The sequence below is a fragment of the Aspergillus costaricaensis genome (assembly GCF_003184835.1).
Source record: "Aspergillus costaricaensis CBS 115574 unplaced genomic scaffold BO79scaffold_14, whole genome shotgun sequence".
Taxonomy (NCBI): Eukaryota; Fungi; Ascomycota; class Eurotiomycetes; order Eurotiales; family Aspergillaceae; genus Aspergillus; species Aspergillus costaricensis.
The window spans coordinates 727,046-943,150 of record NW_020291814.1 but is presented as its reverse complement, the minus strand read 5'-3'; the positions used below and the strand labels follow the sequence as shown (position 1 = coordinate 943,150).

Sequence of the window (216,105 nt, the reverse complement as noted above, 5' to 3'; positions counted from 1 at the left end):
AACAGGGCTTCCCGTCCGCTCAGCCGTACTTAAGCCACACGCCGGGAGGTTAGTAGTTGGGTGGGTGACCACCAGCGAATCCCTTCTGTTGTATGGTTTTTTATCTTCTATTTATTTTTGTTTCCTGTTTTTCTTGGCTTGGATGTTCAATTTTATTCACTTCCGTTGGAAATCATCGTGGTGACGCTGAAACGCGTGGCCATTTTCTCATCAAGAGATCTGGTGCGCGAGCTTGCAATTTAGATCTAAATCCCCTGCTACGCGAAGGTATCCTTGGTTTAGGCCGTTCAGGCGATGGCGTGCATGAAAGCTGAGCTGATATCCATGAGAAAGAACTTAATCTAGCACAGAAGCTCACCAGTGACATAGCTCAGAGTGTAAGTAAGCCACACTCAAGGAGTCGACGATCTTAGCGACCCAAGCACTGAACGGATGCAACCATCAGGGGTAGGCAATCTCTAGGAGAGCGTTGCCCTTGAGATACAGGAGATATTCGGGCCTGGCATTTACCAGGCGTGTAATTGCATTGGGGGTGCCAAGCAGATTGTCTTAACAAAATACTTCGTGATGTTGTCATAGACCTAGGACATATTTCCGGCATCATCGGCCCACTTCTGAAGAGCAACGAAGATACATCAATGATAGCTAAAGTAGCAGAAGGCAGGGCTACCGCCGATCTGGAACAAAGAAACAAGACTTTCTCAGCGAAAGCCCTAGCCCGCCACGGAGGTTACAGTTAGACTTACCATCTTTTCACCGGTAAAGTTCATGACTGGGTAAATAGATTGCTGACCCCAGTGTTAGTGATGAAAAGCTGGCTGGCCCTGACGTAGCACCACTGTCCACCGGAGTTCCAGTAACCTTCCAAGAATACTGTACGTCGTCACAAGGCGAGGTGTGGCTGTCATCGAACAGTTTGATGTATTTTGGCACCTCACCCAGGTTGCCCATCAGGTGCCTCCTATTGGGTGATGGAGTATATTTCCAACAACGTTTTCGGAAGGCTGGCTATCAGCACCTAGGGCCCAGGACCCAGACTTCTTCACAGTTCGAGTCTGCAACCGACTGCAGGTTATGGCGTCTGCAAAGAGGCCTGGGTAGCAGCGACTTTCCACGTTCGGCCTACAGGAATGGAGTGGGGCTACAGTCTGGGCTCGGAGGCCCCAAAATAAACCTAGTCTTGTCCGGCTGCGGCTGTTCGACGCTGATCCACAAGGCAATTCAAATGGGTATGGCCGCGGAGGTACTTCAGATCACCATGACACGTTGCATATGGTACGACGGCCAGCCGCATCTCATCCCACCTTTCTCCTAAAGCCAACCAGAGATGGACATGATATGGAACCCATGGAATGAAAGATCGAGAGTATGCAACCGGGTGAGACAATGGCATCCGCTATTCCGCGGCTGCTACCCTAATATTTGCACGACTTGTGCAGTTTCCAGGTTCCTCCCCACAACACAAGCCGAAAGAATTCTATGAGGTGTGAACCTGCTATAGTAAGATTATTAACTATACGAGGCCTTTAACCTTCAGTCGTGACTCTCTAGGACTTATCGCAACTCGAAGTTTCATGAGGCACCAAGATTAGCACCAGAACTTAATATATCTGGGCTATAATGCAAGAAAAATGACATTCATGATACTTCGTTGATGGTCAAAACTACAGAGTGCTAACCTTTATTTGGCTAGCATTTACCAGGTCCATTAACCAGAAATGAGTCCTTTAGAGTAAGGAGGGTGCTTCTGATCTCGAATACCGCTGTGCATAATGTTGCGTGTAGTATCTAACGACAAAAGGCATGCTAATAGGCATGCTAATGCACTCAAGTGCGTCACTATCGACTTGTATACCACCCTAAGGATAAGTGGCATCGAGGTTCGAGCAGGCTGGTCAACAGGCCGTGAAGATAGTACCTTTCCCCAAGTAGAAGCAATTGGTGTAAGACGCCGTCATCAGCTGAAGCTAACCATGGTAGATTTATATCATGTATGCTTTCGGCACACATCCGCGATATACAGTTGTATCTGCATGCAGTTGACTGTAGCAATAGACTGACGTTCATTCATGTCATTATTCCAGCTAAGTCGCTGCGTGGTTCAGCTTGACCCCCACACGGGGCGGGGGGCGCGGAGGGTTGCATGCAACTCCCACACATTCCTATATAATCCCGGTATAATCCCTCGATGAGAATATTTCATCCTTCATTGACAACCGAATCACCTTCTACAGACTCATTTCACACTAGAATACCGCAAAAATGTCTGGAGACGAGACTGAAGAACACTGGTTTAGGGTGATAAACAACAGTGGTGCTGCACAGAAGTATATTTTCTTTGCTCCACCTCCCAGCCCCGACTTTTTGACCCCTGCCTGGATTGCAAGCGACAACATTAACGATGAGACGGTCTGGGATATCCACACCACTGCATACCTCTATGCCGGTATGTCGATTCATTATATGTTCATCTTTCTTGAAGCCAGAACCGACCCACAGACCGTTCAGAGACCAGGCTGATGCGAAATACAGGAGTTGGAACACTCGAAGGGAACCATGTCAATATTGACCAAAGTCATTGGTGGGATTCAGGGATTAGACTCGGAGGCCCAGGTAGTTGTATCTATAAAGCGCTCGATGCTATTCCTCTGATAAGTACTGACACAGTGATCAGAAATATTCAACCTTGCCTTCGAAGAAGGGGATCTCAAGCTACAGGAGACAGGAGAAAACGCCCAGTCTCTGAATACCTTTACTGTCGTTACCAAGGACATCCCAAACGATGACAAGACCTACGTGCTTGCCTTTGGTAAACGCCAAAAAAACAACGATCCCCAAGACCTCGGACCTGTTCATGCGTGCGCAGCGGTATGTCCGTATTTCCTGCGGTTTATTACCATTTGCCCGCGTTGTTTCTGTTAATGACACCACCTGTCTTTCCAGATTCCCGTCAAGCAAAACAACAGTCAGAATGTGACTCCTATTATCCAGCTTCATGTCTCCAACATCCCCACGACCCCGGGCGACCTGATCGATTATGGTGACTTCAAAGAGAAGTCTGCACACATCAACTTTGCAGGCCATACTGAGGACGCAGCCCTCTGTACCGTTTTCCACAAAACAGGCGAGGACAGTAATGCTGTATGGGACACTGCTTACGATAACACACTCCCTGAGCTTTAGACTTGCTCGTGCTCAAGTATATGCAGGCTGGATTTTCTATTGCTCTAAAAGCCGAGAGATAGCTCTCATCACTATTGGCAAGAGTCGGGTGATAGATCTTCGATCGGTTAGCTAGCCTGTATCAGATCAATGTTAACTCTCTGCATTTTCCTAACGACAATAGAACGTACAGATTCAAATAAACAGAGTATATAAACCAAGGTTTAGATAAAGCATCCAGCCATACTACCCAAATTTCGGGTTAGTATAGTATGCTCCCGGGGTTTCCCTTAGTATGCTGACAGTATCTCTGAATGCCTTTGACCGAATAATGTTCTTATCAATCCACCGTTGGATTTAATAAGATGGCAAGTAACCAGCATTCTCACAATTAATTTTCCACCGCACTCAGATATTGCATCTCATGATCCCAAAGGGCCTTGAAGTGTCATGGTCAGCGTAATAGGTGCAATGGAGCAGTACACCTTACCCAGTCAAACATTTCCAACGCAGAATCCCCCGTCAGTATGTCATGCATCATACTTGGGGACTGTAAGAACGCCTCTGTGCTTGCTCTACGACTATGCTGCTCTTCTTGAGCCCCATACGAGGCAAGCAAGGGACCCACCCCACCATATCCTAATAGATCTAGCATTGCACCAATTATACCTGCAGCTTTGAGGGTCTCCGATGATGGTCTTGGTGGGCTCCTCCAGGATATTTGGGAGGCCTTCAATAGCTCAATGAGATCACCCTGGGGTGTAATTCCCACAGTTCTGCCATATTTCGATTGTGTTATGACTTCCAATGATATTACCATGGCAGCTGTCAAGCAATCGGAATTTGAGCGAGATGCCCCAAACCACGCTAGCTGCTGATTATGTGTTTTGGCCAGAACTTGGAATAGTTCAGAATAGAGAGTTAGAACCTGCCGGGCTGCATCCACGCACACGGACCTTAGTCCCCTATGAGGCTCTGGATAAAGGGCCGTCAAGTAATGGCGATGCAATATGCATCGCGCGCGCTGGTACGTTATTTCCAAACAGTATTGTTTGATCACAGTCTCGTCATCTGATGCCCGTATCTCTGGAGACTGCAACTGAAGTATGCTGGGCAAGCGACTTTTGGTATTTTCCAGTTTCATATTTAATTCAAGAGTCCTTTCGGGGAGTAGGGAAGGATGTGAAGCCTTGTCGCCGACTTCGTTGGCAACAGACAACATCTGCTCCATTGCCGACATGTATACAATGTTGCTGGCCACCTCATCTGCGGGGCGCGAAGGCGGAAGGACAGTAGTTTCCGGGCCAAAGTCGCTATCCAGAAGGTTTCTGGGGCGCCTCACATCGCCTAGACTCTGGCTAATAACCCGGGGTAGACCTGTATGCCATGCGAGTATGGAGTCGATTGTGATCAATACAAGCCATGCTCTGCGCCGCATTTCTGCTTCAAAACTCGATATCTGGAGATGGTAGAGCTGAGGATCCCGATGATATCCCATCATGATTGCTAGTCGCGACACAATGCTGAACAACATTGGGAGTCCTGTTTTATAGTCGTTGCTTTGGAGGTACTCGATGCCGAGGTATAAGATGGATGCTTCAACTTTATAAAGGCCCGGAGTAGCGAAATTTGACTTCGCCAACGCAACTGCACCATTATTACGGTACACGTAGAATGCTCTAGGCAAGTCTAACGAGGACATTTTCGGATCTCCCGTATGATGAATGTATATCCCACAAGAGAGGGTTGAATACAATAGTGCGATCCAAGCGACCGGTGCTCCGGCGGGGTTATCCCAGAATCTCCGGTACTGTTGAAAACCTGCGTTAGATCATTATATTATAGCTCAGTTATTGATGGAATGTACTTCGCTTTTGAACGTCGGAGCGTGAATGATGACTGTAGAACTTGTTAGATCCTTCTCGAGGTAGTTCAAGGATGTATGTAAGACTGTAAGGGTTTGAGTACGTACTTAGCGATGGTTCCCTGGAGTTCAGACAGCGATCGACGAGCATATCTGCAGTTTCGCGAGGCGGTAGTGCATTTAAAAGCTCTGCCATGTCCATCATCTGTGAGATTCCCAGTAGCAGGACTGGACCTTCCGGCCGGGAGATCCTATCAGTGTCTTGGCCATCATTATCGTTGTAATCTTTTCGGTTGAGCTTCTGGGCCTGACATCTACGTTATGACATGTCATGATGAAAAACCCCTCCTAGAGGCAGGACCGAACATCGCTGGTGTGACTCACCGCATCGTTCATGATTGCCTGCCAGTGACTTGGATTAACGAATCGAGTTCCACTTTCCCCAGTGAGGAAGCAACCAGTTAAGGAACTTCTTCCTGTGGGAACTTGTGATGCGGCCGAAGCTATCTCACTTTCGCTAGAATCTCTGCTGGGACTTTCGCCAACATGGAGCCTATCATCCCGAGACGTGGAAGAAGAGTTGCAATCCCGCGTGACCTGCCTTTCTAAGAAGAGCAATCTTTCCTTTAAGAATTGCAATTCATTGTGGACGTCGGTAGGTTCTGGCTTTCCCGATGTCCGGGCGTTCGAACGCTCGGTATTGTATTGACAGGCTGCATCCTGGCCTCGTTTCCGACAGTTTGTGCAGGGGCGTTCCCGACTGCATCTCAGCCTTTGAAGATGTTATGCATTGTTAAACAGAAGCAAAGAGATCAATCGTCATTTGGTTATATCATCAATACATACTTTCTCTCCCTGCACAACCTGCATGACAACAGAACGCGGGGCTTCTGTTCGCGACGTTTCCGATCTCTCGTTGTGGAGATTGGGGTATGCGAGGCTGTCATGATGGAAACCATAACAAACAATCGAAAACAACAGCTTCCTGGAGAAAAAGGAGTATAGGTGGACTTGGGACCATCGGGTTTCTTGTAAGTTGCGTTTTCGGATTTCTCGGGTTTCTCGGCTCGAGAATAGGACCCACTGCGTTTCATGAAGGAACGGACCTAAATGCTCCTTTACCTTCTAACTACATTGAGCTTTGATCGACCTTTTCCATGGTTTTAGTTTAATCGTAGTCATGACACTTTGCGTAACCGAAGTGGAGCGTGCTAACACTCATGCTGGATTTCTCCATCATGCTAATTTACACTGACTAACTTTAGATGGGACCACCCGAGGAGACACACATAAAGACCATGGCACCTCCAGTCGTCGTAGTCGTGTCGGTCCCTCACACACTGCCTGTTATTCACATTAGGGCGACATCTCTGGATACTCTGAAATTATAGAGTATATCATGGCAGATTCCGAATCCAGGTTCCGCGTTGTGATTGTGGGCGGTTCAATCGCCGGGCTTACACTCGCTCACTGTCTGCTTCGAAACAACATAGACTTTGTTGTGCTGGAGTCCCATGCGGATATTGCACCCCAGGTTGGTGCATCTATTGGTATTCTTCCAAACGGTGCACGCATCCTGGACCAACTAGGCCTTTACGACGACGTTCTCAGTCAAGTTGAGCCTCTCACTAGAAATTTCACATGGACCGATGACGCCAAGCCCATCACCGACACAGTTGCTCCCCTAATTATATATGAAAGGTAAGCCAATATATCCGGTCGTCCTCAGATTTCATACACTGGCGGCGAGTCTGATTCAATAGACACGGTTATCCGGTTGCATTCCTTGATCGCCAAGTTCTGCTCAGCATTCTGTACGAGGGCCTCGGAGACAAAAGACATCGTGTTATGGTGAACAAGAAGGTGACTGAGATAGAGCATACCCCTGAAATGGTTATGGTCCGTTGTGCGGATCAATCCGTCTATGAGGGTGATCTTGTTGTTGGAGCCGATGGGGTACGGAGCACAGTGAGACGACAGATGTGGCAGTATATGGAGTCTCGAGGGATGGAACATGAAGCCCTGAAGGAGAAGAACTGTAAGACTCCACCATACATAAGCAAAAGCTTCATATGACCCTTACTAATTCGTATGCAATATAGTGATGACATCCGAGTACAACTGTGTATTCGGTATATCCTCAGCCACCCCTGGACTGAGACCGGGACACGGACATAGAACCTTCGCGGAGGGCTATTCCATACTCACGATTATCGGCAAAGAAGGGCGCGTTTATTGGTTTTTCTTCACTAGAATGGACCAAACTTACCCCGCATCTCAAATTCCAAGATTCAGTCAAGATGAGATCGATAGCCATCTTGGCCCCTATCTACAGAAGCCAATAACTCCCAACGTACCGCTTGCTGAAATCAACAAAAGAGCAATTGTCAGAACTTTTGTACCCCTTGAAGAGGCTGTCTATAAGCATTGGTGTGTCGATCGATATGTTTGCATTGGTGACTCAGCCCATAAGGTGCGTCTAATCTCTCAAGCATTACCAGAGACTCAACTAAGATATTGGTTATAGATGACACCAAATCTGGGCCAGGGGGGCAACAGTGCAATTGAGAGCGCTGCATCGCTTGCAAACAGCCTCTCTAGATTATTGAAGGGCCCTACAAAACCTAGGACAGATGTCCGGGATATCCACCAGTGCCTGCAAGCATGGCAGAACATCCGCCAGAAACGGCTTGAACATATTTCGCAGTCAGCTTATGACTTGACCAGAATAGAGGCTCTAGCTGGTCTCAAAGAAAAGATCATTGGGCTTTATCTTCTTCCATATCTTAGTCAATACTTGGTCGATAAAACGTCCGCTACAATTGTTGGAGCAGCAAAGATCGACGGTCTACCTCTGCCACCAAAGTCGCTAGCATGCACCATGCCGTATCTGGATGATGACAACAGTGTCTTCAAACGGGATAATGTATTATGGAAGCGTGCTCTTTCAATCATTCCTCTTGTTGCCTGTTATGCTGCTGCGCAAAAGGCAATGGGGGCGTTGATAACTCAGACTGGGCCATTCATGGTGTCTCTATTTGTAGAGGGCATATGGTCTGCAGAGAATGGGGAGGCACTCAGCCTAACCAGACCACTTTATAATATCCCATTCCTGGACAAGCTCTTTCGGCCTGCAATTACGTGTTTCTTGCCTTCTATCAGTGGATCTGATCCGCAATCCCGCACTCAAATGCTATCATTTATGGCCGACATTGGCCCCATTTACGGAATATGGCTGTTGGAAAGTTATCGCAAGGCACATTCCTGGTATGAGCTCATACTGTAAGTTCACCTACCTGAAAATCCTCCCCTCCACAAGTAAATAAGGCTAAATGAAAACCAAATAGCCCGATAGCCGCGGGAATCGCGTCCCAATTGAAGGGCATTGGAAAATTTGCTCCAATCTACTACGCACTGGAACATATCCGCTCGCCCCTTTCAAGCCTTCTACCGGGGGCAAAGCATCAGATAACGCAGGAGGCCTCGAGCTCTTTGCTGATCGCCATGCTAACGGGATACTATCTCCCCACATTCGCAAACTTCGTAACTCCAACGGTTGAATCGCGCCGCAACTACAATGCCATTTGGCAATTGTTTCCTGTCGTCGTACCTCTGCTACAGGCTCCCTTGCATCGTCTGGTCAAGAGAGCTTTCGGGAGTAAGAAGAAGCCACAACAGAAAGAAGAACGTAAGGAGGATATACGTTACGTCCGGTACGCATATGGCACGTTCGCCTTGATCTCTGGACTTACGTTTCTCCGGGCTCGATGCACTGCACCGGCTCATACTTCGTTCGCTAGTGCCTTTCTTCCTGGGCTGAGAGGCCACTTGACGCCCGTCACCTCATTTGCTGATGGCATTGCGAGGTTCCTCCAGTATGATGAAGTGATATCCATGGCCAGTGGATTTATATGGCTCGCGTTGAAGTTCAACGAATTGAAAGATGCTGGTGCCTCGTTCTCTTGGTTGGAGGCCGTTGGGGGATTGGTGGGGACCTCAGTTACTCTTGGGCCTGGGGCCACCTTTGCTCTGGGCTGGGGCTGGAGAGAAGAGATGATGCATAGACTGGTTCGTGATAAACAGTCATCAGTGTGAAATATGACTGTATTCTGCATGCTCTGACGGCTGTGTATGCAGCTTTCACGGCCAGTCTGTTGCGTAAGGATACGAATGCGAAAAGCCGATAGCTTGCCTACAAGGCTTGAAGATGACCAAAAAAGATGGTATAGAATGGAATTGAGATTAGTATATAGGTATTTGGTATTATTAGATTGTAGTATGGGTCATGCGCGAAGATGATGGTCTCCTGTCTCCTGCAAGCCCGAGCTAAGGATGCCTTTGGAAAGGAACTCATGTTCCACTTTGACGCGTAACAGGAAGTATATGAGCTGAGCCCGTTAGGCTCTTACTGTGAGCGTGATAATCGTATTTTTTTATTGCTTGAATGTAATTATGTACACGAGAAGAGATGTAGCTTTGCCACCGCACCACGTCCATATCAGCCGAGAAGGGGAGTGCACCATGAGCCTTGATAGATGGACCTTGTCTATAGATGAACTGTTGAACAAAACATCAATGGGTCAGATGTCTCACTGGCGCCTTCAATAATCATATGGTGTATAGGACGCTGCAACAACCTGGATTTCGCGCTCCAACGTTTCCCTATCTAGTGGCAGAACTGCGTTATCATTGGACTTGTTCTTTTTCGACAGATGATCTATGAGCAACTGCATGACCTTTTTGTCTTCCTCTTTAATCCATTCCACGGCTGCGGGGGTATCAATCCTCCAAGCTTGGGCCCACCACCAGGCTGGATGGCCAAAGGAATCTGGAATGCTGGCATCTATTATCGGGCAATCCAGCAGCAACGGAACTGCACGATGCGGGGATGATCTGTCTGCCAGGTACTGCCATTTCCTGCTGAACATTGACGGAAAGTCTTGTCCAGAAGGCCGTGGAGACATACCACATGGGTAAACAGCCCAAGATAAGGGTGTTCTCCCGAAAATATCCTGAGAATTGACATCCACACGACCTGACTGCAGGAGCTTACATAGCATGGCTTCATGTCCACACATTGCGGCTACCGTAAGTGGTGTTTTTCCCGTCACACTTCTACAGTCAATCTCAGTTTCTGAGGCCTCAAGAAGAATGTCCACTGCCACTGGTTTATTTCTCTGGACGGCCCATAATAAGGGCGTCCATTGATGTTTGTCTCTGGAGTTCACATCAACTCTTCCCGTGCTGAGTAGCACATACATGACTTCCTTTTGCAATTGATCCCAACATATGTTTGGGTCAGGCGAACGATAGAGCATTGTTTTGTGTGGTCCTGCGGCCCATGATAAAGCCGTCCTTCCCTGACTGTCTTTCCCATCTATATCGACAACCCCGCTCTCAATTAGGATTTTCATCATCTCAATTTTGCCTTGTTCGGCGGCATGTGACAAAGCATCTCGACCATCTCTATCGCGTAGCGTTACGTCGCAACCAAGCTCAAGGAGATGTCTCATTGTAGACCCGTTGTTTCCAATTACTGCCCACTGGATGGCAACTCCCCCGTAGGAGTCCAACCAACGAAGACTGTATGGGGAGGAAAGTAGGGCACTGCAAATATCCCTTATACCTCGAATGATCGCAATACGCAAAGCGTTTGTGGGGCTGGCAATAGTGACTCTATCACAGCTGAGCAAAAATTCCACGATTTCTGCCTTGGAACACTTAATCGCACAGATAAGCGGTAGCGAACGACAGTTGAGCTTATGGTTCAGATCGATTTTGCCCGTGAGGTAGAGGAGCTTTAATATGGCTACATGACCACGTTTAATAGCGTACTCCACCAGATACAAAGCCATAGAACCTCTTTTCATCTTGATTCGCTTGCTGTTGACCACATATTGTTTCATACGATCAATAACCCCAGCCTCAAGCAAGGAGTTGTCGACAGAGGCATCTGAACTCGTATTGCAACCAAGTAAGGCCCTGATTGCAAGTGTGTTACCCAAGTAGACAGCCGCACCCATTGGGCTGTGATACCTTCCCATTTGCTTCCACATCTGTGGCGTACGTAGAAGTTCCAGGCGGATGAGGTGGTCCAAGTTCAATTCTGCTAGAACGTATAGAGCCGTCACCTCGGGTCCATAATGACGAATGAGACATTGCTCAAGGGCATTGCGGATGTCCTTGAAGTCCTGGAATGACAAAGAGAACTTTTGCAGGAAGGCAGCTTGCGAAATGCCTCCAGCCTCAGCCGCATTGCTGTGAGGCAGGAGGCTATGGATAGCATAATTGAGGAAAGGGTGTTCTGAATTCAGATACCAGCTCTTGGCTGAGCGTAGCCATTCATAGCGTCTTGGAACGCCATTTGCGGCCACGAGCTTGTATTCACAGATGTATCGAAAGCAGATTTTTGCAAGCTCGTTATGGGCGTTCCCGATTGTGTTCGCGCTCGACCCAGCCTGGAGTCTGCTAAAACCGTCCCGTCGTAGTAGAAAATCTCGCACTGACTCGTGAATGAAATGTACTATGCGAGCTTTGGTGCGGGTAATTTCCGCGAGGCCTTTGGAGACGTTGAGGATGAAGTTCTCAATGTGCGGATCAATGTGCCATTCGCCTTCTCTTTTGATCAAGCCGTTTTTGGTAAACATCACCCCGAAGTAGAACTCATCCTTGGACAATGGACGTTGTGCAAACAAGATGAGTCGAAGACAAAAGATAAGGTCATCAATTTCCTCAGTGTCTCTGGTCAGCATATCGGTGAAAAGCTCATCAAGCCCGTCTGGGATTTCATCCAGCCGTTGACGTACGGCGTGGATTTTGCCCTTGGCGAACGCATCATTTAGCGATCGAACTACAAGTATAACCCAGAGAAATACACCGGATGCTCGGGCGCACACTTCTTTTCTAATCTCTTGGAGCATTTTTGACTTGCCCCCTTTCAATTTCGTCTCAACGTACTTCCGCATGTCGCCTTGATGCTCCTGCTGGTACTCCAAGACCCACTCAATGCCACGTTCAATATTGAGTTGTGGATAGTGTCGGCTTGCCAGACAGATTCTCAAATGAACATCGCATGCATTCAAAGAGTGCCCCAAGTGCTCGAGGAACGGTATCATGTCCTCCATCTCGGCTTGGTCGCATTCGTCCAGAGCATCAATAAAGAAGAACACGTAGCGGTTGTTCAGCAATCGGATGAGTGATAACAGCTGATGTTTCAGTCTCGGATTGTCCAATTTATGCCGTCATCTTGACTTAGCATCTTCGCTGCGAAGCTAAAGTAGGGCTGTTTGGCACTCGATGGAACGGCAGTAGACGAGAGAAGCTGATGCAAGAGTGAGCGATACATACCCACAGTGGACCTCTCTAAGTCCACCCCTTGGGCATGGAAAAAGAAAGAGGAGATGATTGTGTCTTTTCCAGTTTGGAAGAAGGTGTTTCATGAGCGTCGACTTCCCGGCTCCGGGCTTCCCTTTGATCCAGAAAAATCCTCCGTGACTTTTTAAATCCTCCCCGCTCATCCATGTCTTATATTCTGGTCGTTCTAATACCCAAGTGCATGTCGTATTGAGGGGATCCATAATCTCGTCCAGGCGATACTCGGCTTGGGGGAAAGTTAACAGATCAAGGCACGCCTTTTCCCGTTCGTTACTGGAGTCTTCAGAAGTCTCTGCGGGTCTTTTTCGCGGATTTAACTGGGAGGCAATAATATCTGGAGGGTAATCAATTGACGCTCAGTAAAGTACACAGCTAAAAGAACCTAATGGAAGCTATGAACACAATAGTTGCTTACATACCCTGGGCCAGGCCCGCTGATGATGTCACATTCGGAATGGGATTCTGATCCAGGAGAGCACGCATGCAAGCCACTGCACTCGCAGCTGCGAAGTATTGCCAAGTATCATTCTTATGGCTATCAGCGTAGTCGCTTACTCCTTTGATCAGGATGCAAGGGATATTGTCCCATACGCCAGCCCCTTCCATCTCAAAACCAAGAACTTCCTCGCGCTTGGAAATCTTGTCTCGATCCTTGGCAGAGCACATCACAGTATCTCCAGAGGCAAGCCGGCCAATATGGATATACGGAGTCCCATCAGAGTCCACACGACGGCGGTCCACGACACTTTGGTCCCCGCTGGCATCACTCATACACAGACAGCGTACGCGATGCTTGTATTCAGCTTTAAATAGGATATCGCTTTTGATACCAGGATATGGCACATCCTTGCTACCTTGTATAGTCTGAAGATGCCCCTGTTGGTCTTTGGAGAGGTCGCCATGACGCGACTCTAAGCAGGTCATGAATGATCGGATCTGCAGACTCGCTCGCCCTAAATTGGACTCTAACGTATTCTTGCGCACAAATCGGTGCGGAAGTCTTTTCCCCAAATCATATTGAATAATCGCGCTGCTAATTATCACATCGCCGAGGAAAACATCTCTCCTGCGTTGTGTTGGACCCACGTCCGTCCTGTAAGGCACTCCTCCACAGATCCCTATTAAAAGGGCCAGTTCGATGCCCGGGTAGCTTTGTTTGATATTACTGGCCACGCTGGACGATTCGGCTTTCCCACAACCACCCATGTGGGCCAGAACCACATTGTAACAGCCAATGCGGCCCAGCGTATAGTGGTTGGGGTCATTTCGTACAGGACCGTATTTTTCATAGACAGTTCTATCGTAGACCGTGTCAAACAGCGGTATCGCCACTTCTGCCTCCAGGGGAAGCGGGCATATAATTGCGATTGTAAAATGAGCACGACTGAGGTGGTGGAAAGCTTCTGTTGGCATTCTGTGGATATAGTATGGGCAGTACAGGTGATGAAAGAAAAAAACAAGGTGCTATTCGGGGGCCAGTCAGTCGGTAGTGGCAGGTTCGGTTGTTTTATATACGCCGGCGCATGCAACTATGCCCTATATGGAGAAGGCGCAGCAGCGAGTTAGTCTATTAGCGCGGCTCTGGATTGCGCCTTTCCCCCAGGCTAATCTTATCGTCGGAATTTGACTGGCTGCTTCTGATTACAGAAGCTGGGGTGTCTTCCTGCCTTGCGGCCACGACGACTGCCAACCTGCACATTTGTGCCTGACAGAGGCCCTCGGAGTACGATGTTGCATGAACAGAATCATATTGTTGGAGATTGTTACTCATTCTCGGCCGTATATCACTGATTGCTATGGATCTATCAAGTACATACGACCACAGGGTGTGGAAAACAGGGCTTCCCGTCCGCTCAGCCGTACTTAAGCCACACGCCGGGAGGTTAGTAGTTGGGTGGGTGACCACCAGCGAATCCCTTCTGTTGTATGTTTTTGTTTCCATTCTTTGCTTTTTATTTGAACGGATGATGGACTGTAGGTGAAATCACGTTGTTTCTATTGATGTATTGATGTGGTCGGCGGAAGAATCAATAAGGGGTATCACACAGGGGCCGCCTCAGTGCACCTGGGACGGCCATATCGGTCTAAAGTACATCCCAAATCTTATATATAACATGTACAACGCCTCAAGTATTCTATACGCCGAAAACCTTGGAGCAGCTCGCTTACATACACGGAGAAAAGAAAAAGAAAAAAAAAAAAAAAAAAACCAAAAGAAAGGTTAAATATACCCATTCAAGAAATGCAACCCCCTAGAATTCTCCTATCTTACCCATGTCGGATCTGCCGAGGGCCCAAACAAAAACTTCAAAAAGTGCAGATATGCAAGCCCCGTATATGTGACTGGGATATAATAAGCTCCCCGTCTGATCCACGACATTGTGCACCGCGCAGCCCAGTCAGCCGACACAATTGCATTTCCCATACGAGAATCGAATGCTGCAGGGACGATATGTCGATATATTACCTTGTCTGACTTGTACAGAGCACGAGCGTAGGGTAAGAATGCTCTCTTTGACGCAGTGTATCGTACCATCTCAGGCCCACCCCAAGCAGGATGAAGTTCTGCTTCGCTTCCGACGTACCAGATTTCAGGTAGAACCTTGGTTCTCTGAGACTGTGCGGACTTTTGTTGCATGAACAGCTCAATCAAACGAACTGATGACATGCAGTTTGAGTCCATGGAATCTGGACCTTTGGTTCCGTGGGCGAGAATGATGATATCTGCCTCTCGAAAGATGGTACCGACACGCGAGAAGTTCCCATTGTCCCAGTCTCTGCCGAACTGCAACTTGTGTATGCTTTTGACCCCTTCGGCGAGTAATTGCTTCTCCATCGCTTGTCCAAATGCCCCCGATCCACCCGTCATGACCACCGTCTTGTTCTTCAGCGCGTATGCAGTACCCGCAATCCAGTCGAACAGCTTCACCATAGACCCCATATACCGATCTGGGTAGATATGGTGCAAGGAGTGGTACTCCGGTCCCACAAATGCCCAGCTATGATCTTTGGGTACTTTGTCAAGTGCGATATGATTGGAGTCCTGGCCGTTACTAATAATGACCAAAAGAGATCGAACGGTTTGTACGACGAGGACGATAGAAAGGGCCTTCGAATCGAGACGTTTAATATAACAATTCAGGGTGGTAGCAAGGATCCAGCCGATGATGCTTCCGAGCAACTGACATATTAGCTCGAGAGGAAGAGCAATCAAGGCATTTGGTTTGGCGTATCGCTGATTGAATTGAAGAGATCGGGGGTAGTAGAGGTGATGATACTGGTGACAGCGGGAAAGAAAGCGGAGGATTCGCCAGCGAGATCTCGAGCATTTGTGCAGGAGAAAGTGAACTATGTCAAAAAATATAGTACCAAATATATAGAGGTAAGAAGCAGAAAAGACCAGATTAAGCATCGCCATTATGTGCTTGCAGGTGTGACGATGTTTGTAGTTGTCAAGATTCTTGAAAAGAGCACTGTGGAGCAAGAAAAGCTACGTCCAATCCTCCTGGAGCACGTCTGTCTCTTTAATGACACAGCACAGCAGTCGCCCCTATTTCTTTTTTCTTCTTCCTTTTCAGGGCTCTGTATATACTTTCCGCCGTTTGTGTTGTTCTCCTGGATATTCTTTGTTTCAGGGTGCACCAAAGTAACATCCTGCCGAGGTCAAATACGAATACGGAAGATAGGGCTCTCTCAGCTGAGCACTGGCCACTTAGGACCCGTAAATGATAGCCTGGAGCAGGGACCACATTGCCAAAGTGGATATACACAGCCATCTTTGACTAATATTGTGGCTGCCTGGGCAGCATTGTATGGGTTTGCTTGTGCCCCGTATCTGAATTGCGTCTTTAAGAGGCTAGTGCCTCGCTTCATGGTCCTTGCGCTTTTTTCGGGCCCTGACAGATAGTTATGCCATGCTAAGGTTCTGACACCGGTATTCATTGCTTAAACAAGGTGCCGGATGCTTTGAGGTGCTCCAGCTCAGAAAAATCAACTCCAACCCCATGTTTCATTTTCGTCTTCATGGCCGTGTTATTCCCTCCATACCTGCAGTTGTGAGGTGGGCCATCCAACCCATCGCCGATTGCCAACTCACTCCGATCAGCTTATAATAGATTAAGAAGGCCAAGGCCTTTAGTATGTGCATCATAAACGGCCTTTCATCTTCGGTGAATTCACGGAGAAAAGATATCCGTCATAAGGTGTAAGACAAGTGATACTCTAAGATTCATAGAATCTGTTTGATTGGATTACAAAAATACTTCTACCCTCAACTGCCCAAAGCAGTAAAGAAGACGGCGAGGCTGATTTCGTGACCCGCTCGTAGTTCATCGTGCCCTGACAAGGTTACTTCCGCTGTTTTAGATCTAGCCAAGGCCCATGGATGACATATTCTACTTTATGTAAGAGGGAAGGCTAGATAAAAGTTCATGGAACGCATATTTGGCGCTCTTAGAATAATTACAGGTGCCCTGGTATATGAGAACGAGTTGTGTCGTGCCTTATTACAATCTCAGTCCTAGGCCAGGTGTAACTTGGGAGCATCCATCGCTCGGTATTACAAAAATAGAGTAACACGCCGACGCCTCAAAGGGTAAAGCCGCCAAGAATGGATGCCCTCCAAATGCTTGGTACGTTTGAGACGACCACGAATGTAGTGTGCTGGGCACCCGCCCGCGACAGGTTCAGGAGTTAGCGGGGCAGTGTCAGACTGGAACAACAAAACTTATCTAGATAGGTTTAGAAACACCGTGACTCGAAATTAACTCAACCATGTGATACTCTAAAGCAAATGCTAGTCAAGCAAAAATAAATGTATGAATCAACTCCAACCTCTACAGGGGATACACAATGGTACTAATGAGGAAAAAATGACAAACAGTAAATAAATCAATAAAATAAAACAATAAGAAATCTGATCCTCTTCATTCTGGAGCTTTCCTAAATTAATACCTCGGAGATTCCTGTTATATATCTTAAAATATGATAAGCAGAATTAGGAAACAATTCCTAATATAAGTAAGTGATTCGAAGTCATGGCGGATCTTCTAATCCGATTTATCTGATTACATGATAAAGCTTCCTCTTAAATTTGCCATACTAAACTCCGAACCTACTGTATTCAAGATCATAAAGCTGTTTTCTGCTTTGCTGTGCCATCCCGATTATCTAAACGCGAGTACACTCATCTTTCGAACTCATTTAGCAGTTCGATAGCACTTTGATCTCCGGTCGGTAAAAGCTGGGAAAGATATATCCCAGCAACCCCTCTCTTAATGTCTATCCACTAAGGTACGTTAGTCAACTACGATGGGTTACTTATAGGTCCAACCCAGTAGCAATTTGGTTTCCCCGACCATGAGAGCGAATTTACTTCTCGACGCTGCGGGATCCTAGCTTTATTCAGCAGACCACCGATCCCAAAATCCACCGGTATGTCATGTGGGATAGCATTTCATATGGCATTGTGCGGCGCGAACGAATAATCTTCCGGTTGCTCAAGGCCAGAAGCACTCTCCAGATGAGGTTGGAACATCTCTTCAATGGTCTCAGGACGCAGAAATTGTGCTGTAAGTATACCTTGACAAATCTTAAGCATCTCGTTCACGGTTGTGTATAGACCACCACCTCCTACGTCTTCCACAATGGGGTCGGGGAAGATCTGATTCTTCTCTTCTTCCAGGCCATGATCTGTGCGCAGCCAAGCTTTGACTTTACGGGCCCGTAGATCTTCTCTCTGCTCTAGGTGAAATGGCGCATCCTTGACGGAAACAATGTCGAAAACATGGCGCTGCAAGTAGTCGCCCAGCTTCATAGAAGTAGCTCGCTCGACCTTGTTGAACCATGCATTGTCAATTGGCCTAATTCATGAATGATTAAGACGTCAGAACTTACTGCTACTCCTGCCCAGTCAATGCCAGGTGAATACATCCATCGTTCACCCGGTTCAAAATATAAGAATTGGTATTGGCGAAATGTTTGGACCAGAGGAGGGCTTCCCTGCTGTTCGTGATAGCGTGTCATCAGAGAATCCATGTGGAAGTAACCCATACCACTGGAGTGGGTTAACATGCGCCTTTTAGCAGTTAGTACACCTGGATCCTACATTCATTCAAATTAGGAAGAGTACGAAATACCGTAGGGTAACAGGTTTGGTGGCTGCCCGAAAGATGGGATTATCGTTCGCATCGAAGCCCGTCAGGATTTGAGGACTTGCCCACTCCGGTAACACATTAGCGATATTCCCATCCAAATCTAGCAGACCGCGCTCGACACACTGCATTGCCGCAATGGTAGTCACCAGCTTGGTACAAGAGGCCACCCAATGTACGGCGTCAGTATCAGTAGAGTCTAACGAACTCTCTCCAAATGTCTTAGCATAGTGCAAGGAGCCTTGGTTTTGTATGATGTTAGCAAGCAGCACGTATTTGGAGGGAGGGTAGACAATAGCAGTTTTCTAGGATCATACCATCACTATTGATAGCCCCTAGTGTCATCCGTGGTAGGGGCTTCCTGCCATTCTCAGATGACTGACGGAGCAAGTTTACTTTCTCTTCAAAAGAAGTCATTTTGGAGGATCAACGGTGCCAATGACAAAATCGATCTGCAATCCAGGATATACTGGCGACGAACGATTTCTTGATTTACATGAAAGAGGTATAAGTATCGCACCAGACTTAGCACCAGGACAATCCATCAGGCCCGCATTTATAGCATATGCCCGTTTGGAAGCAATGAGAACCGCCAAATCAGTTGAAGTAATCTTCGACTCCGAAGAAGATCAACAAGTGCCAGGGTTCGCGATCTGGCCCAAGTAGGAAACCTGCTTTCCCTGAAAGGATTAGATTGCCATAACCCCATGTATCACTTCCCGGTTAGCCTCGTACTCCACAAAATGCCACATGTTTCAATCTTGTTTTCCGTTATTAGATACTCATTGATAAAGTGAGACAAACGGGTAACGCCGTTGCCTTGGGGTACTCCACCCATCTCGAAATTTTTGCCTATTTCGGTCCGTTCGCGATGATCGTGGTTCTAGCGAAAGGGTGATTCGGCGGTTTGGCGGAGAATTTTCGGCCGCCCCACCCGCTTTCAGACATTGCATACACACTTACACAGAATGGCAGAATCGAGGCTGTTAGGACTTGGGATATCCATATATCAAAGTTTCCTGAAAATACCATGGTTCCAAACTATATTTAGTCCTATTAGCATCCTTCAACCACTCTAGTACCCCTCTTGTATCTGCACTCTGCAGAGACCCAGAGCTTACGATTTAGAGCCATATAGGTGAGCAGCATTGCTTTAATACCCCGGATGACAACATAGGGCGCATTTTCACGAATTGCTCTTCACAATCACTACACTTTGTCTCCCCCCTTTATTCATATTCTGTCCGGTCACATGCACTCTGATCAACATGGAAATTATTCCATTTTCACCCTAGTTAGAATTCTGGAGCCTGCTATCCCTTTAGTAACGGGGTGATCTATCCTCTGCAGCCTATCTTAGCAAGAATGTGTGCCTTCAATACTAGATAACTGAATTGCCTGACCAGATACATTCCTATCCTCTTCATCTTCATGTTGTAAACGTCGCGACTCAGATTGTTCAAAGCATACCCGTCCCTGCTACCTTGCGCCCGGAGTAACCCTTCTCGTTCTGCTGCCTTCCATTATTGACTTCGGATCGCTTATTCGGGTTAAATCCATATAGACATCCAGTATGTTTCGGAACTGCACGTACTAACCTAAGTGAGGTTGTTATATTGTTCATTCATACTTCAGGCTAATAGTAGACAGTGGTAAAATCCTATGTCAACTACACATAGTCAGTACTTCTTTTGACTAGGGTATCATTAATATAGATGTTACTGATAACGGGATGGAAAGCGATAGTCTACTATTATAGAGGACTTACTGGTCGGCAATATGCTTATCGTCCGACATGACGGACGGCATCGGGAAACAACTGAAGATTTCGTCTTATCGAATAGAAGTCTTGTGGTTTCGGAGAATGCGATAAGGTCTGTGTTTGTGATGGGTAGTCTTGAATTGGAAATGTTGGGCGATGCCTACTATATGCTATGAAATTTTTATAATGTAATCAGTTCATGCAACCCAAGCACTGGAACGGGTGATAATATAAGCCAAATTTGATTATTGCTGTTGCAGTCTAAGTCTAATAGTGTATAGCTCTATCTGTACAACTGTTGAAGAAAGAGAAAGTATACAGCAGAACAGAATCGAAATCAACAAAAAACGGAGTGTCCAGTGAGTGTCCAAGAAGTACGTCTCAGGACAGTCAGCTGGAAAACGAGCGACACGAAGAGAAAAGTAATATGGACAATCTTCTGAAGATCGTACAATAAACAATGAACAGTGAAGTTGAAAGAAATTGTAATTGGAAATATATGATGTTGAAGGGTAAAAGGAGTCCCGAACTGCCATCATGCAGCTAGGATGACACGACGTACACAGATCACTTAGCCACCATCTTGCCCTTCGGCACACGAGCCAACCAGTAGATACCCACCGCCGCGACAATGTTGAAGGCGATATACACCCACATCAAGCCAAAGTTGCGCCAAGCATCCGAGAAGTAACTAACCACTGAAGCAAGGAAGGTATCCGTGCTGTTCATAGTACAGAATTGGCAGTCTGATGTGGCTGATGGGTTCAACAGGTAACCCCCATTGGCGCTGATATACGATGACATATAATCCTGACATGTCTGGTTTTCAGGCGTATTAAATGACAGATACTCGACGGCCTCGCATGTCACGGTAGTGCCGGAAAGGCCTGTTGAGAGCATAGCAGATACCAGGTATGTGAACGGGGACACCCGGTACATGAAGATCCAGAATCCAGGCATGTTGGATGGAGTCGCAAGAACACCACAGAAGATCAGGCAAAGGGAGAATAACAACGTCGCGATATTACCTCCTGTCTCTGCAAGCTCGATTCCAGCAATCACCATGTGGGCGAAGGTCGACGTAAAGAGAAGGAAGACCCAAATAAGCAGGAACATGAGACCGGCCCGTTCATTGACGGAATCAGTGGGCTTCGCGTTGTTATATAATCCGATCGGGTAGTACCAACAGACGAACATGAGAACGGCCATCAGGGTATTCCATGGCAGTTCCACGAAAATATTGGCCGTCATGAATGCCTGCCAGGAATAGGTCTTGGATGGGCGTTCTCGGACTTCGTAGAGTGATCTCTGAGTGACAAAGTGTGGCATGATCTGTTGGCACAGGTTACCAAAGATAGTCATCAACATGAACACACTGAACATCTGGTTTTGCATGCCCTGGAGAGAGTTGGGAGCGTGGAAGAACGAAAATCCAATGTAGAGGGCGGACAGAACACAGAGAATAGTCTTCGACCAGATATAGCTTGGTGTGCGGTAATATTGGGCAAAGACACGAAGCAAGCATTCATAAAGCTGGACACCAAAGCCTGCTGCGTATTCCTTGAAAGCTTCCGGGTCGGAGTTGTCCTCGGGTTTGGTAGATAGGGTCGATTTCAGTTCTGCAAGGTGCTCCTTGACTTTCGTATGTTCAGGACTTTCCCTCCATACTTTTGGCCAATCTATGTCTGTGTGAGAACCTGGTGCTGCCCCAATAACGTCAAGCATCCACTCTGCCGGGTTTTCTCCCTCGGCCAATGGATGGGCGCCGTTGCGTTCGAAGTAGCTGGACAGTGTGTTGGAATTCTCGCCGATTTCACCAAAATAGATCGTCTTTCCGCCACGCGCCAAGAAGAGCAATCGGTCAAAGCGCTGGAACAACATGGCAGAAGGCTGGTGGATGGTGCAAAGAATGGCTTGTCCATGTTTAGTAAGTGTATCAATAAGATCGAGGATTGACCATGAAGTCTGACTGTCAAGACCAGAAGTAGGTTCATCCAGGAAAAGCAACAACTGCGGCTTGGCAGCAAGTTCGACACCAATCGTCAGTCGCTTGCGTTGCTCCACGTTCAATCCCTCTCCGGGCACACCAACGATCGCATCCGCGTAAGGCTCCATGCCCAGGAGTTTGATCACCTCCTCAACGTAGTCCAGTTTCTCCTCTCGGCTAACATGGGCCGGCTGACGCAGCAAAGCACTGAACCGGAGAGCCTCGCGAACGGTAGAAGTAGGTAGATGCAGATCCTGTTGTTGTACATAGCCGGTTTTGCGTTGGAATGACTGGTCGCGTGGCCGTCCATCGACGAGCATCTCTCCCGTGACAACTCCCATCGTGACACGCGTGGCCAGGACATCGAGCAATGTCGTCTTACCGGCTCCCGACACACCCATCAGGGCGGTGCAAGTCCCGGGCTTCACCCAGCCGTCAACATGATCCAAGATGCGTCTAGGTTCACCCTTGATCTTGATGTCGTAACACACATCTTGCCAATGGAAGATAGCCGTTTGCTTCTGAATGCGAACTTCCGAGCCCTGGGCGGGAGCGTCGCCTTTGACAGCACCACCAGGGGTAGCTGAAGATTCCATGTCGGCTTCGCCAAGCTTTGGCTGGTGGCCGCGACGGAACAAGAGGACTTCACCCTTGGACTTTGCCTCGGAGATATATTCGGTGCTAGCAAGGTAGACAAAACAGAAGAATACCATGAAGGCGATCAAGATTCCAATGTTGCGCCATTCATGTCCTTTGGTGTATTCGAAACTTTGTTTCAGGTAGGAAGTTCCGTCCACGATCGCCGATCCGGCCGTGGAACCGACTGTGGAGCAAATCCTGTAGTCCAAGGATATGGAGTCATACCCATCGCCAGAAGGAACAATGCTGGAACATGTAAAATGGCGACCAGAAAACTCATTGACCATGAAACTTTCGAAGGAGTAGGCGATCGGGTTGATATAATTCATCCAACGGGACCAACCAAGCATATTGCGAGTGGGAATCACAAAACCTGTGTAAATGACCATTCCCAGAATTAAAAGAGCCGCAGGCACAAGTGCTTGCGAGAGAGATCGTGAGGTGGAGGCCATAGTTCTGAAGATCATGGACATGGTGTATGTAGTGACAACTGAAAAGATCCAAAATGTCCACCAGGCACCAGCAGTGCGACGCAAGTTCGTCATAAAGTACAAGGGAAGGTTGAACGTGATTGAGTTGATGAGCTTATAAGGTGTATCACACAGCATGGAAGCCACGGCTTCCGTGAAAGGATGATAGAATGCATATCTTGCCTGCTTTTCGACGATCGGACGTTGAGCATAGAGTGTCAAAATTTCGAGCGCACTGGAGAAGGCATTCAAGAGAACTGCATAGAACAACAGAGCTCCACGGGAGTAAAAGCTGGCCGTTGTATCCGGGAGGTTGTAGAAAACCGACGCCACAATCAAGGCAATAATAAAGTTACCAATCAAGGCACTGACAGTTAAACTGGAGTCTCCCTTGAGACGTTGGAAGCCACGAACAGTGCACAGAGAGATCTGCTCCCACACTGAGATGGTGTAGGGAGATTTGACGCGTTGGTTTTTGGACTGCATGGCCTTCCGGGCGTCCACGAAAGCATCATAGGAAGAGCCGTGGATCGGGTACTGCTGCTCAAACTCTTCAATTTCCCTGAGAAGTGCGGCTCTGGCACTGCTTTGTTTCCAAGCTGCTGCGAATTCATCTGGAGTACGAGGGACACGGTTCTCAAAGCCAGGGCGGACCAAGCGCTCCGATGGGCTGGTGAGAGATGTTAAAAAGTCGGCAGTGGTTTGACGCTCAGGGCACTCGAATCCCATATCCACAAAGAACTGCTTCGCCTCCGTGGTTCGTCCGAAATAGATTTGCCGTCCTTCGTAGAGTACAGTCACCTTGTCGAACACATCATATGCACTCTGAGACGCCTGATAAATAGCGACACAGGCAGTGGTTCCGGAGTACTTGCTCATGAGATTAAGGTTCTTGCAGAATTCAAGGGCATTGGCGCTATCAAGACCTCTGGTGCTGTTATCCCAGCACTGGAGTGGTGCCTGACTGAGGGTTGCCTCTGCGATACTGACACGCTTCCTCTCACCACCACTGACTCCGCGAATGAAGTCATTTCCTACCCGAGTATTGATTGTATGGGAAAGTCCAAGCATGGCCATGACCACGTCTCTCATATGCTCCGCATATTGGTGCCGGTTGACGCCCTCAAGGCGATTCCTAGGGGCCCTTGCGAGGGCCGCAAACTTCAATGTATCACCAACGGAGAGTTGAGGGAAATGGACATCGGTCTCGGCGTTGTAGATAGCTTCACCCCGGAATGACTTTTGCATCTCTTTTGCGGGTATACCTGAAGGTTGAGAACCAATGTTAGCAGACATGCGGTCAAAATAACGTTCTGATCGAGGTACATACCCTGATAGTTAAGCACAGAGTCTTCGGACATTTCAATACCGTTCATCTCACCGGCAATCGTCTTGAGGAATGTGGAACAACCACTACCAGGTCTTCCAAGCACAACAACCATTTCCCCGCTCTTCACCAAACCGTCGAATTCACGAAGGATCTGGATCTTTTGCATCTTCATTCCGATCAGTCGGCGAGCCAGTGTGCCCAGTTCAAGGAGTGAATTCAGGACGTCTTTCTGGTAGTCAGTCGGCGACCCAAATCCATGAACATTCAAATTCTTGAAAGCAACACCAGCTGTACGGTCAGGGTAACGCTCGGGGTCGCGAGATCTGATGGCGAGAAGCATCTTCATCCAGTCTTTCGGCTTAAAGTTGGGGCTATGAGGGTTGAGCGTCGATTCCGGATCGTCGACTGCAAAGGGATTATCAAGGGTGCCTTTGGTAGAAAACCGAGTTGATTGGCGCGTGAGCTGTCGAGCAAGGTCGCCCACCCGAGCTTCTATCTTCTCCTCCTTCCCTTGCAAAGTTTCGTCATCTTCACTTCTCTGTTCCGACTTCTCAGTGTATGCGCTCCCGGGGGGTCCATGGACTGCATTGTCCAAGTCTGGGCTGCCCTGCATTTGTGGCAGGTTATGGCTGACCACCGCCTGTGCCCGGGAGGAGTTGGGATTTGTCGTGGCGACGAACGACGACATGGTGGCTTGATTTTTCGGATTTACGCTGCTTTCGTCATGCACAAAAAGCAAGCACCGACCGTTGAGCCCTGCGGTGCTCTAGGGATGAACCACGCAGTAGGTGTTGATAAAGAATTCGAAACTGCGCCAGTCCACCAAGTCGAGTGATTTAGAAATAATCTTTCAATTTTCAGCGAGATGGAGACGGACTAAGGGGCCAGCAGATAGTGGAGGTTATATAACAACTATAAGTAACTCCTGGGCTGTGTGTAAGACGGGGGTCCACAATGCTGGAACTGGAAGCAATAGGCCTAGTCTTTCGGTAAACGAAAGTTCCAGGGACCCGCTCGCGGAGTTCCCGATCTCCATTGTTGCAATGACAGACAGAAGATTCGCCATGGTTTTTAGCCATATGATCTGCCTAGCGTGCACAGGGAACCTCCGGGGACCCGAATCAGATTGTTAGGCGGCTTATGCGACCCCCTATCATATCCGCTAGGCTGGAGGTAACGGTTTCCACCCGAGAGTTAGAAGGCTAATTCTGATTAATAATTGATCCTCTCTATCCCCTCTTGGGTATCGCAGTTGTGCTGAAACTCCGGATTCCGAACCAACCAGCATGACTGCGGACCCAGCTTTCGGGGAACGGGAGTGTCCCTGGGGGGGGGGGGGGGCCTGGCGGTCGGGCGAATTCACAACTTCTGGACTTTCCATGGATGGCCCAAGGGCGATCTTCGCTTATCGCTGAATACACGTGGAATGATCCGGATCACGGTTGTAGTTGCACCCGTGAGAGGACTTCGGATAAGGAGTAACTAAGCTGTTGCTGGTGTCTGTCTCTAGGGTGGAGATCAGCCAGCCATAAAGACCACGACTCGACGCTGTTTGCATCTGCACCATTCTTCCTGTCAGATGAAGTGTTCATCTTCACACTCTTCCGATTGCACCATCATTTTGTACAATAGATAGATCAGACGCGATTGTCACGTTCCCTTCATGCTCTTCACGCTCGGTTAAGTGCACGGTGTGTGTCTGGCCACCGAGAGAATACTAAGGGGAAGATGGATAGAGAGGATCGGCAGCGTGAGAAGACGCAATTGCTTTTGGTATTGTTACCCATCCATTACCGTTATTTGTGACAGTTTGCAACGAACTTCCGGCATCCGGGGACGCCAAGATGGCTTCTTTTGGTTTAGCCGCTGTTCATCTTCGATATCCATTGGCCCGACTGCCACTCATTGAAAAATGTGCATTGTTATCTAATCAATATCTGTACAAGCACAAACACTCCGTGACACAAAGTGGACATTCTCTCCTCGATTGTCCGCCACACGTTCACCATCACTGCTCGGATAGGGCGAATGGGCCCCTTCCCATGCTCCTAAACTCGGGTCCAAGACTTCCCGAGCAGAACGTTGTGTATGCGTGTATCAGATCGGTTTGAAGGCGATCTCTAGTCTGTTTTCCCAAACAATCGTCTTGTCCACAAGAAAAATGCGTTGTCCTTCTCCATCCTACAGTGGAGGCAAAATGAAACCCTCATCAACCTAACACCCCCTCATCCAGGGTCTAGACTAAGAAGCATCCGCTTAAACAAAGGGAGTGATCTTCGTCGGTTACTTGGTGATCTGAAGAATAATTTCTAAAAGGGGCTCTCACTCAAATTAATTTCCCCTCTACGTCCAGACCAAGCTAAATCCCCCCTTGCTCCACTATCCCTGGTGGATTTCTATCATGTCCAAGTCCGACAATGAATGGACCATCCAATACCAGCAGAGGCATGGAGTCTTCCATCCCTAGTAACCCCATGTCTAGCCAACAAGATTCGTTTTCTTCAGATTCAGGTAAGGAAGATGGCAGAAAGAGCACACGGAGAAAGGTGCGGATCCACCACATTCAACCAAAACCGTCATCACGCTGATCAACTGTAATTAGGCTTGTGATACCTGTCAGCGCAGAAAGATTAAATGCGATCTCTCCAACAAACCCAAGTGCTCGCAATGCGAGAAGATGGGAATCGCTTGCACCCGGAATCTGCAGAGATACCAGGCAAACTTAAGAAGGTCCGGCTAGTCATCAATTTACAACGAATTGATCGCAACGAATATGGGCTGACTAGCTCGGTAAAGGCAGGCGATGATCAACCATCTGGAAGGAAGTCTTGAGCGCATGGAGTCTCGTCTGCAGGGTCTTGGTTTTACCGTAGGCGAAAATGATACCATAATCGGTCCTTCATCATCAGAGGGAGTTGGTGATATCTCACCGTTGAGGTTGTCATTAAGTCCCACGGATCGTAGTCCTCAGGTTGAGGACGTCGATGATACAGATTGGGGCAACATCTACACAAGCCCGCCTCCAGGGTCGATCCGTTCATCAGCGAGCAGATCCCCAAGCCCTCATATGCCAAACCTATTTGGGCAATCAAGTCAACCACAAGCGGCAGTACCATGCTTCAACGTTCCGAGATATCTCGGAGGTATATTGAACTCTGGCTGTAAGTTAAACCAAGGGCCACTTATCACCTCCTCCTGGTCTAATCTCAATCAGGCTTCTCCATGATTTCACAAGAGGGCTTAGAATGGATAGCGCAGAAGACTGGTGGCGAATCAATGGACCATTTAACACGCCTCGTCCTAACGGAGGAGCGTGATGGTTTCATAGCCGACTATCCACTTCACTGCATATCACCCAGGAGAGTGTTCTGTCCTCTCCCACCTCAGGAGCATATCATACGTCTTGTCGAACGGTATTTGGAGGACTTCAATGTCACATTTCCCTTATTCAGACGGTCGGACCTTTTACTCCTCTTTGAAAGAGCGCATCTTGATATGCGCTATCAAAGTCCAGGCCAGTGGGCTATCATGAATGCTGTTTTGGCAGTTGCCTACATGCTTCCTGACAATGGGGCTTCTAAGCAGCCGGATCATGAGAAAAGCTGGCTTCTTCTGAAGAATGCTCTGGAGGCTGTCAACGAGCTTTATTTGGGTCCGCCCGATCTTCGGGGTCTTCAGGGTCTTTTAGTAATGGTATGCTCCTAGTTTTTGATATTCTTGGACAATTGACGTTGATGGTCATATAGGTCGTCCTCTTTATGGCGGCGTCGGCTGCACGGCCTTGCAGTTTTCTAATATCCGTCGCTATCCATATTAGCGACCAACTGGGTTTGGGGACGACCGAAGACATCTCGATCTTTACCGAAGAGGAGAAACAGGAGCGGCAGACGGTTTTTTGGCTTGCTTACTGCCTCGATAGGGAGTATGCACCTATGTCTTTCCACAATCATCCTACACATGTCAGCTGACTCAGACAGAATCTCCTTTCGTTTCGGTGAACCACCAGTACAAAATGACGAAGCCATCAGCGCAGCTCTACCATTGGATGCACCAAATTGTCTCGTCTACTCCATGCCAACAAACGACCGGGCAGGGACCTTCAGCGCCTTCGCATCAGCCTGCAAACTTGCACAGATCAGAGGCGAGATCTACCAACGCCTCTACTCCGCTTCGGCTACGGATAGGCCGTTCCATCATATCCTCGCCTCAGTTGGAGATTTGGATAGGAAATTACAAGCATGGAAGGATAGTCTCCCGTCTGAGTTTCAGCCCGAATCACCTACACTCTTCCATTCCCCTCCAGTATCCTTGATATTACTACACATGCACCACACATACCACAACTGCATGATCGCCATTCATTCTCTAATTGCCGCCCGAGGCATCAATTCTGCCCAAGATCTCTCAGACCATCCTGGGTATACCATCAACCCGGATTCTCTATCGAATCCCCGGGTTCTACTTTCAGCATCTCTGACCTCCAAAGCTGCCCGTGCTTCGATTGGCTTGATGAAGTATCTCCCGAAGGATGACATCTCCCTTGGGTACGTTTACCCTGATCTGTCGACCACAACACTTCCCACTGACATCCACATACTAGGTTAACAATGTATTTTCCCACCGTTGCATTAAGAACACTGGCCTCGAGTATTGTTCGCAATCCCCGCGATACAGGCCAGATCTATAATATGAGGATTCTCGATCAGGCAGAAGCATTTCTATCGTCGACGTGTTCGGACACTACTAGCGAAGGGATGAAGCGATTGGTGAAGAATTGCGCCGAGTTTCGCTCGCTCGCTGAGAGGGCAATGAAGGAATGCGTTTGAACGCGATTCTTTGGCATTATGCCGCGGTCGCATATATCTATCAGTGTACTGTTAATGATACCCGGTTGAGATCACAGATAGAAGGGATTAGCGTAGGAACAGAGAACTTTTCCCGAACCCTGCAAGCATGCATAGTTACGGGAGCACATAGAGAGTAGAATCTCCTAAAAAAGAAGGGAAGGAAATCAAACATAAAAAATAGAAAGGAAGAAGAAGAAAAAGAAGCAAAGGAACAAAAGCAAAAGAATAACTCATCAATCCAATTGGTGTCCAACACAGGGAATATTGTGCAGGAAGAAAAAAGATATGACAAGAGTGGGATTCGAACCCACGCCATCTTACGATGATCAGGAAGCTGTGAAGCTGGGTATTAAGGTGGACCTTAACCTGACGCCTTGGACCAACTCGGCCATCTTGCCTTGAGATGTTGAATGGGTCAGATTTAGAGCATTATCAAGGGAGACTTAGTGTGATCTCCGCGTTGTTGTTTCCCGTGGATGCGGAAGCAGTATGTCTTCAGGGGTAACTCGACAACAACATCTATAATGCTATTTGTGGTTGCAATGAACAAGGAAATATCAACTAACTTCATTTACCGTTGGACTAATAGTTTAATTTACTATAATTACCATAGTGGGTTTAAATAAGTTATCTGATCATCCAGCTGGTAAGCTGAACCGGGCATGTTACCGTAGTTACTAGGCATGGATATATATAATTCATGAGTACGTAACTGAAGTCCTACTAGATGCACTCATTCGGCATCATGATCCTACCTCATAACGTGATCAGAGAATAAAATAAACCTAATGAGATCGTTAATCATGGTTCAATTACCTTGTAATTCTTGATGATATTGAACTTCGCAGTATTTCTACAACCCTAATGCACGTGTCCACCACTGATTGATCTTATTGTTTTGATAGTACCATACAATACCAGATTGGCCCAATTACACTACATTAAAATGACTGGATTAGGACTAGCGTAATACCACATACAGCACAGAACAATGATACAGTACTAGGAATGTACTGCACGTTGAAAACACCATAATGTAAATATCCTCCATATTTCAGCAATCAATGGAAGTGAGGTTTGATGACAATCTTTCTGGACTAGATCTATTTCTTTCCCTATCCGCAGCAATCCCACCCTCCGCACGGTCGCATTCACCACCACCGCCAACCCCAATTCCTACCTACACTATAGTCTATCTACTGCTTATTCTCCACCCCCAAAGACCCCCTCCCCGCATCCTCAACATTCCTCCTCTTCTGCTCCACCGGCTGAGTCCTATCCGACTTAATCTGCGCATCCGCGGAAGTCTGTTCCTCGCCATCATGAGCTTCGCCAGTGGAACCCGCCGGGCGGAAATAGGCGACTGCACATCAGGTATCGGCAGAAGGGTTGGCTGGATATGCTTGTCTGTGAGATGTAGGTAGTATCCTGGCCTCGAACGCGTTCACAAGAGGGTTGTGATCCTCCTGAGTGATTATCATTGGTTGAATAGGAGTAATAATCAAACGAAAAGTATCGATTTCGCTATGCCACTAATTCGAGGTATAGTCCCTCACGATACGACCATTTTCCATCTCAATAACTCGATCTGCCCCCGTCATACTATCAGGCCGGTGCGATACATGGAGAACCGTATATCGACCAAACACATCTTCGATAACCTTCTGCATCAGCGCATCAGTGACAGCGTCCGTGCCACTCGTTGCTTCATCTAGAATCAAGATGCCGCCACTATCGCGAGCATCACTGTCGCGGCTCCATTTCCGCACCAGCGCGACTGCCAGCGCAAACAGTCTTTGCTCGCCTTGGGACAGGGAGGTCGATGTCAATTCCGCATCCAGCCCCCCACGCGATGTGACAAGAGAAAGCAGGTTAGCCTTCTCTAATGCTGAAAGCAGAATCGAGTCTACAGAATGACCAGTGGGGTCCAGGTTGAAACGGATAGATCCAGGGAGTAGAAAAGGGTCCTGCGGAATGGCGAGGATATGGGATCGGAGTACATCTAGTGGAACGGTGGAGATGTCTATCCAGTCAATTGTTATCGTGCCGCTCTGGGTGTCGATGAGTCGAAGAAGGGCCGTGACCAGTGTGCTCTTCCCGCTTGGATCAACGTCAGTGGAAGGCACAAATCGTACGTTTGCAGTAAATACTTACCTGCCAGTCCGGCCACGTATAATGACATTATCCCCAGGATTTATGGTCAGATTGATATCGTCTAATGCACGTGTGACGCCGCTGTTAGAATAGTTAGTGAATACTTCTAACGCTGGCCGGAGGGTACGCACTCATAGGAGGCAGAAAGAGACCTGATCTCAATATTCCCATCAACAGGCCAAGTCGTTGAAGGGACCACTGGTTTCTGGGGTTGATGCTCAGTGGGTGTTTTCATCTCAAAAGATCTTGTCCGTGCAATTGCACCAAGGGATGTTTCCAGGCCCGTCCAACTAGTCACAACTTCCTGCAGGGTCTGGCTGAACGCCATGATTGCAGTCAATGAAACCCCCAGTTTTCCCGGATCGGTCGAGCTTCGTAACGAGGTTGCCAGTGCAATTAGTATCACAGCCAAGCAAGCAACAAGAAGATCAAGAACAACGTTGAGCCATCGCTGGATGCAATAGAGAAGGTAGTAAGGCTTTTGCGAATCGTCAAGCCGGCGTAAGCACTCTGCTACAAATGACCGCTGCCAGCCAAGGCCGCGAATTGTAGAGATACCGTCAAGAGTTTCCACGAACATTGTATACAATGGGCTTTTGGCTTCCAGATCGAGAAACCGGAGCTGTCTGGACGTCCGCAGATAGACTTTCTGGGCGCAGTACAATACTAGTAAGCACGGAATAATTGTCAGCGCCATGTAGCTGGAGCCCAGAGAGATTAAGGCAACCTGGGCGAAGCATTGTGCGATACCTGCGAAATATTAGTGTTGAGTCACAGTAAGATTAGCTGAACCTACTAAGGACCGTGCCAAACGCCATCGTGGGTAGTACAGCGTCGACAAGTGTCATGTCCTGGCTGAACCTGTTGAGGATGACTCCGGAATCAACCTCGGCGAAGAAATGCATTGGTGCATTTATTACAGTTTGGACAAGAATTTTGTGTAGTCCCAGCCCTGACGTGATGACAATTTTGATCATGATTTGCCTGTAGTTGATTAGCGTAGCATATACAAGCAAGGTATGTTAAGAGCCCACCATATCATTAGTCCCTGCGAGCCTGAGGCGGCCACAGCAAGTAGGACGTAAACACCAATAAACTGGGCAGCCTTCTTTCCATTGTCATCCGTAAACAACTCCAACCATATTTCTACAAACCCATTAGCCGAATCAAACCCACGGTCAGGAATGCACTTACGAGGGAACACAGAGGAGAATGTGTGTACAATAATAATCGTGCAGGCAACCAACGTGTGACGCCATCCTATCGCCTTCAGGTAGTAGGTGTAGACTGCAGTATCACCCATACGGCGGGATATATCAGCTATGTCATCGGCAGTCAGTGTTTCAACTTTTTTGGTAGACGTCTCCTCTCCGCTGTCAGTGAGGACAGTCTGGGTCTCTGGAGTGGCATCCGTGGTGTCAGAATATACATGCGAGGCGAAACCTAAGCTCCGCCTGGGGCCTTGTTTTTCGATACGTCCGCTCGAGTTTAATATGACAACGTTATCTGCGAAGCGTAGATGGTGGCCTGAACAATAATTTAGTTCTAACTGCACACATTATCGCAGAACGAATACTGACCTGAATGGGTTGCCATCATCACACCAACACCTATTCGCCTGCATATTCCATTATCGCCAAATAGAGCCTCTGCGACATACTGTGCGGTCTTGTTGTCAACGGCACTCAGTGCATCGTCTAGCACCAGAAGGTTTTTTCTTGAGTATATCGCCCGAGCCAGTGCCTATAATTATGTTAGTGACGTAACAGTAATGTGTCTGCAGTGATGTACCAGACGCTGCTTCTGTCCTCCACTCAGCTTGAGAGCCCCGCTACCGACCACAGAATGATCACGCCCCGGCATTCGAGAGATGTCATCTTCCAAGGCACATGCCCTTAGTACCTCACTATACCAGGTATGGTCTATCTCAGTATAACCGCATATGTTATTGCGAAGGGAATTGTTCTGGAGCCAGGGAACTTGGCTGCAATAGGCAGCATCCGGCCGCGTTCGTGTGACCGTTCCTTGGCTACATGATATCTCCCCTACGGCTGCCTTTAACAGGGTCGACTTCCCAGACCCAACCGGGCCAGTAATCATTGTTACTGTACCCGTCTTGATGGCTAGATTAATACCCTCAAGGGAGAACGCGGATCCAGTAGCTGGATGGATATAAGCGTCCGCCATGGTTAGAACAACATGGTCGGATGACTTTGGTGCTAAGACCTTCAGTTCGATCGCCGATCCATTTCTGGTAGAAAGGTCTGACTCTGTGTCCAGGCCTCTCTCAGTTGGTGAGTAATCTGTGGGAGAAGTGAGGAATTTGTGAATTCGGTCAAAGGCACCCAAAGCCGCAGTTATTGCCGGGATTGATGCCAATAACTGTAGCGCCGGGCTTGTGATAAGGCTAATGATTGCAAGGGATGTAAATGCTTGCACGGTCGATAGTGTCTCCGAGTGATCAATCTTTGCGCGAATGACGAAAGCCGCAAACGTAACAAGAGAGGCACACATCTGAGGCAAACTCGCTTTATATTGTTAGTCAATTTTATTTGACGCCGGCTAAGAGTGGAATACCTACCAACCACGTTCAACCACACAATCAACCATCGGAAGTCCCTGGACAAGTCTAGTTCGCGCTCTCGTTGCGCCTGCAGGGTATTGGCGAGCACTTCAGATAGACCGAGCATCTTGACACTCTTCATTGATTTCAACGCCGAGGATATTATGCTGACTCGCCGTTGAATTGCACCAACCCAGACTTTCTGCCTGGCAGGCATGAATGTGGCCATATACATTTGAACAGATGTGCATACTATGGTGATTTAGTGAAAGAAATAGGTCGGGTGAAGAAGACCTACCCAGGATTACGAGGATCGGGGCCACACAAACAGCAGCGAGCTGCCGCTCTAGTAGCCAGATACCGATAGCGATCTCCACCACGCGGGCCCACAGCTCGCTAGCTTGCTCTAGAGACCGCGCGATCATGTCAATGTCAGTACTCATTAGCGTAACCGCAGCCGATTCATCGCGAGTTCCATCTGGTAGGACCATCGTGTGATCGTAGATCAAGGCAACTGCTGCGCCACGGAACATCGTGATCATACGAAATAGTTGGTGCTTGTAATGCACCGTTGATATCTAACTCCGTCAGTTCTGTCTGAGAAGTTAAGTAGGTAATGTGACTGCATACTGCGATCCCACCATAAATGAGCGCCGCTGCCCCAATCAATCCGTAGCCTTCATTACGGGTTAGCTGCGTATCTGGTCTGTGTAGCTGCTCCATTGCACGCTGAATGAAGAACGTCTGAGCATAGCTGAATCCAATGAGGCAGAGCCTGGGGACAATAGTACGGAAAACTGCCCAACGCAAACTGACAAAGGTCGCAAAAATCAGACTACGTGTTTGGCTGGACTGGTACTTTTTCCAGTCTTTTCCAATCTTTCGCCTCAGACTTTCCGACTTCAGGTCGCTGTCCGTCGGGAACAAATCCTCGAGCGTCAGGAGCTTCCGAAAACCTACAACGAATAGACGGTTGAGCCACCAGAAAACGGTGCGAGCAAATAATCCACTGGTAGACTCGGGCGGAATTGCGAGAAGCGGCTCTTTGAGATAGCTGCGTTTGTTTTGGGCTTCTAGGGCCAGCAGAAGAAGCTTCAGAGCAACAGTTGCTGCAGAGAGAGCTCCGAGGGAGGACGGGTAATGTCGGATAAATAATGTGCGCACTTGCACAGCATCGAAGAGGGATGAAAAGAGGAGGTAGATGCCCAATAGCGACGATGGGCGCACTGAGCGATTGTGCTCGATGGTTGATAGAATAGCTATCGATAGAGCGTCCACCAGCGACACGGCGACAGCAGGAATGGCAGTCCGGACTAAGTCATAGCGTGCCCATTCAACCACCGAGGCAATCTGCAGAGCAAGGAGACAAACTGCGACGGTCTTCATTTGGTCAGGTACGGCTTCTGGCAGAATTCCGCTGTTTCTATAGGGGGGCAACTGACCAGTTTTCGCCAATGGGCGTTGTTTGCAACAGTTTTGACATTCTCTGGATAGAGCGACCAGATACGCCATGGAACCAGGAGTAGAAAGATGGCGGATGGGCCAATAGAGAGGATACTCTGCTCGAAGAGCAGAGTGAAGTCAAATGTTGCTGGACAGGCGACGACCGGTCCGAACGAGTCATCTGCAGCGGGGGAGCAGCTACCCGCCATGGTGATGTGAGGAGGGAAGCATACAGATATGGTAGATGAGGCAGATGGAAGTATGTTAAAAACGCAACCTTGGCGACAGCGAGAGAGAGAAATAATGCACAGTGATGAGTATTTGAAGAGAAGAAATTGGAGGGCAAGGGGCGCGATAAGATTGAGGTTGTAATGGCTCGTGACTGACCAGGGTCCCTGGTTTGGTGCGTCAGCGCATGGCAGCCTGGAGGCGGCCTGAAGCGCTCGCTCCCTTTGTCCCCTATTATGCTTACGCTTTGTTGTTAACAATCGCCCACTAGATGAGCTTGAATGTATGAAGCTTTCAGTTCCTGTCACATGAGTAATTGCATCCGAGTTCTACTTTGGTTGAGATATGCGACCGGAATTTGCCTACATGACAAAAACCTTCCAGAGTTATCTCGGGATTCCCAACTTGGGTGAAGCCGAGAGGTCAGCGCGCCCTAATCGCGAACATATCGTTCATAGTGTGTCTACTCCGCAATATACCAGATGGAAGTCCAATAGCTTGAGATGTACGGCTTCTAGCCGCCCAGTTATTTCACAGCACGTCGTTCACTATGTCCGAGGATTATCTACTATATTCCTAACCACTGTCTCATTCATTTCGGTATGGCTCCGGCATCGAACAAGCACCCTGGCACGTAGCTTCCTCCTTTAGAGGAAACTCACTATGGCCGACAGTGTCCTTCACTTCAGAAAGATTAACGGGATTACTCCCACTATCTCGAACAGCCCTCCATAACGACTCCGGGTCCCTGCATTGATGGGCATGCCCAATCCCATCGATGACGAGGATTCGGTTCCCATCTCTATTAATCGCTGAATGAGGTGGCTCAATAGTACCATCTGCTGCACATATTATGGACTTCTCATCGTTAGTATTCTCGAACTCTACCGCGCCCAGAAGGATCATTCAACTTACCTGGGCAATATAATCAAAACAATGAGCCCAGTGCACTGCGTCTTCATGCTCATCACCTGAGTGTGACGGCGAGGTCGAAGCACCATGATGCTGAGAGGTTTCAGGGAAAATCAGCCCCCGAAGAACAGTTAGGCAATGAAGCTGATGGAACATGGAGATCCCGTAGTCGGTGATGGTGTTGTTATCCGTCCGGACCTTTAGAATACCGCCATTTTCGGGGAGAAGAAGAGATTCCCATGAGCGATGTGTATCATGAGGAGAGCCATCGGACTTAGAACCCAATAACGGAGTCAATGATTGGAATTTTCGGATGATTGGAGGTGTAGATCGAGGCTCGCTTGGGCAAACATGTATGTGAAACTTTTGTGAGAGGCTGGCTAAGCTGCCGGTTGATGTGTATATGATACCAAGAGTTGTGAAAAGGAGGAAGATGAGTGTTGCTAGTATACTATAGAGGAAGCGTGTTTGTGTTGGCATGTTGGGTTTTTTTTTGGGATCTCCAGTTGTTAGGGAGGGCAAGGGGGAGACCTTCCAACTACAAAAATTGCTCAAGTCAGACATACCAAGTAAGATGCAGTGGGTGAGGATCCCCCAGAAATCAATCCCCACCCGTGTGTCGCAGTGGCCTCGGGTGAAACGCACAGGTTGTCTCGTGCATGGTGCGGTTACATCGCAGAATCCCTATTCTGGGAGCGCACATTGTGTCCCCCTAGAAGGACCAATTGATACTGACATGTCAGCTAGAAAACTGGGATGCATACAAGGGGGCATGCATCGCCAGTACATTTCCGGGGGGTAATTGACCAATCAATAACTCTACAGTGTCTTATCAAATGCTTGGTGGCGCCTGCAGGGATGGAAGATCCAGCATGCTTAGGCTAACGCTTGACAACTCACACGCCATTTACAGCCCAACCCCACTCTCATCCTTCCGCAGATAAGCAGCCGATCATGAACATGATACTACCATCCAAGTACTCGACCACGCTAGCTATGATCATCCAATGACCCCACTGTCCGAGCCATCATCCGGATTGGACTTGTACCAACCAAACAACTCCTTGAATCGATGCGACATGACCCGGGCCTCTGCTTCGGGGGGTTTTCTAATGGCTGCAAACTCATCCACATCCACCGAGTTCTCCTCCTGCCAGCGCAAGATGGCGTCAAAATCACGGCATTTGTGATTCACGTTAAAGTCAGGGAAGGCGTTCAGCTGCGCATCCGCCCAGTAATGGGTGTAGATGTCGACATTAGCGTTGCACATCAGGTTCTGGAGCAGCAGGTAGGTGCAGTGGGAGATATGCGTTCGATGCATGTCAGAGGCCGGGGTTCCCGGCGGCCACTTCTTTCCATAGTAGTGGTCAAAGTACGCTTCGCGCCGCAGCCAATCCAGACAATGGATCTGGTGGAAGACATCCAGTCGCCCAATGTACGCCTCGGATCCAAGGCCAAAGCTCTCGGGCCATTTGGCTGCCTGCTCAGGATCCCTTCCCAGCTTGGCCACGTCATCGCGACTGATGGCGATGGGGTTAATGTTCGCCAGTCGGTTCCAGGCTGCGTCTACCTCGGGGCTAGGGGGTTGGCGGTAGATGGGAAGGGGGTCTGGCTCCAGCAGCGTCGCATTCATTTTCTTGCTGATGAGGGGTATCTCAAGGCGATCGAACACAGGAGCTGCAACTGGTCAGCAATCTGAGATGACGGTCATGGTCGAGTCACACTCACAGTACTCGGAGGTCTTTCGTAAGAGATGGTTTGGGTCGCCAGTGCCCCGAACGATGCTGACAGTCATGGCAAAGAGAAATAGTGACAGCGCAAAAACAGTAGCATTCAGCCAGAGGAGCAATTGAAGGCGTCTATTGGAGTGCTGGGGCCGTTGGGGTGCTTGCTTCAAGAGAGATACATCGTCCTCGCTTTGCGTATCCCCAGAGACGCTGTAGACCACATCGTCGTTGTCTCTGGTCCCCAGCGGCTCGTATGATGGAGATGCAGCAGGCTTCATTTTCACCGTCGTCTGTCAGATTTGAGGGAAAGAAATTGGCAAAAGATTAGAGTTGTTTTTCGGTGCAAGGAAGGTCAAATATCCTTCCTCCTTTAATGTGGTCAGCTGAACTGCGCAACACCCCCGTGGTAATATCAGGATGCATCAATCGTCCGTCAAGTATGCATTAGTGCTTTTGAACTGCCGCCACCGCACATGCCAACCAACTACCTTCGTTGAGGGAATTGCTACGTTCTTTCCTGATTGAAACAGGCGCAGATACTTGCTGCTGTCACAGTCACACTGGTGTAAGCGGATACTACACCTTGGCTGTGTAGCTGTTTCACCCCGCTTGATCACGGGCGACGACCGGGGAGATGCAAGCAGCACGACCGATGACCGAAGTCCACATAAATAGGCCCCTTCTTCCTGCCCTTCTGATTGTTGAGGCATCTTTTGTTCTACCCTCAAGTCCCCAACAAATTTCCGGAAACCCACCTAGTCCACAATGAAGTGTTCGCTCCTCCTCTCAGCCATCTACGGCCTGTTGTTGAGCCCCATGGCCACGTCTGCCCCAACAGCGAAGGGTATGCAACCCCAGGGAACTTAAAACTGATAGAGGATATTATGCAACTGACACACGTCAGCAGCAGTGACCCTTCGCGTCAGGTCGGAGGACTTCCATGCTCTTCGGAAGAGAGCAGGCAACGAAGCCACCGCGTTGTATGCTTATATTGTCGCCGACACCGAGATCGACGGCAAAGAGAAGCGCGATGACGAGGCCACTGCGCTATATGCGTACATTGCTGCCGACTCAGAGCTGGACAGAAAACGTGATGACGAAGCCACTGCGCTATACGCGTATATTGCGGCCGACTCGGAACTTGACAGAAAGCGAGATGACGAGGCTACTGCATTGTATGCATACATTGCAGCTGACAGCGAGTAAGCCGGACAAACTAAGCTTCGGGACACCTGCTCCGCTAGAGCACATGGTACTGGTCTATTAATCAAGCGCTGCATTGCTTCTTGCGTAATGCTGAGATGATGTGTCATATAATGGTCGTCTATGTTCCCTCTCCCTGGGTGCGGTAGATGTGTCAGTCTATTGATATAATTTCTTGGGATTATTTGGCCTACCTATAAGAACCTACTTCATCCCAAGATCTATTATCCCCACAGAATGTTCCACCTCGCCCACTTGCTACTCTGAATGGGTACATTATCAGGGTCATTGCGACACTCAAGCAGAGCCTGCTCCAGCGGTATCTCGTAACTCGATACCGTTTCTGTCTTCTTCCAAAACTTATAGCCCAGATAGAAAGCCAGTACGAGCGGAATATCCCTACCCCTAGTTAGTACAACGACATCCATTGACACAGAATGCAACTCACAAGTACGACGAAACAAAACTCGAAGCATCCCAATTGCCATGAGTAAACACCGTGAATCCACCCGTGAACAAAACAATCACACACATCACCAGAGCAAACCAGGATGTATACACTGCTTTCATTAGCCACAGTCAATCCCGGAAAAGGTATGTAAGTCACTCACCAGACCACCAATGATGCCACGGCATCTCCGCTGTATCCAACCCCTGCGCCTTGAACCCCCTCATCAGCCTGATATGATTCAACGCAATCGTGCCCCACGAAATCAACACCCCCGCCGCCGTCAAATCCAACAACCAATTAAACACCGTATAAGCCTCGTTCTGGCACGTAAGGTACGCTAACGCGGACACAGCAATCTGCGCCACAGCACAAGCATACGGTACACCATGCCTTGTCGTGCGCAGGAACACCGCCGGGGCGTGGCCCTTTAGCGCGAGACCGTACAACGTGCGCGTTCCAGCCAATATACTCTGATTCGATGCTGACCACGCAGACGTTAACACAACGGCATTAATAATCGACGGTACTACTTTAATCCCTGCATCGGATGCAGCGATCACGAATGGACTCTGCGCTGCCGTGCCGGATTCACTGCCCAGTCGGGGATCGTTACTAGGGACTATCATCCCGACGATCAGCACAGCGAGAAAGTAGAAGATAGTAACGCGCGCGAAGACGCGTTTACATGCGCGGGGAATGTTCTGTCGCGGGTTCGCCATCTCCGCTGCTGCGATGGTTAGACTTTCCACCCCAGAGAAAGAGTATACGGCATTTGTTGTGACGGCCCAGAAACCGAGAAATCGGCCCCACGGTCCCGAGGCGATATATTCGACAAACAGGCCGGGGTCTTTCCAGTAATGAAACCCGAGTCGCGGAGTACCCGAGACGCCGCCGAGGTCGATCACCAAGCCCATGAGGATGATGCCGATGATGAGGAGGATCTTCAGGATGGCGAAGACGAACTCTACTTCTCCGTAGACTCGGATGAAGAGCAGCGATACGATTGCCGAGATGACGATCAGGATCGACACCCAGATAGCGGGGTTGAGGGTGTCATTCCAGTACTGGATTAGGACGACAGCCGCGGAGATCTCGCTGGGCACGGACATGAAGCAACCGTAGACGACGTTCCAACCTATCGCGAAACCGAGAGCCGGATCGACGAGCAGCTCGACGTGTCGGACAAAAGAGCCGGTCACGGGCATCAGGGCGGACACTTCACCTAGGGCAATTTGCACAGCGCAGACCACCAGGCCGATCAGTAGATAGCCGAGTAGGGCGCCGAGCGGGCCACCAGTCTGGATGGAGCTGCCTAAACCAAGGAAGAGGCCGGTTCCCTGGTAAATTATTCAGTACGTAGTACGAAAATTGACATTTCAAATTGTTGCGAAGAAAGGGGGATGGCCTACAATGGCACCCGCGATGGCTATCATCTGGGTATGGCGCTCTTGCAACCCCTTGCGTAGATTCTGAGCCTCTTCATCGTGGACGATACGCGGTGTGCGGTCTCCGACTTTGGGGAGCGCAGGGCCTGGTTCGAGGGTGGGCGAGATGTAGACATCTGGGTCCTTTTGGGTGTTATGGATATCATCCATGGTGGGTTCTCAAAATTGAGGCCGATGTGATGAGAAAAAGCAAACAATCCACGATAAGCTGAATGGTGGGGGGGAAATGGCGATCACTTTATGCTGGCGATACCGCAGCAGGTTGAATTGGTGTGATTGGGTCGATAAAGCACACCAGGCGATGGCGACATTCCGGCGCCGCATGGGATCTTTCCTATCACTCACCGATTGTTGATAATAATTAGTTCTGTGGTCTTTGGTCTGCCGCTATGGTGTTTTTGGCATTATGTGGATCTGATACTAGCCACTATGACTAACAAGCAATAAATGTTATCGGGAATCCCGTCGCCCCATCACCCTATATCGTCAGTCTTGGCAGCATGCAATGTTTTCTTTTTCCGACCAGCAGATCCTGCACGCCGTCAGAAACTTCAGGAGGCTGCGTAATCGGAGAAGCAATTGCTAATTGCAACCCAGGATGAGCCATTGCATCTGATTGCGGTCGCGCGAATGGCGTTTCCAACTCTAGATAAGGATTGTCAAAGCCAAACCCTTCCAATGCGATAGGGCTCCTATGAAATGCCACTGATTCTAATCTCACGGGAAGCCGGAGTTTGTATCCCGGAGCAGTGCAACAAGAAGGCGTCCGTGTAACTTGTTGCAGATTCTGTCACGGTCATCAGGATGAGCACGAGGGATGCCTGCAATTGCCAAGCCATGTAGGCTAAAAATAACTTGGTGATGAATGACAGCAGAAACTAGCATCATGGAAGTGAACCTCACGAGCAATGAATTTTATTCCAAATAACCAAATAACAGACAAGCTCGGTCTTTTGTTTAGCATCAATTCTAAGCCATTATACATCATACGCCATAAATCAATGAACATCAAATACCCTTCCGACCGCCCGAACAACCGTTACTCCAGAGGGGTTTGTCACGTCCCGGACATTTCAAGATCGATAGTAGTCTTCTAATTATCCCCCATGCTTTCTTTTCCTCACTCGAGGGCGAGCCCAAGATCTCCGTCATCCCCCGCTAGATCTTCAACGGCCATCTCGGCCTCAGCGGCATCAGCGGCCTGCTTCATGGCGATCTGCTGCTCCTGCTCCTCTGGTGATAGGGCCGCGAAAGCCGCTGTGTTGGCATCCCAGTCCGCCACACATTGCTTATTCCAGTTGCACTGTTCAACTTCGCCGTAGAGAGGGTGTTTGAAGCGAGGATGGGTGTTGGGCCACCCTGACGCGTGGTAGTGGTGCTTGACCAGCGCCGATCGCGCATTGTGGTTACCCGAGTCCGAGTGACCCTGGCCTGCAGCAAAGGCCTCCACTGTGAGCACTAGGATACCGCCCACTAATTTTGACTCGGGGATGTCGTGGAACGTCTTCCAAGTCACTTCCTGGCCAGTGCGGGCGCTCATCTCGGCCAGTACAGCTTCCGTAAAGGCGGACGGACCGGTTCCACTGATGATGTCGTCGAAGTCAAGCTCGAGGTCGGAGATGGGCTTGCCCTGCTTGACAGAGTGATCGTGCAGCCACTCGAGGATGCGGTTCACCAGCCGCATCATGACTGGTTGGCGTGGTTTGCTGATAAAGGTCCATTGACAGAAGGATTGTGACTTGGGACCCAGGATAGCATGATCGTTGAAGTCGGGTTCGTCAATCTCAACACCAATCACCAGGTCCATGTCCGCTTCGTTGAAGCGTTCGGGGATAAAGCGATCTAATGGCCTCAGGGCTTCGACGTCGATATCAGCGTATACTCCACCGTCCACGTACATTACGAGGTAGCGAAGTAGATCGGCCTTGATAATCTTCGCGGTCAGGGAGCGGTAGGTCTCGACAATGTCCGGCCGATTGAGGCCGTCAGGCCCAAAATTTGTCTCGACATAATGTAGGTCGTTTTGATCGGTCAGCACCTCGTAGCGGTATCCTGGGTTAATGGAGGTCCAGGTACGGGCCACGTTCAGGTCACGCTCTTCAAATTCGAAGGGATTGACCTTCCATGACTGCCATATCTTGCGGGGAAAGAGCCTGCACTTGCTCTGCCGCGCGAGGCCCCCGTGAAACTCGGCGAAGGTGCCTGTAAGAGAGAGATAGAAAACTAGACAGAAGACTGCCAGGAAGAGCGGCACCACCCGGCGAACCTGTCGTGGAAGACAGACACCGGACATGGCGGGCATGGCAGGCATGGCAGGTATGGGAGTCTTCAACTGCATTGTGACGGACTGGCCCAACTGACCCATGAGGGGGATGAGAGACGAGGGGTTCGGCGGACGAGCAGAAAAAAACACACGCTGCTGAGGGCCAGAATGTTTATGAGCCAGAGCGAGCCGGTCTGACCAGATCAGCTCTCCCCGCAACGCGCGGCCAGAAATCAGCGCCATTTGGACCTGACCAGGGCAATTCAGGGCATTGAACCTCGAAGCTATATTACGGGCTCCACCCACCTGCGTGACACTAATGCTCTTAGCTTCACGAGGGCCCGGCTGAGAGGAGCCCGCTCGGTGTGCCTGTCGAGCGATTGGGTCGAGACATATCGCACCCATGTCGATCGCATTTGCCAGAGCCCGGGGTTGCTCAATGCTACCTCGGGTCTTAGTCTGCTAGCTCTGTCCGGATGGGAAATGAGTCCGACGCATGTGCTTCTGGGCCAAGACACGATAAGCTGACTACTGCTCTGCAATCTGTCGATCCGACAGCCCAGCTCGGGGTTTTGGGCATTCTGAATGTCACCAGTCTTTCCCTCAAATATCGCCCCTCATCTTCAGCCAGCGAGACTCCGTCTTGACGACGCGTTTTGCCCGACTTGTTTTTCACTATGCCCGTCCGCACCCTCTCGCCAGATCGTGAAAAGTCCATTCTGCCCCTCTCGGTGGATCTCCGGAGCAAAGCCCGCTGGCTCAGTGTGCTCCTACCGTCTTTCCTGTCCTGGGGTGGGAGCAGCACTTCGTCAACGGGGAAAGCCCGGCGGACAGCCTACTTAGACGGGCTGCGCGGGTTTGCAGCCTTCCTGGTGTACTGGGGACATCATGAATTATGGGCACACGATGGCATGGGCGCTGAGCGGATCTTTGAAAATGCGTATGGTTATGAGAAGCAACACTTCCTGGTCGCGTTTCCCGGAATTCGCACCTTCTTTTCCGGTGGGCACTTTGCGGTCAGTGTTTTTTTCGTGCTATCGGGCTATGTGCTATCCGCCAAACCGCTGGCGCTGATCCAGGCGGGTGAATACCTTCAGCTGGGCGACAATCTGTCCTCCGCGCTGTTCCGGCGATGGCTGCGTCTTCACCTTCCTGTTATCGCCACCACGTTCATCTATCTCACCTTCCTTCACCTCTTCCATGTCCGCGCAACTCCCGAATTAAAAGGCACCTATGGTGAAGAAGTGTGGAACTGGTATATCGAGTTCAAGAACTTCAGCTTCATTTTCCGCGGGGGTGGTGAGCCATGGTTCACCTACAACTTCCACTCATGGTCCATTCCCGTCGAATTCCGCGGATCCATCATCGTCTATACGGCTTTACTGGCCTTTTCCCGCCTTCGCAGGAACATGCGTCTGGCTGGTGAGGCCGGACTGATCTTCTATTTTCTCTACATTGCCGATGGCTGGTTCGGAGCGCTGTTTATCTCCGGCATGCTGCTTTGCGACCTGGACCTGCTTGCGGCACGCGACAACCTTCCGGACATTTTCTTGATGCTTGGGCCGTTCCAGGAGGGGATCATCTACTTCCTTTTTGCAATCAGCATCTACCTGGGCGGCGTGCCATCTCGCACGTGGGACCTGCAGGCGCTGCGGGATTCCCCGGGGTGGTACTACCTGTCCTTCTTGAAGCCCCAGGCGGTGTTTGACTACAAGTGGTTTTATTTGTTTTGGGCGTCCACCTTCATCGTGACGGCAATTGGGCGGATCGGCTGGCTGAAGAGATTTTTCGAGCTACGCTTCAACCAGTATCTGGGGCGGATATCCTTCGCCTTCTATCTAGTGCATGGACCGGTGTTGTGGGTGCTTGGGGATCGGCTGTATGCTGCGGTGGGTTGGGTGCGCGATTCGCATGCCACCAATTGTCCCGGGTGGATCGATCGCTTCCCGCTCCCCCGCACGGGGCCTCTGGGGTTGGAGGTCAGTTTTCTGGCTACTCATTTGATTCTGCTGCCGGTGACTTTTTGGTTGGCGGAGATCGTAACCAAATTGATCGATGAGCCGAGTGTGCGATTGGCTCAGTGGTTGTATCGCCGAGTGACGCGTAGTTGATGCTGCAGTTGCCAGGCATCTCCGAAATGAATGTCTCAGTTTTGCTTCTTCTGTTGGGTGATTTGGTGTAGTCGCCTTTTCTCACTAGTGTGCCGTAAGCTCATCTTAGACCCATCTGCCATCTGCCATTTGCCTTCCTGGTGGATTCGTTGGTCCCTGAGAGGCCCAAGCGACAGGGAGATACCGGTGGGGTTGCCGCTTCGGGACGAGAGACACAGTCCGGCTCGCCACTAAAAAGCAATAGTTCCAACCCGAGCCCTGGCCGGCATTCAGTGGCTTCTAGACGGCTGCAACTAGCGCATCCTGAACTGACCGTGTTATTTTGTACGTTCTTATCACATGTTGAATCCCGAGTGAAAACAGCAATACGTCCGGATCGGCACGCCACTCACAGGCGGGGGGTGCCGTCTTTCCTCTCTCTCTCTGCTGTAAGCTGAAAGCCTAGCTCGGATGCAACCCTAATTAATCGCGATATCGCAGTCTCCCATCATGCAGACATTAACGGCGGGCGCGATGGTCCCTCGACCAACACCCCTCCCCTCCCCTCCGCTTCACAACCATGCTCTCCCGAATACTGCGCTTCGTGCCTTTAGTGGCCCTACTCATCCTCCTCCTCAGCACCTTTTACTATCTCTATCGGGCCATTCACGTCGACACCCATCCTGATCTCGACCTGGGCCTTGAGACCGCCACCACCACCGACCTCAAAACCCTTCCCGACAACACCGTTAGTCAACTCGTCGCCGACTCTCACCATGAAATAACATCCAACTCGACCCCGGAAGGCCGATACTTCCGCATCGACTTCCGCTCCCGACGCGGTATTAACCCCAGCATCATCCCGCACCCCTCCAAGCCCAACACCTGGATCATCACCGCGCAGCTTCATGAACCCGGTCGTCGCGACAAAGACAGCGCCTGGTTCGTCGAACTTGTCTGTGATGCCGTCTTCCAAGACAAAGGCCGCACTCTCCGCTGTATTGACTATCCGTTTATCCTCCCCATTGCTGCAACCGAGGGCAACAACGCCCTCTGCTCCGGCAGCCTCGCCTTCTTCGCCCTCAGCATCGGTCCACACGATGCCCGCGTCTTCTACGGCCCAGACGCCCCGTACACCATCTACGGTTCCAACTCCGCCGTGACCTGCTTTGGCCAGTGGATTCTCGACTTCCGACTCCTAGTCGACTGGCCTGCCTCCGACACCATCACCGACTTTGGCTTCCGTCGCGCCACGGAGCTCCAGCGCCCTTCAACGGCCCCGTACTTTGCTGTCGAAAAGAACTGGTTTCTCTTCTGGGATCGAGCCGGCAACGCCTACGTTCACTACGACGTGGCACCCACAAGAGCCTTCGCTGCCTTGACTCTAGACGGATCCGTCGGCTCTGATCTCGCTCCAGCAGCAGCGAATGTAGACGCAGCCTGTCTTCAGAAATACCTACCGCATATGCAAGACCCCGACCACGAATCCATCCACCAAGCCACGAACTCCCTAGCAGTGACGCTGTGTATGCGTGCAGACCCGAACTGCCAACCGGATGACTCGAACACGGTCATCTTAACGATCTTCCAGCATAAGCGATTTGTGGGGTTCCATAGTAGCTACGAACCGTACGTTATGCTGTTCTGGCAAAGGGCGCCGTTTGAGATCTACGGGATTTCGGATAAGCCTTTGTGGATTCACGGACGGAAAATGATGGAAGAGGGGAACCAGACGGAGATGATGTATGTGACGTCAATCGGGTGGAAAACTGCTGGGCAGAAGTATCATGGGTATCTTGATGATGTGATGTTCTTGGCGTTTGGGATAGAAGATGCGGATACAGCGGGGGTGGATGTGGTTGCGGGGGATTTGGTGACTGGGGTGGGGAGATGTTGATCTCTTATCTTACTCAGATTATATTATAGAATGGGGGAGGGTAGATTGCGATGTGACATGCTATGATGGCATTTCTTATGATTACTATGTTGAATGTGATATTGTACGATAACAACTCCCCCCTTCCATTTTCCATCTTCCCTCGGTAACACAATTTATCGTGTGATCAGACCCCCAATGCAACCACAGCTTAAATTAACTTGGCAACCTCCGAACCCAACCAGTCCGACCATTATGTCGGGATACATATTAGGCACACATTAGCGTGTCGCTCAGGCCGCTTATCTACCTGTCTCGGTCAGCACTAAGCTGGTTCTGGGCCGTGGAGCTCGTGCAGGTCAGGTGGTCATTGGTAATTTTAGCTAACGCAGTGGTCTGATTGCTTAATTAAATTGGAAATGAAGCTTTCACATGCTATGTGAGGCTTACTTTGTTGTTCTTTTCCCGAGGAAAATGGAGTTGTTTGTTCCTTGCCTCAGGGTCTCTTGTTGGAGGTGGCTTATTACCCCGCTTTTAGGTTTTATTAAGCTGGATCTAAGTTTAGCCGTGGGGAGACGGTTGAGATTGTTGCTTGGCACGATAATTGAGACATTGATCTGGAACGGAGTTTGCGCGTTGGCCTGATTGTATATTACGTGATTGGGTTCGGATTGCGCAATAAGATTTGATGTGGGACAGTGACTGTTGGCGTCTAACTTGGACAATGTCTGAGTGAGTCAATATTATGTTGAGACATTTCCCGCCGTCTATCCTCGGGACAAACACAATATGTTATTTTTGGTTCATCGATTGGCTTGTGGACAAATTGTCTAGTTGGTTATCTGGATTGCAGCGCTGGCGCTATGGCACCTGGAAAATAACCAAGGGCCTAATAATATTTTCTCCAATTCTATATATCCAGTCTAAGATACTTCAGGGTTCTAGATACAGAATCCGTGAATGTTGCAGAAAAGGGGGCACAGAAGAAGCAATGCGGGCACGAAAGACTATTGAACATTAAATATAGGAGTGTGCATGTACATCCCTCACATTGATAAATCTGAACTGCCAACTGTTAGAACATTCCTGTAAAGCTGACCAGAGCAACTCTATGCCCCCCTAAGAGGATTGCTATTGATCAGGTGAAGTGGATATTATACTTTCCCCTACACCCGCACGCCCTCGGCTAGCAGATTGAACAAGAAGATCGACAGTTTATCAGTTGAAACGAACAGCATTTACTCGGCTACTCATTTGATACACAAGCCTGAATGGCAACACCTTTGAGTCAGTAACCCGATTTGAAAGTCTCCAAAAGGTATCTCGCCGCTTTCGCAATACTCACACATCGAAATCGCCTGGCAGCGGCTTCAATAATCACCCCAAGGATGCGGAATTTTCAGAGTAATTCAATGATTAAGAGCCAACTTAAACAGTCTTCATTTGCTGCGCATGTCAGTTGTGACCATGGTATGAGGCCTGGTGAAATCGAGGCCGTTCAATGGTTGATATAGCATTCTCTCAATTGCATTCGACTGGGTGTCAGGTGGATATACATCAATATTAGTAATATCTCTTGATTGGCCCATGATGAACTGGATAGGTTTGACGCCCCTATTTTCTACTAGTGCCAGTACTTCTCTTTGATGCTAAAGTCAATTACAAGACAAGCAAAGTAATGAAGATTCTTGAATAGCCGGACGAACAGACCCACCATTAAATCATTGATCAGATGCCATGTACAAGCTTTCATTCTATTTCTATAGTGTACATGCTTTGAACCATTACCAGCATGTTCATGGATCAAGATCTGCAGTGCAGCAATTATTATGCTCTGCGAGCCATAAGGAGAATGCTGCGCGTTTCTAATTCCAGCTTGATCTCCCGCCAGTTTCCCCCGGACATAGTAATACGCCACCAGTCCTCTTCACGCTCAATCATGTCTTGCATCAGGTTATCAACTATGTCACCAGCACCACCCTCTTTTACCGAAGCACAATGAGGATGTGCCCTCCGCCATTCATGAACAGAACTCCATGTCCGCAACAATGCCTCCAGACCACCAAGTGTATCTGAAATCTGCATCCGAATGTTCTCTACTGTTCTCAATGCATGAGGTGTCCCAGAGGGATCACTCTCTAACCTCGTGTGATCAGTCCAGTCAGAGGAGTCGCGACATTCAACGGGACGCATACGATCATCCCAGATCGCCTTCCCCGGTTGCGGCCAGTAAGACGCCAGATCTTCAGAAGAGAACTTTCTCAATGCGCGGTTAGCATGGGCGTGTCCGACCACAATATAATTACCCCAGTTCCAGAAAGCAACAGTTCCTCCAGGGCGAACGATTCGCGTCATTTCTTTCCATACCAGGTCAGGGTCAAACCAATGTGCTGCCTGGCAAGCTATTACCAAGTCAACTGTACCTGCCTGGACGAAGGGGAGAGACTCTGCCCAGCACTGGCGGTACTGAATATTCCCACATTTTGTCTGTGCTCCGGCCTCCTTCAACATGCTCTCAGAAGGATCAACTCCCAAGATCAACCCGAAGTGGCTGGCTAGGCCGCGGGCTGCAGCGCCGTTACCACAGCCCAGGTCGATACACAAGTCTTGTGGGGCTTGATTATAGGCCAGAACAGTGTCAAAAAGGTGTTTTGGAGGTGGTGGGCGACATGCCGCATATGCAGAGCAGTCGTAGTTGTCATCCCTGGGTTAGGCAAATTGTGAGTATATCGAACGTCTTAATTTGGGTCGACTTACGAGAAACTGGCCATTACTTGAATGCGGGCTGTCTATGGAGTTCTGCACCGGAGTTGAGGTGAAATGCTGCTTCCATACAGTATTTGCCACTTTTTGCACTATTGGAAACATATGTTGTATTCTGAAATCTGGGTTTCTCAATCTATCGACATGCTACAGATGCGCGACTCGTTTTCTATGCAGTGTTTCCCCGCTCCAAATGTTGTCGACTGACCTTCACGGAATTGGGAAACAGTCTAGCTAATGACGTACTTAGCTCCGAAGTACGGGTATTTCTTCTCTTATTACCACCCTACTACATGTAGCAGGTCTTCCTATAGAATCATCACACCCATCACCGATCATACCGTGATGTTTAAATTACTCACCTTATATCCGAATACTACTAAAACGGATCCACAATTAGTTTTCGATTATCGCATTGAGCCCGGAAATACGGTGGTCATCCACTTTCGGGTGGAGGGTTTCATCCATTTCTGAGCAATGTTGCATTCCAGCGTCGTCGGCAGGAACATCAATGGGAGCATCATTAGGGTTAATTCATGGTTTCGGCTGTCATTAACCACGTATTCGACATGAAACTATTGAAATAATACAAGTCGCTATTTCGAATTCCATATTTTGTACCGCTTAATAGTCTGCATCGTATCCAGCCCAGGGAGGCTGATTCTGTTGTCAAGGCAGTTGCTAAGATTGAGCAAAATGCCAGCTTACCGGGGAGAAGGTTGTCCTACGATGCAAATGACCGAGAGGGGAGAACGTATCACACGCAACTCGACTGAATGCAAAGTTACAACGCACATCACAGAGACAGCAGACCGTGTAATCGATACATCGCTCAATCGGCGACAGGCTCTCTTTGAGACTACTAGGCGAGTTCTGGCAAGTGCAGTGAACGAGGGCCTGGCCAGCGCAACTATAGTGAGGTCTATACATCCAAACTTGGTGTTGTGTCTACGTGACCCAGCTGGAATTGTAGAGTCTTGGATCAAATGTGGTCTCCGAAATTCCGCCTATGTTGAGAACAACGATAAGAAAGTCACTGGATTTCTACGTGCGGACGATCTACTTCCTCCAGTGCTCACTCAAGCAGTCGAAGGGGAAGTATCAGAAGATTTAGACCCAGGTGCCATTTGCCGCATTATCTGCCTCTGGCAACCTGAAAATTTTCCGAGTGCCGCCGTAGACACACTTGTGAAGGAAGTCCGAAATTCTGCCGACAATCAAGGTGAGCCTCCAAGGCATATTTTAAACGTCCAATTCTAACATGAGACAGCAAAATGGCTGGAGATAGCCAGTACTCAGCCGACGCTACATCTGAAGTCCCCTTTGTGTGATTGGGAGCAGTCCGTTGTGCTTGGCCATCCAACGCATCCGGTGAGCTGTCCCACTACCTTTCTCGATCCTAATTGCCTTAGTGTTAACGCTGTGAAGCTACACCGGGCATGTCTTGCCCAGCCGCCTTTGAAGCCCATGGCACCTGACGAGATCCCTGATCTGCTGGAACCTGAGCTATCGTTTCTGTCTTTGCCACGATCAGAAATGAAAACCTTCGGACCATACACGAGTTTACTTAAACCTCTTTTGGAGGAATTAGGGATTCCTAGCCCTGAGTCACCAGACAGAGTAGTAGTACCGTGTTTCACTCGTCAGCTTCCGAGCATTCTGCCGCTCTTTCCTGATGCACGCCACATTGGTGCTGTTAGAAGATGCTGTCGTGCGCAGATTTCAATGCGTACTATATCATTCCTCCCTGATGTGGGGTCTCCTTTGCATCTTAAGCTCTCACTGAATTGCCAGATCACATCAGGCCCGAGGACTATTACACCGTGGACTGCTGCTTTAAGTCCAGCACTCAGTACAGCGCTGAGAGTCTTACTGCCACAAGACTTATGGATCTTTGAAGATGCCGCTTCTATCACAGGCGGCCAGGATGATTTTGACAAAGCACGCCATTTAACATGCATTATACGCAAAAGCCCGGAAATACAAGCGGAAGAGCTTGGAGAGACTATTATCCCAGTGGCTGGATTATTTCAGAAGCCATATAAGGATAATCGAACATACATGGAGATCATGTTCGGTCTCGAAGATCTCCAGAAAAAGCAAACATGGCTTAGAAAGTACTGTACCCACCCGCCTCAAGCCAGGTTTAGCTCGCTTCTTTATCTAACAGAAGTCCTTTATAATAGATATCTTGCAAAGTTATTCTCCTTGCTTCTGCCGCCCTTAGTCCGTCACGGAATTGGCCTCGAGGCTCATGCTCAGAACATTTGCGTCCGCATTAATACTACCTCAAAAGAGGTTACTGGATTTGCTGTGCGAGACTTTGGTGGAGCAAGAATTCACCGACCTACATTCTTCCGGACTCGCATTGAACTCGGTACAATTCCTCCTGGCGCTAGCGCTTTTGTGGATGATATGCAAAAGGTGTGGCACAAGGTATACCATGCTCTAATCCAGATGCATGTTGGCCATCTTTTATATATGCTAGGCTTGGAATCCCATGGAGGGTGGCCCATTGTTCGAGAGGAGCTCGGAAGAGTCCTGGTCTCTTTGGGCAATCCAGATGCCAAGGCAGTGCATGACCATTTTATGAATAAGACCATGGCTTTCAAGTGTTTCATGGAAATGCGACTCAGAAATATCTATCGTGATGTAAGTCTATTTCGTGATACTTCAGAGGCATATGCGTCGAGTTTGGTTTCGGCTAATGGCGTATAGTACTATGAAAGAGAGCTGCCGAATGTTCTCCTTCGGGATGTGCAGTCAGAAGATGACCCTACTAGCAAAGCAGAAGTTTGAAACGCCTACTGAACCGGCAAGTGGCCTTTCGGACCTCCGCTTTGCCGCATTCAACCCGTATAAATGACTTTTGAACATGGGACACAATATTGTGCATGCACACTGTTCTTCGCTCATAAATGAAAGTAGCTCACTGTTTTTATTTTACTACTCAGCCGAGCAGTGTAGCTTTATGCGCCCCATAGTAATTGAATTCCTAAGAGCAGGAGCTAAGCCTTTATCTACGTTATATAACAGCAAAGAGCGCGCTGGTCTCATGAAAAGCCAGTGCCCAACAGGAGATCGAATCAAATTTGTAGAGGACCTATCGAAGCACCCAACGCTTTATAATGCATTGTGTGTGTTTGAAATATAGTACTGGCTGTGTATAGTTATGATTAATTTATTTCCGATCTTGGAAGCTAGCCATGCACCGTCATGAGGACCACCCCGCCGGGGTCCTGCGCCGCGAAACGCAGGAACATTCTGGGACAACCAGATCTCGCAGAACGAGTCCCGATGTTATAAAGAATTCCTCAAATGAAGCTTTTCCGCATATTCCGAGCGAGCCTTCTGTGATGCGATTGGAGGTATGAGGTAGATCGCGAGGCAAACGTATAGAGCGATCGTGCTGTCGATCTCGGAATAGTGAACTGTGGATCTGAATGATGAGATAAACCTGAAATAAATAGGTTCATCCTGTGCTATAACATATAGGTAACCGCGGTTAATAACTATATTGGTTTTTCTCCGTTCATGTCTCAGCTGACGTCCATGTCCATGCGCATTGCTAGCAATCATACGAACGCGATAGCTGGATGTTCAGCTGCCAACATGTTAGGTTCCACGCGAGTCTGCCAGATTGCCGACAATTGAATAGCCTATATGAGCTTAATACTCCGACTGACTCCAATTCACGAAAGAGAAGCCCACGGAGACTCTCCGGAGCCGTCCTGTTTCACGTATCCGCTGCCAAGCATCCCCTCTCCATCGGCATCGCTGGCCGCTTCAGCATGTATCCGTGGTGTCCCATGGGGTCTTCTGGGCATTTCATCATAATTGCAGTAATTGCTGCCTGTCATGTAGCACCCCTATCTCATTATTTCTCAGTGACTCAGGTCAAATTCAGGTAGCGTCGAAATAGACTTAATGAACTCTGATATAGCCTCACAGTGGAGCATCGGTTTGGCAGGCCGCCGGGCGGTGAAGAGCCGAGACCCTGGCATCGATCAAGATGAAACCCCAGTTCCATTAACCAGGGGAAATGCCCCATCAGGGTCTCACTCTCATCGAGAACAATGGCACCAGAAAGGCTTAGGCCACACCCTTAATTCCCACATTAGCGCTCCTGTTGGAACCAGTAGTCTGTCTCACCAGCCATATATAATCGAGCAAGTCCCCCGATATTTGCATCAGCAGCAACACATACTCATTGCAGACAGCTTACCAACTATCGCCCGTCATGCGTGGCTCTTTCGCTCTTTCTCTGCTCTCTGCGGCGCTGGGCGCCTCTGCTGCTCTCACTGAGTCTAGCCTCAAGACCCACGTCGACGTGCTGGCACTCGACAGCTCCTTCAACCCCATCGAGGCGGCCTACTGGACCGACTACATTCACCATCGTCGCACTCCCTTCGCTGTCTCCCCCGATGGAAAGACTGCGTATCTTGCCTACCTGGATGCCAGCGGGTCTGACGTCCACGTTACCGAGCTGGACCCGACTACCTTTGAGGCTACGGGAACCACCGTCACTGTCAGCGGTGGACAGGAAGGTATGCCACATACAACTCTTTCTCGGCTGTAACTCCACTAACAGCTCCAGCTGGTGGCCTTGTCGCCCACAATGACGGCTTCGCCCTGTTGACCAACGAGGCCATGCCCTCCGGCACCACCAACGCTCCTCCCAGCGACACCCCCGTCCCTGTCCTCCACCGCTACACCAACGGCAAGCAAACCTGGAAGACCTGGCTCGGTGGCCCCGGCGTCCACTCCTCCGACGGTCTCTCAGCCTCCCCCGACCTGAACGGTGACCTGGTCTACTCCGAATCCGCCGGCCTCTACGGCGCCTACTTCGTCGTGACCGACTACTCCGGTGACGCCTCCGGCCACTACGGCGACAGCATCGAATATGTCGCCGACAACGGTACCCTCGTGACCATCTCCGGCGCCTCCAGCTCCTGGGGCTGCAGCCACAACACCGGTATTGCCTTCGAGGCTGCTGACGAGCCTCCCTATGCCAGTATCTGCGCCGAAGACCAGGGCGCCATCTGGCTGAACACCAAGACCCAGGGCATGACCAACGACGGCGTCAAGATCTCCAACGAGAACACCACCAACGGCGCCTCCGGTGAAGCCATGGGCGGTATGGGCGGCAGCTACAGCGGTCTGGCCCGTTTCGCTGATAGCACTCGCTACATCTTCACCTGGGTGTCCCGCGGCGCTGTCGACGTGACCGAGAACACCTGGATGGGCGACGGTTACACCCACGTCAGTAACCGCACTAACCCCCGCAATGTCGCCCTCGCCCTGTTCACCGACAAGTACACCAAGGTTGGCAAGCAGGCTACCTCCACCGTCGGTGACGAGGACGGCGATAGCCAGGTCACCTGGGTTACCTCGGGGTCGAACGACTGCTCCAACGCCCACGTCGCCACTTTCGGTAACTCATCGGCCCTCATCACCTGGGAGGAGATTTCCGATCCCCTCTGCGAATACATCGCCATGGGCTGCCGTGGACAGTTCGCCGGAACTTACTTCCAGCAGGTTGATTCCGATGGTAACAAGGTCGGCGATGCCTTCAAGAGCACCGATGTCTATGTGTCGGGAGATATGGTCACCATGTCGGATGGCCGTATCTGCTGGCCGTATGTCAACATGGACTGGGATCTTTCTGAGGTCGTCTGGTCTGCCGATAGCTCCAAGTACACTAAGAAGATGAGTTTTGCTTGCATTGGAGGTAGCGGTAGCTCCTCGAACTCTACTACCACTGCCTCTGCTACTGCCGAGGCTAGCACCTCTGCTTCAGTCGCTGTTGTAAGCAGCGCTTCTGCGGCTGTAACCCACGTTGCTGCTGGCGCGGCTAGTGCGTCGGTTGAGACTGTTTCCGAGACTCCTGTTGCCCCCAGCAGCGTTGCCGCTGTCGCTGCGGAGGCCACCTCGGCTGTTGTCTCTGCCCAGGTGCCCAGCTGGAGTGTGGGTGGGGAGTCCCGTCCTTCTACCTTCCAGACCCAGGTGCAGGTGCCTACCCAGGCTGCTCAGGCTGGATTGAACTGGGGAATCAACAAGGGATTTGGCCAGGGATTCGGTCAGGAATCTGGCCAGAGTGAGGAGGAGCACGAGGGACACTGCCAGTTTTAAGTCATGGGCAGGTTGAGTGCGTGTGATGGGTGGTGACAGATGATCTTTCATAGTACTAGACATCATCAATAGTGTAATCACACAGCTCTTCCCTTGTTCATCATGGTCGTGAAGTGTCAAAGAGCATATCAAAATAGACAATGAAGAAATCGGACGGTGATGACCTCAACATCTAGACTACTGACCCCCCATGGAAGCGAATCGCTCCAACACCTGCTCCCTCACCTCCCTCACAATGCTCTCCGCATCCTTAACCTCATGAACCAACCCAATCGACGCCCCCGCATACGTCGCCAGCCTCCCCTCCGGTCCCCATGCCTGATCCCCCTGCTTCGCCGCCTCATCATGTAGCACCTTCAACTCCTCAAATCCCTTCCCAGCCAGATGCTCCACCCACGACCGATTAATGACCGTCCTGGGCATATACTCCTCCGGCCACCCAAACGTCCCCCGTAGATGATTATACAACAACGTCTTCGTAGTCCCCACAGCCCCATCCTCCGCCCTCACAACCTCCTGCTGATACCCGCGCGCGATCCTCGTCTCACTCGCAGCCAGGAACCTCGTCCCCATGACCACCCCAGACGCACCAAGACACAGCGCCGCCGCTGCTCCCCGTCCATCAGCTATCCCGCCCGCAGCAAACAGCGGGATCTGACTCCCCGCCATTGCATCAGCCACCTCCGGTAAGAGCGAAATCAAACCCATTGCATCTTTAGCTCTGCCGTGCCCACCCGCTTCCGCACCCTGAACGACAACCACATCGGGTTTCTCTGCCGATTTCAAGATACTCCTCGCCTCGGACAACGTCCCGATCTGGATCCAGATCTGAGTTCCCGGTGACGCGGCACGAATCCCTCGGGACCAGGTATCTAGATCTGCTTGGCCGTTAGGTGGGGCGTAGAGCCATACCGCGCAGGGCTTGTATTTCTGGATGGTTTCGACGGCAGTGTCGAGGTCGTCGGCCCAGAGGAGGAAGCCCACGCCGATGGGGAGATGGGGAGATGGTATTGTCTTGAGGGCAGATGAGGATATTAAAGATGATGCTTGCTCTAGATCTGCGGCTACGTTTTGGATGGCGTTGTTGACGAAGCCCAGGCCCCCGGCCCGCGATACTGCCACGGCTAGGGCGGGGCCGGACATGACGCGCATGGGAGCGCTCACGATTAGGGGGCTGGTGGTCCATGGGTAGAGGCGGGAGAGGTTGGGTGCGAGGTGTTGGAGTCGTGGCATTTTGTGTGTGATTGTGGTTGTGATTATGATTTTGATTGTTTTTGGGACATGAGTGGATATAGATGCAATAAATGATTGATGAGGATGAAGAAGAAGATGATGAAAAAAGTAATGGAGGGGATGAGATGACGTGAGATGAGATGGGATGGGATGGGATTATGGGGTTAAGAGAGTGGGGCTAATCAGTTCCGTTGATTGCCGAGCGCGTATTGCGGGTGTTGCGGAGTGGAAGCATTCACCGTGCTTATAGGACAATGATGGATATGGCCTATCTTATGCTAAGATAGTGGTAAATCTTGGTCCATATGGATGGAATCCCATCCAATATACAGTTTCCCTAGCTCGCTAACAAACACTCAGTCAGAACAACGCCCCTTCCACTCATAACATGCTCTCCAGTCTATCCCACAACCAACACCAGTCTCAACCGAAATGATATCCCTCTACTCCCTCTACTCCCCTCTGCTTGTATACTCTTCCTCACTAACAGCCTCATGCCACACCGTCTTGCCCAGCCCAACAACAAAATGCGTCATCACACTCTCCTCATCCGCACCATGCCAATGCGTCGTCCCCGCCGGTGCCCACACAACATCTCCCGTGTTCAAACGACGAGGGACCCCTCCCTTATCGCAGATCCATCCATTACCCGCAACCACTTTAATCATCTGTCCGTTCTCGTGGGTGTGCCAGTATGTGCGTGCGCAGGGAGTAAAGGTGACATTGGCGATGGAGGCGTCGCTGGCGAAGTGGATCGGGTCAAGGTAGACGTCTCCTGTAAAGGTGGCTGTGGGTTTGGCGCTTTTGGCGTCTGGTTTGTGGGCGGAGGGGATGATGATTGATTCAGGCATAGTTTTGTGTTTGATTTCTTGAAGCTTTATGGGGGGTTTGTAGGTGTTGTGTAACTAGTCGAGGTGGGATGTGATAGGCTTCAGGACGTAGGGTTGAAATGGACGTAGTGAAATGATATTATTGCTGGTGAAAAAAGACGAGCATATTGGTTGTTTTCTGGTCATAATCTTATATTCAACTACCCTAATGTGTATATACTGAAGTCTGGGTGAACATGTCAGCTGGTTCCCGTGGGGCTGCAGGCTGACGGTAGATCCACATTTATCTCCGGGCCCTTCATAGGAGTGAGTGTCATCAAGTCCGTTTTATCAATGAATCGTCGGCTGCCTTCCAGATCCCGATCAGCCGGCACTATAGTGGGGAATTGAAGGTTCTCCGCCAAATATCGGTGCAAGTGGGTGCTCAGGTCACCCCTTCAGCATCTCCAGTTATCTCCGAGAGGATGGCTGTCATCCAGTCAGTCACATGACGGAGTTAGCTATCGTGCTATTTTTTACTTATAGTATGGCATCCGGTGTGTCAGGAGCACGTTTCTAAGGTGATCTCTCCGACTTATACTGGTGTACTGAAGCCTTATATCAGATGCACAGGCAGTCTGCGCCAGAGGTTGGCAATCAACCAGACTTATTTCCCCAAGCAGAAGCATCCGGCGACATTCGAAGCATGTCCGGCTGCAAAAACTGACTAAAGTCAAGTCCCTGCAAGGTTGGCACATCAGCCACCAGCCCCTCCAGCCAGGATACTTCGTCAGAGGTTGCCATTTGTTGAAGCGACGACTCTGTGGCTGGTGACTGCTGATATTCTTGGAGTACTGTACTCAGCAACCTAGTGTCCGCACGTCTACGCCGTTCATACAGAAGAATGAGTAAACACGCCGTGTTGTACGCCTCTCTCATGGTTTCCGTGTCGTAGGTAGAGGCCACCACTCTCAACGTTTGCATAGCTTCAGGCAGCAGCTCGAGTGCTGGGCTGGTGTCCATCTCGAGGATGATACTGATCATTTGGAACGGCACATTAGGTACATGGTGCCATGGAGAGCAGTCGGCAACCATTTCACGTGCTGCACATAGACTGCGTTTGAGTAGGTCAAGGACTTTAGTCATTGTGGTTGGCGATGCGGTGAGGTTAGTTAACCGGAGACGTCGGAGCAGACAAAGAACCAGATTGCATTGGCATAGAAGAGAGGGTGGTTTGGTGTGAGTGCGGTTCAACGTCTGATGCAATAGCTCTTCGATTTCCTGGTCTGGACGTTGGGTCTCCGGACCCAGACTGGCGGTTACAGGTAGGAGACCGAGGAGCTCAGTGGTGAAATCGCCAGGTCGCGATAATGGCAGTCCCAGCGCGTCACTGCCCAGTGGAACTCGGGACAGGCCCAGATCGTAGGAGATCCATAGATTCAGATGCTGAGCGACGCCAATGAGCCTTCGCCGGGTATCAAGATCACGGTCGTCATCTGCCGTTAGCTGGTTGAGTCTGGAAGCTTCGATTAAATGCATCAAGGTCGAGCTTGCCACCCACGCCGGATATGGAGGGGCAGTCATACGCAGGTAAATTACGCGCAGGGTCCATACAGTCACCAGGTGCAGCGAGGGACGGACACAGCCGACATGAGTCTCGGAGATTGAGCGCGCCAATTCGACCAGGTGAGACTCGGTGATGTTAATGTTGGTCCCTGAAAAGAGGCATCCGAGAGCGGCGACCCCAGCCAGGACGCCATCATATGTACTTTCCACCGCGTTGGGCTGCCAGCGGTTGTCCATGCAGCGGAAGAAATCACTGGAATCGATAAATCCATAGCAGGGATCCACCTTGGCGAAATAGACATTCGCCAGAGTCCTCATCTGCATCAACGAGAGGATCTCGACAATGGGAAAGGCTGCGACGGGGGCGAGTCCGGCGGGGGACTTGCGTCTGCCCACATTCCAGCCAAAGAGATTTAATTTGGGCGCGTTGGCTGGGTCAACTTTGAGGCCGATCTTTCTGACAAAAGCCGCTCCCGAATTGACTTCAAGGGTCTCGGTGAAGCGGCCCACCTGTCGGGGACTCGATTCGAGGATGGGTTCATTCTGGTCGCGGACGTTGGTTCCCCGGTCGGCGGGTTTGCTTCTCACGCGTCGCGGAGCCTGATAGTGACACTCATAGCCCCAACTGGTGCACGTCGAGCAGGGGGATTCACCATTGCATTTCCTTTTTCGCTCCCGACAAGGTTCACAAGCCAGTCGAGCCCGCTTGCGCTTCAAGGCAGTCGCATCGCTCATCATGAATACCTAGGTATATGAATTGCGGACGAGGAAAGATTTGGAAGTGGGAAAGATGAGCCAAGGGTCATCGGTCGGGCGGCACTCGGTTTTCCGTCTGCTCCCGACCGGCAATGACACAATAGCAACACCCAAACGTCAATGTTCTGATGGAAGAAGTATATTCTTTGAGGCAATTCTTATTATCGAGGCACAATATATACAGTAATCTAGCTTAACATGTATGTAAATAGTGGATAAGGTTAAACATCCGGGCCAAAGGTCTGTAGGATCGCAAAGACAGGACAGCTGCAGCAGATCCACTCTCCCCATTCGCCCGCTAGAGAATCTTAGTTGATCCCTAAAGTGATTGTGCTTACCACCATATCCCCACTCTCGACCCAGGTAATGCTTCAGGCCTTATTGCTCGGTGGTAGCCATCCAGCGCACTCGCCTGGAGTCACTAGCCTAGCGGCATGCCCAGCTTGAGCTCGGCCACGAAACTATCAACTCTAGGGCTTGTCATGCCCAATGTCAAGTGTCACAGTGGTGATAAGTATATAACCCTGTTTCTCTTACCCGCAAACTCCCTCAAAGTCCGCTGCAGCACTCACCGGCTGGTCTTCTTGCCTTCCCCTCTCAACCTGGGTCCATATGCTCGAAATAGGAACGGAATAGGGATCATAACTGCCGACAGACATCCCAGCAGTGTTCCCGCCCACTGCACCCCGAGGTTCGCGAACATCTGCTTCGAAAAAAGTGGGAACCCTGCCGCAACGCTGGATCGAAGAATGATGTTTGCAGCCACAGTCGAAGCAGCCCTACACAGAGTCAGTATCACGTCCACTGTCGCCATGTTTCAGGCCACACCTACACGGGAAGAAATGAATCAACTAAATAGTTGAAGCATGGTAGAAATATGGAGAGAATTCCAAACCCAATCAGCACTCCTGCTGCAGTTGGAGCCATCCAGTGAACGCTGGCAGTAAAGCCAGTCCAACTGAACCTGTGGCAATACTCAGTATCAAGTAGAGAGATGACGCGATATGACTCACCAGAAGATGCCGATTGTGAACACTGGAGCACCAACTACAACAGAATTCAGGCGCCATTCTGGGATGGGGACGTTGTTATTGGCAGCTAACTTTTTCACATAGGCGGAGTGCTGCGAGAGAACGAACCCGCAGGCAGCCATCTGCCCAATAATGAGGCCAATAAATGGAAGACCATTAACCCCGGGGCCCATGCCATGGACGGACTCGAAAACATAAGGGTAAGCTTCAAGCAGGGCATACACAATGCCGTAAATGAAGGACATATAAAGGGAAATAACCAAAACAATAGGCTCAGTTACGAGCATCCGCAGTGGACGGGTAAAGTACTTCTGAATTAGCTGCTGTATATCCACCTCGACTTCCTCCTGCTTTGCATGAATGCCCCAATTACCAGTTTGCTGCCGAAGGTTGGCCGCTTTCGACACAAGAAGGCAAGACGCGTATGTCTCCTTCAAAAATAATATGCAGATACCACCCCAAGCAAAGCCCACTATAGCCGGAATATACAGGGTCCAACGCCATCCGAGCGAACTCGAAGCAATGAAGCCTCCAATGAAAGGGGCACTCAACGGACCCAAGAAAACGAGGATTGCATATAGCGAAATGGCAGCTCCGCGGTGCGAATTGTTCCAAATGTCCGACAGCAAAGCAGGAACCACCGCGAGTGGACTGGCCCCGAACATTCCCGCAAAGAAGCGACAGATTATCAGCGTTTGGATGTCTTTCGCGACGGCGGATGCAATGGTGAATACAGCACCCCCGAGTATGCCTAGTGTTAATGGCCATCGTCTTCCAAATAGCTCTGAAGCGGGGGCCCAGATGACAGGACCAGCTACGAAACCTAACACGAAGAGCGATGTACCCAGTATCCCAACTTCGGATCCTACATTGAAAGACTTGGCTGCTGCTGCAGAGCCAGGTGCAAAGACTCCACTGGCGAAAGATGGGATGAAGGTGCCAAAGCATGCGATCGTCGATATGAGTATTCTAAGAGAGAGGGCGTAAGTGTGAGTCCGGAAACTGGAGGAATGGCGTACTTGGTAGGGAGAGGCCAATTCAAGGGGTGCTGCGGATCGTCCGGGCCATCGAAATCGACGACATAGTCTTCCCTATTCGGCAGGGGAGGAGGAAAGGCTTTGCCCTGTCCCATGGACAGAAGTTGTCCAGGGTATTTTTCCACATCAGCCTAGTACGTATCAACCGTCAGTTACAATTGATACAAAAAGGCATCGAGCAGTTTGTGGTAAGCTTCACCTTCAATGCTTGGGAAAATTGGCTGCTGGTTTCACCATCTTCTGGGTAACTCATGGTGATGATGACCACTGAGAGAACTGACTCGGTGACATGGAATGGTCTTCGAAGCGATTGCAGTCGATCCAACTGTCTAGCTTCGAAATATATAACCGATGCAAAGAAAATTCTTCATCTCTATATTAGATGTGACTGTTTGTTAACAGACTCCATAGGACTACAAGGTCTCTTCCACCAATAAGAACTAACCCGCGGAGTTAGCGGGTATTGCGGGAAGACAGTGGCCCAGCAGTAACCGTCCACAACTGACTCTCGCGACATAATTCACGAAGTCGAGCATTCACTGCTGCTGTCATCGGAGGTAATAGTGGCATAGTGTCTCGCAATGATGGCATAGAGCCAGTAGCTTCTCACTACACCCAACCACACTACTTTAGGGCGGGTTCGGCACTGCCACATGGTTGGTGCTTCAGTCTTTCGCACTAGTTGTTAACTTACAAATTCTACAACAAGAACCTTATGTCCCTCAGGCAATAGTGATACATACAGGTGTGTCTGTTTACAGCGTGATTTACCTCGTCGAAGTTGATGCCCAGCAATCATCCCCGGACTGACCCGCCGAAGTGACCCGTCGGCTGGACCCGAGGTTCTCATCAGCCAATCTAATCCACGCAGCAGCCATGCAAAAGACGTCAGATCTTCATTCTGCAGCTTGGTTCAGATGACTCATAAGCAGTCTGTAGAGATGAAATAGACCATCGATTCGATACACTGAAACTTTGACTCCAAATTAGTGTGTGTCTCTTCAGGAACTCACAAGTCCCTACATTTCCATCTCCAATGCCCGCCTCAATAACCGCCCGCAGCGCGGAGTCCGAAGATGTGATCAACCTAGCCAGCACCATGCCTCGCTTGACAGCCATATCCATGGTTTCGAGTCCAGCTGAGGACCATGCAGCACGGAATTCGACTTGGTAAGCTACCAATGCCCCCCTGAAGTACTCTCTATACCTAGAGATTTACTTCCATTTGTCAGGAAATCCACCATCATTGTGGCGGCCTCCTTTGTCATCATCTTCACCTGCTGTGGTCTCAACTTCGCGTGGGGTGTTTATCAAGCCCTGTATGAGAGCCTGGCACGGAGGCCCGGAACACCTTTTACCGGAGCATCGCCGGCAGAGATCGATCTGATTGGTACCATCTCAGTGTCCCTGATGACCATCGGAGGGCCTTTCGCGGTCGCTTGGGCAAAGCGCTTCTCGCCTCGCTTGGTCTCCTTTGCGGGCGGCTTTGTCTTCGGGCTTTCTCTCATCCTGGCCAGCTTCGGCACGAAGTTGTGGCATTTCGAGCTGACGCAAGGGCTGCTGAACGGCATTGGTACCTGCCTGTGCTACATGATACCAGTCACCATTGCCCCCACGTGGTTTACCCATCACCGAGGCCTAGCTATGGGCATCATCTTATCAGGCACTGGTGTGGGTGGTCTGGTGTGGGCGCCCGCGTTGACTGCGTGCGTTAACGCCCTCGGATTTCGCAACACTCTGCGCTTGACTGGTGGTCTGTCGTTCGCGCTGGTCGCGGTCGCTAGCGGTGCAATGGCCTGGGAGCCAGCCAGCCAGCATCGTATCGCAATCGAAAATGCCTCGAGAACCAGTCGTGTGGATGGTATTCTCAATGTGCCACTGGTGGACTGGCGTGTTGCCCGGACGCGTCGCTTCATGGCCCAGGCATTAGGCGCGATATTCCAGGCGGCTGCATATTACACCCCGGTCTTCTTCTATGCCTCATACGCCCAATCCCTTGGATACAGTACCACAGCCAGCTCCAACTTTATTGCCCTTAGTAATGCTTGTAACGCAGTGGGCAAGATCATCATCGGCCATGTCGCGGATCGCCTTGGTCGGTTAAATGCTCTTCTGCTCACCACTTGTCTTAGTGCCATCGCTACCGTTGCCTTCTGGTTACCATCCACTTTGACCGGTCAGACGACGCAGTCGCAGGGTCTATTTATCACGTTCACCATTCTCTATGGCACCTTCGCCAGTGCGTATGTATCACTCTTCCCGACCAGTCTTGTCGAGCTGTTCGGGGTACAGAATTTTGCCTCCGTCAACGGTGTTTTGTACATGGTTCGTGGCATGGCCACCATGGTCGGTACCCCGGTTGGTGGTGTCTTGGTCAGAAGTGCGGCCAATGCCCTCACCCCAAAGGCGTACGAGAACATGTCGGTACTGGTCAGTGCCCTGCTGTTTGCTGCCACAGCTGCAATAGTCTGGGTGCGCTTGGAGGCAATGATTGGGCCCGATGGACATCTGCTCTGGAAATGGCGACAGTAGCAGCTGTAGTCTGTGCGTATCTTTCGGGTTCCTAGAAACCATAAGGCCACCCCGGAGTTGCGACAGCGCTCGGAGGTAATCCAAACTTTATGTATTGGAACCCATGATGTATCTTAACCACCATCCCAACTCCAATGAACTTGATGTTTTCTGAAAATTTGTTTTTCAGAAAACATCTGTTGAACTGCTGCCTCGGGCGCAGATAACTTAAAGTGGCAGGCGATAAGGATTCTACCTGCACTAGAATAAGGCTTTTACCTCATTAAGAGCGTGCTTTACGTTCTAAGGCACGTTGTAGCATGAGTATAGGCTGGTGTGGAGGCAGCCTGGCCGGTGTGGCAGTAGGGCCTCCCTTATTTGATAGCCAATGTAGCATCGCTTGAACTTCAGCAATAAGTACCGAGATAGGCTTCCACGTGGGTAGAACAATTGCTGCAGGAACTGTTGCTCTGGAAGGTCCAAACGACTCCAACTACTCCACCTTGGCACAAATGCCCGATATCGCTCGGCAAGTTCGGCTTATCACCCGATGACCTGATAACGATAAGATTCGGAGATTCAATTGATTCCAGTTGATGCAACATCGAATTACTGGAAAGATCAATAATCACAGGTCAAGCCCATAATCGGAGGTTGCCGCCTGTTTCCGATGACACCGATTAGCTCCAACAGTCTCGGCATGGATGGTATATATGCAGCCGATGGGCAGCCTTCAGCCCCTCTTCGTCGCTTCCCTTTGAATAGACTTGTCTTCTGATCATGTTACGCTCTCTACAACTCGGCGTGACGGCCTTCGGGCTGCTTGGTGCAGTGTCCGCTCAATTAGTGTCAACTGGCTTGTCCGTCACGCTCGACCAGATCGATTACTTTGTCTCTCCTTACTCAGCGGGGAATGTGACGGTGTCGGCGGCCTTCCTGAAGGACGTCCCCAATGTCAATGGCTTCTTCCCCGTGACTGTTGTTCAAGAGGAGGCAGTTGAGGTATCATCGTTGCCCTCTCTTTTCTCTACATGGACGGATGTGGATGATGTGTTTACACCCGCTTTCCTGGGTGCAGTCTTAATCCGTGGCTACAAACCCGACAATGTCACTACAATCTTCAATACTTCCCGCTCCAGTGTCCTCGTGTCTTTGGAGTCCAGGGTTGTCCCATCAGGCCCGTACTTCCTCGAACAGGCTACTGGGGAGCTTTATCCAGTCTACCGTTTGTATAGCGACTTTGCAGGAGCCTTTACGCAACCACTGCTCCAGAAGCCAGACGGCACATTCCAGCCTTTGTCGGCCCAAGTGGCCGGTCTGGTCTCATCCACAGTGGGTGTACCCTCTCGCATCTACTATACTCCCAGCTCTGAGAAACCGTTGGCCGGGGCCCGCGTCGGCGTAAAGGACATTTACAGCCTCGCTGGCGTGCGCCAGAGCAACGGCAATCGGGCCTGGTACAACTTGTACGGAGAGAACAACGTCACTGGCACCGCTGTTTCGCGTCTGATCGACGCAGGCGCCATTATTGTTGGACTACAGAAGCCCTCGCAGTTTGCAAATGGTGAAACGGCTACAGCTGACTGGGTCGACCTTCACTCACCCTTCAACCCACGTGGAGATGGTTACCAGGATCCCTCTTCCTCCTCGTCAGGCGCTGGTGCTTCCATCGGCTCTTACGAATGGTTAGATCTGGCTCTTGGTAGTGATACCGGTGGTTCTATCCGCAATCCTGCCGAGGTTCAGGGAGTCTACGGTTCCCGCCCATCTCACGGTCTCGTCGAACTCGACCATGTCATGTCCATGTCTCCGGTGCTCGATACTGCAGGAGTCCTGACAAGGGACCCTTACCTTTGGGACCGAGCCAACCAAGCCCTCTACAGCACTAACTACACCTCGTTCCAAGGCAAATCGGTTCGCTATCCCAGCAAGCTGTACACCATCGATTTCCCGACGACCAATGACTCTGCCGCAGACGCATTGCTGGCTGGATTCCGAAAGCGCCTGGCTGCATTTCTGAATACGACAGCCACCCCGCTGGACCTACCTGCCGACTGGTCGTCACAGCCGCCGTCCAGCGCTCCCGCTAATGTCTCGCTTGAGACGTTGCTTAACCTGACCTACCCGATGCTCATCACAAAGCAGCAGATCCCTCTGGTTAGGGATCCTTTCTATGCCGACTATGCAGGTACGTATGGCCCAAGCCTCTCACTCACAACATTGACTAATACACAAACAGCAAAGCACGATGGCCGAGTCCCCTTCGTCGACCCCGTCCCTCTCTCCCGGTGGAACTGGTCCATGGCGTATCCTGACTCCGCACTGGATGAAGCCATCCACAACAAGACGCTCTTCATGGACTGGATCGCCGAGAATTATCTCACTCCGATCTCCGACCCAGAGCAGTGCTCTTCGTCGCTTATCGTCTATGTGGGGACCGATGGCTCCCAGACAGCGCGTAACGTCTATCGCTCGCTCCCTGATGCACCCTCGGGCTACAGCAAATTCCTTATCTCTAACATGGCTAGTGTGCCGGACTTTGTCATTCCAGTTGGAGAAATTGAGGCCTACAGCACCATCACGCAGCATCAGGAGAAATTTCCTGTCGCCATTGACGTTCTGGCTGCGAAAGGGTGTGATGGGCTACTTGTTAGGCTGGCTCAGGATTTGTTGGAGGCTGGAATCATTAGTGCCCCGTTATCCGGTGGGACGCTGACTGGTGGGTCAGTCTTGTTTTAATGCATTGTGCTATCTTTCGGGGAGCAAGGACTTCAAGCACGGCTACAACGCTTATGCCACGAGACGATTGATGATTTGTCAGATGATAGATGAAATTTACATATTGTATATAATGTCAAAGAAAATCCACTGATAACGCTCTTCATGCTGTTCCAACGGCAAACGACTGCATCGGGCCGATGCGGGTCCAGGGTCATCCTTATCAACTCCAGTCAGCACTAACAATTGACATGTCTCTCTCCAGGTCGGCTAGAACCGCCTTTTGGCAAAACACGCGTGCTATCGTGATTGTAGCGCAATTGTTGCCTAGCTGTTGCTAAAACCTGAACCCCAGAATCTCCCTCTCCTGCTTTCTCTTTTTCTCCCTTCGAAACGATACTCCACACCCCACGCCCAGATGCGTTTTCTCAGCGGTGCAGCCCTATTCGGCCTGGCATATGCCTCCACCCAGGCCGTACTCCAGCCAGAGGAGCCGTCCGACTTCCGCACATTCCACAGCCCATATTCCCCGCATCACTCAATCCGCATCCGCCAGCAGAATGAATCGCTCTGCGCTGCCCATTCCGCCCAATACACCGGCTGGCTCGATATTGGCCATAAGCATCTCTTCTTCTGGTACTTCGAGAGCCAGAATGACCCTGCCAATGATCCCCTGACTCTATGGATGACGGGCGGTCCAGGCGGTTCCAGCATGATCGGTCTATTCGAAGAAGTCGGGCCATGTCTGATCAATGAGTACGGCAATGGCACTTATTACAATCCCTGGGGATGGTCGCGGAACTCGTCTCTACTCTTTGTCGATCAGCCAGTCGATGTGGGCTTTTCGTACGTTGATGAAGGCGAAGAACTGCCAGGCGACTCGCATCAAGCTGCAATTGACATGCATCGGTTCTTGCAGTTGTTTGTTTCCGAGGTGTTTCCGCATTTGCAGTCCCTTCCCTTTCATCTTTCGGGGGAGTCGTATGCCGTGAGTGTCTTCTCCAGGTTATCTTAGCAAAGACTAATAGTATATATAGGGTCACTATGTCCCTTACCTCGGCAGCCAAATCGTTCAACAGAATAAGATCTATCCCAATGAGCCCCAGGTCCTTCTGCACTCATGTCTTGTAGGCAACGGCTACTATTCGCCTCGCGACACTGCCTACGGCTACTGGGAAACACTCTGCACCACTAACCCTGGCGTACCCGAACCGGTCTTCAACAAGACCAGATGCGACATCATGGCTGCCAACATGCCGCGATGCATGGAGGTCTTCGACGTATGCAACCGGAACCCCGATCCAGCCATTTGCCATGCTGCGTCGGAAGTATGCTATGAGGGTATAATCGGATGGTATGATGACGAGTCTGGGAAGGGTGGTCGGAATCGATTTGACAGTGAGCATTCACCCATCCCAGTCATATCCTATCAGCGGAGCTATGGTATTTTACTTATACGCAACAGTAACCGCACCTTGCGCCATTGACGGCATCTGCTACATCGAAGCGGCTCGTATCGAGCAATACCTGAACACACCCGCAGTTTGGGCCGCTTTATCGCCACCTAAGGAAATCAAAGAATACAAGGTCACCTCCGACAATGTGCCGCGCGCATTCGATCGCACTTCGGACGAGATGACGCCTGCGTCGGAGCAGATTGCTTTTCTGCTTGCGAATCAGGTACATTTCCTCGCGTATCAGGGAAATCTTGATCTGGCGTGTAATACGGCGGGGAATTTGCGCTGGGCGCATTCTCTGCCGTGGAGGGGTCAGGTCGAATTTACCTCCAAGCCACTGCAGTCGTGGAGTTCGGTGGATGTGGTATCCGGAAAGAGCGGAGTGGCTGGAACGACCAAGGAGGTGAGGGTAAAGGTTGGTGAGAGTACGGATAAGGAGTCGAGGTTTGCGCTAGTTACAGTTGATGGGGCAGGACATTTTGTGAGTACTCTCTTCTCTTTGTGGGATGCAGGTATGCGGCTTGCTAATGATGGTATTTTAATAAATACAGCTTCCCCAAGACAGACCCGATGTAGCGTTGGATATGATGGTGCGGTGGATCTATGGCGCATCGTTCACTGAGTGATCCAACATTCGGCTTTGACGCGTATAATATAGCAAAGCGCCAGGCTTCTTTCCTTTTCACCTTAATACTTCGCAACCAAAACAAACCGCACAAGCTTAAAGTCGCACGTAGGTCTAACCAGCTTCCTCCGCGTGAGCTGAAACCACAATCTATACGCTATTCTCAGACTATTGTAGCCATAGCAAACTTGAACACATTTGTCATATCATTCTAATGAACCGTATGATGTAAGCAAGTTCTGATAAGTACCAAAATTAGCATCCATTTCGGCCCCTCCTGACTCGATATTTCTTTTTCTTCAGTGTCCAGTCAGAGCTTGCCACGCACCCTGCCTCATTATGGATCCTGCAAGTGCTGACCCAGCCTGGTGGCAGTGTTTTCTGCAGGGCAAGATCATCTCATTGGTTGCGTATAATCGATGAGTCCACGAGTCCGTTGATCTCCCACTACTTGATTTGAAGACTGATGTCACATATGACCAGTCGAATACCTAGTTTCAGTGGTAGTCGGCATATGATATGTTCTCTCGCAGCTGTAATATCACAAGCACAATTGCCGGATGGCTGATTCCACAATATATCCAAAACAGAAAGCGTAGGAAAGATATTCGAGTGACTTTGATCACTGGGGCTGAAGACAATGGCTGTCCTTGCTTACGATATAAGCAACGCACACATAATAACTAGTCTTCGATTTCGGAATAGCCTTTGTCATCAAGTTAAAATAGTGAGTCTTGGGCATGTAACTGAGCCAATTATGTCGAGTTAATTAGGAATAGGGACGCGCATCTCGTATTACAAAGCGTAGGTGAATTAGCCACTGAAGAAAGACAGAGAGGCCTAGCCGGGATTTGCAGCATGCGTCCCCGTTAGCATCGATCGTGGCCGCGATCACCATAGTAATATTCCGCTAAGATCATGCATCACCTGCCCAGGTCATCGATGGGGAATACTCTCCACCTGAGCATCGGTCATAACCGATCGCTAACCTTCATAAGTTACTGGACAAACTAGATTTTGAACGGCACAATAGATACGGCATGAGCCTGTCGTATAAGCTGTAATGTCTACAAAATAGCTCGGGCAAAGTGTGTTGGTATATAGGCAACCCCAACTAAATTGTGAGACCGGTAGGGTAAGCCTGAGCTAGCACTGCGAGATCCCTACTCATGCTACCCTTACCGATCGCTGATGCAGGTGACGCTTGTGGCGATTCGTCAGGGGCTGCTGTGTAACAGGAAAACAAAGCAACCCAAATTTATTACTGTAAGCTACTACATATGACCTGGAGGCCGTACCTGGGTTAGATAAACTGTTTAACCCCTCCGACGCGATCTTACTATGTCTTTGTTTCTGGTTATTTCTGGTTAAACAAACCCTCATTCATGATGTTAAATTACTTCAAGATAGCCGCGAACATCGTGTTCCGGTTCCTCAAAGCAGTCTACGATCTTATTTCATTTAGTGTCTACATTGTTCAACTCTCCGTTCGTGACTTGATATCGACTGTGCGTTATGAATGGCCACCCTCAATACCAAGACTTTTGAGCTTATTTGCAGTTAAATAGATCACGAATCCCTTCCTTCCCAATCGTCCAGTCGGGGATGTTATACCCCGTGGGTACCCAGGCCATGGAGGGGTTTGGCCAGAATTCACGGCTCCTAAGCGAGGAGAAGATTCCCGCTCGCCTTGTCCAGGGTAATCGTCAAACCCCCATATCTTTCACATAATAGCTGACCCTAATCTTTGCATAGACTTAACGCTTTAGCTAATCATGGTATGTCAGCCTTCTTTACTGATCTAACCAGTCTTTACTGAGTAATGGCGGCAAGGGATCCTGCCAAATAATGGAAAACGTATTACCTACGCACAATTATCGCATGCAATCCAACATGCATACAACCTTGCACCAACTCTAGCAAGTCAGCTCACCTCTGCAGCTAAGCAGCTGGACCAAGGTCGAGGCTGGATTGATCTCCACGATCTCAACGTCTTGAACGTACGTATACATGATAATCTCGCTTTGCCTGCCTTGCTTTTCTCTCACTGTCAAACATCTCTTTTTGGCGAGCTTCTTCTCACGCAGGAACTAATATATTGGATTTCAGGTTGTCCAACATGACGCTTCTTTTACCCGTCCCGACATCGCATTCTGCCCGGACCAAAGCATCCCGCACACCGACCTGATTAATAGATTACTCGACCACGCGTCAGATGGGAAACACCTATCACTGACCGACTTTTCCTACTACTCTGGTCTTCGTCGTGCGGAGTGCAAGCGGAGCAATGGCCAGTACACACTGTCGGGGAGCTTCATCCACAAGATGATCGGTAATAAGTCTGCTCTCCACTGTATATACGGCTATGCTAATTGAATCTTGCAGGATCTGGAACCAGCGCCCTCATGTATTCAATCTTCGGTGGTGATATCAGAGCACTGCGGGCGTGGCTTGTGGACGAACGATTCATGGATGGTTGGGAGCCGAAGAATAGGGAAGCTCTCGGTCATACAATTGCCGTAAGTTTTTTCTTGCTTGACATTTTTTTTCGCCCGGTGATTCTGACATGGCTTATAGCAAGCATTGACTACCTCTCTTGCCGTTGAGTTTAGTATCAATGAGAAGCAAGCGTTGCGGGAAGGAGATGTCTTTTACCACGAGTGAAACATGTGTACAGCTGGCTAACAGATTACTTCCTCTCTTGTTTGCTTATTATTTTCTTCTTTTTTGTTCCTGAGTATCGATCAGGGAAGAATGTATAACCATTTGCAAATGAGCGAGTTCTCAATATATCAAACTATACACTTAAGTGATTGTGGTGTTGGATGACACTAAGAATAGGACTAGTATGCCGCCCACCAAATAGGGTGGTAGTTCAACTCCAACGCAGCTGCCAATACATCCTTTAGATAAACAGCACCATGCACTGATGTGCATACTACAGGCAAATTTGAAGTACTTGACTATGCCCTACATGGACAATATTCCTCACGACAGCTTCGCACTAGGCCCGCCCTTACCACGACGAGCATTTACCGGCTTCAAAACTTTATACCAGTTATCCTCAACCACCAGATGACTTTTCCCCTTCTGCGCCTCCTCCCACTCTCGCTCCACGCGACTGAATCGCTCCATTTCCTCGCGCAACCAAGCCGCACACGGTTCCACCACAGCCTTGACCTCCTGAAACGGCATCAGATGGCCTAAGCCAGGTAATGTAACCTCTTTGACTCTCCCCTCAGGCAACCCCCCACTCCCACCTACCCCAGTTCCACACCGCTTGATCGCAAGGCGCATCTCATCGAGATTTAAATAGGTCGATCCGCCAACGACCCAGAGGCAGGAGGGGCGGAGAGTGGGGAGACGGAAGAAGGTACTGCGAGGTTCGGGACGGTAGAGGGGAATGAAGGCAGCCACGGGATCTAAATCGGCATGGGAGTCGCGAGAGATCTCAATCACCCCAGTGGTCGGTTTGCGGGCGCTGAAATTCTGTCGAATTTGGCCAAGGAGGTCATGATGCTTGGTGGTGGTTAGAGTGACAGGAGTTGTATTGTTGTTGTCGGTGGTGGATGTGCCAAACTTCGCCTTCACCGCCTCCACGTCCGGGTACAGCCGCGTCGGTAAATCCCGGAAGCCGTGCTCCGCCATCAATTCCACACATCGAGGATCCCATCCGTGCATAAACTGGCGGTTGGCTTGCACGGCTGCCTCGCGGCTGGGCCATACGTCTGAGCGTCGGAGAGTGTAATTCGCTGCCCCCGGAGGGTCGGTGCCGAACCCCATAGCTGGTGGGCTCAGCTGAATGACAGGGTCCACGAGGAGGATGGTTGTGAATAAGCGCGGGTGGAGAAAGGCCAGGTTCGTGCTGAAAGGGATGGTCAGTGCTCGCTGCTGCTGGTATATCTGGCGGTCGAAGAGTCTATTCTGGCACGTACATGATGTTGCCGCCCATGCTGTGGCCGATTCCTACGAGTGGACGGGGCATCTGCTCGCGGAAGTGGTTGATCATCAGGAACAGGTCCCGCGCATGATCCATCCAGGAGCCTGCGTGTGGAGAAGAGATAATTTGTCTTAGAATTGGCATCATTTGGGAGACAAGATAGCTGCTTTTGAGGGGTGGGTTACATACAGTCCATGCTGAGTTTATCCTCATTCAAGACCCCACTGGTGTTCATACTGGCGCAGTCGGCCACCCAGATGCTGCGAATATGGAAACCGGTGGCTTGGTTTAGCAGCTCATCCCAGAGTGGCTCATACAATCCCTGAATTTTCCAATTCGTATAATTAGACCTGTGTGCACCTGACAAACAGGTGCCAGTAAGACCGTGTTACCTTGGGAAGTGCAGCTCCGTGAGCAGCGATGATAGTGATGGCATCGGCGGGAACGGGTTCGGCCTGGTTCTTGGGAGTATACTGCTTGACATGGAGTTTCAGTATGTCTTCCTTGTGAACAGTACTCCCGGGATATTCTCGGATATGGCAGCCGGGAACGGCATGCTCCGTGACGTTGAACTTTTCGCTCGACATTATTAGGCGTGGCTTGTGGGGAAGGGGAGAAAAGGAGTTTGCTGGGTTTGAGCGCAGTAAACTACATGCGACTATCCTATATACCCTGTCAGGAACAAACGACCAGCTGTCAGCACTTGTCCTGAAAGGGCAATCCCCGTGGGGCTGAATGCAGGCATTCCCCAGTTAGCGTATGAGCTAACTGGATAGATTGTACGCTACTTCTGTTGGATATAATGATCTGGACACGGGTAAGCCTGCCGACTACTGCCTTCGTCCTGAGGCCCACGCTCAGTGCTTGGAGACAGACCGATGCATAATGCCCTTTGCTGAAATGTACACCCACAATATGTGCCCGACTTATGATCCAGCTGAACCTGGAATGGTTGATGCAGCTGATATAAGTCGTGTATATACGCGATGTGGATGGTAGGACTTGATGAAAGGAGCTATCAATGGTGAAATGGCTGCGTTTGGTCTGACTTGATAACTTCCTCGTAGTGCTCGAGACAAAGACAAGGAAATGTTTACTAGAGAAGGTAGGTAGCATACGATCTAAGAACCGGGAGTATTACATGTGCAGCGATTCACGATACGAAAATTGTACGAATAGGAGATTCTTGTTCATGTTTGTTTGAAAGGTTACATACTAGACCACCATTGAACGTAGCGATGAAGTTCCCTTCCGAGTGTCAAGCTACCCCCCGCCTTATAAGGCCCGCCCCCTCCCGGAACTGCTAATGCTAGTCCTTGAGCTCAAAATTCTGATCTGGCATTCTGGTAAAGCAATCGTCCACAGATGAATACAACACTTAGAAGTAAATAAGCCGGAAATAACCGAAGGAAATACTGAAGACCTCGTGATGAATGTTGACAGTTTCAACTCCAAGCCGCGAATCAAGAGCTGTTGGAGTCATCTTCACATTCTGCCTCCCTTGGGTAAACAAGTGAGATAACATTTAAACGGGGATGAAAAAAATTTAAAATAAAAACATAAGAGAAATAAAAACTAAAAAGACTCAACAGACAACTGCCACAGGACTGGTTTAAAAAGCAGCATGTCCCAGTGGCTGAGCAAACGTTAATCTACATCCTCAACATAGACAACCGCTTTATGAAGGATACCCTTATAAAAGGGATCCTTAAGATCTCCGCAACGATACATGGCGGGAAACTCCAAGAAGAGAATTTGGCGGTCATCAAAATAATGTTCCTTCTCAGCCCCTCCATAATCCTCGGCCAATTCTATCTCCGCCGAAGGGTGATGAAAGGCATGGTCCAAAGTATTGAGAGTCTTAAACTCCAGACGCTCAAGGTTGCACGAAATTTTCACCGAAAGTTCAGCGGCTGACCTGAAGACCTTCTGCATGTCAAGGAAGGCTCTATCCAGATCACATTTATCCGTACTTCTGAGGAGAGATTTCACTAGCTCTTGGCCCAAGATTTCCTCGCATATTTTGTCAGCCACGGAGTCTCGATGAGCGACCATGTCATATCCGAGCTTATGATCTGGGTGGGAGAAACGAGTAGTCCATAAGCGCCAAAGCTGGGCAGCCGCTGGTTCAGCTACCGGGAAGGTCAGCTATCAGTGGCAGAGCACAGGATGTCAAATGGGGAACCTGATTTCTTACATTCACGCATTCTCTCAAAAAGCTCCAATATCTGTGCTCCAAATTCGGATGCGTTTGCTGCCAAATCCCCTTTATCATCCCCATCGTTCACAGGCCTAGGGTTCGGAACAAGGTACCAGAAGGGATTCGTGAAGAACCTGGAAATGCATTCTTTGACAAGCAAAAGATAAACTAAGTGTGTTAGACAATCATTTTGCGATTCTCGGGGAAGTCTAGATACAATAGTATCGAAGTCATTCTGAATGCAGTAGCCATCAAGGCTAGAGATGAGGTCTCTTTTCTGCTCCACAGAAAGATTGGCATGCTTGCGTTCGGCATGCTTACGTGCCCAGTCAAAAGCCATTCCAAAGGGTCGCTGAATCTCTGTTGGCCACTCTTTCGGATACGCATGCTCGTAGTCAATGGCTAGAGGTTTGTGTACATTGTGCCAATTGAAGCTCTTTTCCCCGCATTTGTTCTTGACATCCTCAACAGTGACCTGCGGGTTTGGCCCTTTTTCCGGCAGGGTCATTGCTTCTTCTTCTTCTTCTTCTTCTTCTTCTTCTTCTTCTTCTTCTTCTTCTTCTTCTTCTTCTTCTTCTTCTTCTTCTTCTTCTAGGTCTTGAGGTTTTTCCGCGATCTCTGGTACCGGGTCAACGCCTGTCAACGTTGTAGTTGACTCCGTCTTCGTTCTTCGAACTGGGCTGCTGCTTCGGGTCCTTGTACGGGGCTCTCTGGTTTCTTTGCGTCCGGAGGTAGACTGACGGGTACCTGGAGCATCGTTCTAAATACCGAAATATTAGCCCAACGTGTTACGATGGCCAAGGGGCAACTAGATGGAGATTCAAACATTTGCTGCTGTGCCCTTTTTGGAAGATGTTGACTTTTCTTTCGGCATGGTTAGAGGAGGGTAAACGAGCTGCTGCCACGGGGATAAAGTGGCAAGGAATTTGAACAGAAAAGATAACAGAAGTGGTCAGTAAGAGTAGGTAAGAGTAGGTAAGAGTAGATAAGAGTAGGTAAGAGTAGGTAAGAGTAGGTAAGAGTAGGTAAGAGTAGGTAAGAGGAGGCTACATATAAGTCAGGTCTTTTGGGGTACGTTGAAAGGATTCTTTGTCCGTCTTCTTTATTGTAGAGCGAGGTTCAGCTTACCAGCATCCTCTGCGGGAGCCAATTACTGTTAGGCGTGACAAAGCTACCGTGCCACCCGTTTTACACACATCATTGTACAACGTACACCCTCGGAGCCCTGAGAAAGTACCATGCAGAAATTGCTAATAATTACCACAAAGCAAAGCTAGCCCAGTACACATTAGAAACCGACGGGATCTTTGGTCGAAAGTGAAGAATGGAAATAACAAATAAATCATAGTTTTCGGTATTGGTTTCTTCTCATGTTTTCTTCCAAGGCTTCATAGGCTTCATCACTCTCTACCAGAATTTAGACAGTGTTTTCGCTTGCATTCGGGTTGGTACGAACGGTGGCCACCGGAGAGCTGCGGCCGTAATAGGACAAAGGAGACGAGGGAAAAACGAAGGTAATAACGGGAAAGCAGAGCCACCACCGCTTCAAACCTTGTCACCGTCCCGGTGAAACATGCAGTCGAGCCAGGAAGGCTATTAGGGTCCTGGAAAGTAAATCAACGCTAGTACAGTGCTACCCCTGCCTCTGGTGAATAATTCTTCGCTCCAGAGAATTTAAGGCAGAAGTAATTACAAGTCCAATTGTGGTATTAATATCCTATACCTTAAAGTGACATTGACATCTCTCAATTCAATCACCTTCCCCCAGTTCACCATGCAAGCCCCCAAAGCTGTTATTTCCGTGGACTATGGTACCACCGGTTCAGGGATGTATCTTCTAATGGAGTTCATTCACACGGCCAAGTGACTAATAGTAGTTATATAGCCGTCGGATACCGATTCGTCAATTCCCATGACCCGGAGATTCCCCAAAACACACAGACAGTGGGCGATTGGCCAGGTCACTGCAATTCGACTGATAGGGGCGGGAAAGTACCATCCAAGTTTGCCTACGGGGCTGAAAACAATGTGGACCGCGATAGTTGGGGTTTTGAGGTGTCGGAAGACATGACATCCTGCTCATGGACTAAACTTGTCTTAGAGGCCAACGCAAATGGACTTGAACTTGGTCAGGGTGACCTTGGAGATCATGTCTTTCACGTTCCTGGAGGGAAGCAGGCAGACTCCGTCGTCCGCGACTATCTACGACGGCTTCATGACCATATTTGGTCTCGGGAGCCTTTCAAGTCTATTGGAAATTTGGAGGTTGAGTATATCCTCACTGTTCCAGCCTCATTCTCGAGAGGGGCCCAGCTCGCGATGGTTGCTGCTGCGAAGGATGCTGGGTTTAGTGAGGGTGATATCAACCTTCTCACGGAGTCTGAAGCCGCGGCGGGATACGTGTTTGAGCAAGGCCTCCTCAAGGACATAAAGGTGAGTGCCAGTGGCACCCCAACATTTAAGATATGTCCAATATGACTAATAAGTGGTGGGACAAATAGGCAGGTGAAAAGGTCATGATAGTTGATCTTGGAGGCGGAACCTCCGTAAGAGTCCCCCTCCACCTCCCCCTCCCCCCCTTCCTCCCGCTCGAATTTCAATTTTTCCAATAGCTAACAATTCCGTCTCAAAGGATGTGAGCTCATATATGGCACTCCGAACTCAGAATGGCTTGCAACTACAACAGTTGTCGGCCCCCCAAAGTATTGTCTGGTTCTCCTAACTTACCGCCACGTGTACTAATGCGTACTAGGTCGCAATATCGGGGGGACCAACATCGATAGAAACTTCTCTTCTCTTCTAACCGATCGATTTGATCCGGAATTCGCCACCCTTCCTTCTAATCGAACTGGGCCGTCCAGTCGACTGATGAGAGAGTTCGCACGCCACAAGAGAGACATCACTGACGGCGACGGAAATGGGGAACAATTTCGAATTCGACTGCCCTTGGGTATCGTCGACCCTAATCCGCTACATTATGACGTTGACTACAGCGAAATCATCATCTCAATGGACGACTGGAGGGCCATTTTCAACCCTGTCCTGAAAGAGATACTAGAATTTATCCGAGACATGTACAACGCTGCCGGCGGTGTCCAGGTGAGTAGGAACTCGGCTCTGGAAAGAGGATAACTGACTGACATATATTCGTCCCAGTACATGGTATTCGCAGGGGGAGTGGTGAATCTTCCTTGGGTCCAGGAATACTTTCGGAAACTACTTGTTGCAGAACACATTTCTGTGATATTTAGTCCAAACCCGTGTGTTCACCTAGAGACCTTTTATTTGTGACATGGATGGTTAAACTGACTCCTGGAAGAGAAATGGCCGTCGCAAGAGGAGGCGTCTGGTATGCCACCCAGAACACCCCTCTTTTGGTCGAGTGCCCTCGACACTATGGCGTCGCTAAACCGGGTGACAACACAATCAACTGGGTGCTACACAAAGTACTATTTATCTTCCTTACATCTCTAGGGTTGGTTCGAATACATTACACTAACAGTCAATCGACTCTAGGGGCAGCGATACGCGACTGGTCACACCACCCAAGTGCAATTACGCCATATATACAAGGCAACAGATCCCAAATCTGTCCTGATTGCCGTGTGTGGGTACAACGGACCTTGCAGCCCAATTTCTACTTCCGATGGTAAGTTGATCTGGCTTAACGAAAAGCTGACCCCTTGTTGATTGATAGCCTAGATGTGGAAAAACTTGGCATGTTCCTGCTTGATCTCTCAAAGTTGAATTTGGCTCAGTTCTGGCATCGGGAAGATGACCATGGGAGGATCGAGTATTCCATCAAGTTCACGTTGGAGATCGAATGCGATGTTAGCAGGGGTGTGCTTTATATCAGGGCGCTCAGGCCAGATGGTTGTCTGATCGGAGAGGAGATAGAGCTGTCGGCCAAGCTCACGTTCTACTGATTGGCCTTTCTATCACGTTTATCTCTATTTTTACTCTATTTTCCTACGTCTGAATGGCTTATGTGCCTGTTAATGATTGCCTTTCGGTCATATTTTCATCTCCATTTTCAAACGCAGACTGTCTTTTCTTTTTCTTTCGTTTTCTTTCCGCTGCCGTTCTTTTCCTAAAGAGGTTTTGCTAGATCCAATGATAAACTAGTCAGTGCATTCTACAGTTTCAATACATATCCCTTGGCTGTGATGAAGCCATCCGCAACGATGCGATACTGTATCTATGACGGTATGCTACGTATTAAGTAGGTTTGAAGCAGCACAAAGTAAAAACCTCCACCACACGGAAATAGGGCTCATGCAAAAAAACGAAAAAGGAAAAGCAAAGGAAAGAAAAAGCCAGCAAAGGGGGTCTAGGCTCTCCGTATGAAGGCAGCCAAGTGTCGGTATCTTACAACGCCACCCTGAACGCAATACTAAACGGAGAGAAATTGTGACGGCAAGGCAATGGGTCGAGAGAGAAGGGATACCAATACGTTGCTACACAACCCATAGGTGTTGAGTGAAAAGACGGGGTAGATTGGCTACTGTTGTTTGACTTATGGAGGGCATGTTCCCGAACGTTTTAGTTCTCTCAGTCATCGGGCCATCTATTACCAAAGTTCCTGATGAGAAGAAGTTGACATATCATCTTACCCCGCCAGATGGGGATCCGTAAGAGGTGTGTTTTCATTACATACCTACTGGTTGGCTTCTTGTGCGACATCGCGTAACTTGAGACACGGGAAGATAGTCAACCCGCATAGCCACATCCTCCATCAAGATTTGGTGAAGTTTCAGCTCTCTTGTCGGTAAAATATAACAAAAATCGCGCAAACCTCGTGGGAAGATGCTTCATCGCCTCTGAAAACTGATGAGCCGTGCTATGGAGAACAGTCGGCGGGTATGTGAAGGACTAGGGCTATCTCTTTTCCTGGAGGTTGAAGTTGACGGTCTATTACTCCTCATACTACCGAATTTCAAGATGTGAAAACTAGAGAAGAGTAATCTGTGCCGTGATATTTCGCTCTACTGATCGGCTGCAAACGCCGGGGAATAAGCCCGGGTGAAGAGTGGAAGGCCTAGCTACTTCGCACATAGTGAACCGTTTAAACTCAGAAACTAAAAGTATTACCGGGACGGATGAGTACGAGAGTAGTATGCACAAGTTGTTTGCTTCTGCTCTTCGGAGTTTCATAGAAAAGAAGGTTTAGAATTTGCACCATCGGTCGCCAAAGGCCAAAGCCGAAAGCCGGTGGGCCTGGGGAGTGATACCGGGGGCTACTCGTAAGGTTCCTGTCTGTGCCCATCACTCATAGTCCGAAACCATGCACTGAGGTTGATGGTGAAGCCCGGGCCTGGCTCGTGATCCATTTAGCTGGTCAGCAAACCGGGGAAGACTTGATCGACCCGCGAAAAATGCAGTACTTTCTTTCCACCACCATTGAAATTGCAGATCTACCGGATGTGGCTTTTCGCGGGTTGTACAAGAATATTAACATCTGATGCTTTGTTTGCTAACATTAGGCAACAAACCCTGTCAACCGGTGGGCGGGATATTGGTGCCCAAGCAGCGTGCGATGAAGCTAAGGAGTGGTGCATCTCTGCGGAAAGAATGGGTGCTCGTAGGTTTCTTAGTCCAGGCCTTTTAGTTAAACTTTTTTATGAGTTTCCGCTAGCTCTGGTCAACAAGAAAGGCACCCCACTCTTGGTATCATGCGGGATGCTCCTCTGAGGTTATGCCTCCAACTCCGAATTTCTTACCGTACGGCATCTGTGTCCCCAACCTTATGGCGTACTTGACAATCTGTTCTTGAGGCAGCATTCAAGTTTTGTTGGTGAGGTATAGCGACAATGCGCGCAGCAGTCAGATTTGCCATCCCCCCCGCCAAAACGACCCGTCGAATCCTAGCATCGAAGCCATTGAGTCATACCAGCTATATCCTACCGCAGTATGATAGATTTTTGGTGGACACTTTGAAACGTAAATCTATACCGCATACCATCGAGAACATCACGGCATGTACTCCCGTAGCTTCCCGGTTGGACATACAGCGTAGCTTGACCCCAGTGTGGCACCATTTTCCAAGCACCGCGAGCCATGGATTGTGCCATGTTCAGCACAGTACCTGCTATACAAAATTATCAAGATGGCTCGACTGACTTTTCCAAAAAGCCTCCAATCTGTATCTTATGAGATGCCAAACCCCCACCTATCAAAGTGGGGGTATCCATTTCTGGACAGAAAGGCCACATATAAGGCCAAATACTCGGTCAGTAAAGCTAGCTAGATATCAGTAGGCGGACTAACTAGTGTCAGCAGACACATTTTTGAAGTCACTCAGATCTCAGTCCCTTCTTTTTTACTCCAGGAATCAACTCATCAGTAGGTGCTCCCACGATAGATTAGGGTCCTTTCTATGGCAAGGTCTGACTCGATTGCAGTGTCTACCCCCGACACCGACGAAATTTCTGCCCTCCTCCATGCTTACGGCAACGCTCTGAAAAGCCGGAATGTGGACGAAGCAGTAGCTCTTTACACGGAAGATGGGGTCATCATGCCGCCGCATTTCTCGGCCAGTACAGGCACCGAGGCTCTACGCGGTTCATACACACGCATTTTTGCAACCATTCAGCTCGTTATCACCTTTCAAATTGAAGAGATCGTTGTTATGTCTCCGGAGTGGGCTTTTGCCAGGACAACGGCTGAAGGAACGAAAACGATACTTGCCACTCAGGAGTCTGAGCCACATGCGAATCAGGAATTGTTCATCTTGAGGAGGGAGCATGGGAAGTGGTTGATTGCTAGATACGCCTTTTCTAGCATGAAGCCGTTGGTGCAGAATGGAATTCGACGGAGTTAGATTTTTGGGTTGGCTGTTGATGTGTTGGAGGGGGATGATGGTACTTCTGATGGGCTGGAAGATTATAGCTTTACAAGGGAGGAGAAAAAAAAGAGGAAAGATAAAGAAAACACTTTTATAAGGATGAGCGGTTTCTTGTGATTGTCAATACTACTATGTCAGTTTAGGACAGGCGGTTTTGATCGCATAGGATAGACATAAAAGACGCTCTGAGGAATACTAATCCTCTATGTAGGTTATATCACCTGCTCTTTCCTTTCTTATGATCGAGACATATTGCTTGTGTCTAATTTAAGGCTTTTGAGTAGTAAGTAGTGCAGTTGTGTGGTTGTTCTAAAATATTACTACTAATACCATCTGATGGTAGCATAGTATTTCACAGCGCAGTCAGTCACATCATGGTGCTGCTCTAGTAACATCGCCCCTTTGATCCGACCGCGATCGAATATATATACTACTACATAGCAGTAGCTGAGGAAGGGTCAGCAGGACCTCGACGCGACAACCTATATTGCATTACCTACTTGGAAACCGACAGCAGTAATTGAGAACACTGAACCTGTATCTTGAATGTCTCACGGATATCCAGCTTTGTAATTATAACTAGTGAGGCAGGTGAACGACATGACTAGATCCTGCCATTATGCTATATGTTGAGCAGTTGGAATATAAAATCAAAATAGGGAGATTCCTCCATAGCAACCCCCGATGGTCTAGTTGGTTATGGCGTTCGGCTGTAATGGGTATTATTGTAACCGAAAAATCACCAGTTCGATTCTGGTTCGGGGGATTCTATTTTTTTCATTCAATTTTTCTTTCTTGCTCAGCAGTCCCCAAAGAAGCTATTTTTACCCGCATCTGCCCTTTAAACTAATAACTACTTCGAAATTGACAATGACTCCAAGCATTGCCTGACCACCACGGGTATCTCCCAGATCAGAGTTTGCCATGCTTGTCTCTTCTTCACCCCCAACACAACAGCAGTCACCAACACGCCCACCGAAGTGGCACAACATGCAAAATTAAACAGTCCCCGTTTAACTCTCGGCTGCACTGTACTTTGGATGTGCTTCCGAAAAGCTGCTGGGTTATTGGTGTTTGGGAACGGCTTATCGGGGGTATCTTTACCCAGAAACTGTAGCCCACAACATTAACTGACACACTCTTCCAAATTACTGAAATATTACGCAAAGCTTGACTTACCTCACACAAAGGACCCCATCCATCTTCAACATCCCACTCCAAGAGCCTTTCCTTCGGCACAAGCCCTCGAATCATCAACCCATGTTCCTGATACACCCTTTTCCCATGTTTCATCAGCCCCTCCTTGGTCGTCCGCCCACGAAACATGGCGGGATATCCAATCGTGTAGTACAACCTCCAAAGCCAGTACGCATCCGCCGTGAAAACGCGCAGAAACCAGGCCATCCACTGGTTTTCACCCTCTGCGACCAAGGTGTTCATGGCGCTGCGATGCCAGGCGTCCACGTCCCGCCGCGTATTCAAAATCACCTTAGCCTCTGGATACGCCTGGATCATCTCCACGCTGAACATGGCGGCTGCTGTGTCCACCACTGCATCGCAATGCCCCAGCAGGCAATCGAACTCGTCGCGAGTGATTGGGGCGTCGCCTGGCCCTTGCACGCCCGAATACTTTCGCTCTGCTAGCTGCGCCCAGCCCTGGGCATAGGATGGGTCGTCGAAGACAATGTCCCAGCCGTGGTAGGTTTTGAAGCCGAGTTGGGTGAGCGCCCGGCTGAGACTCTCTGTTCCGGATCGTGGTAGGCCTACGCAGATTACTTGCAGTGGTTTGCTGCGAATGCGTGGTTGGGGCTGGGGGAAGCCATAAACAGCGCCGCGCAAGGTTTCCATGGTCGGTAAGACTTAGGAATCGTAACAAGATATGACTGACACCAAGAAGATGGAGTGTAAGGATCTATGGGAGGTGAGAACCGAGTTTCTTTATACTTGTCTCTACCACTATCCTTTTAGTGTATCTCACTACGGACTGTAGGGAAAATCAAACCACCCATTGGCCACTTATCCTTGTTGTGGCTGCCTAAAGATAATGATGGCTTACGACACAGTGTGTATTCGGTTGGTGAGTATTCACAGCCCGAGGGAATAAAGGGGCGCATGGGCCTTCTTTGTCGGGTTGGGCAAATGAAGCTTGAAATGCGGCTGAACGAGAGGCTAGACGGATCAACCAATGATTTTTTGGCGTGATACAAAGTGCCCACTTGTGGTCCCCACGGACTCATGATTCCTTTGTCTGTATTGCAGCCCCTAAGCATAACACATTGATTGGGATCTCCATGCTGCCGTCTCGCTTTTAGCTACCAATTCCACCACTGAGCACCAAATTTATCATAGAGCCGTAATTCACGCGGCTGGATGATGGAAACGAGAATGGCTTGATGATGCGAGTGTGGCTAATAAGAACTCCCAGTCTCACTCGGATCATGGAAGGATCTTAGTACTTTCTGTCTCGGTAGAGTTGCCTGTCACAGTAAAACAACCAACTAAATGGGGCTAGCGTATGTACACATCACCTGGGCTTGTAATCAACTGTATTGAGTGGTATCTAGTCAAAGACAATAGCAGCCTTGACAACCGACTTTCGCCTCATCGCATTAAGGCATATCTCCCACTCATCCAATCTGAAAGTCTTGTTGACAATTCCAGACACATTGATTCTTCCACGATCTGTGTATGCGGATATTCATTAGCCACTGATTCCCTGTACCACCACTGCACAAAACTCACCAAGATAATCAATGGCAGCTGGAAATTTGTACGTCTGACTGAAAGAACCCAGGACATGGATCTCCTCCTTGAAGATCTTATTCGGTGACAGCGAGATGCGGCTCTCATCATTGTAAACCCCATACACTACCAGCTTTCCACCTTTGGTGACAAAGTTCATGGCGTTCTCCAGAACCCTTTCACTACCCGTCGCCTCCACAACAATATCAAAGCCGTACGGATATTCCCTTCGTAGCTGCTCCAACCTAGCAGCCGCGGCATCTTCGTCCCTTGGCAGCTCGACAAACTCATCCGCAGCATCAAGAGACTTGGCCAGCTCCATCTTCAACCCGCCCGGCGCAGCAATAACAGTTCGGCAGCCACCATTTTGGCGAAGCAGCTGAGCTAGCATTAATCCTGTCGGACCGGCGCCAAACAGAAGAACACTGGACCCCATTTGTGGGGATATCTTATCCAGCCCGTGTGCCGCACAGGCTGCAGGCTCCAATAAGGTGGCATCAGCGTCTGACATGTTCTTGATTTTGAATACGCGATGCGCAGGGTAGGCGGCGTATTCGGCAAATCCGCCATCGACCATCACGCCATGAGCGATGAAGTTCTCGCAGAAAAGCTCTTTGCCTCGGCGGCAATAGTGACAGTGTCCGCATAGCTCCGAGTTGTCGGCTACCACGCGATCCCCTACTGTGAAGTCAACGACGTCGCTGCCGAATGCTGCGACGATGCCGACGGTTTCGTGACCAGGTACTAGGGGGAACTTTGCGGATCAGTCCAGTATATAGATTAGTGGTAGGAGTGCCCTTACCTGGGCTCCAAATTCACCCTCGTGGATGTGCAGGTCGGTACCGCAGACACCACAGGCCTTTACTTTGATCTGGAATGATGTTAGACATTGTGTACAGTTTGCGCAAGTTCACAACAAACGAGGATATCATGAGCACGTATGCTAGGTAGCTCCTTTTCAACAATGCTAAAATTTCGTGCTTCGCTATACTCTACATTTCCGACCGTCACATCAACTATTGTGCTTGTTGGCTTGTCAAGATAACGCAACACGCACCTAGTGCCCTCATGGAGCGGGGTAGCTTGAAGGTGTCCATAGAGTTCATACTATATTGTTGGGTAAATGTGGGCAGTAGGTGAAGATCTATTTCTAAAGGATAATCATCGGTGGATACGTCTGCATTCGGAGGTGGCTGTCATATCTCAATAGAGAATGTGAGCGTATGGAGGCGAGGGTAGTGAACTGTAGAAACGCATGGGCAAGATAAAGCAGGATGGCATCCTCACGACAAGCCAGGGGCTATGAACGTATGGTAATCCAATGGTAGTGTAATGTCATTTGTGTTCAGTGGAAGATGGATGGGCATGGGCCTTCAATTCTGGGGTGTGCCCCGAGACGGGGCTTGTCGATCAGCCTTGCCCCACCCAAGCATAGCAGAAACCTCATCATCCTGCCAATGTCCCGAAGCTTTATTAGTAGAATGATGAATTCCTTTACTAGTGGAATTATCATTCATGGCTTTGCTATGCTCTAGCGATAAGTTAGACAAGAGAGCATACGCCGGCTGGATGAGCTACTTGGGGACCGAAACTGATGAGATAACATGGAAAAATGCTCATATCCATACACTACAGTATCCTACCCCCACAACGAAAGCCATAAAGAGTAAGAGCAAGACAAGTACTATATAAAGCCAACTAGATAAATCACTGAGATTAGACCCAGCATTTGACGTCAGGGGGCAAAGTTCTCTTTCTCAAAAGTAGTCGTTGCGTTCTTATCAATTCAAGGCCTACGATCAAGCCATCACTGCGGTCGCATTCTCCACATGCTGCGCTGATTCCATCATATCACCTTCCTTAGCCCGAATAACATGCTCATCTCGAACCTGGTATCTCTCAGGACGTTTGCGGGAAATTGCTTCCCTATCGAAGCAGACGAAAAGTGGTGGATTCCCACGATAGTAGTCATCCATGTCCTCCAACGTACGTCCTGCTGTCTCTGGATAAAAGACGTAAATGACAGGGACCATCGCTGCGTTCAACGCGATCCAAATCGTATAGAATCGCCATCCAAGGTTCTGTATACCAATTGGAGTAATCTCGACGACCATGAAATTGAAAATCCAGTTTGTAGCTGCTCCGAGAGCGGCGCCCTTGGTTCGCATCGTGAGGGAGTTGATCTCTGTGGGGTACACTAGAGATCTTATTAGCATACTGCTTGAACACATATAAAAAGAGAGGTCTCAGACATACACCATGGCACGCCTTGCATGCCAATCCCAAAGAATACATAATACATGAAGAAGAAAGCAACCGAGCCAGACGCCACTTCATGTTGATGTGGGTAGCCGGGCATCTCATTGTACCGGATGAGAGCTGTGATGAAGGTATAGCAGAGACACTGGCCCGTGGCACCAAACATCAACAGGGCTCGACGGCCCCAACGTTCAACATTCGGTATACCAATCATTGAAAAGCATAAATACTGAACGCTATTACATGCCGTTAAGAGTCTTGCTAACGACTCACTCATACCAACTGATTTAGTCAGTACCGTAGGTAGGTAGTAGGAGGTCACATTGATTCCTGAGAACTGTTGCATCGCTTGAGCTCCCATACCAAGGATAAGTCTGCGGATGGTCTTGGTGCCTGACCGTTCATGGGCGCGTCCGCACAGTATGTCACTAAAGCTGACGCTGTTTGCTCGCTCATATTCCACACTGTATTGAATCTCACTGGTTTGGAATTGAACGAAGGGATCGTTCGTGGCTTTGTTCTCAAGATCTGCGATGATCTGTACAGCTGCTTCTTCTTGGCCGTGGGCAATCAGCCACCTGGGAATGTCAGTACATTCTGATAAAAATCACAGTTCACATACCTTGGGGACTCAGGTAACCATGGAACTGTGAGAGCGAGTATGATTATGAAGATAAATTGGAACGACAGGGGAAAGCGCCAGGACACAGGGCCGCTGGCGAACGAGAGCCCGTAATTGAGCCAATTGGCAAGTGAAAACCCAACAAGAACAAGGACGTTCTCTAGGATAACCAATCTTCCCCGCCAATGCACATTCGATGTTTCAACCTGCCAGATGGGCGCAGTGGATGTGTTCAGACCTGGGTGGTGTCATGGTTAGTGTCTATACTCCTGGAACTATCGGAGGAAATACCGTTTCCAATTCCCGCAATGACTCGGCCTGCCATCATTTGGCCCACACTGTATGAGGAAGCTTGCAAAAGGGCGCCAATTGCCATCACAGCAGTCCCAAAGAGAACCGTCTTTCGACGCCCCAACCGCTCACCTAGCCAGTATGCACAGATTGATCCGAGGAAGCAGCCAACATCGTAAATCGCGGTGACAGTGCCAAGCAGACTCGTCTTCGATGGGCCTTCAAGATCGTGCAACCGAAGAAAGTCCCGAGAGATTACGACTCCACTAAAAACGCCCTATATTGGATCAGTCATGCACTTCAGGAACTATATTGTTGTGACTGACCTGATCATACCCATACAGAGTCATGTCAGCACCACAGGCTAGGGTGATCCAGAAGGTTAACCACCCCCCTCGAAGGCCGAAATACGGAGTCTTAGAATTGAACATGATGTTTATTGTATGGTAATTCATTATCATCATACACGTGCCGGCTTGAAGGTCACAGTCGTATTATATCCTTTCATCTTTCCCAAAGTATCACCCGGCTATGCGGCAATTCGCGGCAACCATTATGTCAGTAACGCACAGCATTGCTACTACTAATATCGTACGACGCAATTCGAACAGCTACTTGATTGCCATATTAGCACTCAGAAATATACAGTGAAGGTTCTGTCGATCCCATAGGACGCGGGGTAATGCGGGGAATCACGTGGAATCAGCAAGGAATGAGAATGGAATGGATCGACATTCAGCATGTGTCCCCGAGACGGGGGCACTTTTCTCTGGATGAGCGAAAATGGATCCAGATTATGGCCCCGATGACATTTGCAGCGCATGGCCATATGGTATCCCGATCATGGCTTCTCAATTGCCCTATAGACGGCCACGCATACGCAAGTCTCGCGGCCGCGGGTTGCGGACTAAGAATGGATGGTGAGTGACCCGTGCCGAAGACGCGGTACACGGTTTAATATAATGAATGCAGCATAACATGTCGTAAGCGACATCTGAAGTGCGATGAAGTCAAGCCGATATGTGGTCCTTGCGTCAAAAAGGACAAGACCTGTGAATATCCCGCATCTGGCCGTCACAGTAATGACAGCCCAGCTTCCGACCGGGCCATTGCCGATGCTGTTCCGGTGACAGACAAAGATCCAACAGCATCTCCCAAACAAGCCAGTGCTCATGTATTGCATAACGTCTCCACACAAATAACATCCTACGAACGACATGAGCCACCAGGAGTGGCGTGGAGCTGCTCAGATGCAGAGATCAATTCCCCTCCGTTAGCGGTCCTGGATCACCTAACGGGGAGTGACTTGCCTACCGGTCAGAGTCCCATCGCCTTTCAACCTAACTATCTATCTCCCTCAAACGCGTCTTTTGCCGCAGTGAGATGGTTTGGGCTCTTGACGGGTGATGCTGCAAGGGACAGCCCGCAGCTGCCCTCTGTGATTAACTCTGGCACTCAAAACCAGCCTGTCGATCACCTGGAAATCGATGGTCTGAGCCAGCCCTATTCGCTGCAATATGCAACACAGGTGCTTGATAGTACCCTTGACTCCAGCGCGAGCAATGGCCCAACAGGTTACCAAGAAGGTAGCGCGGTAGACGAGGAAATAATTTGGCAGTCACGGGAGGCAATTGAGCTCCTGCCTACCGAACATGCCTTGTTCGAACACTTTATAAATCAAGTGTGCCCTTGGGTTAGCATACTTATATTTCTGTTCCAAACATTAACGAGATAGTCTAATACCTCTAACAGCTCGATCTCTTCGATCCTACCAGCCAGTTTTCCACTTTCGTCGCGCACTTGGCAGTAAGCCCACTCATTGCTCTCTTCTAAATGCTATATTAGTAGACTGACAACTTGTCAAGATACATAATGCTGGCCTCATGAATGCAATTCTCGCCCTCGCATTTCGACACCTAGCACTGAACCCACGACTAGATCAAGAAAACATGCCGAACAAAGAAGCTGCGGCTCTACAATACTACTACCAAACACTGCACTACGTCCAGCGAGCCATGCGATTCTCCAGCTACAAAACCAGCCTAGAACTCCTTGCAACAGCACTGATCATCTCCGCCTACGAAATGCTCGACAACTCCACCAACGACTGGGAACGGCATCTCGAAGGCGTCTTCCTCATACAGAGGTCCCAGATCATCCACGGCGAGTCTGGCGGCCTACACTCCGCCGTATGGTGGGCCTGGCTCTGCCAGGACATTTGGGCTGCATTCCGCGAGAAGCGCAAGACATTGACATTTTGGGTTCCGCAGAAACCCCTCTCTGCGCTGCTGCCGCACGAGCTTGCTATGCGTGCTATTTATATTACTGCAAAGGTGATTAGTTATTGCGCAGAGACCACGACTGAGGAGAACAGACAGCGTCGAGCTGAGGATGCTAACCGGCTTCGTTCCATGCTTGAGGATTGGCGACAGCACCGAACCGTGGAGTTCTCGCCCCTACCGCTAGGTGCAAGCGAGTATTCGTCGTACTTTCGGCCGATTTGGATTCGTCCTGCTGCGTTTGGTATGTTCAACCCCAGAAACAGATGTTGAATTGACGAGGTACACTGACTGATTTGTGTTGTAGGACTGGCAGTTCAGTTCTTCAGCGTGTCATGCATTCTCTTACTGGCGCATGAGCCCAGCATGGGAGGACTGGACCAGTACATCGAACGTCAAAGCGCCATCAAGCACTACGTGGAGGACATCTGTGGAATTGCTATGACCTTAAGGGATAATGCATCTAGCTTGATGTCATCTCAGGCTGTATTCATAGGTATGTAATAGGAAGACGCTACCAACACATCCGCCTACTGTAAGGGTAAGGCTCGCTGAGTGTCTTTCACGTGACTGACTCATCGCAGCAGGAATATTTATTCAGGAGAAGCGTGCTCGGAAAAATATCCTGGAGCTGCTCGAATCTTGTCGAGCAAGAACTGGCTGGCCGGTTAGATCATTGGGAGTGGAGCTACAGGAGCTTTGGGAAAACCAGGATGCTAAAGCCGCTACTGGTGGGAAAGTGTTTATCCGGGCCGGTGCTGCCCTATAACATGGTTGATCACTACTTATCCAGTCTACAGACCAAGTAATGCGCCCTTGACTCCAGCTCCGAGCTGGACCCTCCATAGGCGGTGCTCATTCAGCGCAAAGATCTCCCCGTTTCGGCCAAAGCAGAAGTTAGCTACCCCGCCATCGATGAGGATGCGACCGAGGAGAACTCCCCCGGGAGACCAGACGTGGATACCATCACCGCAACCACTATACACATTTCCATTCAAATCGCACTTGATCCCATCGGGAATACCGTGATCGGCCATGGCAAAGAGTCGACGGTTGGTGAGGAACGGCTGTTCATGTATCGTAGACACGTCGAAGGCATAGCTATACAGCACTAATCAGTGGACCTCCCAATGACAATATAATAATGATATGATTCACATACATTGAAGATACCCGATGATGAAACACTGTACCATCCCCATGCAGTCGGTCGGTATCTGTGATATAAACCGTCTTTTCATCCGGGGAGAAACAAATCCCATTCGGCATCCCAAACCCATCAGCCATTGCGCGAATAGTACCTTCGCGCGGACACCACCGATACACCTGACACGGTAAACACGGTTCCGGACGATACTCATGCCTGTAGCCATATATGGGATCTGTAAACCAAATGGAGCCATCGGTGTGCACGACCACGTCATTTACCGAGTTGAACGGCCGGCCGAAGAAGTCTCCCTTAAGCAGTTTCGTTGTGTACGGAGCAGTGATGGACATCTGATACAGCCCACTGGGCTGAGTCATAGACCCCTGCCCGCAGATGAGAATGTGATCTCTGCCGTAGTTGATACCTCCATTTCCCATAGGTATCTCGGTGGGGATTTCCTCGTAGGTGATGGGGTTGGTGTTCAGGTCAACGCGGGTGATGTAGACTTTTTGCTCGCTTTTACTGCCATTTGGATCGAGGCATCGGTTGCTGGTGATCCAGAGGTTGTTTGTCTCAGCGATATAGATTCCGGCTTCGTGTGCAAAGGGGTAGTCTCGATGTTCTGCTAATAGTTCGAGGGTGGGGGTTGGGCCGGTGATTGCGTCGAAGTCTTTGTGGTGGGATTGGAACCCTGTTATTTCGCTGTCGGTCATGGTGATTATTTCGTCAGGCTGATTAGTTTCGAAGATAGTGTGCTAGTGTGTAGGTGATCAGAACAAGAGATATAGTCTGTGCCTAGTGAGTATAAAAAGTGGCGAACAGAACAGTGGAGGGGAAAGATGGGGAGAGAAGCTGGGGAAATCGGGGTAACTCCGGTCCTCGTCTCGAGGCCATCTCCACCCCACCGATTAGCCATCTCCGAAGAGTATAAGAACGTCGATCAACACTAATATCCATGGTATGACAACCGCACCCAACTGAATTATTTAGTGCTCCTCGCAACGATGTCCTGGAAAGAAGAAAACCGCCACAGGCGCATTCTGCGCAATGCTCACGCCGGCGGATACGGCGTCATCGCTGTCATCGCCTACAACCTCGAACAAATCCTGGGATACATCCGAGCAGCCGAAACAGCGCGCTCGCCTCTCATCATACAATTCTTCCCATGGGCTGTCAAAGCAACGGATGGCTTGATTGTGCGTACCGCTGCAGATGCGGTTAGTCGCGCGACCGTGCCTATCAGCATCCACCTCGACCATGCGCAGTCGGAAGACATCATCAAGCAGGCGGCGGATATGCCATTCGACAGTATCATGGTGGACATGTCCCACCATGAGAAGGAGGTCAATTTGCGAAAGACTCGCGAACTCGTGCGGTACTGCAATGAACGCCAGAAAGTCACCGAGGCTGAACCGGGTCGTATTGAAGGAGGCGAAGACGGGGTCATGAATACGGCAGGGCTAGAGGCCTGTATGACCACGGCAGAAGAGGTGGATGAGTTTATTGACACGGGCGTGGATGTGCTTGCGCCGGCTATTGGCAATGTTCATGGGGAATATGGTCCCCGTGGTCCGCAGTTGGATTTTGAGCGGTGAGTTGGCAATTATCTCGTGATGGTTGGAACAATCAATTTGCTGACTTACTGTGCCAGGTTTGAGAAGATTCGCAGTCAGGTCAATGGGAGAGTATGTTTGGCGATTCACGGCACGAATGGGTTCCCGTCTGAGCTGATACAGCGCTGCGTGGCGGCTGGAGTGGCCAAGATCAATGTGAACCGGCTTGTGCTGGATGACTACTATGATCATCTTCGAGATAATGTGGGGAAGATACCACATACCCAACTGATTGAGGAGGGGATTCAGAAAGTGGCGGATTTGACTGCGAAGTGGATGGAGATTTGCGGGTCTGCGGGTAAGGCGTGAGGGACGGCTCAATGGATATACAATATAGTCAAACTTTTAGAGCGAATTTATTGAGTCTAACGATGATTTACTATCCCTCATGACAAGAATTAGCAAGTGCCGAGTTTCGGTGACTTGCAATTACCACTTTTCAGAGTTGGCTGTCTTCATAATATATACGCGACAATAATGTACGTACGATAATGAACGAGACAGTACCTACTAATAATTGCAAGACACTAATTCCAGACCAATCTATTGCAAATTACTAAACATCCCACCATCTGCCAACAACCCCGTGGCATTGACATATCGACTCATCTCCTCGCAAGCCAGGAACACCGCTGGGCCAGCCATATCATCTGGGTTCCCAATCCGTCCCAACGGAATGCGCGCCTCGAGCGCAGCCTTCTTAGTAGGGTTCTTCATATCATGATCAGCCAACTGAGTCGCAATGGTACCTGGCATGAGAGCATTGCATCGGATCCGATCCTTGCCAAGTGAGATAGCCATGGACTGCATCATGGAGAGCACAGCAGCCTTAGTGGGCGTGTAGTGGGTCTGAAGGCCCCCACCAACCAGCGCGCTGACGGAAGAGATACCGATGATGGAGCCACCGTGGCCCTGCTTGACCATCTGCCGGGCAGCTGCTTGGCAGGAGTAGAAGCAGCCTTTGATGTTGACGTGGATGCTGTGATCGAGGAGAGAGGATTCAATTCTGGATGTATTAGCTGCTAGTCTTCTTTAGTTTGCTGTTGGTATAATGGTCTCACTGGAGGAATTCAGCTTGCTTGAACACGCCAGCATTGGCGACGAAGATATCCAGCTTGCCCCATTGAGAGACGGCTTCCTGGACGAGGTATATGCTGGTTTCCGGGGCGGTCACGTCGCCGGGAATCTCAAGGATCTTGCCAGCCGCGATTCCGCTTTGTTGGATCGATTTGACTTCGTCGAGCAGACTGTGCCGATGCACCTCATCTTGGGGGAGTCCGAGATGGTTGACCGCGACGTTGCAGCCTTGAGTGATGTATGCCAATGCGATCGCGCGGCCAATTCCCGTAGTGCCGCCGGTGATGGCAGCTGTTTTGCCTTTGAGCAGATTGCAAGCTGGTAGAGCCATCGTAGAAACTTGCTCACAAAGTAGCTGTCAGAGAGAGAACACTGGTCTCTGTGCATTGTAGTGAGCGTAGCACCTTTTCAAGTCATGCAATGTAACCGGTGTTCCCGTCTCGAGGCAATGCATCCCCGCGCTTCCCCGCCCCTCCGCGTCTCGGGGGATCCCCGACTCGAGTGATCGAGTATCAGCAGATGATCAAAACATGTTATAAGATGACTAGTAAATTCCTTATACAATGTAAAATTATTGTCCTTTGAACACATTACCACTATCGTATCAATCATACTGATACCATCACGATGACCTCGGACTCCAACGAAGCATCCCAGGCCAGCGCTGTCCAGACCCAGGTCAGCCTCGGTGGAAAGGTTATCGCGAGTAAGTAGTCAACAGACACGGCTGTGATACATCTCTAATATCTCGCCAGTAACCGGCGCCAATCGTGGAATCGGCCTTGGTATCGCAGAATGCTGTCTCACCAACGGTGCTGCCAAAGTCTACTCGATCGACATCGGCGAGACAGGCGACGACTTCGCCGCCCTGGACAAGCGCTACCCAGGGCAACTCAGGGCCATTAGCGCGAATGTAACAGAGGAAGCCACTATCACCGCAGCTATCGACAAGATCATCGACGAAACTGGCGCGCTGCACGGCATGGTAGTCAACGCCGGTCGCACCCACCACAAGGCTGCTTTGGATTTCACCAAGGAGGAGATTGAGACCCTCTTTAATGTGAACCTCTTCGGAGCATTCTATAGTGCCCGTGCTGCTGCGCGTGCGTTTATCAAGCTCGGAATCAAGGGGTCGATTGTTTTCACTGCGTCCATGGCTTCATACCGACCGAATAAGGTTTGTTGTTATTTACAGCCTGGGATGTACCCGTCGCTTACGATGTGCTAGCGTGTTCCATCCACTCCCTATGGCGCTTCCAAGGCCGGCGTCCGAAACATGACTCACACACTGGCCATGGAATGGGCTCAGTATGGCATAAGGGTAAACAGTGTTTCGCCAGGTTTGGTAAAGACTGCCATGACATATTGGGTACCGCAGCAGCCCGACTGGGAGCAGCAACTCAAATATTACGGAGGCTTTCCCCGGCTGGCGGAGGTGCAGGAGCTGGGGGGTGCTTATGTGTATCTCCTGAGCGATGCTGCTAGCTACACGACTTCGATTGATATTCCGGTGAATGGGGTGATTGGAAGTAAGTGTACAATTATCATTTCTTAATCTATGGGTGATACTAACTTGAACAGTCTGTTGACATGAAAATCTTGGATGGCGTGATGTTTTATTTTAGATGACAAGTTAATGAGATCGTTTACCTTGAGAAGCATCCATGTAGTACTTCGATACTGGCAGAAGGTCTTCCCACGTAAAGTTTTTTTCCTAAAACTTCAAGCAGGCGGGACCATAAAACACTTTACTGCGCCCGGGAACTGGTGTCGTGAGATGCTGTGTCTCGTGCGAGGCTTCATACATAATGAACAATGTTGAGTCCCTAATGTAATGTATACGAGATTGTATGCTTGCAGCTTAGCTAGGGATGCTCCATATTTCGTATGCAATAACTATTATATGGTATGAAAAGGGCATGAGAATTGCTGGTCAAACTGTTAGACATAAGTTTTCATAAGAACGTAGACGTAATGACTTCGGATCGTCAGGCCCCTAGTGCGTCCTCCCCTTGACGGTGCCATCAATTCCCTCCAAATCACTATACAATCGCCACTCATAATCGAAGCTGGGGTCATTGAACCGGGCCTTCGCGTCCAGTGTAGCAATCTGAGCCATATCCTCCGCATCGAGCTCAAAGTCAGCAGCCAAATTCTCCTCGATCTGCCAATCAATTACAGTCTTCGGGATAACCGAACGGCCACTGTTAATTCCCCACGCCAGCACCACTTGTACAGGGCTCTTGCCGTATTTTTGGCCAATCGCTTTGAGAATGGGCTGATCAATCACCCGCATCATGTGCGCAATCTCCTTTGACCATCCTGCCTGACGGTAGAAATCGTTCATGTTTCCGAGAGGACTGAACTGAACGACATGGATGCCCTTTTTGCGAAGCCATTCGTTGAAGCCCTTCTGCTGGAGGTAGGGATGGACTTCCATTTGGTGCACGGCGGGGACCTGCAGTCATCAGTTACACTCAATCTCTCGAGTAAAGGGAATAAGAAGGTGACATACGGTAGAAGTCTCCCTAAGCAACGTCTCAATCTCACCCTTACTAAAATTGGACACCCCAATGGCCTTCACCTTTCCCGTCTTGACCACCTTCTCCAAAGCCCTCCACGTATCCACAAAGGTAGTCTCCCCATGAATCATTCTCCCCTCCGCATCACGAGGGAACCGATCTTCACCCCGCTTAAAAGTGCACGGGTAATGCATCAACAGCAGATCAACATAAGGCGTATCCAAGTCCCGCAGAGAGTCATCCACCGCGCGCTCGACATCATCGGGATGGAAATCGTTGCACCAGAGCTTAGTGCCAAGGAAGATCTCCTCGCGCGGGACGCCGCTTTTCTTGATTCCTCTGCCGACTTGCTTCTCTACGCCGTAGACACGCGCTGTGTCAATAAGCCGCATACCATGTTGCAGGACTTGGCAGACAGTGTCTTCCTGAGAGTCGGGGTCTTGGAAAGTGCCGGTTCCGAGAGCGGGGATTTTGGCGCCCGTGTTGAGAGTGTATGTTGTGCGGGTTGTGGGCGGGCGAGTGGCGCTTGTTGGTTTGATGGACACGATTGGGTCCTTGAGTGTTTGGGGGCCGGTGGCGTTGGCTGCTGCGGTGGCTGTAGCCATGTTGGGTGTGTTGTAGGTAGGTTGTACTAGGCTGTGTGATGTTGCCAAGAGGCTGTGTTTAGGTTTTGTGATGGTCGAATTGAGGAGAATCGACTGGGGTAGATATATCCCTCATTGGTATGTGGTATACGGTGAGGGCGAATATATCTGCACTGGTTGTAAGGCTATAAGCCACTGCGAGGGCGAAATATTCCAACGTAAGCAGCAAGCTGTAAGCCTGCATGACGCCGTGTCGGTGCTAGTCTGTAGTGAGATTTGGCGGCGGCTAATAGCGGCCGCCGGCTACTGTGATCTCCCATCTGACGAGATAAGTGTAACGGATGAAAGTAGATATCAATTATAGAAATTAATGTATGTCGTGATATTAGATATAGAGAAAGTCCAAGTTAAGCTTTCTTTGTCCCTATATGTTGATCTTGGACGACTCCTTATAGAGCGGTCGATTTGGACAGATTGGAAACTACCTTCCAAATCACATTAAATACACTTTTAAGCTCATTCAGAAAGCTATGAGTATATGATAATAACATATAATTGCAAAATCCTGTAGGATGAGAAGCAATTATGCATAAACTCAAATTCCTCCAGGTCCCCATTGGCAAACCATTGAGCCTACTGATAATCAAATTACCCGGTGCCGCTATTAGCCGCTGCAGTGGGCGCGAGACGGAGCCATGCCAAGAATTTCATCACATCTTATCACATCCCATCTTGACTCTTGGATCTATGTTAACTAATATCTTGGTGGTAGTAATTGTTGGGGAGATCCCAAAGCAATGACGACATATAAATCTACATAGGTACCAAGACCAGCAGGGCAAACCTAAAATTATATATAACAATTCAGACATGATAAAATGCATCATGAAGTCAGGTGTGTTCTACCTCCGTCAATGGAATCTCATCCGCTACCACAGTAACCTCCACCTTCTTCACAATCCCAGGCACATGTCGATCGAGAAACTCCCGGTCCCCGGCAAATATATGCGTGGAGATACTGGCCAGGATATGTTGCTCCAAGTTCTCCCCCGACTCAGTCTGCTGCATATACGGCATGATCCACCGTTTCTTCCAGTCCTGCGTCATTTGACTGACATTAAGCGTCGTGCTCTGCGTACCCTCGCCGTTGTCCATTTTCCTGTGTAGAGTGGGTGCTCGTTTGATGAATTTTTTGATCCAGTGGACAATGAGCGGTCGGAGACAAGGGATTGATGCGGTGATGAGCACGACGCCCGCTTCGACGAACATCCACCGCAGAAGGGTAACGTGGTTGGTGCGTGGATTGGTCGAGGTCATGATGGTTGGGTATTCGATGGTTTTGACTAGGGAAGCGGCCATGGCTCTGGATGGTTGGGTAATGGTTAGTTGGAAACGAAAGAATACATGGCCGACGTGTTACTCACACTACTCCCAAACCCAGAAGAGAGACGAGCACAAGTTTGACTCTGACGTTCCAATTGAATCGCCAGAAGATGTAGATAGGGAAAGCAGCGAGAAGGAGATCGCAGGCGGAGTTGAATGCTGTAGAAGTCGTTTAGAAGAGACTCGTCAATGAAATTACAATAAGAGGAAACATACCACCCTGGAAATAAGCATAGTCAATTTGAACCTTCAGCGACATGCAATGGGTGGCTTGGCTCGGGTTGAACAATTCTTCCACATGTGTCGAACATTGAAAAAACAGCAAGAACACACTGATAACATTGACAACCACCTGCAAGGGCACTAGGGTCCATAGAATTATGCGGTGTAGTCTTCGGGCTGCCAGCAGCTCAATAAGATAGATGATAAAGGCCAAACGACCGGCAGTGGCAGCCAGCGTTACCACGGCCTGACTGATAGTGGAATACTTGAGGGAGCTCATCGCGTGGTGCAGCTCGAGCGAGCTGGCAGTCTTTCCGTACCCATAGTCTACCGCGACACTTGAGAGGGCTGCGGCAATCACAAGCAGGGCCTACTTATCTCTCTAGAAGTTAGTGAAGTCGTAAGAAGACATGTTCATGCACTGACCAGTGCCAACAGAGTGACTATATCACTGATTTGAAAGTTGCCAAACTTGGCATTGCCGAATGATCGCATGGCCACAACTATAATGGACAATGCACTCATTGTCCAGACAGCAGCCAACAGCTCAGGGCCAAAGTTGACCGCAGAGCTTGGCTTGGGCAGCGGACTGCCAGTGGTACTATTTCCACCGGTTCCATTGTGCGGGGACCCTCCGGCATTCATCTCCGCGGGAAGTCATAGCAGAGAAGAAAAATGGAGTAAAAATCGGCGCATCCACGCAAGGGCAACGGACGATAGAAAAGGATTATTGGGGTTTAGAGGCCACGATCATCGCACAGACCTATAGTGATAGCCAAGCCAGCGAGCGATATATTCGGTGCTAGATAAGCCCCAGGGCGGAAACAAAGTTGGAGTGGGATCGCACTGGGCAGTTGTGATAGGGCCAAAGCCCGCGGAGAACCACGCGTCGTTCGGGATGTGCGATCGAGGTGCACTGCTTGGTACTGGCCGGTGCAACGAACACGCTCAGCTGGCTATTGTGTGCTGGACCATTGGGCCCACTGTATTACTCAAAGTTGCTCAACGGCCGGACGATCGTCGGAATCCACTTTAAGTGAAACGATACCGTTGGGCCCGCGCATCCTCTGGCCCGCACCCACTAACGCAAATTAAGCATATCGGCCGGTTCTTGTTGCTTGCTCTCCACCCCCTTAATATCACCGACCCGTGGTCCTTCGACTTCCCCTCTCAGGGTTTCGGCCGTGGCTGACCGTGATTAAGGGATTATCACTGACTAGCTCTGTGTCAGGCTCACTCGACAGCGAAACATTGGAGCTGAACCCAACTATCGCGCGGAGCTAAAAATACCTCGCGGTGTTTCTTGATCTAATGACAAGCCATCTAACTGCTGTCCCGTCATATGATGCAGGATAACATGGGTGGAGACAGAAACGACTAACGAAAACGCCATCATTAGTGCAAATGAAAAGTATGATGCTGCGAGTTCGCCTTTCAAAACCCGGGGCCTGCCAAGATTTTCCAAGCAACTGTGATCTACCTCAATACCCGCCATCATCATCAGGAACCCCTTGTACAAAGATAGGCCGGTCACTTTAGTACCTCAGCCCTATGTACATATGCTCTGAGAGGTGAAAAGGGTCGATCACCTACTGGGGCTAAGCTGGTCGAAACTGGGTCAAGTATGTGTGCTAAAATCAATATTGGAAATGTTTCAATTTGTACGAAGTCCTCCCCAATGTGCGATTCTGATCTGGAGAAATCTCCACACATTCAAGGTTCTCTAAATTACCACTCAGGGCAGGGCTCATTGTCATCTCCAGGCGCGGGTCCAGAGCCAGCCTTAGAGCCCGACTGAGCACCAGACTGGGGGTTCGATTGCGATCCACGGGCAGATCCAGAGGGGAACGGCGCAGAGCCATATCCGGAGGCAGCGCCAGACTTGAACCCAGAGCCAGAGCTGGATTGAGTGGGAGCAGCAGCACCAGATCCAGCGACCGAAGGAGCAATGGACGGCACTGAGCTGGCTTCCTGAGTGGCCGAGAGAGCAGCTGCGCCAGTTGCCTCATCGGTAGAAGCAATACCAGCAGCTGAAGGGGTAGGGGTCGCGTGGGTAGCCACAGACGCAGTGGATGAAGCGACGGCAGTCTGAGAGCCCATGGCAGGAATGCTGATGGTGGCGATGTTCCAGACCTTGCCGCCTTCGCTGGAGGTTAGACCGGTGTATGTGGCGCCCGCGCCGGTTGCGATGGTGTCACCGAAACTGGTGTCCGCCTCACGCAGGGTAATGGTGGTGTTGAGATACAGCTGGTCTGCTACAGTGCCGGTGCAGTCGCTGTCGCATTCGGTACCGGTGCCATAACTAGCAAGGATGGCAAACATGGTTAGTAAACTAACTGGTGCATAGTCCACGTGTCAGTACTGATCGACCTACCCAGTCATGTACGGTCCTGCGGCATAAGAGTAGCTGGACAGAGCAGCACCCGTCAAAGCATTGGTGACATTCTGGGTCCAGGTCTCGCCATCAGAAGCGAGGTTGTACTCGATTCGAACGAGGTCGTTGGCACTAACGGGTGAGCCAGTACCATCCAGCTGTCCAAATGACCCGAAGATACTGGCGCGCACACACCACTGGCCCGTGGTGGCACCACACCAGGAGTTGCTGGGCCAACTTTCGAGCGTCGTCTGGATGAGATCGCCAGTTCCGTTGCTCATTCCTGGCCAGAGGAAGAGCTCGCCATTCTGGGTGGAGGGAGCGACTCCGGGGATGATTGTGGTGACGGCGTTGATGATGTCGGACTTGGTCGGGCCCAACGAGACACTCCCTCCCCAGGAGTCCCGCTTGGCGACCTTGGTGGAACTCTGCAGAGCAGCAGGCAGAACGGCACCGAGAGCGACGGAGGGAAGAATGGCAAGGGTGCTGAGGACGTGCATGGTGAGCGCTTTGCCAAGTTAGTTGGTATTCAAAGAGTGAATGTAGAATCGAATGATGATAATGAATGGAATGCTTGAGGCCACTAGTGCCGTCAGAACAAGAGAACGATAAGATACAGAGAAGAGAATGATAGGCAGGTAGCTTTCCGAATGAGGACAGGGGAGAAAGCTTCCTTTATATGAAGTCCAGGCCATGGTTTCGGTTCTCTCGGAATTGAGGCCTCTAGTCAAATGTCGGTTTCAGGCTAAGGCGAGGGCTGAAACTCCCGCCTGGAGGACATCCGGAACCCGAGCCAATAGGAGGCAAACGCCAGTAATTCTATGCTCTCAACCTTGCCTCGTTAGGGCTGTCATTTCCTGTCATTTCCGATTAGGGGAAAGTTACTGCTTCATCTAGAATGTGGATGGCTTCATAGTACTCAAGGTCCTCGGCCGCTGCACCGCAAAGCTGATCAATGTATGGATTCCCCTTTTCCAACTCGCTAGTAAGAGTGTCCATTCTCTAAAAATATCTAATTGTTTAATACTGCTTCGTAGGGCTTAGTGTCTAATTCCATGGACAGAAACAACAATGTCAACAAAACCCGAAATTTGAATTGTATTTTGTGACTAACTACTAACAGCACTCAATGTTTGATTCGTTCTGGGTTTCCGCCTCTTTTGAGTGCTTATTATTTCCTAATTTTTCTTTGTAATTACGTATACAAATTGACATTTCCAGATAAGCCACTGAAACACAAAACACTTTTGCTCCATCACCAATCCTGTTAGCTGAGCTTAGACGGCAATAGCCAGGCGCTCATAGAAGCCGACTCCCTGGTTCTCGATGCCAGTCGAGAGAAGGTCATCACTAGCCTCAGCACGACCGGAACCAAACCGTTTAAGGTTCCATTTGTCGATTCCGTCAACGCCCTTCAAGTCGTTGGAGTAGGTCCGGAACAAGTCACTGTTGAGGCGCTCGTACTCGGAGTACTCCTTCGGCCAGTCGCCCAGGCGCTCAACTGCAAGCTTCAGCAGGTGCAGGTGCTTCCGCACATACTTGCCTTCCTCGTCTGCACCGACTCCAGGGCTGGAGGCGGGCGAGGAGAGTCCCGAGAGGACGCCTCCCTCCATCTCCGACGCGGACACCGAGGTCGGATCGATGAAGTAGCGCAGCGCATTCTCGTGCACCGCCGCGGCCTTCTTGTAGTAACGGTAGGCCAACTCGCGACGGTCCTTCTGGTTCTGGTATCCCTGGGCCACGCTGGTGTACATCTGGGAAAGCAGGACTGTCATCTCCACCGTGCTGGAATGACGCGGTCCCTGAACCCGGGCGCAGTTGTAGACGATGTCCTCGGCCAAACGGATGGCTGCCGTGTAGTCGCCAATGAGGTAACGAGTAATGACCAGCCAGCGGCCAAGAGCCAAAGTGTACTGGAATTGTTGCTGAGAAACCTCCTGGTCGTTTTCGGCATTCCAGATCTCGTGAGTATCCCGGGAGTTCCAGAGCGAGGTGAGGATCCAGGCCAAGGTGTGGTAGTCATGCTGCTCATCGAGCACGCCAATCAAGCTCTCCAGATTCACAAGATCCAGCTGAGCCATGTCAATGTTGTGGCTCTGGAAGTAATCCAGCGTGTCGCGCATGATGGTGCCTGACACGTTAAGCATTTCCTTGCGCGTGGAGGCTGGAGGTTCCCCCTTAATATCGCGACCGGCAATAACCAAGCCAAGCTTGAACACCAGCTTCAGAGTCGATTCCGAGGAGTAGCCTTGGTGGGACCAGATGTAGCGGAATGCAGTCAAGGCCAGGTCGCATGCTGCCTGATAATTGCCCGATGCCAGCAACTGCGTGGTCCGGTTGTAGGAAGCGATGGCCACCGAGCGTACAAGATCCCGCGACTTGTGGGTACTGAAATACTCCAAGATAGTCTCGGTGAACACTCTAGCCTGATGAATGCTCAGCTTCAGGCTGCTACCCTCGGTGTTGAGGAAGTAGTTGGAGAACTGCTCGATAACACGGTTGGCAGCGGACTGACGGTTCCGAGACACCAAAAATCCGTACAAACGGGGGACGGTGGCTGTCAAAGTCTGCAGGCTAGTGCTCTTTGAGCTGATTTCGGACTGGAAGCGCTCCATGAACAGATACTCCATGGTAAGCGTAGAGTAAATCTCGTTCAGAGTGACAGTGGAATCTTCGCGGACGCGGAGGCTATACTCAACCTGAGCCAAGAAGGCCAGGTTCTCTCGTTGACTGGAGGTGATGTCGAAGCCGAAGAGAGACACGTTGGAAGAGTCCTTCAGGATCATCTGGCGATAGAGCCCCTGACTCAATTCCTTGGCTCGGTGGATCTCACCCGCTTCAATGTAGCTGGACACAATGCTCTTTGCTGCCGCCGTCAACTGGGTGGCAGAGGTCTGTGAAGTCAGGATTTGAGAGGTCGCTTCCTGTAAGATCGAAACAGTCTGATGAGTTTCCCCACGCTTGGTGTACAAGGAAGTGAGCTCCTCCATCTGAGACAGTGCCGCCTCATGGGCCCATCCCTGTGTGGACCGGATGGAAGACAAGTGGCGGGTGCGGACGGACACCCAGTTCCGCACTTCTGACTCGGTCATGGACGAGAATTCCTTCTGGACTTCGACTTTCTCTGATTCGGTCATAGTTTCCAGTGTGGCACGAATGTCATCATAGTCAATTTCCACCTCAGTGGACCTAGTATCAAGTAGTGTCTTGTAAAGCTGAATTGCCTCATATTCATATTGCTTGGATTCCTGGCAGATATGGGCCAGTGTCTTGGTCGCTTGGATTGTAATCGTAGCAGTGGAGCCAAACAGACTGATGCACGACTTACGATACTGGACAGTCACGTCATGAATAGAAGCAGTATCGCTCTGAACCATGCGCAGGCAGTGGATATAGCGTTCATAAATGGTCTGCACAAAGGCTTGGTCCTGGAGCTTCGGGCTGATCTTCGGATTTTGGAGCGTGTTGAACAACACGCGGCAGGGCTTCAGTGCATCACTGTACCGGCCTTGGTTCAAAAGCTCCGTAGCAACCACAAGTAAGGGCTCAAATGCATCTGGGTGGCACGTCTCGGAATCCTTGTTCAAAATAGAAACTATCTGGCGGTAATAGTCAACAGCCACGGGCCGGGGACGGGTGAGCTCCGCCAAAGTCCACAACTCCTTCAGGACGGTAGGGTGACTTCCACCATAACGCTTGGTGTAATCCTGGAGTTTGTCCTGATGAATAGTGATCACCTTCTCTGTTTGAGAGGTACGTTCGTACAGACGCAACAGGCTAGTCGTCACCCTCTCAAGTAATTTATCACCGGCGGGTCGGTCACGCCGAACAGCGCGATAGAGACGCACTCGGATGTCTTCTTCCTTAAGCTGATAGCGTCTGGACCGATAGCAGTTGCTCAGACGCTCTGTTAGCTCGATAGCTCTATCTAGGTTTGTCGATGGAAGGACGACGTCATCCAGAGAAGGGGCAAACAAGGCCGGCCAAACGCTGCGCAGAAGCCGTTTCAAGATCTTGGTCGCATCCTGCCACCGGTGCTGAGACAAGTACAGTCCCAACAACTTGTTAGAAGCCTTGACGGTAACTTCGTCGGTACTGGAAGACTGGTACACAATCTCCTCGAGGCTGGACTCAGTCTGGAACGACTCGAAGCTAGTACTCTGCATGATTTCCCGACTAGTGGACCGGATGTACTGCTCGGCTTCTTGGTAGGTGGAGCTTTGTCGAGTGCTGTTCCGAGAGATGTGCTTGAACACATTGAGAGCTACTCGGGACAGCCCAACCGATTTCATGAGGTGCGCGACTTCAAGGAAGTGAGACACTACTGCCTCTGAGCTTGAAGTAGTTTGCTCATACTCCTCCCAGTAGCCCTCAAGAATGGAGGCTGCCTCGGATTCTCGCGTCTGAGACTTGAGGAATTTGGAATAGGCTATCACTGCTCTCACATTCCTCAGCTCCCATTCGCTAGAACGATTGACCCGGTACTCCTTGCTAGTGTGCTGCCAGAGCTCAACATAGAGGCTTTCTGCCTCCCTCCAATGTCCCGCAGCCACGGCCTTCTCCGCTCGACTGAAAAGGCTTTCGACATCCACAGTCCAAGAGACTAGTTCATCAGTTTCAATGTTCTCCCAAGTGAGGGTTTTGCCTTGGTCGTTAGTGTCTTGACGACCGCGGATGTGAACCAGCAACGATCCGTCGACTTGCCGAGTTGTACTGTGATTCTGTGTGTGATGCTTTTCTGTCGTGGTTTGGAGCCATGTTTCAATTTCCTTGGCTTTGTATTCTTCCTTGATGGAAATGTAGTGTTGGGATAGCTGGGTCAAGGTGGATGTCACTATGGTGCTTGTGGCTCCGTAATGGATCTTGTAACACTCCACAAGCAGTTCCAGCATCTGAACACGCTTAATCATGACGTCCGTCTTAGACTCGACGACCTGGTCTGCAGTGGTTTCCAAGTAGAACTTGGTCATCTGCATTGTGATGAGGTGGCTTTCGGACAGCACATCTTTACTGATCACCGCCGCATCATAAAAAATTTGACTAACCTGGGCAGGCAAGCTATCATGAATACGTCGATAGAATAGGGCCTGGCACAGGATGGCTTGCAGGGTGGTGGGGTGATTGGTAGTCAGGATCTGGCGGTAGAGACGCGTCTGGGTCTCGTGCAGTGACTTAAGCGCTGGGGTTGACTTGCCCTCCCATACAGTCATCTCCAACAATGGCGCTGTGGGAGATGTCGGTATCACTGATCTTAATTCATTTCCAGCTGTGGCAATTTCCTTGTCAGTGGTGCAACCATACGCCAGACTGGCGTGGTTCACCCAGTACCGAAGGGCGAAGTCCAGAAGAGGGTGCTTGTCCAGATAGGTCTGAGCAACCTTCTCATCCAGGGGACTCAAAGACGGGTCATGACTCTCATTCACGGCTTGCTTGGTGTAGAGCAGAAGCCTCTGCGTCAAATCGCTGTTTCGATTCTTGATGGCCGGAAGGAACTTCTCCCTGGCAAAAATGTCCAGGATGGCAGAGCGGATCTGTCCATGTCTGAGGAAAACCATGTTATTCTGGATAAACACCAGCGATGCAACAGGCTTAAGGGTATGCTGGATATCAATCTCTCGCTCGGTATACGTGGCCTTGTTCAATTCAATCGACACCAGAGATGTTAATTCGCTCTTGCTGAGTGGGCGAACCGCAGTTGCGAGCCATGTTAAGATCTTCTTCCCATCATCATTCAACTTCGAATGCAGCGACTGGGAGACCAAATCGGTAACACTGTATCCCGCGTTGGCTATACTTTGGATAGACCTCGTCAGAGAATTTGCGTTTGTTGGATGCTCATCCCGAACACGCTTTGCAGCAAGCTTGGCCCACAGGAAGGAGCCCTGTGATGCCTCTGCGATCCGGGTCACATTGAGCTCTTGGTCATCTTCGGACATATAGTTGAAAGCGTTACTCTGTTGCAGGATTTTACGTGCCACGGCGGCAATATCATCGAAGACCAGCTCTGGAGTGACGTTCACCGTAGTTTGAGATGGGAATTGACTCGGCTTCTGGGAGCCGAAGACAATCAGTTTTACGTTACCGGCGTTCTGAACAGCCTCTTGGAGCTTTCTTAGCAAAGGTGTCTCGCCGCAACTAGCCTCGTCAACACCATCGACGACCAAAACAAGTTCTTTGGCATTCTTGAGACTGGCATTGAGGGAATTGCCCAAGGCGTTCCAGAGAATATTGTCGTACGCATCTTCGTCAACAGTTCTCTGGCTCCGCTCATAAGCATCGGCTAAGATCTGGTACAACCTCACATTGCCGATGCGTTTGCCGAACAGCTGGGACAGGATCGTCTTCGCAATAGCCCGCGGTGTAGTATTCGCAGCTACCCTGCCATCTATATGGTATATTAGACACGCTCAATACCATATGATCTAGGTGTACTCACTAATTGGCGCAAAGATTGGCTTGTAGGTAACACCCCCGACCGGATGCTGTAAATGGTCGTTGATGACCGTTGACAGTATCGATTTACCAGATCCAGGCTTTCCTACGAAGGAAAGGACTTGCTGGTTGCTTTTGAGAAATCTGGTCAAGTACTGAGACACCCAGAGACAGGTTGATTCTTCGCGTTCCTGAGCAAAATGAGCAGTGTTCTCGGTGATATTTGTGAGAGCTGGATCCTCTGGCTCAAGCCAGCTTCTGATAGTCTTTATCTCGGTCACTGCGGTGATTACCGTCAGTAATCCAATCTCACCAATCTATATTGAGGGTTTTCGCATACCTTTATCACCGTTCAGACCCTCGCGGACAAGTTGGTGTCTCCACATCAGGTCAGAGACGGTCTCGCAGCGACTGTGAAAGCTGCTGAGCGACTCGGAAAATTGATGGTAGATGTCAATTTCCACCGTCTGAGAGTTCTGCAAGGCGCGGTTGAAGTGACTCGCAACGCCAGCAACCAGAGTAACAAGGTCAGCCAATGCCAAAATCAGCTGGTCCTTGATATCCTTGGACACATCGAAGAGCTCCGTTCGGTCCAATAAGTTGCCGAGTCCAGTCGAGCAGCGGTAGAAGAACCCGAAGAGGTCCTGAAGGGCGGACGCATTTTGCTCTCCGAGCTAGAAACCGTTATCAACCATCCATTATGTATTTGTGATGATAGAATGTGAAAGGCCTGACACATACCTCCAGTAGATTAGCACAGTACACGTAAGCCAGCTGAGCCGCTGTGTGGCTGTCGCCAGCGAAGTGTCCAATGGCTGAATCGAAGGAATGCAGACGTCCCACGAACAGAACAGCCCAGACCAGGGCCTTGTCGTAGCTGCTTCCCTCGGGGGGTAGCTTCCCCATACGTTCAGCTCGGATCCAGTTCAGCAATGTCTCATAGTCGGCATCGTTGATTTTGGATGCTATCATTGCATCGCTGCTCCGTCGGGTGAGAGTGTTAACCACATCAGCTAGTGCAGTGTTACCACTGCTGCTGACTCTTCTCGACACATGTCTGGAACTTCCAGATTGAAAGCTACTGTTAGAATAACTCTCTTGCTCTAGAATATTTGAGGCCTGACGCCTGCCGAAGATAGAGCTCGCAGACAGGGGTGACCCAAAGGTGTAGTGCACGTTAGGTTGGAAGGAGGTGGCCATTTTGGGGATGCTTTGATTGGATTATTAATGAAACGGGGTCAACAGAAATATTAAGTATTAAATGATAAAAAGGCTAACAACAGTATGAGCTGAACGTCATCTGAAGGTTAGAAAGTCTCTTGAGTGATGAACATTCAGACAAATGTCGGTTTAACCTCGGTTGGTTGTCACACAATAGCAATTAGGCTTGTATTTTTCAACGCGAACTTGAATCATGATTCTCAAACAATCAGAGTACATCGTGCTCATTTTTATATCTTCCATAGCCTCATCTTCACGGGGTCTCCGTATTCCTCTCACCCAATGCAAGACGTCAACATGAGGTAGACCAGAACTCAAAGGTAGCTAGCTACCCCAGCTTGGAGTAGCAAAGATCCGACATGACCAGTTAGATGTACGATGGAAACTAAAGCTCCCCACTCCAGGTCCTGATCTACGATGGGCCGGCTGGGGAAGCTCTTCTCCCGCGGACTCATCCGATCGTATATTGGTTGGCATAGCTGTTGTGTAACGACATGACTGCTGTCAAGCCATGGGTCAATAGCGGCCAAGCCGAAGCTGGGACCGAAATGCAACAATGATTGGTGAGTTGATCAACGAAGGTAAGCTTTCAATTGGGGTTTCTCCTAGTAAACAGGCTTTCAAAAAGTGGAACAATGGCGATCCGACCGATCGCTGTGATGGCCGGAAACGATCAGCAGAGTCGGACTTGTCTACCTGGAATGTTATAAGTAAAGGTGCAACGACAGGCCTTTCGGGGTTCCCGACAGGGAGCAATGTAACAGTGTTGGAATCGGCTGGTATGGTTTTGATATGCTACGCTGCTGCTCCTAATCGAACCAGCCGGTCGACCACCGCTCATTTTTGGCAGTTTTCTCATAACCCCCTCCAAAGTCTAAAGATCATGCAAGCCCTTCGCCTTGCACAAGCCACATAAGCAAGAGAATGAGTAAAACTCTTCTTGGCCCATATTCCATTGTCTTCGATACATCATAGGGCATTATTGTTATTCATCGGACAACGTCACCCCAACAGATCGGAGAATTCCGTCGAATCGGGGCTGCGCGGCAGTCCGACCAAGATTACGGTTCAGTGGGGCATCACCGCATGCGGCGTCCTCTCGTCCCACTGGAACCCTCCATGACAATGAGACTTGACACTTGTGGTTCTTGAACTTAAGCTTCCGTTGTGCGCCATAGTAGCCCTTGCATGACCGGCCTAACTTTGATTTTGCTCGGCGTGAATCCTTGACGCGACATTATTGCACACGGCAGCTGGCTACCAGTGAAGATTTGAGTGGATCGGAACCTTCGTGCCTACTGCCATCTATCTAGTATCTAGCTGTAAGTGACCTGGATGACTTACTCTTCAGTCCGTGGTGGGCTAGAATACCATGTGGGAAAGCTAATCGAAGATTCACGAGGCCGCTGAGCTAGAATCGATCGACCCAGTTACTTGTAATGGTAGCATTGATGATCGGGCACCCCGTCGGAGTAGAGCCGTGGTTTTTCAGTACTAAGCTAGATGCCTACCGATACTCTTGTTCAAACGGTTGATTTCCTGTTTCGCGTACCAGACGTCTAGGATGGCCTCAATCAGTGGCGATTGCCTCGTGAGTAGACGTGGGTCTTTTCGAGTCGCTGATATATATTTAGCCCAGAACCGTGCGATACTCGAAAATCAGCGCATAGTAACTCTTGTCAGAATACTGCTACAACTGAAAACGTACCGGACCACGGTAGTAGAGCTTGTCGAAACTAAAGTGAAAATGCTATATACATAACCTTCTATTATACTTGACGATTGATGCTCTCTCTAGAGACAAATAGTACTCATCCTATCCACTGTGATGATCGCTGACTAATCACGTAAATCCCAGCCTAATCGGGTAAAAGTTTCGGTCGCAATACAGCACGTAATCATAATGTTATTAACGTTCTTTACAATCTACTTTGATTTCCCACCTATTGGCATGCAAAACGAATGCTTTTATTTTCTGTCGGGATATATTAGCAACTGAGATTGTTTTGAACGTCCAGATTATGGCGTAGATGATCAGAATGCTCCAGGAGCTTTGAGTACTACAGCCCAGAAAAGTCTCTTTGACATCAGGATTAAGACGGCAGAAACAATGCGGGATGTTCTGATTAAAGGGATCAAAGTTAATATTGTTCAGCCACCAAATGTATAAATGTCACCAACCTTTGCAATACTACGACTACTAAATTGAAGATTAGAATTGATAGATCTTTTTGGCCTTGATCAAAAAGTTTATGATATCTTCGTCAGTAGTAAACTATAGTTTGGCGCATTCCATCCGTACTCCCTGTGGATGATGCCGGTGGGTTGGCGTCAGAGGGAGAGGCATGTTTACGTAGTGGTAGAAGTTGCGGGGGCCGAATGAAGTTGGAGGTTGACTCCCTATCTGCGGGGTTGCACTTATCCATTCATTTCTTCCAACTTGACTCCACTGTTTTTCCACTTTCGGCAAAAGATACGCTCATCCTCTCACCAGGATAAGACCACCGTGTCGGGCAGCAGGTCGACTCAAAAAACAAGCCCATCCATATTCGTAATCTCATTTCCTTTTGCAGTTCTGCCCGCCGTTGACATCCGCACATCTATCCTGCTACGACAATCGATCAAAATGACCAGAACATGGGTTATTGTGGGTGCATCAAGAGGTATCGGCCTGGAGTTTGTTCGGCAGCTAGCAAGCTCTGGAGAACGGGTTATCGCCGCAGTACGCAGCCTATCAAGTGCTGAACAGCTCTTCGAATTGCTTTCCCAGTATACTCGGAATGGTGCTCCACTAATCACCGTAGAGGAATGCGACGTTACCAAGCCTGATAGTATCGATGTGAGTTGAAAGTTAAGACATATCCACTGGTGATAAGGGCGGAAGATGACACATGGAACTAGGACTTTTCTCACAATGTCCAAAAGGCCGTGCGAGATGGTGGGCTACGATTAACGAATGTCATTTTGAATGCTGGTATCAACCAGTATCCGAATCGTGCTACAGAGATGTACGCCTATCGCCCATGAGACACGTATATAACCTTTACTCACATAGGCTGTTATATACTAGCTCTTTCCAGTCCTTTACTCACCACTTGCAAACCAACACAATTGGCCCGATAATTGTCGCCCAAAGGATGCTTTCCATCGACCCGACCACACCGTTAGAGAAAATTATATTCATTTCCTCTGACTCCGGTTCAGCGAGCCAATTCCGAAGCCACGAAGACGGATTTGCCGTATATGCGGCGACTAAAGCAGCCCTCAATCAATCATTGAGGCATATGGCGGCGGAAATTTCGCGAAAGGGTGTCCGGACGTGCGTGTTGGCGCTGCATCCGGGCGAGGTGGAAACGTGAGTACCCTTGTTATCGGCTATTGATTCTCACCTGCCCTGGTTGTTGGTTGTGTTTGCCTGAAGTGATATCTGTTGCGCTAATTTGTTGCGGCAGTGATATGGCGAATATGCAGTTGGAATGGATAGTGGAAGGTGTGATCCAGCCGAGAGAGAGCGTGGAGGGGATGCTGAGGGTTATTAAGGAGAAAGGTGAAGGGGACAATGGGTCGTTTTGGTGTTGGGATGGGAGGGTGAGTATCAACGCAACCATTCGTCTAGAGCAGAGCCTTCTAACAGTGAACAGAGTCATCCATGGTGATAGCCTAAAGAGGGGATGTGACTTGCGTTGGCGATTTCATCAAAAGAGTTTTGCCGTAGCATTACCAGGAAGTTTAGATATATGTCCCTGCAGTTAGAGTAATTTTAGGTGCCAGGCTGGTTAACATTTTCGTCTGCATAGAGAGGGTAGGAAGTTCTGATACGTGTCGTAGTTGGTGTCTCCTGGTTCTATGTGCTCTGAACTTAATAGCCAATATAAGATTGCTTCCAACGACGTAGCAGTAGGCAACGGTAAGAAGGTAAAGAATCTGATCAATAATGAACTGGTAAGCATCCACAACTCTTCCTTCATGAAACAGATGCCCTGTTACATTGGCTTTGCTTGGTAGAATAGAGTTCTTAGTGCCAAACTCATATTCAGCTACACATGGGTAGCTTATTAGTAAGGGGTTATGCATGATACGGAACAGATGATAGGAGAATGGTACTATGTGACGGAGAAAGAAGCTTGTCGAAATATACTACGACTTTAACAGCAGATGTAGGTCTAAAGGAGCATTAGGTCCGGGTATGTGTGCCCTTCAACATGTATGATGCATCTTGTGCACTCCCAACACGAAAACTCAGCAACAACCGGGAATGAGGCGGGTTACAGGTTGGCAGATCTTTACTTTTATGCATTCATTTACTCCCACGTTAAGGGTCCAAACCTGCAAGGTATTCGTGTTCCCGGTGATTCCTTAAGGTGGCTCTCCGAAATCTGATGGTCCAAGGCTCACCGACTCAGCCCTGTTGGCTTCTAATCTACCCAACCCACTCGCGCACACATACATATACGCATTACGATTCATGCCTACAATGACGGAAACAGGCATCAAGAAATCCGCCACCGAGTATCGGAGCTTGGACCCCGTCCCCCGGGCAACAAGCGGCGAGTCGGCGGTCTGGCATGCAACGCCTGCCGCTTGCGCAAGTCTAGGTATGCTAACTCACTACAGAGTAGCTTGGCGTTCGTGGCAGATGCAAGGGATAGCGCCCTTCCCGCTCATCTTGCACGTCACTTGGATTGGTTTGCCTCTACTGTACAAGCACAGTTGGATTGGTCACGAACATCATTGTAAGCAAGGGTTACTGGTCTGATCTGGAACAGCGCATCTCGCCTGTTGAGCACAAGCTACAACAGCTCAATGATGTGCTCAGGGGACACCTCTAGCCATGCTCAACCAATCACCCATGCCATCCCACGAGCGGAATTTCTACGCGGAGAGCAGCATCGCCTGCTAGCGGTCTGGCTGCTGGCAGGCTATAGTTAGATAAAGAGAATGGAAATAGGATTTTTATTCTTACGGTATTAGTCGAGGAATAAGAAAACAAATAGGAAATCAAATTCAAGATTTCAAAGCTGTAAGTAAGGGACTTAAATTTTTTGCCTTTTATAATGCCAGATGATGCTTTAGCAGGCAACAAATTGGTCAGTGGCACGATGACAGATTTACTACTAGGAATGCTGGCTTACTTTTATTTCCCCAGATCACCTTGTCCGCGTTCCACGGATCTATAAGTATCACCTGTACCCTGGATAAGAGTAGTCCGAAGCCTTTCACTTGAATCACCACTCCCATTGCCCACGGAACTTTGTTCCCGTTCCATCAAGATCTTAGAGCAGCTCTGAATATTCCTCCCGGAACCGTATACGATTTATATTTATCATCTCTGACTGGGCCGTCTATCTCGACATGTTGTCCAACTCTGTGCCCACCGTTCTTACCCAGATCCCGCTCGGAGAGGGAGCCCGTACTCAGTACAGCGATGTCGAGTTGCGTGACTACTTTGAGTGCATAAAGATCCCACAGAAGTACCTGGACTCACCTGTGCTGAAGGACGCCAGCAAGGCAGGAACCAAAGAGCATGGGCTACCGTTGCTGCGGGCCCTGACACGCTACCACATCTGCAACGTGCCTTTGGAAAATCTCGTACTGCATTATTCCACAGATAACACCGTCACACTCGACCCGTCGGAGCTCTACACCAAGATCGTCCGCCGCCGGCGTGGCGGGCGATGTATGGAAAACAACACCTTTTTTGCCACCGTGCTTCGCTCCATCGGCTATGAGGTACGCAACTGCGGAGGTCGCGTGGCGCGAGCAATGAGTCCTTACCCAGAAGTCCGGCGCAATCAGGGCAACACTTATGGGGGTTGGGGCCACATGCTCAATCTTGTTCGACTGGATGACGAGTGGTATGTTGTCGATGTTGGCATGCCCAAAGGTCCCAACCTTCCATATCCGCTGCGAGACGGATTCCAGACGACCAGCATCGCCCCACGTTTAATTCGCGTGCAGTTACGCCCTATACCCGAGTCGTACGCGAGGCAAACTGCCAGTAGCACTGAGCCACCAAGGATATGGTGCTTCGATGTCTGCTACAACCCAGCGGATGACGCCAAGAAAGAGTGGTTGCCAGTCTATTGCTTCACGGAGACAGAGTTCTTGCCTCAGGACTACGAAGTCATGTCCTGGTTCACATCAACAAACTCGGAATCCTGGTTCACCAGATACGTCACCTGCACGAAAATGCTCATGGACGAGGATAAGGGGGTGATAGTGGGAAATGTCACCTTGTTCCAAGACACGGTGAGAGAAACAATAGGCGCCAATACTAAGGTTATCAAGGAATGCAAGACAGAAGATGAGCGCTTACAAGCGCTGGCTGAAATCTTTGACGTGCATTTGACAAATGAGGAGAAGAAGGGGATTCCAAACGATCGGAAATTAGCATGAAGTCTAGGATGAGCGTACCTAGGCGATTCTACTTGTTTCGCTCTCTAGGAAAGGCAAAAGGAAATATTTTGTCTTGTTAGATGTCTCGGGTGAAACTGCTTCTTCCCGGGAGCCCTAATACCTATGCATACGCGGTAAGCGCATAGTATCCACTTGCGCAACATTATATATAAATCTTCGTTCCTCTGTTTAATTACTAAGATCCTGATGGACGAGTCCAGAGCTGTCGCTGGCAGGCCTTCCGCCATAGCTGCTTAGTCCTAGCTAGTGTACGTGTCAAGTCTGCTTTCCCTACTTATCGAGAGTGGAATAGTTAGGAGGTAGGCTTCGTGTTCATATCTATCATTTGGATTATAATACTTTGCACTACATCATATCATCTGAAGAAAATACAGGTACATACGACCACAGGGTGTGGAAAACAGGGCTTCCCGTCCGCTCAGCCGTACTTAAGCCACACGCCGGGAGGTTAGTAGTTGGGTGGGTGACCACCAGCGAATCCCTTCTGTTGTATGTTTTTCTACTTTCTTAATATTTTTTTTTTTTTCAAAAATATCTCTGCTGGTCAGATTGCTTCGTTTCCATGCTTTCCTTCTTGCCCAGAAATTCCACAGGTCGCACATCTGAAGGAGGCCCGCCTGCTTTATTTTCCCCCTGGCCCTCCATTCTTGCACTCTTCGACTGAATGAACGTCAACATCACACCTACTTCCTGCTGGCATTTCACTAGTGATGATAGGCCCTGCCAAGCATGTCGTGGTGATGATGATGCTTGCACGCTAGCGTTATATTAACATCCAGTCCTCTCGCTGCCTTTGGGTCTGTCCCGCCAAAGTCCTCCACGTCGTGTAACCCACCGGCCGGCGAAATCCGATGCCCATCGTGATGACACAACCTGTAGCATTCCATGGGCCTGAGGCCTACCGCCCCGATTTCTCGACATGCCATTTCGTGGCATCATGTCGTAATAGTCATTGTCGGCATCTCCGAGTCGTTCCTACGATGCTGTTCAGTCACTCGAAATCATTGTTATCATGTCGATATGATCTACCAGAGCCCTCCACCCTGTTACGGACGCATACATGACACTCGCTACATACTAGAGGCCTTTCATTGGAGAATACCCATTTCATACTAGCAGGAGCTCTGCAACCCATCACTTATATTCGAGGCGCAAGACATAATCGAAGCAGGAACACCAATGGATCGGGCCTATGTCTGTCACGGATTGCGTGTGCTATTGTTGCAAAAAGACTGGTACTGTAATAGTAGACTATATTTTCGAGGCCGGATTCTGCATCTTACTGAACGTATAAAAGAGAGTCTTTCGGAAAGCGTCTAATCATAGTATGCGTTTTAAATACAAGCGCAAAGACTTACCATATTGTTGTTCCGTAAATAATGCTAATAGGAGCAGCCCTAGTGTTCAAAGAAACGGAATGTTGTCTGCCTAACAGAATTCAAAGCGTATCTAAGTCAAAACTTTGGTTCAGTTATCCGGGAATACTGGACTCGGCTAGCCAGTCAGGCTAAGATTCACTTATTGGATACAATAATCGATTTTCGTAGCCCCTTTATCAGACCATCAACTGATTTCATTAGCCTCGTCGGCTTGGATTCCATGAAGCTATACAAGTAGGTAAAACTGAAACATCTTTCAAGAAAACGCAACATTTCCCCAGAACAAACCAGGCAGCATGGATGGGAAAGCAAAGAGACGAAGTATGAAAATCTGAAATAAATGCCTAAGGTGCCCAATCTCGACAGTTAGACCCTTCAAACTGGGTCACAGCCGAGTGCCCCCCGACCCCCGAGTCGAGGTTAGAGTACGCGTGGCCTGCGTGGGGTAAAGTCCCGGATGTTTACGGAGTTATGATGGAGTTAAGAAGAAGTAGTCAGTGCTGATCTTGATGGTGAACGTCAGCGGCAGGAAGATACATTCTGACCCATATTGTCGCCCATCTTGTATGGTCCAACCGATTGAAACGACTACCTTTTCATCACTATATTAGTCTTAATTCTTTATACATACACGAGGAGGGAATGCCGATTTCTATGTAGCTGGAACCACCTTACGCTGATAATTACAATGATTGGGATACTTGAAGCGAGAATGAAGAAGCGAGGAAATAAATGTAAGGGAAGACACTGTCGGGACTTTACCTTTTACTGAACAAATTTTGATTAGATCTGGAACAAGTAAGAGTTGAGTGAGCGATCCTTGGTATGAAGAAAAAGGAAAGAACAAGACGTAAAAACATTATTCTCCTGAACATAATCCGACGTTCTCTGGATAAGGGGTCGAGTTTCCCCTTTGGGCACCTCAACAAGAACCCACTGTCAATCCTCCCAAGTCCTGTCAATCTCAAGCATTCCACTTGGGTGCCGAGAACTCCCTGAGAAACCGAGATCGGAGGATGATATGATTGATATGATGCCTGATTGATATGATCGTTGACATCGACCCATCGGCTTGGTGTTTGCCGATAAGTTTGCCGTAGCAGAGGCTACGCTGCCGCCGATCGTCAGATCAAATGCAGGAACCATGTACGGGTTGAGTCAGTCACCCTAACAATTGGCTTTGACCTTGAGGTGGATTCTACGCGTATTATCTAAGCGGGCGAAAAATCCCCGATGGACCGGGACTACCCAGTTTCCAGTGCTTGTCTGGGGAAAGCGCGTCGATTTCGTACCGCATTTGCACAGGGTCCAGTGGGGAATCTAGGGTTACGATCACGACTCGGCCTCGAATGAGAAATGACGAATTCGGCTCCAGCCGCTGCGTGCTGATTACAAACACAGGACTAATGACCCTGAAAAGATCCACCAAGGATTTAACTCTCAGGCAACTACATTTGTCTATGACCAAAACCCAGTTTCATGCATACATATGTTCAAATTGCACACGACAAACATATTTTTCACAGGAGAATTGGAGGGAGACTAAATGAAGACTGACCTAGAATCCCTTCTCCATGCTATATCCTCGATTGGTAAGCAAAGTTTAGAACTGGGTAGTTCATGCCAGAAAGTTGAGTAAGGAATCGCCGATGGGCTCAATGATCCGCGGCTATTGACCGGCTTGCATGTCTTGGCGCTACAAAGAGAAAACCATTTGCATCGTTGATTGACCAAAATTGGTTCAGATCGGCGTCGTCTTCGACCAGCTAGACTATATGGCGGGGACTGACCAAATTGTCTAAGCCACTTCCTTGCCAAGCGAGTGTCTTCGACTTTCTTTTTTCTGCAAACGCGTCTGGCTAGTTAATAATTACTAGACTGACTGATTGCTCGGTTCCGTACCACCAGGGGTCGGGAAGCCGAAAAGTGCGCTATTGCACCCAATCTGTAAATAAGCTGTACGATGCAGAACAGACCCATCTTTAGCCTTGGTTGCTCCAATCATGACATGGAAACTATCGGAAAATATAATCTGAGTTCAATGGATCTGTTTCGTCGCTAGAATATCGGAGTAAATGGGCCCAACCCCTAGACATCGGGTTAGACGGAGGAATTCTTCTTGTTGGGTACAACATTGACCTGATCCCCTTGGCCGCTGAACATCATCTTCTTCTGTCAAATCCTGTTGGCTGACTTTAATCCAAAATGAAGTTTTTAGCTTCGCCTGCAGTGACGGTTGCTGCTGCACTTCTGTTGATCAACGGTGCAGAAGGAACTCAATCTGAACGAAGCCGGGCTGTCGCCCATTTTTCTAAACGTCATCCAACATATCGTGCTGCCACCAGAGCTCAGTCTAGCAACACTTCTGACTACCGCTTCTTCAATAATAGGACCAAACGTATGCGTTAAACTCGCCCTGAACTTTACTCGTGACTGACATATGTTGACCCGTGGATAGCCCACTTGGTGGAAAGCTTACCTGATGTGCACTTCGATCTGGGCGAGATGTACTCAGGGTCGATCCCTATCGATGAGAGCAACAATGGTTCTCGATCTTTGTTTTATATCTTTCAACCTAAGATAGGCGAACCATCGGACGATCTTACCGTTTACCTCAATGGAGGGCCAGGTTGTTCCTCCGAACAAGGCTTCTTCCAGGAAAACGGGAGGTTCACTTGGCAGCCTGGTACCTATGCACCCGTCATTAACGAATATTCTTGGGTCAACTTGACGAACATGCTATGGTACGCTACTGCCTAACGATGTCAATTGGACGCATTCAGCCTGTACTTTGTGTGACTAACCTGAGTGATTTAGGGTTGACCAACCAGTCGGAACCGGATTTTCTGTAGGCAATATTACGGCCACCAACGAAGACGAGGTTGCCGCCGACTTTCTCAACTTCTTTAGGAAGTTTCAAGACCTATACGGAATAAAGAACTTTCGCATCTTCATAACCGGTGAGAGCTACGCCGGTCGATATGTTCCCTACATCTCGTCGGCAATGCTAGATAAGAACGACACCACCCGTTTCGACCTAAGCGGTACGAGCCCCTCCTACTTATAGTCATTAGCACCATAAGCTTAGCCGACCGATCCTGACTCTTCAACGCCCCTCTAGGAGCCCTCCTCTACGATGCCTGCATCGGTCAATGGGACTACATCCAAGCTGAGCTCCCTGCCTATCCCTTCGTCAAGCAGCACGCTTCACTCTTCAACTTCAATCAGTCCTACATGAACGAACTCGAAACCACCTACGAAGAATGCGGCTACAAGGCCTACTTCGATGAGTACTTTGCCTTCCCACCAAGCGGCATCCAACCTCCCAAATACATGAACTATTCCGAGTGCGACATCTATAACATGATCTACTACGAAGCCTACAACCCAAACCCATGCTTCAACCCATACCGTGTCATTGATGAATGTCCACTTCTCTGGGACGTGCTGGGCTGGCCGACGGACCTAGCCTACGAACCTGCACCTTCTACATACTTCAACCGCGCGGATGTGAAGAAGGCCCTGCACGCCCCACTGGACGTGGAATGGGAGCTCTGCAGCACTGACCTCGTCTTTGCCGGCGGTGATTCCGACCCCGGTCCGGAGCAGCAAGGGGACGACTCACCTAACCCCACCGAGGGAGTTCTCCCGCGCGTTATTGAGGCGACCAACCGTGTGCTCATTGCAAATGGCGACTGGGACTATCTGATCATTACGAACGGCACTCTCCTCGCCATCCAGAACATGACCTGGAACGGCCAGCTGGGTTTCCAGTCTGCACCTGCCACACCGATCGATATTAAGATGCCGGATCTCCAGTGGAACGAGATATTTGAGGCCCAGGAGGGATACGGAGGGTTGGACGGGCCGCAGGGAATTATGGGCGTACAACACTATGAGCGCGGGTTGATGTGGGCGGAGACTTACCAGTCAGGGCATAAGCAGCCCCAGGATCAGGGCCGTGTGTCGTATCGCCATTTGCAGTGGTTGCTGGGTCAAGTTGAGACTCTTTAGTTTCCCACTTCGGAATAATGAGTTCAGATTAAATGATAGTGTCTGAACTTCCCCGGACATGGGTCTCCTTTATATCATGTTACAATTATTTTCCAAACTTGGATGGGCCATGGCGCCTGGCATATCTTTCCAGTGTCCTCCCCCTACCCACCGCCTACCTTCAGCAGATATAAGGTGCGCCTTTTAGTAACTTGAAAATTATGGAACGGCGCTAGAAGCTAGAGAAATGCGTTGGGTATCTGCATCTAATTACTGGCATTAGGTGGTGCTGTTCCGAGTGCGGTAGAGATACTGCCGCAGTCGTTTTGCCGAGGCCGACCAGCATCTCCGCAACTTGAGTCATCGCAAGGAATCATCTAAATAGTACCTAGTTAATCACTATCAACCAATCCACACAACGCGAAAATGGCTTCTCCTGATGCATCTATCGTTCCCTTTGGGGCTGCGATGCGTGAGCGATTTCTCTTCGACCCTAAGTTCCTAAATCTGAACCACGGTAAGAAAGCCCACTATAGAGCTTACCGAGCGTTGTAGTATCAAACATTAACACAATCACGCCGATAAACTCCAGGCTCATTTGGAACGTATCCTGCCGCAGTTCGCACCGCCTTGCGCCATTTCCAGGATCAAGTTGAGGCGCGTCCAGATCCATTCATCCGCTACACCACCCCTAAAGAACTAGATGTCTCTCGGGAGGCGGTCGCCAAGCTGTTGAATGTTCCCCGGAGCGAGTGTGTCTTCGTCAAGAATGCCACTACAGGTGTGAACACCGTCCTCCACAACCTGCCTTTCAAGTCAGATGATGTCATTATCTACTTTGAAACCATCTACGGCGCTCTCGAAAAGGGTATGGTATCGTTTATTGAATCTAGGGCCGCTCAGATTCGTAAAGTCCGATATGAAATGCCGATCAGTCACGAGGACCTGGTGGAGCGCTTTCTCCAGGTTGTTCGGGAAGCGCGGAGCGCGGGATTGAATGTGAAGCTTGCTCTATTTGATGTGGTGACTAGCCTGCCAGCTGTGCGGTTCCCTTTTGAAAGGCTCACCGAGGTTTGTCGAGAAGAGGGCATTTTGAGTCTGATTGATGGTGCACACGGTATTGGACAGCTGCCGTTGGATCTTGGGAAACTGCAGCCGGACTTCTTCGCGAGTAATTGTCATAAGTAAGTATCTGCTCAATTTCATTTCCAATACTTCTTTTGACTGGGCTTATCTGTGAACTCTCGATAGATGGCTATTCGTCCCCCGGAGTTGCTGCGTGCTTTATGTCCCAAAACGCAACCAACATCTGATTCGAACCACCATTCCCACCTCCTGGGGCTTCATCCCGTCCGAAGACTCTCCTGCGACGGCCCCTTCCGTCATGATGAGTGACGATGCTTCAAAGAGTGCATTTGAGAGTCTTTTCGAATTCGTCGCTACCAATGATGATACGCCCTACTTCTGTGTTCCTGCTGCGTTGGAATTCCGCAAGACGATCTGTGGTGGCGAAGCCCGTATTTACGAATACCTGGAAAGATTGGCAAATGAGGCTGCCGATGTCGTTGCTGCGACGCTGGGAACAGATGTTATGGAGGAAAGGGTTCTACAGCCGGGGAAGCAGAACAACCTCAGGCGATGCGCTATGACAACTATCCGCTTACCGTTCACTTTCAGGGAGGATTTGGCAGCTTCTGACTCTTCTGCTACGCTTTTGAAAGCTGATGAGGCTGTCGCAGCAGTCAGGTGGTTCCAAACCACACTAGTGGAGGAGTATGGGACGTTTGTTCCCCTAGTTGAGCACGGGGGCTGGTTGTGGGTGAGACTTTCTGCCCAGGTTTATCTCGAGCGGAAGGACTTTGAGTGGTTGGCTGAAGTCCTCAAAGTGCTGTGCCAGCGGTACAGAACAAAAAGGTGTTAGCGAATACATACAAATGAGGCGTGGGAGAAGGTAGGCCATTGGGCTTTGGGTAGCCGCTTTACATAGATCCGGAAGCGTGTGTATTTCCAGCCCTGTTCCAAACTGTGGAAATGCAGTGCACCATACGAGGGATTAAACTCATATATACAGATCTACGTATGTATTTCATGTAAGCTATCGAAAACATGGGTGCAACTGCCTTTCTGCTTAGAGTCTTAACGAAGTCCAGCCATGCCAATCAAATTCCCATATTTGAGCGTATCAATCGTTGCATTGTACTGCTCCGACGAAGGCGAGGTGGTGAGAATCATCGCCGAAACTCCATCATCGCCGCCCGTGACAAAGTGTTCGCGCAGAACCATCGTCAGCGGCGATGACCGGAAAGGAATCCGGGCCTGCTTCCGGGCCATAGCCCGAATGACATCTTTCAAGGCAAGAAGATCAGTGTTGATCTGTCTGCTCTCCTGCTGCTCCTGAGGCGTCTGTTTTGTCCGCATGGTGGACACGGAACCCTTGTCATGACAGTACTCTGAGCCGGGGCCAGATCCACAAACACCATCTTTCCACCTAGACAGGCATGGGGACATGACTTTTTCACCTCTAAAACATGCTCTTCCGCCTTCTGGACCCGCAATTCGTATTCGGCCTTCTTTGCCTCGGCCTCATCTATCGCAGTCTGGTTCAGTTGATAATCCGGATTCGGAACATACTTGCCATCCGGTGTCTGGATGATGGCCTTCATATTCTCCTCGATGTAGATATCAGTTGCGCGTTTCCCGACCGGTACCAGCTCGGATTGGCGCTCAACGATGGCATCCCGTGCATCCAATAGTTCTCTCGTGACAATCTCAACTTCAAACACAGCGTGGGTACGCGAGCTCTGATCATGAATCGTCGATGTGCCCGTCGCCCTGCTCTGGATGCCTGCCAGCAACTGGGCATGGAACTCCTCAAAAGTGAAGCATGGCTTGGTCACGATGAGGCCGCACGCGGACTTTCCCGTCGGCGAGGGTTTCCGTCTCCCCGCGAACGTGGGTTTTCCCGTCAGCGCCTTCGCGGAAATGGCACTTGCATCGGTCGTTGAGCAAGTCAAAGGCAATGTTTTTCCGTAGCTCGTTTCAAGCCCCGATCGAAGTAGTCTAGCTGGTATCCAGCCAGATTACTAATCAATCTGCCTCTAAACTGGCCGGCCATACAGGGCTTTGATTGGCTCTCCAAGACGGCGGGTCAGCACCAGTCTGTTGTGCTCCTGACAACGGGTTACAGCTCATCCTCTCTTCTTTCTCAACCATAAATCGACGCTCATACCTCGAGCTGGCAATAGTTATCTACGACAATAATTGCTTACGCGTTTTGATATAGAAAAACATATTTAGGGTTCATGCACTTGTCCCTCCAGTCACTGAGTCACTGGCGTACATCTAATATTACGGATATAGCGTACTGTGATGGATGGCGGACTTCTCGAAAGGAAAATGGTATGGACGACGAGACCTGGGGTAAGATAAAGGGAAAGCGACTGCTTTTTGTTGCGGTGGGGTAGGGTAGGGTGTGAGGTAGCCGTGGGGGCGCAGCTCAGCCGCACTGACAAGGCTTTACATTGGCAATTTTCTAATTTAAATCACTTGATTTGCAACTGTGCTCACTGTAAAATCCCCCTCCTGCTATTTAGGCAGGTGGTCTAATACGACGAGGTGTTTACCAATTCGACCCGAGCTACATGACACGTTCATGAATGGCAGATGAGAAACAGTCTTGATACGCCCTGACGGTCAAGGGTTTGCTGATCCTGGTCCCGTCCACAAGACAGAGCAATGCCGCCAGGGTCCTTCGCTCTAAGCTGTCGATGAAAGGGTGATTGTCCCAGAGGTTCACTCAATGTTTACACTGATTTCTGACTGTTATTGAATGCCAATCTCCAGGTAACCTGACATCTATGTGTATAGGTGATATTCAGCTGACATCGAGCTCATACTGGTTCATATTTAGGTCACATCCCCTTCATTCTCGCTTCAAAAGCTACACTGCCATATCACTCATCACAAACCCACTATGACTCGTAACATCTCCCTCTTCAAGCATAAAATTTGACGTGCCCGTGTAGTATGCCCTCCCCTCCACGCGCACCACCACCGCATCCTTGGCCGGAGCATTTCCACCCTCCACCCGCAATCCCGTCTGTACAATCTCAGCCTCAAACGCACCCGTCTGAAAGCGATTGGAGACAATCGAATTGTAAGCCCACCGCTGACCAACCGATCTCTCTCCCTTGGCATGCGCTAGCGCCATGCGAGCCGTGACACATGAACCTGTCGGCGACCGATCGATCTGGTTATCAGCGAAGAAGCACAGTCCGGTCTCGGCTCCACTTTCACTGTCTGGCTTGTATCCGACATTCGTGTCCACCAGCATGATGGAGTATAGGTACGATAGTCTCCCGTCTTCTGGATGCTGGCAGGCAGCCAGAATATCAGGATGGGTTTCAAAGTGCGCTTTTAGTCTTTTCATCACCTGTGATAGTGAATCAAGATCGACCTTTCTCAGTCCCGTGGATGCGAATCCCAGCTCGTGCATTTTAATCAACGCGTAGAATGCCCCTCCATAGCTGACATCAAGGGTGATGCTCTCACGCCCTTCAAGCTCGGTCCATCGAATCTCAGGTGGAATGGAAATAGTAAGATTGGTCGCAGCAGCATAACCTGGTGTGGACAGGAACGAGACCGCCCGCGACGGATCGGACTTGATCCCATCGGCCGTGTCCTTGATAGGGACGGTGATACGAACCAATCCGCACGGCGCATGCAAGTTAACGACAACTGTTTGCGACGCAGCGTCTACTACCAACTCATTTCGCTTCGAAAAAACAGCCACATCATGCGTATCGACAAGAAATCGGCCCAGTGCGATGGTTGCGTGGCCACACATGGTGGAGAAGCCACCGTTGTGGGTGAAGAGAACACCGATGTGAGCTTCACCGGATTCGACCAGTTCAGTGGTTGGTCGGAGAATGGCACCGTACATGTCGTAGTGGCCACGAGGCTCGAGCATAATTCGCTTGCGGAGGTGGTCATATTGATCCCGGGCTTGGTCGCGCTGGGAGAGCAGTGTCCCGCTGAGGGGAGGAAACCCCGCGTAGACGATACGGGTGGGCTCTCCGGTTGTGTGCATGTCAATGCATTTGATGACTTCGCCGCTAGGGGCGGACTCTAGAGTGTGGGCTAAATCCATAGTGGAGTGTAAGGCCAACTTGTGAGGAATAGGACCACTGCAACTGGAGGGATACATGGGCAATAAGTAATGATTGGCTTCGGCTGGCATCCCGAGACTGTCGTGGGGTGGGGATGCGGCCCGGTTCACAGGCGCCGCTTAGCCGGTTATCAGGCTTTGCTGGTACAAAACACGCTTTGTGCATGCTGTCTTGCTCAGAGTCTGTGGACATGACGCTCATTGGAAAATCCTATTTCGTTCTATTATATAGTTCATGAAAGATCCTTGAACATCGAACATGGCGAACGCGCTAGTCTACAGTCCCTTCTCAACCGCATCAGCCATCTCCCCCAAGGTATCAAACCGCCAGTCATAGACGGTCTCCGACAGATTCCCCATTGTTGCCCCTGGCCGCTCAATCCACGCGGACTTCAACCCCATCTTGCGTGCCGGGTGGTGGTCATGGAACTGGCTTTGCGCCGTCTGCAGTACCTGCGCCGGCTCAATGTCGAACTGCTCCTTGACTGCCTTGAGCAGATATTCAAAGTTTCGGAGATCCGGCTTGTAAGAGCCCACATCTTGTGCAGTGATGATGAGATCAAAGGGAAATCCCTGCAAGCTGCCAGCATTGGTTTTGGCAAAGGAAGCGCGATCGACGTTGGACAGCACCACCAGCTTGTACCTCTGGGCCAGTCGCTTTAACGCGTCGACGGTGTCCGGGAAGGCGGGCCAGTTGCCGATGGATTCTCCAAACTGGCGGCTTTCCTCTTCTGACGGTTGAGGCAGCCCGAGGCGCTCGGTCCACTGAGGATGGATGGTGGCGAGGAGTTGCGAGTACGGCATGTCGGGGGTCTGTGCTTGTTGCGCGCGCTCCAAGTCATGGTAGACAGTGAGGAGGTGTTCGCGGGTGAAGTGGGCGTTGGCTTTGTCGAGACTGGGTTGGAAGGCGGCCAGGATGCCACCTTCCCAGTCGACTAGAGTGCCATAGACATCGAAGCTGAGGAGACGGTAGTTGGAGAGTTGCGACATGTTTGAAAACTTGAATGTTGATGGTGAAAGACGAATAATGTGACTTTGGACAGAGAGTTGGTGGAATTCAGTACTAATTTATACTCTGAAGAAATCACCAGGCGGGGTTGGAACGGGTGATGGATGTCCCTCCAGCCGGTCGCCTTTCTTATCAGCCAAAAGGTCGGGGACCCTTTCCGGCAACAGGATCCGCTCCGGTCGGAGCCATGGCATTTTCTGAGGAAATCCCTTCTTCGAGAGACTTTTGGCTTTTTCTTACTGCACCACCAGAAACTGGAAGAATTCCATTGCACCCACTCCGGGTACCTTCACCCGAGTGGGTCAGGTGGCTGTCGCCGACCGAATGATTGATGCCTCAGGCATCACAGACGAAGCTAGGGTTCAGATGTTGTTGAGAGGGGCGTGGTGCATGGTCAGCATGCCAGCAAGATCTTACGAAATCAAATATTCTTCACCATCCAGGACGGGTAATGGTCAACTGGACGCCCCTGGCAGGCAGTCTCAACGCACCGAGCTAAGCTGCCCAGGTAGAACTTCCGCCCCGTGAGTCCAGGGCCATAATGGGCGTATTTCCCAGAGTTTGTCATGATTGCATTGAGCGACCGTGGAATAATGGGTTCTGCAATCATGCACCAGCAGGTATCAGTGGTAAATCGCACACCAAACCTCTCCAGCTCCTGAATAAGCCCGGCTTGATCAGCCAAGCCGTATGTCGCACGACTACAGGTTACCATCACCGCCACCCCTTCGCATTTCGTACGCCCCTGGCATAGAGTAGCCAATCGTCGAATTTCTCTCAGTGAGAAGTGTGGGTTACCAAGAGAAATAAGATCCACGGCTTGGGCGTGTGATGCAGTGTTCAGTGTGTCCCAACAGGGTATCAGGTCCTCCATCTTCACAGCAAGACAAGGTGGGTGGGTTCCAGGTCGGATGGTGGCTTCTATGGTCTTTGCCTCTGGTGTAATACCAACCATGTGGAACATCGGGGCACTTGACACCGTCGCAAATGCGGCCCCAAACGCCTTGAGGTCATCCCGATTCGGGGCCAAGGATTCAAGGCCCACGATCACCGGGATCTGATTGGTTGCCAGGGTCCCTACGTGATACCCGAGGACAGGATAGAAGGAGTCATCGACATGCAAGTTCGCGGTGTCTAGTAACCGAACAATCAGTGTAGCTTGGCGGTTCGTATCAATATGCGGTCCTCCTTTAGGGGCGCGGCCAGTGAGAGCAATGGCGATATCGAGAAAGTCGGGATATTTCATAGTACGCGCCCCAAGCACACTGTTGGCATATACCACGGCATTCGATTCTGCCCAAGCAATTTGATCTCCGAGTTTAGGGGCGCTGTCCAGCTGGTAGGGGCTGCATGTAAAAGTTGGCCGGGCACCCATGTCAATATACGCTTTGGCCAACCGGTCGGCCGCTTCCCCAAACGCCATATTTACGCCTTGGGCGCGCCATCGCTTTTGGTCGACAGAGATAGAGTTCAGGGTGGTCGGAACAAGGACCTGACCTCCCAGATCGCGCAGCCTCTCTGCAAACATTAGCGATCCAGGTCCGGTATAGATACAGCCATCGACATGAACCTGGGTGACCGGGATCAGTTCGCGAGCCTCTAATAACTCGGACATTCGCAGAACAATCCGCATGGCCACGCGAGCAGCTTCTCCATATTCTCCCTGAATCAACGCTCTATCCACATCGGACAGTTGCACATTTGTGGTCAGCACCAATGGTGTTGGTGTTTTGGAGTGGCAGTCAAGCCGTTCATGCAATGTCCCGGGTAACTCCTTGTCGAAGATGTAACCATCACCGACCGTGATGTAAGTGTCATGCAGTTCCAGCACCCGTTGAAAGTCGTCTGCATCCAGTTTTATCACTGGAATTGCCCTGCCGAACATCTCATCCGCGACCATTACCCCCAAGGTGAGGATATCCTCGCGGCGCTCAAAGAGTATTGCCTTAGGTCCATGGTTGTTAAGTAGGAGTTCAAGCATCACCCCACTGCCCGAGCAGGACCCACGACCACCTGGAATGGCAAGGATGCGACCTTCCAAAGAGTGACCATTCAAGGGGTGGTGTTGGTCAATCACCCGGCCTGTTTGGGGGTCGACGCCACCCCAGAAACTCAACTCCACGTGGCTGGCAATCAGCCTTCCAGAAGCCGTTCCTTTCACGTGGGCGACTCCATGGCAGAGGGGCGTAGGGGACATGCTTGTAAGAAGAGGTGTCATTTCAAGATCGTACCGCAGAAGTCATTTATTTGGTCGGACGATGTTTTTTGAGTAACAACGAGGACCATGCCAATGACGAGGATGGCCAAAGCTGGGGGAATCTCTGGTTCGGTGATTCGGCAAAGGAGGCCGCGATAGCAGCCTCAGGCTATAGATAACCAGTTACCCGCTCGGGAAAGTCATCCGAGGATTAGTCAATCAACCAACCATCATCATCTAGATATTCTCGTGTTTCACAGTGCAATGTCTACCTTAATTACGTTGAGGTAAAGTATATGGAGAGTGGCAATAAGGTTGGTACAGGACAATGACAAAAATGATATCACGTACCTCCTATGTGGTCTCGGCTGATAGCCATGATGATTTATACGCGAGAGAGAGGCTGCAAGCTGCGGACTGAATTTATTTTCCGCGATCATCGCCTTCCAAGCAAGCAGGTTTTACCTAATAAATAGAGTGGCGTGACCTCATTCTGGACAGAATGCGGATATAAATTAGCATGTGCATCTGGCGTCTTTTCAAGGTTACTCTTCCCACCAAGCTGCCCTGTCCTGCAGTCATTCGCTAATCATCGAGAGCATTACAATGGTGGAGCTTCTCCAGCCAGTCATCCTCGGGGATGGGATTCAGTTGCGCAATCGTATTTGCATGGGGTCCATGACGCGAAATCGATGCACCGATGGAAATAAGCCGACCCAGGCGAACATCAAACATTACACCGACCGAGCGCGGGACGGCGCCGGGCTTATCGTCGCAGAGGGCACCTTTATCAGCTTGAATGGTGCCGAATGGCCCCATGCGCCTGTGATGTACAACCAAGTCCACGCAGATGCTTGGGCCAAGGTAACAAGCGAGGTGCACAAGGTTGAGGGAAAGATTCTCTTCCAGCCATGGCATCCAGGTGAGTCCTGCCAATTCATGTTTTCGTTGTCCTGGTATGAGAGTGAGGTTCCTGACTGTAGAGTATATATGACATATAGGACGCATCCAGAATGATAATATGCCGATGTTGAAAGAATCAGGATATCCAGTCTATGCACCATCCAAGGTACCTGCCAAGGGCGGAAAATATCGTACATTGGAGGGACTTCCAGGCCATACCCCCAACATCACCGAAATCGATGACCCGAGGGTCATTATTGAACAATATCGACACTCTGTCAGCTTGGCCAAGTCTGCTGAATTTGATGGAATTGAGCTACTAGCACAAGGGTAAGTACGCAAGAAAGGCGACCCTTCGTGGATACGGCCATCGAAACTGACACTGCGGCTGCCTAGCGGGTATCTTCTACACAACTTCCTGTGCTCGTAAGCGATATCCCTCCACATAATGCATGCTTCACGAGCTTATCTGGTATCTAGGCACTCGAATACACGCAGAGACAAATACGGTGGTTCTGTCGAGAATCGCTGCCGTTTCCCGCTAGAAGTCCTCGACGCCATCATCGAGGTCTGGGGATCTCGAGCAGTTGGGATCAAGATCTGCCCTACAGATGACTATAATGACACCATGATCTCATATGAAGAAATGAAAGAGACTTACACATACTTCATCAAGGAGCTAATGTGTCGTAGCCTCGCTTTTATCAACTTATCGCGTCGAGGTTGTGATGTGGGGCGCGAAACCGATGACTATTTCAGGTCCCAACCCAGGCCCCATGGGAAAGAATTGCCTCCAAAGTGCGAGCCTCTGACGGACTTTGGCGCTCTCATCAAGTATCCTGGAAGTCGCACTATGCTCATGGTGAACCACGAGTACACGTTAGAGGAGGCAAGAAATTTAATTCAAAGAGAGAAGATTGACCTCGTGACATTTGCACGGCCATTTATCTACAATCCGGTGGGTTTGACAAAAGCTTTCGTGAGCTTTGGCACTAGCTGACATGGAGCAATACAGGACCTCATAAGCCGGATTATAAAAGGTGCTCCTCTTGCCTCGAACACTCGCGGTGGTAAAGTGAACTATGGACCATTCCAGGATCCCAATGAGAATTACAATGATTGGCCGTCATTTGGAAGGGAGGGTGAGGCTATTGCCGGTTAGACAACCTGCTCCCAGTTCACGGAGGTGCGTCGGAGAACGGTGATTAAAATCATCGCATGCTACGACTACCTTGATAACAGCCAAGGAGAAAGAAGGGACTTGTCTAAGACACAAATACCAGCACCTTCCCGATAGATGGTATTAATTTGCATTATCGGTAGAGTACTATATATTTCCCAACCGGTCATATCATTAGTAGTGATAACGACATATAAATATACATTGAATTGAATATAGCAAGAGGCTGAGATTGTAAAAGGAAGCGCCACCAATATAAAATGAGCGATCGGAAGAACATGATTTTCTTGGATCACATGCGAACAATTCCAGATAGGGTTCTGTCTAACTTCTAAAATGAAGCCGAGCAAGTAATAGTGTAGATGGATGCCTGTTTGGAACGGTTTGATTTTCCAGTCGGCGGGCCCGAGCACGCCGCTCCACTCGGATGTCTCAAACAGAGCCAATGGCCGATGGCATCCTTCCTTAGTGGTTCGATAGTTGGGAACGCGTGGCTTGATTTTAAATTTAGCATAATCTTGAAAGTGACACGAGTACAGCCTCCAATTTCCGGAGAAAAGCACAAGCGGAGAGTGCTTATATCTTCGCATCTGCCCAGTATCCTGCCATGGGGGTCAACGGTTTTTCCCCTTGCATCGCGCCCTTCTGACCCCTTTAGTCACTCGTTTGGTCGCCTATAGCATTCATTCATTCATTTAATCTTCAGTGCTTGTTCTCATTCTCTCCTTCAATTGAGCCAAATTCTACTCTGTGACTATGCGGTTTGTCATTCCCTTCATCACCCTCAGCTCCCTAGCTGCGGCCATCAGCATCACCGAGCCGGCCCTCAACTCAACCTACGCCGCCGGTTCCACCATCACCGTCAACTGGACCACGGTTGACACTGATCCCACCACCTTCAGCCTCTATCTCTGGAATTTCGTCTACTGGCCACCCTCCTATGTTCCCCTGGCGATTGACATTCCGACCTCCGACCTGTCATACCCCGTGCAAATCCCCTGCGACACCGATCCCGAGTGGGGCTACCAGATCAGCGGGATCAACGGCACCAACGTCTATATCATCTACGCGCAGTCCGAGAAATTCTTCGTCTCCGACGCGGCCAACGCGACCGACTGCGTTGACACTAGCGTCGCCGCACCAGGAGCGTCTGCTACGTCCACCTGCCCTGCAGCATCTACCGTTTATGTCACGGTGAGCCCTACCGCGTCCAGCTCTGCTTTGTTCCACCACAGTCATCACCATGATCATCATCTGCTTCATCACCACTCCTCCCATCTCCCGGCTCCTTCATCCACTCCTGCTCCTGCCTCCTCCAGATCTGTCAAGCCAGGAATCGTGCCTAAGACTATTGGTTGGTGCTCAGACTATTCCCACCCTGTGACCTTGAACAAGGTTCCCACGCCGACGGCAGCGTTGTATGAAACGGAAACGGCGTCTCAGGCCAGCACTCAGGATGTCAGCTTCGTAACGGCCACCACTACCATGAGTGTTGCTGGCAGTGCCGGGAGCGATGGATGTCCGTTCTCTTGAGGGGTGTGCTTTGAGTGCTTACCTGCTCCTTTTGTGATTGACCTCTCTGGTGTGAACCTCCCACTATGTAAGATTATACACAGTAACATAGTGCAACTTGACAGCCTGTGTACATTACACATTCCATATATACCGGCTTACATACTAGCCTGTTCTAGAGAAAATATTTTCAGTTTCTGGTAATCTTTCTCATTCCTAGAAGTCGTGCGCATCTCAACGGCCAGAATCCTCCCAAATTTGTCCCGTGGTAGTATAGGAATCCCCTTCCACACTAAACCACATTGACTGCCAACAAACAAACCCGACGTACGCTATGTGTATTTACAAATTACTCCTGCACACCCGCAATCATGACCTTAAACACATCCGAGCGTCCCGCCTTAACCAACTCAAATGCCTCCTCGGCCTTCTCGAACGGGAACCGGTTCGTTATCAACCGCTTCACATCAATCTTGCCCTTGGCGATCAGATCAATAGCCGCAGGGTAGCATCCGGTCAGATAACGGATCGATCCCTTGATGGTCAACCCACGCGTGCATACCGCCGTAATGGGGAACGTGATGTTCTCCTTGCCCATACCGGCCTGCACGAATGTAGCTCCCCGGCGGGCGGCATAGATACCCAACTGGACACACGGCTCAGCACCAGAGCACTCCAGCACCACGTCGGCGCCTTCTCCCAGTCCCAGCTCCTCCTTCAGCTGTGTGGCCACCCGCACCGCGTGCACCATGGGGTCTGTGCCTGGCTCGGCCCGCGAGGGCATGAACGTGTGATCGACGCCGTACGACTTGGCGACTTCCAGTCGGGATGGAACCACATCCACTCCGATGACGGTCTTTGCTCCAGCGGCCTTGGCCACGGCCTGGCAGAGTACGCCGATCGGACCACAGCCCAGAACCAAGACGGTTTGATGGGCTTGCAGGTTAGCTGTCTTGGTGATGGCCACGGCGACCGATACAGGCTCGACCATGGCTGCTTCCTCGAGAGTCATGTGGTCTGGCACCTTGTAGCAATAGTCGGCGGCGTTGACGTAGTATTTGGCCAGTGTGCCATCCCAAGGCGGGGTCGCCGCGAAGATGGTGTCGCCGCAGAGGTTATACGACCCACTGCGGCAGTAGTCGCAACGACGACAGGGTACGCCGGGTTCCATGGCGACGCGATCGCCCGGCTTGAGGTGTCGGACTTTGTAACCGACTTCGACAACTACGCCGGAGGATTCGTGGCCGAGGACCATGGGTCCAGTGAGGATGAAATCGCCGATGCGACCGCGTTGCCAGCTGAACTTATGTCAAAGACTCTGTCCATGATAGGGTACATGAGAGGATCCATACTAGTGAACCTGGGCGGTACGTTAACCTGGAACATTATAGACCACTAATTGTGAGAATAAAGGAGGGAAAAAAGTCATACATCACTTCCACAAATACCTGTCTGTGCCACATGGACAATCACATCGTGAGGGTCTTTGAGGATGGGTTTGGGCCGGTCTTCAATGACGACGTCTTTGATGTCTCGCAGGACAAATGAGGGGTTCTACCCCGCGCATCAGTTTGGCATATTATGACTGCAGAAATAGGCTCACCTCCATGGTGCTGATGGATCAGTTTCGATGATTTTGTAGTGATATTCTGTTTCCTTAAGGTGCGGCGAGCTTTGATGCTTTCTCTCCCAAACCAGTCGTTGATCTGGTGGGAGAGCACCATCTTCTACCCCTCTTCTCGTCATGTGCAATGATCGTTCAGGAGGAGATGTACTGAAACGGGTATGTTTGCCGGGGATTGTTGGCGTGCAGGCCCCTTGTAGATCACTCCTGCTTACGACTACCCTCTCTATATCCTTAGCCCTTTAGCCATTTCCCATCCTTATACCTACGGAGTATCTGCGACTACGCTGCGCTTTCTGCTTTAGCTTTTCGAGTACGTACGCATGCTTTGCAAATTGCGATTGAATACAATTATACGACAGTACCCCTTTCGACTGGTTCGCAAGGGGAAATCCCCGACTTATACTGTATCTATAGACTGGATTTCCCAAACAGGTGATCGCCCAACCTTCCCTATCGAGCATCTCTCTCGATTCCTACTCTTTCTCTCTTTAACTGGGTGCATTTTGGACATATTAACACTATAGCCTGTTTGACATGTCTTGTGTCATCCAATACCCAATCATCAATGTCATCGCGTCATATCCAAACAACCCAAACATCACATACAGCGTAGAAGCAACTGATAGATGTCAATTGTAGCCAGGAACCACAGTTACTCTTTGGTTGATAGATCAATCTGCACGCAGTCTCGGCGCCTTAGTAGGCACCAGCAGCCAGCTGATACCCGTAGCGCACAGTAGAGCCAATAACATGGGCTGCAGGGCCTTGACGCCGGTGTGGGAAGAGATGATGCCCGTCAATATGGGGAAGAGCGATCCTCCAATCTGCCCCAGCACGAATACGAATGCTGGATACATAAAGTTAACACGTTGCTTGTTGGATTACCATGGAATCCACGTACCAATCCCGGAGGAACGAATGTTAGCCGGAAAGATTTTAGATGCGACCGATATTCCCTGTGTGCGATGTTAGACGGTGAATGCTATTGTAGAATACAACAGAACTCACTGTTGCGAAGAAGGGCCCCGAGAAGAAGCCCAAAAGGCAAATAGCCATGGCCTCAACGCCAATATTTGGCACCCTATACTATGAGTCAACCTCTGAAGGTCTAGCGCAACACTGGATGAACAAACAGCCAGAACACCAACTCCAACCCGGCACACAGAGCAGCGTAGATGAATATCATGCGACGCTCTCCTAGACGATAAGTAGGTTCGGCTAGAAGTAGTCGACCAAGAAAAGCTCCGCCATAAAACCCCGTCGGGATATAACCCATCTGGTGCACATCACCATGCCGAACGCGAACAAGGTACTCGACAATCCATCCTAACCACTGTGAGTCTCTTTTTCACTCTACCGAAATGGGTTCACTTACCACCAGCCGTGATGGCCGCTCCCAGGAAAAAGAAAAAATAGAGACTTGTCAACCAGACAGCTGGTACACGAAGTGTATCCTTAATCTCCCTTACGGCACGGGTACCGCGACTGTTCTGACCCGAAGCCCGCGGGTCGTCGCTTTGAACGGCTTCTGAGGAATGATGGACGGACATGCTATCGCGGAAGGCTATCAATACCAGGATCAGGTTGATTAACCCCAAACCAAGTGGAAAGACATAGAAGAGATTCCACTGTGACTGCCTATTAGCAGACGCCACAGCGGTAGCCACCAATGGCCCGACGAGACACCCAGCCATGTACATGGCATGGATAAAGCCGAGCCATCGGTGGGCGGCCTTGACCGCAGCGACATATGTATTGGCATGGGTGTCATTGAATGCTTGTCCTAGACTAGCTAGGAAGAAAGTTATAGCATACAATGGGAACGGCGGAAGCCAGGCACGCAGGACATGGGCCAGCACCTGAAGTCCAGCCCCCAGAGCGAGCATAGAACCTAATCCAAGGTATTGGCAGGCGGTGCTATTGGTTAGAGCGGCCACCAACCAGCCCACGAGAGTTGTAACATAACTAGCAAAACTATCATTAACCGTAGGTAGGTGGGTTTCTGCTTCGGGCGAACCTACACGATAATTACCAGACCGGTACTAACGTGATACGTCTCGAGCACGTAGGGAAGCAAGGAGCCTAAACTGCCGTCGTTGACACCAGCGACGAAAAAGGAGAAGCCCGATGCGATGAGCTTCAGGTAAGGGACTTTAGCCTCGGTAACGGAAGAATCATTGTGTGGTTCTTCTGCCACCATCGAGATTGGCCGCTCTCCTGGCTCGGTGAGCGAGATGGATTCACACGCAGTGGTGGATGCCATTGAGAACGATTGATATGTGATGCTATATGGACGTATATTGGGTCTCCCTCCGACTTATACTGTCAGACTTGAGTTCTTTGTTGTGCGAACCCCGATGCCCTAATAGAGGAGAGGCTGTTACTCCGTTTCTCCGCTTCGCGGGGAGGCGGGGAGTGGGGAATCTTGCCAAAACAGGCAATACTGGCAGCCGTCACGGGTCCTCCCCGGTGCTCTTAGCCGGGGTTGCTGGGGAGAACATTTCCTACGGTCGCGTTTTGGCACCATGACTCTTGAATTAGAGATGTGTTGCTGTGTGTCTATATACACATTAATTAATCGATAGAACTCAATGGAACGCAATTGTGCTGCCAGATTGGCGCTCTAGAGGTATCAGCAGGGAGCATCATACTGTACTATCGCTGCATATTGATAACTAGTAATGAAGCCCGGCATTTATCTCTGTTTATTTCAGTGGGATCATTAATCTGCATTCTATTCATTGACAGATCGATTCCCTCTCTAGTTATCGCCTACAGCTTTGCTTACGTGGACGTTGACGTTGAGAGAGGCCCATGCGTCGCACAGTCTTTATGCCCCAGGTACCAATTCTCTGGGAACTCCACCGGCAATCAATTCAGGCGCGCCGATGCCAAAGGCTCAGAGAATTATGGTAAAACGGTTGCTGATTCTCGTAGCCATAATATGAACAGCTTGGTCTGGACAAGATGAGGGCACTCTACCTGAAGATTCAAGGTTACTCTGAGAGACTCCTCCCTTCAGGCAAGCCCCATTTTTCTTGCTGAGATCACATCAAAGCTCGGCTTTGCCATCCATGTCATCGGACTGTCCAATCCTGCGATGAATAACAGCCGCAACTTCATCACTGTTCTCCTCTAGGAACACCATATGACCATTACCATGGATGTCAATATCTGACAACTGCAAGTGTTCAGCCTGTACTCCGGCCTGTTGCAAGAACCTCACCGTGCACCAATCATACTGCGCATGGTATGATGCTTCCGTCGTCACTAAGAGCACGGGAATCTTGCTCAGGTTCACCAGTTGCCTCGCAGGGGGGTCGTCTGCCTGAATGATGCAGTCTGCTAGGATTGACGAGTTGGACGGCAAGATGGTGGTGGAGAAATCTGTGCTCGGGTCCGACACCGGCGGCGAGTATGCAATGGGGATGTCTGTCAGCCCGTATGACCGGGCAGTTGTATTTCCAAACATTGCGTTGCTGAACGGTGGACCACCAGGCTCGATGGAGACAATCGAGTGCACCAGATTGGACCGTTGGTCGGCTAGTAGCCATGCCATGATTCCGCCTTGCGAATGAGCCATCAAAATAACTGGCCGGCCAATTCGATCCAGCAGGGCGGCGCCCGCGTCGCGCATGGCAGTTTGCTGCAGCACATTATCACTGACAAATGGCACAGCACCGGCGTAGTAGGAGTCAAATATGGGATCACGCATGACCCCAGTCCCAGGCCACTGGGTGTGCAGGGAAGCTTGTGGCCATAGCCCATACCGTTCAGGCGCGGTGAAGTATCGTTGCAGGTGTTCGGCCGAGTACGTCTCCAGTGGACCGTTGAAGATTTGCCAGGGACTGCGGCCACGGAACGGCTGATCGAACAGGTAGCATTCGTAGCCCTTATCAAGGAAGTACGATGCCCATCCTGGCTGGCCGTCTGGCTTGTTCAACCAGTTCTGTCCATGCTCTGTTAGTGCCATCCCGCCAACTGAGTCTGGGCTGACCTACTGTCGCTGTCTGGGCCTGGCCATGTATAAAAACAATCGGATATGGCTGAGTCACTTGTACTGGGGTCAATTTCTCGACATAGATCTGATTAGTGTATACATGCTCGCCATTCTCAGTGACCGAGTAGTTTCCCCCAACGTAGAAATAAGTTCTTTGGTGGATGCTATCGCCACTAGCGGGAGAGAACAGAGCCAGGAGGTATAGACCGAGCCGAGTGAGCATCGTGCGAAACAGAAGTTCAACTGATAGGAAGAAAGTTGAATTCATGAATGAAGGTTGGAATGTGTCGGGACAAGCTCGGGATTGCCGTGGCAACCTTCCTGCATGTCATCTGCACCTGCTGCGGACGTATCACATACGTGGTGGCAGAAGGGTTGCACGTCACCCCGAATAAAAACTCTCGACAACCAATTGTTGTCCTGTCAGTTCATGGCTTATAAGTGTCCCGAAGAAGAGGAGGCATTCTTAGTGAGCCGTGGGATACGGTGGGAGTTACTTGTCTTGGCAATACGCCGGCATATTAGTCGGTCTATACTGCGCTCGAGCTCCCGATATTATATATTCGTAAACATGGTTTATACGAATATTTCATACTATATGTGTACATACATATATGCAGTTCACGAATGGACAAGTATCTACGATCATGATATCCATACTCATGGGGGCTTGACTTCCCTGACCTAGCACTGAAAGAGACAGTATCGTGTGCGTTAGCTCAAGGATGGAATTGCAGTCATCAGGACGCGAGCTACTCGGAGTTGCATGACCGGTTGCAGATGGGCCTAAAAAACCTCCCACTTGGTGGCAGGCTATTGGTGTAACCAACGAAGAGGACCTCAGCTAGATACCCTGTGGCTGCGCTAAGCAAACCCTACTTCATATGGTGAGACCGAAGCAAGAGGTCACTATTACCACCGAGGGCCATTTTCAGCATACAGCCAAGCATATTAGATGTTCGACACCCTAGTGATTGATCTCTTTATTGCCTAGACCCTCGATGACGGCTGGGGCCGATCGTTAGGCGTGTCGATCTGAAGGACGGAGGTCTGACAGGACCCCTATTATGACGGGCTCGTCAATATTGCTCATTTCCCTGGGGCAAGCCCGGACCCAATAGACCTTTGGCTTTGGCTCCAGTTCAGTTGGTCTTACATATGAACTACTCCATAAAGGTAGTTTTCTTTTCCTTCTTTCGTCAGTAAAGCTTGTCAGCCTTGTTTCACCCTTAGCCCCTTGGCCATTAACACTAGATCATCCTCGTGCTGCAGCCATTGGCTAGGTAAATCACTCGCTTTTGGAGGACGTATCAAGCTTATCGAGCCGAGCCAATGACGGGAGAAGCGTATATTGCTGCCTAGTATATTTGCGTGTTGGAATTGAGGCTAATGAGCGAAGCTTCTGGTGCGTGTGTTGTGCGAGCTGCGGAAACCCCCGATCTTCGTCACGCCCGGTATTGTTACTCACCATACTTACAACATGATGTATTTCAGGGTCATATATTACCGTCGGTTACATACACAACATCGATGTTGTCCGCGGATCCCGACACTCCCCAGGCCTCCCAGAGACCGAGGGTTTTCTTCTTCTCTCTTTTACTGTCAGAAAATTTCGGTCCAGGGCTATGCCACAAACTGGATTGCCGTGTGGAGGACACGATTACACCCAGTCAGGATATCATCTTGGCACCACTTCCGTACAAACAACACCGAGCCCATCGATGGCAACCCCAAGCCGCCTGTTCAGGCGCCTACTTCGCCGAGTGCGGCGACATGACTGGAGATGTCTGATAGCATACTCGGCTCTGATCCTGCTGTCGGCCTCCATCTTCCTGTATCTTCTTCTCGCATACTACCTCGCGGGAGATCCGCGTCTTGTTCCTTATACCATCCAGCAAGCGCGGAACGTCCTTCTCGTCACGGCACATCCCGATGATGAGACTTTGTTCTTTAGCCCAACTATCCTTCACGGTCGTGACAACCCGGATGTCACTCGTTCCTTATTGGTGCTATCGACGGGTGAGTCATTTCTCCACCAGAATTCTTCCGAGTAGTATATCTTCTAATGAGGTGCAGGCGACTATCATGGCCAGGGAGACATCCGCAAGGCAGAAATTGAACGTAGCTGTGCCGCACTCGGCATCTCATCTGCTCGTTGCGTTGTTCTGGAGCACGGTGCCTTACAGGATAATCCAAAGAAGTGGTGGCGCCAGGATGTTATTCAGGATATAGTCGCCCATTACGTTCACATGTGGAAAGTGGATCTGGTACGGTTCCCCTACACCGTTCCAAGCTAGTGGCCAGGTATTGAGACTACAGAAGATCTTCACCTTCGATAACGGCGGAGTCTCCGGCCATATTAATCATAGGGCTGTGAGTGCCGGTGTTCGGTAAGTGAATGTCACCCTACTATTCAAAGCAATGCGGCTAACTGGGAGCAGAAAATATGCAGAGGACTTTCCGCATGCTCCACCGGTCTATGCCCTACAGAGTACATTCCTCCTGCGCAAGTACTCGTCGCTCGTTGATCTGATCTTGACCTCTGTGCCATTCGCCTGGCGCATCGGGGCAGCGGTCCTGACAGCAGCACCGCCACCCACAGGACACGACATATACGGAAACAGAGCGCTGCTGGTAAGTCCGTGGCAGACCTACCTGACTGCGCGAACAGCATTCAGTCAACATGATAGTCAGTACTCATGGGACCGGGTGTTGTACTTGATAGTGAGCCGTTATATGTGGTTTAATAATCTGTATCGGATAGCCTAAGCAGTGATTATGTTCTGTCAAATATTCTTTCATTAAGCAAAACTATTTGTCTCCAATATGGTATCCAAACGTAAAACCGTGAGCAAAATATCTAGCTAGAAATTACAAGTATTCAAGAATCATGTGCTTTCTGCAACAACTCTATCTCCTGTGACAATGCGTCTTTCTGGTGCCATGTCCGGCCCCGAGACACACATAGGCTCACAGCCCAGCATCCTCCTGCCAAGGCGACCAGGACCATTCCAAACGCCACCCGTTGATCCATATTCGCAAACGCCTTGATGAATTTTGCGTCTTTCTCGTGCCAGGAGGAACTGCCCAAATGCCGAAAGAGCGGGGTATTGACCACACCGTTGAGCATATGCATTCGTGGGTTCTCGGGGGGACCAGTTAGGACGCGGAGGGTAGAGGTATCGCGCTGCATGGTGTAGATGGTTCTGTAGCTTGTTAGCTCTCATGTACTTCCTTCTCTATATGCGTTAAAGATTGACATACGAGGCATAATGACATCCCGTGCTGAACATAACTGTGATGTAAGGCAATAACGACCATCTTCGATTGAAGGTTGGCAGATTCCGCACCAGGTCACCCACGTAGGTATTGTTCGGTGCCGCGAGCATCATGCCAATGGAGATACCAACGGGGTTGGCCGCCGGCGCGACGAACTCGAATCGACGCAGAGGTTCCAACGACCGTTTACATGCCAGATCATAATCCAACACGGCACCCCCATACTTGTGCAGGATCATGTATCGCAATGCATCCACGCGCTGGACAAGGTGCGGGTAACTTTCCCAGGTGAGGAGAAAGTGTGGATAGTGATTCTGCACGAAGCGGCTAGCGTTTTCGTCCGTCCACAGAAACGTCTCCCAGTCCGGATGTTGCTTGAGACACTCATCGCGAGCATCCTGCCATTCTGCCCGTGGGGTCTGTGTGCCCAATTGGACGTGGTGCAGCCTTGCGGGGACTGGAACAGGCAACCCAGTTTCGGCGACGGAGTATGTGCTGTTGTAGTCGGAAAAGGTCAAATCGAATCCATCATTCTGTTCAGTGATGATAGCATCGGCGGATGAGGCTTTCCACACAAAGGGTAATCGAAGCAGTAGGTAAAGATTGCAAACAAACGGGGCGAGCAGGGAGGTTAGAATGAATAGTAGGAGGGCTGCCAGCACGAGTCGGAGGTGCGCGGGAGCCATTGCGGCTGGCTGACAGTGCCTGGAAGGCTTTGGGGCTGAGACAAGGCATGGCAAGGAAGGAAAAGGTACATAATGGATATGGAGAGGCTATTTGAGGGATGTAATTGAATAGTGAAGGAGGCAGTGATGGACAGGTTTTGAGCCGCCAAAAAGGCAAGCTCCGATCGGTAATACAGTTGTGATACGGGACACGCCAGTGGTATTTGTGTGTATCGCAGATGGGTTTCACCAGTAATCCTCCGGTCCCGTTTCTGCCTGGACAACTCGACTTTCCGAGCTTCTTTCCGAGGCCGGTGGGATGTTCCCCTGGGTTTGGACTGTGCTGACACGACCAGAGAGCAAGGGTGGAGACATGATCAGCAATTGGCAAGTCGCGACTGGTACTACGGACAGTCCCGCGTCTAGAGGATTGTAGTGTTTCCCTTTTTAGGTAATGCTGTGCAAGCAAATTGGCCAGGGTACGCAGCCAATCATACCTATGCTCATCACAGAGAGACCACAGTGCCAACAGGGCAGAAAGCTTTTTCTTTGTAATAACAAGAAGTGAATCAGCCCCCACCAGAGATGCACTGCCATCTGGCCTAAAAAGGGTCCACGAATCCAAGCAATACTAAGCTTCGACCCCACCGCGGCTAGGGCTGCGTAGGGCGCAGGCCCTGATGATGGCTCGAATTCTGTAAGCCATGCGAGCCATTCCAGCCCCCCATTGGCTAGGACGTGTGATTGACCTCGTATTATGACACCTACTAGTACTTCCTTGGATTAGTAGTCACTGTAGCCAGGGTCCAGCCAGGGCAAGGTTCTGAGCTTAGGGTTAGTGATTTTTAGGGGTTATTGCTAGGCAGCCGCATTACAAGTGACGGGACCCGCGGGAAGTTATACACCGGCCTGGCGTTGCAGTCAAGACTAGCCACGACGCAGAAAAAGTCGAAGAACAAGGCATATCCATGGCTGCCTAGCCACCCCAATGAAAGATTATCATGGCCTTTGCTAACCTCTGCTGATGCCGGATAAATCGACTAGCCACCCGCCTTCCCTGGAGTATTATACTCATCATAACGATGGTCTGGCGCTACATGTTACGACGTCCCGTGCTGGGCGCACTTTGCTTCCTAGTGCTTTTCACCTGGTTACTTCAACAGCCTGATACCTCGATTAAACAGATTTCTCTTCTTCAACACCGTTACCCATTGCTGTTTGAACGCGTTCATACGGATACTCGCAGTGGTGGAGGTAAGCAACATATGACTGCTGAGTAAGACTTTGAACTCGTCGGCTAAGACAGGTCGTCTCCAGCGTGGTACATCCCACCCACCTGGACAAATGGGACGAGACAGCATCCCGAGAACATCGTCGACGCCGCTGAGCGAGTGCTGCGCTTGGCCCAGACGACTGAACGACAGATCCCGCACTCCTCAATTCCCCTGATCGTCCACCAAACCTGGAAGAGCACGCGCGTTGACACCTGGCCACGCGTGTTACAGCAGAGCACGGAGAAATGGTTACGCACGGCGGACGAGCAGATGGCTTATTTTTTGTGGGACGATGACGGAATACGACAGTTTATTCGGCGGTTCGAGCCCGAACGGGAGAAACAGTTCTATGCTTTACCCAGCCACGTGGAACAGTCGGATGTCTTCCGGATCCTCGTGTCCAAGTGGATCGGAGGGGTTGTGAGTGAAATGCCCGGGTCTTTATATCATTACACGTGTAAGTAACTGACAAACACGTAGTACGCAGATATCGACACTGAGCCTCTACAATCGCCGACATTTTGGATCGCCGAGACTGATATTTTGCCTTGGGAAGATCACGAGACTGGGCGTGTGTATAATTCTACAGGTTCTGTCCATGCAATCGTTGGGTTAGAAGCAGACTGTCCGTCGAACAGTGATACCTACTGGCGCATGGGATACCTGCTGCCCGTGCAGTTGACCCAGTGGTCCTTTGCATGGGCGCCAGGTCATCCAATCTTGCAGATCTTTCTCGACCGTCTTTTCATGGAACCTGCGCTTCAGCCGCATTCGAACGATCTGGACGCAATAGATCCCCTCACCCTCACTGGACCTGTCGCATTTACTCATGCGGTGCAGAGCTGGCTCGAAGCTACGGTCGGCCTCCGATGGAACGCGTTGTCAGGCTTGCAGGATGGAGGGGAAAGTAAATTAGTGGAGGATGTCTTGGTTTTGCCCATCACTGGATTCAGGTATAGCCCGTCTACTTCACATGCATCTCTTGCCATGCGCTAATTCTAAAAAGTCCCGGTCGAGGGAAGTATGGAAACATGGGTTCCAAGCCCATCTCGGACCCCTCTGCGCGCTTGTACCATCACGCGCAAGGATCTTGGAGAGAGTTCAACTTGCGGGTTGAGTATGGCAAGCTCTGTCGAACGGTGTTTGGCAAGTGTCGAACGTGGTCCAAAGTGCCCCAGGGTCTGTTACTCTGAGGGGCATCCGCTGAAGAAGACAACAATACTCATAGGGTGGCCTAGTCTCTGCAAGTCTATAGTATGCCCATGGACGTTTCATGAGCAAATAACTAGATTGATGGCACTGGGATATCCTCCCAGCCATCCTGGCCAGGCTGTCGGTTCTCCACAATCACTGAAAGCCCCCGATATCCTCCAAATCCATCTGCGCAGAATCCGTCATTTCCCGCGATGCGGTCCACTTCACGGAATGCGCCCCCGCGTGCATCGGTCGCATCGGGCACCCAGACCGTATCCCTGACCACCTGGCCGGGAATTTCGCTCCGACGGGGATTGTATCGAGGCAAACCGGCCAGATGGTTGACAATATTGTGGACAAGTGGGTATAATTTCTCAAACCGCCGTGTGACCCACAGCCAGGAGTGGCTGCGCTCGTCGTATGCTACCCGCACAAACGGGTTCATGTAAATGCCCGTGTCTGCGGTCTTTGTATGGTCCAATGGTGGATCTTGAATATCGGCGTGGATAATACAGCATTCTGATCCATCATAGAACAAATCTGGATCGGCGCGAAAGCGAACCGGGTTGTCGCGTCGTTGAAAGTACTTTGCATTGAAGGCCACCATTCCGCCCCAGCAGCTGCGCACCCGAACAGCATCTTTGCCTTCCAGCACGTCTTTACGACTGGATCCCGACCCCGCTGAGGTGAACCAAGGGAAGAACTGGAGGCCAATCCCATAACCTTCCAGATCTCTTGTGGCATATGTATCATAGAACTTGAACGCATTGATAAAATCGACTGCGCATGCGGCCCGGTATTGGGCTACCCCATTCTCATCAATATTAGTAGAGAACAGGAGATGAAGCACATCAATTGGATCGAATATTACGTCGTTCAGATATAGTACCTTGTCATATATGATATCTGAATGCTCATCAAGTGGCCGTAGGGCACGATTCCGCATCTCTGCGAGGTAGTCAGTTCGCTTCACCCGTTTCCCTCCCCCGGGGACTGTTACTGTCGGGAATGCAGTCAAGTCCAGGTCCAGTTCAATATGTATGGAACTGTTGCACGGCAGTCGGTCCTCCAGATCACGAAGGGCACTCTGACCTCTAATGCCACTGCCATTCTCATAGAGGCTGAGGAAGACGTTTTCTTCACCTAGCAGATTGATTAGGTGCAACAAATTATGTCCCCATCTCCCATTGGCTAGCTTACCATCCGGGTCGTAGAGGATGGCTGCAATGAAAACTGTCTCATTATGCTGGTTCCCTCGCCCTGTAATGCCGCTTCGAGAGGCCTGTTGGTGGAGGAGCTGGTAGTGCGGTGGTAGATACGTATACGAGGGCCACAGTATGCCCGTCAAAGCGACCAACAAGATCAAAAAGCCTATCATCAGCCGGACAAGGCCACCAAACCGACGGGGAATGATGCGACGATTCCCACAGTAAAGAGAACGCCCGAGGTAGAAAAGAATGGCCCCTAATGATAGTTGCCTAAAGAATGGAAGGCGTCTGCCGGTTGCTCTTCTGTGTGTGATCAAGTCTTCCTCCTCGAGGTCCGAAACGGAGAGCAGAGCAATCGAGTCAACTGAGAAGCGGGGACTCATTCTGGAGTACTCCGGGGGCCTTAGAGGAATTCGAACCATGATTGCGGATGAATTAGAATGTTCCTTCTATACCGTCGTTCCCAAGATACATATCAAGTGCGATTGTTTTGGTGACATTGGAGCGGTTTCAGAAGTGCAGTGAACATGGGCGATTGTTTAAAATATATATTTTTGTAACACTATCAGCCCAAGCGGGAACTTGATACATGGTACGTATTACTTACGTTACATTACGCACAATATCTGTCAACGTATCGGTGGAAGTTTGTTTTAGTAATGTAAATAACACGTCACGGCGGGTATTGTTGTTTATGACCGTAATTTTGGTATGTGCTAAGGACACCTGACCCTCGGTGAGATCTACGATGAGAAAGCAATGATATGAAGTTAATAAATAGACCAAGTAATTACTAGAAATAGCAGTTCTGACACAACACCCCCTACTAAGTCATGGAAGCTCTTGAACTAGCTGGAAGATTAGTTGGATTATTATAACGAATGTTCACTTCCTGGCAGTCGTTCAAAAATGGCCACTTTCAACCACAACCCTTTAAACACCAGAATCGTGCTGCACGACATCTTGAGCCGCGACGTAGCTCTTCCAGCTGGCGCAGGTGTCATTTAGTGTCTCGTAGTCGTAGATAATCTCCGGGGCTCGCTCCAGTAGCTGCACCGCAAAGCCCTCAGAAGTGTGCCAAGCGATATGGCAGTGCATGAGCCAAGCCTGCACATCTAAATTAGCCAACAGACTGGCCCAAGGGGAAAAAGTTCAGCACTTACACCTGGATTGTTGGTCTTGATCGCAATGACCAAGTAGCCACTGGCGGGCATCATCGCCACGTCACGCCGGGGGGCATTGACCAAAGTCAGGGCGTCGGTCATTGTTGCGTCGAAATCACCATAGCCCGAAGCCAGAACCCAGAAGTCATGGCCGTGCAGGTGCATGGGATGGTCCTGGGCGAAGGGAGAGTGGACGACTAGGTACACCCACTGGTCCTGGTAGGGGAGATGGATGATGCGCTCCTTGGCTGCCCAGGTGTAGTTGTGGTTGGCCACATGCATCAGAGTAGGATAATCCCACTCGGTGTGGAAGGAGGTCTTGTTCATGGTCCACAGCAAGGCGTTCGAGGCGACCTCGATTGCGACCTCTTCACTTGTACTGTAGGCAAAATTGTCCGAGGCATTGATGGCTACGTAAGGGATGAGGTCAGAGGAGGACTCATCGGCACAGGAGTCAGTATAAGTCCAGGCCGAGGTCGTGGGGTCTGCCGTGGAAGAGTTGTCATAACGGATGATGCCCTTGATATTGTTCAAGGCATCCGTCTCGGAGCAGGCCTCCTGGGGGATTGCGCGCAGCCAAAAGTTCCCGCTGTTCAGTTGTTTAGCCGTAACAATGACATCGTAGCGCTGGCCCATGCCAATACTCAGTTGTGTGGTGTTGTAGGGGTGAATGGGGACAAAATCCGCCGCAATCACTTCCATGGTGTGGTTATCAATCATGAAGCGGAAATGGTTGTCAGCTGCCGCGTTGACGAGGCGAATGCGGTATCTGGTACCTGCATCAAAGGTTGTCTCGAAACGCGAACCGTTGTTGCCATAAGTGTTTGTCCCATTGATTAGGCCGTTGGGAGGAGTGGGCGGTCCACTTGTAGCGGATTCTAGGACCAGTTCATCCGCAGTTTTCTGACAAAATTAGGCCTGCCCTGCGTCTGCATTATGCTGAAGTTGGAAGGAGTAGGAGGTAAAGCGTACATGATACCAATCATTCAAGAAGATGTGGCCTAGGTCCACATCGTAGTTGGCCGTGGCAGGGCCATTGATCAGGATTCCACCAAACACACCATCCCACGCCTGAACGTAGAAGTGGGAGTGATACCAGCCCGTTCCATATTCCACAGCACGCCATTTGTAGGTGTATGACTGTCCCGGAGCGATGGGGCACTGCGTGATACTCGGGACACCGTCCATCTGGTCCGTCCAGTTCTGTCGAATTCCGTGGAAGTGCAGACCCGATCCATTAGACTGCAGAGAGTTGGTGACATGGACGACTAGATAACCCAGGAGTCAGTCACTAAATACAAAGTAACAGGACGAGCAAATACTACTTACTAACTGTATCTCCCCAGTCTGCGATGATCGTGGGGCCGGGGAAGGAGCCATTGATCAATTGAACAGGAAGCTCAACGCCATCTGGAGCGGCGGTGGTATTTTCAACATTGAACCAGTACTCGCGCGTGACCCCGGTATCAGGGACCTCCTCATAGTAGTTGGTCGAGATGTTATACCCGTCTCGCCAGCAGGCCCGGTTGGTCGGACTGTTGACGCATCCTTTAGGATTTGAGGTGGACGGAACGGAAGCCCCGAGGACCTGTGGTATAGCAAGGGCCGACAGAAGAAAAGAGGCAGGAAACCACATTATACTAACATTAACGCGAACGTAGCGCGTGAAAGAGATAGAAGCGAGCGACTCAATGAAACAGTAAAGAAGGGATGGATTGAATAAAAAGGCACAGCGAACGTATAGGAAGAGGATTAAAGCATCAAAGAATGACAAGTGCACAATAATGAGGACTGAAAGATACTCTGCAGCAGTGGCATATCTGCTTCCAAATGGTCAAGTTTTATATGCTTCTCTGAGATGGTTGAGCATTGTCGGACAACCTCCAGGTACCTCTGCTCGGCCATGGTCCGTCTCTGTGGTAGAGTATCCGGCAATGGTCTTTGGTACCAGGGCCACCTATCCGCGCCCCCACCGACGATCCATGCAAGCTGAAGACACCATGGGGATAGTGAGAGTCTATCTTTGGTCATCAAGCTCCTGCGCTTGAGTATTGGTGCGATCGGGGGTGCCATTATGGAGGGCCCACCAGCGACACGCATGCCAGAAGCCCCTGCTTGCGTTGCTTGTTGACCAACATTCAGGAAATCTCTAAATCTTCCTTCCAGCATCAAATTATCCAGTTATTATTAGATAGAGCTATGGAAAATGTGGAATCGGACAGAGCATAACGGAAATATAATTAAGCGGCCACATTGACGATGTTGGATTTATGCCTACCAACCCGAGGGAGAAGGTAGGACAGAAATGTTAGATAGCAGTATCTGAAGGGCCAGCGGGTGCGTTCGAGGCATTTAATCCTGCAGTACGTAAGAAGCCCCGGGAGGTTTAGCAACGGGAAGCACCCGAGGATCTCTGAGCTCCCACAATCATGGGGGCTATCATGGTGGCACAGGGTTGAGAAAGACGTTCAAGTTTCAGATACACTGAGAGCCCTGAGAGCCCTGTACCGTGACGATCGAGTCGACCAAGCTCTGCTGGGTAGGTGCCGGGACAATCTCCAGCTAGTGTGCAGAGACTAGTGCCCCATGGGGCAAGGATGAACAGACCAGATGGGTCAAGATCGCAGACTACAGTGAACTATCCACAAATCGCTGGTATCAGCCACAGGCTCGCGTGGTTCCGCAACGTCATCACACAACCGCTCCACTGGCGTTGTGTTTGGTTCCACCCAAAAGATCTATTTTTTCTGCTCTTGGCACCAAGCTTTCCGTCCCCATTGCACTGGCAGTTCTACCGTCTTCCACCGGCTCTGCCGTGTCTGCCAACAAAATGGCATTCCCATTCAGCCCTATTCTGGGGCCAGGCATGCGTCACCCACGCATCGATCAAGGTTTCGCTCGTGTTAGCATGGCCTGAGGACCACGTATACAGTCGAAGGATTTTGCCGGTTTCCCGCGGACTCACACTCGGGAATTCCGTTTGAGTACCAGAACCCAGAGGATGCGAGGAATTATCAAGCTTGGCATTCAAGGGCTAGGGGTCCACTACAAGGACTGAGCCTATAATTGGGGAGGTTTCCCTGTATAGGATTGTATGATAACGACGTTTTTGTTTCCTGGCCGAAAAACGCAAAGCACATTCGTTACATTCATATTCCTTTCTTCATCGTTTTATTTACCTCCCTTCCCAACACCGAGTCTACCACCAGCCTATGATGCAGTGGACGAGCTTTCTTTGCCCTCTGATCGCCTTGCACGCTGGCCTTGGCGCTGCTTGGGGCACCCATGTCAAGCGGGGATCGGAGACCAATGCCACTTTGTTGGCCTACGGACAGAATTCTTCCGCTTATCCCATCGCTTACGGGCTCAGTGATGGTATGGCTTCCGGAGTCATGTACCATCTAGCCGCTGCTGACCGACAATCTAGGCCTCCTGTACATCGCCCAAAATCCGGAGAACACTGCAGCAGACCTGACGCCCATGTATTGGGACCTGCCCTCCATCACGGACGACTGCTGGATCGTGAACGGCACGTTCATGAACGGGACTCGTGCGGGTTCCCTGTACATCCGACCGGAAAGCGACAACTGCCTCGGCGTGCTACCTTTTGCCCAGGCTAAAGGGGTAAATGGTGTTGTCACGGGCTTTGGCCTCTTTGCATCGCAGCTGGTCTACAACAATAATACCCAGCTGGAAGCACAATTCTGGGCGGCAAAGACGGACACTGAAAATGTCTACAAGCTGGTGTGGGTGGAGGACTCTGCCCAACTTGCGAGCGAAAGCTTTCCTGTGGTGGTGAAGGCATCCGAGGACTCGACTTGAGGTAAATAAGCAACCCATGGTGGTGTGGCTCGGATTGTAAGGGGTGGTGCTCCGGGCATCATGTTGTTCATGGTCATTGCGTGGTGGCACATCTGTCATTCGTTGAAATTCTATTACTATCCTTAACTATCATTAATCCTATATTTAACAGACACTCGTTTATAATAAAAATCCGAGCAAATTGAATGCTGAGAGTTGCAGCGCTTGACAAGCAGAGCGGGAAACCAAAACGTGCTTGAGCCACAATAATCCTAGTTCCAGGAAGAAAAAATACCTTACCCATAAAACGCCGGAACTAGGCTTTCACCATACTGATTTCGTCACTCAATCAGTAGAAAACACATGTAGATCGGACTTTGGGTGAGGCTCAGAGACCCTTGGCCCGGTTTTGGTAGTGTTTCAGGTAGACACGACAGACGGGAGGAGAGCAAGTCTTGCCTCTCTACCCTTTCTTATCATTGCCCCACCGTGTTAGTCACTAGCCCTTGTTGATGCTATCTAAGCATAGCTGGCGTACTTATATACACCCCAATCTGTCGTGACTACGACATTTATCCCCACTGTCCGTGCCGTGCATACTCTGCCACACCCCCTGGTCTAGCGATAGGAGACGGATTGCTCCAAGCTAGATCGGACGACAATGGAGTGATCTGGAATGGGGCATCCCGATGTTGAGCGCAGAGATGGCGTATGCTGTGCCGTCATGTCATCCGTCCCAAGGTTGGCGAGCCCAACCTCGTCTTCAGCTACCTCGCAGGTAGAGGTTAGCGTCCTTACGCGTCCAGGCTGGCTAAGTCGTATGCCAGCCTGCCAGTGGGACCGGCCTCCATGACAACGTGAAGGCTTCTATGGAGACCCAGAGAAGGGGAATTGAATGCCTTTGCTTCCTTGACTGGACAGTATCCGATTGCGGGTGAGACGCGCCAGTGGTCCGAGATGAGGGAGACAGGCGCAAACAATAGCTACGGATGGTTCAATACTGGACCAGATGAACAGCGGTCCCATCATCCAAGTAATATCACGAGCTTGGGTGAATCGATATAGAACATATATGCGCACGGCACTGGCCACGCAAACGCTGGAAGGTACGTTAGGGGTGGTCCAAACTGGGAGTATGACACACTCACAAGCTACCCAACGCAAGAATTAGGCACACAGCAATCTTCTTCCGGCGGTTCATTTGGAGCTTTGCCATTTGTGGAAAGGGAATGATAAGGATTATAATGTCGTTGATCATGTTAATGATTCCGGTTGCGAGAAAGAATGTGTCAGTGTCAATGCACGTTCCCGACGCACCTTGGAACTGATTCCAGAAATAGGACAGCGGTTTGCAGCAGTTTCCCATGGCCACCCAGACAATAACAGGGTATGAGAGCGCGAGCACAAATCCAAGCGAAACGGAGATTCGGAGGGAGAGGGGCTGGTGAACAACCACAAAGATCCGGCGGTAGAAGAAAAGGATCGAGAGTTTATATGCTGAACATCCGGCAGCATACATAAAGGTGTATGTGAACAGGATCTGCCTGGTAAGTTACCATATAATATCCTGAAGGTTTCGCACAATCTTACCTTGAAGATAGTTGACACATCGGCCAGAGATACTGCCCATACATGTTTTCCAGCGCCAAATGCACCGCCTAAAATTTTGACAAGTGCTTAGAAGCCGATGTATCTGCGGGAATAGGAAGTATCTCGCGCTGTACCTGCTAGACTTAGACCTGCTGTGGCTGCGACAAAAACCTGGTAAGTAGCGATGTCGATGTTAGCACTTTTAAGACCCATTGCTGATCAACTCATCTTGTTCACCTACCAGGGACGCCAGAATCAACCAGTCGTCCAGTCGAAAAGGATTCCGCACGGCCAGTCTCGCGATGAACCGGAGACCCACTGCAATTATGCTGAGAACCAGCAGAACAATCACGGCTGCATTGTCTCGACGTACTTGACTTTCAGCTAGATCGATGTGGGCAGGAGGTTGACCGAAGATGGCCACTATAGTTGGATCCAAGTCCCTCATGTGCATTTCTGGAAAAACAAGATGAGCTACGGTAATACGTTGCCCTTTATCAGCTTCTATGTTGCGGCTAAGTTGATGTTGGGTGCACCGAGGAAATATTAAAGGGGTTATCATTTTGCCGTGGACTATATCAGACGGCCATCGGTCGGTCGGGAGACGCTATTTGCTCATTTTTCCTAGCGCTCAAGAAGCTAGCAGGGGATTCCTTTCAAGTTAACACTATAGTCAATGGTTGGCACATCGGGGTGAACGACGGTGTCGCTTTTAGCATGTTAGCCTTGCGTTAGTGCTGACAGCTTACAGGGATCGTTTCGACGATCACAATTCGTCCGCTGCTCCCCGTCGGATAAAACGGCTGTTAAGCAAAGAATCCAAGTTTTCACCAGTGATGGATAACCCAAGCCAGCCTCAGGGCCAATCATATTCTAGACTGGATATCGCTTTCTCCTGTCAGTTGACGCATTGGGAAGCCTGGCCTGATGTCGTCGCAACAGGATGCATTTTAGTGCTGTCGCTGCTTCTCCAATCCATGAACCGTCTGCGGGGTTCTGCTCAGGAGAAAGGTATTAATTTGAGGATGATGTGCCTGTACTTGGCTTGCATGTCGGGATTCTGACCCTCTTTTACATACGACATACTTTTGGAGGCATCATTTCATGCGTTGCAATGGGTTCGATAGCTGAAGCGAGCGACATCCCGAGCCTCACGGCGTTAGAACGTATCGGTCCCAAGGGCTATGTGCGGTACATATTTCCCTTTCCACTAGGGGATGACTATGATCTCGACCAGGTGGTCGACATTCTCCGGGTGAGCTATGTGGCCACCACTCGCCGGCTACCGGTTATGGCGTGCGAGGCGGTGCCGGACCATCGCACAACACAACGAGGTGTCCTTCGCCTCCAACGCCTCCTCGACGGAAACATCGAGCCGATAGTGACCCAAGATCTGCGTGCGCCCGGCAAATTTCCGACCACATACGCAAAGCTTCAGGCCAGGGCGTTCCCGGTGGCTTTCTTTGATGCCGATGTGCTATGCCGCCGCTCTGTATGGCCCACTTCGGGAGAGCGATTGCCAGTATCTCTCTTGCAGGCCAACTTCATCCCCGGTGGTCTGCTATTGAATTGGTGCGTGTTGCATGTAGTTGGTGACGGCACGACATACCAGGTGTGGATGAAGGTTTGGGCGGAGGAGTGTCGTCGTGCTCAGGGCATGGCCATTCCTGAACCCATCGAGCTCCCAGAAGCGACTTTCAGAGATCGCGAATGCGCAATGCGTGCATCTGGACGTAAACCCGGCTCACTGGGCACTCATCCGCAGTACACATTGCTTCCATCTGCGCCGGCCGGAGCACCCCCCAAGATGCTGGCCCAGAACCATCGCACTCAAGTCTTCTATTTCTCCCCTGCAGCGCTGACGGCACTGAAGGAGGCGGCGTCTCCCGCTCATGCTACCATGACCTCAGACCAAACTTGGATTTCTACCAATGACGCCCTATCGGCGCTGCTCTGGAGGACGGTGATGGCTGTGCAGTGGCCCCTGGATACTCTCCAGGGTGATCCCGTATCTGTTTTCAATCTCGCGATCGACGGGCGCCTACGGACCGATCCGCCTGTTCACCCGGAGACCCTGGGATGCTTTCTGGAGTATCTCGGGGTTTCCCTCCCGGTTCGCACCATTCTGGGCTCCGCTAGCCTTGCGGATCTAGCCATCCTGATCCGTAAAGAAGTACTCCGCGCCGACCGGCAGTTCACGGATGACCTGGTCGCACTCGTAGAGCAGTTGGAGGATGTGGACTGCCTGGTGCCCACGGCATTCCTGGATGTCCCTGGGTTCAACTGCGTACAGACTTCCTGGATCAACTTCCAGTTATATGGACTGGAATGGGGTCCCCTCATGGGCCACCATATCGGCGCGGTGCGAGCCCCTCACATTGGTGTCATCAACGGTCTGCAACTCGTGTTGCCGGCGCCACCAGAGGGGGGGATGGAGGTGTTGGTAGGAGTGGAAGAGAGTTGCTTGGAACGCCTGCTGCAGGACCCACTGTGGATGAAGTATGCTGTGGCACGATAAGGAAGAGGTGGAATATGCGGGTTAGATGTCACAAGCAGCCATCCGTCGTCGCTTCGAGGCATTGTGTATATAATAATTCTACTATTGAACGCGTGTTACTCAGCATAGCAGTAGTATCCCGAAATATGGATCACCGTTGCGTACCATCTTACAGTAAATACCGGCTTTTTCATTTGCCTAAGCCACGGCATTATTATCACTGGAACGCTGACCGCAAAGCCGCCGCGGATCATTCACCAACATTCCAGCAAGTGACGTTAAACGAGCATAAACATCCACATTCCGTTTACGGGAGCTTCACAGGCGCCACAGCAATGAGTGACAATTGCTTTATACACCAGGGCCCCTCCGCCCTTGCAGAGACAGCAGTCGCCAGACATTTGCGCTGTCTCTTCGAATCCCCACTGACTTTGCAAGCTTCATGAGGTATTCATACAACATCCAACATGCGCATTGTGCTCAATGCTAGCTGTGGGGCAGTATTAATTGCCTCCGCCCACGCACTGGGACAAAGGCCTCTGGGGTCCTCATTCGGTGTTCCTGGGACCAATGCAACGTTCGATTACATCGTGGTAGGAGGTGGAACCGCGGGTTTGACGCTGGCCACGCGACTAGCCGAGCAGCAGAACGGCTCGGTGGCTGTCATAGAAGCAGGAGGTTTCTACGAGATTGACAATGGTAATCTAAGCCAGGTCCCTGCCAGTGCCGGAGAATACAGTGGTCCATCCCCATCTGACTGGCAACCTTTGATTGACTGGGGATATGTCACTACCCCGCAAGAGGTACGTAGTTCAGGGCAATCGGCAGAATGAGAGATGTCAAATGCTGACGGATTTATTGGCAACAGGGACTTTACGATGCACAGGTACACTACCCGCGCGGTAAATGCCTGGGAGGCAGTTCCGCCCGGAATAGAATGGTATTCCACCGGGGCACAAAAGGAGCGTATCAGAAATGGGCGGAGGCGGTAAATGATGACAGCTTCACCTTCGACAACCTGCTGCCCTTCTTTGAAAAAAGCTTACACTTCACCCCGCCTGATCAGTCCCTGCGGTTAGCCAACACCACCCCATGGTATGATGCCAGCGTGCTGGGCACTGGAGCGGGTCCACTGTCTGTGACCTACTCCCACTACGCCCAGGCCTTTACTTCGTGGGCCCTTCAGGGCATGAAGAGTGTGGGATTGTCAATGATCCCCGGATTCCAGAGTGGCTCGCTACTGGGCTCGGGGTATACCCTGCTAACCATTAACGCTTCCACGATGCTGCGGGAGTCGTCCGAGACGGCGTTCCTGAGTAGTGGACTAAGTCGCCCCAACTACCAGGTCTATCAGTCCACGCGGGCTAAGCGGATCCTCTTCGACGGTAACCAACGGGCAACAGCGATGATCGTGGAGACCGCGGGATTCACCTACCAGTTGAACGTGACCAAGGAGATCATTCTCTCCGCAGGGGCCTTCGGCTCACCGCAATTGCTGATGGTATCTCTTGTTGGGCCTGCTGAGGTTCTCAATCCACTGGGTATTCCTGTGGTGGCTAACCGGGCAGGCGTCGGCCAAAATCTGCAAGACCAAGTCCTGTCGTTCGTGGCGCGCCCTGTTAATGTGGTCACACAGTCTGCGATGAATTCGCCGGAGGCACAAGCCCAGGCAGCACAGCAATTTGACAAGCTGGCCGCTGGACCCTATACCAGCGCTGGGAATGAGGCCCTGGCGTGGGAAAAGATTCCCAACGATCTGCGTGCGCAGTTATCGAACGATACCCAAGAGTTTCTGGACCAGTATCCGTCAGACTGGCCCGAGATTGAGTATATATTGATGGCAGCATATAGAGGGGGGAGGGAAGATGGAACGCAAGAGCCTGACGATAATTTGAACTACGCCTCCATTGTGTTTGGTCTTGGAGTATCGAAATCCCGTGGCAATGTGACAGTCACCTCCAGGGACGTTGCCGTCCCGCCTCTAATCAACCCCAACTGGCTCACTGCATCGGCAGACATTGAGGTCATGGTAGCAGGCCTCAAGCGGGCGCGGCAGTTCTGGCAATCAAGTGGCCTCAATCCGGTGGTAATTGGCCCGGAAGCGTTTCCGGGAGATTCGGTTGAGACCGACTCGGAGATCGAAGTCTCGATCAGGCGTAATGCCATGTCTATCGCGCATGCCTCGTGCACATGTGCTATGGGAACTGCTGACGATCCAATGGCCGTGGTGGATACCCAGGGCCGCGTGTTCGGAGTACAGGGCCTCCGAGTAGTCGACGCTTCAATTTTCCCTCTCCTGCCCCCGGGTCACCCGCAGGCTACAGTTTGTAAACTACGATCCGCAACCTCCTGTACTACTTATATTTGGCTTATCATGCACAGATGCCCTAGCCGAGAAATTAGCCTGCAATATCACCGGACGGTGCGACAAATAGGATGCGTGAACTATTTCATATTTCAATACTAACAAAATTGTTCCAAGTAGATGAACTAGCTGCTCATTCATCAGACGGTACAGCGCTCCGGTAGCATATTGAGGATGCGTTGTCACGATGTCTGGTGGGTGTTAGTCTGGCCGCAATATTACGCGCAATTGCTTTTCTTGAGATCGGTGACATTATCCTGCTATGCGTAGGCCAACCGTGCAGGATCCGCTCGTAGTGGAAGCTTACAAGTCGCAGTTCTTCACTTCCGGCCACATTGCCGCAGCCTAAACCTTGAGCCCAGTCAGTGAAACTATGCCATTCTTGTGAGCATGGTTGAGTATGGCCCACTATTAGGCAATATAATGCTTAATTTACGAAAGGCCAAAAATATATACATGATCTATGGCAAGGAGCTCGACAGAAGTGAGTGCTGCTCTCTATACATCCCGTTCACACCTTACATAACCGGCCATTCTGATCCGGCAGCCCATCCGAGCTGTGCACCTTCCAGTTCTCACTACCTACTCCAGTCGGTGCGTAAAACAGTCCTGTAGGATCATACTTTTGCTTCAGGGCATACAGGCGATCATAGTAGGAGCCATAGAATGCCTGCTGGAAGTGCGGCTCCATGACATCCGCCTCGGACATGTAGGCGCCCGCCTCCGGGCAAGTGCGCCGCCACTCTCCCAAGATATCGTAGGTGAAGTGTTCCATCTCCTCCAGAATCTCGGCATTGGTGGCATTGCTTGACCAACTGGTTGACGTGATGGCGTGCATCAGGGTCTTGCGGAAGGCTGGGTTGGCCGAGCTTGGGGAAACTCCATCGAGCAAGTCGGCTTTCAGGTTAAAGGCCAGCAAGGAGTAACCGGCCGACACGGTGGAGCGGAGAGCAGCCACAGTCTGGTTGAATCGGGCCGGATCCTCGAAGTTGGCGCGTGGAAAAAGTCGGGATCCGGTCATCATGGTCACCGAACCGACGGTCTCTAGCGGGAAGCCCGCGTTCCAGGCGTCATAGAAGTTGTCGTAGTAGGTCGTGTTTGGCTGGAAGGAGATGCCCAAGTGATGCAACTCTTCAAACCATGGCTGCATCAGAGAGTTGAACTCGGCTACGGTGTGATTAACCGCAAAGTAGGGGTTCATAAGGAACTCAAACGCGTCAGTTCCCGTGGAGATGACCCAGAAGTAGGCGTATGTTCCAGCATCGGCGTTAACCGGAAAGCGTTTCATGTACGCGCTCACACCCGCCCAGAAGGCATCAGCCGAGACATTGCTGCCAGTGGTGAACGAGAAGGTTGAGACGGTGACAGGCACTTTGGGGTAGACACGAGAGATGATGGAGGTGACAATGCCGTATGTACCTAGTCCTTCGCGTCAATGATACGGTCAACAGAGTCGCAAGGGGCTTTTTTACTTACCACCACCTCCACCACGAAGGGCCCAGAAGAGATCAGGATCTGATTGCTCGGTAACGGTGACAAATCGGCCATTAGCAAGGACTACCTCCAGTGCCAGCACTTGATCTGCAGCCAATCCGTACACACTCGACATAGGCGAATGACCTCCTCCAAGCACGTAGCCGCCGGCCACGCCCACAGTCTTGCCTTCGCCACCTACTGCAGTAAACTCAAGCTCGTTGGCTTTCTCATAAATTTCGAACGCCTGAACACCAGCACCCATCTTCACTGCTGGACCGCTATAATTGCCAAGCCGATAGTCCTCGTAATAGACGATATCTTTGAGGTGATGGGTCCAGATGCCGAGGGCTCCGGCGCCAGTGGACTTGCCATTGAAGTCATGACCGGTATTTTTGGCGACTAAGCGCAGGCCAGTATTACGGGCAAAGTTCACGGACAGCTGGATTTGCGCTACCGTGCTTACGTTAACGGCGTAGCTGCTGTAGCCCCCCAACGTGCAAGATTCGGATGTCAGGTCGGGTGGCAAACAACTGCGGCCCTCGAACAGCGGCCACATCACCGACGCGGGGTCTGCTGCACTGTCCAGCTTTGTCAATACAATATGCTCTGGCGAGAATAGACTAGGAGTCTACGTATCACAGGGTGAACTCACTGTAGGTAGGAGATGGTCCAGTCGTCCGACACATGGTTGCACTCAGTTGCATTGTACTCTGGCCAGGATGGATAGCAGGATGCGGCCAATGGGACTGTCTTGATGAGTGCGCCGCCCAGCAGCTGGTCAAATAGTGACCATGTCGAGTCGGATGGCCAGGCTGCATCACTGGGGAAGACCTTGCACTCGCCTGATGAGAGGGTCTGTGTGGAGGTATTCCGGCTGAACTCGAAGAGGGCGGTAGAATTTCCCAGCGCGGACTGTAACTGAGCTAGCACGCCATCTGTAAGTTGATGGATTTCACTGTCGAAAAAGGGAGCATTGACCACAGAGTTAGCTGTTGGGACGGTTGTGGCCGCGACGGGGACCGTCCTGGAGGCCGCACTGGCCTGGGAGGCAGTACCGATGGCGAGCGCCACGAGGAACGAAGTTGAAGGAGCCATTGTTCAAGACAACAAAGAACAGCAGCTTAAAAGCTGCCTAGCAAGCAGTATTTAAGCCAGTGCGACCGATAGCCCCGTCACGGTGGTTTATCTCGCTAGATCGTAACCGACCTGGGCTAAGTATCATTAGTGCATCCGGCGACCAGTGGTGTGGTGACCCCCAACCCGCATTAGATTAAGCTATCCTCCACCGGCCGCGCGATGTTGTGGAGCAGTGGAGGCAGCCGGTCAGCTCGGTTTTAAGACGAGCAAAGCTGGATGCACTGGAATTTGGCAGATTTAGTATACTTAGTCTGAGACACAATCCCACAATCCCAAGAAACCCGTGCCTCCTCCTGCTATGAGACGTGTTGGCCAGGCCCCGACAGGGTCTTCCAGGAAAAGCCGGCGCAGCCCGGAAATGACAGGCATAACAGCTGGACTTGATCCACTAATTATCCAGTCTGGGTCTAAGGGGGAGATAAAAACGATTGCGATCTGGGAAAGGTGTTTGGAAATCTGCTTGTTATTTACAAGATAGCCATCCATCGCTCTCCCCGGGGTGATGGGCGGAGTCTGCGATCCGCAAAACAGGGTGATCGCAAAATCATCTGTGCCTGAATACCCCGTATTTAACTAGCTAAGCATTAAGATGCCGATTAGTCAGACGACTATCGTCCCTGCATGGGGTTTAAGTACCGACTTTTCATGCAACAGGGAGGAAGGGGGGTTGTGGCCGGGTGCTGGAAACTCTCCGGCGGAGCAGATAGTTGCCCTGGTAGTGTCTAAGAAGTGAATACGGATGAGGGCTCGGCTACATAATGCACACAGTCTCCCTTTCCATTCACCTAAGAATGAAATGTACCCGGAAGTCCGGCTATTTCTGTTGATAACCCTGTCATCTTTGCCGTGTCTCATCTCCGACCTGCCAACCTGCCACATTGATGGCAGTAAAGGCCGTCATCTCCGCCGGAAGACCAACGGACACCCCCGCCACAAGTGCACGCCTCTTTGGACTCTAATATGCAATGGTCTGGCGTGCGATGCTTTTCTGGGTATAGGGTCGGACATCCCACAGGTGGATCTTGTCGGACAAAAATTTCCGCTTATTAGTAACTCCAGTCTAACCGTCAACAGATGGCTACCGAGCACTAGAATATCGGGCTATATACTATTCGAGCTTTGACTGGTGGACATCCACCACCAGCTCTCACAATGCAGTTGTAGTCTTATGCCTAATTTAGTCTTCATTATCCAAACCTTGCAGTAGCGTCGTTTCATACAGAGGCTTCTACAAAGCATCTATTCGCTCGCTCCATGGACTTATTCCCGGTTCGCATAGATGCCTTGGGTTCGACAGATAACCTTAAGCAGGGCAATTTCTAGCAAATAATATTCCCCTCGATGTCGACGGATCGCCTTTATCGTCTGTCTCTATGGCCAAGATGGTGGACGATGGTCACCAGAAGACTGCCTTGGGCGTGGTTGTGGCCTTCCCCGTACTCGGGGGAATCGCAGTGCTGCTGCGAATCTGGAGTCGCTACTTGACTCGGTCGCGCTTGGGAGCAGGTGGGAAACACCCTTATTCAGTGGCTCATTTTGACTAACCACGAGAAGATGATATCCTTATTGTGGTTGGATATGTATAGTCCCCTTTCTCGAATCCATGTTACGTGGTGCTGACTTTGACAGATTCTTGCCATCGGGCAATCAATCACCTCCTGGTATTGTAGGTACCCTCTAGACTACGATGCGTTCTGTACTGCTCGTTAACCAAGACAGATATCAAGACAAACTATGTGGGAATTCATATCTGGGACATCCCAAAAAATTATGACATCAAGCTAGGACTCATTGTAGGGGGTCACTATCCCCGCCTTGTATCGCTGACATTGACTGACTGGACCAGTGGAACTTTGCGAACCAAGTAGTCTACAATCCATGCCTCACAATGGTGAAGCTGTCTATCCTCGTGTTTCTGCGTCGCCTCGAATCCCAATCGCGGATCGTTAACCTTCTTATATGGTCCACCATGTTCATTACGGTCGCATTATTCATTGCGGTCCTAGTTGTGGATATCTTTCAGTGCAGTCCGGTCGCCTACGTGTATGACTTTTCCATCTCAAACGGATCCTGCATCAATCAGGGGGCGTTCTACGTGGCGACGGCGGCAGCCTACCTCTTCACCGACGTGCTTGTTCTGTCGATTCCCATCATCATTACCTGGGGTTTACACATGCCGCTAAGGAGGAAAGTTGCTGTCTGCGTGGTGCTCTGCATGGGCGCAGTGTAAGTACATTTCCCAGGGAATGGACACCAGATGGCTAAACAAGTACAGAGCAACTGGGGTGGGAGTCTGGCGGATAGTTCTCCTCGCTCAAGGCTTTTTTCCAACTCACCCCGTGTACGATGCCACCTATTCCATTGGCTTCTGTAGCTCGGCAGTAGAGGTCCATGTCGCCGTTCTGGCTGCATGTGCCCCTTGTCTCAAGGCCATTGCCAGTACCTACTTGCCTCGTCTGCTGGGCTCATCACGTCGAGCCACCTACCCTTCAACCGGTCGCCAGTACATTCCCAATTCCACCGCATCGTACTCTCGTCGATCTCACGTCAAGATTTCGGCTCCTCGTGGCGATACCTCGGTCGCATTCGAGATGGTAACCACCCAGCCACCAATGCTGGGTGTTGAAGAAGCCGCAGCCAAGAGAGAGATGCGAAAATACCATCCCTACGCGGAAGCAGATGATACCAGCCTCAGTAGTGAGGACGGCGCACCGCCGAGAGGCATTGTAAAGACTACGGCGATCTCGGTCCGATACACGGCGGACTCCAACTCGGAAAATGGCGGGCAAGGGATCAGAGAAGGAAGCGTAGATCGCTTGGTTTAGACAGAAATTCCAGTGAGAATTGTAGCCGGTTGAGTGCTTGAACTTGAGGTTGCTACGATCGCCTTCCCAGATTATAAGATATATTACTCTCTCTACCTGTCGCATTTGCTGTCTGCCTTGTCACAAACTTGTCTATCGATGCGTCGCCATCATCGGCTCGTAATAACTACCAGCGACCCAGGTGTCATTTGATACAAAGATTGCAGGGATAGATTGCCGTCTGCCGGGCAGCAGTACTGTCAGCTAGAAAGTTATCATAGCGTTCGCCGTTTCCGGTACTTCTTGAGCTGTAGCAAGAATTTCTTGCCTATTTTGGAGCCACATTCTCGTGGTAGTAGCGGTGAGCGAAATCCATAATGGCCTTGACCCGGGAAGCTGGCACTTTCTCCCTCCTATCGTACGAATAAAGACCATTCACCTCTTGCTCGATATCACACCTATCAGAATATTAGCCACCTAGAAGTGATGAACGGAGCTGTTGATATCTTGCGCGGTCGCGAAGCCCCAATAATGAGCGAGACAGTAAGAAAGGAAGCTTACAATTGAGTATAGACCAATCCACACGAATGCCCTCCTTTCACCACTGCCATAACTAGCTTTTCCAGGCGACTCAGCAGATCTTCTGAATCACTGGCGGTGGTGTATCCCCAGTCCCGGTCCCCTGCCGCGGTTCCCTTTGCGGGGATGATGTTGACTCCGCCAAATTCAGAACAGATGACGGGGGCCCCAGGGGCATGCTGTGCACCAGAGTCTGAAGGAGTAGATGGCGTAGCCGGGATGGGGGGCACGAACATGTCGCGGTTGGATTTCTTGCCCAGGATGCCATTTTGGAAGTCCGCACAAGTCTCTGTTAGCGCAGGAAAGTCGGAGTAGTCGTGGTAAGTCGTCAGGTCGGTTGCAACATGTTCCCAGCCGCAATTGTCGTTGATCGGCCGAGTTGGATCCAGCGTTCTGAACTTATGAGCGATGCACCATTTTTCAGAATAGAATGAACTATAACTTACTTGGTGAGGTAGTAAACTGAGCGGATATGGTTGCGCTGGTCAATGTTGTCCTTCAGGGAGGGATAGCCCCAGCTCTCGTTGAACGGGGTCCATGCCACTATGCACGGGTGATTGATATCCCTGCGCACGGCCTCCACCCACTCGCTGTTGAAGCGCGAGATATATTCGTCGCTAAACTCGTAGGCATTGGCTATTTCACCCCAAACCAGGAACCCGAGCCGATCGGCCCAGTAGTGAAACACGGGGTCTTCGACCTTCTGGTGCTTGCGGCAGCCATTGATACCCATGTTCTTCGCCATTTCAATGTCTGCTCGGAGTGCATCTTGTGACGGTGGAGTCAGGCCTGTCTCCGGCCAATATCCTTGGTCCAGCACGAGAGTTTGAAAGCACGGCTTTCCATTCAGTCGGAAGGTGCCATTGCCATGAGTCCAAGAAACGCTTCGCATGCCCGTCGTCGTCTCGACTGCATCCACTTGATTACCCGAGGCGTCGTAGAGGCGCAGAGTTAGGTCATAGAGGATTGGATGCTCCGGCGCCCAGAGGGCTACACTACCCCGCCAACAACCATCAATGTTGAACGGACTCTGTTGCTTCAAAGGCTCGACTTGTGGAACACGCATGTCTATGTCAAGGTCCACCCAATCCTTGTCACGCGGCAATTCTTTTCTGCCACGAGTGACTGGATTTCCTGCAAGACCAGCTTCAATTTCAACGCTACATCCGGCGGCCACAGGGCGGCCTAGGACTGTGAGTCGTGCACGTAAGAAGCCGCCTTCAATGTCATCCGACCGTAGGACTGTCCCGTCACTGCTACTTCCCAGCCGCGTCCGGGGCACACTCTCCAACCAAACGGACAGCCATATACCACTGGTAGGGGTATAGAAGATCTCTTGTGGAACGGGTCCCCAGTATTGCTTCCCTCGCAGTTGACCGAGGTCGGTTGCAGAGTCGCGGACGCGAATCGTGAGGCGCCGGGCGTCCGAACCCTCTCGGCCACCAAATGCGTCCGACACATCTATGTCAAATGGCACATGGCCTCCTCGGTGAGCACCGACCAACTGTCCATCAACCCAGACAGTGCAGTCGTAGTCTACCGCCCCGAAGCGAAGGATCAGCCGGTTCCCTTTCGTCTGTTCATCTGTGGTGCGTATGTCCGGGACCATTCGCTCATACCAGAGCACTTCATGAACCTCGTATAGCCCAATACCGGACGCCGGGGTTTGAAAAGCGTAAGGTACATTGATCTGGCGCTTAGATTGTGCGGCCTCTTTGGCAGGGAGACCCTGTTGATGCCACCGTTGACTCAGGCCTGTGTCAGCATCGTCGAAGATGAAGTCCCAGGAACCGTCGAGAGAAAGCCAATTGAGGGCAGGGCGGTGGAAGTCGGGGCGAGGATATGCGGCCATCGTTCAATCGCTAGATAATATTCGTGGAAAATCCTGTTGTTGTGAATGGGTTGGGTTGGAGGATCAATGATAAGTGCGAAGGACAACTGGTGAGGGGAAGAGGGATCGACAGCCAACCCCGCCCTACCATGACGTGGTCCCCCATCAACCGTCTGCTGATGTTGTGGAACTACTTCAGGGGGGCTTTACAACAATTCCTGACGACTCCACACTGAGAGCTATTCTGTCTGCCTATCTTCACGGAAACTCCCCAATAGGAAGGACGTATGACTTTCCCCCCAACCGGCCCTGGAACTCGGCCAATTAAGCTAATTGGTCATATCATCTTAGCTGATAAAAGTACACATTGTCAACCCAGATCAAACTAGGATCTATCACACCACACTGCTATTCCTAGATTGCCACCCGGTATCCAGATTAAAAGTCTGTTGGATCAGAATGTCATTTGTACGCCTCCCAGTGTCACGGCTGGCTCTGGGTGAACAGGAATCAGGGCTGGCCACGCCTGCCCCGTCCCCTTGGATGGTGGTGGTCGTGTTCACGACATTCCCCGGGCGAAATAAGGTCACGGGCGCTGATGGGTAGGAAGAGACAGAAACAAAGTCGGCCTTGGGAGCTGTGGGCCCCGGCCCCGACGAGCTGCGTGAGCTCAACCGCGTCATTCCAGGTTTGGTGAAAAATGTCCGCAGATGCTTGAGTAACGGATGTAGAGTGGCCATACTACCCGCAAAGATTCCCAGGCCAACCTCGACATTAGACCAAACGGCCACCTCATAAGTCGCGTCTATGTCCGATTAGGCTCTAATGTTTGCGTAAAGAAGAGGGGGGTAGAATATGCGAAACGGGGAGAAAGAGGCAAGGGCAAGGGCTTCTTACAAAGGAAGTCCGGATCGGCAAATGTGGGCACATAAGGAATGCGAACAATGACGGCACAGCAGGCACTGTCAACAATTCGGTTAGTGAAAGTGGAAGTGATTCGAGACAGATATATCAAGCTACCCACATGCAAGCGATGCTGCTGATACCGATCGCAGCCACTTTTCTCCGCCACGGCATATTCAACTTCCGAATTATGAAGTATGGAACAATCCCAACCGCTAGATCACAGCAGGCAGCAACTGCGCTGTATGCCCAGGTCAGGGCAATAACTAATTCCGTCTTCACACACGTTCCCTCCACAGTGGGATCAAAGGCGACCCTGGTCCAGAAATAAGAAATAGGACGGCATTGCAGCAAGAGGGAAAACATGAGCACAAGCCCCATGAGGACGGTGCAAGTCATGATGATGTAGAGAAATGCGAGGTGCGGTCGCTTGATGGTGATACGAGTGAGAAAGATGCATATTGAACATTTGCAAAAAATGGAAGAGAAGCAGTATGCGATCTCGCAGAGCCACCAGTACTGAACAGGTTGTCAGTTGACAGTAACCGCAAGCCGAGAAAGACGATTGAACACACCTCCATTGCAGTAACTCGGTGGCTTGCCGTTAAGTCAGCGAAATGTTTTCCCGTGCCGTATAGACTGCCTCCGATCATGACGCCACAGAACATGGCATAGACGGCCTGTGAAGATGTCAGCCTTGTCTATCTCACCCGCTGTCGGAAGATCGCCACATACCATGGCTAGGACCATGAGGCCATCATCCCATCCAAAGGCCTTTACCAGCCTTAAACGGACATAGCAACGGAGGAGGACCGTGATCGAAGTCACAGCCAAGAATACTGCGGGCACAGCGCGGACGGCGGCATTGCGGTTGACCGTCATGGACGGCGAGTTTTGGGCTGCCTTGGACGGCCACTGTTCAATCCGATGTCAATTCATGCATATGGTAGTTGACTATCATTAACAATCTAGATTGATACCGGAAGGGCTTGAGGTCATAAAAGAAAGCCAAGAGCAGGGCGGTATTGAAAATCGATATCTCGCCCCTAGATTATCCCAAGATCCTGGAACCATGGATTCGTATCTCCTGGAGCATTGCAGAATCCCGGACTGGGCCAATGAGACCTTTCATTGGCTGGGGGATTAGGTTCTATACCAGCATTGCCTTCCATGGATACACGGAGTTCGATGATTCATCATTGAACCATGACAGTGCTTTGACAATGCCAGATGACACTACAGTCGGTGTCGACGACAAGGAGATGATATATATTTCTATATATATACACCATGCATATTTAAGTGTTTTCATCTGATCGAGGTACACTACCCAGTTAGGACATCATCGATCTCGATGAAGATAACCTGATAGCTGTATAAACCAAATGATTCCTTCCTTCTGTGTTCACCAGGGGGGTTGTTCCATGGCATCATGGGAGGTGAACAATGGGTCTATGGCGTCACGGTTTGTGCACGGACATGGCACGTGATTGCCACTCGGGAATCGCCGACGGGGGAACAAGATCCAGCGTCTTTACTTGGTTGGTACATTTTCCCGATCATTCAATTCTTCGCCCGCAATGACCAAGTTGTCAATACTACACGCACAGTCACACCGATCGTGACCTATCAGAGGAAAGCCAAGAGAAGGTTAAGCGGGCTGCTAATCAGGAAGAAGTTTGGCCATGTGCTACGTTAGCCAAGCCATAACAGCCACACTCCATTTCGACTCTACCGTGTATTAAGTCGCCACAATTGGTACCTCTTGACTTCCTAACCCTATCCTCATCTATGAAGGCTGCCAGCATAATGTGGCTGAGGGCCTCTGATAACATTTCGCTTTGCTCCTCGACTAATCCCGCAGACCCTCAACATCCCCCGTCAACTCTTCGTGTGCAATAAACCAGGCCCATTCCGACCGTCAAATTTTAAACCATAGCATGGACTGCTCTTTTCCCGGGCAAAGAAGTTATATCACACACACTGAAGCATATAGAAAAATAGGCAAGGGCTAGCTAAATATGTGTCCGAAGTATCCAGGAACATGCCCCTCACCACACCGGCCTACAAATCGCAGCTAATTCCCGAGGGAACATTGAGGCAGTCATCACTGACTTTGCCGCCGGTCACACTCACGCTGGTCCAGGTCCAGTCCGAACAGCTGCCATCACCACAGGCAATGTAGACTTCTGTGCAATCATCATCTTCACACGTTCCGATGATGTTCTCCAGCACAAAATCTGTGATCGGCACTCCCGTAGTAGGAGTCTTGGAGGTGTCATCGTAGTTCTGCTCAATGACAATGCCGTAATCTGTAGCGTCTGAGAAGGCGATCTCATGGTAAGTAACTTCGCTGACGGAGCCAGTGTCGCCGTAGATGGTCTTGATCCGGATCGCTACAGCCCACGTTAGAGAATGCCAGAAAGGTTACTCAAGTTGTTTGCCTTACCTTGCTGGGACTTGAGAACATTGACATCATAAAATGTAACATTTTTGACGGTGTTATCATCTCGACCACCAACTGAGCCAATGGACAGGCCATGACCCCCGGAACACACACTGGCACTGAAATAAATATTCTACGGGATGGTCAGCCACACGTTCTCCCCTCTCTGCCACAGTACCAGGATGAGCATACCTCTCCAGAATTGATAGCAACGCAGTCGTCTTGGTTGTAAATCTCAGCACCGGTGATCGTGATATAGGTACTTTCCCCGATGTCAAAGCCATCCGTATTGGCAGCGAGGTCGTCGGTATCACCGTCAGTGTTATCCACAGTGATATCAGTCATGGTGAGATAAGTGGAGCCATCGATACTGAACACTTGGACAGGAGAGTTCTCAACGTAGATGCTCTTGATGGTGGAAGAGGTCAAGTCATGGGCATAGAAGAACTTGGGCTTTGTTTTACCGCCATTACCACCCTCTCCGTCCCACCAGCGGCTGCCATCACCATTAAGCACCGCGCCGCTCTCTCCTTCGACGGTAATATCCGTTCCAGAAACACTCACGAGAGGCCCTGTCCATTCCTCATAGCCGAAAGTGGTTTCTCCCTGGAAGATTACCTAGTGCATCTGTCAGCCGGACCCCTTGACGGACTTGGGTACAATAATGTGGCATAGATAAGACGAGAACGTACGTGGGTCCCATCATTTAGATCAGTGAGGTCAAGGGTGGTGCCAGATGGGACAGCCACGTCGGACAGGTAAATGGTGGAGCAAGAAGTTTTCGACTTGCTGGCCTTGGATGCACCTTCGGAGCCCGAGAAGGTGCAAGTTGTCGCTCGCTTTTCAATCAGATTGGCGTCAGGCGCTTCCGTAACCATGGGATGAGCGGGTTCGGCAGGCGCCGCATGCACAGCAACAGCTGCCAGCAGGCTACCGATTAAGATAAATTGACGGACCATTGTTATAGCGGGCGAAGAAGGGACAGAATAAGAGATCTGTAATCAAGAAAAATGATGACAAGATATACCCAAAGAGCTTCCTAGAGACATGATGATATTCGGCCCTTTATATTCTTACGGGGAGCTATCTTTACTGGGTGTCAGGGGTAAACATAAAGGGCGTTGACGAAGCGAGGCCGCTATGGACGTTTTGGTGGCGGGTCTATGTCCGTAGTGGAAAGACCGGACTTGATCCTGGCGCCGGAAACTGACCACAAATTCAGCCGACCATACATGAAGAGATTCCCACCATTGACAGTACTTGCGAGGTGTACACGAGTTATCTGGGTGGCTGCAGCCATGGGCCTTTTGAGAGTACTCATTGGTGGAGATAAACGTTGCACCGTGCGCAGGAACAGCCAGTGCAACGGATAATACCCAGCGGGAACCTAAATGCTTGTTCAAAAATTGTGGAACTATGTTTGTTGCTACTAATTTATCAGTTTCTCTTCATCAACAATGGTAATGGTGGGAGTTGCGATCGGTGGATTTCCAATGCACTACCCACGATTGATACATTATATTATCCACCAAATAATCCCATATCTGTAAACGACTCCAATCTTATCACCATAAAATGAAATGAAATAGGTGGACTAGGCCAGGGGCAACGTTTCAGCCATGGCAAATGCGGATGCCAGCGGACGCCTGTTAGGGGGCTCGTGACGGGGCCATGAGGGAGGGCACTAATGAAGTCGTCCGGTACTAACGCCCATGTTTAGTGGACACAGGCCCTTGTCGGACTACATTACCCGTGCAGGTCTAGTGTAGCATCAGCTGCAAAAATAACTTCTGCAGAACCTCGCTTGTCTCGATAGCGGGGTGCTAAACCTTCCAATGGCTAGCCAATAAACTGGTTCACATCAAGCAGGTTCATTCGTCAATGTTATTCATTCCCGACAGATTGGGGAGGGTAATGATCAAAATGAAGGCCAATAAGGGCAATGTTGCGGCACCTCTCCCATTTTTTGAGACCAAAAACGCCATCCATGTCACTTAATGTGTATTTATTTTTCTTTCTCTCTTTCTTGTTTTCTTGCCTTTTTTCTGTCGATGTCCAATATATGTCGGTTATCACAGCATAAAGTATCTATCTGGCGTTTAATGAGTTTCTAAGCCTTCTCTTGCCTGCCAGGTTACGGTCAGATTACACCATTCTAGGCACTGAATAACTTGAAGACGTGGAATTAGTAGTAAGCTAGAGAATGAATAATCGTTTCGTAGTGACTGAACCATAGAGTAATGAAGATGCCCGCTTAGAAGCTACTGAATAGAAGATAAGGTTCTAGACAAGTCGTAGGATATGCGACTAGATATAACACATCTTACACTCGTTATATAAAGATCGCAGATACCAAACTGTTCATTCTTTGTAAGAGAGGGCCAGCGATTTATATTTAGATGCATGATTCTGCTTATTCGAATACATCAAACAGGGATGCATGAAGAAGTAGTGAGGTGTTGGATGTGGCGGTCTGAAACTGAAAAACATCCTTTTCAGACTGACAATGTGGCTAGTGAGCTAATTCCTATCCCATCTGTTTGAATAATTTTATCCCATCTATATGAACAATTGTTCAACCAAGTTGAACCCTTGACGTAGGCAGAAAAATGCTTTCATCCCTAATCCCCGGGGCCTTACCGTCCAAAAATTGCGGTGAATAGAAATGAGCCCTATCGATTTTGGCCTGATTAGATTTAACAAGCCCCAGTTTACCCCGTACTAAATTCGGTGCCATTCCGTCGATAGTGTCGAGAGTGAAGCTATCCATCTCGAAGGGGTCTTCACGAATCATACGCCTACTTCGTAGTATTTCCAGCACCTGCAGCTCGTCCGTTGTAAGGTGTTGTTCTAAGCCATCGAGTGTCTTTGCCTCTCTCGCGTCGTTTTGTCCGGATTCAACGCCAAGGTTCTTCAGCTTCTCAAACAGTGCGTCCTTCTTCTCTGGCGGGACATATGTGAAAGCCCTAAAGCAGAATTCGAGTGCCTTGGATATTTCGGAGTGGGATACTTTCCCTGTATCATCGGCATCGACGGTACCTTGAATGACTAAACCAAAAAGGGAACTTAGTTGAATCATCAACGGAAAGCTTGGAGCCATAACATGTTGCTTCAATGGATACGTACTTGGTCTCAGAAGATCAAAGGCTCTTTGAAATCCTTCCTCCTCCATGTCTTGAATAATAGGCTCATACTGTTCACGGATCTGCTTCGTAGCACTGCTAACCGCCAAGAAAAATCGAGTATAGCTCTCAACCGTTTTCTTGGTGTGCCACGACCCCGCCGTCTCCTCATCACAGTCGCCCCTGATCGACGCTGCAATGGTAGCTGCCGCTGAGAGACCGCCTGTCACAGCGAGATGGACACCCGAGGAGAACAAGGGGTCAATAAAACTTCCGGCGTCCCCACAGATGCGTGCATTTGGTATGTGATAAGTTGACGCGGTATAAGACCAATCTGAGGCCGTTCTGACAGTGGTAACTATCTCCGCCCCCGAGAGGAGTTTGCTAGTCCTGGGCGCCTTTTCGACGCATTGCTTGTAAAAGTCCAAGGTCGAGGGACGTCCTAGCTCTCGCTTCTTTTCAGTCACAAGTTTCTGGTCCTGAACAACTCCTACGGAGCGAGTGCCATCGTGTAGTGGCATAAACCAAGCCCAGCCACTGGCGTCTATGTGTTCCTCAGCAAAAGGGTCGACAGTCAAGCAGAGAGGTGGAGATTGGTTTTTTCCCCGAACCTACCGTCTAATGCCTCAAAGTACGGCGAACCTTCCATGTGCGTTCCAAGACCGTACAGATTGTCAGTCTTCCAGTAAGCCCAATTTGCAACATTTTTAAAGTTATCGTTATGTTTCCGGTTCTTAAGATACTTCGTGCTCAGTATGCCATTCCTCCCGCTAGCATCCACCAGGTACTTCAATGCGATGGATCCAGAACTGCCGTCTTTGCGGACCCATGTGGCAGACACAGGTCGTCCTGGATTCAATATTTCGTTACCTTCACTATCTGGTTTTGAGCTTACACTAATGTGTGATTCGAATTGAACTGTGTCGACCTTGGTTTCGTCAAAGATGTGAGCACCACAGGTCCCCGCGTGTCTAAAGAGCAAGTTGTCGGACTCTGATCGGACTAAGTTCCACGCGTACGCATCAGGACCGCCTGCTTCGAGAAAGTCCGTATCTTGACAGGTATTAGCATATTCATGTGAATATGTATACAAGAGAGAGGTACATAGCAAACAAAAGTAGGAATGAACTTACAGGCATCAGGCTGAGCTTGTGCAAGTCGGAAAACTGCGCCGTTCTATATGTAGCGGTGTCGAAATGGCTTGTTAACTCACAATTCAAGAAAAGGCCGGTGAGGATGGGGTAGCAATTAATTACCTTGTGGTAAAATCCGTGGGCATCGAAAGTATCGTAAAAGTCTATGAATTTGAAGAAATGGCGTAGGGAGGGAAGAGTGCTCTCGCCAATATGATACCTATCACGCATGAGTTGGGCCAACAGACAGCAATCTAGGGTGAGTTTGAGAATTCCAGAAAACCTATTGTGACCACTGACCTGGGGAATTTGTCCGCCTCCAGTAGGACTGTATCGATCCCCTCGCGAGCCAAAGCTGCTGCTGCATATGAACCGGCGGGACCTCCTCCGATAACCAGCACAGTGCAGCTTTGCGGCACGGTCATGACAGGCACAATCGAGTACACGAGTACACTGTGGTTTTGAGGTTACAGGATAGCTATCAAGATTAGGATTTGTTACTGAAACACAGAAAATCCGATATCGATGTTCGAAATAGTTAGTGAAGCAGAATGTTGGAGCATTTATGCATTGGAATATTGATGAAGGCCTTTATAGGTTTTGAAGGGTACTTACGTGCCTGGCAAGAAACACCCAGAACCCCCTTTGAGGCAGGCACTTGAGGCCCAAGCACCCACACCTGTGCTTGGAGGCCGCGGAGCTTGCATATGAACTTCTGCAAAATATACAGTACTCATACGGAGTTAAGTGTCCCTCCCTATAAAGGCCTGCATGCGGATATGACCTTCAACCAGTGAGATCTGGTCCCCCCTCCGAACCTGGAGCTCCGTAGTATGCATGCCCCGCACATAAACCCCTCACTTCCAAGGAAATAGCCCGTGCCACCTCATATGATCAGGATGAAAAATTATAATCAACCACCACCGGTGGCAGTTCTTGCCTGTATGTGGTCATATCGGAATTTACTTTACACTTCGCGCTAAAGGTTGCCTTGTCTGAAGCCGCTGAAAGGCCTTCTTTCTGGATCGTCTTGCAGATCAGCCACTTTCGGCCCACTAATAGCTCTCAATCATCTCGAATCTTGATCTCCTACATCGTGGTCAGCTATCTCGGTACTAGTTGCATCAGCAAGTTAGACCAGGATTATGAAGAATCCCGCAATCAGATAAAATGCCTCAATCAAAGAGCAATTGGATATAAATTATGATACCACCCTTACACCACGGACAAATGAAACATTAAGATGCAAAGCTTGATAAAACATTAAAATGGCCAATTGCCGGGCCAGGTCAGATCAAAACAAATATCCGTAGTACTTCTCAGAATAGCACTTAGATATGATATATTTTACGTATCTAGCCATGGTATAGACGAAAGGAAATAATTGATATATATGAAGACAGCATTTTATTGTGACCCAAAAATCCATAGTTTTAATCAGAAACATAATGATATCAAAATACATCGCTATCTTAGTCTACTGGGGTTTGTCCATACAACTTAATCGATGGTGGGGCTTCAGTCTACTTCAAGTCTAAATATTCTGAGGGAGACGCTACTGCCACATCCATAAGGCAAGGCTTGCTTTTTAAAGCGTCATACTTATACCGCCCGCCATTCATGATCTCATGCGCCCAAGGCAGCAATTCAACTTCCCAGACAGTAAGGAATCGTATGAAGCAGGCGGTGAGTACGGAAAGCGAGCCTTACCGTATAGGGAAGGACTTTACCTTGTAAGGTAGGCGGAGGGAATTGCACGAGTGAAGGCTGGTGGTAGCTAATTGACATTCTTCAAAATCATGATTAATTGTTGGTTGGAATCGGAGGATACATGGTACTTGGGACGCTGATAAGAGTGCGCCTCTTCGAGTCGAAAATCTTTACCATCTTTATTCCTTTACCCACAGAAACACCTGCTACTTGCTCCTCAAATAGCCTCTCAAAGTACAGCCTCAACCATTATTCTAATAAATACTCTATAAGTCAATTGTTGGCAAACATTTCCTTACCTCGCTCAAATTCCTATTCTATTTTTTTTCTTTTTTTCAACCCTTGATGCTTCTTACCTGAATTGGCTATATTTAGTACGAAGAGCAGATAGCTAGTGAGTGAAACCACCCACAGCTGTCGCCTCAGTTTTATCCGGAAAAACAATTGAAATCCAAGATGCACACATTTTACAGTCGGCACTCCCAACATATACAAAGATGTTGTCGACTCAAGTACTCTATTAACATGAAAGAATCACTTTGTTAATGCAGATTACTCAGAGACCACAGCTCAGGCGGCCCAAGGACGGGCCATCAGATACTCCAGTTTTGGGAGCGAGTTTAGCCGCAGGTCGTGAGGGTCCTGAAGCCGGCAGTTGCTCTTCTCATCATACAGCACAGTGTCTATCCCGGCAGCCCGCGCTGGTTCAATGTCGCGCTGTTCGCTATCCCCCACGTATACCATATCAGTTGAGACAATGCTGTGCTTTTCTAGGACCGCGGAAAACAGACCATCTACCTTGGACACTCCGACCTCATTGGTAGTGACCAGGATATCGATGAATGGCTGTAACCCAAGCTCCGACACCGTCCATTCTTGTGCATCTTGTGGTCCCTCGGTGACGATAACTATCTTCTTACCATGAGCCTTGAGCTTCTCTAGGAGACGAAGTGCCCCAGCCTTCAGGGTCAGGGCGGCACGGAGACTGCTCTTGTATACTGCCAACAGCTCTTCCACTTCTACCAGAGAAGGCGCATGCCCATGGGCTTCGAGAAGACGTCTAAATCTGTCGCTGCGATAATCCTCGGATGATTTTCCATCTGTGAACGCATTTGCAGTGTTTGAACGAAGGATGTCACGATAGGTGGTCTGGAGATCATCGATTGTGTTGTTGGCCTCGGGATGGTTGGCTCGAATTGCGGCGAAGACAGCATGGGAGGCATGAGCAGACGCTTTGCGAAACTCGTGCAGAGTATCGTCGAGATCGAAGCCAAACCATGTCTTTCCGGAGAGAACATTCGATATGGGATTTAGCTGGGGGCCATAGGCCTCCAGGTACAGGCCACCTAATTCGGCTTCGATATGTTCGATTTCAAGTGCGGATAGCAGCCCGTGGCCGTGGAAGTCCTCGACGTGGGTGTGAGACTTGACGCGATTGAAGAGGCGGTCAGGAACGGCACCCTGATAGATCGATTGCTCTCGGTAACCATTGAATAGATAATCCCCAAAAGGTTGCCTAAACTCCAAACAGCCATCATCGTATTCAATGCCCCAGTACTTTGCCAGTGTGGTTACTGTGTCCCTGGGATTGGCCACCAATTGCTCATACAGGACAACTTGAGGTGTTGGGCTGGCCGTGAGCATTTTGAAGAGTGACCGATAACAAATGAAGAAGCTGTATAGATCACCCCAGCCCATATTTTTCCAACTATCAAACACTCGGACAGGATCCCGGACCAGAAACGCGGGCTGCGTTTTCTCGTAGGCGTCTCGATTGGGAAGTACGTTGAAGTCACATTCGCCCTTGAAGAATTCGTGACCCAACTCCTCTTTGGTGACTAGTGTGGTAAAGCCTTCCGACACCGCTTTTTGATAGACCGGGTGGGCTTCCGGATGAGAGAAAATAGTATAGTCTGGCTTGATTCGAGCTAGAGTCTGGTCGCTGAATTTGTGATAGTTTCCTTGCAGAATCAAGCGACTCGTAACTGCACAGCGCGGGAGTTCGCGAAAGATTCGCATGAAGAGTGTGGAACCCGAACGAGGGCAGGCAACTAGGACCCTGATCTGAGTTTGCTTCTGGATTTGCGATTAGTATGCTCTCTGAAACAAACATACAGGATATACGTACTCCATGAGCGCCGCTCGTCACGTTGGCACTGGTTTCCATTCGCTTCCGAGAGGCTTCTGAATGAGGCATAATTTTATCCTGATACTTCGTCACAATCGATGATGAAAAGATGGGTGGGCGCTGGATAGCAACAATTCAAGTGACACTCATTGTTCTTAAGTAGTTCCACAATTCCGTACTTGCGAGCTCAAGCTCCTGTCTATCGCTCAGCGGAAAGCAGGGGTCCAGCCGTCTGACTCGACTGATCGGCAATCCTCAGGAACATGACGAGATCGCTTATTCTAATGGCGTTATTTCCCATCCACGCTTCTCCTTTGTTGCTGGCATGGGATTTAGACCTGCAGCAGCAGATGCTTATGTTGGATAATACCCTCATGCGGGTTCTAGATCGGTGTCGCCGAAAAATGGCCCCCATATAAGCCGCGACTCAAGTATCATATTTACAGCATGATTGGCTGGGATCGTGCCCCTCCGCCCGCGGGCCCTCCCGCGCACACGGGCGTAGTCTGTTGCAAACCCTGAAGGATGATTGCGCGATAGTCAGTCCATTGATCTGAAGAGTAAGGCGTTGGGGCACACGAGCAGTTACCTTTTCCGGGTCGAAGATCTGCGTAATCTCGTACTTGAGGCAAGGCTGAGATAGCCTGATGAGCATCATCGCCTCACTTGACCGGCAAGTATTGAGCGCCGAAGTCGGAACATGGTCAACACCTGGGGCCTGTGACTATTTACTGTAACCCCATCCTGCATACCTAATAATCCCTTTCTAGCAGTTGTCGCTATGGGAATTCAAAGCGTTTGCCAGGCTAGCGATGCCTCCTTCGGCCCCGTGGTAGCAACCCAATGCCGATCATTCGATTTTACCTTGCTTTTCGAGGATGTCTTTCTAGTTTGTGTTCCTTGTTCCATCTTTCTTATCTTAGGCATCATCCGGGCGTTTCATTTGTACCGGAAACCGATTATAATTATCAGGACGTATAGAGTTGTATACAATTCGGTTAGTCGCGCAATGGCGACCTTGGATATAGGCTCCCTTGCTAACAAGATGCAGACATTGTATCTCACTCTATTTGCACTCGAGGTTGCACTGCTCGTGTTCCGTCAACGAATAGCCGTTCTCAAGACCTCGGCAAGCTTGGCTGCCCAGTTATTGCGAATTTCTGGAACTTGTGTAGCACTGTGTCTATCATACTTGGAGTATAATCGGACACAGCGGCCACCACTTCTAATCAACATCTATCTTTTTCTGGTGGTGCTATTTGATGGTGTTTCTATCCGTTCGTTTTGGTTGGCATCTAACTCGTCGACCGTAACAGCCCTATGCAGTACTGTGCTAGCCGCTCACGTTATTTTGCTTATCTCAGAATCCTTAACAAAGAACAACTCACTGGTAGCATCAAGACATCGACAGACAACCCTCGAGGAGACAAGTGGTCTTTGGGGTTTGGGACTGTTAACATGGGTTCTTCCGGTGTTGCAGAAAGGGTTTACCCGTCCCTTAGGCTTACCAGATGTCCCCAATGTCGCCTTGGAGTTAACGAGCTTGCGGCTAAAGAAGCAGTTACAGAGGTCTTGGGAGAGAGGTATGCTTATACGCTGAGTCCTACATGGCCCCTGCAATCGCTATGAACATCAAAGCTCATGATGCTGTTTAGTAGCCGATCAATCTAAAGGAAATCAATTGCCAATCACACTCTTACGGACGTACAAGATGGCCTTTTTCAGTGCAGTTATCCCTCGACTTTGCGTTTCGGCATTTACCATTATGCAGCCCCTTTTGGTCAGTGAAATTACCACATACGCAGCACTTCCAGAAGATCAAGAGACAAGAAACAAGGGGTATGGGTTGATAGCAGCTTCAGGGATTGTATATATTGGTCTTGCTGTGAGTGGACGATGGATATAACTGTTGCTTCGCACGATTCATATTCCAATCCTAACGTGTCTTAGGTATCCACGGCGTTCTATAGTCGACAGACGTATCAGTTCATTATTAGTATTCGTGGCGGTCTTCTTGCGGCAGTCTATGCGCAGACTCTCACCCGACGATCCGGCAATATGGGCACTGACACGGCTATCACACTAATTGGGACAGACGTGGAGCGTATTTCAACTAGCTTACGTGACATACACGAGATATGGGCATCCCCTATTGACATTGGGCTGGCACTGTGGCTATTAGAACGCCAGCTTGCGGTGTCATGTATCATGCCCGTCATCCTCTCCCTGGGTATGTATCTCCAATACAGTGCTTTATTAGCTTTGCCTCTGACGCATACCAGGATGTATATCGATAATAACCAAAGTCTCAAAGTCCAAGAATAGGGCCCAGCGTGCATGGGTTACGAAGGTCGAGCTCAGAATGCATGCTACCAGGCAAGCATTAAGCAGCATAAAATCATTCAAAATGCTTGGTCTTTGTAAACGAGTCGAGGCAGTTATCGCTGGATTTCGTTCTACCGAGATCGCCACTTCGCGTAAATTTCGCATACTGATATTTTGGGAAGTTCTTATCTGTAAGTGTCCTTCCACTGCTGCAGACAACAATTCATCTCTAGTCATCGGCTTCTCAATAACCTTCGCACGTTTGGTTTGATTGCAACAGCGCTCTGCTGACATGTTCTCCACAGCCAGCTTCCCGTGGCTTGCTGCTCCGGCAGCCTCGTTCACATTATTCACGATAATTTCATTCACAACAAAGATTTACTCTTTGAATCCCTCTCAGGCATTCACAGCATTGTCCTTAATGACACTCATTACGATGCCAGTCTGGACCTTCATACAAACGTTACCTGCCATCGTTCAGTGTCTCGGCTCTTTCAGTCGAATTCAAGACTATATCGCCCTACACAATGCATCGAAGACCCTACTTGACAGTGATAGTAGCGGTTTATTGGATCCAAATGAGGAAACCATTGTGGAATGCAGAGATGCTTTTATAAGGTGGGAACCTGCGGAATGTGATGTGCTCTGCCGTGTAAACTTGAGCGTGCCAAGAGGCTCCTTCGCCGCGATCATGGGCCCAATAGGCTCCGGAAAAACGATGCTACTGGAGACTGTGCTAGGTGAGACCGCCGTAAGTAGTGGCCGCGTATCAATAGCCTCTATGCCCATTGCATACTGCGCCCAGACCCCCTGGCTGGTGGATACCAGTATCCGGGGTAACATCGTTGGCCCGCTCGACTTTCAACCGGACTGGTACCGTCACGTACTCTGGCTGTGCTGTTTGACCGAGGAGGTTCAAGCTCTGCCAGAACGAGACTTTACCAGAATCGGAGGACAGGGGTTCATGCTCAGTGGAGGGCAGAAACAACGCCTGGTAAGATGCTGCTGTATGTTGATTCAGGTGTTCTCTTCCAATAACAGCAATATATTGTTCTAGGCCCTTGCTCGTGCCCTTTATTCCGGCTGTAAGATGATAGTCCTTGACGATATCTTCAGCGGACTTGATGGGGCCAATATAAATAGTATTTGTGAAAGGCTACTGGACAGGCATACGGGTTACCTGCATTCCAGAGGCATTACTGTTATCCTATCGACACATAATGGTTTGTTCCTGTACTCAACGGCCTTTGATTTGCTAACTAGGCTGACTCTCCTATATAGCCAAAGTAGCGGCCTTTGCCGATGAGATTCATCTTTTGAAAGAGGGTACAGTCGTGACATACAAGCCGTCTCCCCCTTCGACACCCTCTTCTGGTCATCAAATTTCGTTTCCTGACGACCACAACTACGAACAACTGGCCTCACCAGAACAGCAGCCTTCTCAATCTTTCGACGCTGACATCTCCTCCAATGATGACATACTGGATACAAAACAGGGGATCTCGCAGCCGGTCAAAGATCGCTCTGTTTATCTATATTACCTAAAGTCCGCAGGGTTGAGGCTTTCAGTTCTTTACATAGTACTTGTTCTTGTCTTTGCGTTCTGCCAAAATTTTCCAAGTGAGATCAGTCCCTAACTCCCAAAACGACGTAGTACCTGAACCAAAGCTGATCGAGTGGTCCCAGCACTTTGGCTCAAGTGGTGGTCAGAGGCCAGTACTGAAAGCCCAAACAGGCCACATTGGATGTACTTGGGCGTTTTTATTGCCCTTGGGCTAGGTGCTGTAATTATTGGCGCTGCCAGCTCATGGTATACCCCCAGCCCATGCACATGCTACGTACTACATGACAATAACCGGCTACAGGATTTATCTTCTTCGTATGATATCCAACACTGCAGAACGTCTACATCTATCCATGCTAAGCGCTCTTTTGCGGTACGGCACACCTCTGTAATTCTTGCGCCCTTCGCTGACGAATGGCTAGTGCACCGCTCTTCTGGCTTAGCGAGGCTAATTCAGGCGACATTCTGAATCGGTAAGTCTCGCTGAGAAGCCCCAAAGAATCGCAGCCACTGATCAAACGCTTGCACTTCTAGTTTCAACCAGGACTTGGAACTTACCGACATGACCTTACCGCTTGCCGCCATTAACACAACAAAAGGTATGTTGGTGTGCTTATAATAATTTTATCTTTCGAAGTATCTGAAACCGCTCATATGTTAACACTACAAGTGCCGAAGCGCTCGGGGCTTGTTTGCTGAAGATGATCATACTGTTCGTCGTAGCGAAGTACATGTCCCTCACAGTTCCACCTCTTCTGTTAGTATGCTACTTCCTTCAACGGTACTACCTCCGGACATCTCGACAAATACGCCTTCTCAGCATCGAGACCAAAGCTCCATTGTATCAACATCTTTCTGAGACATTGAGCGGTGTATCTACCATCCGTGCATTTCGCCGACAACGATGGTTTGAGAGTAACAACCTCTTGCTTGTGGATGACTCACAGAAATGTGTCTATACCTTGTTCATGATCCAACAGTGGTTGACCCTCGCTATGGATCTGTTGGCGAGTGGACTGGTGGTTCTTCTCATGATCCTCATCGTCTTTACCAGGGATTCGTTCAATTCAGGCTCATCTGGAACAGCAATTGTGACCCTCATGAGCTTTACCCAGTCTTTAGCACGCTTGCTAAAATTTTGGTCGCTGACCGAATCATGCCTTGGGGCGGTCTCCCGGATTAAAAGCTTCGGGGAGACCGTGCCGTCGGAAGAGCAGAGTAAACGTTTCGATGCTAACTCATTGTTGTCCCTAAATGAAAAGGTATCATGGCCTAGTCATGGTGAAATCGAATTCGATAAGGTTGTCGCAGCTTACAGGTATGTAATCACTTAACCTGCCTTCACGCATATCGCTCAATCCGATGTGTGGCCTGCCGATAGCCCGCAAGCATGGATGCCTGACCCGTAGATAACAGATCTCATCCCGTTCTGAAATCAGTCTCAATGCGCATCGAGCCAGGGGATAAGGTCGCCATCTGCGGACGCTCGGGAAGTGGCAAGTCATCCCTTGTGCTCTGTCTTGGTGGATTGCTTCCCATACAAAGCGGCGCCGTTCGAATTGACGGGGTCGACATCATCAATGTCTCTTCACAGGATATCCTCAAGCATCTGAGCGTCGTGCCCCAAGATCCGTGCTTTCTGCCCGGAACCATCCGGCTGAATATCGATCCTGATGAGACACTGTCGGAATCCGCCCTGGAAGGCGTCCTCGAAGCCACCCATTTGTCTGCTATTGTTCAGAAGATGGGCGGACTGGACGCTGATCTAAAGCCGGAATTATGGTCGGCCGGGCAAGGGCAGTTGCTGGCACTTGCGCGCAGTATGGCGAGGAAGAGCGTGGTTCTAATCCTTGATGAAGCCATGAGTCGGTGTGTTGCCCATAATCCTTTCCAATATTGGATTTTCTTTTTTATTTTCTTTATTTTTTATTTTTTTCCCTTAGGGGCCTTCTCCGAGAAATGCGTACAGAAATTAACTACTGTCTCTAGAGTCGATCTTTCTACCCAATCGCTCATGGAACGCATTGTTGCTAGTCATTTCAATCATTGCACCGTTCTTTCAATCGTGCACCGATACGAGAACATATCCGCCTTCGATAAGGTTGCGTTCTTCGAAGATGGGGAACTAATGGAATTTGACAGGCCTGAATCATTGCTATCGGAAGAGACCAGATTCCGGGCTCTGTACACTTCGAGCCACACTTGAGAGATTGAAAATTCGCTGATGTGCTCAATGAATTTGGATGTCGTGGCGGTCAAAGGCCCCTTCCAGCCGATCGATCAATATTCCTTCCCTTATTTCTGCGAGTGTTACATAAACCAGCCATAGATGAGTGCATAGTAAAATGGGGAGTTCTACATTCTCAGTAAGCTTCAAAGTCTTTCAATGCATTATTTTGTGGCGGGGACATATTAGAATGCGGAGTAGGAGTACTAGTTCTTCAATGAAGCTCCGACTTTCTTCCTCATACTAGACCTTTCAAGTTATTCAGTTGCTGAAAGTCACACGGTATAGGATGCAGTAATATTCTCGGGGATGCGGTAAATGTAATACCAGTTGACGATCACTTTCCTTGGTATGCCGCCTCATCTTAGGGCGGATGAGGTGATTGGGTTAGCTGATTCCTGTGTGGCACTACTTAAGTTCAGAGTCACGGTCGCCTCCAAGTGTTCTTTGGATAAGTAGTGTTAAACCATGTTGTTACCTATTATCATGCGCTTTCCATGGCTATGCCTGAATTACATACTGTTTAGCCATGTGGCCATCGCCAATAATAGGTATAAATCAAGACCTGATCTCTCCCCACCCCGTCTCAATATCACCATTCCTCCAAACAACGGGCTAGAACGAGGATACATTTTCATCGCCCCGTTCAATGCCGTTTCCGAGCCGGCACATCGAGCACCACAGCAGCCTGGTGCGTATATATTCAGTGACGATGGTGAGCTCGTCTGGTCCGGGTACACCTACTTCTCGACCTGGACAGGGAACTTTCAAGCCGCGCGGTGGAATGGTCAGGATGTTCTAGCCGCATTCGAAGGTGCGCACAATGGACTCTATGGCCATGGTCATGGTCACCATGTGCTCCTGAATCAACGGTATGAGACGATCAAAGAACTCCGCGCGGGTAACCATCTGCTCTCCGATAAACATGAGTTCGAGATCTTGAACGAATCGACGGCTTTGATCCAGGTCCATCACCCGGAGGTGCGAGATCTGAGCAATTACACATCCGACCGGCGGCAACATTGGATTGTTAACGCAATATTTCAAGGTTAGCTCTATCTCAGGATAGTTCGTAATGTCTTATGGAACACGATAAGGCTTATCAGGTCACACAGAATTGAATATCAATGACGGCAAAGTGTTGTTCGAATGGAGAAGTCTGGATCATATTGGCCCGGAGGGTACGTTGGCCCCCACCTCTTTGGCTTATCACAGTGGAGTACTCTACATCAGGGAGGGAAAGATTTGTGTAGATATTAACGCCTATGCGTATCCCAGAATCTGCTCTCCCGCTTCCCAACGATCAAGCGGGGATTGGCCACAATAGCTCTACTGCCTGGGACTATTTTCACATCAATTCGGTGACCAAGGGCACCGACGGTCACTACCTTGTGTCCGCGCGTCATGCCAGCACCATTTACAAGATTAACAGCACAGATGGCAGCATCATCTGGCGACTAGGAGGGTCGCGATCCGATTTCGCCCTGGGCCCTAACGTAGAGTTTGGCTTCCAGCATCATGCCCGATACCTTGATCAGGTCGACAATAGCGACGTGACAAGGATAACGCTATTTGACAACGCCGTATATGGCTCTGAAAGTGGCGGTGGCGGTGACAAGGAGGTCCGGATTTATCCCTACTCCCGCGGCAAAATCCTCAGACTGGATCATCCGACTCGCTATGCTTCCCTCGAGTCCTCGTTTATTCCTCCTGATCTACTGCTGGTGAGATCACAAGGCTCATTGCAAACCCTTCCCAATGGGAATGTTTTCATAAATTGGGGCTCAGAGGGAGCGATAACCGAATTTTCTTCCGATGGAGAACCACTCTACCACGCATATCTGGACTCCCGACCGCTCAGTCGCGGCGACGTGCAGAACTACCGGGCCTTTCGGGCAAACTGGACAGGCCTTTCCAGTGAAGAGCCCGCTGTGGTAGCCTTTCAGCGACATGAGACCCATTGGGGCAGCGGTGGAACCGATATATACTTATCATGGAATGGGGATACCGAGACGGTCAATTGGCGGCTCCAATTGCAAGTGGATACCAGTGACAGCTTACCGGATGGATGGAACGAGGATGTTCGGAACGGAGAACTCGAGACAAATGTGGCACGGCGGGGATTTGAGACAGTCCATCATGTACCCTTTGCACTGCGTAGTATTCGCGCAGAAGCTATTGCTGCAGATGGAATAGTTCTTGCCTCGTCTAGGCGAGTGCAAGTACAGGCATGGGAGGTCTATCAATACCTGCTCGAGGAGGACAACGTTGAAGCTGCTGATCTGAAAGTATCATCACCTGGGTCGCGCCTGCGCCCGTTGCTGTTCCAGAAAGCCGATCAGTTGTGACACGCTATATGATCGTCAATACAACATCATCCTAGTGCACACATAATTAACGGATAATTTTGGGGCTTAATGACAAGTTGTAGTAGCATAGGCAGGCTCTTCGTCACCATCAGGCAAATATAGGGAGACGCTCCCTTCCGCTAATGCCACAACACCCTGCCGCTTACCTCAGTGGGCAAGGCTCACTCCCGATAAGGTAAGGCGAGCTTTTGGTACAGATATAAATCTTGCTGCCTTCCGGATCAAGAAGCTTCTTCGCCTGAGTTATAAGGTTTCTGTCTCACTGGAAGCTGGATCAAAGTAGCAGGCGGTGAGGCTGTGAGCACGCCTGACCTTCCAAGTGTAGGCGGAGTGTGGTATTAGACGCACGCTAGCCCCTGCCCAAATGTCAATGTCCTGCTGTTTACTGCCAGCAAAGTATCGAACAATACAGACGTTCTTACAACTTCTAAAGTTGCTGATGAATCTCTCTTCGTATTGAAACTGTTGTCCATCAATATACGATCCTAATCTCAGGCTCATCACCGGGGGTAATGATACTACTCGGAGGTAAAAATCACGCACATCACAGATATATATATGTGCGACTCAAGAGACTACAAGGACCATGAAATGTTTCAAAACACCGAATTGGAAGATGATAGCCGAGTACTATAGTCAACGGTCCTTAGCGTAATATAGCAAAGTCCATATTCCGCTGAAAGTATTACGCAGTCAGCTTATATGGGGAGATGATATTGATGATATCGTTGAGCACGACCCTATTAGGTGTACTTAGGTTATATCTAAGACGGAGAAGAGCGGCAGTATCCCCCACCACCTGCTCGCTGTGGACCAAAAGTTGTTTGTAAAGGAATATGACTAGCTTGAGGGTTACTACATCAGCTCCATAGTCATAGAGTTAAGAGCCAAGTCAAATAGTAAGTAATGTGGAGCTAGCTATGTATCACTTATTGTCAAAAACATGATGCCTGGTTTACTCGTTAATGCCTCAGGCAGGAGTACACACAAGAAGATTGTTCAATGCCCCATACTATTCACATTGTGGGTTTGTCAGAGAAAATCATCATTGAACACCTTCAGGGTTGCTTCATACACCAGAAATCTTGTATACTGTGGCCGCCCCCCTTTTTGATTATATGGCTGGCAATGGTCCTAGATTATGACTCATTGTGTAAGCATTCCAGACACGCCTCCAGACACAGGTAGCTGTTGCAGTGATAATTTGTGCTCTAAACTGGTTCTCTCGCGTTTAGTTGTCGAGCAACTAAGGTACAGGCAATGGGATAGTAGTCATGGACGAAAACAAATGGTACGACATTCGACGGAACGGGAAGCAAAGCAGGGGAGACTACAAAAAAGAAGGGAAGGCAAGGAAGGCAAAGAAATTTTTGGTTTCATCAACAGTAGTACGAGGATGACCAACAGTCTATAGAAGGTATCTAATGTTGCAGATCATGATTTGGAAATACTAATGCTGACAATCCAGTCATATACATCATCAGGTTACCCAAATTGTTTTCATGGCAGCTACTGCTATAGGGACCCGCGGGACTACGTTACTAACCAGTCAAACTGGCGGATGCCCTGGCGGTCTGGGCAAAAGCTATGTACGTGGTAGACTAATGGGTTGTACTTGAAAGAATCAAGCCGTTCAATCCTGCAAGTGAGCAGAACGGTTCAATAAGTATGTTGGTAACCTGAACGGTTCATTGAACATTGCAGGAAACCGGATTACCGAACTGCAACCCACTCAAACGGGTAGGAGAGATAACACGGCGTTCTGCATCCCGCGCTCCTTACCTGTGCGTTAGAATTCATGTATTTTATTTGGTTTCCTGTTTCCGACATGTATCCGATCAAATGAGGCATGATGAACATGCACTACACTGTTTGGGAATATGGCCGGAGTGACATAAACAACATATAAGCCATGTCCAACGACCCTCGTCGCATCTTAGTCAATTCCTACAGGCGCGCCCATTCGACCCAAGTATTGACATTCGGCTGCTACTATCAAAGGTCAGAAAGCTTACTGACAGGACTGATCTTCTGGGTTCCCATTATGCATTCCATGCGACCAAAGATACCTCAAAAGTCGGAGCAGCAGGTCCAAGTGTCCTACCACCAAGAGGCTACTACTCTTTTACAATATTTGGGGAAAGACCAGCATCCTGATTATGGAATTGGTGCAGTGTCAGGTAGCATCTACGATACCGCTTGGGTGTCAATGGTAAAGAAACCGGTGACAGGTCGTGAGACGGTTTGGACTTTCATTGAATGTTTCAAGTTTCTATCAGAAGCCCAGTGTGAGGATGGCGGATGGGATGCAGATGCGGTACTTTTTGACCGTATTGCCTGTACACTTGCTGGTCTCCTGGCGCTCAAAAAACACCTGAACGAAGAGAAGGATCACACGAGTCGTCAAGCATTGGACAAGAAAATATCTAGGGCTACACATTTTCTGCGTCAAGCTCTTCCTAAATTACCAGCTGCAGTCGCATATGAGCTTCCGATCGGCGCTGAACTGTGGCTACCAAAAATGTTGGAGCTTATTGAGGAAGAAGGCATCCATCTCGACAATGCAGCCGTGCTCGCTTGGATTTTGCCAGCTCGGGACAAGAGGATTTCCCGATTCCCGATAGAAAGCCTTTATAAAAAGGGATTTACTTCCGTTGCACACTCCCTGGAGGGGCTTATTGGGTACGCAGACTTTAACCGGGTCTCTATGCTCAAAACATGTGGCAGCATGATGGGCTCTCCGTCAGCAACGGCCGCGTATCTCATTCACAGCGAGAATTGGGATGCAGATGCAGAGGCATATATCCGCCGTGCGCTCAATTCTCCGCATGCGGGTCAAAATGGCGGCGTGCCTTCAACATATCCGACGACTGCGTTTGAATCCTCATGGGTTCGTAAATCCCTTCCTCTCTCATCTCTCTGTTCCCAGTCATCTTCCACATTCCTTTCTTCTTCAGCTATCCCTGCATGATGAACTACTGGCTTGTCGAATACTGATGTCGATTTCCGCGCGAGCAGATAGTCGTCACTCTTTTGAAAAACAATGTCCCTCTTGGCAAGGAAACAGAGCCATTGGTGAATAATATTGGACTCAAAGTAAATAACATGTTAAAAGCACAGGATGAGGTAGTCGGATTTGGTAATGTCTATGTTCAAGGGGTAGATTGACGACAGACAATAGAATGACGCTGACTGGGAACTCTTCTAGCACCGGGAATGTGCGTGGACGCCGATGACACCGCGAAAGCATTATTGCTCCTGAGACTGTTGGGATTCCCAGCATGTCCAGATTCTTTAATCAGCAAATTCGAATCACACGATCATTTTCTGACCTTTGGAATCGAGCGAAACCCAAGCATCAGCACTAACGCTCATGTCCTAATGGCCCTCCTTCACATGGAAAATAATAGCAGATACATTTTCCAGATAGAGAAGTGTGTTCGGTTCTTGTGTCATGCGTGGTGGGAGTCGGATGGCTTTCTTCAAGATAAATGGGTAAGAAATTGGCTTTACCACCAGATGTTGGGCTCGAGAGAACAGATGTTAACACTGTTCATAGAACATATCTCCCTACTATCCCGTTATGTTAACATGTGAAGGAATAGTGGACTATATACACAAATGGGACAGCGACGCTTTTGCTACATCCAGCAGCACTGGCCTTGATGCCCGAGTTCCGCTGGTTGTTCACCAAGCGTTGACTAAGCTCCTCCGAACCCAGAATGCTGACGGATCCTGGGGACCGCGATCCAGCCTTGAAGAGACGTCGTATGCAACATTGGCCATAAAGAGACTCCTGACACTACCTTTCAGAGGTGAGCTGTGAGATGCATCCTTAACTGCCATTGAACAAGCAGAGTCGTACCTACGATACACATACAGTCGTGGTTACATTTCAATCAGAGAACGGCTCTGGATTGACAAAACCCTTTATAGCATTGAAACAGTTTCAAGGTCTTATATCATCTCCGCGACGCTAGCGCCGATGCCCAATATCCAAGCCAGTGAGACATTGGGCGGTCTGTTCAACAACCCAAGATCTGTCATCCAGAAGCAAGGAAACTTTCTGCGGACCCTCCCGTCATTTTCCCACATCCCGAGTTGGGTACTCGAGGCTTCCGTACGCGAGGGCTACATGATAATCGATGAGCTACGCGAAATTGACTTCTTTTCACAACGGGCCAAACTCAGCGAAGAATACCTCCTCTATTGTGCGTCTTGTTTCGTGGCGAGCAACTACAAAGGTTCATACTTCCTGAGTACAGGCTATCTCTTGATGGTACTTCGGATCACAGTAGCGACATACCAGCTTGACACGTTCGTGGACCACCAGGTGATTAACTTCTCGTCGCTAGAGCTAGATGAATTAGAGGATTTCATACAGAAGAAATTGCATACCGGAAGGTGTTTGTCCACTGGACCTGATGCAACCCATGAACTCAATGAGAGCAATGGAGAACAGCACGCAAGAGTAAAGGAGGCAAAAGCAATGTTCCTGTCCTTTATGAACTTTGTGCTCACCGATACCACCGACCCCGTGAGCACTTACAACAAGTGGAACCTGCGCAGTGAGCTGAGATCTGCCTTACTCGCCCAGATTGGCCATATTAGAAGTTCCAAGGGTCTAGTACATGAGGGAGTGGACCTCCTCCATGACCAAACCGGAAAGACAACCTTCTTTTCATGGCTACGAGGGCCTGCCTCAGACAATGTACTCTACCCTGTCATCCTCAAATATATGGTTTTCCACATGGCATTGAGTCAAGTGCAGCAAGATGATGATGTGTTCCGGACCCCAGAAGAACAATACATCGTTGAGGATTTCTGCAGGCATGCTGCTGATGAGGTCCGGCTCTGGAATGACTATGGCAGCATTGAGAGAGATAAAGCTGAGGGTGTTTTAAATTCAATCGATGTTTTGAACTTATCATGTTCACGCTCTTCAGCTAACGGGATCACGGGCGACAAATGTGACAGACCTTGCAAGGTCGTATCTCTCAAGAAGATGGCACATTACGAAAACAGACATGTTCGACTTTGTTTAGAGCAGCTGGAGACGCTGTTGCAAGAAAATGATGCACATCGAGCGTCTAGTATAATGTCACGGCTCCATATGCATGCGACGGTGACTCAAGTGTGGGCAGAGATGTACTCCCTACGCCAGTTCAGTGCGGCGAGTCCTCAGTCTTCATCCAAGAAAAGAGGGATTACTGGGAGTGCCACCCTACCCCCACTTCGGCCAGCCTCGGGTGGAGGTGGAAGCGCTTAGATTCTGACTATCAAGGCTTTATAGTAGATATAAATCTACGGCATGGAATACTGCAGCTAACAGCACGTGAAATTGATCATGATGGCAAAGTTATCATACCTTCTATTCTTCAACGAGCAGACCGTGAGCGTGAAACACCGGTTACCGCTGAATTAGACACAAGCACTCATTTAGAGCCGACCCGGTCGACCGCCAGGGATGCATTAGCATATGTAACTTGTTTTTAGTCTCATACCCCTCGGATAGTTACATTCCAATCTAGACACCATGTTTGACAGGGCACTCACACTGGAAGTCCAGGAAAATTGAGCTTGTCATCTTGCCATTCGCCATATTATCGTGCTAGGAACGAATGAGGAGAGTGAGTCAACAAACAACCATCTAGTCTTCTGTCTTCCTTAACGCCATCGGAAACATCCCTTCTAATAAGCCAGCACCGGACGACCAGGGCCAATCATCCAGCAAGTCTGAAGGCAGTTCGAAATAAGCTAGTGGGTCATTAAAGTCTGCTGGTTGGCCTGAGGTAGGTCTCATGTAGCCTTCGAAGTGTTGTGATTGATCAATTCCTGGCTGCTCAGAGCGCATATTGGCATGCCGAGTCGTATCCATGTATTCATCTATCCGCTTGACCTGTGATTTGAGCCGTTCACTGGCGCCAGTGGAGCGGGTGAGTCCGGACTCCATTTGAGACAAAAGCGCTGCCATGTCTAATCTTCTTGTCGATCAGCACAGTTGTACATTAACCTGTCACACGATTCGATTAGGCGCTTACAGAAGTTTGCGAACTCTTTGGTAAGACATCTCGGAGAGGCTTCCTTCCATGACAGATCCAAGAATGAATCCAATCCCCCCCAAATGATAGAGCTTCAATAATTAGTGCACGTCTATCTACAGTGACGGGAGGGGAAAATTATGATAATATGTCATGGGACTAACGTACCAGTGGGGAACTGATTGCTTTGAGATATTCAATTGGCACTGTGCTAAAGACGCTGAGCACGTTCCCCGCAACCTCGCATTTCTCCTCCACACCTTGATCCTCACTCGAAGATAGGACCATGCTAAGAAGCTGGAGCGTTGCTTGGATGTTAGCAGATTGGAATCCAACAATATCATGCTCAGGGTCACCGGTAGCAGGCTTGGTTGATTGAAGCTGCGACGGTAACGCCGAGAACAGGGAATGTACATGCTCCATAATCAAGGGGCCCGGGACAGGGGTCGGGCGAAACAGCGACCAGGGGCTCTCATTCGCGGTGCGCTGCATTTGCCGCTGACCGTCAATAGCATGCTCCAGTATTCGATAGAGATCAGTGGTAAAATTCCACCCACGCATCCAAACCGATGGTTCATGTGTGGTACAGTCCGCCGATATCGGTGCTTCTATCGCGGAATCAAGCACATCGTCATTCACTTCTCTAGGGTAGCGTACATTTGACTGAACTTCTCTGAAACGAATTATGCCTCCCAATACGGTCGCCGAAAACACATCTAGCGTATACATCGACCAAAACTACATCCTGCATTAGTTTGTCACTGATAAAGGGTACCGCATAGGCACGGGGGGCGTACCAGCCTCCGTCGAACTTCCACGTCCACAACGCTCAAGTCTCTCGGCCACAACTTCTCATCATGTAACCCTTCCATGATACTTAATGTATGATACATCCCTAAATATTGATGCATATCGCGGATCTGACCATTCTGGATGGCGGCAATGCTGAGAATCGCACATGCTCTCATGTATTCGATGCCTCTTGCTGCAGCCAGGTCCCGAGGGATAGACTCCTTAGCTGCAGCCCAGAAGACCTCTGGTGGTAAATGTGACAGCCGTGATCGTGATCGCTGATTCGAATATAAACCGCCATCCCTGGCGCGTGCGGAGGCTAAGGCACACATTGCCATTGTCGAGGCGAACAACCCTTGGTCCTTAAGATGCATTTCATCCCGGAGAACTCTCAAAAACGATGGTGGATGGAATAGAGGAAATCTGCGTGGTATAAGGCGGTTAGTCCAAGAACAAGTATCTTACAATCTACCCTCGCGAGACATGGAATGAGAGAAGTACATCGGATAAACAATCTCAAAATACACCTGGGCGAGTTCCTGCACCACAGAATGACAGGCGATTGCAAGCGCCTTCCAGGGAGTCAACGGTGAGTCGGAGCTATAGTGCGGATCCGTGATTGCCCAAGAATTATTATCGAGAGGTGTCGATAATTGAGCAGTCACGCCAACTTGAAGATCATCTTCCGAATGGGCAGGTCGAGGGGAGGTAGTAGTAGCGGCAACCTCGCCACCCGGTTGGCATGCAGGCTCCTGTTCTCCTTGGCGGGCTCCTCTACGACCACCCCTTTTCCGTAACGGCCGCTCGTATGTACAGGGGATATCAAAATCCACACAGTTTTGACAGGGTTCGAGTGGGCCTCGGGTCTTCGTGCATTTGATGCTACGTCGATGGCAAAGGTCACCTGGGTGCTATTAGAGCCGGGGCCTAAGGGGACAACGAGGGTGTAACATACAGGCCCTTGAAATACGCTGGACTTTTCGGGGACGCTGGGGCATTTGGACTACTTTCACACGTCAGAGACCGGGGGGAGGAGGTTGTCTCCTGGTCCGATGCGGTAGTAGTAGGGATATATATCTACACTGTCCACCTTCAGACTTGCTGAATCCAGCCGAAAGTTGCCGAAGGCCGCAATGTGATTATGTCATCTTGGTTCCGGGAGCTCCACACAATTACGTTAGAGTTTGAGCCAGCCAGAAGAGGATTCACATCCCCCTTTCTTGACCTACTAACTACTCTTTAAATTCATTCATACGAATGTCACTATGTATGTTCACAAAGGGTGTGCGTATAAATTTTATTCTAATGATCTTCTTTTGATATATCTTTACATGTATTACCATTTGTTGTTAAACACCTCCCCGTTCACATAGTTCACCAGCTCAGATACTGCAGGCAGGTGGTGCCTATCCCCTCCGAACTGCATACCTTGCTGCAACACCCTACGATAGTTCTTGCCTGGTGATACCTTTCCCAAGACGTATGGCTGCCGAGTCTCAACCCGAGTGGGCACGGGAATAGAACGGCCCACCACTGCTTCCATGCCCTGCCATGCGAAGGTGATAGCTTCCTTGGCAGAAGCCGGGATACCTGCTTGGTCCAGCATCAGAATCCTCGTGCTAGGGTAATGTGCTTGTATGTATTGTGTAATGTTTGGATTATAAGCACCACCGCCGCACATGAAAATTTCGTCGATTGGGAGGTCCTTGGGGGCATAGCGGCGGTAATGGTCGACGATGGCCTGAGCGGTGATTCGAGTGACGGTAGCAACGACATCATCCGGACTAAGACCTTTGGATTCCGCCTTGCGAATGAGATCAAAAGCTAAAGTATCTCGGAACACCTCGCGGCCCGTGGTTTTCGGTGGATCCAACTGGAAGTAGGGATGAGTTTGAAGAAACTCATCTACCAGATCCTGGTCCACCGTGCCGCGAGCGCCCATCTCGCCGTCCTTGTCATACTCCTGCTGGCCGTTGGTGTAGTGTCGGACAACGGCATCAATAAAGACGTTCCCTGGGCCTGTATCGAAATCGTAGCAGGCATCAGTGCCTCCAAGGGAATCGGGCGGGATAAAACAGACATTAGCAATTCCGCCAATGTTTTGGCAAGCGCGCAACTTTGTCGGATGGTGCAGGAGCAAGGCATCAAAGAAAGCAATCAGTGGTGCCCCCTGGCGACCCGCTGCTTGGTCGCTAACCCGGAAGTCGGTCACAGTTGTGATTCCCGTGCGAGAAGCAATAAATGAGCCCTCAGCCATGGTGAGAGCACCGCGTACCTCTCCCTCCTCAGGCATAGACAGAAGCCAGATGGTTTGACCGTGGGAGCCAATAACGTCGATGGACGAGATATTAACATCATACTGTCCACAGAACTCCTTGACAGCCGCGGCAAATGTCTCACCGAGAATGACATTCACCTCGGATAGCTCGGACGGAGATGTTTTGTTGTGCAGGATGATATTCATGACTCGTTTCTTGATTGTTTGTTCTAGGGGAATTTCACCATACTATTGGAAAGACACGTCTGTGTTAGACTGAACGGGATTTGCGTAACATGTGACAATAGCATACCTTGAGAAGCTCAAACCTCATGGGTGAATCCGGCGTTTCCTGTCGAAAATGACAGAGAGCACAGTCGATCCCATCCTAGCGTTACATTGATAAGCTTTCAAGGCCCCCTAAATCCTCGCTTGTCCAGCTCGTCTGCTTACCATCGAAGTGCCACTATTGAGTCCCAGGACGGTTAGGTCCAGGGAGCGGGATACAGAAGCGCTAGGGTCCATATTGAAAGGCAGACAGAACTCGGAGCAACTGGCTGTCCAATCGAGATAACGAGGAGGGGGGGGGGGGGGGGATGTTGCGGGGAATAAATAACATGCGTCGCTGCCGTACTACTTCAATACCCCGGCCGCATTGGTGCCTGAATGTCTCATGGTACGGGAGACGACGGTTGTAGTTGTTGACCGCCTAATCGCCAGAACTCTTAAATGGCTAAATACTTAAACGCTTAAACGTTTAAACTGCTAAACGGTGCCACTCACAAACCCTGACTCGAACGTGTGATACTCTTGCGGGGCCCCTCAAAAGGTTCTCTCCACAACAGTTTTGGTTGCCCCAAGGCTTCGGTTCTCGCTAGGTTATTTCGGGCGAATCCGGCATGTCATTTGTCAGGTTGGTGAAGCAAGGGATAAGCGTCTCAAGATCCGGTCATGACATAGGCCGCGTTATAAATAGTCCAACCACTACCGGTTGTGCAACTGTTCGCGCTAAGGATTTGAAACTACAGCTGATTAACTCATAGTTTCATTCAGTGCGTTTCAGCAAGGCCGAGAATATGGGGTATGCAACCTTTTGGAGGCGGTTATCCCCACGCCAACTCAATGTTGGGATTCAGGCTCTTTCTCTCGTTTGCATATTCTTCGAGGGGTATGATCAAGGTGTCATGGGAGGTGTCAACAGCTCTCCTAGATACGTTACAGAGGTTGGAATTGGCGAACCGGATGGCACAGTAACCGACACTACCCATCAGGGAGGCATCGTCAGCATCTACTACCTTGGATGCATTTTCGGTTGTTTCGGAGGTGGCTGGCTGGCTGATCGCTTAGGCCGTATCAATGGCCTGCTGGCCGGTTCGTTGCTTGCACTTGTGGGAGGTGCTTTGCAAGCTGCGGCTCAGAGTTCAGATTTTATGCTCGTCGCCAGGGTGGTGACAGGAGTTGGCACTGGTGGTATGCCCACCTTCCGTACTAAGACCTCCTGAGAGAAGCTGATCTGGCTAGCATTAACTGGCATAGCACCAGTACTGGTGTCAGAGACATCAACAGCTGATCACCGCGGTGCCTTCCTAGGATATGTTTTCATTGCGAATTGTAGGTGTTGGACGTTCGACGACACCGCCCCAGAATATATACTAACAGATTTTGTTGAAGATCTAGGAATATCCGTCGCATACTGGCTGTCATTTGGTCTTGCTTTCATCAATAACGGCTATTCGGATATTCGCTGGCGCTTTTTATTGGCGTTTCAGTGCGTTCCAGCACTCATACTACTCTTGTTCATCAAGATGCTTCCGGATAGTCCGCGGTTCCTGGCATCTGTCGGTCGTTATGACGAAGCTCAGCAGGTCCTAAACAAGATTCGTTGTCATAAATGCAGCCAATCAGAAATTGACCTTGAATACAAAGAAATAATTGCGACAGTGCAAGAGGGCAAACCAAGCTCGCCCCTTCAGTTCGCAAAAATATTGATTGGAAAAGGAGGAAACCCCGGCTCCAATCTGGGGCGACGAGCCTGGCTGTGTATATGGCTCCAGATCATGGCATCTTGGACTGGAATTACGGTAAGCTGTTCAACGTATGAAATCGCAGAGATAGGCTGGCTGATACACTGTCATGTCAACAGGCTGTTACGGCATACTCTCCTGTTCTGCTTGGGCAAGCGGGTTACAGCGAGCTCACCCAAAACGGCCTTGCCGGAGGATTGAATACGATCGGTATTCTAGGTACGATAATCAGTACGCAGATCGTAGATCGGATCGGAAGGCGAAAATGTTTAATGCTTGGGTCTCTTGTCTTATTCGTCGTTGAGCTGGTGGTAAGTGCCAAACCCTCGCATAACTTGTTTGACTCTGATTCTAAGATGTTTCCTCTCCAGGCCGGATCTGTTTATGAGGCGTCCCTCCATCAGCCAGATAAAGCCAGCCAATTTGCACCTGCTGCTGTTGCGATGCTGTTTTTGTTCAACTTGGGATATGCCGCGACCTGGGGAACCGTCGCTTTCTTGATACCAACCGAGATATTTCCCTCCGATCTCCGGGCTCAAGGTAATGGCTTTGGTATTACCGGCTGGGCTATTGGCGTTGGAATGACCACACTGGTAAATCCGATTATGTTTGCAAGTATCGGGAGTCGCAGCTACTTCCTTCTTGCTGGATTGAACCTTTTGTGGGTCCCGACTATTTTCCTGTTCTACCCAGAAACCCGCAATCGGTCTCTAGAGTCCATCGACTTCCTGTTCTCGACCTCAAGTCCATTTTATTGGGATATGGAGAGGGCATTTCAGTTGTGCATGGATAGGAAGGTAGAGAAGCATGTCGATGAGCAGGCCATAAAGGTTGCGGGCCAGGATGAAGCCCGGCAGGAATTTCACGAAACCATCCAGCAGAGAGTATAAAGTAAGGGGACCTGGTGACGTGTGAAACACTTGCCAGATGTTGTACTCAGGAGAGCTTCCTTCACAGCAGCTCAGCGGTATAAAGATTATCCATGGAGAATCAAAAAATATTCAAGTAACCGGATTCCGCGACCCGTACATAGCGCCGTGGCTAAGGATAGATGACCCTCGAGAGGTATTCGAGACGCAGGAATGACTGCTTTGCTTCATGCTGTGCAATGACATGAGCCTTTCAACAGGTAATATCTGGGGCGGCTTGCAGATTTTTATAATTCCATTGATATTATAACTGTGGAAAGAATAGTGTGGCGCTTACGCAGTATTTAAGGAATGTTCTAACGGTACGAATTTGGAGTCCAAGTCAGTCCTCTCCGGCTATGAGCAACTGTCCGATACTTGGTGCTGAGGGTGATGTTGAGCGTCATACTCAAAGCTATCAGTAAACGGTGACTGCCATATCACGGATAATGATGTTACTACTGTGGATGTTTGGAGGCCTGGCTGTAAAGAGTCATCATCAAACGGATATTATAATTTTCAGGTCCCAACATGGATGTACTTGACTACCCTTTTTTATATGCAGCCAACAACATTCAATTACCTAATATTCTGAATATGAATTTTGTAATGACGGATTCTTGAGGAAGCAGAAGACCATGCACATGAGCAAGGCTGGAATGGCTCTCTGTGTCTCCCAAGGCAGCTTTATTCTCGCCTCACAATGTTATGAGGATGATCCGCAGCAAGTTGCGAGAAATGACCAGCATCGAGATAGTGATAGTACCGGACAGTCCTACCAAAGGTGATTGATTATGTATTCACCCTACATCGGAAGCCTTCTAATTGCGGACTAACTGTATTCCAGCTCATGAAGAACCGTCCTTTTCTCCCTCTGTCTACTCACAATTAGTCACGCATTTGTCGCACTTCAACTTCGCGTTAGGAGCTTTTATCTACCGCCTCGCATGGTACTAGCTGCGGGACTGTTGGGTTACGGATTAAATGCGCGCGAGGAAGAGCCCGTCCAGTGCGTCATAGCCTTCTCTCTAGTGGACGTGGACGAGACGATTACTTTTGGTCGTTTGCGTTTCCGTGCCTGTTCTGACCTGGATACCTGTGCCCGCGTTCTGTGGACCAATAACACACATGCAAAAGCCCCTACCATAGATCTGCGCTTGACACCTCAGCTTAAGCAGCCTCAGAATTAATGTGCATGGAACTGCCAGTGACGCGGATTACATGTGGCTATAGCAACATGCTGCTCTCATGCAACAAAGCAGGAGTCCTCGTCCGCCTGCGATGTTGGAGCTATGGAGGGGCGCTGTACGAGAGCACAGGGATCAGGGTCGTGGATAAGTGTCTCTAAGAAGGGTCTGTTGCTGTTGGGACAATTTGTGACTTCGTGATCATATTCCAATCATCGCAAATGTTTTTGAAGAGGGGTAAAATATTGTAGTGTATAGGTCAAAGGGAAATATGAATGCCACCAGCAGCTCATAATCGTCGTATATTGTATAATAGGCAAATGCAAGTATCGTCAGAAACTCCAGGAGAAGAAGCATTGTGAATCGATGTGAGGCATTTATGCGCGGCAAGTCTATAATCCCGTGCAACTTGGACTGAATCCAGGACTCTGTCGGGTCTTGGCTGCAGGCTTGCGGAAGAGGTAATTGCTGGAGACTATTGCGCCATAACACTACCATCCCATCCTCTTTCGTCCATGATAACGATTGAAAACTGATTACTCAGCCAGCAACCCGGCAGGTGTTTATACCTTGTGGGTCATACTAACTCGATCACTGGCGGGAGATAACAGTTAGCGCAGAATATACCTGCTAAGAAGTGAGGTGATCATAGCGGCAGATGGGATCATACTTGCGTGCTTGTATTTCAATGCGAATATTTAGATGCCAATATGCCTCGTACTTACAACATAGAAGAAAGTGCATCCACGATGACAAGGGATACTGAGGCCAATTCCTCGCAAGAGCATGATATAGTCAGGCCTCTCAAGTCATGGAAAGGCTACATTTGGGACACATGGGAACTACCCAGCGACCAGCGTTGGCTATTGTTTAAGCTTGACGCGTTTGTGCTAACATTTGCATCTGTGTGCCAACATCTCACCTTACCCCAGGGGTGTAAATATATTTGGCTGACAACTACAACTACAGATTGGTTATTTTCTCAAAAACCTGGACCTTCAAAATGTCACAAATGCATATCTTAGTGGCATGGAGGAGGATCTGGAGATGTTTGGCAACCAACTGGTGACAAGTACCTCTATTTTCACAGTCGGCTATGTTATTGGTCAGATCCCCGCGAACTTACTGTTGACTCGCATTTCGCCTCGCTGGGTGATTCCGTCGGTAAGTAGTCCATCCCCGTGTAAAACTCGATCGCAACCTTCAGTGGACACTAATAGTGGCGCAGCTCGAGATTGGTTGGGGAATTGCAACTATGTGCATGTCAAGTGTAAAGTCATACAAAGCTCTCTATGCGCTTCGATTCCTGGTAGGCCTTTTTGAGTACGTTAGAAACTTCTCGTATTATCTTTCTCCTCGCAGCAGTCTAATCTCGGAAATAGATCTGGGTTTTACCCCGGCATTCATTATCTTCTCGGATCATGGTACACACCACAAGAGATTGGAAAGCGCGCAATGATATTCTGGCTTGCCGGCCATATTGGGAATTTATTCAGTGGTTTTCTTCAAGCAGCTGCTTACACGAACTTGAACGGCGTGGATGGCCGGGCTGGCTGGCGATGGCTGTTCATCATCGATGGCATCATCACGCTACCGCTCGCCCTGGCCGGCTATCTCTTCTTCCCTAATCTTCCACAAAGTGGCAAGAAAACTTGGTGGATAACTAACGAGGAACATATTCTCTCTGTCAATCGAATGCAGGCGATTGGGCGTGCTGGAAAGGAGCCTTGGAGTATGGCTAAGTTGAAAAGAATCTTGTACAGCTGGCACACATATCTACTCCGTACGTGATCCCCTGTCACGGTCGATTTTGGTCCTTTGTCTAATCAACCGACCCAGCCATGATATACATTCTGTGGAACAATGGATACCCACAGGTTGGTATGGGTTACTGGCTGAAAAGCTTCAATGCAGACCCCCCTCCTGTCCCGGGCAAGTCATACACGGTGGCTGACATTAACAACTGTGAGTCTATTCAAAGCGATATGCCAAGCGAATCTAATGTCATCAAGTACCATTGGTCACGACTGGTATCTCTATCTTCGTGTGCTTTATTTGGGGTTTGCTCTCTGATGGTCCCTGTCGGGGATCACGCTGGCCCTTTATCCATATCGGTGCCGTTATCACGGTATGTACTTTTGACCCGTATGCCCAGGATGATTCGGTGGTAACATTTGTCAAGCTCGTTATGTGTGTTCTACTGCGCCAGATGCCTCTCTATACCAACATCCCTGGGCGCATGGCCGTATATTGGCTCAGTAATATCGGAGTATGTCAAAGTCCTAACACGTCAGACGTGATCTTCAGCTAACACTTAGCCTCAGGTTGGTGCTGGTCCACTCATCTTGAGCTGGATTAACGAAATCTGCTCAGCTGATACGGAGAAAAGAGCTTTGATTGTCGCCATGGCTAATGATCTTGCCTATGTTGTTCAGGCAGTGGTAAGCTTCCTTCGACCTGACAATCATATCTACGAAAGCTTCTCACGCTTTACTCTGCACAGGCACCAAACTTTGTGTGGAAAACCACGGATTTTCCAGCAGCCAAGAAAGGCTATCTTTGGTCCATCATATTGCAGATCTTACTCAGTGAGTGTGGTGCATTGCAGTATTATTTGAAAATAGCGGAAGATGGCAACTAACTCAACTCTCCAGTGATCGTTACTGGAACAGTTCAATTCCTGCTTTGGTGGGATAGGAAGAGGGAAACTCAAAGCCACGAGGCGGTAGAGCCGATTGCGGATTCTGATGCAGACTCAGGTCCAGCAAGCTCTAAATATGGCTCAGTGGATGCGAAGAAAACTACCCAAACCCAAATCACACCCGTAAACTCGATGTAGTGAAATTTAGAGGATATTTAACCACCAGAAATTCTGTTGAGGCGTGTTTTTTTCACAGCAAAAACTTATACAAACTAAAAAAGAGATACTTATTATTTCAAAAATATCCTTAGTATTTTTCATTAGAAGTTCAGTTTATTCTTGGCACAGCTTAACATGATTAAAAAGGAAAATAATTGTTCTGTGTTTAGTGCTAGACCACACCGAATTTATTTCAAACCACGCTGAGCTGTAAGACCGCCTTGCTGTCTTGGGGAAAAGTCATCCATCAGGCGATGAATTCATCCCGGTCGGTGTCCAGTCCCAGGCGGTGAACTTACAGTAGCAAGCTGTAAACTTACCTCAGGTACACTGTCAGAAGCAGATAATCTCATTATTGATGAGACTTTCACGGTCTACTGAGCCACGAAAGGAGTCCCTTTTTTTTTGAAGAACAGCTCCACATCTTAGTTACTGATACCTCATCACAAGTCTCCAGGAAAAGCCAGTAACGTCTGCAGGCCTGTACTATTTACCAAGAAGGCCATGTCACTGGTGGATATATAACTTTGTTATAGGTTGCGGGAGTCAGCCCCTACTCCCTGATGGGTTCCCACTCCCCAGTCAATTCCTACTGGGTAGTAGGCTCCAAGAGTTGGGTAAAGTTTGCCAAGGGTTTAGGCCCAATCTTGTATATGCTTGGCTAGGCAGGACCTCGGTAACTTGATGGCTCCTGCATTTTGACCTGAGTATTTCCAGCTATAAGCGAGATTTGCAATACTCTGCCTTCATCACCTACAGAAAGAACTCCTCGGCCAACTCCCGGTGGCCTTTGAGCTCCAAAGTACCTTCGCGATCTTTGGCCAGTGTTTCTCGCAGCGTTAACTGAGCCTAAGGCTTGCTACAAGAAATAAAGAAACATAACCTTGCACTACATACGTCTTGTATGAGCGAGGAACTGTGTTCATTCAGTAGATCAGTGGGTACATAATCATGAACATGACCTCTGAGTAAGAAAACCTTCTGCAGGGAACCGGTGAAGAATCCCCACTTCCCCGCCTCCCCCAACTGCAGCCCTTTTATCCGTCTGCTGTCCATTTAGCCAAATGTAGTCCATTTAGCCAAGTGCGGTCCATTTAGCCAAGACCAGTGGCTAGATTGGTGGCTACACAGCAAACGCATGACTGAGACACAACTATAGGACTGTCTCTGGAAATAGGCTCGAGGTTGTTCAAGCGTTCAAGGTGATGCGGCAAAATGCATATGACTGAGCTGCTTCATCTTGCAGGGGGAAGGGCTAAATAGTCTTTTTCGCAGAATATAAATAGAGGTAGAGCGGGCTCGCAGCAATATTGACCAGCACAGTGCTTCTCTTCCAGTTGCATAAATTCCTTCACCAGCATTTAGCTTTCTTCAATCATCATGAAGGTCACTGCGGCTTTTGCAGGTCTTTTGGTCACGGCATTCGCCGCTCCTGTCCCGGAACCTGTTCTGGTGTCGCGAAGTGCTGGTATTGACTATGTGCAAAACTACAACGGCAACCTTGGTGATTTCACCTACGACGAGAGTGCCGGAACATTTTCCATGTACTGGGAAGATGGAGTGAGCTCCGACTTTGTCGTTGGTCTGGGCTGGACCACTGGTTCTTCTAAGTGAGTGACTGTATTCTTTAACCAAAGTCTGGGATCTAACGTTTTTCAGCGCTATCACCTACTCTGCCGAATACAGTGCTTCTGGCTCCTCTTCCTACCTCGCTGTGTACGGCTGGGTCAACTATCCTCAGGCTGAATACTACATCGTCGAGGATTACGGTGATTACAACCCTTGCAGCTCGGCCACAAGCCTTGGTACCGTGTACTCTGATGGAAGCACCTACCAAGTCTGCACCGACACTCGAACAAATGAACCGTCCATCACGGGAACAAGCACGTTCACGCAGTACTTCTCCGTTCGAGAGAGCACGCGCACATCTGGAACGGTGACTGTTGCCAACCATTTCAACTTTTGGGCGCAGCATGGGTTCGGCAATAGCGACTTCAATTATCAGGTCATGGCAGTGGAAGCATGGAGCGGTGCTGGCAGCGCCAGTGTCACGATCTCCTCTTAAGAGATAAGTGCCTTAGTAGTCGGAAGATGTCAACGCGGAGCTTTGTTCTCAGCTGGTGTGATGATCGGATCCGGCCTCTGGTGGTTACATTGAGGCTGTATAAGTTGTTGTGGGGCCGAGCTGTCAGCGGCTGCGTTTCCACCTTGCACAGATAATCAACTTTCGTTTTCCATCTCTTGCGTTTCGTCGGTGTTTATCCTATCCATAGATAATATTTTGCCCAATACATATTATCTATATACAACTTGTTCGGTCGCAGTAGTCACTCCGAGCAAGGCATTGGGAAATTGGGATATGCGGGGTGCTGCGTACGCTCTAACATAGGGCATTTAAAGGATATTTAACCTCCAGATACTCTATACTAACAGACTTCTAATGACCGCGGATAATATAGAGGGCGAGAATTTCTACAGTTCGACGCAGTTCAATGCAATCAGAGGGGGAATAACTAATCAGAGTGCAATCAGTTAGAGAAGGACAATATGGCAGTGTTAGTGTGAACTTACATAACGATATGGAATCTAGAAAAAAGGAAGGAGGTCCGTCTATATATAGTGCCATTACGTGTATCCGATGCTTGCTCATTGCCACTGGGTAGGGTGACTTTTTGAAGCGACTCAACATAATATATGCCAAAATCATGCCCCCTTTGCAGGAAACTTAGCTTTTCATTCCTTGCTTTGAAGCCACAATCATCACGAAACTCATTAAAGATTTATCTTCCTGTAACGAAAACAAATATTTCGGGATTGGAATAGCCTTTTGCCCGACATCAGTATTTTTTTGCAACGGTAAATCTGGGAGTATACGATGTCCTTTCACGTTTCTCAACAAAACTCTGTCGCACCGGGTAACCTACGGATAGTACTGTATCCACACTCAGTTTTTCTAATAACAGGTCACTGTGCAATTTGCGGGAAAATTCCTAGGTATATTACTCTCTCGTTGCACCTCAAATATTGTGGCTTTTTGAGACCCACACTATGTCTTGCACCTATTGTACCATCCTTGCTTGAGGCCAATTGGTGCAGCTCTATATGGGAAGCCTGTACCCGGTTAATGATATTATGATGAAGCTGCAGTTGGTTGCCAACGGGATTGACATACCATGTACATAAACTCGCACGGTCACAGAGGAGCTGTCAATAGTACTGAAATCTAGACATAGTAGTATCATATTCTTGTCATGTAATCGCTCTATATAAACTGTACTGCTTCTTAATAGTACCACATATACAATGCTTCACTTCGGGTCGGTTAGGATCCCCCTGCCCCCCATGGTACATAGCATCAAGGCGCTTGGGAAGCCTCCGTATGTGGGAAGTCATTAGCCTTAATGCTTCTACGTCAAAACCTTATCTAGAAACACAACCATTATATAGGTGTCACTGGTATCCTGATATAAGGGTCTAGTCTACATATTTTGAAGAAGCAGCTTAAAGATCACCTCGAGTTCAATGCACCAATATACCTCTCGTACTAACAGAGACCAGTTCCATCACTCGCGCTGCTATGACATATATCATAACATTGTGCCTCAAGATTATGAGAAACCACAGGCTTCAATCAGAAACATAATCTCAGCACCAACAGTGTGTCAGAATAAAGACTGCCTAGAGCTGCAGAGAACTATAATATGGTCTTGGATCTTATAAACAAGGACCAAAGACCACATGGTCTTCAGGACCAGGACTAGACCATTCCTAGGCCTATGCCACGCAAAGTATTAGTAGTCTTTAATAATTATATAAGCGACAAAATTTAAAATAATTATAGTTCTTGTAGGGCTCCAACATACTAACATAACTACCAAGGTCAACTGGAGTAGTTTAAATAACGCCGGAGTTTGGGATACTAGAGTTTTGGGCTTTCTCGGTTATTCGGCCAAACCTCGGGGTTCAAAATCTGCCCAAGTGGCCGTATTCTCAAATGCAAATTCCACCGGCTAGTTAGAAAGTTGCCGGTGGCGCTGACAAATACCCCCATCACTCATTCCAGCCACCGGCCATTGTTGTATTATTCATGTACAAGCAACCAGTCGACAATAACAGGTTGAAAAGGGAGTTTTTTATTATTCCAAGGTTTTAAATTACTGCACGTGTGTTAAGTTGCTTCTAGACCATGCCTAGGTACCTAATTCATATGCGGATTTGTACGAGGAACTTGAACAACACTCAGATGTTGCAAATTTCATGGTAGCTTTATTCCTGAGCCCCCAGCAATTTCCGCTTCCATTTTACTCTGTCACCTTCAATGTTCCAGGGCCAATACTAGTTACGTACTACTAATTAGTAACAATGCCTACGAAGGACATCTGACTACCGAGACAGTCGCTATTTGGTCCTGCAAGAGGAGATCAGTCAATGAGTGTGCGATCTTGATATCAAAATAGAGAAAGACAATTTGAGTGAAACGGTTCCAGTCGTCGAAGATCAACTAGCCTCCAATTTCAGACCTGCTACCGTCACCTACACTCACAACGAACAGACGAAAACTGCTTTCTTTCTTTCTTTTTTTTTTTTTTTTCGTTTTTTTCTCTGGCCTCGAGACGTAGAACACCGTCTGTATTATTAGAGGATGATCATCATACCGGCGAGGTTGCTATTTGCACACTTTCCTATACGACTCCAGGGATGGGAACAAATAACAACATGACGCGCCATGTTAACCTAATAGCTCCCCTTTGTACTGCGACCTTGGTCGTCGAAAACAACACGATAGATCGTCTAGTCTCTCGAAATCGCCCTCGGACACGGAACAGCAGATCATCAAACTCATAGCATCGATTAAGGCATTGTCATAAGTGGCTCTATAGAATTGTTTTGGATTCGAGCTCTACGCGTACCGCAGGTCCCGGGGGCTAATTGTCCAGTGGGGTACAGTTGTATTGCTGGTACAATCCTAGTCCGGAAGAGTAGTGAGATGTTTCCTGTTCCTGTCTATACTAGGGAACCGAAAGTTGTTGGAGATAGTACCGGCTGTTTTATACATATCTAATATATATATAAAATTCAATTTCCCATTAGTACTATAGCCTACATATATGTTTTAAAGCCTCATACTCTTCGAATAGTTAAATTATCCCAAATTAGCAAAGTGGTTTCTGTATGACATTATTAGATAGGCTGCTCAACCGTATGGGCCGCGCGATCGTGGTTTACGTTATAGGACGGTAATGCTTATTCTCCTCTTGTTTTTTGTTTGCACGTTTCTATCATTCAATATGCCTTTTGATTCTCGTCTTACCGCTTGAAAATCTGTTTCTTAGGAGAAAATAACTAAATTTTGTCGAAGGCTATACTATAATAAATAATATATGCAGATAAAATAACACAATTCATAGTATAGTAAGCATAATTATTACCCAAGTTTCCACCACTGCCATGCCAAACACTTTGGGAACAATCGAAAGTATTTGATCCAGTCACTAACATCACTTATAAACCGACGAGCAACACCTATGCAAGTCCGGGTCCTTGTTCTCATAGACCTGCTTAAGATCAAGATTATCTGTCAAGACGATATCACAAGCCTTTTCAATATTCCTCCTTTAGTATCTCGCAATCTACTCTTGATTGCTGCCAAAGATTGTACCCCCTAGACGTGGAAATAACTGGCAGATTTGATGTCAAACCCAGCAGTTCGAGAGCCTGCTATATAGTCAAGGCATTCTTCAAGTGGTAAAGTGATAAGTTGTGCGTGGTCGCGTAAGTATTTAGCCTATTTGTCAGCTAACACGTCCTTATCGTAGCTTATCATTCTGTCAGCCAATGGAATGTCAATCGAAGGGCGTTAACTAGTTAGTAGCCCAAAAGTTATGTCAATTAAAGGGCGTCAGACAACACTAGCACTTAGGTTCGGCTACTGCTGTCCACCATTTATTACTGCTTCATATACCAATTCTCAAGCTCTATTCTACCAGATTCCCTAATTGTAGTCTCGCGCAACCATTCAAAACTCCTTCCCTCTGTTCACAGTCATTTGCCTCCCATTCCCAACACTCAAAATGACCACCTTGCCCCTCCCCACCCGCCTGGCAACCCCAACCGATGGCCCTCAAATTAGAGACCTAGTCGAATCCGCCTTCCGCGCCACCGACACTCGCCCCAACTGGACGGGTGACCTCGCCCTGGGAGCGCGCTTCCACGTCACGGTAGACGACATCCTCACCCGCATCACGGAGGAAGATAGTGCAATCCTCATCGCCACCGCCGCCGACGTCGACTCCAATGATGCGCCCATTATCGCCTGCGTCAGCATGCGCAGACACGCGCCCGGCCTCGCTCGACTCTCGTACTTGGCGGTTAATCAAAGATATCAGCAGGGGGGTCTTGGACGAATGATTCTGAGTCTCGCGGAAGGCCATTGCCGCGACGTCTGGGGGGTGAAGCGGGTGGGATTAAATGCGTTAGATACGCGGTTGGCGCTGATAAGGTGGTATGAGAGGTGCGGGTATGCGCCCACTGGCGAGGTGACGAGGTTTCAGTTGCCGCCGGATGTGCTGTCTTTTGTGGAGATGGAGAAGGGGGTGGAGGGGGTGGTTAGGCTGAGTTGAATGTGTGGATGGGTATGTGGGGTGCAGGATTGGATTTGGAGCGGCTGCGAAGGCATTAATTGAGGTCAAGCTCACGTTTCTGCCGGATGGAAGCTATGTTGTCGGTTATTAAGGTAGATAGAGAGTTTCAGGAAGAGTACTTACATGAACTTCGTTGCGAGTGCTTTGCTCTGTTTCTACTTCCTTTTTTCCTTCCTGGGGAGCTGGGTGGCGATGCCATTATCACTAGTGTGCTCTATGACATAGGACAGCGTTTGCATAGTCTTCACGGTTGGCTAGGTAAGCATTTCCGACAAAGCCACATCAAGAGATCTGGATCAACAGTTCTTTCAGTCTACATCAGGAGCAATGAACATAATTAGATGTCAGCACAGTATGTCAAACTCACCATTAGAGGATACCCTTCCTTTTGATGAGGCAGGCATTGCTCATTCCACGCCGCAAGGCTTCTAGAAAGCTCCAGTAGGTAAATCTGTACGTGTTGGGAGATCTAAGCATTATATCAGACCCCAGGTGCGTGGAAAAAATCATTGAGACGAGCTGAAAGGTCACCTGTCTTACCCGAGTTATCTGAAACGCCTACAGTATACCGCCTACAATCTGAATCAAAGTAATGTCGGCTAGTATGGTTGAACAACCACTATTCTGCCACCTTGCCAGGATTCCACCCGAGCTAACACTCATACGCATGAAGGGAGATGTTCAGTCTCTGAGCTGTGTCGGGCGGATGGGCCATTTCTTCCGCAGTTTGCTGTGTAAAGAGCTCGAGGAGCATGCAGGCAAGTATGCCGTGTATACACAACGCGTTGATTATCTGTCGGGCCGGGAGGATTCGTATACTTACTTTGCCATTCGAAAGTGGTGGTGCGCAGGTACTATCATACGAATTTATGCGCAGCCTTTCTATGACTGAGACGATGCAGCTCATGCTCGAAGCGATCGCTAGTCCTGACTTTACGTTGGGAAACAAGAACGGCTTGAAAGCGCTTCTTCAAGTCTTCAACAATCTATCCCAGCAGATACCGCAGATGTACATTAGAACCTGGGTTGATAGGTCAGTGATAGTTGCCCTTTCGGCTGAGTTGCCGGGCCTTAATAAATTGTGTGTGTGTGTGTGTGTTTTCAGATGACTGTTATTAGTAGCAAGGATCTTCTTGACTTTCTATATAGCAAGAGAAAGATTAGAAGTATATATTATAATTAGGACTATACAAGATAGCTAAACGGCTTTACTAGCATGTCTAACTTTGAATAGTTATATAGAATCAGAAATAGAGATATGTCAAAAATAAATTTATTGTTGATAGGACTTTGATTATATCATATTCTAGATTTAGAAAGAACCAGCTTCATACTACTACCATTATTATGTCTAATAGACTGTTAACTAGGGTGGCAAACAACCAGGTCTAGTCATGTTAATCAAGAAATTGATATTTGCCGTCAGGTTAACGGTCAGGTTAATAAGTATATATATTTATTACTGTTAACTATACACTTAACTTAGACTTATAAGTAATTTCATTGATAATGGGTTTTTATAGTCGTACTCGATCAACCCACTGTAGATACAGATACATATGGGCTCATTGTGTATCACGCCACCGATACTCACCATAAAACCCAACAGAATGGCATGGAAACTGGATTCCAGCTGGGTAGCTACTGTCGCTGCTGCTCCTATGCCATGTTCTTGACTGGATAAGCAAGTAATCACCACATTATACCTGCCAGTTTGTTGAAAAAAATATATATTATAATTATATTATTCACAGGCATTTCTTCATGCCGCAAATCCAGTTTTACTGCGGCTGCGACTACCTCTAATAACAGAGCTCATAGTAATATAATTATATAATTATCAGATAATATAGGAGCTTTCTTTGTTACTATATTTTCATTTTTATTAAGATTTATAAAGTAATAGCAGCAGCACGTAACCTTTGGCAGAGAGAAAGAGAGAGAGAAAAAGAGATCATAGAAATTAACTTGTTAACAGAATATTATTCTTGTAGTAAAAGTCCAGATAAAAAGATTCTCCACGTGATTAAGCATTATGTATACATAGGGGCCCGAAGGGCCGTGTAGTAAGGGTAGTAGTATATTTAATAATATTTAATAATAGTATATTATTATTATTCACTATTATTACCAGTAATTACTTATTTATTTATTATTATTATATAGTTTAGTAACGGTTACATATAGTAGTAATCAGTTATTTATATATTATAAAAAGATTATTTATTATTATTTTCAGATAAATTTTATTTTAAATTAATAAATCTTATTTAAACCGTTAATTATATCTTATTATTATAAAGTTATATACTATTTAATAATACTTATTTAATTCTACTAATAAAATAAATAATTCTTTATTTAATATTTTATATATTAATAATATTTATTATTCACAGTCAGAAAAGATACTATAAGATTAAATAATATATATAAATTATAAATATCCCTGATCTACTGATTATATTATTCATATAATAATATATTCTTATAATTAAGAATCTTAAAAATTATATAAAATTATATTAAGAATAATAAAGAACTGAATTATAATAATTATATAAAATTAATATTTTATAAATAATATATTAAATCTAATCTATTACTATTAGTTAATAATTATTTAAAATTATTATATATATTTACTATAAATATCTGTTTAATCTTATCTTATAATTCTAATAATAATTAATTCTCTAAAGAATAGTAGTAAAAAAATATTATTATCTAATTTAAATTATTAGATTTCTAATACTATATTAAAAGAAATAAGAAAATTTATAACTAAAAATAATGCTTTATACTATAATTAAAATATATTAATAAAAATTTATATTTAATAAAGTTTCTAGCAGTGATTGTCTGTACATAACTATAAATAAAAAAATAATTAATATAATATTAATATAAAAGATTATTATAAAAGACTTTTATAATAGTTTTATAAAATAATCAGAGATTCACTGGGAATAAAACTTAATATAATAATAATAAAATAAATTAAACTTATTATACTGAACAGGTACTAAGATAAAATATTTTTTTTAATAAATAAAAAATAATATATTTAATATATCCTGCTCAGAAAAAGAGTAATAATTAAATTTAATAAAATATATTATTAAGGCCTGTATATCAGTATTAAATTTATATATAAAAATATATTTCTAGATAAGATATAAACAGGATTTATATAATTTTTAGATTATTTAAAATAAAATTAAATAATTATTTTACTAGAAACCGGCGAGGCCCAGGTATATAAAATATTAAAACTAATTTAATTAAAAAAGATAAGTTATAAGCTGAGATAATAAAATATAATTAATCTATTTTTTAAATATTTTTATAAAAAGTATTAGTAATTAATTATATATATTTAAATAAATTCTTATTTATACTTTAACTTGCCTGCTAGAATATTATAATTTATAAATAAATTATATTTAATAATAAATATATAAAAATAAAAGTTAATATAAATGATAGGCATTCTAAGATACTTTATTTATTTATTATTTTTTATTATTATATTAAGATTATGCGGTAATTTTCCTGTTATATATAAATAAATTCATAAATTAAATTTATTTAAAAAAAGAATTAGACTATATAAAATATTATAGATTCTGAAAATATATAATTAGAAATTAATTAGTCCTGAAATAATAATTATAAAATATTTAAGTATATATATTATCAGGAGACATTACTTGGCTAATTAAAATAAATATAATAATAAATATAATCTCTGTACAGGTATAGATTAGTTTCTGAAAAAATAAAAATAAATCTGTAGTAGAAAAAAGAAATAATATTAATAATTAAATTTATAATAAGAATCTTACATAAAACCAGGCTATAGTTATATAATATTAAAAAATAATAAATAAAATAATAATTCTTTAATTAAGTTTTAATAATATCCAGGTCTTCAGATATTTCAGAAAGGAAAATTAAGACTAATAAATAGACTAAATTATTTTTTATAAAATTATACTAAAGCTGGTAATACTAGAAGATAAAAAAATTCTCTAGATATATTTTAAAAAATAATAATTAATCTTTTTCTAATCAGAGTAAAGTATATTATATAAATAGTCTAGAATAATATTAAGAACCAGAATAATTTATTTAACTAGTAAAAATATAAACTATATTTTTTTAATATTAAAATATTTTTATTATTTAAAAAATAATTATTAGAGTGGGCAATGGCCAGGTCAGGTCAGGTTATCAGCAATTCTTATACCTGACCGTCAGGTTAACAGTCAGATTAAGAGAATCCTTATACCTGACCGCGGTACAGCTAAAATTAGAATAGTTAACTGTTTTATCTAGTAGGGAAATCATCACAACGGGACAACGGTCAAATAATGTCTAATAAGTTTTTAAATAATATTATTCAATAGAGCTTTCTACAAGGAATATAGTAATATAACTTCTGCCTCTTTATTCAATTATTTTATAGAATTATAAATATTTAAAAATAGCAGTATACATTTCTGAATTCAGTTAGTATATATAACAGAAATTTAATTAGATTAATATATATAATAAAAATTCAAATCAGATTAGTATATTTTTCCACGGGCACTAAGCCTAATTAAGTCTATTAAATATTATAAAAATAAATATTATAATAATAAGTATTACTCTAATAAGTATTATACTTATAAGTATTATTCTAATAAATATTATACTAATTAATATATTAATATACTTATAGATTCTAAGAATCCTAACCCACCTGGAAAAATTAAATTAAATATATTTATTATTTAATAATATTTATTATGTCCAAGTTATATACTTTTAAAAGATATTTTTTTTTATAATACTAATATATAATAGTCTATATATATATTAATAGTTAATTATAAAAAAGTAGAGATTATATTCTAGTTTACAGGCTGTGAAGATAATAATATTATAAAAATAAAATAAAAATTTAAAAAATAATATTATATTAATTTAATTAAATCTGTGTGATCCCACTGAGCCAATAAATAATAAAAAAGAGTAATATAATAATTAATAATTTTTTTACAGTTCTTATACTCAGGTAGTATTCTTTCTAGAAAAAATATAGAAATTAATATATAAACTAATATTATATTTATTTATAATATTATTTTTTTTAATATATCTAGTTCTCTTACTTCTTTTACAGCTGGTGAGGTACAAAGAGAGAGAGATTATTAAAAAAATAAAAAAAAAGAAAGATAATCTATTTATTATTATATTTTAATTTTTATAATCTTATTAAGTTACTAGATAATAAAGTAGATAATAATTATTATATTATAAAGAATTCTTATACAGCAGAGACTTTCTGTTTTTTTAGTATATCTTATCTTCTTATCTCTTTATACAGGCAGAGGTTATAGGAGGAAAAAAAAAAAAAATAATTTTATTAATATTTAAATTCTTATAATTTCTATAGAAAATAGATTATAGAATAAATAATAATACTTTTATAATATTAAGAGCTTTTTTTCTTACTACAAAGATTTTCTATTTTTTTAATATATTTTATTAATTTGTCTCTCCATGCGGGCAGAGATTATAAAAAAAAAAAAAAAAAAAAAGAAAATCTTATTATTATTTAAATTTCTATAATTTCTATAAAAAATAAATTATAAAGTAAATAGTAAAATTTCTATAATATTAAGAGCTTTTTCTCTTATTACAAGAGTTCTTTATTTTTTTAATATACTTTATTAGCTTGTCTCTCTGTGCAGGCAGAGATTATAAAAAAAAAAAAAAAAAAGAAATATAATCTTATTATTATTTAAATCTTTATAATTTCTATAGAAAATAGATAATAGAGCAGGTACTAGAGCTTTTATAATAATAAAAATCCTTTTTCTCACTGTAGGAATCTTTTATTTTTTTAATATATTTTATCAACTTATCTCTCCATGCGGGCAGAGATTATGGAAAAAAAAAAAAAAAAATAATTTTATTATTATTTAAATCTTCATGATTTCTTATAAAAAATAGATAATATATTAGATAAAAGTACTCCTGTAGTACAGATAATAGAATAAATAAAAATATCTTTATAATATTAAAAGCTTTTATACTATATATTATATATATTTTTTATTTTTTTAATTTATTTTATTCTCTCCCCTCTTCATGCGGCTAGCGAGGTAGAAAAAAGAAAAAATTATAAAAAATTTAAAAAAAAAGTAATAATAAACAGATTAAGTATAAAGATAATAAATAATATATAATTATATTATAATTAAAAAAGCTTTATAAAGCAGAGAGAAAAAGATAGATAAATAAAATTAAAAAAAAAAATAAAAAATAAAAAATAAATAAACACAGAATAGAATAGAAAAGAATAATATATTTAAATATTTAATACTTATAGAACTAGAGGGGACCAGGATTAAAATAAAAATAAAAAAAATATCTTAATAGAAAAAAAATAATAAATAAAATCTTATATTTTATAATTATCTGCACTATACTGTATATAATAAATTTATTTTAATTTATTTTAGTTTTAAAAAGGATTACAGTACTGTAGGCAATACTAATTAAATATTAAATTATACTTTTTAAATCTAGATTTAATTATTTATCTAGCTTACCTGTCTATTACTAATCAGTATACTAATATAAAATTAATATATATATAAATAATTAACTTTATCCAGCAGCTCGGCCATACTGTATTAAGATTATTAAATATTATATAATTAAATATTACAGATAATCAACTTTACTAAGCAGGCTAGATCTATTATATTAGAATTATTAAATATTATAAGATTAAATATTATAATAATTTAATAAAATTTATATTATATTTTTATATTATTTATATATCCCACGGGTCCTATATATATAATATATTTAATATATAATATAA

At 48.9% G+C, this 216,105-nt stretch overlaps 78 protein-coding genes and 2 non-coding genes across 80 annotated transcripts; 36 read left to right on the top strand and 44 right to left on the bottom strand.

Annotated features, from left to right (window-relative positions):
* Positions 1–2,262: 2,262 nt before the first annotated feature.
* Positions 2,263–3,183, top strand: BO79DRAFT_217477 (uncharacterized protein; the record flags this gene model as incomplete). The annotated part of the gene is made up of 3 exons (XM_025683369.1): positions 2,263–2,446; positions 2,675–2,868; positions 2,944–3,183. 3 exons carry the CDS (start codon positions 2,263–2,265, stop codon positions 3,181–3,183), a joined length of 618 nt encoding a protein of 205 aa, XP_025540245.1.
* A 433-nt stretch (positions 3,184–3,616) lies between these two features.
* Positions 3,617–5,973, bottom strand: BO79DRAFT_146993 (uncharacterized protein; the record flags this gene model as incomplete). The annotated part of the gene is made up of 5 exons (XM_025678494.1): positions 3,617–4,972; positions 5,030–5,080; positions 5,172–5,327; positions 5,411–5,798; positions 5,873–5,973. The coding sequence occupies 5 exons, from the start codon at positions 5,971–5,973 to the stop codon at positions 3,617–3,619; spliced, it is 2,052 nt and encodes a 683-aa protein (XP_025540244.1).
* Positions 5,974–6,425: 452 nt separating this feature from the next.
* Positions 6,426–9,121, top strand: BO79DRAFT_254799 (FAD-dependent oxidoreductase; the record flags this gene model as incomplete). The annotated part of the gene is made up of 5 exons (XM_025686097.1): positions 6,426–6,727; positions 6,790–7,064; positions 7,129–7,499; positions 7,554–8,308; positions 8,374–9,121. The coding sequence occupies 5 exons, from the start codon at positions 6,426–6,428 to the stop codon at positions 9,119–9,121; spliced, it is 2,451 nt and encodes an 816-aa protein (XP_025540243.1).
* A 506-nt stretch (positions 9,122–9,627) lies between these two features.
* BO79DRAFT_217474 (uncharacterized protein) lies at positions 9,628–13,813 on the bottom strand (the record flags this gene model as incomplete). The annotated part of the gene is made up of 4 exons (XM_025683368.1): positions 9,628–9,869; positions 9,993–12,244; positions 12,374–12,734; positions 12,820–13,813. The coding sequence occupies 4 exons, from the start codon at positions 13,811–13,813 to the stop codon at positions 9,628–9,630; spliced, it is 3,849 nt and encodes a 1,282-aa protein (XP_025540242.1).
* Positions 13,814–14,663: 850 nt separating this feature from the next.
* BO79DRAFT_254797 (uncharacterized protein) lies at positions 14,664–15,818 on the bottom strand (the record flags this gene model as incomplete). The annotated part of the gene is made up of 1 exon (XM_025686096.1): positions 14,664–15,818. The coding sequence occupies one exon, from the start codon at positions 15,816–15,818 to the stop codon at positions 14,664–14,666; it is 1,155 nt and encodes a 384-aa protein (XP_025540241.1).
* A 2,037-nt stretch (positions 15,819–17,855) lies between these two features.
* BO79DRAFT_217472 (serine hydrolase domain-containing protein) lies at positions 17,856–18,969 on the bottom strand (the record flags this gene model as incomplete). Its single annotated transcript, XM_025683367.1, has 4 exons — positions 17,856–18,233; positions 18,296–18,476; positions 18,538–18,793; positions 18,870–18,969. 4 exons carry the CDS (start codon positions 18,967–18,969, stop codon positions 17,856–17,858), a joined length of 915 nt encoding a protein of 304 aa, XP_025540240.1.
* Positions 18,970–20,843: 1,874 nt separating this feature from the next.
* On the bottom strand, positions 20,844–25,428 carry BO79DRAFT_287319 (pleiotropic drug resistance family ABC transporter; the record flags this gene model as incomplete). The annotated part of the gene is made up of 2 exons (XM_025688572.1): positions 20,844–24,675; positions 24,741–25,428. 2 exons carry the CDS (start codon positions 25,426–25,428, stop codon positions 20,882–20,884), a joined length of 4,482 nt encoding a protein of 1,493 aa, XP_025540239.1. The 3' UTR covers positions 20,844–20,881.
* Positions 25,429–27,543: 2,115 nt separating this feature from the next.
* On the top strand, positions 27,544–29,690 carry BO79DRAFT_264989 (fungal specific transcription factor domain-containing protein; the record flags this gene model as incomplete). The annotated part of the gene is made up of 5 exons (XM_025686851.1): positions 27,544–27,901; positions 27,955–28,433; positions 28,487–28,662; positions 28,718–29,284; positions 29,341–29,690. 5 exons carry the CDS (start codon positions 27,544–27,546, stop codon positions 29,564–29,566), a joined length of 1,806 nt encoding a protein of 601 aa, XP_025540238.1. The 3' UTR covers positions 29,567–29,690.
* Positions 29,691–29,873: 183 nt separating this feature from the next.
* Positions 29,874–29,985, bottom strand: BO79DRAFT_t130. The gene has a single exon. It is a non-coding gene; the product is annotated as a tRNA-Leu (tRNA).
* An 842-nt stretch (positions 29,986–30,827) lies between these two features.
* BO79DRAFT_287318 (uncharacterized protein) lies at positions 30,828–36,031 on the bottom strand. The gene is made up of 12 exons (XM_025688571.1): positions 35,747–36,031; positions 34,935–35,684; positions 34,603–34,882; positions 34,323–34,556; positions 33,533–34,269; positions 33,322–33,484; positions 32,936–33,268; positions 32,776–32,887; positions 32,538–32,725; positions 31,873–32,491; positions 31,742–31,822; positions 30,828–31,687 (listed from the first exon to the last, which is right to left on the bottom strand). Exons 1-12 carry the CDS (start codon positions 35,954–35,956, stop codon positions 31,120–31,122), a joined length of 4,275 nt encoding a protein of 1,424 aa, XP_025540237.1. The 5' UTR covers positions 35,957–36,031; the 3' UTR covers positions 30,828–31,119.
* A 509-nt stretch (positions 36,032–36,540) lies between these two features.
* Positions 36,541–37,367, bottom strand: BO79DRAFT_264969 (uncharacterized protein; the record flags this gene model as incomplete). Its single annotated transcript, XM_025686850.1, has 2 exons — positions 36,541–36,857; positions 36,891–37,367. The coding sequence occupies 2 exons, from the start codon at positions 37,365–37,367 to the stop codon at positions 36,564–36,566; spliced, it is 771 nt and encodes a 256-aa protein (XP_025540236.1). The 3' UTR covers positions 36,541–36,563.
* A 443-nt stretch (positions 37,368–37,810) lies between these two features.
* BO79DRAFT_264957 (oxidase ustYa family protein) lies at positions 37,811–39,303 on the bottom strand. Its single transcript, XM_025686849.1, has 2 exons — positions 38,616–39,303; positions 37,811–38,564 (listed from the first exon to the last, which is right to left on the bottom strand). Exons 1-2 carry the CDS (start codon positions 38,890–38,892, stop codon positions 37,888–37,890), a joined length of 954 nt encoding a protein of 317 aa, XP_025540235.1. The 5' UTR covers positions 38,893–39,303; the 3' UTR covers positions 37,811–37,887.
* Positions 39,304–39,379: 76 nt separating this feature from the next.
* On the top strand, positions 39,380–40,005 carry BO79DRAFT_264953 (uncharacterized protein; the record flags this gene model as incomplete). Its single annotated transcript, XM_025686848.1, has 2 exons — positions 39,380–39,458; positions 39,519–40,005. The coding sequence occupies 2 exons, from the start codon at positions 39,380–39,382 to the stop codon at positions 39,818–39,820; spliced, it is 381 nt and encodes a 126-aa protein (XP_025540234.1). The 3' UTR covers positions 39,821–40,005.
* Positions 40,006–40,041: 36 nt separating this feature from the next.
* On the bottom strand, positions 40,042–41,863 carry BO79DRAFT_287317 (arginine permease; the record flags this gene model as incomplete). The annotated part of the gene is made up of 4 exons (XM_025688570.1): positions 40,042–40,216; positions 40,266–40,377; positions 40,429–41,605; positions 41,678–41,863. 4 exons carry the CDS (start codon positions 41,861–41,863, stop codon positions 40,042–40,044), a joined length of 1,650 nt encoding a protein of 549 aa, XP_025540233.1.
* A 748-nt stretch (positions 41,864–42,611) lies between these two features.
* BO79DRAFT_208926 (glycosyltransferase family 32 protein) lies at positions 42,612–44,105 on the bottom strand. The gene has a single exon (XM_025682494.1). It carries the CDS (start codon positions 44,076–44,078, stop codon positions 42,834–42,836), a length of 1,245 nt encoding a protein of 414 aa, XP_025540232.1. The 5' UTR covers positions 44,079–44,105; the 3' UTR covers positions 42,612–42,833.
* Positions 44,106–44,379: 274 nt separating this feature from the next.
* On the top strand, positions 44,380–46,124 carry BO79DRAFT_237487 (acyltransferase family protein; the record flags this gene model as incomplete). The annotated part of the gene is made up of 3 exons (XM_025684708.1): positions 44,380–44,407; positions 44,572–44,643; positions 44,679–46,124. The coding sequence occupies 3 exons, from the start codon at positions 44,380–44,382 to the stop codon at positions 46,085–46,087; spliced, it is 1,509 nt and encodes a 502-aa protein (XP_025540231.1). The 3' UTR covers positions 46,088–46,124.
* Positions 46,125–46,599: 475 nt separating this feature from the next.
* On the top strand, positions 46,600–47,963 carry BO79DRAFT_194316 (uncharacterized protein; the record flags this gene model as incomplete). The annotated part of the gene is made up of 1 exon (XM_025681035.1): positions 46,600–47,963. The coding sequence occupies exon 1, from the start codon at positions 46,647–46,649 to the stop codon at positions 47,961–47,963; it is 1,317 nt and encodes a 438-aa protein (XP_025540230.1). The 5' UTR covers positions 46,600–46,646.
* Positions 47,964–49,769: 1,806 nt separating this feature from the next.
* On the bottom strand, positions 49,770–50,713 carry BO79DRAFT_228196 (class I SAM-dependent methyltransferase; the record flags this gene model as incomplete). Its single annotated transcript, XM_025683949.1, has 2 exons — positions 49,770–50,509; positions 50,707–50,713. 2 exons carry the CDS (start codon positions 50,711–50,713, stop codon positions 49,770–49,772), a joined length of 747 nt encoding a protein of 248 aa, XP_025540229.1.
* Positions 50,714–51,401: 688 nt separating this feature from the next.
* On the top strand, positions 51,402–53,504 carry BO79DRAFT_217461 (uncharacterized protein; the record flags this gene model as incomplete). Its single annotated transcript, XM_025683366.1, has 3 exons — positions 51,402–51,927; positions 51,976–53,357; positions 53,424–53,504. The coding sequence occupies 3 exons, from the start codon at positions 51,402–51,404 to the stop codon at positions 53,502–53,504; spliced, it is 1,989 nt and encodes a 662-aa protein (XP_025540228.1).
* A 1,421-nt stretch (positions 53,505–54,925) lies between these two features.
* Positions 54,926–56,575, top strand: BO79DRAFT_245205 (uncharacterized protein; the record flags this gene model as incomplete). The annotated part of the gene is made up of 3 exons (XM_025685454.1): positions 54,926–55,252; positions 55,297–56,513; positions 56,564–56,575. Exons 1-3 carry the CDS (start codon positions 54,946–54,948, stop codon positions 56,573–56,575), a joined length of 1,536 nt encoding a protein of 511 aa, XP_025540227.1. The 5' UTR covers positions 54,926–54,945.
* A 73-nt stretch (positions 56,576–56,648) lies between these two features.
* On the bottom strand, positions 56,649–58,182 carry BO79DRAFT_208924 (nitronate monooxygenase). Its single transcript, XM_025682493.1, has one exon. It carries the CDS (start codon positions 58,068–58,070, stop codon positions 57,015–57,017), a length of 1,056 nt encoding a protein of 351 aa, XP_025540226.1. The 5' UTR covers positions 58,071–58,182; the 3' UTR covers positions 56,649–57,014.
* Positions 58,183–58,448: 266 nt separating this feature from the next.
* Positions 58,449–58,921, bottom strand: BO79DRAFT_287311 (cupin domain-containing protein; the record flags this gene model as incomplete). Its single annotated transcript, XM_025688569.1, has 1 exon — positions 58,449–58,921. The coding sequence occupies one exon, from the start codon at positions 58,919–58,921 to the stop codon at positions 58,523–58,525; it is 399 nt and encodes a 132-aa protein (XP_025540225.1). The 3' UTR covers positions 58,449–58,522.
* A 173-nt stretch (positions 58,922–59,094) lies between these two features.
* On the bottom strand, positions 59,095–63,569 carry BO79DRAFT_172564 (MFS transporter/fungal specific transcription factor domain-containing protein). Its single transcript, XM_025679632.1, has 6 exons — positions 63,469–63,569; positions 63,252–63,400; positions 62,215–63,201; positions 62,034–62,165; positions 61,774–61,980; positions 59,095–61,070 (listed from the first exon to the last, which is right to left on the bottom strand). Exons 1-6 carry the CDS (start codon positions 63,520–63,522, stop codon positions 59,537–59,539), a joined length of 3,063 nt encoding a protein of 1,020 aa, XP_025540224.1. The 5' UTR covers positions 63,523–63,569; the 3' UTR covers positions 59,095–59,536.
* A 739-nt stretch (positions 63,570–64,308) lies between these two features.
* BO79DRAFT_208922 (MFS general substrate transporter) lies at positions 64,309–65,997 on the top strand. The gene has a single exon (XM_025682492.1). The coding sequence runs from the start codon at positions 64,680–64,682 to the stop codon at positions 65,799–65,801; it is 1,122 nt and encodes a 373-aa protein (XP_025540223.1). The 5' UTR covers positions 64,309–64,679; the 3' UTR covers positions 65,802–65,997.
* A 563-nt stretch (positions 65,998–66,560) lies between these two features.
* BO79DRAFT_237481 (carboxypeptidase Y) lies at positions 66,561–70,768 on the top strand (the record flags this gene model as incomplete). Its single annotated transcript, XM_025684707.1, has 6 exons — positions 66,561–67,968; positions 68,020–68,507; positions 68,854–69,486; positions 69,536–69,896; positions 69,964–70,436; positions 70,507–70,768. The coding sequence occupies 6 exons, from the start codon at positions 66,561–66,563 to the stop codon at positions 70,579–70,581; spliced, it is 3,438 nt and encodes a 1,145-aa protein (XP_025540222.1). The 3' UTR covers positions 70,582–70,768.
* A 1,145-nt stretch (positions 70,769–71,913) lies between these two features.
* On the top strand, positions 71,914–73,261 carry BO79DRAFT_172555 (peroxidase family protein). Its single transcript, XM_025679631.1, has 7 exons — positions 71,914–72,088; positions 72,149–72,279; positions 72,336–72,358; positions 72,414–72,580; positions 72,690–72,912; positions 72,966–73,099; positions 73,158–73,261. Exons 1-7 carry the CDS (start codon positions 71,966–71,968, stop codon positions 73,242–73,244), a joined length of 888 nt encoding a protein of 295 aa, XP_025540221.1. The 5' UTR covers positions 71,914–71,965; the 3' UTR covers positions 73,245–73,261.
* A 134-nt stretch (positions 73,262–73,395) lies between these two features.
* On the bottom strand, positions 73,396–75,144 carry BO79DRAFT_287305 (alpha/beta hydrolase). The gene is made up of 4 exons (XM_025688568.1): positions 74,913–75,144; positions 74,710–74,842; positions 74,516–74,624; positions 73,396–74,445 (listed from the first exon to the last, which is right to left on the bottom strand). The coding sequence occupies exons 1-4, from the start codon at positions 75,105–75,107 to the stop codon at positions 73,569–73,571; spliced, it is 1,314 nt and encodes a 437-aa protein (XP_025540220.1). The 5' UTR covers positions 75,108–75,144; the 3' UTR covers positions 73,396–73,568.
* Positions 75,145–76,057: 913 nt separating this feature from the next.
* Positions 76,058–77,258, bottom strand: BO79DRAFT_264922 (uncharacterized protein). The gene is made up of 2 exons (XM_025686846.1): positions 76,718–77,258; positions 76,058–76,652 (listed from the first exon to the last, which is right to left on the bottom strand). Exons 1-2 carry the CDS (start codon positions 77,226–77,228, stop codon positions 76,168–76,170), a joined length of 996 nt encoding a protein of 331 aa, XP_025540219.1. The 5' UTR covers positions 77,229–77,258; the 3' UTR covers positions 76,058–76,167.
* A 1,236-nt stretch (positions 77,259–78,494) lies between these two features.
* BO79DRAFT_264917 (Hsp70 family protein) lies at positions 78,495–80,646 on the top strand (the record flags this gene model as incomplete). Its single annotated transcript, XM_025686845.1, has 9 exons — positions 78,495–78,531; positions 78,606–79,153; positions 79,222–79,266; positions 79,353–79,422; positions 79,473–79,819; positions 79,877–79,980; positions 80,040–80,166; positions 80,237–80,369; positions 80,423–80,646. 9 exons carry the CDS (start codon positions 78,495–78,497, stop codon positions 80,644–80,646), a joined length of 1,635 nt encoding a protein of 544 aa, XP_025540218.1.
* Positions 80,647–82,814: 2,168 nt separating this feature from the next.
* On the top strand, positions 82,815–83,554 carry BO79DRAFT_264915 (YybH family protein). Its single transcript, XM_025686844.1, has 3 exons — positions 82,815–82,953; positions 83,022–83,066; positions 83,122–83,554. Exons 1-3 carry the CDS (start codon positions 82,827–82,829, stop codon positions 83,538–83,540), a joined length of 591 nt encoding a protein of 196 aa, XP_025540217.1. The 5' UTR covers positions 82,815–82,826; the 3' UTR covers positions 83,541–83,554.
* Positions 83,555–84,242: 688 nt separating this feature from the next.
* On the top strand, positions 84,243–84,330 carry BO79DRAFT_t131. The gene has a single exon. It is a non-coding gene; the product is annotated as a tRNA-Tyr (tRNA).
* Positions 84,331–84,403: 73 nt separating this feature from the next.
* Positions 84,404–85,412, bottom strand: BO79DRAFT_237478 (sulfotransferase family protein; the record flags this gene model as incomplete). The annotated part of the gene is made up of 2 exons (XM_025684706.1): positions 84,404–84,675; positions 84,744–85,412. 2 exons carry the CDS (start codon positions 85,410–85,412, stop codon positions 84,418–84,420), a joined length of 927 nt encoding a protein of 308 aa, XP_025540216.1. The 3' UTR covers positions 84,404–84,417.
* Positions 85,413–86,124: 712 nt separating this feature from the next.
* Positions 86,125–87,412, bottom strand: BO79DRAFT_264908 (zinc-dependent alcohol dehydrogenase family protein; the record flags this gene model as incomplete). Its single annotated transcript, XM_025686843.1, has 5 exons — positions 86,125–86,246; positions 86,307–87,060; positions 87,109–87,177; positions 87,228–87,298; positions 87,364–87,412. The coding sequence occupies 5 exons, from the start codon at positions 87,410–87,412 to the stop codon at positions 86,125–86,127; spliced, it is 1,065 nt and encodes a 354-aa protein (XP_025540215.1).
* Positions 87,413–88,105: 693 nt separating this feature from the next.
* On the bottom strand, positions 88,106–89,909 carry BO79DRAFT_146631 (sugar porter family MFS transporter; the record flags this gene model as incomplete). Its single annotated transcript, XM_025678471.1, has 5 exons — positions 88,106–88,503; positions 88,563–89,143; positions 89,188–89,425; positions 89,479–89,755; positions 89,805–89,909. The coding sequence occupies 5 exons, from the start codon at positions 89,907–89,909 to the stop codon at positions 88,106–88,108; spliced, it is 1,599 nt and encodes a 532-aa protein (XP_025540214.1).
* Positions 89,910–90,261: 352 nt separating this feature from the next.
* Positions 90,262–92,526, top strand: BO79DRAFT_264902 (Zn(II)2Cys6 transcription factor; the record flags this gene model as incomplete). The annotated part of the gene is made up of 6 exons (XM_025686842.1): positions 90,262–90,398; positions 90,451–91,159; positions 91,231–91,284; positions 91,344–92,001; positions 92,065–92,253; positions 92,345–92,526. The coding sequence occupies 6 exons, from the start codon at positions 90,262–90,264 to the stop codon at positions 92,524–92,526; spliced, it is 1,929 nt and encodes a 642-aa protein (XP_025540213.1).
* Positions 92,527–92,551: 25 nt separating this feature from the next.
* BO79DRAFT_237477 (SMP-30/gluconolactonase/LRE family protein) lies at positions 92,552–93,617 on the bottom strand (the record flags this gene model as incomplete). Its single annotated transcript, XM_025684705.1, has 2 exons — positions 92,552–92,858; positions 92,920–93,617. The coding sequence occupies 2 exons, from the start codon at positions 93,615–93,617 to the stop codon at positions 92,552–92,554; spliced, it is 1,005 nt and encodes a 334-aa protein (XP_025540212.1).
* A 291-nt stretch (positions 93,618–93,908) lies between these two features.
* BO79DRAFT_264897 (class II fructose-bisphosphate aldolase) lies at positions 93,909–94,826 on the top strand (the record flags this gene model as incomplete). The annotated part of the gene is made up of 2 exons (XM_025686841.1): positions 93,909–94,495; positions 94,556–94,826. 2 exons carry the CDS (start codon positions 93,909–93,911, stop codon positions 94,824–94,826), a joined length of 858 nt encoding a protein of 285 aa, XP_025540211.1.
* A 234-nt stretch (positions 94,827–95,060) lies between these two features.
* On the bottom strand, positions 95,061–95,925 carry BO79DRAFT_194283 (SDR family NAD(P)-dependent oxidoreductase; the record flags this gene model as incomplete). Its single annotated transcript, XM_025681034.1, has 2 exons — positions 95,061–95,523; positions 95,579–95,925. The coding sequence occupies 2 exons, from the start codon at positions 95,923–95,925 to the stop codon at positions 95,061–95,063; spliced, it is 810 nt and encodes a 269-aa protein (XP_025540210.1).
* Positions 95,926–96,142: 217 nt separating this feature from the next.
* On the top strand, positions 96,143–97,203 carry BO79DRAFT_13513 (short chain alcohol dehydrogenase). The gene is made up of 4 exons (XM_025678048.1): positions 96,143–96,300; positions 96,350–96,771; positions 96,823–97,123; positions 97,176–97,203. Exons 1-4 carry the CDS (start codon positions 96,222–96,224, stop codon positions 97,181–97,183), a joined length of 810 nt encoding a protein of 269 aa, XP_025540209.1. The 5' UTR covers positions 96,143–96,221; the 3' UTR covers positions 97,184–97,203.
* Positions 97,204–97,525: 322 nt separating this feature from the next.
* BO79DRAFT_287301 (aldo/keto reductase) lies at positions 97,526–98,776 on the bottom strand. Its single transcript, XM_025688567.1, has 2 exons — positions 98,110–98,776; positions 97,526–98,052 (listed from the first exon to the last, which is right to left on the bottom strand). Exons 1-2 carry the CDS (start codon positions 98,719–98,721, stop codon positions 97,591–97,593), a joined length of 1,074 nt encoding a protein of 357 aa, XP_025540208.1. The 5' UTR covers positions 98,722–98,776; the 3' UTR covers positions 97,526–97,590.
* An 815-nt stretch (positions 98,777–99,591) lies between these two features.
* BO79DRAFT_264893 (uncharacterized protein) lies at positions 99,592–100,950 on the bottom strand (the record flags this gene model as incomplete). Its single annotated transcript, XM_025686840.1, has 4 exons — positions 99,592–100,063; positions 100,125–100,242; positions 100,300–100,675; positions 100,732–100,950. The coding sequence occupies 4 exons, from the start codon at positions 100,948–100,950 to the stop codon at positions 99,592–99,594; spliced, it is 1,185 nt and encodes a 394-aa protein (XP_025540207.1).
* Positions 100,951–102,033: 1,083 nt separating this feature from the next.
* BO79DRAFT_264892 (uncharacterized protein) lies at positions 102,034–103,179 on the bottom strand (the record flags this gene model as incomplete). Its single annotated transcript, XM_025686839.1, has 2 exons — positions 102,034–102,607; positions 102,680–103,179. The coding sequence occupies 2 exons, from the start codon at positions 103,177–103,179 to the stop codon at positions 102,034–102,036; spliced, it is 1,074 nt and encodes a 357-aa protein (XP_025540206.1).
* Positions 103,180–103,956: 777 nt separating this feature from the next.
* Positions 103,957–110,311, bottom strand: BO79DRAFT_228174 (NACHT domain protein; the record flags this gene model as incomplete). The annotated part of the gene is made up of 5 exons (XM_025683948.1): positions 103,957–107,082; positions 107,158–109,064; positions 109,116–109,391; positions 109,452–109,785; positions 109,853–110,311. 5 exons carry the CDS (start codon positions 110,309–110,311, stop codon positions 103,957–103,959), a joined length of 6,102 nt encoding a protein of 2,033 aa, XP_025540205.1.
* A 2,647-nt stretch (positions 110,312–112,958) lies between these two features.
* On the top strand, positions 112,959–113,988 carry BO79DRAFT_254761 (short-chain dehydrogenase; the record flags this gene model as incomplete). The annotated part of the gene is made up of 5 exons (XM_025686095.1): positions 112,959–113,171; positions 113,234–113,340; positions 113,403–113,687; positions 113,785–113,920; positions 113,974–113,988. 5 exons carry the CDS (start codon positions 112,959–112,961, stop codon positions 113,986–113,988), a joined length of 756 nt encoding a protein of 251 aa, XP_025540204.1.
* Positions 113,989–115,684: 1,696 nt separating this feature from the next.
* Positions 115,685–116,728, top strand: BO79DRAFT_217435 (arylamine N-acetyltransferase family protein; the record flags this gene model as incomplete). Its single annotated transcript, XM_025683365.1, has 1 exon — positions 115,685–116,728. One exon carries the CDS (start codon positions 115,685–115,687, stop codon positions 116,726–116,728), a length of 1,044 nt encoding a protein of 347 aa, XP_025540203.1.
* A 3,605-nt stretch (positions 116,729–120,333) lies between these two features.
* Positions 120,334–122,148, top strand: BO79DRAFT_264883 (alpha/beta-hydrolase; the record flags this gene model as incomplete). Its single annotated transcript, XM_025686838.1, has 4 exons — positions 120,334–120,526; positions 120,587–120,872; positions 120,946–121,172; positions 121,250–122,148. 4 exons carry the CDS (start codon positions 120,334–120,336, stop codon positions 122,140–122,142), a joined length of 1,599 nt encoding a protein of 532 aa, XP_025540202.1. The 3' UTR covers positions 122,143–122,148.
* Positions 122,149–122,530: 382 nt separating this feature from the next.
* On the top strand, positions 122,531–124,171 carry BO79DRAFT_208917 (putative aminotransferase family protein (LolT)). Its single transcript, XM_025682491.1, has 3 exons — positions 122,531–122,638; positions 122,714–123,305; positions 123,373–124,171. The coding sequence occupies exons 1-3, from the start codon at positions 122,548–122,550 to the stop codon at positions 124,040–124,042; spliced, it is 1,353 nt and encodes a 450-aa protein (XP_025540201.1). The 5' UTR covers positions 122,531–122,547; the 3' UTR covers positions 124,043–124,171.
* Positions 124,172–126,019: 1,848 nt separating this feature from the next.
* On the bottom strand, positions 126,020–127,277 carry BO79DRAFT_208916 (putative proline racemase). The gene has a single exon (XM_025682490.1). The coding sequence runs from the start codon at positions 127,268–127,270 to the stop codon at positions 126,062–126,064; it is 1,209 nt and encodes a 402-aa protein (XP_025540200.1). The 5' UTR covers positions 127,271–127,277; the 3' UTR covers positions 126,020–126,061.
* Positions 127,278–127,470: 193 nt separating this feature from the next.
* BO79DRAFT_208915 (putative haloalkanoic acid dehalogenase) lies at positions 127,471–128,341 on the bottom strand. The gene has a single exon (XM_025682489.1). It carries the CDS (start codon positions 128,276–128,278, stop codon positions 127,565–127,567), a length of 714 nt encoding a protein of 237 aa, XP_025540199.1. The 5' UTR covers positions 128,279–128,341; the 3' UTR covers positions 127,471–127,564.
* Positions 128,342–128,718: 377 nt separating this feature from the next.
* BO79DRAFT_287297 (DUF521 domain protein) lies at positions 128,719–130,494 on the bottom strand (the record flags this gene model as incomplete). The annotated part of the gene is made up of 1 exon (XM_025688566.1): positions 128,719–130,494. One exon carries the CDS (start codon positions 130,492–130,494, stop codon positions 128,719–128,721), a length of 1,776 nt encoding a protein of 591 aa, XP_025540198.1.
* A 606-nt stretch (positions 130,495–131,100) lies between these two features.
* BO79DRAFT_146583 (flavoprotein NADH-dependent oxidoreductase) lies at positions 131,101–132,397 on the top strand (the record flags this gene model as incomplete). Its single annotated transcript, XM_025678468.1, has 4 exons — positions 131,101–131,416; positions 131,496–131,727; positions 131,794–131,823; positions 131,878–132,397. 4 exons carry the CDS (start codon positions 131,101–131,103, stop codon positions 132,395–132,397), a joined length of 1,098 nt encoding a protein of 365 aa, XP_025540197.1.
* A 798-nt stretch (positions 132,398–133,195) lies between these two features.
* On the top strand, positions 133,196–134,280 carry BO79DRAFT_208914 (GPI anchored serine-threonine rich family protein). Its single transcript, XM_025682488.1, has one exon. The coding sequence runs from the start codon at positions 133,334–133,336 to the stop codon at positions 134,108–134,110; it is 777 nt and encodes a 258-aa protein (XP_025540196.1). The 5' UTR covers positions 133,196–133,333; the 3' UTR covers positions 134,111–134,280.
* An 18-nt stretch (positions 134,281–134,298) lies between these two features.
* On the bottom strand, positions 134,299–135,741 carry BO79DRAFT_245187 (NAD(P)-dependent alcohol dehydrogenase). Its single transcript, XM_025685453.1, has 4 exons — positions 135,693–135,741; positions 135,521–135,643; positions 135,426–135,466; positions 134,299–135,387 (listed from the first exon to the last, which is right to left on the bottom strand). The coding sequence occupies exons 1-4, from the start codon at positions 135,696–135,698 to the stop codon at positions 134,439–134,441; spliced, it is 1,119 nt and encodes a 372-aa protein (XP_025540195.1). The 5' UTR covers positions 135,699–135,741; the 3' UTR covers positions 134,299–134,438.
* Positions 135,742–136,155: 414 nt separating this feature from the next.
* On the bottom strand, positions 136,156–138,033 carry BO79DRAFT_287293 (putative MFS transporter). The gene is made up of 6 exons (XM_025688565.1): positions 137,738–138,033; positions 137,092–137,681; positions 136,850–137,042; positions 136,725–136,797; positions 136,618–136,672; positions 136,156–136,563 (listed from the first exon to the last, which is right to left on the bottom strand). Exons 1-6 carry the CDS (start codon positions 137,977–137,979, stop codon positions 136,388–136,390), a joined length of 1,329 nt encoding a protein of 442 aa, XP_025540194.1. The 5' UTR covers positions 137,980–138,033; the 3' UTR covers positions 136,156–136,387.
* A 319-nt stretch (positions 138,034–138,352) lies between these two features.
* Positions 138,353–140,134, bottom strand: BO79DRAFT_208913 (alpha/beta hydrolase). The gene is made up of 2 exons (XM_025682487.1): positions 139,718–140,134; positions 138,353–139,665 (listed from the first exon to the last, which is right to left on the bottom strand). The coding sequence occupies exons 1-2, from the start codon at positions 139,937–139,939 to the stop codon at positions 138,769–138,771; spliced, it is 1,119 nt and encodes a 372-aa protein (XP_025540193.1). The 5' UTR covers positions 139,940–140,134; the 3' UTR covers positions 138,353–138,768.
* A 1,303-nt stretch (positions 140,135–141,437) lies between these two features.
* Positions 141,438–142,485, top strand: BO79DRAFT_146314 (PIG-L family deacetylase; the record flags this gene model as incomplete). The annotated part of the gene is made up of 4 exons (XM_025678450.1): positions 141,438–141,735; positions 141,793–141,983; positions 142,039–142,106; positions 142,155–142,485. 4 exons carry the CDS (start codon positions 141,438–141,440, stop codon positions 142,483–142,485), a joined length of 888 nt encoding a protein of 295 aa, XP_025540192.1.
* A 21-nt stretch (positions 142,486–142,506) lies between these two features.
* BO79DRAFT_194248 (glycosyltransferase family 32 protein) lies at positions 142,507–143,798 on the bottom strand. The gene is made up of 2 exons (XM_025681033.1): positions 142,981–143,798; positions 142,507–142,922 (listed from the first exon to the last, which is right to left on the bottom strand). The coding sequence occupies exons 1-2, from the start codon at positions 143,679–143,681 to the stop codon at positions 142,598–142,600; spliced, it is 1,026 nt and encodes a 341-aa protein (XP_025540191.1). The 5' UTR covers positions 143,682–143,798; the 3' UTR covers positions 142,507–142,597.
* A 944-nt stretch (positions 143,799–144,742) lies between these two features.
* och3 (glycosyltransferase family 32 protein) lies at positions 144,743–146,127 on the top strand (the record flags this gene model as incomplete). Its single annotated transcript, XM_025678472.1, has 4 exons — positions 144,743–144,914; positions 144,978–145,354; positions 145,415–145,887; positions 145,941–146,127. The coding sequence occupies 4 exons, from the start codon at positions 144,743–144,745 to the stop codon at positions 146,125–146,127; spliced, it is 1,209 nt and encodes a 402-aa protein (XP_025540190.1).
* A 92-nt stretch (positions 146,128–146,219) lies between these two features.
* On the bottom strand, positions 146,220–147,758 carry BO79DRAFT_217421 (glycosyltransferase family 69 protein; the record flags this gene model as incomplete). Its single annotated transcript, XM_025683364.1, has 2 exons — positions 146,220–147,271; positions 147,329–147,758. The coding sequence occupies 2 exons, from the start codon at positions 147,756–147,758 to the stop codon at positions 146,220–146,222; spliced, it is 1,482 nt and encodes a 493-aa protein (XP_025540189.1).
* A 494-nt stretch (positions 147,759–148,252) lies between these two features.
* On the bottom strand, positions 148,253–150,135 carry BO79DRAFT_264862 (multicopper oxidase; the record flags this gene model as incomplete). Its single annotated transcript, XM_025686837.1, has 4 exons — positions 148,253–148,443; positions 148,500–149,402; positions 149,472–149,767; positions 149,829–150,135. The coding sequence occupies 4 exons, from the start codon at positions 150,133–150,135 to the stop codon at positions 148,270–148,272; spliced, it is 1,680 nt and encodes a 559-aa protein (XP_025540188.1). The 3' UTR covers positions 148,253–148,269.
* Positions 150,136–151,492: 1,357 nt separating this feature from the next.
* Positions 151,493–152,459, top strand: BO79DRAFT_172505 (uncharacterized protein). The gene is made up of 2 exons (XM_025679630.1): positions 151,493–151,874; positions 151,927–152,459. Exons 1-2 carry the CDS (start codon positions 151,712–151,714, stop codon positions 152,319–152,321), a joined length of 558 nt encoding a protein of 185 aa, XP_025540187.1. The 5' UTR covers positions 151,493–151,711; the 3' UTR covers positions 152,322–152,459.
* A 708-nt stretch (positions 152,460–153,167) lies between these two features.
* BO79DRAFT_194243 (uncharacterized protein) lies at positions 153,168–154,344 on the bottom strand (the record flags this gene model as incomplete). Its single annotated transcript, XM_025681032.1, has 5 exons — positions 153,168–153,399; positions 153,449–153,840; positions 153,891–153,958; positions 154,025–154,061; positions 154,132–154,344. The coding sequence occupies 5 exons, from the start codon at positions 154,342–154,344 to the stop codon at positions 153,168–153,170; spliced, it is 942 nt and encodes a 313-aa protein (XP_025540186.1).
* Positions 154,345–154,954: 610 nt separating this feature from the next.
* On the top strand, positions 154,955–156,466 carry BO79DRAFT_208908 (uncharacterized protein). The gene has a single exon (XM_025682486.1). It carries the CDS (start codon positions 155,005–155,007, stop codon positions 156,406–156,408), a length of 1,404 nt encoding a protein of 467 aa, XP_025540185.1. The 5' UTR covers positions 154,955–155,004; the 3' UTR covers positions 156,409–156,466.
* Positions 156,467–156,854: 388 nt separating this feature from the next.
* On the top strand, positions 156,855–158,822 carry BO79DRAFT_228154 (GMC family oxidoreductase; the record flags this gene model as incomplete). The annotated part of the gene is made up of 3 exons (XM_025683947.1): positions 156,855–157,190; positions 157,256–158,714; positions 158,770–158,822. The coding sequence occupies 3 exons, from the start codon at positions 156,855–156,857 to the stop codon at positions 158,820–158,822; spliced, it is 1,848 nt and encodes a 615-aa protein (XP_025540184.1).
* A 441-nt stretch (positions 158,823–159,263) lies between these two features.
* Positions 159,264–161,323, bottom strand: BO79DRAFT_194239 (FAD-dependent oxidoreductase; the record flags this gene model as incomplete). The annotated part of the gene is made up of 3 exons (XM_025681031.1): positions 159,264–160,171; positions 160,229–160,806; positions 160,881–161,323. 3 exons carry the CDS (start codon positions 161,321–161,323, stop codon positions 159,264–159,266), a joined length of 1,929 nt encoding a protein of 642 aa, XP_025540183.1.
* Positions 161,324–162,747: 1,424 nt separating this feature from the next.
* BO79DRAFT_264840 (uncharacterized protein) lies at positions 162,748–164,396 on the top strand (the record flags this gene model as incomplete). Its single annotated transcript, XM_025686836.1, has 4 exons — positions 162,748–162,871; positions 163,085–163,158; positions 163,212–163,591; positions 163,641–164,396. 4 exons carry the CDS (start codon positions 162,748–162,750, stop codon positions 164,188–164,190), a joined length of 1,128 nt encoding a protein of 375 aa, XP_025540182.1. The 3' UTR covers positions 164,191–164,396.
* BO79DRAFT_245177 (glycoside hydrolase family 2 protein) lies at positions 164,257–166,639 on the bottom strand. Its single transcript, XM_025685452.1, has 3 exons — positions 165,195–166,639; positions 164,731–165,141; positions 164,257–164,627 (listed from the first exon to the last, which is right to left on the bottom strand). The coding sequence occupies exons 1-3, from the start codon at positions 166,598–166,600 to the stop codon at positions 164,498–164,500; spliced, it is 1,947 nt and encodes a 648-aa protein (XP_025540181.1). The 5' UTR covers positions 166,601–166,639; the 3' UTR covers positions 164,257–164,497.
* A 335-nt stretch (positions 166,640–166,974) lies between these two features.
* On the bottom strand, positions 166,975–168,364 carry BO79DRAFT_264831 (uncharacterized protein; the record flags this gene model as incomplete). Its single annotated transcript, XM_025686835.1, has 5 exons — positions 166,975–167,384; positions 167,477–167,541; positions 167,604–168,001; positions 168,058–168,162; positions 168,218–168,364. The coding sequence occupies 5 exons, from the start codon at positions 168,362–168,364 to the stop codon at positions 166,975–166,977; spliced, it is 1,125 nt and encodes a 374-aa protein (XP_025540180.1).
* Positions 168,365–169,546: 1,182 nt separating this feature from the next.
* BO79DRAFT_228149 (glycoside hydrolase family 28 protein) lies at positions 169,547–170,887 on the bottom strand (the record flags this gene model as incomplete). Its single annotated transcript, XM_025683946.1, has 4 exons — positions 169,547–169,878; positions 169,932–170,061; positions 170,121–170,546; positions 170,621–170,887. 4 exons carry the CDS (start codon positions 170,885–170,887, stop codon positions 169,547–169,549), a joined length of 1,155 nt encoding a protein of 384 aa, XP_025540179.1.
* A 1,616-nt stretch (positions 170,888–172,503) lies between these two features.
* Positions 172,504–174,650, bottom strand: BO79DRAFT_194231 (NAD(P)/FAD-dependent oxidoreductase; the record flags this gene model as incomplete). The annotated part of the gene is made up of 6 exons (XM_025681030.1): positions 174,484–174,650; positions 174,307–174,403; positions 174,184–174,226; positions 173,666–174,103; positions 173,055–173,594; positions 172,504–172,976 (listed from the first exon to the last, which is right to left on the bottom strand). Exons 1-6 carry the CDS (start codon positions 174,606–174,608, stop codon positions 172,504–172,506), a joined length of 1,716 nt encoding a protein of 571 aa, XP_025540178.1. The 5' UTR covers positions 174,609–174,650.
* A 1,813-nt stretch (positions 174,651–176,463) lies between these two features.
* Positions 176,464–178,090, bottom strand: BO79DRAFT_264826 (HAD-like protein; the record flags this gene model as incomplete). The annotated part of the gene is made up of 2 exons (XM_025686834.1): positions 176,464–177,969; positions 178,022–178,090. The coding sequence occupies 2 exons, from the start codon at positions 178,088–178,090 to the stop codon at positions 176,464–176,466; spliced, it is 1,575 nt and encodes a 524-aa protein (XP_025540177.1).
* A 1,642-nt stretch (positions 178,091–179,732) lies between these two features.
* BO79DRAFT_237457 (uncharacterized protein) lies at positions 179,733–186,485 on the top strand (the record flags this gene model as incomplete). Its single annotated transcript, XM_025684704.1, has 14 exons — positions 179,733–179,906; positions 179,972–180,251; positions 181,123–181,340; positions 181,404–181,569; positions 181,628–181,966; positions 182,033–182,156; positions 182,333–182,383; positions 182,445–182,509; positions 182,589–183,228; positions 183,327–183,779; positions 183,900–184,094; positions 184,665–185,185; positions 185,253–185,318; positions 185,416–186,485. 14 exons carry the CDS (start codon positions 179,733–179,735, stop codon positions 186,483–186,485), a joined length of 4,362 nt encoding a protein of 1,453 aa, XP_025540176.1.
* Positions 186,486–188,559: 2,074 nt separating this feature from the next.
* BO79DRAFT_146416 (uncharacterized protein) lies at positions 188,560–191,775 on the top strand (the record flags this gene model as incomplete). The annotated part of the gene is given in 5 exon segments (XM_025678457.1): positions 188,560–189,400; positions 189,529–189,645; positions 189,715–190,001; positions 190,066–190,321; positions 190,334–191,775. The coding sequence occupies 5 exon segments, from the start codon at positions 188,560–188,562 to the stop codon at positions 191,773–191,775; spliced, it is 2,943 nt and encodes a 980-aa protein (XP_025540175.1).
* Positions 191,776–192,156: 381 nt separating this feature from the next.
* Positions 192,157–194,379, bottom strand: BO79DRAFT_194225 (putative C6 transcription factor; the record flags this gene model as incomplete). Its single annotated transcript, XM_025681029.1, has 6 exons — positions 194,295–194,379; positions 193,841–194,243; positions 193,345–193,762; positions 192,716–193,285; positions 192,548–192,639; positions 192,157–192,487 (listed from the first exon to the last, which is right to left on the bottom strand). The coding sequence occupies exons 1-6, from the start codon at positions 194,335–194,337 to the stop codon at positions 192,157–192,159; spliced, it is 1,857 nt and encodes a 618-aa protein (XP_025540174.1). The 5' UTR covers positions 194,338–194,379.
* A 270-nt stretch (positions 194,380–194,649) lies between these two features.
* On the bottom strand, positions 194,650–196,143 carry BO79DRAFT_172483 (UPF0075 domain protein). The gene is made up of 3 exons (XM_025679629.1): positions 196,050–196,143; positions 195,910–195,984; positions 194,650–195,845 (listed from the first exon to the last, which is right to left on the bottom strand). The coding sequence occupies exons 1-3, from the start codon at positions 196,119–196,121 to the stop codon at positions 194,676–194,678; spliced, it is 1,317 nt and encodes a 438-aa protein (XP_025540173.1). The 5' UTR covers positions 196,122–196,143; the 3' UTR covers positions 194,650–194,675.
* A 529-nt stretch (positions 196,144–196,672) lies between these two features.
* On the top strand, positions 196,673–198,510 carry BO79DRAFT_264780 (putative MFS sugar transporter; the record flags this gene model as incomplete). Its single annotated transcript, XM_025686833.1, has 5 exons — positions 196,673–197,066; positions 197,118–197,207; positions 197,268–197,677; positions 197,740–197,931; positions 197,992–198,510. The coding sequence occupies 5 exons, from the start codon at positions 196,673–196,675 to the stop codon at positions 198,508–198,510; spliced, it is 1,605 nt and encodes a 534-aa protein (XP_025540172.1).
* A 656-nt stretch (positions 198,511–199,166) lies between these two features.
* Positions 199,167–199,718, top strand: BO79DRAFT_254726 (uncharacterized protein; the record flags this gene model as incomplete). The annotated part of the gene is made up of 2 exons (XM_025686094.1): positions 199,167–199,312; positions 199,385–199,718. The coding sequence occupies 2 exons, from the start codon at positions 199,167–199,169 to the stop codon at positions 199,716–199,718; spliced, it is 480 nt and encodes a 159-aa protein (XP_025540171.1).
* Positions 199,719–200,464: 746 nt separating this feature from the next.
* On the top strand, positions 200,465–202,554 carry BO79DRAFT_228142 (allantoate permease; the record flags this gene model as incomplete). Its single annotated transcript, XM_025683945.1, has 10 exons — positions 200,465–200,620; positions 200,685–200,879; positions 200,944–201,038; positions 201,098–201,498; positions 201,555–201,680; positions 201,728–201,843; positions 201,898–201,984; positions 202,040–202,156; positions 202,219–202,303; positions 202,370–202,554. 10 exons carry the CDS (start codon positions 200,465–200,467, stop codon positions 202,552–202,554), a joined length of 1,563 nt encoding a protein of 520 aa, XP_025540170.1.
* Positions 202,555–203,955: 1,401 nt separating this feature from the next.
* On the top strand, positions 203,956–204,640 carry BO79DRAFT_264779 (glycoside hydrolase family 11 protein; the record flags this gene model as incomplete). Its single annotated transcript, XM_025686832.1, has 2 exons — positions 203,956–204,185; positions 204,235–204,640. 2 exons carry the CDS (start codon positions 203,956–203,958, stop codon positions 204,638–204,640), a joined length of 636 nt encoding a protein of 211 aa, XP_025540169.1.
* Positions 204,641–208,537: 3,897 nt separating this feature from the next.
* Positions 208,538–209,340, top strand: BO79DRAFT_194221 (GNAT family N-acetyltransferase). The gene has a single exon (XM_025681028.1). It carries the CDS (start codon positions 208,647–208,649, stop codon positions 209,193–209,195), a length of 549 nt encoding a protein of 182 aa, XP_025540168.1. The 5' UTR covers positions 208,538–208,646; the 3' UTR covers positions 209,196–209,340.
* Positions 209,341–216,105: the final 6,765 nt, after the last annotated feature.

Coding starts and splice junctions, on each gene's coding strand:
- BO79DRAFT_208916 (XM_025682490.1), bottom strand. CDS start 127,270: ATGGATTTAGCCCACACTCTAGAGTCCGCCCCTAGCGGCGAAGTCATC.
- BO79DRAFT_172555 (XM_025679631.1), top strand. CDS start 71,966: ATGATGTTAAATTACTTCAAGATAGCCGCGAACATCGTGTTCCGGTTC. Junction 72,581..72,689: donor ACGATCTCAACGTCTTGAAC/GTACGTATACAT, acceptor ATTGGATTTCAG/GTTGTCCAACATGACGCTTC. Junction 73,100..73,157: donor CTCTCGGTCATACAATTGCC/GTAAGTTTTTTC, acceptor CATGGCTTATAG/CAAGCATTGACTACCTCTCT.
- BO79DRAFT_208908 (XM_025682486.1), top strand. CDS start 155,005: ATGGGTTCGATAGCTGAAGCGAGCGACATCCCGAGCCTCACGGCGTTA.
- BO79DRAFT_172505 (XM_025679630.1), top strand. CDS start 151,712: ATGATGCAGTGGACGAGCTTTCTTTGCCCTCTGATCGCCTTGCACGCT. Junction 151,875..151,926: donor CGCTTACGGGCTCAGTGATG/GTATGGCTTCCG, acceptor CCGACAATCTAG/GCCTCCTGTACATCGCCCAA.
- BO79DRAFT_264915 (XM_025686844.1), top strand. CDS start 82,827: ATGGCTCGACTGACTTTTCCAAAAAGCCTCCAATCTGTATCTTATGAG. Junction 82,954..83,021: donor TAAGGCCAAATACTCGGTCA/GTAAAGCTAGCT, acceptor GAAGTCACTCAG/ATCTCAGTCCCTTCTTTTTT. Junction 83,067..83,121: donor AGGAATCAACTCATCAGTAG/GTGCTCCCACGA, acceptor ACTCGATTGCAG/TGTCTACCCCCGACACCGAC.
- BO79DRAFT_13513 (XM_025678048.1), top strand. CDS start 96,222: ATGACCTCGGACTCCAACGAAGCATCCCAGGCCAGCGCTGTCCAGACC. Junction 96,301..96,349: donor CGGTGGAAAGGTTATCGCGA/GTAAGTAGTCAA, acceptor ATATCTCGCCAG/TAACCGGCGCCAATCGTGGA. Junction 96,772..96,822: donor CTTCATACCGACCGAATAAG/GTTTGTTGTTAT, acceptor ACGATGTGCTAG/CGTGTTCCATCCACTCCCTA.
- BO79DRAFT_264957 (XM_025686849.1), bottom strand. CDS start 38,892: ATGAAGCCTGCTGCATCTCCATCATACGAGCCGCTGGGGACCAGAGAC. Junction 38,565..38,615: donor ACGAAAGACCTCCGAGTACT/GTGAGTGTGACT, acceptor GACCAGTTGCAG/CTCCTGTGTTCGATCGCCTT.
- BO79DRAFT_172483 (XM_025679629.1), bottom strand. CDS start 196,121: ATGGACCCTAGCGCTTCTGTATCCCGCTCCCTGGACCTAACCGTCCTG. Junction 195,985..196,049: donor TCAATAGTGGCACTTCGATG/GTAAGCAGACGA, acceptor ATGTAACGCTAG/GATGGGATCGACTGTGCTCT. Junction 195,846..195,909: donor TGAGGTTTGAGCTTCTCAAG/GTATGCTATTGT, acceptor TCTTTCCAATAG/TATGGTGAAATTCCCCTAGA.
- BO79DRAFT_208924 (XM_025682493.1), bottom strand. CDS start 58,070: ATGCCACGACTCCAACACCTCGCACCCAACCTCTCCCGCCTCTACCCA.
- BO79DRAFT_245187 (XM_025685453.1), bottom strand. Junction 135,467..135,520: donor CAGGTATTTGTGGAAGTGAT/GTATGACTTTTT, acceptor ATAATGTTCCAG/GTTAACGTACCGCCCAGGTT. Junction 135,388..135,425: donor ACTAGTATGGATCCTCTCAT/GTACCCTATCAT, acceptor ACATAAGTTCAG/CTGGCAACGCGGTCGCATCG.
- BO79DRAFT_208922 (XM_025682492.1), top strand. CDS start 64,680: ATGACCATCGGAGGGCCTTTCGCGGTCGCTTGGGCAAAGCGCTTCTCG.
- BO79DRAFT_208914 (XM_025682488.1), top strand. CDS start 133,334: ATGCGGTTTGTCATTCCCTTCATCACCCTCAGCTCCCTAGCTGCGGCC.
- BO79DRAFT_208917 (XM_025682491.1), top strand. CDS start 122,548: ATGGCTTCTCCTGATGCATCTATCGTTCCCTTTGGGGCTGCGATGCGT. Junction 122,639..122,713: donor GTTCCTAAATCTGAACCACG/GTAAGAAAGCCC, acceptor GATAAACTCCAG/GCTCATTTGGAACGTATCCT. Junction 123,306..123,372: donor TTCGCGAGTAATTGTCATAA/GTAAGTATCTGC, acceptor AACTCTCGATAG/ATGGCTATTCGTCCCCCGGA.
- BO79DRAFT_287301 (XM_025688567.1), bottom strand. CDS start 98,721: ATGGCTACAGCCACCGCAGCAGCCAACGCCACCGGCCCCCAAACACTC. Junction 98,053..98,109: donor TGCTTAGGGAGACTTCTACC/GTATGTCACCTT, acceptor TGATGACTGCAG/GTCCCCGCCGTGCACCAAAT.
- BO79DRAFT_208915 (XM_025682489.1), bottom strand. CDS start 128,278: ATGTCGCAACTCTCCAACTACCGTCTCCTCAGCTTCGATGTCTATGGC.
- BO79DRAFT_194221 (XM_025681028.1), top strand. CDS start 208,647: ATGACCACCTTGCCCCTCCCCACCCGCCTGGCAACCCCAACCGATGGC.
- BO79DRAFT_172564 (XM_025679632.1), bottom strand. CDS start 63,522: ATGAGTTACCCAGAAGATGGTGAAACCAGCAGCCAATTTTCCCAAGCA. Junction 63,401..63,468: donor AATTTTCCCAAGCATTGAAG/GTGAAGCTTACC, acceptor GATACGTACTAG/GCTGATGTGGAAAAATACCC. Junction 63,202..63,251: donor AATTGGCCTCTCCCTACCAA/GTACGCCATTCC, acceptor CCTCTCTCTTAG/AATACTCATATCGACGATCG.
- BO79DRAFT_287293 (XM_025688565.1), bottom strand. CDS start 137,979: ATGGCATCCACCACTGCGTGTGAATCCATCTCGCTCACCGAGCCAGGA. Junction 137,043..137,091: donor AGCGGCCATCACGGCTGGTG/GTAAGTGAACCC, acceptor CACAGTGGTTAG/GATGGATTGTCGAGTACCTT. Junction 136,673..136,724: donor CGGGGCCCTTCTTCGCAACA/GTGAGTTCTGTT, acceptor CATCGCACACAG/GGAATATCGGTCGCATCTAA.
- BO79DRAFT_208926 (XM_025682494.1), bottom strand. CDS start 44,078: ATGGGTCAGTTGGGCCAGTCCGTCACAATGCAGTTGAAGACTCCCATA.
- BO79DRAFT_208913 (XM_025682487.1), bottom strand. CDS start 139,939: ATGCTCACTCGGCTCGGTCTATACCTCCTGGCTCTGTTCTCTCCCGCT. Junction 139,666..139,717: donor GCCAGGCCCAGACAGCGACA/GTAGGTCAGCCC, acceptor GAGCATGGACAG/AACTGGTTGAACAAGCCAGA.
- BO79DRAFT_264922 (XM_025686846.1), bottom strand. CDS start 77,228: ATGACCCTGCCGGAAAAAGGGCCAAACCCGCAGGTCACTGTTGAGGAT. Junction 76,653..76,717: donor TTTTGAGAGAATGCGTGAAT/GTAAGAAATCAG, acceptor CCTTCCCGGTAG/CTGAACCAGCGGCTGCCCAG.
- BO79DRAFT_245177 (XM_025685452.1), bottom strand. CDS start 166,600: ATGGCCGCATATCCTCGCCCCGACTTCCACCGCCCTGCCCTCAATTGG. Junction 165,142..165,194: donor TCAGTTTACTACCTCACCAA/GTAAGTTATAGT, acceptor TCATAAGTTCAG/AACGCTGGATCCAACTCGGC. Junction 164,628..164,730: donor GGATTGGTCTATACTCAATT/GTAAGCTTCCTT, acceptor ATATTCTGATAG/GTGTGATATCGAGCAAGAGG.
- BO79DRAFT_287305 (XM_025688568.1), bottom strand. CDS start 75,107: ATGTCGAGCGAAAAGTTCAACGTCACGGAGCATGCCGTTCCCGGCTGC. Junction 74,843..74,912: donor ACGGAGCTGCACTTCCCAAG/GTAACACGGTCT, acceptor TGGAAAATTCAG/GGATTGTATGAGCCACTCTG. Junction 74,625..74,709: donor GGATAAACTCAGCATGGACT/GTATGTAACCCA, acceptor CTCCACACGCAG/GCTCCTGGATGGATCATGCG.
- BO79DRAFT_287318 (XM_025688571.1), bottom strand. CDS start 35,956: ATGGCGGGTAGCTGCTCCCCCGCTGCAGATGACTCGTTCGGACCGGTC. Junction 32,888..32,935: donor ATTCTCCTCTGTGTTCCCTC/GTAAGTGCATTC, acceptor ATGGGTTTGTAG/AAATATGGTTGGAGTTGTTT. Junction 31,823..31,872: donor TCTCTTTCTGCCTCCTATGA/GTGCGTACCCTC, acceptor CTATTCTAACAG/CGGCGTCACACGTGCATTAG.
- BO79DRAFT_194248 (XM_025681033.1), bottom strand. CDS start 143,681: ATGGCTCCCGCGCACCTCCGACTCGTGCTGGCAGCCCTCCTACTATTC. Junction 142,923..142,980: donor ACGGGATGTCATTATGCCTC/GTATGTCAATCT, acceptor AACAAGCTACAG/AACCATCTACACCATGCAGC.